The sequence below is a fragment of the Bacillus rossius genome, chromosome 1 (assembly GCF_032445375.1).
Source record: "Bacillus rossius redtenbacheri isolate Brsri chromosome 1, Brsri_v3, whole genome shotgun sequence".
NCBI lineage: Eukaryota > Metazoa > Arthropoda > Insecta > Phasmatodea > Bacillidae > Bacillus > Bacillus rossius.
The window spans coordinates 331,846,181-332,134,538 of record NC_086330.1 but is presented as its reverse complement, the minus strand read 5'-3'; the positions used below and the strand labels follow the sequence as shown (position 1 = coordinate 332,134,538).

Genomic DNA, 288,358 nt, shown 5'->3' with positions numbered 1-288,358 from the left:
TGGAAACCGGAACTGTAACTTGAGTCCAGTGCTCCACCACACAAAATCCCGGAAGAGCCGTGCTGATGTGTAACACCTTAGCTCTCTCCATACGGTATTTGGCAGGAGGAATTTCGTGAAGGGAACGGAAGTCGCATGGAACAGAAATGTGTAGGCACGGCGCTGCCATCTGTTGGGGATAGCAGGAGCCAAAGTTCACAAAGACAAAGGGAAAGTTTAAATTATTAAATGCTAAATGGATTTTAACAAAATGTTCAGGATTATAATGAAATTTCTCTGTCGAAAATCAGGTCCAAAAACGGGGTATTACTATTTTCTGAAGTCTTTTTTCGCTTTTATCGGAGCCGTTTTATTAAATAATTTAAAATCTCGCTCAGCAAATTAAATAATTTGATAGTCAGAGTAAATGATCCAGTAACGAAATCTAGTGGCGTGTGATTTGTTTCAAGTAATGTAGTTGAAAACACGTTTTCGTATATATTTATCACTTTCGACATTATTTCGAAGGATTCTGCGTTAAATTTCATGTCCGGGTTTCGTATTATATGTTGTATTTCAAACATTAGATCACATGAAATTGCTCGTTACCGAGGTAAGTTTTTGCACATATCTTGCTAGTACTGAAAGACTCTCTCATATTTTCTTTTTTTCGCCATGATTTCCCGAAACCAAGTCGGGGCAAATACCCTATTCGTCTGTGAATTCCCGCAATATATTTTTTTCTGCGTTGGTCAGTAATGTAATCTCATATTACCTTGCTTTCGGCGAAAATTAAAATAAATTAAAAAAAAAACGACGTGTACGAGCTTTCGTTACAACAGCTACTCTGGTTTAATTAACAATATTTTCTAACAACCTACATGTTGTTTTTTCATCCCGTGATGATGTACAATGTAAAGTCAGCCCTGCAGGTTGGTTTACAAGGGCCACGCCGTATCAATAACATCGTTATGAAAGAGATATTCCCAGCATGATGCCTGCTGGGAGGGGAATTGACTGCGTATCGCGCGTTCGTTTCGTAGCCGGGAGCGCATGAGAGTGCCAGCTGATGTGAAACAAATCACATTCGAACACAATCCGCCCCTCGGGTGTATTTCCTCCACCTCGTCAGCTTCACCAGACGAAGGGAGTTTTTTTGGGTCATGGCTCCAGGATGAAAAAAAATTACACTTTTTTTTTGTTTACCTTTCGCTGCCGAAAGCTGCGATAGCAAAAGCTCGCCGTAAGCGATGAGAGGAAAAATATTACATTATTGTGAACATCGAATGTGCGGTTTTAAGGTTCCTTCGGGGAAATCACTAAGCACAATAACACAAAAAAAAATTCGAAGTTATATTATGTATAAAAAACCTTTCTAAACGTACGAATAATGTTAATTATTTATTAATATTTGTGTGCCTGCCAACAACCATGGCCGACAATAGGCAGGAACTTAACAAATAATACATAAAGTACAGAGAAAATAAAAATAATGAACATAGAACAACAAAAAACATAAACTATGATAAGGACAAAGACATCAAAAAATACACTAAAATAACAAAAAGAAAGGAAACATAAATTAATTACCATAGATATATTAAAATTACTTTTATGTAATTAAATATTTACGTAACATAGTATAATAATGATAAATGATATGTAATAAATATATATAATATACCAGCTGACGTACCTGTGCTTCGCTACGGTAGTCTGCAGGTAGAACACTCTTGCACTGCTCATTTTACATGCCTATCCTCGTGTGTACGCCACTGCTGAACTTCGATAGAAAAAAAACGCTGCAATGCCCGTTGGCATAGATTCGCAGAAGGCATTTGAAATGCAACAGCCATTGCCATGGATCTAAATAAAGCGTGTGTGTATATATATGTATGTGTGTGTGTGAGTAAATGTTCGTTCATTGGAAAATCTTAAATCTCAGAACGTGCTTCACCGACTGTTTTGAAATTTTGATATATATAGGTATATACTTATAATGAACGTGTGTTCGTCTTCTGTTTTGTAAAGGTTAAGGTATAGATAGGAAGAAATAGACATAGAGAGAGGTACAGAGAAATATAAAGAGGGAGATATAGTAAGATAGAGCGAGGTATATAGATAGCTAAAGAGAGATATAGGTAGAGGATTAGATTGATATATAGATACAAATATAGATACATTTATAGAGATAAAGTGTGATGTTGAGAGGTATGGATATATGTATATGGATATATGTATATGTATATATATTGTTACGATTTACCGCGGGGGTTCGTAAAGGATAGCCCAATTAAAGATTTTTATCACTACACACAGTTTTATTTATTACTACTACTTGCCACTTACAAATAATATTCTAAATTGGCAGATAATTAATTACACGTAAAGAAATGTCAATTCCCCAGTCACTCGTTTCACACACCTCGCTGGGCCGCACTTCCGGCGCAACTCTCGCCGCAGCACCCCACGTGGGTCTCCGCCGCGGGACTCCGTCGCCGCACTCCGCCGCCGCCGTCCCACCCTTCGCCGAGATCCCACTCGACGACTCGCTCGCCACTTCACTCGGGACTCCGCCGCGCCCGCGACTCTATCGCCCGGAAACTCCCGACTCCACTGAACTCACTCACTCCCTGCCCTGGAACCTTCGTCCAAGGACTTCGCCACTCTGCCGCACCTGCGGCACTATCGCCCGGAAACTCCGCCGCGGGAGAACTCCCCACTCAGACTCTCTCTCTGACTGACTCGAAGGTCGGCCCAACCTCCTTAAATAGCCCTTGGGTTCCCATCCAGAACAATCGGGCATGTCTCCGAGATATCGCGCGACCTTCGCCGTCGAAATGCCCAGAAACGCATCGTGAGTCCTCGAAGGACGCGGTGGCTGCTCTAAGAACGCCGATAAAGGCGTCTGAGTCATTTTATTCCGCAGTGCGGCCTCTTTTAAGTAACCCGATCTGAGGCAGGTGCGCGCTGCGACGGTCAGGATGTAGCGAGATAGTATGACACGAGATACCAGGGAGAGGATGCGGGTGGAAGGGGCGCAGACAGGCCGAACGAGTGCGGCGATGCCATGCACTGCAGCCAAGCGCGATCGTAACATTGCCCCCTCCTTAAACCTGTTCGTCCCGAACAGGTAATGCATCTCCTCCTGGAGGTCCCTATGCTACTCGAAGTTTAGGCCTCCTGCCTTTCCTCCATCGCGGGCTGTACAGTCTCACCAGATAACCCTCTCTCTCATTAGATGTAACTTCTCTTGTCACCCGGCGACACTTCTGGGTCGCAGATTCCCCATGTCGTTCAGCCAGCTGCCCGAGACGGACCGACCATTGCCTTGGACGGACTCGATACTCTTGAGAGCATTGCTCGTTGCCTCCCAATGGTTCGCTTGTTTCTTCCCTTTTTCTCTCTGTTTGTTCTCTCGTAGCTACTCGTTCACAAAGCATTTCTTCCCAGCTCTTCTTCGTCTCTTTATGGTTCCTCATTCCCTCTTTGTTCTTATGAATATCGTCTGGACTGTACTCAGTTACTCCTTGTACCATCTTCTTCACTCTTTGTGTTCTCATTTTCTCTTCTCGGTCTTTCTTCCCCTGTTCTTGGTCCTTCTTCACCTCTTCTTGGTCTTCCTGTGTCTCTTCTTGGTCTTCCTTCGTTTCTTCTTTGCACTTCTCTATCTCTTCTTGACTCATGTACATCTCTTCTCGGCTTTTCTTCAGCTCTTCTGTGCATTTAGCCCTCTCTCTTTGGTTTATCTTCATTTCTCCTTGTTCAATATTCCTTACTTTGTAACTCATATTCACTACTTCTATGCTTTTCTTCAGCTCTTCTTTCATCTTCATGTCCTGGCTGTTCTCCTCTCCTTGGCTAATGTCCTCTTCGCAGTGTTCTTCGCTGTTCTCTTCGCTGTTCTCCTCTCGGCAGGTCTCCTCTTCACTGGTCTTCTCTTCACTGGTCTTCTCTTCGCTAGTCTTCTCTTTGTTGTTCTTCTCTTTGTTGTTATTCTCTCGGCTGGTCTCTTCTTGGCTGGTCTCTTCTTGGCTGGTCTCTTCTTGGCTGGTCTCCTCTTGGCTGGTCTTCATTTCTCTGATCTTCTCTTCACTGTTCTTCTCCTGACTGGTCTTCTGTTTGCAGTTCTTCTCTTCGCTGTTTTTCTCTTGGCTGTTCTTCTCTTCTATGCTTATCTTCCCTTCTGTCTTCATTTCATTCCTCATTTCTTCTTGGCCATGCTTCAGTTCATCCTGACCCTTCTTCATTTCCTCTAGGCTATTATTTGACCCGCTCTTCTTTTCTTCATGGTGGTTCTTACTCTCCTTCCTTCCACTCTTCATTTCTTCCGTAAAGTTCTTCATACTCGCTAACATTTCTTTGTTATATTTCTTCACACTGGCCACCATTTCTTCCATTTTATTATTGATCTTTTCTAGGGCAACCATTATCTCCTTGTATTGCTCGTCAGTAAGCCCTTCAGTAGCCATCTCTCTTTAAATCATTTACTAATAATTAAACAACCTAAATAATAATAATTTTTTGAATACTGTTCTTAATTTTAAATGACTTAGACGAACCTTCTAATTAAAATAACAATAACTCTATTACATTCAAAACTATCACTGACTAAAGTAAACTCAAACTAGCTCTAGAAAATTACAAATTCACTAAATTTCTAAATGCTAACTTTACTCTCGAAAAACTAAATCCTATTTCTTAACTGAATCCTAAATCTATTAATTAGGGCTATCCCACTTCTGACACCAAAATGTTACGATTTACCGCGGGGGTTCGTAAAGGATAGCCCAATTAAAGATTTTTATCACTACACACAGTTTTATTTATTACTACTACTTGCCACTTACAAATAATCTTCTAAATTGGCAGATAATTAATTACACGTAAAGAAATGTCAATTCCCCAGTCACTCGTTTCACACACCTCGCTGGGCCGCACTTCCGGCGCAACTCTCGCCGCAGCACCCCACGTGGGTCTCCGCCGCGGGACTCCGTCGCCGCACTCCGCCGCCGCCGTCCCACCCTTCGCCGAGATCCCACTCGACGACTCGCTCGCCACTTCACTCGGGACTCCGCCGCGCCCACGACTCTATCGCCCGGAAACTCCCGACTCCACTGAACTCACTCACTACCTGCCCTGGAACCTTCGTCCAAGGACTTCGCCACTCTGCCGCACCTGCGGCACTATCGCCCGGAAACTCCGCCGCGGGAGAACTCCCCACTCAGACTCTCTCTCTGACTGACTCGAAGGTCGGCCCAACCTCCTTAAATAGCCCTTGGGTTCCCATCCAGAACAATCGGGCATGTCTCCGAGATATCGCGCGACCTTCGTCGTCGAAATGCCCAGAAACGCATCGTGAGTCCTCGAAGGACGCGGTGGCTGCTCTAAGAACGCCGATAAAGGCGTCTGAGTCATTTTATTCCGCAGTGCGGCCTCTTTTAAGTAACCCGATCTGAGGCAGGTGCGCGCTGCGACGGTCAGGATGTAGCGAGATAGTATGACACGAGATACCAGGGAGAGGATGCGGGTGGAAGGGGCGCAGACAGGCCGAACGAGTGCGGCGATGCCATGCACTGCAGTCAAGCGCGATCGTAACAATATATTTATATATATTTATATATACACACACAAATATAATGAGATTTATAGAGGGACATATATAGAAGAAAGATATGCTTTTGTATGTGTATCTATTTCGAAAAATTACTAAAACATTAGGAAGAGACATAGATAGCAACGCATGCCGGGTTTTAGCTAGTATACACACACAAACACACACATATATTTTCCGATACGACTCGCGCTTCACTTATTGTACGTTGATATTACTACACGAAAGTGCCATATTATAAATTATTCATTACATAAATATATAATAAAATAATAACGTCACCAACATACCAGCCCAACATAATTCTAAAACAAAATTCTGACGTATTTCAGTATCGTCACCCACGATGGAAACAGAAACTTTTTTCAAAATCGGAATTTCGTCGCAATTACGTCACAAATGCGTCGAATGTAATCGGCTAGGGAATTGTTTCATTTGTAACACGTCCATTGTGATCCCAGTTCAATATCACACACGGCTCTTAGCAATAGGTTTATGAAAGGTGAAATGTTGGACCAAGGTAGTTAAATTTATCAAAACCCAAGCATCTAACTTGGTACACAAACTCGGGTGTATACCATTTGTCCAAGTGTCCACTTCTCCAAGCGACCACTTCTCCAAGCTCCGTTTGTTCGAAGGACCATTTGTCCAAGTGACCACTTGTCCAACCGACCATCTCTCCAAGTTTTGAGGGGTGGATGTGTCTCCCACTTGCCTTCCCATGCACCGCCTTTTCCCCTCTCTTGGAGCCAATGAACACACGGAAGTCTAACAGCGAATCAGCGCTAGCAATTTTTTTATTTTTATGGCGAGATAATCGAAAACAATACCGTGTCACCTCCGGACATAAAGTAGCTAAGTGCTGGTATGTAAAAAAGTTTACCGCACTTAAAATACGAGAGCTGTGTTCAGGGTCTAGATGAGCGCCAGTAATCGCGCTATCACAGACGTATCGTTTTTCCGGGCGCAGTTTATGTCTGGTGTAGAGAAAGAAGGACACCTATGATACGCGGCGTTGCATTGCGTTATCCACATGTGACGCTCGCAGCTAGGATTACAGATCCATTACTCCACGTGGAGCTCCGATCTCGTGGGCCGGGTCGTGTCTGGCGTCCTGGGCTACCAAAGGCCGCGAGTTCCGCGGCTGCTTTCAGAGTTATCAGAGGGCAGACAAGTAGTGCTCTGCAACCGAGCGCATCCTCCTGGGTTTTCCGTGAATATATTGAATAGAATCTGTGTTGACCATTGGCCGGCTGGTGTTTCTGGCAATATGTTGGAGAGGGCATTCTGATACGATTGAGAGGAAGAAATAATATCGTATATACCAAATTAAATTCAAGTTAACAGAGTAGAACCGACAAAAATATATGCAAATATACTGAATTTTGAGTAATGTTTTAGAAATTTTTGTGGAATTTTGAGGGTCAAGGTCACATTTCAAGGTCAAGGTTATCCAAAATGGCCGCCGTGACGTCAGGTTGGTCGGGGTCAATGACCGCCGCACCAGTCGCCAGGCAACTTGAACCGGAACCAGTAGCAGTATTGGCTATCATATACTAATACTGTATTTAATTCTGTGATGTACCGTGTACTCATAAAAACCAACATTTTCTGTATTTTGGCTGGAACATTGCAATTGATTGTACCTACTAGTGCTGGGGTTAGGTATAAATACGAAGCTATTTCGTAAGACCAGATTGCATAGACAGAAATTGAATAGCAACTGTGCGAACATTTTTTTGTGGTTATCCAAAAAAATCGCTAATCTCGATTAGAAAAATCCACAATGTAATGACGGAACACATAGGGCCAACTTGTATTTGCTGTATTAAATTATATGCTTCGATTCCAGTGCGACAACTATACCCGCCTATTCAATAATTTAAAATACATTTTTAGGAAATGTGTGTTACAAAACCACTAAATTTTTTTAGAGAAAGCGGATTCGTTGTTGATCATCCTTCATCCACACAGTTACGTACTACTATACAAGTTAAAAAGTCACATTAACACTCTTTTCGTTATTTCGGTCAAATGCGAATGGAGAAAGACGTGGGACTAGGTACAAGGTGGCTTGAGAACAAACCAAAGCCTGGACGAAATCCTTCTAGGCCTTCGAATCTTGAAATCTGTCAAAGAGTTTTGTTCGCATTTTACCGTAAGTAAAGGGCATATAAACAAATTTTTACACCTCAAAATATGTCGTGCCTATTTTAAATAAAACACGAAAAGGTGTAATTTTAATAGTTTTCAATGTTACCGACTGTCTTAATGACTTAGTTATAAAAATCTAAGGCGAGTACTCAAGCAGTAAACGAAAACAACGAATAAATGAATTCCTTAATGAACAAAAATGAAGTATACTTTCAAGAATATTATATAGGTAGGCCTACAAGTAAAGTGTATTAAGAGGCCGTGTCAGTAAATGTTTATTTCCAATATTCTGCTTTAGAAGTTCTCTCTTTTAACAGTGAGATTTAGTGACTTATTCAACCGAAGTATCTATAGCCGCAGCGCGTGATAAAGCTACTATACCCTTATCACAGGATTAGTGGGAAGGTTGACAGCTCCAGTTTACTCGACGAAAAAATGTATCTGGTTCCTCGACAATCTGAGAGGATGACAATCTGACCGGCGGTTCACTAGGAAATTGCGGTGCAGGGATTCAGAATCAAGAAACCTCACATTTACAACTGTACTATGAGTCGTATCTAAAAAAAATTTAATACTTAAAACGTTTCGGAATACAATTAATCTTCAAACATGTGGTAATTATTCTTTATCTGGATGTAATATTCCGTGAAAAATAAAGTTATTTGACATTAAAAAGTATACGAAATTCATCACGTAACGTTTTAAAAGGATAATAACAAATTCATATGCTTAGATATTGCATATGCATTACACACAATCTAAATACAATCTCACTAAGTCAGACTACCTAATTTTTTACAATGCACCATCATACAGTTTAACAGAAGTAGGAGAACCTCTTATCGACGTTGTTTCAAAGAATTTAAATTTACAAATATTACTATTTATCTTATTACGATATGTATCTTTATGAATACGAATTTTCAAAAAAAATATTGAATTGATTACATTGCACTTTAACATTACACAAGACTAAAACACTAACAAAACTTAATTTTATATATTGCTGTAGCATATTAGAAGACGAAATAACTCACAAAACTAACATTAAGAGGGCTGCGTTACAAATTTACTTTACAGAGGAGAAAATATCCTTTAAAGATATTTCATTACCTCATTGATTACATAATACTGCCGTTGATGTGATCGTAGATATAAAGTATTGAAAAAAATATATTCCATTATGTTTATGTAAATATTTAGAAAACGTTATTGCTTATAGATGCTCATTATTTAAATAATAAATAATCTTTTACTTTTATGTACTGAACAAACAAAATACTTATAAGTTAATAAGAATAAGCTTAGTTGAGTAACATCTTCAATTTGTATTGAATTCAATGTACATATCAAAAATCATGTACAATGAATGCAACTGATTGAATTCAATAAATATTTGATCTTGTAAAACGGCCATAATGGTGATGTAGATAATTATAAATGCTCACATGCATTTTGAGAGTCCGTATAAAGCCTTTTACAATTCTATAAGTATACATTAAAATGCTTTTAAAATAGACATGTGTAACATAATTAAAACTTGTTTAAGTAAGATCATCACAAAAAAATGAAAATCCTTCAACAGTAAGTTATGTTTTATAAGATTTTAACAAAACACACATACCATAAGAGAATATTAATCATGCCACATAATTCAACACAAAATACTCATTCCAGTTATCGCTAAGTAAAAATAACTTCTATTTTTATGCCGTGATCTTTGCATTGTTTTATATATATCATTATTTCTAACTTATAATATTCTCTACACATTAACTGAAATTAATTATTTACAGAGTCTTAGCAAATATTGGTCTGTACCACATACAGTTCGTACGATAGCTCTAAGTGAAACACATACAGTTCATTATTAGTAATTTAAATTATATTTCCATGAACATAATTAAATTAGTATAGGGCGTAGGTTGTTCACTGTTAATTGAGTACTTCTGAAGTATTTTCAATGTGAGTTAACATACATACCAAATACCATCCTTCCAGTAAAGTTACAAAGAAGACAACAAGATAATATAAGTATGTATGTAGTATCATATTTTAAACCCCTATTAAATGAATAGTAACTCAATCTCTTTTCTGGACTATTAAGTAATAATTTTTATTACTGTTATTTGTAACTGAAATTAAATGACAACTAACAAATTAGTAAAATATATAATTACGTGCGATATAGTGTAACATTTATACTTGGACGGCAAACGAATATAATAAAATGTCTATGACAATGTTAACTTTACTCAGTATTATGGAAAGAAGCAAAATGGGCAGATAAGCATATTCTACGCTGACATTTAAAAATGCTCAATTCAAAATGAACATTAAATGTTTTTCCCGAAATTTTCTTCCCGATGACAAACAAAAAAGTTATATGGTCGCGAATAATACATTCGTATGGCGTTACATCAGCGGAATATTCCCTTGGCATAAATGTGTGAAGTCTGTGGCACTTGTGGAGACGTAAACCTTCGCTCGAACACAAAAACTAATGAACAGATTTTTTTTTATGGGATATGCAATCGGAGACCCCTGGGGTGGTTGAAGAGTGTCAGGTCGGGCGCCAGACCAGATAGTAAAAGCTCAGGGGCTGAGGATAGAAAAGGCCTATCTCCAAATTATTAAGTATAAATGTTGTCATGTAATAGTTAAAGACTTGATTACACCCAGGTTTTTAAACTCATCTTGATCATGAAGACACTGATCGGAAGGTAATATGCAATACATTTCAATGGCCTTTTCAGTTTTTGCTAATTAATTACAAATATAAGCGAAATTTCACTGTATCTGGACAAATAAAAATATTGATAATATTATTTTTATCACAGAAATAATATGTGATATGATAACTAATTTTTAAAAAAGCGGTTATGTTAAATGTATTGTATACTTTCAGTAGGCAAAATTTCCTGCCCTTACCTCTTATAGACTTTGAGAAAAACTGTCTTTTAAAATAATATTGATATAGATAGGAGCGCAAATTTGTGACACAGCCTCTTAAGGTTACCTAATGAAACATGTTACATTAATTTTCAATTATGAAATATCCCTATCTGTTCAATTAAATTAACTCAAGAAGAGATTAATGTGTATCATCTTAGCTCTCGGTGTACGTCATTTTGTTGGAGTGATTTTGGGAATGCGACTGAAATAAATGAACGGAAAATGTGTAGCACAGGGTGCTGCTATGTATGGTGGATAGCGTGAACACATTTCACAAAGCCAAAGGGAATCTTTATACTATTAACTGATAGGTTAATAATTTTGAAGAAAAATTCCTGGTTGAAAATCAGTTCCCAAGCTGGAGGTCAATATTTTTACAATTTTCTTTTCCCCTTTAGTCAGAGTTTTATTTTTTTAAAAAGTCTTAAATTTCTGTCTGCAAATGGAATGTGCCGGTAGCGAATTCTAGTGGTGGGTGCGGAAACAAACTGTGATTCGCGTACGTTAAATTTAGAATGATGTTTACGTTGGTACTGCAATTGTGCATGTATGTATTTACGTTAGGATCCATTATTTGGGGGGGGGGGGGGGTTGAGGTCGCAGCCCCAAACGAGCGATAGCGAGTTACTCCTATAACTCGAACATTCATAAACATTATCTTTTTGCTCACGTAAACTGCTTTGAAAGCTGATTTTAGGAAGAAAACAAAATTATTCGGTAAATGTGTAGACCATCACTGCCGCGTTTAAAGTATGCAGACATATAATTTAAAAGATGGTTTAGAGCTATCATTTGACCTAGAACTCACAATTTTGTATCACTCTTCTTTAATTAGTTTTTTAAAACCACAACTATTTATAATTTAATTTCACAATAATTTTTAACTTGCAAGCTAAAAAAACATTGTAGGCTTATGTAGTCGCGTAAAATCGTTAATGTTCTCCAAGTAGAAATACTTAAATGCTTTAAGATAACAAGAAAACTTCATGTAATATTGACACATCGCTCAAAAACGACTATATAACGTGAGCATTAATAATTAAATTTATGTTTATTGAAACAAGTAAATAATTTTACCATCAAATTTTAGATTTGTTTTAAATTTAATTCAACTAGGTACTCATATTTTTTTGTTTTTATTTTTTTCGTGACGACGGATTAAAACACTAATATTAAAATGAATGAAAAAAACTACATTGATCGTTCAATGAAATCAAAATTTAAAATGAAATTTAATTCCAATGTCAACACAAACAAACATCCAAAAATTGCAAAAACTGGGATAATTCACACTGTAATCAACCGAACTGAAATAATTTGTTCTGATAAGAAATCAATCACTGATAAACAAAATCACTTAACGTATAAACTTCTAGCAAATGTCTACCCACTTGATATCATAAAACAGCATGTGACATCAAATAAATCACAAATCACCCAACAAAAACTACAGATAAATCAAGCAACACATCCATTTTTCCCTATGTTCGTGGTCTCTCGGAAAGAATCAGACGTTTGAGAAGCAAACACGATCTAAGAACAGTTTTTAAATCTAATTCTAGTATCAAAGCACGATTACCAAAGTAAAAACAGCCATCGATAAAAATCATTATCAAAACTGTGTGCATCAGATCTCCTGCGAATGTGGCTGCATGTACACAGGAGAAACTGGTAGGACCCTTTCAACGTGCATAAAGGAGCACAAAAATAACATAAAGAAAGGCAAAACTAAAAAATCTAGACTTGTCAAACATGCTTGGGACAATAGCCACAGAATACTCTGGGACAAGGCTGCACCACTCATATATGAAGAAAACACAGTTAAAAGGAAATTTAAGGAATCAGCATTTAATGTCAGCAATAGCAATATTACCAGTAATAAAAAAATTTTATTAAAAAAATACGGATACCCAATTAAAAATTAAAACAATTTACTACAGAACGTAGTTAAAAACCAGCAAACCTCACAGAAATGCATCAGCCAATAATATTACACCTTTTGTGTGCGGCCAATCAGGATAGCCCTCGCCTCCCATAACCTACTTTTCCAGTGTCCAATATCAGTCTGTGCCTGATGACGGGAACAAATGTAAGTTGCCTAAACGTCGTGACTGCTGTCATTGGAAACGTCTGTGTTCGTCAGTGCTGTCGTCATTGTGTTGTCCAAAATATTCGTTGATTTTTCATCGCTGTGTTTATATGTTTGCTGTATTGTCCAGGTTTGTTGTCTGCTTGCATCCAATCTGTCTTGTAGTTTTGTCTCGTCGTTGTTAGGCCACTGTGTTCGTCTATGTCGTTACATTATTATTCTTGACTAAGTTCCTTCTATGGAATATTTGTGCCATCTGGTTTTTTAGACGTTCAATATTTTTGTCCGTGCTGTCGTCTCATCGTTGTGTTGCCCATAATACTTTTTTAATTTTCCACATTGGTTCAATTTTTTTTTTACTAAAACTGTTCTAGTCATGTTTGCTGTGGAAAATATTTTTCTGTTTTATACTTTTATTTTATTTGTTTTCGTAATTATTTACATGGCAAACACTGCAAAACTTCTATGGCGTATGTCCAAAAGACTTCACTAAATCAAAATTCCTCATTGCATTTTACATTCAAAGAAATACTTTCATACGTCATGCATACATTCCACATTTAAATATAGTTAGTTAGATTCGTAACCTATAAATATCTGAGTGTTTATGGTTTCCTTACCAACAAAACTCTATATGTCAAGCCGGTGCCCCATTAGAGAAAGCAGCATTGCGTGGAAGGACTCCACGTGGTTGTTCGTCCGTCTTGGAAGTCGAAAGACAGAAAGTCTTTCGGCCCTCACTCTTCTCAGCCAGTATCGTTCAACGTGATTCAGGACTGCCATTACGTTAGCGTTAAAGTTTTGAGATCTGGCGTAAGTTCTCAATGCTTCCAGTCCGTCAACTATATTTAACGAGGGTGTTACTATGTCATGTGGCGCTCCTCGCAAAGCAGGCAAATGAGGAAGGGCCATTACCATCCTTATGAACCGCATTTATTGTGGGTTCGTTCTTATTTCATAGCTCCAGCCACGGCGGCAAACTAAACGCCATATGGCCTGCAGGCAGTAAAAATGTCATATAGGAAATGTCTGGAACATAACTGGACACTCATGTTTGTAGTTTACATGGTTCTTGAATACTCTAGATCCATGATGATAATATGCTGCATGATTTAGAAAGTTTATTATAATATAAAATATATCATTTTTAAAATATGTTTTTATACACCGAATAATTATTAACACCATAAACATGAACAGTGTACATGTAAAGTAATGTATAGTGAACTTATTTTTGCTCTATTATCTAGGACATCCTACTTTGATAGGTGAACGTAAGTAGGATGTAAACCCGCATTTAATACAAAAGATAAATGCCGAAATTTCTAATAGTAAAATGAAATGTATAAACATAATTTTGGAGTGCATAGGCGGGTAAAATCATTCATTAAAGAAAAATTATAGCTTACAATAAAACCACCTAAACCCTAGAAAGTGAAATCATCTGACAATACGATTTTATCGGTTTGCCAGGCCACTGGAGTCTTACAGAAAGTCTAAACATTATAAAGAAGGTAAAATGTGGCTGTGAAATGTGAGTTACTTTAGAAATTATGTTCACTACCTATACAAATGTTACAATTCATTTAAAAATAAAATTAGTTTTCCTTTATGTTATATCGTTACACAATAGGGATAAAAAAAATTGCTGTAGAAATTTAAAAATTATCTTTTCTGATATTCACGATAAATCATTACTTGACCGAATTCTAAAAGTTTGACATAATAGCTATTTAAAGTAAATAGTATAGAAAAGGAGTTCTGGGCACCGGTGCGTTGTGCGTGGTGCCGGTCAATAGCCACGTCCAGACGATGCGATTTTTCGTGCAACTTGCGCTGTGCGCTGCGCGCATGCAATAGCGCATGGCAAGCGCAAGCATCCTGTGCGTCGAGCGCATGCGCGTTTACCTGGAAATCAGTAGCGCGTCTGGTAGCGCACGTGTTCCCGTTGTCAGTGGGTATCATCGGCCATTTCCGTGCGCTACGCCGTGTTTGTCTACACAATAGTGCATGTTTTTGTGGTTGACGAGAGTTGTCAGAGTTCAGTTAATTGATACTGTGATTGTGCATAGTGAATAACTAATGTCTGATAGTCAGGAAAGCACATTTCAGTTCATAGAAGACTACCGTAAACATGAACTCCTGTGGAACACTAGCTTAAAAGAATACAAAGCAGACAACTTCGAAGGGATGCCATCATTGAACTAGGACAAAAGTATGGACTAAATGAAAAAGCTGTGAAAAATAAGATCAAAAGCTTACGTTGGTTTTTTAGCAAGGAGCATGATAAAGTCCGTAGTGCAAAAAGTGGCATGTCAGCGAATGCAAAGGAAGTGCCGTCATGGTTTGCATACAAAGTACTGTTGTTTTTGAAAGACACGGCCGTACCATTTCAGACTGTGGACAGCATTGATGACAGCATCAACAATGATGACAACAATGAGATGAATGTAAGTATAATGTAATGTATTTGTGTTGTGATACATGATATTATATTTGTGATTGCTGAAAAATATGTATCTGCACAAATATACATTGTTACATTGCATCTACCGCATGATGTGAGAATGTTTGTAAGTTAAGGACTCTGTCTACTGAGCTTGCAGCCACAGAGTGTAATAGGGGACTCAAAGTTGCAATTAATTATTTCTAAATGTATCATATTTAAAGATAACTATCAAACAAAAAGTATCCCACTTGTACGGTCCTGTCTGTAAACACATTGCCGTACAATAGATATTTAAATTCTCAATAATCATACTTCATTTGAAAATGTAACTTACCGATTGGTATTTCACAAAACTAAACGAGCAACATAGTGAATCATTGTTATAGGAAATGTTACAAATAATTCGCTTCGGGGATGATAAAAGTTATCGTCAGTAACTGTACATCCAGAATTTATCTACTGTAGCTAAGTATGATTACTAATTTAAATACAGAAAGCGGTTATCAGAGCCCTTAATATTAAATTCTGATATATCATAACCTTCTAGTTTCATTTCTGTTCTTTGTTGAAAGAAAGTTTATACGTATATCACTATGGATGAAAACATGAATCCAAGACAATCTGCTGAAACATTACACATCATGACTGGAAACGACACAATTACTTTGCAACGATTACAAATACTGGTGTTGCCAAGGAACAGACCCCAATCTTGACATAAAGTATTCGCGAAATTTGTTCCTGATGTCGTGAGCCCTCGCAGAAGGCTTGTGTGCCCTAGCCTGCAGGGGCAAAATACCGGCATCAGACGCCACTGTTTGCCTCCACAAACCATCAACAACATTGCCGGTACTAGCATCCTCACTATCCAGGGATCCGAATGGCACATACAACGTCCGGGAAGACTTCTGTTTTCGCAGCAAATTATGCAGATACACACAGCAAAGTACAAAGTCTGCAACATTTTAAATAATTTTCATTTCTATTTGTTTCCTAAAAATTCTGAAAACTGATGGTAGCAAACCGAAAGCATTCTCAACAGTCGGTACGACGTGCCCTAGACAGTCGGTAATTAATTTTCGAATTCCGAATGCTTGAACACGCCATCGTCTGAAATTTTCCCTTGGCATCCTACATTACAATATATAAAGTTGTAGTCTGCATCCACAACTCCTAAAAGTACTATACTATAAAATCCTTTGTAGTTGTAGTAGTTGGTTGCACTAACTTCTGGACACTGTATCACAACGTGCTTTCCGTCAACAGCACCACAGCAGTTAGGATGGTTCCATTTTGCTTCAAAGGTACTCGCAATTTCATTCCACTTTTCTTCACTTGATGGCATCTGAAATAAATTTATACTATTTATGCTATAAACGTACACATAGTGCATATCTGTTAGTAATACTAGTTAAAACTATACGCAGTAGAAAATTTCCGCATTAATGTGTTCTACGGGTTCTCCATCGTATGTATAAAGCTGCGTGTGCTAAATCATGATGAAGCAGTTTATGGTTTCGGCAACAGCAGTGGTAGCAATGTGTTTGTGCCTGAGTAATATGTTCATAAATGTATTGAATGCATCCCAGTATTCTTATATTTTGTATCTTTACTTCCTTTTCATATATAGTGTATTGTATTTAACATCGTTACATCAAACATCGTTACGTCAAAATCCTGTCGCGACATTCGCGTAAAGTTACTAAACAGCACTTCTCCGTCCCATTGAAGCTCTCGCAACATGTTATTTTGTCTGCTTTTAAAGAACTCTTTTTGCCATAGTCTTATTCTTCTTAAACGAGACACAAACTGCAGCAACCACCGCACTATCGATGGACATTATTTCAACTGCGCACCTTGCATCCAGCGCAGCGTGTAGACAGGAGCGAGCATTGCGTCTTTACGCATGTGCGTCTTGCATTTTCATCGTGCAATATTGCATGCGCTAGAGGCAATAGCGCACAGCGCAAGTTGAATGAAAAATCGTATTGTCTGGATGTGGCTAATGACCTCTCGCCCTAACGTCACAACGGCCATTTTGGCGACCTTAACCTCCAAAAGTTCCAAAATAATTCCTCAAAAATGACTCGAAATTCCTCGAAATTTCTACGAATTGTCCTATTTCAAGGGAAAAATTCCCGTTTCGAGGGAAAATTTTCCAATTTAGTTCACAAAAATGCCATGAAGCAAGTCTTCTTAAGCCTCTGATACCACATATGGAAATTATATTCATCCATCATCTTCAAAAATTCCAAATTTTGTTACGTCCACCATCTTGAATATTTAATTTATCATCAGATTTAAATAAAAAATAAAATAGATAAAATTATTGAATTAAAAATTCACAAATTTTTAATTATAAAAAGCATTTACGTCCGGTTCGAATCCCATCGAGACAAAAAATAAAGATGGCGACAAATTCTTCCTACACGGAACCCACCGTTAAACTAATCTCCCACCACCAACATTGAATTATATATTACGTAAGTTGGTATAAAGTCATGGCGGTCATCTTGTATGTTTTTCTGCTGGCGCCGTCATATTGTTTTCAGAAATCGATATCGCTAGTATGCACAATTTCAGAGAGTGCGCGCCACAGTCATGTTAGTTAATTTATTCCCACTAGAGTGCAGTATTAATTAATTTCCTGGGTGTCCGCCATCTTGAATAATGGTCGCAATCTTGTCAATCTGTAATTTTAAAGCTAGAGAGTCGGGAAAAAAATTGAAACTAAAGAAATAATTTAATAAATACGATATTAATAAGAAATCACGCGACCACCTTGAAATCGGATTGATATAGTGGATATTCGTTTTTTTAAACCTATAAAGTCGGCTAAAATCCCAAAATTCACCAAAAAATTACATTTTTAAAGTAAAGTTTCAAGCATAAGCCTATTCGGCTGTTTCTGTTGCCTATGATCTGTCATATTCGGTAATATTCGTCTTTTCATCCGCAATCCTACCCGTTGGTTTGCTAGTATTGATTGCGAAATTTATTACTGTCGCCGGACACCATATTTCATCATTTTCTCGATATTTGCTACATATAATGTAAAAATAGCATAATTTTAGTCCTTATGACACTTCCTCAAAATATTTAAAACTCCACTCCTCACCACTCTACTTCACACTACCAGGGGGCCGAAGTCGTTCCTTATATAGTTCTTAATAGAATACTGTAAAGCAAAAAATATCCTGTAAAACATATTTGTTCTATGTTGTCATGTCTCGTTCAAGCAGTAACTATAATCATCCAGACTGCAGCCAGTCATGTCCAGTAGGCGGTCAGGTATATCTACTTGGTTATGTCGGAGATGTTAGACAGACTTACTCATCCAACGGTTGGTCATGCTATCTCGTCCAGGCAACAGCGATCCATGTCTAGTAGGGGATAAAGCACACACATCCAGTTAGTTGGGCATGTTAAAACACATAGTTTAGGTAAGTGACGCATAGTCGTTCAGCCAGGCACACACAGACTATCGGTTCGTTAGGCTAACACGCTCCAACGGGATACAGGGCTGCTTGGTTCAAAAGGCAACTTGGTTATGGGGATACGTTTCTACTAAGCTACAAGACTACGAGGCATCGAGAATTCGACGTTATTGGCATAAAGAGGATACTTCTGAAAATCAAAGAAAAAAATTAAATTACATTAATACCACAAAAATATATAAAGACCTGCTAGCTTCTAACATATAAAAATGAATAAAATTTTAAAATCACATAAATTCAACAAAAACTAATAAACAAAAAAAAATTACAAAAATTCTTGCTTGTGGTAGAACTCTATTCTTGCTGAACTAAGGAGAAGTTCGCAAGCTGGTAGAAATTGTGTAATTTTTATTTTCTGTTTATTAGTTTATGTGGAATTTATGTGATGTTTAAAAAATTTTCTTGATTTTTATATATCTACTTATTAGAAGCTATCAGAACTTTTTTATTTTTGTGTAAAATTTATGTAAATTGTTTTCTTTTTACCTTGATTTTCAGAAGTATCCACTTGATGCCAATAACTTCAAAGTCTCGATGATTCGTAGTCTTGTAGCTTTGTAGCCAAGTATCCATGTAACCAAGTTGCCGTTTAAACCAAGTAGCCCTGTATCCCGTTGGAGCGTGTTAACCTAACGAACAGACAGGCTGTGTGTACCTGGCTGACCGACTATGCGTTACTTACCATCAACTATGTTTGATATCCTGACCAACTAACTGGACGTGTGTGCTTTATCACCTACTGGACATGGCTGGCTGTTGCCTGGACGAGATAGCATGACCAACCGTTGGATAAGCAAGGCTGTCCAACAACTCTGACATAACCAAGTAGATATGCCTGACCGCCTACTGGACATGACTGGCTGCATTCTGAACGATCCTAGTCACTGCTTGGACGAGATGTGTGTCCTTTTTTGTTCTATGCATGGCTACCGACTGAATGTGTTAGCTTGACGAACCAACAAGCTGTGTGTGCCTGGCGTTAATTACCATCAACTATGTGTGTTAGCCTGGCCAACTGACTGGACGTGTGTGCTTGACCACCTACTGGATATGACAGGCCGCTGTCTGGAGTATCGTAGTTTCGTAATCCTTAGTCTCGTAGTTACGTATTTTCGTTAACCTTAGTCTCGTAGTGGCGTAGCTTGGTAGCCAAGTATTCATGTAGCCAAGTAGCTTCGTAGCAGAGTATGCAAGTAATCAAGTAGCTGTGACATATTGTTTTTGACTGAAAGGTATTCATCTGCTATAGCATCCTACATAACCTCAATGTGTGGCATTGGAAGTTACCCAAGGACACTATAACACATGAAAGTTTCAGATATGTCGGATCGTTTACATTTGCTGTACTATGTTATTATGTATTAACCAAAGGATTAGTATAAATTACTATAGAGACATGAGAATATGTTGCCCTTTATAACCAAACATAATATGTTAAAAGGAATTAAAACTTATTGGAATAAACCACTGGGAACAAATAACACAAATATCAGATTGGTGCTGGTTGTAATTATAGGCCTTTGTAAAAACAACAATGAAAAACAAACATCAATAAAACAATTAACATATTAAAAACATATTACTGAGTATTATATATTAAGTAACGAGCTCGTGAACAACTAGGTACGTACCAAGTATTTATATTTGATTTAAGTAAAAACAGGTTAAGTTTATCAACAAATATTATTAAAAAAAATAATTCATCAAACAAATATTAAATTATTGAAGTCTTCTTATAATTATTTCTTCATAATGAAAATTAATTGCCGGAAATGTTCCAAAGTGTAGAAATCAATATTATTTCGTTGATTCAAGTTCAATAGTAGAAACTTGCATGATGATCACGTAGAAGTTTAAAACAGTTACATAACCTTAATATAATAAAAATGATAATAATGAAATTTCTGGCCTTTGTTTTGAAGAGGTTAATTCCCAAAAATGAATTTAGGTTCCTGGAACACCAAAGCCAGGATGAGGCCCATGACTCGAACCGCTATGGAATGAAACCACAAAAATATTAACCTCCAAACATAAAAAATAATTATCATGGGATACACTTTTCCCACAGACGAAACATTTACTCACCCAAAACGGCGGTAACAGATAAGTTATTACATTTGGTGGTGGTTTTTACATCCGCACCAAAAAATTACATGCCAAATGGCCGAAAAGAAATTGAAAAAGGGCAAGGTAAGTCTTTTTCGTTAGACACGACAGAAATCATAGAGTTTACAATAAGTAGAATTATACAAACAAAACAAAATATTCATAGAACCAGTATTGTAGTAGTGTTTCCCTTACACATTTGATTATAATAGAAACAAACACATTTAAGACATTATTAATTAAATAGCTACACAAAACCTTAACATTAAGATAATGAAATATGTGAAGATAAATAAATATCAAATACAATCTTTGCATAAATATATTAAAATTTATTTAACATGAAAATTAAAAAAAAAAAGGAATGTGAATAAATTAATTACCTACTCATAAAATCACGAGTGCCATACCTAGAAACGGCACATAGCATTGTGTCTTTGTTGCCAAGTATTCAGTTGGAGCCTTGTAGAATCGAAGTATTGCAACTTCGAAGTCCTATAGTCTCTTTGGTTCTTGATCATGAAATCTCGTAGTCGTGTAGTTTCCCGATTTAATTTTTTCGTAATCACGTAGTTTAGCGATCCTGATGTCTTGTCGTGTAGTTTCGCGACTATACGCCTCAAAATCACATAGTTATATGAACCTATGTCTCTTAGTGTCGCGAAGTTATGTTATCCTATGTTTTGTAGCCGCAAAGCTTCGTGAACCTAAGTCTTGTAGTCGCGTAAGATCGTGAACCTAAGTCTCGTAGTCGCTTAGCTTCGTTATCCTAAGTCTCATAATCACGTAGCTAGGTAGCCAAGTAACCATGTTGCCAAGAAATTTCGTAGCCATGTATACACCTAATCATGTAGTCTTGTGTCCCTGTAGACATGGCTCCAGTCGGAGCCTTGCAGACTCATAGTCTTGCAGCGTCGAAGTTTCGTGGCCATATAGTTTCTAAATTTCGTAGCCATGTAGCAGCGAGATCCTATACATCTCATAGTCGCGTAGCTTCGTGATCGTAGATCTCGTTGTCACGGCGTTACGAGGAAATAAGCCTCGAAGTCGCGTATCTTCGTGGCTCTGTCTCGAAGTTGCATAATTTGGTAGTCAAATTATGTCGTAGCAGTTAGAGCACTTGGGCAGTTGGAGTACTTGGGCAGTTAGACCTATTCAAGCTATTGGAGATTTTGAAGCTGCGTGTCCTTTGTGTGTCCTTTATGTGTACTTTGTGTGTACCTGTGCGTCCTTTGAGTGTACTTTGAGTGTTCCTGAGCATCCGTTGAGGGCACTTTGGGTGTTCCTGAGCATACTTTGAGTGTTCTCTGAATGTCCGTAAAGTGTGCTTGCAGTATACCTGAGCGTCCGTTGAGTGTGCTTGGAGTGTATCTGAGCATCTTTTAAGCATACTTTGAGCGTTCCTGAGCACTCATTGAGTGTGCTTGGAGTGAACGTAAACGTCCTTTCAGCGTACTTTGAGTGTTCCTGAGCGCCCATTGAAGGTGCTTGGAGTGTACCTGTGCATCCCTTACGCGTACTTTGAGTAGGTACTCCTGAACATCCATTGAGTGTCCTCTGACCGTACCTTGAGTGTACCTGAGCGTCCTTTGAGTGTACCTGAGCGTCCTTTGAGTGTGCTCTGAGTGCACTTTGAACATCCATTGAGAGTGCTAGGAGTGTATCTGAACGTCCATTGATCATCCTTGGGGACCTTGAGGTGTTCCTGAGCGTTCATTGAGTGTGCTCTGAGCATACTTTAAGTGAACTGAGCGTCCTTTAGTGTGCTTGGAGTAAAAATTCAGCGTCCATTGAGTGTGCTAGTAGTGTACATGAGCGTCCTTTTAGCGTGATTTGAGTGCACCTGAGCGTCCTTTGAGTGTTCCTGAGCGTCGGTTTAGTGTACTTTGAGTGTACAAGAGCATTATATGTACGTAATTTAAGTGTTCCTGAGCATACTTTGAGTATTCCTGAAGGGCCATTAGAGTGTACCTGAACATCCTTTCAGTGTACTTTGAGTGTTCTTGAGCGTCCGTTGAGTGTGCTTGGAATGTACCTGAGCGTCCTTTGAGCGTAATTGAGTGTTCCTGAGCAACCGTTGAGCGCACTTTGAGTGTACTTGAGCGTCCTTTGAGTGTACTTTGAGTGTTCCTGAACGTCAGTTGAGTTTGCTCTGAGTGTACTTTGAGTGTACCTGAGCGTCCTTTGAGTGTACTTTGAGTGTTCCTGAGCATCCGTTGAGTTTGCCTGGAGTGTACCTGAGCGTTCTTTGTGCTGCCTGTGCTGCAGTTTATTCTACCTGTGCTGCCTTTTGTGCTGCCTGTGCTATCTTTTATACTGTCTGTTCTGCATGTGCTGGCTTTTATACTACCTGTGCTACCTTTTGCATGTACTGTGTGTACTGTGTGCAATTTGAGTGTACTGTGTGTCATTTGTATGTACTGTTTGTTCTATGTTAACAGTTTGTCCTGTGTGTTCTGTGTGTTTGTGTGGACTATTTGTAGTGAGCTGTCTGTGTGTAATGTGTGTTGTTGTGTGTACTGTGTGTCTGTTTTGTAATTGTGGTGTTTTATTTTTTCGAACCTGTCTTTTTTTTTTTATTAAAATATAAGAATTATTTGATTAATTTTGGGCCTTTTCCCGAATTTCTAGCTTAATATTTACAAATTTTCCAATATGATGTACGAAAATCAGATGCCGGATTGATTTTATGCTAGTATTTTATTTATTTAAATATTTTTGTAATTTTAAAATTTTTGCCGGCTCTCTAGCACTAAAATTAAGGATTTTCAAGTATTTGACCAAGTAACAAGGTGGCGGCCAAGTTACAAAATGGTGGACGTCCAGGCAATTAATTAATACTGTACTCTAGCGGGGAAAAAAATAAAATAACCTGAATTCATCCAAGAAGGCGTCCTCTAGCCGAAAAATTGCAAGATGGCTACCATGATATCATACCGGCTAACGTAATATATACGTTAGCATTAGTGGTGGGAGGTCAGTATGCTGGAAGCCTCCGTGGAGGAAGTTCCTGTCGCCATCTTTACTTTACCTCACCGGGTTCGAACCGAGGACTTTTTGTCGTAGGTCCGTTATTTATTTAAGTATATTTTTAATAAAATTTTCTTAATAAATATTCTTAAATTAAATAATTTTTAATAAATTTTCTTACATTAAATAATAAGTATTAATTTTTTGATAAAAAAAACCAAGTTGGTGGAGGGCGTTACGAAAAGTGCAACGGACGTGACGTCATACCTCAAGATAGCGGCTACATTTTAATTAAATATCAGTTTCAATAATTTTAATTTTTTTCATAAAAATCGGATGGTAAATAAAAGTATCCATGATGGCGGGCGTAATGAAAAGTGCAACATTTCTAAATGGCGGGTGAAGTCAAATTCATATTTGGTAACAGAGTATTGGGAGGCTAGCTTCATGGATAAGCCTCTTCCTGGATTTTGGTGGCTTCTGATATTTTCGTGGACTAAAACGGGAAATTTTCTCTCGAAACGGAATTTTTCCCTCGATAATGGACAATTTTAGAAATTTTGCTGAATTTTTGAGGAATTATGAGGTAATTTGACACCAAAAATGACCGCATTGACGTCAAAATCCAAGATGGCGGACATTGGCTCCGGCTCTACACTCAGACTCCAGTTCCCGGACCGGCCAAGCTATCCTACTTATATCTCCTAGCAACCAGTTCTTTTTTGTAAAAAATATATATTTACTCCCGCTGACGAAATATAAACAAACATAAATAAAAAAATATTGAAGTAATTGTTGTAATTCAAAACTGTAAATTTTCATCTGGTATTCGTTTCAGAAACTAACATGGATTCTGGTTCGAAGCCTGCAGCTGCATCGAAAGGACACCGCTGTAGATCCTGCAGCAAGAAGTTTACCATGAGAAAAAATGCTGAAAATTATGAGAATAGCGAGTGTATTTTTGGTCCTTACAAAAAAAACCGTTTAGTTGCAGTCAGTGTCAGAAATCCTTCGTCAGAGTTATTTCTTGGATAAACCTCGTAAGATTTGTATTACTCAGCCGACTAGCGATTTAGTGGATACAACACCGAGGAAGATGAATGATTGCGAGTAATGTGAAAATACCCATGTTAGCACTAAAATCTCACATCTCTCATATGATTTAAAATTGAAAACTTAGATGAAAGTAACATTCTCATGGGAAATGAAAAGATGATTACCTACTCCAAATTCAAGTTCGTCTTCACGAAATAATGAAGAACAGAGAACGAGATGAAGTTGGCCAGATCGAAGACTGTAATGAAGCATCTGAGGCTGACGTGATAGAGTACTGTGACATCACTGAGGCTGACATGATCGAAAATAAAATAATTATTTAACTTAATCTAATTTTTTTTCACTTCCCGAATCTGCTTCCTTGTGTTTACGTGCTTCCACGTGCTTCCATGTGCTTCCTGTGCTTCCTTGTGCTGCCTAATGTGCTTTATTGTGCTGCCAAATGTGCTGCTAGTGCTGCCTGATGTGCTGTCGGTGCTGCATGATGTGCTGCCGGTGCTGTCAGTGCTGCAAAATGTGCTGTCAGTGCTGCCTGATGTGCTGTCAGTGCTGCCAAAATGTGCTGTCGGTGCTGTCAAAATGTGCTGTCAGTACTGCCTGATGTGCTGCCTGTGCTGCCTGATGTGCCGTCAGTGCTGCCAAACTGTGTTGTCGGTGCTGCATGATGTGCTGCTAGTGCTGCATGATGTGCTGCCAGTGCTGCCAAAATGTGCTGTCAGTGCTGCCTGATGTGCTGTCAGTGCTGCCAAAATGTGCTGTCGGTGCTGTCAAAATGTGCTGTCAGTAGGTACTGCCTGATGTGCTGCCTGTGCTGCCTGATGTGCCGTCAGTGCTGCCAAACTGTGTTGTCGGTGCTGCATGATGTGCTGCTAGTGCTGCATGATGTGCTGCTAGTGCTGCATGATGTGCTGCCAGTGCTGCCAAAATGTGCTGTCAGTGCTGCCTGATGTGCTCTCGGTGCTGCATGATGTGCTGCCAGTGCTGCCTGATGTGCCGTCAGTGCTGCCAAACTGTGTTGTCGGTGCTGCATGATGTGCTGCTAGTGCTGCATGATGTGCTGCCAGTGCTGCCAAAATGTGCTGTCAGTGCTGCCTGATGTGCTGTCGGTGCTGCATGATGTGCTGCCAGTGCTGCCAAAATGTGCTGTCAGTGCTGCCTGATGTGCTGTCGGTGCTGCCAAAATGTGCTGTCAGTGCTGCCTGATGTGCTGTCAGTGCTGCCTGATGTGCTGCCAGTGCTGCCAAATGTGCTGTCGGTGCTGCAAAATGTGCTGTCAGTGCTGCCTGATGTGCTGTCGGTGCTGTCAAATGTGCTGTCAGTGCTGCATGATGTACTGCCGGTGTTGCCGGTGCTGCAAAATGTGCTGTCAGTGCTGCCTGATGTGCTGTCAGTGCTGCCTGATGTGCTGCCAGTGCTGCCAAATGTGCTGTCGGTGCTGTCAAATGTGCTGCTAGTGCTGCCTGATGTGCTGCCAAATGTGCTGCCTGATGTGCTGCTAAATGTACTGCCGGTGCTGCCTTATGCTGCCTAGTGTGCTTCCTGTGCTTCTGGATCTTTTATTATGTGGTCGGTTGACTGTTAGTTATTATCAGTTGGTTTATGGCTTGGCGTGTACATTAGTTCTTTACGCCTACATGAATCGATTTTTTTTTATAAATAAGAATTGCCTACATCGTGGTTGTATCGGCTTATTGTCGGTTGGTAGACGATGTACTTTGGCTGGTTTCAAGATTTTTAACATGGTTTATTAAAAAAAAGTATTTTTGCGTGGTCAAGGAATCATCGGAGACGTTCTTGTCGGTCAGTAAATAAAAGAGCGAATTTTTTGACGAATTTTGGAATTTTTCCCGAATTTATAGCTTAAAAATTACGGTTTTACCGGATAGCAACAGTTTAACAAGATGGCGGACGGTAACGAGATGGTGGATGGTATGTGACTAATTAAATAAACTGCATTCTAGTGGTAAGATATTAAACTAACAAGGTGACGGTCTCCAGGAGGCGAAAACAAATGACTGCTGTAAAAAATATGGCCTCCTCCAGAGAAACATTTAAAAAAACCAAGATAGCAGCGATGACGTCATGTCGGATGACGTAATATATGCCTTGATCCAAGTGGTGGGAGGTCAGTCAGCCGGTGGCTTCCGTGGAGGAAGGATCTATCGCTTTTTTTTATTTTGGTCTCGTCGGGTTCGAACCCAAGACTACAAGACGCCAGTATGATTTTTTATTAAAATTTAATTATAAATTTTTATAAATTGTTAAATTTTATTACTTAATGTTTTTATAATTTTTAAAATTTATTTCATTAAAATCGTATAATAAAAACATACAATATGGTGGTCGTAACGAAATGTGCAGCGCTATGGAGTGGGCCGTTCGATGTCAAGATGGCGGCCCTATTTGATTAAATTTATTCAATTATTTTTTAATTTTAAATTTTTTCCGCGATTTTTCTAAGTTAAAAATTACGTAATTCCAAGATGGCGGCCGAAATTCAATATGTCGGAACGATTTTTTATTAAAAAATTATTAATTGATTTTTTTATAATTTTTAAGACTTTTTCCGTAGAAATCCAATAAAAATTACAGATTTTCGAATTTTTGGGCGTAACGAAAAGTGCAACGGTAAATATCGAGGTCAAGGTCTAATTCCTGAAAGTGGCTTACGAGTGGCATGTCTTCAGGACTCTTAAGCCGCTTTTAGGAAGAGTCGAAATTGTGAATTTTTTAAAATTAAATCGGGAAATTTTCTCTTGAAAACGGGAAATTTTCTAAAAAAAAAAAAAAAAAAAAAAAAAAAACGCGAATTTTTTCCTCTAAACGGGACATTTTGAGGAATTTTGAGGCTTTTTGAGGCTCTTTTGCGGAAATTTGACACCAAAATGATGTCAGAGCGGTCGGTCGGTGACCCCATCCTCAATCCTCGCCTCCACTTCTGCGCTCGGAGCCCCATTTATATACTACTCATTTATTTTATTAAATTTGGTTTGTTTTAATATGTTACCTTGTTCTCCCCCCTCCCCCAATCGAAATGGTCATATGTTATCAAAATATTTTGTTGTCTGTGATTCTTTACGTGTACACAAAATTTCAATACATTCTGACGGCAAAAATTAGATAACATTTGAATGGAAAGATTTTATTACGTTGTCCACACATACATAAATATTCCTATATAATTCATATGAAACTAATAAACTACCATCTAAATAAAAATATATACACTTTTCTTAAATTTTTGAATTTTAAGGGCATTACGCCATAACATGGATTCAGTTTTAGGTATTTTATAATAGCAATTTAATTTATATATCTTGAATTATAATTGGGAAAAAAGATGAACCCCAGCCACATGTTCAACCATAACAGCACGACCTCAGAAACACTCTAAATCGGAAAGAATATATTTTTAAAATGTTCACAATATAGAGGCGTTACACTCCCTTCATTACCTGAGCAGATTTTTCACCTAAACCTTACCATTTGGATCAAAACATACAAAATATAAAAGTCACTATGTTTTAAAATGTTCAGAACTTTGTGTCTTTAACCCCACATCACAGTCGACCCTGGGGAAAATTCTCACCATGCTCCGGTCCTCTAGAATAGAAAAAAAAACTGGTAGATATGGTTGTCTGTAAAGTTGTTTTACGGACGATAATTTTAATTCATAACGTCGTAAGAAAACATTGATGAAGAAGAACAAATATATGAGATTACTAGATAATGCCTGGCATGCGTTGCAATGCCTCAATCAATTTTTTAAATGTATACTAAGCATCTCTCTTTATCTCTCTAATTCTCTATCTCTCTATGTATATCTCTATAACTCTATCTTTCTATTTATATCTCTATCTCTATATATCTTTCTACATATATATCTCTATATATCTTTCTAGCGGACCCGACAGACATTGTCCTGCCCAAATGTACATATGGCGGTAAATATTTCTACGCTGGACATTTTGTATCTTCTTATTATACATACCCCTCCTCTTGGGCACGCCACTGCCGCTACCAAAAACCTTTCCCATGTTTACGCAGAAGGCAACAACAATGCAAAAGCCCGTTGCCATGGAGGCTAATTATCAACAATGCTTAGTTTTTTTGCTTTTAAAGCGTGTTTTTTTAGTTTTTTCTTAACTCAGAATCGAGATAAAATATACAATTGTGAATCTAAACCATCCTCGAATCCCCGTGAACTCACACAAAAAATTTCATCAAAATCGGTCCAGCCGTCTAGGAGGAGTTCAGTGACATACACACGCACCCAAGAAATATATATATATAAAGATATCGCTAATCAAATGCTTAAAATGCAAGAGTTAATTACTTTTTTTCCGCAATTGTTGTTGTAATAAACAATGGTCACTACATAAACTTTTCACTTCACTTTATAAACAGTTGACAAAACAGTTGGCATGTAAGTTGTACGCTGCCACTGTCTCTCTTCTACTCGGAAGCATCTGCCGATGGAGTGGAAGAGAGATTGATGCGTCACAAGCCGCGCTCTCACTTGCACTCTCAGCTCAGGTGGAATGCGACACTTTTTCGTGCGTGAAGCCGGCTTTCATAGATTTATAAGATGTTATCACGTCACAAACGGTTTATTACCTGTAACTTCAAAATTGTGTTTTTTTTCTTTCCCATAAACTCAACCCCTACTTCTTATTTCTAAGGTCTTAAGTCATTTAAATATTGAATTGTCAACGGTAGCTACTTAAAACTTGTGACAATTTTAATTTCTGTCAGAGACATACAGTTAGCGAAATTCGTGGTGGATTATTCCATTACATTGATACATACAGGTAAAGCCAATAAAAGTGTGTTAATAAGAATACATTTACAAAAATTTTTATATTTAGAGGTATTTAAACACCCCCCCCCTTCCCCCCTCTAGATGAAGAAAACTAATCACCGTGCACATTTTCCACCATAACCTCAACTCGGAAATAGCCTAGGGGGTGGTAAGAAGGGTGGTCAGCAGTTCAAACTACAATCCACCGATTTTCACCATGATAATCATTGCAGTGTGAGATGGTGCGTTGTCTCAGTGAAAAAAAAAAATAAAAAAAAAATTGCAGCAAATATTGTTTTTTTCTGTAATTTCCGCCTTCAGCTTAACAAGTTATTTTGTGCAGTATGCTCCTGTCACGGTTTATATTTTTCCAATATAATCTATTAAATAGCTTTATGAGTAACCTAGAAAGTATTCACAGTCACTTTCCCACCCAAAAGAACAGCATTTGCCTTTTTTGGAGCTGATTCCCATTTGCAATCAACTATTTGGTGTTAATCTAGTTTGACCCCTCTACCGTAAAAAAATAAATCCGAAACTTTTTTATTTAGTGCTACAAACATTCCTCTATTTATAGTAAAAGGCGTACATAAGAAATTCCAACCAGTTTAGAAAAATTACCGTTTATATGAAAGTTTACAGTAGCTACATTTTAGCCAATGAAATTTCGCAATGTAATCCGAAATCTGTTGGCAGTGTTGGTAAATAACTATACTAGCTTCAAAATGATTATCCGACGACATATGACCAGCAATTTGCGAACACAGTTTTTAAAAAATCTAAATTAATTTGAGTTATGTAAATTTTTAGTTTAACATTCTACCGACGAAATATTTTTTTTTAAATTTGTATATACATAAAATGCTAGTGACTTTTTATAACTAATAGCAGTGATATATTTTTTTAAACGCAGGATATACATACAACTGATCATTGTGATGTCTCGACAATTTCTTGTTACAATATAATTGATAAATACGCAGTTCTTTAGTCCTGCCAAAATTTCATCCTACTCTGCTCTCATTGGCAGTTGCGCCATATTTTCATTTCCCTCCTACGCACCCGACTTGTTTCCTATGCACACGACAGCCCAATGCGCTATTGTGAATCTGCAGGTTGTCAAACATGGCGATCGTGCACACAACCACTGTGACGGTTACTGATATATTTTTTTTCAATTGTGCATCCAGCTTTACTGTAACATTTTAAGGAAAAAAACTACGAAACAATCAATTTTACGAATCTTGTGTTCTCATATACTTTTGATATCTTTTATTTTAGCATTTCATTTCTATAAACTGTTGGTGTAAGGACGTCAATAAGAAACCAACAGTTTCTTTGAAATTTATCATATTTAACTGCAGTTTATGTTGTCACATCTGTTACAGTAATCAGAATTAACAATTTAGTTTGTCTACGAGAAATTATGGATGACGGTTAATGATAAAATCTGAGTTACTTTCGGAATAAATTTCTTTATTATAATTTTACTTAGCTATCAAAATCCTACTTATGCGATTTATTTTCGTGAGTATAGGATGGGGTAAGCTGTAATATTTGTTTTTTCGCACGAAAAATGTAAGTACGAGTGCGTTTTATTTTTATAGCCTTTTCCACCAGTTCGACCATATTTTAACAATGGAATGAAGTGAACACGTGACGCAGTCAAGGAAAAATATTCGAGGCTCATCTATAAACACAATTTATAAATCAATAATAGCAAAATGCAACTGTTCGTAAGACACACATTTCAAAGAAAACATGTTCAGGTTTACACACTGTAAAGTTGCCAACAAATAGATAACATTATTACTGAATGTGCCACTTTGAAAATGACTGGCAAATTAAATATGTTTATTTTCGTTTATGGATCAGATTAAAATTTGATGTAAAGATAACATTATTAATATTTGTGAAAATCTGAGAGTTTCCTCATGTCTAAACATAAATAAAAGTCACTGGGCCCATTGAATGTAGAGTTTGCCATTTGGCGGAAGTATGTTAAAGTTATAGTTTAAGCAGAGCTTCAAAAATATGCTCAGCTGTTATGCAGAGAGATAAATTCGTAATATCTTTACTGAGGGATTAAATGAGCCAAAGTCACGGTTAGACAACCGTAAAGACGTGTATAAATATTGCTTTTTCAATGATACCGTTTGTCAATCAACCTCTATATGCGCGCCACATGGCAAGCAGGAACTCATGATAAACTTCTTCCAAATGAGGGATTTTTCCCCCTGACTCAACTAAACTTTGGACTTAGACTCTTATAACGGTAGTTGAATTCCCATAAATTTTTTTGAGCTACGATGTAAGGATTCTATATAAAACAAGTCTAAATGTTAAGGTATTGTATGCAATTGAACACATTCGGCAAATTTATAACGTCGCAGCATTTCCGTAACAAAACTAAAAAATATATATATTTTTTAACAGACATCATATATCTACCTTGAAAAGAGTACCTCGAAATGCGTACCGTTTATTTGTTACGTGTTAGTCTGTGCGATGACGCGGCCGTCCCTACTTTGTGCTTTATTTGTTGATAGCGTAGCCGAAACTGTTTTCCACGAGAGATTGGCCCGATCATCTGTGCTTTTAACAATTACGACAATTTATTTAGTGTTTTTGTAGCGTAACCGAAGCTGTTTTAACGTGATTATGTACTTCAGCCTGTTGTTTCCACCCTAATGGTTACTTGATACTAGCTGCCACTTGATATTGTGGTTCTCCAGAGTGCTTAGGAATACAGGGTAGCCGAGTCTCTTTTCTAAACGACAGGGATGTTTAATGTCAGAACTTTACCGCCGGGGCCAAGACTATATTTCAACCTAACTGTTTTTTTTTTTTTACCTAAATTAGGCAAAATTAACGGTAATTTCTCAAAAACTAGAATGAATTTTAAAACGCTCTTTCCATGATAAATAAAGGGACGCATGAAGTGTTCAAAGGACAAAATTAAGAATTTTATTACATTTGTTTAAAGTAGTGAGGTTAGATTTTTTGCCAAAAATCGCAAAATATTTGCCTTTTGGTGATTTGGCTCTACGGAACAGATAAATCATCAGGTAAGTATAAACAAATTATACATATTTCAAACAAAAAATTCTCACGCTGCAGAAAAAAAACTTTATAGTTCAAATTTAGCAAACTTTTAAATTTATAATAGACCTATGAGGAAAATTACATAAAAAAATGTAAGTTTTACGTCAGCGGTCGATGTGAAGTTCAGACAACACTATACAATTATTTATATGATCATATAGTACTATATCAAAATAAATGACACTTATGCGTTAAAATTATTTTTACAGTAACATTTTTGGTCACAAATAAGTACTTATTATTCATTTAAAATTATATTTTTTGTTAAATTTTTTGTTTTATATAGAAAACTGTTTTAAAATGTTGCGAATAGTTTTGTAGTAATTACGTGGTGACCAAAATCATCGTTGTTAATTGGAAAATATTCAAGTTTTTCGCTTGCGAAATTATTCAACAGATTCCAAGAAGTATTTAAGAATATGTGACAAACTTTTCTGTGACATGAATTATTTACATATTTGGTTTTCAAAACACTCAACAGTTGAACCTGAAAAAAAAAAAAACTGTTGTGGATAGAAAAGTTCTGACTTGAAACCTATTTCCTGATTGCCTGTGTCACTTTCGTGCATGAATAATTAAAAATCATCTTATAGTTTGTTAAACTTGAGCTTGAAAGAGTCTGGAACTGAAAGCAGAAGAAAATTTTCTACAACCCTTGAATTTTTGTGTTCTTCGAAAATGAAAGTTGAGTCTGGCGTTGTTGTAATTATAGCACTTTTGGGATAAAAATACATGACAGCTATTAAAGGGACTTGGCTTTTGCGGAATGCTGAAAAAAAAAAAAAAACAAATAATAAATAAAACAAACATTTTTACGTTATAATTCCGTATTGATAATTTTTTATTTACAGTATCCAAATTTTTGAATTCTGGATACCAGCGTTGAACAAAAACGTATAATTTAATGTGTTATTTCGTATATAAATTATTAAAAGTTGAGATTTTAATGTAAAATATATACGGATATTAATATAAATATAATTCATTATATATTTATTATTAAGTTTTATAAATTAGTAAGCCTGTCTGACTATACGCATTTAGAAATATTTTTGTTGTTGTTGTGAATTTATGCTTAAAGTTTATTGTCAATAATTAAAGTCAAAATGAGAATGACCCTCACTCCATTTTTCCTTTCTAGGTAGCGAAACATTATTTAGTTTATATTTAAGATAATCGCTCATTCCTTGCGGATGTGTTGTTAACATCTTTGTTATAGCCTACACGAAGGAACTTGACGATTCTTCCAAACGAGAATTTGTACAGCTACGATTTGCTTTGCTAATAAATTACTCAGAAGAGTGACTTCAACCAGGCACCCACCCCATGGACGTAAGCCGGGTTCACACTAATAAAGACGTAAGCGAGTGCATAGCAGGCCAAGCAACATGACTGTGCACACCACCTGTGCGAAATCGGCTTACAATTTAAATATTACTGTTAATTTCAGCCAATGAATTTCGCGATGTAGCCGACATCTGTTGATACCGTTAGTAAATAACTATGATAACTATCAAATGATTATCCCACGATATCCGACCATTTATTAGAGAACCCATTTTTTTTAAACACATGTATTAATTCTTGTTCTGTAAAATTTTCAGTTTACTACTATACCGACGAAACATTTTTAACTTTTATTTACATTATTTGTAAGCGAATTTTATAACTATTAATAGCAATTTTTCATTTATTATAATAATAAACTACATCTGAGTATTGTAATGTCTCGATTTTACGCTACAATATTTCTGATAATTATAAACAGTTCTCTAATCCCGCCAAAATTTCAATTGCATTCTATTGTACTTTCATTGGCTGTTGCACCATGAGTCCGTAACAGAAATAAAATACAGGATGTCCATCAATATTATCCCAGTTTCAATGGTATATTATAAAAGTTTAGTTTAGAATTTTTACAACAAAACATACATCAAATTGAAAGTAATCTAATCTAGTGTTTCTTACACATGTTCAATATGTGCATCTTTAGCTATACGGCACACGTTCTTCTCAGCACACTTTAGTTAACAAGTCCGAAGCAAAAGCCTCTTCATTTCGGTGTCTCAACTCTGACCAATCTTTAGGTAGTGGTGGAACGTAGACACGATCTTTTATAAAGCTCCGAAGGGAAAAACATCACATGGCGTTATGTCAGGTGAACGTGGAGGCCAGCGAAAAAAGAGCACCGTCGTCTCGACCATTAACGACCAATCCAACGGCCAGGGACTTCGACTTTCAACCCCTCTCGCATGAAGAGATTCCAATTGGGGAGGGCATCCATCCTGTTGCCAAATTAAGTTTACAGGCCCAACCTCTACTAACGGGGGAAAGAGAATACTTTCGCGCTGCAAGCGAGAAAAGACCAAATAAGTATTCGCGCATGCACTTGTATAAAGCTGTTTTTGAGTTACTCTTTAATAGTGACCTTGAACCAACACCCTAGAAAGCTTACGGTTTGATTCTATTAAATTTTGTAACTGGGACATTCTTTTATGGACACGCTATATATATATATATATATATATATATATATATATATATATTTCCTTTCTATGCTCACGACCATCTTGTGTGTGTTGGTAGGTTGGAATAACGTGGCGGCCAATATTGTGCCCACGAACTACTGTTTTATATATATATATAATATTTATATTGTATCAATTCATTTTCTTTGATACATTAGGTTCCAATTCATTTTGTTTCATTTGGTTATATTTCATTTCCATTTGTTTCGTTTCAAATTATTTCGATTGTTTCAATTTGATAATATGTAAAGTTAGGTAACATTTAATTAAATTTCCATTCTTCCTTTTGATTTAAATACATTAAAATTGTAACGATTTGATTAATTGAAATTAGTTTCAATTCAAATCGATTTATTTCGTTACAATTGGTTTCTTTTGTTCCTGTTTAATGTCGTTTAACTTCATTTTATTTTCATTACATTTGGGTACATTTAATTTAATTTATATTGTTTTATATATATTCCCCGGTATCTGTGGTCGCTGATGCGCGGGGGAAAGAACTGCGTGCCGGCCGTCAACGGAATCCCCGGCGGCGGAAAAGGAAACAGCCCGCGCAGCAACAACAAACAACGGCGCTCGTTTCGGACGCCCGCTCACATTCATCTTATCACAGCGTTCGATGTTCGCACGCCTTCAATTAATCGACACGCTCTTTTGCTTGTTCTTCTTTTTTTTAATTTTTTTTCGCACTCAGGTTGGCAAGCGTGTGTGTACAAGCAAAGCGAAGGGAAATCTACCATCGGGTACTGCTACACGTCTGCCCCAGAGGATTGGGAAAGGATACAGATGGCGCATTAGCCTTCAGGCGTGAAGCCTTATTTTTTTAATTTTTTTTTCACATACAAATATAAACAAACGTCCGCCATAAAGATATCAGCTGTTCTAGCATGATTTTATTACCGACTGTATTTGAACTGTTCGGAAGAAAATTTAGATCAAAATATTACTGATATTCGAAAAGGAATTTTATTAAAATACTGAAAATCTTGTAAATATTCACTAAATAATTAATACTATAAAGTTTCCGCACAAGTTAGAAGCTATATTTTTATGGTATAACTAAAATTTCAACCTGAAAAATTTTGAAACACACATTATAAAACTAAGTATATGTTCATCGATCTTTTTTTTTTTTTTTTTTTTGCTTAAACGACTGAAATTAGTCTTTAAATACTTCCTAAGAACTAACCTTAACTTTATCGAGCTGATTCAACATTATTTTTATATTAAGAAAGTAAAAAAAAAAAAATCAAAAACGAGATTTGAACAACGCCACTTGAGGTCACCAAGCGCGCGCTCTACCTCTGTGCTACAAAACAATTGGCTTAAAATCACTGTAAAACATTTTTCTTGTGATTACTTTGCACTATGACAATTTTAGTTCACCAAATATATTCCAGAGTTATTTTACTATCATAAAGTTTATTTTGGCACAACAATAAGTTTGGTATGCCTCCTAATGATTATGGAAATCAATATATAGGTACGGGTTTTTTGTTCTTACGTGTGGGTCCATCATTTTGTAATACATTTTCGTTCATCGACTTCCGTTCCATTTTCACGAAATTTCTCTTACCACATGCCGTATACAAACAGCTGAGATATTTACACATTAAAAATGCGCAGCAAAAATACAACTGTTTTGTAACATTTTTTTTAATATCAGTAGCAAAACTTCAATACACTCTGTTTCAGAAAGTGGTAGCAAGAAAATTTAACACATTGACAGCTAAATATTGTGATTTAATAAACAATGCAAACATAGTGTCATGTAACACCAAGTAGCAGTAATTATTTTCTTAATTCTATTAGAATATCCAGCTGTCAAAGTTGGAACGTTCCTTGCAACTCCTATCAAAACGTCTCACCTTATATTGAACAGAGTGTACCAGCAGCACAATATTTTTTTTTGTAAACCGTGGTTTATAGCTAGAGCTAGAGGTAAGATGATATCTTTGATTAAATACCTAGCAACGTAGACTTAAAGCATATATCGGACTTTCTTTTAAGATTGGTCTATTCTTCATTTAGCATGCCCTGGAAGATCACAGTACAGTATTAAAGAAGAATAATAAATGTTGACTCAATCAATCGCAACCCAGTTCAAAGGACCGAAAGTTCCTGACCTTTGTATGGGCTAATTAGCTCAAAACGTTTGCTTGATTGTGTATAGAATAGTTTACACTAGTCAGGGGCCAAAATAATCCGTAAAATAATCGTGGTTTTTATTTGAATAGTTAAACATATTTCATGCAGCTATTTGGCGACTTTTTTTCTCCTTGACAGGCAGAGAATTAACCTATCATATTGCCAGAAATTAAAAGGCATTAAATTATTTATGTTAAAAAAAATAGTTTCTCAATGTAAAAGTAACTAAATAAACAGGTTTATTCCGAATAAATTCGAAATATAAAATCGGTTTTCGATTCTTTCCAATGTTCGTTTTCGGAACATTTAATACATTATCTGTGGTTTCCCAGTATCTTTATTTCTGCTCCGTGAGCTGCACCTCGTATCTGCGCAATCCGAATCACGCACTCCCGTCACTCGGAAAGACGCGCCGTGGATCCCTGGCTCCGATCAGTGCACCCGAGAAAGTATTTGAAAACATCCCGTTGAGCCGCGAAGGGAAGTCACGTGGTGCCTTCTTCCAGCTGACGTCAGCCCAGCCAGTCGGCAAAGCCCTTTCCTACCGCGTGCCGTATAGGGCATATTGGAGAGACCGAGCTACGAGACGGGGAACTGTCGTTCAGGCGACGTAAAAGGATTTGCAGTCGATTTGTTTTATTTTTTTCTTTCTTTTCGTCTCTGTTGAATTGCATTCCTTTTTTTTTTTTTTTCCGTTTCTTGACGAAGAAACTCTCTCAGCCGAAATTCGGAAAGAAATGAAATCGTTTAACTAGACAAGGTAAGGTGATACTTAAATATGTCGACATAAAAACGTGCGTTTCATATAATATAGGTAATGAGACCGCAACTTCGTATAGAACAAATAGGTTGTATAGATATAGCCTATATATAAATCAATAACTTAAAAATCCACAAATACTCAACTTTAAAATAAAATATAAAATTGTAACATTAATAAATATTTTTTCACAGTCAAAATAGAAGTTGCTTGATAAGAGATGAATATTTAACATTAAAAAAAAAGCGCACGGCCATTCTTTATGTTCGCCAATCAAAATAGTGAAGCTTTGAATAGTTGTCGTTAATGCTGCATGACTATAGTAACATATCTTTAATTTTAAAGTCTGCTTGCGATATATTAAATATGTAACAATATTTTTAAGTAAAATCGTTTATTAACACACACAAAGTATATAAATAGTGAATTAATAACTAAACGCTGTACTGCTTTATGGAAATCAATTTATAGTGTACAATTATCATAAGTAATGTGGAAACATTTGAGGTATTACAATTAAATTATTACTTAGAAATACTGAGGCTCCTATCTAAAACTAGTGTGAATTTTGAAACCAATAGCCTGTGAAGTATGAGTTAAAGCAACTAGTACAGACAGATAAAATATTTTGATAACATCAATACTAATATTATAAATGCGAAAGTAACTCTGTCTGTCTGTCTGTCTGTCTGTATGTCTGTTTGTTTGTTTGTTACCTTTTACCGGCTGAACGGCTGAACGGATCGTAATGAAATTTAGCAAGGAGATAGATTATATCCTGGAGATGGACATAGGCTATATTTTGTCAAAAAAATAATCTTTAAACGGGTTAAAAAATATGTATCTTAATTTTATGTAATGTGTGTCATAGATATACAAACTGTTAGGGTCATTCCTCTATGCCTGCCGAGCAATAGCTTTCAAGCCATTACGTTAGGCCTACGTTTTTCTATTGTAAGGAACTAAGTAGAGAGTAAGAAAAAAATAAAGATCTTGACAGTTTGTAGTGTCGCACTATTTGTTTCAATTTTCAATACCATTTTTGTGTATTACAATTTAAATTGCAGAAAAAATAATGTTTCATAAACACATAAATAGTTAGTGTGTGTCATTTCTCTATGTCCACGAGGTCTCGCCGCGTCAATTTTCTCCTTGGGGCGAACCCATCCGCTTAATTAAATAAACAGCTTTTATCGTTGAATGATTTCATGATTTTTTTTATGAAAATATGCTCTCATAAAAAAGAAAGTTTTATAGACATTTAATAGGTGTCTCTCTCTCTGAAGATCAATCTATGAATTGTTACAAATTTATTTCCTTTATTTTTTTAGTTTGATTTGATACAATATGATTTCACTAAAAATCAATTTATACCCCTTCCTATTTTCATTTCCACATTACGAAGTTTCACTTCTTCCACGCGGAGGGACTCCACGCAATATTTTTGCATGCAATTAAAAACTATTTTTTAATGATGCCAAAGAAGTATAACTTCTGATGCGCGTACCTAAGTACACGCACCCATTTTTTAAATTTAATTTCTTCTATATATATTTTTTCTCCCTACCTAGGGCACTCATAATTCTTTTAAATTTCACGTGTATTTTTTCAATGTCATTTCAGTTGTACATTTTTTTTGTCAAATTTGTCATTATTTATACTTTGTTTCATTTTGGAAACATACGTATTTTTAGGTATTATGACAAATAAAAAAAATTAGTCACACTAACATTCTTAGATTTTTATTGTGTGGATAGTTTGAAGTTTAATATTATGTAGGTATATAAATTCTTAAACTTATAAATTTCTTCGAAATTTATTCATAGGTTGGTAGGGCCTACTAATATTTTCTATTTGTCAATATTGTAATTTTTTTACAGTACCTACTTATTTGCAAGGAGTTTGGTTTAGTGTTTATAATTTATCTGCTGAGCGTCAAGAGTCTTAGAGCTACTAAGACCGAAGACCAGAAATATTTATCAATTATGTAATATAGTGTTGAAAAATTTGAATTTTACTATTTCAGGAAAGTTGATTTTTTTTTATTAATTAGAATAGTTACGTGTAATTGCCATCTTCCTTTATTTCATATTAAACATTATGTTTGGTTGAGTGTGAGATAATTTTATTTATGTATGTTTTAATTTCATTTATTTTCTTTTATATATATATATATATATGTGTGTGTGTGTGTGTGTGTATATTCTTACCTACCTACTTCTATTAAATTTCAGATGGATGTTAACATTGTCATTCCAGTTGAATAAATTTTTTTGACAAATTAGTTGTTATTTATACTTTGTGTTTCATTTTTGACTATGTTTTTTTTTTTTTTTTACTTCAAAGATTTGTGGTGTGTACAGGGAGTGATATTTCTATTAATTTCTATACTCCTTTGGATAAGCGGAATATGGCCACCACAGTTTTACAAATAAACAAATCCTACAAATATTTTAAACATTATGACAAATAAAAAATAGTTTCACAAACATCCTTAGTTTTTTTTTGGTGTGTATAGTTTGAAGTTTAATATTATGTATGTACGTAAATTCTTAAACATAGAGTAATTTATTAATTTATTTAGAAAATTATTCATAGGTAGGTAATAAGTTTTCCTTTATATCTCTTTCGATTCGGGGTCCTCAAACTACCCTCCCCCCACAAGGAGTCAAAGACCCAATAATAAAAAATTCTCCCAAACTTTCGAAAACCTATTCTCTTTCGGTTTGGAGTGTTTATGAGCCATTCGGGGTCCTCAACATCATCCCCCCCCCCCTTTTCTCAGGGGTCAAAGCCCCAAAATTTAGAACATTTAAAAAATCATTCTCTTTCGATTTTTATTGTTTCCCAGCCATTCAGGGTCCTCAAAATCACCCCTCCCCCCCTGGGGACAAAGCCCCAAAATCTCGAAAATTTCAGGAATTTCAAATATCATTTCTTTCGAGATGGAGTGTTCCGAACCATTCGAGGTCCTGAACCCCCCCCCCCTCCCCCTCCCTCCCTTTTCACAAAAGTGAAAGCCACAAAATTTCGAAAAATTGGAGGAAATTGTATTAAAATTAAGTCATTACTAACTAAAGTGTCCGGGGAATGGCGGAATGTTTACCCAAAGACGTGTTCTCCAACAAATTTTTGGTAAGGGGATTGGGGGAATGCAAAACCCCAAAATTTCGAAAAATTTCTTAAATTTAAGAATACTTTTTTACTATTTGGAGTGTTTCCGAGCCATTCGCGGTCCTTGAACTACCTTTCCCCCATTAGGAGTCAAAGACCCAATAATAAAAATTTTTCCCAAACTTTCGAAAACCTATTCTCTTTCCGTTTGGAGTGTTTACGAGCCATTCGGGGTCCTCAACATCACACCCCCTCCCCCCCCCCAACCCTCAGGGGTCAAAACCCCAAAATTTAAAAAATTGAAATAGAATTCTTTTGATTTTTATTGTTTCCCAGCCATTCAGGGTCCTCAAAATCACCCCTCCGCCTCTGGGGACAAGCCTCAAATTTTCGAAAATTTCAGGAATTTCAAATATCATTTCTTTCGAGATCGAGTGTTCCAAACCATTCGAGGTCCTGAACATCCACTTTCATCCGCAAAAGTGAAAGCCCCAAAATTTTGATATATAAGAATATATATAATTGGATTTTGGTATGTATGACGTCGATAAACTCTTACACCGTTTGACCGATCGCCATGAAAGTTGGCACATCGAAGTGTTTTTATCATGAAGAATGTTTTTATGCTATAAATTTATTTGTAACTCGCCGCTAAATGGCGCTGTAGCGCATCAACTTCTAAACCTTTCAACTGATCGCCATGGGTAAACAGAAAATCATAGGTCACAGATACACAAACAGTAATTATGTGTCATTTCTTAATGTCCAACACACTGGACATATCGCTATCCATTTTGCTGTTACTCGCGGACAATATATCACCCGGTGTTCAGCCCGGGCAAAGCCGGGTACTGCAGCTAGTTAAATATATTTGCTTAAGGTACCTTATATTCTTAAAAATATAATTCGGAATAACCCGTAATTCACAGACAAAATTGTAGTGACACTTCTGTACAGTAGTAGGGAAATAGAGTGATGACTTCATAACGGGGCAAATAAAATAGTTAAAGATATTGTTAGATGAGGGAAAGTTAATGATTTGATGATGTGGTGTAACTGCAGTGTTTTCTGGCGCCATGTTTGATCCACTTACAATTCTATGGTGACAAGGGGCAATTAAATGTGACGAGGCCTATACGTCAGTTGTGTTGCGTTGCGGCAGTGTAGGTAAATCATATTAAGTACATAAATACTACCATTGACATTACACACTGCTGTAACAGTGGATCTTTTAGTTTCACAAGGACATGTGGAATGAACAGAAACAAGGTGTGATTCCGTCTGAATATAATTACTCTATATTTATTTAAATTTTGAAACTTATAACAGTTGAATGAGAGACAAATACATAAGAGGTATAAAATGCGTTAAAATATAATTCCAATTACATAATTAAAAGAGCTCTCGGATATGTTAAAAATACCGGGCTGGCCCTAATTAGATTATTAAAGGTTTCATTTAATATAAATACACAAAACTAATTTTTAAAATACAAAGAGGCACAAACAATCCCAATGTAAGCTCTTAAAGTCCAGAACGAAAGTTTTATATAGTTTTTATCTCTTCAAACGTAGTAATTTAAATGCATTCCAAAGGTTCATAAATATTGTAGGACCGGAGGTCTGATGCTCGCTGGCCGGAGTCCAGCAGTCAACATGGCGTCAGGGCACCTGTTTGTTGGAGAGGGAGTGTGCGAATATGCGGCTAGGTCCGCATCCGGCTCTTGGACTCTCGGATTCGTGGACCCTGCCTGCAAGAGAGATCCATTCTTGCGTATAAGACCTGTTTGCAGACAGTCCCGAAAAACATTGGCCCAAAAGGACTGAAAAGGTTGTGTGTGTGTGTGTGGGGGGGGGGGGGGGGAGGGAATATAGTGAAGAGAAAATAAACACTCACCAATGCAGGGTGGCTGATGCAGTCACTCAGGGTGGAGGAGCGCATTGGAGTCCCGACACACGCGACGCGATTTTTAACAAGAATTCCATCATTTATTATATTATTTAAATAAAACCAGAAAAAGAAAACTGCTCTAACACTTTGACTATGAAACTCTACCGGCTGGCCAAACAATTCTATCTAAATTAGGGAGTTCATCCCTCGTAGTCTGCTGACTACATGTCACAAGTGACGGCGTTCTTCTTGGTGGAGACAAACGTCGACGATGACGGTAGTACCAGCCGGAAAGTACCCGCGCGCCGAAGTGTCGGTGCGCGCGGAAAGTCTAATTAACAACGGTGTTCCGCCCTAGAACAAAGGTTGGGGGTTGGGGGTGTACCGAAGATAGCCGAAGATGCCCGAAGGGGCGGGGCGAGAACAAACACACTTGAGTGGTTAACTCGAACTTCGCGCGATTACAGAGCTGTCTAGAGGGCAACTCCGAAATCAACCGCCTATCGACTCTGGCCAGGTCGAGGTGGTGATGCCTGTGTTCTTATGCTGTAGCCAGTACTGCGCTCTGGCGGCCTAACTGAGAAGGGGAATGGAAGTACTCATCTCAAGCGCACAGGGAGCGCTGGTGGCCTTTTTCTATCAGTCACGAGGTGGTTAGTTCTAACGGAGCTCGTTAGATGGTGTGGGTGTCTCCAAATCACACCGCAGTTCTGGCGGCTGAACGGCCTATACTCAGGCCACTCGCCCTGCTGATTTCATGAACTGTCAATGACACTCGCTAGGGGGCGGTGTAAGATGGGGGACTAAACGACACCACTCGGCATGGGAAAACACGTTCTGACGTGACTTTCTAGGAGTGAACCTAAGACGTATGCGTGACGGGAAGAGCTGGTCTAAGCTGGTCTCTGAGAAGTGGCAACAACTCGTCCAGAGCTGTTGTGTGCAAATTTAGTCATGCAGGGAAATAATGTTACAGGCCCCGGGCGTGACTGCAAGCGGGAGAAATGTCATCCCGGCTGCTAACGTCATCTTAGACTTGCAAAAGATCAGATTGGCCCCTGATAAAATGTGCCACCGGTCACTGCAGCAAAGTTTGATTATGTAGAGTACACCAGCCTAACAAAGTGTAAATCACCCTTTTGTAACCAATTTATAAGGAAAATAAAATTTCCAAAAACAATTTTAAATTATAATAAAATTTAAAAAAACGTGTCTAAATACCTAATTTCTGGCACAGTTGCTTATTACCTACACACATTCAAGTGAAACCTCTTAACACTAATAGAAACTGAATTTTTATGTTTAAGTAAATTTGAATCACTTAACAATACCAAGTATACTAGCATTAGCTTTAAAATCACCTCAAATCGCAAATTTATGTATATTTATCAATTGGCAGCAGAACTGCTTTCTGTGTTCATTTTTCTCAGTATTTGAGATTTAAATTCATTTCAAGGGCTTTCACATGTTAATGTATTTCCTGATATATTTGCTTTAATTATATTTATTTAAACATGGAAATATCAAATGAAAAGTTCAGAATTTTAATATTTGTTTAGTAAAATATTTACACAGAGCTGTAAAAGAAGAATATTGTTGTGTCCGGGATTCCGGGAGGATAGACATATCGATAAGATTATTTCTTTGTATTGTATTTAGTTCATTTAAGCATACGTTTTAAGACATTTATATAGATAGTACGTAGTTCTTATAATTCAGTGGAAAGGGTACATGTGCACTTAGCCGGCTGATGAGTAGCAAATGTTTGTAATCTGTAAACGTCAGCGGGCATGTACACAGAACTGTTTGTGGAACTCTGTCTGCTGTACAAACCAAGGATGATTGTGTGTGTGCGTCGCTGCTGATTCCTGGAAGCCGGAGTGCCTCGTGACCGGACGCCTGAAAAACTGAACTTTTATTAGGACGTTGCTGGCGGTGGACATGTGAGAGACGCTGGGGAACAGCAGCAGAGGAGGCTAGGCTCTCGAGGGAGCGGATGTCTAGAATGTAATTATGGTTGTAGCTGACTTGTACGTAAATGAAGTGTAGAGTTGGGACCAGGAGTAAAAAATATCTTCTACAGATTCATGGAGTTCCTTCTTGGGGTACCTATCCCTTAATTTTGGCTATCAGCGAGTGTACCGCTCGGTACTCGAACCCACCTAGGCCCGACTGCACAGCAATAGGCAGACGGGCGCAACAATATAATAAATTTATTTTAAAATATATTAATGGTAGTAATATTAGGTAAGCCCTACTAAAATTATTGAAAAAATCTCGAAGTCACAATGCAAGCGAAGGCAAAAATGCATAATTCAACATGGACCTTGGCCAAAATATCTTGTCATTTAAAATTCCGTGATAGTGTTAATCAATGCTGTACCAAAACAGGTGCAGAATTATATCTGTCCAGAACTTTGCGTCTTTAAGGACTACAGTGGATAGCTTTCAGATCACTTACTTCCCACCAAGATAACCCATGTTGGTTCGTAGGAGGCGTAACACAAATGTTTTTTACAAGTGATAAACGTGGCTGTTACTTTGGGCAGGTAGGTTTCTCGTGGTACTCACGTTTATTCGCATACATTCATCCATTCTCATTTCATCTTCACCCATCATTCTTAATGACCTTGATGACTATGAAACATTAGGCCATAATACATTCTGTTTGGTAAATCTGTATAGTAGCTGCTTATGGGAAATAAGGCCAAATATAACTCAAGCGGAAGGTTGTTAGGTACGTTACACTAAAGTTTTGTATTTTGTAAATAAAAAATACATATTATTAATAAAACTAAACTGATTTAATTGACTTTTCACTTAAGGTATGTGACTATTTTACAGAAACTTCTTCTTTGCAGAATTACCCTATATTCATAAATAATGTTTCTGGTTGAACAATTTAACGTCGTTAAATAATCCATAATATTGTGTTGAAAAAATATTCATAAATGTAATTTTATCTTGTAGGTGTTACAATGCAAATTTTATCCATCTCTTCAAACATTTTATTTGTGAATTTTGTACCATTCAAGAAACATGTGAATAATCCTAATCTCTCCATTGGGACGGAAAAAATTAATCTCACTTGATATGTAGGTGGTCAGCATATAAAAAACACATTAATTTACGAAAGTGAACAATTCACATTTGAATACTTATTTGTGTCACATTGTCAAAGTTTATTCAGGAAAAGTGCATAACAGAGTGATATACACTGGCTTCAAACACAGCTTGTTTCAAAAGTGGTTTCCCACACTAGCATTCTAATAAAGGCAAAAGTGCTTCGATTTAAAAAAAAAAAATATTCTTTTTTAATCAGAAGGTGATTTAAGGGGTTAAAGGAAGTTGTATCTGATATTCCTTTTGGCCACAGCTTCGTATAAAATTGCGTTTTTCAAAAAAAAATAATTTCCGAACGTAAGCCCCATCCCTTCCATTTCCAACCCCTAATAAATATATTTTATTCCCTCTGGACGCACAACTGTTTGCAATAGTAACTATTAGCATTACGCTGTAGTAATGATAAAACATTTCCTGGAAACCTGGAACTATATATGAAACGAGAACTAATTGCTGTGTCGTCAGGTATCGTAATTGAATTTACAGTATGAACTTGAGTAAATATCACACACAGAAGCACTTAATTAGAATATTTCAACACAAACAGCGCGCGTGATATGGCATATGCATAAACACTTAATTTAACTAACCATATGGCATTGAAATAATAAATTTTGTGAACATTTTTGATTGATTTTGCAGAATTCTGTGTTTGTTGTTCATATTTTTAAAGAAACCACAACGTGACATTACTCGTCTTTTATTGGCCAATGTTGTGCCGTCTTGTGTCTACTTCGTTGAATTCGGTTCATCTTACGTTAAACTCGACTGTTTTCTTATCTAGTAGCCATCCACGCTAGATTACATTACTCTCAGCCGGGCTGACACTAGAATATTATTTTAAACATGCGAAATCTAGTGGTAGTCGAAACCTCCATTAGAGGAAGTGCTAGTGACCCCTACATTTCTAGTGGAGTCTGTGCATTCGGCCCTTTGAGTGGGATGCTAGCTGTTTACGGGTATCTGGGAGGCATTGAGGAGTGGAATTAGAAGATAGTGCTGCAGATGACTCGTCCGCTACACAAAAAGAAATTTCTGTACTTTTACAAAAGATTCCTTCGGAAACCAGTTGCCAAGAAATAGTTTGTAATATGTACTAACAGAAAGATATTGTAACTCTGTACAACACATGACTATAGTTATTTTTACATACATAATATATGTTTTTTTCTTCAGATAATTCTGACCACCTACTTCTCGGGAAAATTAGCAAACAATTATATATTTTATTTGATGTTGCTTTCAAGCATAATTTTTATTTTCAACCATGAAATAGCTAATCGCATATTCAATAGTTTGAAGATTGTGTTGTGCCATGTATATTATGTGCGCAGTTAATACTGAAAAGCTATTCCTGGAAAGATTTGAAAGTGACTAACTATTGGAGGTACTGGGACAACACAAAAAGCATAAACTTCCAAGTATAACTTCTAACACTGTTTTGTAGTGTGATACAGTTGTTTTCATGTAAATGTACAAATCGACAAACATCTGTTATTTTACATGAGTATTTCTGTTCTATTTACAAAAAAAATAATTGTACGGTGTACATGAGTTGAATGCGATATGAAATACTGTCTACTGTGAAACATCACGAACATTACGAAATGAGCCAACCGCAACAAGCGTCGGGGCACGCCGACTCCTGGCATCGTGTTGGGTCGCGATACTGCCCTACCGCACGGCGTGTCTGGACGTCAGCGTGTTGCTGGACAGCGGAGCTGAGGTGAGCTGTGTAAGCCAAGATCTTGTGCTGAATTGTTTTGGGGTTCAATTCATCATTTGTGGTTGTTTTTTTTTTCGTTTTCTTAGTGCATTTTCCTTTGTTTTTTCTTTTTTATTGGCCATATTCCTGTTATGGAATATTATATGGTGTATATATTCTGTTGACAACAGCAATTTTTGCTTAATTTGTGTTTTTTTTTGTATTTTGGTTTTTTGTAGTCTTCTTCTACAGACATGCATGTGCTTAGAAATGGCGTATGTCCAAAAGCTTACATCAAGTCAAGATTTGTCCGTCAGCTGGATAAGTCATGTCAGAAGCTGCGCAACCTGCCAGTTCCCTGTGTCAAGATCAAAGGAGTTACGTCCAGATCCAGCCCAGTAGTAAACCGACAGGTGCTCTTGCATTTAATGCAGTTTTTTTGGACATACGCCATTGCAGTTTTGAACTGAAAATTTTCTAAATGTTCCGAAGTCTTCTTTTCTGTGAATTTTTTATCTTCGTATATTAATTTATTTTTGATTTTCGGAATTTTTCCACGACAAATAGTGCCTAACTGCAATTTCGTATGTCCAAAACACTGCATTAAATAAAAATTGGGAAGCCTAAGATGTACATCAAGTTCTGTCCCTGCCCGAACACGCCCGAATATTCACATTCGACCAACCTCGGGTTTATTTATATATATTTATATTTCTCTGTTTTTTTTAATGTAGCTATACTAACCTAACTAACCGTCCAAAGTGTTTTAAAGTGTTTTAATGTAGCTAACCTAACCGACCACTTTTAATATTTGAATTCATTTTTCCTGCGCAAAAATAAAACAAATCCCTAGGTTGTCCGAAGGTGAATATTCGGGCGTGTTCGGGCAGTGACAGAACTGGATGTACATCTTAGGCTTATCGTAAAAATTCCCCATTGCATGAATAATTTAAAGAACGTAGGTGCTCTTACACATCAGATGTCTGGGGAAAAAGTCATTTACTGCCTTAGTGGTAAAAGGGCTAGCATAAACCCTTATACTAGGAACAGATTTCCCGACACAGTATGGAGTACTGCTGATAAGTGAACTGTGTCGTCAGCGGAGTTTGAACTGCGTGAAAACATTTCTACCTGACAGTGGAAAGTGCAAGGACAATCTATAGGCGTGGTACGTCAACAGCACATGTTTCCACGTGCTTCCAGCATACAGGCAAATGACATTTTGGCTGCGTCGTATGAAGCGCTGCGACAAATTGTTGACTGTAAACAAAGACCAGTCACAGCAGCTACACACCTTGTTATGTCAACACGAGGATGTATTTAGTGATAAACCTGGCTGCAGTGTGTTCTATCAAGCTAATAGATTACAGTGAAACAAGGGGAGCCCTTTCACAGTAAAACATACTGGATACCAGCAAAGAAATTGAATTTCTGTGTCATCAGAGGGCCTCTTGCAACCAAGACCTGTCACCGAGTGACAGGCTCCGTCAGGCTCATGGAATAATGGCTCGTACTGCACCACGCAGCTTCCACGACGACAAGCATCCCGCGATGACGTTCCACAGTGGATCCATTTCGAGGCGGCAGATATTTTCTAACGAAGTATTTCATAACATTTGAAACTTTATGACAATTGCTTCAGTGTGTATGGCGAAAATGTTAAATAGTAAATTTATAATTTTCAAATATACATTGCAACAATTTTTTATAAACTATAAGTGTTTGTCATTGATGACGAAATGGAGTTTTTTTCCCCCCGAATTACCTTGGTATAATCCTTTCAGCTGTTTGTTCGCTAATCGATATTTAGCCTTGCCGTATTTATCTCTGAACAGTTTCGAAAGCTCAAATATTAATGCATTTTTTTTTTTTTTTAACTATTGGTCTCCAGCCACGAGTATTGATATTTAATTACGGATGTACTCTTGACGTTAGATATAAAGGGAAATTAGTATAAAATATTGACATTTTATTCTGTTGGTGATTAATAATACTAATGTGTAAAGCAAACGGTTTAATCAAATATGTGACAGAAAAAAAAGAACCCTAATCTTTTATCGGAATTGTGGGTAAACATTTGTTAAGTCCATGATATGAAGCTTTGGAAATAAGATTGAGCAGCTTCTAAAACGTTGTGTCTAAAATAATCATCCGATGGTAAAGAACAGTACGGGAGGGGAAGAGGGGAGGGAAGGTAAAAATAACCATAATCGTAATGTTACTCATCACGTACTTGTAGCGCCAATTTTTCGCCGCTAGAGAGCTGTTTTAGGACCTCCCCTGAGCCAGTCTGCCACGTGGTGTTACCAGAAAAATGACGAATGTGGTTTCTTTGGCTGATTCCCACAGATAACGTGCGGTTGTGAAGTTTCCACTGCGTTCTTGAGAATCAGAATTGTTTTTTTGTGTGTCACGATTGCACTAAATACACACACACAGAACTGCCTGAGAAACCACACTCGTCGTTTTCAGGTGACGTCACTTGGCAGACTGACCCAGGAGAGGTCATACAACAGCTGCCTAGCTGCGGAAACTAGCGTGATATAAGTACATGATGGGCAACATTACGATTCCTCGCTCGTAAGGTCATACCATAGTTTCATTGGTGCTGTTTGTGGTCATCATAAACTAAAACGACTTCTTTGTACTCATAAAGACATTCTTCAACCTTCTTGGCTACCTACAATTCACTTAAACTAAGGCCAACACACACTGCCTTTTGAACAACTTTATTTGAATTTATTTAATTCGGCAACTGGCTACATGCATACCAAACAAGTTCCGATCAAGGTTCTTTCTTCGTTAAAACTGAAAATGTTTTGCAAGTACTTCATAACGACATATAACGCCACCAAGCTAACAATGTATCCCGTGAGGGGAAGTGTCGTGACACCTCCTCCAGTCCCCTCCCTGAGTAACACACTACAGGCGGGAGCGGTACACACAGTGAAAACTGTTGTGGACCTACGTCAATAACACAGCCACTATATTAGCTGATTTCACGTTTCTTTCCACCTATTTCCTACATATTCAAGTGAAATACGTTTGTTATAGCATACACATCCGCAGAATTAGAATATAGGTACCTTAAGGTTACATGCAAACAGCAACTGGTCCACAAACATAACAAGTAGACAATTGCTGTTTGTTGAACATATAAATACAAATGGAATGGCATCTGGCCTACCATTTACATCTAACGCACTCATAGCACAACAAAGATGTTTGATTAATACACTTGTACTTACAACTGCCTAGTTCAGACACTCGAAGCCTGAAAGTGCACCATCCGAGGATCTTCCACCACTGTCATCACTGGAACTGTCAGTATCTACACAAACATCGCTTTCACTTTCACAGTCACCGTTTAGACGTATTATAATTTTTTCCATTTCCTCTTCAACGCAGTGGTCGTTTTTCCAGTACTCCTCTTCTTCTCGTTTAACATGTGACACAGCTGCCGTCCAGTCGTTTTCACAAATGCTGTTAATGGCTTCTTCTGTCAACATTTGTATATGGTCGGCTTTTTGTGAAACGTTTTTGTCCGACACACGAGATTTCACAATGTTCCAGATATATTCAATTGCATTTAAATTACAATGATACGGTGGCAACCTGACTACTTCGTGACCATGTCTTTCAAGGATGTCGTCCACACGCTATTTCGGAGACGGGCGTTGGCACTTGACGATGTTAAGTAATTCTGACTTTTTCATGTCTTCTTCATAAGAAATGTTGTTGCTATTCAGCCACTCTTGAATTTGCGCCTTGCGCGATGCCACAGTCGGGGCTTTATTAATCTGCACTGAATGGTAGGATTAATTATCCATTACAACAATGCAATGTGTGGGAAGATTAGGTATAAGCCGTTCAAGTACCCACTTGGAAAAGTTATCATAATTCATCTCATCGTGATAATCTCCGCTTTAACATTTGGATTTGAAGATTCAGAATGCGCCAGGAACAAAACCCGAGACCGAACCAGCGTGCACAATCATCCATCTGTGTGCTGCTCTGTCGTTCTTAAGTACACCCTGCGTATCTGGATCTTGCTAGCATTTGCTCACAGTGTATGCTGCATGTATCCATGTTTCATCAACATATACAACTGGTAGGGACTGGAAAAATTCGCGGGTTCAATGACCTCCAGGCTAGACTCCACGATCCTGTGCACACTCGGGCAAACGTCGCCTGTTCATTGGCTGTTGACTTGTGAGGCGTCTCAATTGGGAGACTCGTGATTCGATACTGCTTTGACTGAGGGTCTATAATTGGCCCACAGTCCTCCAGGTTAACAGCGAACGAATGGCAGATGTTGCATAAAAATACAATTATTTGCATTCTAGCATATCGCAAAATGAATCCGCGAATTTTTCCTGTCTCTAACAACTGGTAATTTATTCTCACCTAAACTGTCATTTTCCCTCATTCGTCGCAAATACCTTCCCCTCCAAGCGACAATATCTGTCCTTTCCATCTATACTAGTCTCTTGTCTTTGCATTTCTTAAATCGGAAGCCAGTCTGTTTTAATATTTTCCGCAACGTTTCTCTACTTCCAGCAAAATCGATTTCTTTCCGCAATACATACAGTAATTTCTTCAATGTTGGCACTTCCTTTCGATAGGCATAAAAGTTTTGAACTGTACGTCGAAAAACACACAAATCAACAACATCCAGAACAATTTTTTTACGGCTTATTTTCCGTTGTTTTCCCGGTGTACATACTCGTGTATCTGTTAGTTTTGCTATGCTCATTTCCTTACGTATTTTGCATATTGTTCCCACAGATTTTCCAGTCGCAGCTGCAGTTCGTTTTGTAGCATTTTCGATGGGATGTGCGTGTTTTCCAGCAAGATTCTCTGCATAAAAATATGAAATAACATTTCCTAAAATTTCACGTGCTTGACTGTGAATAGTCGGACGCGTTATCCTAGATGATGCCATTATTGTATAATGTTATTAATGCATATATTCCACTCGATAGTTGATAACGCAAGCAGCAACCTTACATTCCAATTCGCGAACTCACACGTTAACCACGCCGGATGAACTGACGTGTTCACTTGTCACGCATCGCTGACTGTACTTGGCGATAGCCGGCTCGCCCCCTTCTGCTCGTCACCGATAGGCCAGGTCAGCTACTTACTCTGTCTCTCTCGCGCGCGACCGCATTCTTTCGAGATACATTGTTATCTTGGCCGAGTTATATCTATTATTATTTCTTGTAACTGTCCGTTTTAACGTCAAAAATCCTCAGCTCTAAAAAAAATGGCCAAAGTAAGTTGTGGAGCTACAAAAAAATCAACAGGTAAATGAAAACCTTAATTGGTTTCTGTTGTGAAAGAGTGTGTCAGCAGAGAATTATATTGTGTGATATGATAGCTTCAAGCAAGCAATTCAAGACCCATTCTAATGAACACCGAAACATAAACACTACGTTTGATTCAAGCTGTTAAAATGTCAATTCACCTTGAAACCAACCAAGCACACTTTTCTCAATCAAGTAAATCGAAACAGTTATTTATTCGCAATAGCCCGAAAGAGATCTTTATTCGCAATCCACCGAAACAGTTCTTAATTCCCGATAGCCCGAAATAGTTCTTTATTCGCGATCGACGGAGTTATCTGCTCGCGGTCGACAGTTTAACCAATTCTTGATTATCTAACACTATTAGGAAGTGGCAGGTAGGTTAAAATAAAGCATATAGGTACACAACAAATTTTAGCGAAATATGAGCTAAACTATGTCGAAGGTTTCAATCATTGTCACTCTGACAATGCTTCATAATCATGCAAATAATCAATGTGCTTGAATCAAATTGTGTATAATTTCATATACAATCGTAACCAAAATTATATTAAAAAAATAAAATTACCATAATTTGATGTATTAGTGTGGGATGGAAGACAGATTATTACGTTTAGTAACTGGTAACGATAACCATTTAAATAATCGGTTATTGAGATGGAACCGTAACTGCCATTACCGGTATTGGAAAGTAACGATTTCACTCATCTCTATTGGCTACTGACTTGTAAGACCTGTAAACTGGGATGCTTTCCATTCGATACTTTTTTGGTTGAAGGTTTTTCGTTGGCTTAGAGTCATTCATATAAACTGTGAGCCAATTACTGAAGAAATATGAAAGTACATGTGTTTGGATTCTAGCTGATCGCGAAATTAATCCACGAATTTTTCCGGTCGTTATTGATGTATTAGTAGGAACTGCAAAAATTCGCTGTTTCACGGACCTCCACAATCCTCTACGTAATCGGGAAAGTGCCACCTGCTCATTGGACACAGATTTGTGAGACCTGGTGTCTATTGCTTGTGATTCGATACGTCTCACGTTGAGGGTTTCTCATTGACTCGGAATCCTTCTAGCCAACTGTGGTCCAATAACAGACAAAGGGAAAAAAGATAAACGGGTTTGGCTTCTATCCGGTCCGAAATGACTCTTCGAATTTTTTCGGTCTCTGCGTTTTAGCAGACCCACGACTATTTAGCAGACTCTTTACTCTCCAGGCTAGGCTTAACTGCCCTATAGATACTCAAGACAATAACGCAAGTTGCCTAGCCGCTACCGTAGTCTGAGGATTTCCATTCTTTGAACTGGTTTTGAACATGGATCGGTCACACTGTTTGTCTCTGTTTATTATAGTTTCAGGATCAGCAGGGGAGTGTCAAAATATATGTAGTGCCTATAAACCAATAATCAAAGTAAGACATATGTATAGTTTTTTGTGCCTCAAGGATCCTCTTTTATCAAATTAAAAAGCGAAATTCCCGATACCTTACTCCATTTGTTGGGTGCGAAGTGTAATTTGAAGTGCATTATGCTATAAACCTCACCATGTTCCCGCAAAGTGGCGAAAGCTTGAGCGAATGTCAAACAAGCACGCATTAATGTGAGACCAAATGAAATTTCATAATACGGTACGTTTTCGTATACAATTGAATATTTTTTCCTTATATTAATTCATTTCACATTTTAGTAACAATCCAGGTCATAAATGTACAATCAGATAGATAGAATGCTATGCTGTAGGAAGTTAACTATTTGTTACGATGTATTTATATAGGGTTCTCTAAAATAAACTACTTTTAGATATATTGCTATACATAAAAAAAATTGGTTCCGTCCACAAAAAAATATTCTTGCAAAGAGACTAAACAAATTAACTGCAACAAACTTGTCAAGATAAATATTCAGAAATTTTAAATGTTCACATAAAAAAAAACTGCTTGCGACATATCTGGAGATTATAATTATTACAGCAGAAAGTTCAGCTTTACCCAAAAAAAATAACCTCAACTCAAATGTTGTACTTACATATTAATAATTTCTTTTCACACTGCATCATAAACACATATTAAATTTTTAATAAAAAATACCTGTATTATTCATTAGAAACACCATTATAGTGAATGAACTAACTAGCTAACAAACTTACTAATCTGCCCATTATTTTACACCAAATAATCAAAGAAGTACGTAAACCTGAGAAAATGTATTCCTTTCAAATTGTCAAACATTTCCCAAACTTATATTTAATGTTCTTATTTTTTCAATCATCCATAAATATATTTCTCCTATTCATTCTATCACCTAATAAAGACACACACACACACACAAACATATATATATGCACTAGCGTTTAGTCGCACAAAAATGGATACAAATGAAGAAAAAAGTCACGCGAATTCACTTGCCATGCACATCTCCAAGCACGTGAACCAATAATTGGTACGTGTTATCTCGTTTCGACGAAATAAAAATAAAATACTAGCTAGTAATAGAAATTCGGACAGGAAAGTGCTAAAAGGATTAAAAGCGTTCGGAATGACTTCGTCAGCAAAATTGTGCGCTTTTCACTAAAGGCTGACAAATGGAGGGAAGATTAATTTTGTCAATATAAATCATATGTCAGAAACTTTATTTTTGCTTTGCCGCAATTTCATCGGTAGAGACTACAAAGATGAGTCAGGATCTGTTGCAGTTTTATCATAAAATAAAAGTTGGGAACATGACATGACTTACGGAGAAAATTGAGTCACAAGACATTTGAAGTTGCAGCTGGAGAAAAACATCCTATTGCAAATAAGAAAGAAAGTATTTAACATGAAACTTAGTTTCTCATACATTTTTTTCGGACGTGTTGCTACACCCAATTATTTGAACTAAATAATTTTGTCAGCGACAAGTTTTGCGATTGTTGTAGAACTTTTCTTATCTATACATTATCCAGACTAGCAGTGTTGCATCTTAAAAAAATTATCTTTTATTTGCAATCAATAATTGTTTAGCTTCAGCTTCAAAGGCGAATACCAGCTACTTCATACCATAATTCATAAACATACAGAATGATTCTGAATTTTGACTAACAAAATTCGGCTGCAGTTTCATTACAATAAAATAGGTTTAAAAAATATACGACTTATGTTCTAAAGTGCACTTGGAAGTTGGGGTTGAACAACATTTGTGTTTTAAACAATGGTGAAAACATTTCAGATATACTTAACACTGAGCGCCTGGATTATGTTTAATTTAATGAGGTTCCACAATCATCACGTATTTTTTTTTGTTGTAGCAAAATTATTTCATTGAAATAATTCGGGGTAGTAAATCGCCAAAAAAAAAATTTGTACAAAATAAAGGTGTTATACCTAATTATTTCAATGAAATAATTTTGATACACGAAAAAAATTCATGGTGCTTATATCAACATGAATTCGTTCGATTAAATATAACTCAGTGTTGAATTCTAAATACTTTCTCTATTATTTACAATACAATTGTGATTCAGCTCCAGCTTCAAAGATGTGTGTTTTCTTCATTTTTATTTCTTATTTTGCATTCTTGATTTTTTTCCATGACAAATAGTGCAAAACTGGAATGGCGTATGTCATAAAAATTCTATTGAATATATATATATATATATATATATATTTAAATTTAAGTGGCGAAGTTAACCACTTAGATGTTGTAAAATTCAATGTAAACTTATAACAAAACATGCATATCTAAGCTAACCTAAATAAGAGACAACAAACAATAATATTATAAACAACTTGCAACATACAATAACAACTAAATTTAAAACCAATTACTAGCACGTAATAAAACATTATTCAAGGATATTTAACTACATGTTACTGATATCACAATTGATACAATTTGTAAGTAGTAAACACAGGACAGTATCTAATATACCTACACAACAAAAAAAAAAGGAGAACAAAACTCATGCCAATTTCATTGGAGATTAAAATTTTATTTATTGTTAAACTTAATATTAAAAATGTTAGCCAAGAACAAAGTATTTAAATAACCACACAAAAAATTGTAAAAAGATAATAAAAATAAGGATCACACCCACTACTTATTCCTCTTTGCAAAATTGTATGGTTTGTTGAGCTATTTTATAACAGACTTCCTTAAAGATGAACACTATGCGCTAGTAAAATCGTACTTATTTTCTACAAGACAAAACAGTGACCCCTAAGGTTATTAAGAGGTACGTACCGAAGCGAACAAGCCACGTTCTTTGTCATGCCTGGGTGCAGTGCGCAGCGCATACGCGAACACTGGAGCATAGCAACGAAAACCAGTTTCGCGAAAAGGGCGTGCGTTTGTCTTGTGTTATCGCACTTTCCATAAAATATTAATGCGGTGTTCTTCCCTGTTTGTTTGGACACTGTTTCTTTCTTCTGTTTATACTTATCCTCTCTGATACAGCTAACTGCGCGGTACATGTTATTTAAATTTTTTTCTTCCTTTGGTTTTGAATTTTGCTCACCTTTTCCCAAACAAGACGTGCAGTCGTTTTGAGTGAGACTCTTATCATTTTACAGTCCAATATCTTACATAGATAATATTATTATAAGGGATGGGAAAATCAAGATCTCATCTCTTCATATATCACCAGTAAATTTATTTATTGTTCGAAATATTTGACATTTTTCTCTACAGAAGCTTCCAAAGAAATGCTTTTATCTTCCATCAGGTACGATACTCTGGGAAGGATAGTTAATCGTTTTAAGACAAGCTTTTTACCAAAAAATAACTTGTTTGCACATTAAGGATTTAAATAACGTATTTATTAATATCAAAAATAAAAATGTAATGTGTGGAGGGATTTTTGAAAACCTCAATTCCTGTGTTGGATCTCATATGGTACATTATTCCTGAATATAGTAATCAAAATTATAATTCGTGGCTCTGTTCTAAGAGAATAAATCGCTAAATTTAATTTTTATATTTTTACAATATATTCTTGCTTTTTTTTTTTTAATAAAACACCAGGTGCTGAGTAGTACAAATTCACAGAGAAAAAAAACGCACACAGTTGAAGGAACCAAATCTCTGCACCAAACAGCGCTTTCAGATTGGTGATATAAGAACAACAGCAATCCGGGTCGAATGTACCGTATAACTATCTCAATATAACATTGAAATGTTATAAATCATGAATTACACTTTTATTTACATGGATCATGCTGTTTCTGTTCTGAAGTTTGTATACTATTGCCTATGGGTAGAGAGAGACCTGCCAAAATTTGCAGATTCATTCGGTGATAGGCTAGAATTCAAACACATATACCTCTTAGATAATATTGCTATTGGCTCACTGTTCACCTGGACGAATCTCAACCAGTTATAAAGCCTCAACCAAAGAAGGATCGAATCACAGACAAACCAGCTGAGACGACTTACAAGTCGGCAGCCAATGGACTTGCGTTATTTGCCCGAGTGTACAGGGGTATGTGCAGTCTATCCTGAAGGCCATCGAAACCGCGAATTTTGCAGGTCTCTACCTATGGGGCATGTACTTTTCGCTAAGTAATCTGCTCGCTCATTAGACTGCAATGAGGTTTTCCTGCGCTAGCGTTTGTTCCCTTGTGATTGGCAAGAGAAGCCATTGCCCTGTTTGGCCGGGCCATTCAGGACGCGTTTGCTTCCGCCGTGGATGACTACGATTGGTGTGCTCAATGGTAAAACCCAAAATAGAAATATTCTCATGTACTTTTCTCCACTCATTTTTCTCAGTTAAGTACACCGTCGGGTCGGGGTGTATGTGATGATAAGCTCGACGCTCTCTGGTATTTCTAGAGCGATATAACCTCTAAGCGCAAGGTTCTGAACTGTCGCGCCGTCTTCTCGTCTTCACAGGATAACTGTGAAATTGGAGCGGTGACCGTATCATTATATGGCGGAGAAATGAAGATAAAGGTGTAATGCAATGCTCATAAGTGCTTTCAAAAATCTGTGCCGGTTGTTTTACGCCTAAAAATTACTCTGAAAACACGCATTTGAGCCATTTTCACTCTTATAAAAACACATTTTAAAAACTTAATCCGAAATCAAAAGTACTTTTCGGCCCTCGGCAAATTCTGAAAAAAAATTTCGTAATCGGACCCCACTCTGATATCTTGATTAGTTTTGAAATCACGTTGTTTTGTTTTCCTGAAGCTCTGCGCACCGTGTGTGTGTCCGGGCAGACGGTGCCCTTAAATGGTAAGATCATGTCCATTTCCCAATTAAATATAACTAGAGACCTGAAAAATTCGCGGGTTCATTTCGTGGTATGCTAAAATTCAAATAATTATTGTACCTAAGTGCTGCTTCTGCCATTGGTTCACTGTTAATCTGGAGGACTGAGGGCCAATTAGAGTCCCTCACTCATAGTAGTGTCGAATCACAGGCCACCCAGTCGAGACGACTCACAAGTCAACAGCCAATGAGCAGTTGGCATTTGCCAGAGTGTGTAGAGGATATTGGAGTCCATCCTGGAGGTCATTGAACCCGCGAATTTTTCCGGTCTCTAAATATAACTCAAAACGAGACGTGTCCCAACGTCCTCTCCTCCCGCAACTAGTCTTCGGAAACTGCCCAGTGAGGAAAGAATCTGGAGGAAGCGAAATGGCGTGGTGGATACTTTGACGCAGAGCGTAGGTCGGTTGTTCGTTCGTAGCGAGGGAGATCGCAGCAAGTGGATTAGCCACGCCACACACTACGTGGAGTTTTCGCATTGTTCCGGGTCTGTTGACCGGCGAGTCCGTTCCCTGGAACTCTGATTGGAGAGTCGAGTAAAAAAATTTAGTTTTATTTTTTATTTTTACAAGGATAGTCTTTGGAAACTCACTTGCCAACGATATCTGCAAGACATAGCTTTAACCATTTGCAATATTACAAAAGCTCTGCCTTGTAGTTTTACAAAAGATACTTGTTGACAACAGTTTCCAAGGATTTTCCTTGTAAAAAGCCCAACCATTTTTTTAAAAGTGTATCTTTCCGAGCCGATCTTACATTTTGGCATACGAGTTCACAATAGATAAGGCAGATTCGTTTTATGGGTTTTCCATGCATTAAGTGTGTTTCATCCTTGGTTAGGACTGTGCTTTTTAATGGACATTTACTCTCTCTTTCCAAAGCACGATTTATGCCATAAGCGTGGGCATAATTTCGGTGTGCTCTGTTGCCAGATACAAACCATAGAGCACAACAGTTTTTGACACATATTTATAATCTAATGAAAATGTGTTAAAATTTGTGTGAAATTTGAAATGAGAAAATTTTAAATACATTTTGTTGTTGTATTTCATTAAGAGTATTATCTGATAACCTTCAATTTTACTTCTAAGGAGACACATTTGTTCAAAATGTTTGTCGAAAATTTTTTTTTCTATCATTTAACATTAAATATTTTGGATCAGTTTGAGCATAGATCACGATTTAACGGAAAGCCTCATTATTAATAGTGACCGATTGAAACAAATAATTTCTCCTGGGCAATAATGATTAGTGTTTAGCATTGAATTATTATTTTTTATATTGACACCTTTAATAATACTGTCAAAATCCACCTTTTTTATGGTCTTAAAAATTAACAAGTAGCAAATTTAAAACACAGTAAAACTTATTATAATTCAAACTGGTATATAAAATAACATTTTTAATGTATACAATCTGGGCAGTATCAGTCTGGTAACAGTGGGTACCATTTAATCTGTACTGCAAAATAACCGTGAGACATACTATATAAAACTCTATTTAGCGACAGGGATTTCACACATAACTAAGAAAGTGACATCTTATAACAGTCATGTGTATTTTTTTTTCGAAAAAGAAAAAGAAATTGTATGGGTTTGAATTTTCATAAATTATAAAGTTTATAACTTGTCAAATTTTACGTTATGATGGTTAAAACGTGTTTATAACTTTAGAAATATGAAACGTTATTAATTCTAAAATATAAAACTTCCAAACCACATGACTTAGATATGTCACAGTTTAGAAACGGTCCAGATCACATACTTCCCTCAAGAGATCCGGGTTCGATTTCCAGCATGGTGAAAATAGGATATTTTTTTTTGTTTGCAAAGGGGAAACCTGGCGGACGTTACCGTGGGCGAGTCAGGTTTCCTCGGGGTTCTACCATTTTTTTCCACCAATTGATTCCGTCAATGTTTCAATTCTCGTCTTATTACCTCTCATAGTACCGTGAAGTTACTCTTTCAAACTAAAAAAAAAAAAAAAAAAAAAAAAAAAAGTGGCATAGAAATATCATTGGATACAACCGTTAGAACAACACAAACCTTCAAATTAATATGAAATAGGATTTTCTATCTCGTGCGTCTAAAAGAACAGTATGTTTCACAAAGTTGCGTGTTTGTTTCGTGTGTTATGACGGTGGCCCATAGCGGCTAGGGGTGCCCATTCCCCCCCCCCCCCCACTCTAAATGATGATGGCGCATCCCCACCTAAACTTATAGTTTTAGTCCTTCCCCCTCCCCAGCTCCGAAAACAAAAAAAACTTCAATCATACCTGGGACTTTGAAGTTGGTAGTCAGGGGGTCTTAAGCCAGGAAATTTTAAAAAATTAGTTTACCAAAATCTTGTTTTAGTAAAAATATGACACTAAGGAAAAAACCAACAAAATTAATTAATTTTTGGAGAAATTAATGTCAACTAATAAATTTTTTTGGGGGGGTATTTTGTGTTTATGTATTTACTTCTTATTTATTGAACACCCTGTCCAAGTGTTTGAAATTCCCCGCCAAAATGTTTCTCAATGACGAATCTCCCGTGCTGGCGCCGGAGGGGTGCTCCGAGCTGTCACCATTGTGCGGGGGGGGAGGCGGGGGGTCGCCAGACACCGCCCTGCCTGCCTGCCCGAGCTCTGCTTCCCGTGACGCGTTGAGGAAGGGAGGGACAGCTGAAACAAACGGACATCGGCGAGTGAGCGGCGACACGCGGTGTCTCTTCCCCGCTTACAAAAAAAAAACACTTCATCTTTGAACTCGCACTTAATCCGTCACCAATACCCTGGCTGTGTTAGCGTTGCTTCACATGGCGCACAAACAAAGAGTCCTGCGCATCTGTCAACTGAATCAATCATTCGGTCACAGTCAAATTTCGCTGAAATGAACTTAACTCTACTGTCCGCGTCTTTTTCCTTTTGCGTATCTGGAATTCATTATAGAATATATATAAACATATATATATATATATATATATATATATACTAGATAATGCCAGGCATGCGTTGCAATGCCTCAATCAATTTTTTTTTGTAATTTTTTAAACGTATACTAAGCATCTCTCTTTATCTCTCTAATTCTCTATCTCTCTATGCATATCTCTATAACTCTCTCTATCTTTCTATTTATATCTCTATCTCTCTCTATATCTTTCTAGCGGACCCGACAGACATTGTCCTGCCCAAATGTACTTTTTGTGAGATATGGATATGGCGGTAAGTATTTCTACACTGGACATTTTGTATCTTCTCATTATACATACCCCTCCTTTTGGGCACGCCACTGCCCTTACCATAAACCTTTCCCATGGTTACGCAGAAGGCAACAACAATGCAAAAGCCCGTTGCCATGGAAGCTAATTATCAACAATGCTTAGTTTTTTTGCTTTTAAAGCGTGTTTTTTTAGTTTATCTTAACTCAGAATCGAGATAAAATATCCAATTGTGAATCTAAACCATCCTCGAATACCCGCGAACTCACACACAAAATTTCATCAAAATCGCGTACAAACAGACAGACAGAAAAAGTACTGTTTTATTATAGTAAGATAGATAGATTATTCTTACATGTTCGCATCCATGCAGTATATGAAAAATCAGCATGCATAGCCCCACACCTATAACTATACTTATCTGCTGCCCACGACATTTTCCGCATGGAATTTTGTATTATCTTGCACCATTTAGAAATTTAAACATTATAACATAACAGTTGATACAGTTGTAGTAGTTTTCTTATGTTCACAAATGATAATTTTTCTCACCTCTATTTCAGTCTTTGCAATAAAAATATGTTACTACCTAAATTTTGAGTAAATATGTTTCTACTTTCAAATGTAATGACGGGAAGACACTTCATAAAATGTCTTTGTAAACCACATTTACTGTTTTTTCCGTCTTGAGCTAGAATGTAAAGATTATCTGTATTACTGACCCGCGAGCAAGCCACATACATTTCAGAGAGAGAGAGAATGAGAGAAAGACACCTATTGAATGTCTATCCAACTAATTTTTTTATGATAGCATATTTTCATTAAATAAATCATGAAATCATTCAACGATAAAAGCTGTTTATTTAATTAAGCGGACGGGTTCGCTCCAAGGAGAAAATTGACGCGGCGAGACCTCGTGGACATAGAGAAATGACACACACTCACTATTTGTGTGGCTATGAAACATGATTTTTTTCTGCAATTTAAATTGTAATATACAAAAAGGGTATTGAAAATTGAAACAAATATGGCAACACCATAAACTGTCAGGATCTTTATTTTTTTCTTTCTCTCTACTTAGTTCCTTACAATAGCAAAACTTAATGGCTTCTAATAATGCGTTGCAATTTTTGCTTTTAAAGCGTGTTTTTTTAGTTTTTCTTAACTCAGAATCGAGATAAAATATCCAATTGTGAAACTAAACCATCCTCGAATCCCCGTGAACTTACACACAAAATTTCATCAAAATCGGTCCAGCCGTCTAGGAGGAGTTCAGTGACATACACACGCACACAAGAAATATATATATATACTAGCTGACCCGGCCACGCGTTGCTGTGGCTAAAGTTTTTGTTATATTACATTATAGTAAACAATCTAAGAGGAACAATAAGAGAATGTGTAATATGGTGATCTCCTTATTTGACTTTCTACTACGATAACCCTTTAGTACAATGAAATTATTTACGAACAAAGACGAAAATGTTGATGTTGGTATACAAATTCACTGGATTGAGATTTGAAGGGGAAGTACGTTGAACACAATTAATTAAAATGTTCTTACACTTGATATTAAGCAGAAATCAATAGGTACAAAATAAAAATTTATCAGATTTAATATTTCCATTTAATTTTATAACAAATATAAGTATATTACCGTATAATACAGTAAATAACATGTGACGCTTAAACTCATGAATGAGGTAGGCAAGGCAGACAGTCTTAAACTTTTAAACATTAATATCTATTTTTTTGAATTATAAATACTTTCAATTTCAATTTAATTTAACACCAATCGGTGCACAATGTTTTTGGTTAACCTGTCTTTAGCTAACACAAATAGATTCGACGGTTTCCCAACACGTGAACACGCAACATATAGTTGCCCATGAGAAAAACATGGATTTTCCAAATCTAAACCACAAATGGACATTGTTTGACCTTGAGATTTATTTATAGACATGGCGAAAGCTAAACGAATTGGAAACTGTAGCCTTTTGAAGGGTATGGTAGAATCTGATGGTATCATCGGAATACGTGGCAGCAGGACCACTTTTCCTTTAAACTTCCCAGCCAAAATGGTTGCTTCAAGAATGTTTCCGGTGATCTTTTTGATGACCAAACGCGTACCGTTACATAATTGAGGTGGATTCAAATTACGGAGGAGAATAATAGGGGAACCAATCTTTAATCGAAGATTATGTGGTGGCATTCCAGGGATATCTAATGAATTTAAAAATTCAATCGGAAAATTTACACTTTCATTTTCATCAACAACAGTATCGATTGATTTAAAAGACATCAGATCGCCTGGTAACAACTGTTGTATCTGGAAGTTAATTTCGTCAACATCAACGTTTTTGGCTGCCAAAATCGCCCGTTGACTAAGCCATTCATGATTCAAATAATTATTCTGTATATCCGGGAAAATACTCTGAATCAATTCATTTTTATCCTGAACAACAGTGCAAAAATTGTCTGGTAGTTTAATGCATTGCGTATTTGGTTGCAGTTCTATTTTACCGTTCCCAATATCTAGTAGTTGTTTGGAAAATATTTGTGCTGATGGATCATTTTGCAATTGTACTCGCATATTTATGGTCAATCGAAGTGTTTCAACACTTCGCCATAAGAATGATTGTTTCAAACATGCATTAATCTCATCCGCGAAAGTAGAGCGAGGTATAACCGGTAAGGTCTGCCGGAAGTCACCAGACAAAAGTAAGATAGCACCACCGAAAAGTTTATTATTGCTGTTTAAATCTTGCATAGTTCTGTTTAATGCTTCAAGTGAATATTTGTGTGCCATTGTGCACTCATCCCAAATTATTATAGAACTCTTCCGCAACACTGCAGCTATTCCACTATTCTTTTTGATGTTACACATTGCATCTGGTTTATTATGAACGTCCAATGGCAGCTTGAATGTTGAATGTGCTGTTCGCCCACCATCCAGTAAAGTAGCCGCAATGCCTGACGATGCTACTACTAATGCGATTTTTTGTTGCGACCGTATTTTGGCAAGAATCAACGATATTAAAAATGTCTTACCGGTTCCACCGGGTGCATCCAAGAAAAAAAAAACCGCCTTGTTCAGCAGCAACAGCCAGCATTATCCGATCATAAATAATTTTTTGTTCTGCTGTCAGTAATGGTTCACTGTTCATGATAATTGTTGCTAAACTTCCATGGTCATATTGATTTTCTCGTTGTAAATCGGTATTGACTAAGTCGGTGGCTGGACGATTAGGTGATGGCATACCATAATGATTAAGTGGTAAATTTGAAATAAGAACACATAAATCCTCGATCAAGACCAATGCTTCATTGTACATCTCTGGTGTATAATCTATGTTTTGGCATTGATTTGTTTGTCTAATTCGGTGCAAGATGTCTTCTGTCATATAATTTTTATATTTTTCCCACAAAGTTTGTGCTTGCGAGGGATAACATGTCGTCAAAATAATTGCAAACAACTGACGAATGTTATTCGGTGTTGATGTCAACGCAGCATCAGCAAGCGTTAAGTCCCAATGGTTATCGTCTTCTAACAATTGCAGTTCACGACATGCATCCTGGTATGTATTGAATACTCGACCATTAACTGTTCGTAAAAATTCAAAAGACGTTGGTCCGGGAACATTCACCAATAACAAACGTAAATAGAATCACTCACGTTGCTTTGGATGTACCGTGTAAAGTCTCCCCAATGTGTTAGCTTTGAATATGCCTGTAATGAAAGGATGTGGTTTTCCTTGTTTCCGTGGCTCCCATTTTTTACTGGATTTGTTCCATGTGAAATAACGTGGAACATCACCATACACCAATGTCTTCGCGAATTGGCCAAAAACATCAGGTTTTTGACACAATGTAAAAAATTCAGTTAGAGTCGTTTTCGGAGCTTCGAACGCTCTTTGGAGAACATTTTCTTCAGTGAAGTATACACGTTGACCGTTTTCAAGATGTATTGCCAGATGTTGGACAGCAGGATCTCTTTCGTGGATGGGAAAGCTGAGAATATGCCAAATAGCTTCATTGCTGCTAATGTATCTGCCCATTTGGTATCGTGCTATTTCGTCATTTTTATTTATGTTTTGTACTTCAACTATGGCCAAATCACTGCCTTTGTTTACATATTTACAAATATACTTAATTGATTTAACAGAACTGCAAAGCTCAACATTGATATGAGCTTTGTAAGTTTTTGAAAGTAGTGGTGAGTATGGTACCACCCACTGATTATCAAACTCAACTTGATTTGGAAAGTTCGGCAGTCGCATTGTAAATGTGTGGCCACCATTCTCAGTACTTCTGCGGCGATACATTGGATAACCATCAATATCCGTGATCGTGTCATTCGTATGCGGCTTTGGGAAGTTTTTTTTACATTTTCCATTTTCCATGCACGGTGACGTCATGTTGAAAGCACCGCATGGCCCATGGATCATGTGTTTGGTGACAATATCAAATAATTCTTGATCAATTAATGGGTCTGGAATTTCGGCTGAAATTATTTGATCGATTTCTTCAGGACGGATTCTATCTTTAAGCCAAACCAAAATGTGGGCATGAGGCAAACCTCGCTTTTGCCACTCTATCGTATACAGCCAACAACGTGTGATACCAAAAATTGAATATTTAACAATAAAATCAATTAAGGATTTCAATTTTTGTTTAAACACACGTGCAGTTAAATCATGACGACGAATGGCTTGTTGTCCTGGCAATAGTAAAGTTTGTATCTCTTCCCAATTCGGATTACATGTGAATGTAATAAATAAATCCGGTCAGCCGTAATGACGTACGTAAGTTATCGCATCTTGTATGTATTCCTGCATGTTCCGTGGACTGCCGATGTAGCTTGAAGGTAAAATGAAAGCATTACCGATGTCATTGGGATTTAAATTTCCATCGATGTTTCCAGCAACAGCATCTCGTAAGTGAATATATTCTTCCGATCGTAGTTTTGCCTGGTTGAATCGAAGGAATCGCAAGCGTTCGCTTTCGACCTTAGCATACATGTCAACAATGTATTGATGGAACAGCTGACGATATCGAAGGATATAATTGTCTTGATGTTGTCTAACCATTATTCGGTGTGCGTAGTAGTTCATTGAGCTAACTTTATTATTTCTGTAATCACCTAAAAAAATAAAAAATAAAATGCAATACGAAATTAAAATCTATACATACAGTAAGAAAGTAAATAGATAATTGTCAAACTTACCGGTATTTGGATCATACTGTTTGATATTAAGGTGATATTCATCTTGTCCTTGCCAAAATATAAATGGATATTGTAGTGCGTCATATGAACGGTGTAGATCCGAAATCGTACTGACAGTGTTGTCTCGCCAAATAATTTTTATAGATCTTTTGTCAACTGGATCACCAACCATGATAACAGCAACCTCATCAACAGTTGGAGCGTTGAATCTACCAGCATGTTCACCTAATGGTACTTTGTCGGCTTTTATGACGATTTGATAATTGTCATTTTGCAGTCGTGGCGAAACTCTTTTGATCAATTGAATTAGTTGATTGTGATCTTCTAAAAAATTTTCCAATAATATCACAATTGCTCTTTCCTCTGCTTGTTCAATAAAATTATACAGGCACCGAGTCGTCACGCGCTCTTCACAATCGCCCATAAAATAAATTTGAAGAAATTTCGGATTGTTATCAGGCATTGGCATCAGTGATCCGATTTTATGGTACACCTGGCCTTGAATTTTGAATGTAGTTTCAAAATTACGTCCATCGGATGCACGATCGCAAATTTTAGTTGCCCCAAATGACATCATTTGAAAGCAAGAATTAAATTTGCGTATCTTACACAAAAATAATTTGGAATCATCTGAATTGCCAGTAAGAAGGGATAATAAAGGCTCCGGCGGAGCGGGTAGAGGTGACAGCACAACTTTTCCTGATGCGCAGCACATGCCGGCTGCTTCATTCCGAAATTTCAATGCCTGACAATATTGACATACTTTATCCATTCCACCGATAGCAATTTTTGAATGCGCTGAGTAGTTAATATCTGGTGCATATTCAAAGGCAAGCCGAACGAATGATGCACGTGTTAATGAGCGGCTGATCCGTTGCCTTTGTCGATCTAGTACTCGTACTGTAGCTATGTTTCGTTTTCGTGCCGCTCTTGTTCTCGTAATATTCTGTTGCAGACGTTCGTCACGCTGTTCTTGAGATTCTTGTGCACGACTTTCTGCAGTCCTGATTCTTTGAGCTGCATTTCTTGTTTCGATTTGTTCTGGTAATTGCTGAGCTCTTTCAACACGTTTGCGTCGTGACCCTTTGTTGCTCGCATTGTTGAGGTTAGATTTTTTCGGTGGCATTTGACTGAAAATATTAATTTAAACGTTTAAATATTAGAAAGAGGAACTGAAAAACATGTTATCATAGCACATTGAAATAATAAGTGCAAAATAATTTTCAATGGAGGTTAAATAAAAATAATATAAAAATTTTTGTACAATTATTGAAAAAGTGTGGGGAGCTTTGTGCCATTTTCTCATTGATATATTAATTAACTTTTATAAAACTATGTGATATTACTTACATGTATAAATTGAAATTATTGTTCCTGTGCTCCTACTGTGGCTATGTCTCGTTCTCTTGCTGCTCTTGTTCTTATGATATTCTCTTGAAGACGTTCGTTACACTGTTCTTGAGATTCTTGTGCATGACCTTCTGCTGTCCTGATTCTTTGAGCTGGATTTCTTGATTCAATTTGTTCTGCCAACTGATGGGCTCTTTTAATACGTTTGCGTCGTGCCTCTCTGGTGCTCGCGTTGTTGAGGTTAGATTTTTTCCATGGCATTTGACTGAAAATAATAAATTAATCGTTTAAATATTTGAAAAAAAAATTGAAAATCATTCTAATTAACTTTTATAATTATGTGATAATACTGACATGTACATATTTAAATTATAGAGTTTAAATAATAATTTCAATAAGAATTGAAATACTAATTTAATCGTTTAAATATAAGAAAAAAAAAATCTGAAAATCTTGTTATCATAGCACATTGAAATAATAAGTGCTAAATATTTTTTAATAGAGGTTAAATAAAAACAATAAAAAAAATATTTGTACAACTATTGAAAAAGTGTAGGAAATTGTGTATCAATTTTGCATTGACATTTTAATTAAATTTTATAATTATGTGATAATACTTACATACATATAACTGATGGGCTCTTTTAATACGTTTGCGTCGTGCCTCTCTGGTGCTCGCGTTGTTGAGGTTAGATTTTTTCCATGGCATTTGACTGAAAATAATAAATTAATCGTTTAAATATTTGAAAAAAAAAATTGAAAATCATTCTTATTAACTTTTATAATTATGTGATAATACTGACATGTACATATTTAAATTATAGAGTTTAAATAATAATTTCAATAAGAATTGAAATACTAATTTAATCGTTTAAATATAAGAAAAAAAATCTGAAAATCTTGTTATCATAGCACATTGAAATAATAAGTGCTAAATATTTTTTAATAGAGGTTAAATAAAAACAATAAAAAAAAAAGTACAACTATTGAAAAAGTGTAGGAAATTGTGTATCATTTTTGCATTGACATTTTAATTAAATTTTATAATTATGTGATAATACTTACATACATATAACTGATGGGCTCTTTTAATACGTTTGCGTCGTGCCTCTATGGTGCTCGCGTTGTTGAGGTTAGATTTTTTCCAGGGCACGTTTGCGTCGTGCCTCTCTGGTGCTCGCGTTGTTGAGGTTAGATTTTTTCCATGGCATTTGACTGAAAATAATAAATTAATCGTTTAAATATTTGAAAAAAAATATTGAAAATCATTCTAATTAACTTTTATAATTATGTAATAATACTGACATGTACATATTTAAATTATAGAGTTTAAATAATAATTTCAATAAGAATTGAAATACTAATTTAACCTTTAAAATATAAGAAAAAAAAATCTGAAAAACTTGTTATCATAGCACATTGAAATAATAAGTGCTAAATATTTTTTAATAGAGGTTAAATAAAAACAATAAAAAAATATTTGTACAACTATTGAAAAAGTGTAGGAAATTGTGTATCATTTTAGCATTGACATTTTAATTAAATTTTATAATTATGTGATAATACTTACATACATATAACTGATGGGCTCTTTTAATACGTTTGCGTCGTGCCTCTCTGGTGCTCGCGTTGTTGAGGTTAGATTTTTTCCATGGCATTTGACTGAAAATAATAAATTAATCGTTTAAATATTTGAAAAAAAAAATTGAAAATCATTCTAATTAACTTTTATAATTATGTGATAATACTGACATGTACATATTTAAATTATAGAGTTTAAATAATAATTTCAATAAGAATTGAAATACTAATTTAACCTTTAAAATATAAGAAAAAAAAATCTGAAAAACTTGTTATCATAGCACATTGAAATAATAAGTGCTAAATATTTTTTAATAGAGGTTAAATAAAAACAATAAAAAAAATGTACAACTATTGAAAAAGTGTAGGAAATTGTGTATAATTTTTGCATTGACATTTTAATTAAATTTTATAATTATGTGATAATACTTACATACATATAACTGATGGGCTCTTTTAATACGTTTGCGTCGTGCCTCTCTGGTGCTCGCGTTGTTGAGGTTAGATTTTTTCCATGACACGTTTGCGTCGTGCCTCTCTGGTGCTCGCGTTGTTGAGGTTAGGTTTTTTTTCATGGCATTTGACTGAAAATAATAAATTAATCGTTTAAATATTTGAAAAAAAAAATTGAAAATCATTCTAACGAACTTTTATAATTGTGTGATAATACTGACATGTACATATTTAAAATATAGAGTTTAAATAATAATTTCAATAAGAATTGAAATACTTATTTAATCGTTTAAATATAAGAAAAAAATCTGAAAAACTTGTTATCATAGCACATTGAAATAATAAGTGCTAAATATTTTTTAATAGAGGTTAAATAAAAACAATAAAAAAAATATTTGTACAACTATTGAAAAAGTGTAGGAAATTGTGTATCATTTTTGCATTGACATTTTAATTAAATTTTATAATTATGTGATAATACTTACATACATATATTCAAATTAAATTATAAAGTTTTGATCAATGAAGCACAAATAAGTAAAAACAGGATTAATTTAACTGTATTATCTTCATTATAATATGAATTCAATTTACACTTCAGTCTAAGTAACATGCTAACACCAAAAATTTAAAAAGTGGAAATAATTGAATTATACGGTATTTCGTTCACTACAAAATAAATTTAATTAATTTTATAGCGTCAACAACACGTGGTAATTATGCTGTTAAAATGTAGCTTATATGACACGTTCGTAGATTTACCATAGCAGCGCCATCTATTGATTACTTACTCAACCCAGTCGAAAGGTATCGACATCTGTTAGAATCATTTGGAGTTAACAGATAATTGTGACTGTCAAATAATAACAGACAAATAAATAGCAATGAATTAAAATTGCGACTATAATTTGAGATTTAAACTATCCTATCTCTCAAGTTGGATCGAACTGCACATGGTGTGCGAATTTTATTATAATCGGTTAAGTGGTTTAGGAGTCCATTGAGGACAAACATTGTGACACGAGATTTATATATATTAAGATATATGTGTGTGTGTGTGTGTGTGTGCTACTTTTCAAGAATCCTTATAATGTCGCAACATTTTTTCTTTGATTAAAAAAAAAAGTATGTTTGTGCCTGATAACGGGAATAGGTGTCAGTTCCCGAAAACGTACCATTTGTTTTATCTTAGAAAGCTTAATGTGTTCGTCCATGCTGTCGTCGTTGTGTTGCCAAAATATCTGTTTAATTTCATCACTGGTTTTGCCTGTGCGTGTGTTGCCCAGATTATGCGTCTAGGTTTTATCGTTGGATTTATTGTTTGTCGCTGTTTTGTCCAAGGTCGTGTTCTTTTTTTTTTGTCTGTATTTACTGCTCTTGATGCAAAGGTCTCGTCGTTGTATATCCCACTCTGTTCGTCTGTGCTGAGGTATTGTTCTGATAAATTGCTTCAACAAAATTATCTATTATGTATTTGCTCACTAACATTAAACATCAGCTAATTTTGGCTATTTTTTCTATGTGTTAGTGTATTCATCTTTCTTAGCTCTTTCTTCATTTTGTTTTTAATGAATGTGTTAGCGTATGTCCAAGGTTATGTTTTAAATTAATCTTCTCCATTTTAATATTTATTCAAACAACGTTTTTTTTTCACTCCGGTTATTTTTATTTGAAAAATACATTTACTTTCGGGAATTAATTATCGCTTTATATATTTAAGAAATTGGGTGTCATTAGAGGAGACAAGGTACGACGCCACGATGATAAAGCGTAGGCGAAATGAACGGACGGGGAGAACAGGAGTACCACGAGAAAACTTAACTGGTTCTTGGCAACGTCCGCAATGTTTCTCTACTTTCGAAAATAAAATCCGGGGCTAGACACGCGACGGGAATCGAACCTGAATCTCCCGGGCTGAAGGTTCCTTAATTGAGAACTGTAAATAAAATTTCCAAGCGGCATATTTTAAAACCAAAATATTGCTTTTGGTGTTTGATTACACATGAAAGTGCTATTTAAACCCTTTAGAAAATGGTTTTATTTTCTGTTGGAGTAATTGCTTCTGGGCATTTTTTTTTTCTCAATAAAAATCAGAAGCGATTTTCTGGAGAGTCCACACCATGTATAAATGCGTGAGTACGTGTGTTTTTGACAAACACTTTACTTTCTTTTGCGTTGTTTCATACATGCAAGCAGTTACGCAAGTGTTTACAAATATCACTACTCACAAAACCTTTTATAGCTCGAAAATAACGTAAAAAAAATAAAAAAATTGGAAAGAAAATTGCTGACCCAAGAACAAATGCAGGAGCAATGGCAATAAAACGAAATAATTGAAAAGTTTGTACACTGTAAATTTTATTAAAATGAAAGAGAAGTAATCTATTCATGTATAATTAGAGATATTTGTAAATTTGTGCATTTACATAAAACAACTCTATTACAACACAGTCGTGTTCGCAGTAATACTGTGTTCTGATTCCTACCCGGGCATTTATTGCTTTGTGTTGTTTTAGTACCTACGTCCAATAATTAAAGTTATTTGTAAACCGTTCCTTGAGTATATTTCCAATACTAACTGCGCACTTAACAAGCATGATACAACAAAATTAAGTAAAATGGTTGAATATTCTATTATCTTTTCTATGGTTTTAAAAAAATTACGATTGTGTAAAACATCAATTGAAATATAAAATTATGCGCCAATTTTCGTAAGAAATACTCGATTTTATCTGGAAAAACGTATTTCACGTATTTAAAATTAACCATAGTTACAAGACTAGAATTCACCTGGGTGACAGAGCCTAGCAGCCAAGTCTACCCGGGCCCACATACGGTGTGCAAAGTTTCAGTAAAAAAGAGAAAAAAACCAAGTGATTTGAAAACTGCTCATGGTATCCTAGAATGGCCTGATAAAGAAGAAAAATTTTAGATTACGTTGAAGTTGGATGAGAAGATGTTTCCGGATTTATTTTTATACTGTATTTTGTAATACTGAAAATTGTGTTTTATGTGTAAATTTGGGCATGAAACACCAGGTAGAGATACTTGAAAACACTCAAGAGACTCGCATTACATATTTGTCTTCGTTTCTCCGCCATATAACGTTATGGCTACCGCGCAAATGCCATACATAGCTAACCCATGCGCAAAGAGAAGATCGACCGCTAGAAGCACCAGCGAGCCTCGCTATTATCGTCCCGCCTCACAGACACATATGCACCCCTGGCTAAGCGAGCACCTTTAAGGGGGTATGTCCTGTTCCAGGTTATTATTTTATTTTTACGTTTAACGTGGTTACACTTGACTTTTTAGAGGCCGAACTTCAACAAAATGACAAAAAATATGTAGTGCATGTCTTTTTTCATAATTAGCTGGCAAATTTGAATTTTTAACATTTTTGTGCAGTACGGACAAGGAGAACGAAATTTAATATAAAACTGAAACCTTTTAGGTTTAAATTAAATGCTTGTGGCTACTGCGTTTTATGTTTCAAATTTTGTTTGGGAAAAATTATTTAATTTTAATTAAACTTTTAAAATCATAAATGTTCTAAAATATTAAAAAAAGAAGTTAGCTAAAATTATAATTTTTTTCCTGAAATAAATTATAGACAGTAAAATTTTCTTTTAACCAAAAAGTTACAATTTTATATTCAATTTTCATACTGTACAAAATCGTTAAAATTGCATCTTCGTCAGTTAATTATGCCAAAAGTATTGTATATACAGTGGAATCCTTTTATAATGACATCGAAGCGAATTGACAAACACGTCATAATAAGCGGACGTCATAAAAAGCGTTTTGTGAAGAAAAAAAACCCTTTTTAGGTGAATACTTATGTATTTTAATAGAGAAAATTAACATATAAACACGTGTACAAACATGATACATATGCACATATTTTTCATTTTTAAATTAAGAAATCTGTATTTTTTGTCTGCTTTTTTTTCATTTTGTTATAATAACAGTCTCTAATACTATTGTGTATAGAAGACATCGCCATGGTCAAATTACTATCATTTTCAATATTGCTATGAACAAATCGTGATAATAATTCTGCAGCCTTTAATGCCTATTCTGCGGTAGGTAATGGTGCTTCCTCGAATTCCTCTTCCCTTTACCCATCACTTTCGAGGTGTTCCCTAGCATTAATGTTCTGTACGATATTTTCATTGGTGGGTTCTTCGAATGTGACAAGAACACTATCGATGTCAACATAATCTTCCCACATTTCCGGTGCTGCTAAAGAATCTGAATTTAGGTTTCGTGACCACAAAGATAAAGGGACGTCATCTTCTTCATCAAATTCATGTTTTGCTGTTTGAACAGATAAACCGTTGTGGTTTCCAATGAATCCAGCATGTTTGAAACGGTTGTGAATGGTACTTTGTGACATTTTATTCCAGGTATCATTAACCATCAGAATTGCATCTAGCACCGTTATTTTCGTAGAAGAGTTGTTTTCATTAGCATCAAGACAATTAATCATTTTGAGCACAAGGATTTTTATAAAATTAATTTTGAGTGATCGTATTATTCCCTGATCAATTGGCTGTAGTAATGATGTTGTATTCGGCGGAAGGAAGACAAGTGTTATAGACTTTAAATCAGCAATTTTTGGATGCGCTAGGCTATTATCAACCAGCAATAAAATCTTTTTCTCCTTCTTCACCAAATAACGATCCCAATTTCGAAGCCATATTTCAAAAAGCTCTGACGTCAACCAAGCTCTACGATTGTTAGCATAATCGACAGGTAACGATTTTACACTGCTAAAACATATTGGTTTTTGTGACTTTCCAATAACGAGCAATTTATTTTTCTCTGTGCCACTCATATTTTCTGCTACCATGACAGTTATTCTGTCTTTCGACAAATTGCCTCCACTAAAATTCTCGCCTTTAAATGTCAAAGTTTTTTTCGGCATTATTTGTAAAACAGTCCAGTTTCATCACCATTAAAAATCGCATCATCTGAAAATTGTTTTCTTAGATTCGGCCACACATACGTCAACCAATTTGTTGTTGAATTTTGATCAACAGACGAAGATTCACCGACAATTTTTCTCGCCACAATGTTATGTCGAACTTTAAAACGACTGATCCAGCTTGCAGAACAATTAAAGTCGAGAATACCAAAACGCGTGGCAAAAATATTTGCCTTCCGGTAGCATAGGGCCGCTGATAGGTATTCCCTTGTTTCTCGTGATTTTAAACCACTGAATTAATGCTTGATCAACATTTTCTTGTCACGATTTTCGAAGCCTCTTCGGTTTCAAAACATTTGAATTGAACGATTGCTTAATCCGGTTCTTGTTGTTTGAAAATCATTGAGATTGTCGAATGACCCACGCCAAATTCCTTTGCGAGAGAAGAGTTTAATTCTCCATTTTATAATCTGCATATAATTGCACCTTTCTCCTCAATCGTAAATTATTTACGGCGTTGAGATGATATTTTTTTTTCCACAGGATATCACAAACAACAATGCGTGACCTTCAAGTGTCAATTACTCACTGAGGTTCAAAACAAAAAAAAACGAGCCACGTGCCACGTAATCGGGATTTAACGAACATTGCCGAAGGTGTAAAGAATCATTTCGGTCATTATAACCGGACATAATTTATTGAAAATGGGTCGCAATAAGCGACATGTCACTGTAAGCAAAGTCATTATATCCGACTTATTTCCAAAGAATTTTATTTGAAAACCAAATTTCGTTGTGTTATTACGTCATAATAGGCGGTTCGTCAATATAGTCAGAGTCATAATAAACGAATTCTACTGTGTGTGTGTATATATATATATATATATATATATATATATATATATATATATATATATCATTTTGTGAAATTTCAGCCTTTTAAAAAATCGGCATGTTTAACCGCGTGAAACGTGAATCTAAAATAACGGCCTGGAGCTGGACATGCCCGCATAAGAAGAGTCTGGAGGGGAAGAAGATGGCCGCGCGGGGGTTTGGGAACCTGGACCAAGCGGTCCGCGTCGTGGTCACGAGGTCGAGGAGGAGACAGCCTGCCTTCGGACGGGTCCTCCCTCCTCCGAGTCGCGGTGAAGACCCGGCGGTCTCCGAGAACTTGGGGCGCAGACGGCGATAGTTCCCGGCGCTCTCGCGGTCGCGCTGCGGGCGGAGTTCGGAGCGCCCTTCGGTCCGGGCGAAGAACAACGGCGCCGGCGCGACCTCGGCCCTCCGGCACAGCCGCAGACAGGTCCTCGCCGACCACAGGGAAGAACTTCTCCGAGACCGCGGTCCCGCTCCAGGTGTTTCCTACTACTTGTTGCTAGGATTAGTTTCCCCCCTGATTCCGCTGTTGATTCGAAATAAATGGTACAATAATTATGCCTGCAGAAGAATTTATATCCACTGTTCAGTTGTTGAAACACGCCAAATTAACTTGAAGTCTGCGTCTTTGGTTTAATTAGTCGGACAAAAAAAAAAACAACGAATATTTTCCTGGCGCAGATAACGGGTAATAATATATCTGGAACAAAAAAAATTCAAACTATTATTTGAACATTTATTATCAATTTTCACATGGTGAAACATTTATTTAAATTGCTCTGAAAGAAATAAAAAGCATTACTTTTTTTTTAAATTATTTTGCTCTTTTTGATATTTTAGGTGATGAAACAACATTTTTGGCACAATATGATGTGAATCATGTCTTAGCAAGCTTCTTTAACTCGTTAAAGTTTCATTTGCATACGCAGCCTTCAGTCTGCAAGAGCCACGCTGCAAGGAAATAACTGACTAAGATTGGTTTACGCCATGCCATTAATTTATTCAGGTGGCGAGTAATTAGGTAAGTGAACTCGCCGTGCGCGAATAGACATTTTCAGTCGAGTGGTTGGGTAAAACGGCGGGCGAGCTTGATCCAGTAGAGAGATCAGCGAAAGATCGAGTGGTATTCCCTTCACCCCACCTCACTCTCCACTCGCCCTTTACCGGGAAGGTATAAACGCCGACGTATTATTAGCAGACTTCATTGGCGGATTACATATTCACAGCTCAACACTCGAACTTCTTGCCTTGTGCGAACCCTCACTCACCTGTTCGCCTTCACCTCGTCCATTCTCCGCTCGGCTGAATCACTGGCCAGGCGTGAACCGGCCTCAAGTCGCGCAGGCGGCTACACAGGTGTCGCGTTCACAGTTCTCCGAGCGCTGATTCCAGCAACCGCCCGAAGCTAGATTCTGTGCCACGTCAAGCCGTGAAGTTTAACATGGCCTCCTGCTGGAGCTGACGATTATGCTCGGTAATTTTATTCCTATTACAACTATTTAAAGGCTGTGTTGAAAATTCTTCACTATTTATTTTGTGTTTATTTCCTAATTTTATAACCAAAAATAAACAAATTTTTGTATAATCTAGATAAATAAAAATGGCATTGTTAGTTCGTTCAAAAACTTAAATCTCATAAAGTTCTTCACCAATTGCTTTGAAATGATGAGACAACGTTGCATTCGAATACGCGCGTGTTTTAGATACACGTGTCACACATGTATATATAAAAATATAAATAGGTAAAAAAATATTTTTAATATATTTATTGCTTCAATTCAAATACAATTCGTTCAATGTCGTGTACTGGTTCATCAGTTTCGTTTTATTTTCCTTTTTATTTATTATTTCGGAAAAAATTGTTTGATCTAGATCAGGATTGCTTCTCACGTGCATAGTTATGCGTTGCGTGTTCTAGAATCGGGAAACCAGACCATCTCTAAATGCATAGACAATGGAAAAACAACAAAATATTATATACTTACAAGTATTGTGAAATTAAACATATAAATATGTGCTTTCTCTTTTCTTTCTTTTCCATTGAACCAAAGGAAGTCGTAGCCACGTGTGGCCACGTACAGCTAGTGTCGGTAACAACAATCATGCAAGTGTTCATATTTATTATTACAATTAGCGTGGCACTTTATAGCTTGCAAATAAAGTTTAGTGGATATTTGATGATGGAATTTGTGATCAAACAAACTAAAAAATGTAAGAAAAATTTGTGATGGATTTGCAAAAATTTCAATAAAATAATTTATTAAAAATCCATACTTGGCGTGTGGAACCTAGATTTAAACTTTAATCCTTGGAACCATCCATGCGCTCAGGTGTTTTTACATAACTACATAGTATAAAACAAAGTCGCTTCCCGCTGTCTGTCTGTCCCTATGTATGCTTAGATCTTTAAAACCACGCAACGGATTTTTATGCGGTTGTTTTTAATAGATAGAGTAATTCAAGAGGAATGTTTATATGTATAATACATGAATAATTTAGTAGAGAAACACTGATAATTTAAGAGTTTTCTAATGTGATGTCGTAAATAATTACATTTCTTTTTTGCGCTTACATTGCAAAAGCTGGCTGAATCCTACGAGATAGATCAAAATAATGTACTACAGTATTGTACACCTTAAATAGGTCTACAAAAAAGTCCCCGATGGTGTATGTCTATCTCTTAGGGATAACCCACAATAACTATTTTTTATCCTTTACTTTTTACGAGAAATATTGGCTTATATACTAAGCGATTTTAAGCAATCCAGCATTAACCTTTATCCAATTAAGTACCTTAAATACATAGTGCATTTAATATAGATCAATATGGCCCTGTACATCATGTAATTAAAATGAATATTTTCGAAGATATTACAGATTTAAATGCACGGACATAGCGGTTGCGGCGGTACCGGCCCTTTTCACATTAACGCTTTCGAAATTAATTACGCCTTGTGTTCGAAGTACCTAGCGTGGTTTTGCTTGGAAGCGTTGTTATGAACAATGATTGCCTCTATAGCTTCAACCATAAACGACTAAGCTAAACATTTCCGAGCGGACTAAGACTATTTCCAAATAATCCGTATTTTCTTTCAGCCAAACTTCAACACAATTTTTGTCAGCACCTTCGTGTTATCTAAACGTGTTGAATGTGTAAAACTATATTGTATCTTTTGTAATGTTATCCAAAGAAAATGCTTTCTGTTTCACGTGAAAATATTATTTCCTAGTAAATGTTTGTGTGAAGAAAAGTTTTTTTTTAAAGATTAGAATTGTGCGCGTCTACTTAACATTTTTTGCAGAGGAACGCGTTCTCAAGAAATGTCTAAAGATCGATCTTTCAACGTAAGTTCTTTTTAACAAGACATTTATAAATACATATATTTAAATTTCATATAAGTAAGCTAATGATCTAAATTATTAGTTTCCTCCACTTTCTGCCGTTTGGAAATAGTTCAAACAATAAAATACCACGTACTTTACATGTCGTTATACTGTATTTAATAAAAAAATAAAAAAATAAATATCAATAATATTAATAATTTTTGGTAATTAAGTCATTTTACAAATTTTTGTTAAAACTTCGTTTTATAATTATTTTAAAATAGGTTTAAATCTGTTTTTCTGGTCTACGAGTGTTGAAAAAGAAATGTACGTATCCATGCAAAGATTATGATTCCAAAAAAGAAAAATGAAGAAATGTGTTCAAAAAAAATATTTTTTTTTTCCGTGATATATTTTATTCGCTCAGCATATATTTGCTTTTCCACATTTCTGCGACTTTTCGTTTAGATTACTACAAGATCGTTGACCACCGGGCTTTTACCGAAAGTGTTTCACTAATGGCGAAGTTAGAAAGGCGTTTAAAATGGTGCTTTTGGATGTGCGTGTTTTTGTGGGACTAGAATCTTGAGAAAGTGTTAAAAGTTTTCTCTTTTTCTCTTCTTTAGAAAGATGTCTACAAATACTCCTCAAGCACATGATTTATTTATCGAAGGCGCGCTATCCCGGCTAGCACAGAAGTAATGTCTGCAGACTAACCATCGGGGGAAAACCAACATTTGTCCCGCATACCTGAGCGCACACAGCTAAAATAATACTGCCACAATCAAATAACAAATTTAGGAGATGATTTTTCGGAAATTAAATTTTTAATTTCTAAGTACATTTTAAATGGTAAAAAACTGAGACTTTTTGGAAGTATGTATTATTGTTCCGCTTTTAAGTTCACATGATAGTATCTATTATTTGTATATAAAGAGATATGATTTCATTGTTGTGGAGTTGAATATATAAGTATAAAAATACAAAATGTCCATAGCATGAAATGTGGAATGCAATAAAATCTTAACAATTTAACACTGCCACATTGCAAAAGTGCCACAACTGTTGATATGTTTTGGTGTGAAACATTTTTAATATGTAAAACCGCCAAATTACTGTATGTGGCATTGTTGGATTGAAAAGCAAACGTACATTTTCCAACAGACTGTGTAAAATAGAACTGTAAAACATCATATGGTATTGTTGTTCTTCAACACCTTCAAAAAATGCGAAAGCAATATACGTAAAATAAAAACGAATTTTATACAAAATACAGCTAAATAAATTCTTCAAATGGTAACACCACTTTGTGAAAACAAAAATAGGCGTCACTTAAAACTGACACGTTTTTTTATTTGGGGCGGTATTGTTTAGGTTTGTTAGCAACTGGACAATTTTGTTGAGTTCTACAGCAGTTCCAATGTATATACATCTTTGGCATCTACAAATGATATTAGCCAACTAAACCAGTTATATACATTTTTTCACTGAATAACTTAAATAACAACAAATCAATTTAATCCAACAGTAGTATACTTTTAAAAACAATTGAAAACACATAAATTTATGGCAATATTTTTAGTTTTAAGTTGATGTTGGTACATCTATGCTTTTTGTTTTCGTAATATGTGTAATCCTTGAGTAATATTAAAATTAAATTATATTTCCTATCTTTTAATTACCAAAATGTTTCAAAAATTTAACAAAAAAATTTGCTTTTAAAAAGGTTGTCTCTTCAATGGGAAGTACGAGAAGTACTCATTTATTTAATTTCATAGTTGCATATTTCACTTCCTATTTAGACAAACTTTACGATGTCACTTCCGAGAAAAGTACATACAAGTTTAAAGTTTAGGTTAATTGGGACAAGGGATCTAGATGTGGATACAAGACTTTTTTCGTAGGTGGAAGACTTTAGAATAAAAAATTTGAAAATTGTAACACGTGTATTCAAAAACTTACATTACTATTGACACGTACATACTGACATAAGGGCCTGCAGTAATAGCCGTAGGCATGGGCGTAGATCCCGGGGGGGCCAGGGGGGCCCGGGCCCCCCCTGGAATTAATGGGCCCCCCATTGGGGGAGCCCACTTCGTGATCTTAAAGTTAATGGTGTACACATCATATATATATATCAGATTATTATTTAAAACGACGACAGACACTTTGACATGCTTTACATTCATACCTTCGAGTTCCGTAGTTATTTTCCCTTACCCCTTCTGCGAAAGCCATGGTATGGAGTTTTCCAGTGAGAACTTTGAAACCCTTAATTCCTATAAACCGTTCATTCCAAAGGACGAAGCTAGGGTAAGGTTCCGTTGGCATTTCCTCCCCATTGTTACCCACACTACCTTGTCCTCTGAAACGACAGTATTATAGGTTTCAGGTAGTCTGTTTTTAAAGTGGTTTTGCTCTCGTGTGTGCCAGTCTTCCGCTTTCTTGGCAAACATCAACATGGATAAGTTCGTGACGCGGAAGAAACGGAAAACAGAATCTGATTCTCACCTGGTAAGATTGATTGTTTTATAAGTAGTGACTATTATTTAGGTGATATATTTTATTTAAGTGATAATGTAACGTTATTTTTTCCAGTAAATAAACAACTTAATACTTTAACAGTTATTATAGCAGAATTTAGTTTATTTACGAACTGAAACTTATATACCATTTTCTGGAATTTTTTAGCTCATCTTCATTCTGTAAGGCTAGCTGCTCTGTATGTTACATGTGAATATACAGGGAATAATTTTTTTCCTCGTCAATATGGAATTTAAAATCACTCCCCTTTTATTATCAAACGATAATTTTCACAATTCATGGCTGATAATCACTTTATAACATTTGTTATTTGATAACTGCAACACTGCACGAGTAAACAGAAGTAAGAGTGAGAAAGAAGTATTTAAACGTTACACATCCGTATTTAAGTTAATAAGGAAGCATACGCGTCTCTTTAATAACTAATCAAGCGGCATATTTTAACTAAATAATTCACTGCCAAAACACTGATTATACTAAAAATAAGCCGAGAAATGTATGTAGTTCAATTATCTGAAGGATAAATTTCATAGTTCTATCTCCGAGATTTTTCATTTGTGTCATTAAGTTTTTTTCTTTTTTACCTGGTTGATGCCTTTACTAAATAAAATAGTCTTTAAGGGTTTTAATATGATTCGATAGTTCATTTGATGTTGATCCGTTTATTAGCTTTGGCACCTTGGGTTTTTAGGGCGCATCAAAAACTGTGAACAAAGAATTTCACGAACAGCATTTGAATCGCAGTAATTATGTGATGTGGCATAAAAAAACCCGACAAAGTGCGAGTCTAACTCGCGCACGAAGGGTTCCGTACCATTATCTATTAAAACTGCAAAAAAAAATCATGTCTGTTGTATGGGAGCCCCACTTAAATATTTATTTTATTCTGTTTTAGTATTTCTTGTTATAGCGGCAACAGAAATACACCATTTGTGAAATTTTATTCTGTTTTCACGTTTTTTGTATGGGAGCCCCCCTTAAATATTTGTTTTATTTTAATTTAATCATTTATTTTTAAATTGAAATTAGAATAAACACTTTTGGAAAATGGTAATGTATGGGTGGGATGTTATATATTTAATAATTACTAAAACATATGTTGCTCTGCTTTATTGTTAATATCACTTACGTAAAAATAAAGTGTATAACATACGAGCTTATCATCCGGAGAAGACTTGTTTCGGTTGACCACTAGCGTAAAATTCTTAAACCACATAATTCACGGGCCCCCCCTGGAAATACTACAGATTTGCGCCCATGGCCGTAGGTGACACGACTTCTCACACAGTTGAAATTGCAAACTTTGTCATAACTTTGGGATGGGAGGAGGGGATTTATCCCCTATATTTCCCCCCACCACAGCATCAGCCACTGACGACGTCATCTTTCCGTCATTGGTTCGCCATTGACTCGAAGCACATCGTAGACGTATGAAAGAACCTCTGGTCCAACCCAGAGACTTAAGGTGAATAAGGCCCCGCCATATTGGATTTTTAATCCTTTTACTATAATTCAAATTTTGCACTATTTATCCCCATTTTTTGGCATGTAAAGGCATAAATCATATCTCCCAGTCCTTATACGCCGGGTTGCAACTACATATTTACGAACAGGCTCTAGTCTGTAAGTTCCGCGAGGAAATAACATATTATTTCACGCGGACGACTACAAATGTCGTGATAATCACACCAGTTCACGAGTGTTGACTTCAACAAGTAGTCAAAGCTAAGTCCTACGCCATGACAAAAAAAAATTAGCACGGGAACTTTATTGGAAGCGATATCAAATTATTTGAAAGTGAAAAATGGCGGGGACTCGTCCCCGTTAAATACGAACGTAGGCTGACGCGTAAGCTACTCAGTAGAAACGTATTGAACTCTTCTTTGAAACGGCTTGGTTTTCAGTAGAATGGTCAAAACATTTCTGATGGAGAACGTCAGAAGGTAAATCTTTGATGTCACGTAATATCTTGTCATTGTACCGCCGGGTTTCATTCAATACAGAAAGGGACCTGATATGTCATTATAAGCACATTTCAATTCGACCTTTGTCAAAATACTTAATTTGAAATGGTTTAGACAAAACATATTACTTTTAGTGTACAGCTGGTAAAATAAAAACAATTTAAAACACCTGAATGTGGCATTTATGTTGACAAATATTCAGCCAATGATAGCATCGTGTACTAAAAAAAAGAATCGGTCTGTGCCTTATGTAAAAGCCGTGCCCGAATTAACCTGAAATGTATACGCCTGTGCAGGGGGCGGCCATGTCTGCATTATTACATGGTAATTGTGTGAAGCATTTTTTTTCTTTTCAGCTAATTGTTTTGCTTTATTGGTAGGACGCACAAACATTGGCGTAAGTGTAATATTTTACATTGTAAAAATAATTTTATGTTTTTTTTTTTTTAAATTAAAAGTGACTGTTTTAAACGACGGAGAGTAATTTATACTTACTAACCAGCATCAGTCGTTATCATGTACTTTTTACGCAATGTTTAAGGTGGAACAATATGGTGATGGCGAGGTTAAAAATTGTCCAATTAGACTGAGAAGTGTGCTAATATGCGAGTAAAATAATCTGTGTAATTATCGCGCTACCAAGTAAAGAGAAAGCACAGTTATTAAAGGATTTTTTTATATCGCTTAAAAATTTTCATGTTTTAAAGAATGGCAAAATAATTATAATTTTATATTTCACCGTGATTACATACATTACGAAAAAAAAGTGAGCAAGTGTTTCAGTACTCGTCAAAGATGTGTAACATCTAACTTCGGTAACGAGCAAATTCATATGTTCTCATGTTCCAAATACTCTTATAATACGAAAACCCTGACACAAAATTTAACATAGGATGCTTTAAAATAATGACGAGCGTGATAAATATATGAAAATTGTGTTTTCAACTACATTTCTAGACGCGAATCACACGTAGTTTCCGCACCCGCCACTAGCTTTCGCTGCCGGAGGAGTTACGTCGACTATTTAATCATTTGTTTAGTAGACCAAAAAGCGATAAACACTTGACAAAATAGAAAACCCCGGCTTTGAATCTGATATCAACAAGGAATTTTATTAAATTTATTCACTAAACAGTCGATAGGTACTATAAATTTTCCCTTTAACATAGTGAACAATGGTTCGCGCTATACGGCACAGATAGCAACACCTTGGTTCTTACACTTTTTTGTTCGTTGACTTCCATCGCATTTACGAAATTATTTCATCAAATGCCGAATCCTGAGAGTTAAGGCGTTACACATAAAAAAATACACGTTTGTTGCAAAGTTCCAACAAAAAAAGCACTTATACCTACTGTAACCTACGAAACTTGAGAAGGTTACCATAAGTTCATGTGTTTGTTATTGTGTGTAAAATTGTACTACTGTCATACATATATGTTTTTCTGGAGTTAAATTTAATTATTGAAAATATAAATTTTAGTAATTGTTTGAACTGGCTAATGTAATTTGTAGAGGCCAAAAATATTTATCCATCCGAACTGTTTTATATCAATACAAGAGCAAGTAAAGAACGCAAGATGACAACTTCATAGCTGTGTACTTGTATTCGGACACGCCGCAATCTTCGCTGGCATTTATTTCACTTCATCCTAACACCATATAATCTCAAGACATTTTCCTGCGTTCACGCATACGTCACCTGCAATGACGGGGAAATTGTAAAATTCTTAAGAGCCACCCTCACCCCCTTCTAAACCTCCAGCAACCCTTCCCTTTTAGTTCCGTTGCTTAATTAAAGAGCTTTATAGACACAGATTGGGTGCTCCCTGGAACGGTGCAGACCAGTTTCCAATTAATTTTTTTAATTGCTAAGTCTTTATGTCTGCAAATTAAGGGAACGATATTATCTAGTTTGCAATCAATACGATTTACATTAGCAGGAGATGTTCCATTCAATTATTTTTCTTCTTCACAAATGACACGCTGTAGAATAAAATTTTAAATTGATTACTCTCTTTTGGTTTGTGAAACTACAAATAAAACTGCTGTTATCAAACCACTGTAACATCATAAGCAGAGAATATATTTTTCCTACAAAATGCCATAAAACAGAGTATTTCTACGTATGTTCGTAACAAAAGAAGCTGTGGAAATTGGCTTCGCAAGTGTGAATAAGGATTTTGGCTAAACATATATATTAATAATAAAGTAATGACATTATAGATTGTTTCTGGTCTTCATCTTAACATTTATTTAAACAACACCGCGTCGAAACGATAGCAAAAATAGTTATAGTGAGACTTAATTAAGATCTATAAATTATGTTCACTTGCGAGATACATAAGGATATATACCTGCTAATATAGCGTATTTTGAACGCTGAAGGGCTGGTGCGAAATGATTACTTTGTTATATCTGTAAAGGTTCAATCAGTGTGAGGCAAAAAAGGCCAATTTGATAACTAACCCGGTTTTAATTTAAAATAATGCTATCTATAATAAAAAATACAATTTTTGAAGTAATACTTAGCTTATCACGAAGTGAAATAATATTGCTTTTTACAGTGAAATTTTTATAAATAGGTCAAGTATCCTTCAAGTTTACTTCTTATTAACAAACTTCGTGTAATAAATGTGAAGACTGCAGTGCGTACTTTCTTGGTTACATATAAACACTACAAAATTACTTACAGTTATTCCTGTAACAGTGACCTTAGATAAACGGGAAAAAAATATTAACATTACCATTACCCTTTTAGTAATAACATGAGGGTGGTCACACTATTTTCGCATGTAATAAAATAAAACCAAACCGTAAATTATATTTCGTGTAACACCTTTAAACAGTACATCTAGCTCCATTTAAATAGTCACTCGTGTAGGAATACTCTGTGGAGAGAAGTTTTCAATAAATGCATACGTATTAGTCACATATTAAATTATATTTGCCTGTTAAATAGGCCACATGCACTACATATGTACTACGTTCTAGGTGGCAGCACACCAAAGAACCATAAGTGAAAGTCTATAAAAAATAAACCTAACATGTTAACCTCCGACTAAAAAAGTGGGGTTTTATAATTTTTTCTGACTGGGTGTTTGTCTGTGGCATCGTAGCTCTCAAATGAATGGATAATTTTAATCAGTTCTTTTTTTGTATTGGAAGGTGGTGTAATCGGAATCGTTCTTAGCTATGTTTTATGAAAATCTGTTTATTCATTAAAAGATCATCAACTTTTAAAACAATTTTTCGTGTTTTTTTTTTTAATGGAGGTATAAATACTGTGCCGGAAATTAGGAATTTCGACACGTTTTTTTCCCTAATTTTATATAATTTAAATTATTTTTGGAAATTTTATTTGCTCTATAATTTGGTTACTAAAGGGCGATTTACACTTTGTTAGTCTGGTGTACTCCCCTAAGTTGAACTTTGTGCCAGTAGTCTGAAGCACCTTTCCCAGAGACGTATCTGATATTTTGCAGATCTAATACTTTGTTGGCAGCTCGCTTAAAATTTCCCTCGCTTCCAGGCACGTCCCAGGTCTGTAACGTTACTTCACTTCATGAATAAAACCGCCTACAACAGCTCTGGACGAGCTGTTACCATTTCTCAGAGACGAGCTGACCATAGCCTTTACTGTCACGAATACGTATTAGGTTCACTCCCCTGGAAGCACGTCATGGATGCTTGTTCCCAGCGTCGTTGCGTTTTCTCCCCCCCCCCCCTTATGCCACCCCTCTTCCCACTCAGTTCTAAGAATTCGCCTAAGGCCAATGACAGGTCAGAAACCTCAGCAGACAGCGACCGTCTCCAAGGACGCCTTGCATAAAAAATGTGTGTGCCAAGATGGACCACCCCGCGACACCTAGCGGCAAACTCGCTAACCGCCCAGCCAACTTACCCTGTAGGCCGCCAGAGCGCTGCACCAGACTGCGCCCTTTATCCCTTGGTAAAGCAGACGCCTTGGGCGAGTCGATTCTTTTTATCTCAGACACCCCTCAACAGGTAGCCCTAAAGTCGGCCAGTGCTACCAACTTCGAGACATCAGTCAGAGTTTTTTATGGCCCTCACTCGGGGAACTTCGGGACCTTTCGGTCCGGACTCCCAGTCACCCCCTCCACTTTTGATAGAAGACTTACTTTTGATTACGAGACGCGGTTCTCCGCGAGACACTTCGCGTCGCGACTGCAGACGGACCGTTTGCGAAAATCGGCGGATCGACGAGACACTGCAAGACTTCCATCCGGCCGCAACCGACTATGTAGTCGCTTAAATAAGGGATGCTATCCCTGAAATTTTTTTAAGTAGTTTAGTTCGTCTGCGTAGTACAAGTGTAATAGTTATTTTTCTTTTAAATTATTTCTTTTGAAATGATGAAAACGACCGCGCCCAGCCGCGTATTCGCGGGATCGAGTTCCTGGCTGGCGACGCATCGGTAAACAGAAGTCAACTTCCCTGTCTGGTGAGTGACGATCCGTGACTTTCCCCAACCTCCCCTATACTGTCTGTGTACAAGTTCTGATCAGTTTTGATTCGGACTGTTCCAGACAGGGTCCGAGAGCCGGACGCCGAATTGGCATGTTCATCTCCCTTCCACAACAGGACACAAGCGCCCTGGCATCATGTACCCGCGTGATCTCCGGGAAACGAAGCCCCGACCTCCGGTGCTTCTGTATCTTTTGACCCTTTTCTGAACTTTCTTTAAATTACGTCGTCAGATGCAGTTAATTAGATAAACATAATTTCTGGACTTTAAGTATATATCCTGGGATCGTTTAAACATATTGGTATTTTTTAATTGGTTTATGTATTTCTAGTAAATGAAACTTTTGATAATTCCATGTACGGCCGGCCAATATTTTTTTTTTAATATACCTGAGAGCTGTTTAAGAATGTAATTAATATTGTACGTTAATATTTTCTTGTATCTGTTATAAGTTTCCCCAGTATGGAGTAATTATATTTCAGACGGAATCACACCTTGTTTTTTGTTCATTTCTAATAAACTGGGGAAACCTAAAAATCCACCCAGCAAGGCAAAGATGGTAATCAGACTGTGGTTTGCTGCTACAAAAATAATAGCAGTTAGCATGGTAATATAACTGTGTTTCTAAACACACACTTGCATATTAAAAATATACCACCTAGTTTTAACTCTGCGTTTTTATGCTCCATGGAAATAAATACACTGGAATACAACCATAATCTTTTCTCTGTAGACGTTGATATACACAACTAAATAAAAACTTAATATTTCTGCGCTTAATATCTATATGTGAGATTCAAGTCATTAGTATCAGCAGTTTTTTTATGTGTAATAACTATATTAACTTTCGGTTAACTGCATTTGGTTGGAGTAATTTCGTGATTGTTACTGAAGTCAAGGAACGGAAATGTGTAACAACCATGGTGCTGCCATCTGTGATGGATGGCACGAACCTTAGTTTACAAATACAAAGAGAAACGTCATAGTATTAACGGTTAATGAGTTTTAACTTGATGGGCTGTATTTTAATACAAAATTCCTTGTCAAAAATAAAGTACAATGTCAGGGTTTAGTACTTTTTAAATTCTTTTTTTTTTCGCTTTTATCGGAGCCGTTTTTTTATATAGTTTAAAATTTCTGTCTGCAAATGGAATGAATCGATAGTTGTTGACGTAGCTGCTCCGGCAGCGAATTCTAGCGGCGGGTGAAAAACTACGTGTGATTCGCGTCCAGAATTGAAGTTCAAAACACAATTTGCTCGGCATTATTGTAAAGAATGTTTTACGTTACATTTAGTGTTGGAGTTTCTTATTATTATAACACATGAATTTGGTTGTTACCGAGATTAGATGTTACACATCCCTGGAAAGTACTGAAAGACTCGGAAACATTTTTTAAAGAGTTTATTTTGTTCTGTCGAGAGGTTTTTTTTTAATTATTATTTTAGTTTTACTACCAGAATTGTTGGAAGGTTCAACCTCGAGCGTGAATACAGGCGGTAGCGTCAGCGTGACACTGACGGCGTCGCTCGTGTTCTGTGTGCAGCAGTGTATGCGCGCTGGACGAGATCATCCTGGGAGTCCACCGGCAGCGCAGTCTCTCGTGACTGGTCACATCTGTGACCGACAGGACGTCCGCTGCCAATCAGGAGAGCGCCGAGCGTGTCTGCCGGGCAATCGCGCTCATTGGTGCTCCGTCGAGCTGCTGTCTCGTTCTTGTGTTAAACCCGGAGGGGACACGTCTTCTACACTGTAATTATTTTTGTCATTAGAACTGAAATAATCACGACGAATTATATATATATATTTATATATATATATTTGTAAATAAGTGCATTAACGTGAAAAAAAAAGTTCGCAGTAATTGATACTGAGTTCGTATTCTCGCCTGGGAATTTATGCTGTGTGTTGTCCCAGTAACTACATTCCGTGAATATCTTTCTTTCTAGTATTTACTGAGCACAAAATAAAGTCAAATAGTTGACTATTCAATTATCTTTTCAGCTGACATAAAACTCAACATTTTTTAAACCTGCGTCAATTTTCGTAAGCGTGATAACCAATATTCAAAACTGTTTCCAAAATCATATTTAATATATTCAAAATTAACCATTGAAATGTGTTGAAAAAATTTCCAGTAATTTTTTTTGTAGTTCGACAAACTATTTCTTGGCATCTGGTTCCCAAAGGAATCTTTTGTAAAAGTAAAAATTAAAAAAATCTTGTTTATTAATAATTTTGCCCAATCTCGTTGAAAAATGGCTTGGTTGATGTGTCGCCAGTATTTATGACAAAATTCGGTCCAAAAGAGCAACCGTTAACTTCACTACATCACAAACGTATGTTAAATTATACTTTTGACCGAAAATGTAGGGCAAGATTTGGGTTTTTATCTCTATATATCTCTATATCTCTATATTTATATCTTTTATCTTGTTGCAAATATTGAAAAAAAATACAGAAATACATAAAAGTGCTTCATTGGCGTTCTCTGAAACTGTTCTGCTTCTTCTGGGTAATCCTTAGTGTATAACAAATTTTCTGTAATGAATCAAGCAATAAAAATTTGGCGTCTTGCACTTTGACTTAGTGTGAATTTGATAAAAAATAAGCTTACCTCAATTGTCCAGAAAATATATTCGAAAAATTCATAGTAGTATTGGAAGACTTCCATCGCAATATATTGTTTAACTTGGTGATATTCATTAGCTGAGATTAAAATATTCTGAGTGAAACGTTTTAAAATAAAAATGTATTTAAAACTTTTAAAAAAGTTACTTTATAAACACCACAGTTATAATACGAATGTCAACAAAGTTGTATGTCAATTCATTTATGTTTTGGAGCGATTTCAGTTTTTTTTTTGTTGTGCTCGATAGCTAAAGCTACATATCCTCTATAAAGTAGTATAGATAGTATAAAAGAAAGAAACGAATGAAATTTATTTCATCCACCTTTATATTCGCATGGTTTGTCCGTCGCTTTTCTTTTCCTTTCTCTGATCTATGAGGATGGACATTCATGGTGCTTCATTTCAACACTTCTACAAGACGTGAAAACATATTTCTCGAGAGTGCTAGAAGATCCCTTTCACATAAAAAAAAACCAATACGTGAAATTTAGGGGCTCCTCCTCATCTTCAAGAATTGGAAAAAAAAAAAAATATTTCCCTAAATCATTTTGTAAAAAAATAAAGTTGGGTTTATTTTCACAAACGTAAAGTGATAGAAGACGAACAGTTTTTCTGACGCAAAGCCTGCGGCGTCAACAAATTGAGATGGACAAACTATTCGCGGTTTGTTTCAAGCAAATATCTGAGAAATATGGAATGAATGAACGAATACGCTAAAAGAAGTACAAAAAATTTATTTAATATTATAAAATTTATAAATTTAGGTTTTTTATTAAAAATTTATTTTTAATAGTTTTGAGAAACATAAAGAATAATTTATATTTGAAGCCTTGAATTAATGAAGATAATATGTAGTTTAAAATTTTTGAGCTTCCAGTTCATCATCAAATTAGTTTTTAACACGTTATTAATTAACATATCTATGTAAATTTGTTTTTCCAAAAACCGAGAAAAATCAGATTTCTAATATTTTTGAAAACGAAAATTTTTATGTTTTATTTTTTATTAACAACATATTGACGACAAAATGCTGATTCAAAACTTAAATCACATAATTTACTGCCTTTAAATAATGATAGGAATGAAATGTATATTAGTTTTAAAGTTTCTCAAAACCATTTAACTAACACTTATCCAACTGAAAGAAAATATATGTTGTAAAGAAAAAATGGTAGTTATAATGTAACTTATTTAAACTATGAAAAACTAAATGAAATAGAGAAGCAAAATAATTTCGGATTACAACACACGATGGTTTGATCCCGACAGGAGTCGAATCCGAACCACCGTCAAGAGAGGCTAGGTAACTAACCACTCAACTATCCTAGTCCCTTGCCGAGAAATACGCAGAGCAAAATAACATATAAGACAAAGCAATGCTTTGTCGACTATATATAGTGTTTTTAATTGTTTCTCACTCTTTCACGCAACAATGGAGCAACTTATCGACATGATTTTTTACATATAGATAGTTTATGGGCCGGAGAGTGACATAGACTACATGTAATTATGAAATTCTATCCCTAACGGAGTGAAAAATGGGTAAATTCAGTTTTGTAATAGAAAATCATAGAAGGTAGGTCATATACACATAAACAGTGAGTTTGTGTAATTTCTATATGTCCACCATTCGGTCATACAGTATGCTCTGGCAACTTCCTATCCTTCTCCTTAACGGAAACCCACCCGCTTACCGAAGTTCGCGGCTGCTAGAGAATTAAAGGCGCTAATAAGAGTTTGGTTTAGAACTTCTTCAATGGATGGCGCTGCCTTGAATTTTTAACGCGCTATCGTTTGGTGCGTCCGTCATGTCCTGCCTTAGGGGTTACCTGCCTTTACCATAAAATGAAGCTGAAGGTTGTTGTCCCGGTTTTGCTGAGGCGTAGCCTTGATGCACCAAGTTTGGGCTATCAACGGGACTTTAAAATCAAAATTTCCCGATTTTCAAATGTACGTCCTGCAGACTTGAAACTCGGTAGTATTGTTCCTTATATTAAGATGTGTTTAGCCCGGACAACGCCGGGTACTTCAGCTAGAAATATTATAAAATTTGTAACAGAAGTGTGTCGGTATGTTTGACTGTTCGTTTGTTTGATAATCACGCAAAAACTACTAAACCGATTTTCAACCTTTTGTGTTTAAATTTCATGGTTAGACTTAAAAACTGGTTTATATTTTATCTTGCTACATTGACGGGAAGCCACTTAAAAAAAGATGAATAATTACGAGGAAAAAATGTGTTAGAACAAACACGGTGTCAAAAATATTTAATACTTTGTTGGTTCACTAAATCATTAAGAACGCGGTGCTATATTTTTGAGTATTTTTTCCAAACTAAAACATTACATTGTGTCTATTTATTTATTCAAAATGTTTGGAATTATTCAGATACTTGTCTTACAATGTTGAAAAATATCAGCAATGCCTTAAAAAGGCGCTAGCGAAGTTAGGGGTAATTAGATTTTAATGTATATAATTTACAGGCTATATATAAATTCATACCTTAAAAATATCATTATAAAATTATAAATATACTATTATAAGACCTATTGGAGAACTTTCGTGGTGTGTGTTATTCTCATTACTTAATGCAAAGAAATTCAGTTTTCCTTATAACGATGTAATGCTTTCCCGGACTTTGTCCGAGGTTTGATTGGTCTGTGGGTTTCAAAAGCGTCGAAAAGCGAAGAGGTCCCGAACGTGTCAGTCGACATTACAGTCGCCATCGTCCAGGTTAACGGTCTCCAGTGAACTCTCCACTTTCGAACCCACGGACAAAGAAAACCTTTCTTCTGTTTTTTTACTCCAGTTTTTTGGCAATCTACTCAATAATTAGACTGTCGCTCAGCCGCTCGGGCTTGGCCTTTATTAAAGAAGAAATCCTGTTCAATATTTAGCTGGTAAAAATAAAAATTTAGCGAGTCTTTCTGTACTCGCCAGAGATGTGCAACATTTACCTCGGTAACGAACATAAACATGTGTTCTCACTTTGCAAATACACTTATAATACGAATCTCAGATACCAAATTTAACGCAGAATTCTTTACAATAATGCCGAGCGTGATAAATACACGTAATTAGTGTTTTAACTAAATTTATTGGCGCGAATCACGCGTAGTTTCCACACCCACTGCTAGAATCTACTTCCGGAGCAGCTACGTTGACTATCGAATCATTCCATCTGCAGACAAAAATTTTAAAATATACAATCAAACAGCTCCGATAAAAGCAAAAAAAAAAAAAAACATGCATTACCCCTGCTCCTAAAAGTCACAACTTACCCCTTAACCAATAGCCGGCGTGCATTCAATTGCATTCCAAAGGTTGACTAATAAGGAACTGTAGTCAAATATAATTAATTTTTCATCCTGAAAGGGCGCTACAAGACAGTGGAGTAATTTTTTTTTTTTAAGAAAATTGTTTTTCAAAAGATTGCTTAGTTAACTGTGGTGGCTAAGATACTTTCTGAAAAAAAATTTAACGGAATTTAATTATTTATTTACACTATCATATAACCACATTAATGAAATATATTTCAAGGTTTTAATTAAAATATCCATTAATACTAGATATTGAGTAAAAAAAAATAAGTTTCTACCCCTGGTGGGACTCGAACCCACAATCGCCGGTTTAGGAGACCGACGCCTTATCCTTTAGGCCACAGAGGCTGACATATTTTCGTACCCGTCTTTATTTATAAATAGGTTTCATGTTCTTTTATAAAATTATTTTCAATTATACAGAAAATTATGCCACGATATTTTTATTTATTTTGTTGTTATTGTGCAGATTTGTGGTGTCTGGAAAATAAGTCGAATTCAAGTACAAAGTTAGTTAGATTAATTAATTTAAGACACGTAAAATAAATTTTTAATCTTAAATTCTAGAAAATTTGTGAGAGTAAATATGTAGTTTAGCGGTATTTGCAAAAAAAAAATGTTAAAAATCCGAAAATACTTTTATTATATGCTCTTTCATTTCTTCTTTTCATTAAACCCGGCGGAGATAAGAAATTCCCAATACTTTAGGAGATATCGCCGTTCTTATTTTGCAATACAAGACCTGTGCTATCATTCGACCGAAGACATTTTTTTTTATTTTGTTGTGTGTTCGTGAGTGCCTAATTAATTAAAGTGGTCGATTAGGTCAGGTCAGTTATATTATAAATACTTTCAAACTAAGCGGACATTAAAAATAATGTGAATTAATTTTAATGGTTGTTTAGTTTTAAAGTTTTTATAATGTAACTGACCTGACCAAACAAACCGGGACAAAGGATGAACAGTAGGAACTCACGTAGTTTTTTTTACTTATTACTTGCGCAACAATATCCAAATAACAAATAAAACATTAAAACTTGAAACGTTAAAAACTCACCTAAGTTAGAGGCGGGTACAATTCCTTTGCCATTAGTAGAAAATGATGTAGTCGTTCACCTACGTCGCGAAAAAAAAATCCATACTTGTAAACAAGAAACAAATTTCAACGCCGCAAGAATGCACAGGTATTGTGATGAAAATTAAAAAATTCGATATCTCCTAAAGTATTTGGACTTTCTCATCTCCGCCGGGTTTAATGAAAAGAGAAAGTGAAAGAGCATATAATAAAAGTATTTTTTAATTTTTAACATTTTTTTTCTCGCAAATACCGGTAAACTACTTATTTTCCCATCTAAATATTTAAAAATAATTGGTTGTCTGTAAAGTTGGTTTACGGACGATAGTTTAACGTGACACCGTCATAACAAAACATTGATAAAATGATTGCATACTTTTATGAATAAAATGTAATCATTTTTAATTTAATAATAAAAGAATAAATTCTTGAAATTATATTAGTAATTAGATTTTTAAAATGAAAAAATAATTTACCTTTATTGCCGAAATTGTTGATGTAGTAAGCAATGAAAACCACATTAACTTTTCACTTTACTTTATAAACAGTCGGCGAAACAGTTCACGTGTAGATGACTTGTAATTAATTTTAAAAACTGGTTTTTAGCTATAAAGTTTTAATATAATTATGAATTAGTTTTTATATAAATAAACCGTAATAAAATATATATAATCAATTATATGAATCACCATAATTTTTTAGTCAATTTTAACATAACCTATTATTACTGCACTCGCCGACAGATGCTACTTTTTTTAATAATAAAATAATAAATACTTGAAATTATACTAGTAATCAGATTTTTTAAATGCAAGAATAATTAACCTTTATTGTAATAAGCAATGAAAACCACATTAACTTTTCACTTCACTTTATAAACAGTCGACGAAACAGTTCACGTGTAGATGTAAGTTGTGTCCTGCCGCCGTCTTTCTTCTCCTCGGACGCATAAGCCAATCGAGTGGAAGAGAGATAGATGAGGCGCAAGCGTACAATGAGCGTAACGGGACACAGCGTAATGGAACAATGTGCGTAACGGGACACGTCAATACTAAACACTGGCTTTGGACCTGATTTTTGAAAGGGCTACCCAACTTGTTAAACAGTTTCAAACTATAACTTTCCCTTTGGCTTTGTGAACTTTGTTTCACACCATTCCCACAGATGGTAGCACTTTTGGTACACATTTCTGTCCCATGAGACTTCCGTTCTATTCTCGAAATTACCCCTTCCAAATGCCGTATACCGAGAGCTGTTACACATAAATACATAATAAAGTTTCACTTATGGCTTGAAGTTATGAAAAGTGAAGTTTCACCCTCTACAGCGCTTCTATATTGGTTGAGGTATGGTCACGTGACGCGGTCAAACAACGCGCAAAGGCTGCCGATGATTGCGATACACTCGCGTGTTTGCCAGGCGTCGACCTGCGGACAATGTTAATTAATAGGTGCGGCTCCAAACTGACAGCGTCAAATTACAGACTGGCGTAATCTAATCTGTGGACAGCTTGTCACGCCAGCGGCTAGCCCGACGTGACTAGAGGAAGCTACAACTTCTTATCAGCTTGCAAATCCGGAGAGGTGATTACACCTAGCTTAGTGGAAACAAGTGTTTGTAAAAAAACGTAAAGAAAGGAGTTATTATTCACCTTTTTCTATACAAAACCTGAGAGCTACAAAAACTAGAACAGCTACTATCGCACAAGTAAACAATAACAATAAGAAAATCTAGCTTCAGTTGTAGTCAGCTATCAGATGTGAAGCTAAAATTTTGGAAGGCTAGGGGCTACAAGCTCGTTCTTAACAAATAATTAATGAGCATTTTTTGGTTATTTCGTGATTTAACTCCTTTTTTTTAGGTTTAGAAATCCTAGCTTACTTAAATACATTAGTTCATTCATTTGCCCGTTTCAAGGTTAGCTAGCATACGTGATAATGCGGGTAAATTTACAAGTGGCATCTAAAATGTATTAATTGTCTTTTTTCGTTTTAGCCCAACGCTGTAGTAAATGTAAGGGTATCTTAAATCAACAAGTGTAATTAAATAATATATCGTAAATCCTACATTCATACACAGCTCTTTCGCATAACCTTAATATCTGAAAAGTTATGTAAGTTACGAAAAAATTAACTTTTTTTTGGCCAAAAATATTTTCTGTGCTGTTTACTCATATTATGATCAGCAATTGAAATAATGCAGAGTATGTGTTGAAAAATGGTTAAGTATTTATTACGATTTATTAGGATTTTTGACCAAGATATTGTGTTGTATTATTAGCCTTGGAAACGTAAAAATTGTCTTGAAGGTGAAAATATAGGAGGGACACAATTTAAGCTGGATATGATTTGAGAGAAAATGAAGAGGGGAGGGAAATTAATTTTTTTCACAATGCTGTAGGCGTTGCTTTGACTTCTATATTCACGCATACTCATTTTAGATTTATTTATAAAGCAGAGGTTGTAATTGGTTTTTGCCTCATTTGTAAAATTATTGTTTTAAATTATTTTGGTTTATGCTGCATTTATAAGTTTGCATTGATACAGGAAAAAAACGGACTATGTGTAACGAAAAAAGAAAGTATCGTTCCACGAGGCTGTGAGTCGGAACACATTGTTACGGAATTTTAGTACGATCCTTAAATGATGCGTACAACATTTAGTATATTCGCAGGAATAGATAACTATAATAATATGGTTGCTTGGCTTGTGGGCTTGTAGGTGACTGATGACGGAAATTGAAATGTCGACCGAAACGTCGGTGAATTCTTCGTCTTCGAGCGGCTGTAACCAACAAGCAAGGCAACCTCAGGCAACTGCCGCTTGGCCTGGGATCCTTTTTTTTAGGTATGATTTAATACATTTTTGTTCACAAAATATTCATTCGTTGCTTGCCTCGAAGAATGAATGCATTTAGATCCAACCTGCCGACGTCGTGTGGGGTGGATGAAGGGTGTCGCGGTAAGGAGAAGTGACATGACATACGCTTTAACGTTAATCCACTGGCTTATGGCAAAGTCCCCCTCACGAGAAAAGAAATATTACTACCGGGTGCTACCCCCGCCGCGAACAGAACGCGGTTGTAGCCCGGGTTGTGAGGGCTTCGAGAGAGATACAGAGCAGAGAGACAGATATGGAGAGAGGGATACAGAGATGGAAAGAAACGACAGAAAGAGAGAAAAAAGAGAAAGATAGAGGAATACAGAGAGATAGAGAGGGTGATGGAGATGAAAAAAGAATGACAAAATAAGAGAGAATGAAAGAGAGGGCGAGAGAGAAAGAGAGTGGCAGACAGATATAGATATCGAGCGGGTAATAGAGGGAGAGAGTTTGAAAAAAAGTAAAAGAAATAGATAGAGAAATATAAAGGGAGACAGAGAGGGAGATAGAGAGGGAGTAGATACAAAAACGACAGAAAAGAGGAAGAAAGAGATGGTGAGAGAAGGAGAAAGGTTGACAGAGAGAGAGAATTAGAAAGGGAGACAGAGGGAAGGAGAAAGTGAGAGAGAAAGAGAGTTGTGGTTGCGAAGCACTGGGTGCTCCTTCATGACAAAGTTTCACGAGCAAGGGCTTCCCGTCAGTAATTAAGGAATTCCGGGGAATTATTGATTAATTATTAAACGATGTTTTAAATTGTGCAAAAAATATCTATCACTGTTACAGCGCCACAGAGAAGTAGCTTTATTTCTGTGTTTACTATGCGAATTGATAGATAGTAGTATATATTGGGGGCTCCTGCGGCAGGCTTTAAGGCTGTGGTGTTGTGTGTCCGATCCGCCATCTTGGATTGTGACGTCACGGCGGCCATCTTGGTAGACCTTGACCTTGACCTTTGACCTTGACCTTGACCCCGGCGGCCATATTGTATCCGCCATTTTGGATGACGTCATTTTGTTTTCTCGAACTTTCCAGCATTTTGTTTTCCACCATTTTGAATTATGACGTCACCGTTGCATTTCCGCCATCTTTAACTTTTTTATTTATTATCCGATTTTAATGAAATTTTTTTAAAAATCTATAATAAAATAAAATAAATAAAATTTTAATATATTTATTTTAAAAAACGTACTTTCTAGACACGGAGTTCGGAGTCCTCTGTTCGAACCCTACGAGGTCAAAAAAAAAATAAAAATGACGACCGATCCTTCCCCCGCGGTGGCTGCTGGCATACTGACTCCCACCACTTTTTTTTTCAAAGCATATATATCGTCACCTAGTATGACATCATGTTCGCCATCTTGTCTTCGATGCTGGAAGCCATCATCATTGTATCGTAGGCTAGAGTGCGCTGACGCCATGTTAGTTTAATTCTTACCCGCTAGAGTGCAGTAATCATTTATTATTGTGACACCCGCCATCTTGAAATTTGGCCGCCATCTTGAAATCATGTAATAATGTAGCTAGGAATTCGGGAAAAAAATCCAAAATTCATTAAATAAATTAGTAATCCATATAATGATTGATTGGATCGACTAAGGTCCTTGGTTCGATCCCTGGTCGATACAAAACAACTTTAATTTAAAAAAAAATACTAAAAAAGTGTTAGGTTTGAGAAAATAAAAACACAAGTTCTTTTAAAAAAATTTTATTACATAATTCAACACTACTACAAGTACAAAAAAAATACACAGACAAAGAACTAAAGTCTTGTGGATTTCTCGATGTCTGCATCTGCCACCCACGAATTAAAGCGAGGTGGAAAGCCCCACCACTTGACGTAGGACAGTCCGTTTCTTCGTTTTATAATCTTCTCCACCAAGTACATATCAGGATACAACGTAGGCTGAATCTCTTCGGCATAGAAGCCGCCACGGATAGGTTTGTGGTCCAAATCTTCGAGGTAGTAGGTCCTAGGCTCTGATTCACGAACATGTGTCACACGGAAAAGTTCGGGACTCCAGTTCGCAGTGAAACCTTTCTCGAAGATACCTTTCTGCTTGGAGATTCGCACAGTGTCACCGAATTAGCTTTACGCTTTCGTGGATCTTTCTTCTTCGTGTTGGAAAACACTGTTCGAAGCAGGCGATTGTCCCTTACGTCCTTTGGCTTCATTTTCGTGGTAAAATGCATCGTGGAATTATACTCGTTTATTAGTTTCGGCAAGATGTCAAGCCACTTGTAATTTCCGTTAGCCGTGAACTGCCGCCACATCTTGGATCGCAAAGTTCTGTTAAACCTTTCGACAACGGAGGCTTTGACGTTACTAAATGTAGAGTAGTGTTTGATGCCATACTTCTTCATCAAAGCCTTGAAGGTAGCATTGTAGAATTCTTTCCCGAGGTCCGTTTGCAGGTGCGACGGTACACGTCCATCACGCAAAATATTGTTCATGGCCTTGGCTACTTCAGTTGCAGTCTTTGATTTGACAGGTCTAGCCCAAGCGAACTTGCTATAAACATCGATGACTGTCAACATGTACTTGAAACCTTTATTCAATCGGGAATACGGTATCATCTCAACAAGGTCCGCCTGAAATAAATCATCAATTCCACGAACTATGACTTTGCGACGAAGGTATTTTCGTTTAGCAGGAGCATGAAGTTCGTGAGCGATTCCGGTTCGACTCATCGTATGTAGCCGGCTTCCCTCAGTTCTTCAAGTATGGAGACTATTTCGTTGATGTGCGAATAGTTTCCTACACTAAGCGAAGCATGTAGAATTCTAAGACGATCAACTAATTCATTGGGGTCGTCCCAATATACATAGTCAAATACCTGATCACTTTCTAGCTTTTTTAAACCTTAGCCATGTATTGTTAGTTCACTGAAGAGATTAGCGAGAATGTCGATTTTTTCATGATCTACGTCTTTATATACACCACTATCCGGATCGTTATCGCGAAAATGTGCATTGGTTAGCTCTAGCAGTTTTTTGTACTCTTGTAAGTCTTTGTGAGAATATACTTTAGGCTCCCTGCGAAACAGCAATTCGTACAGACCCGGAGTCCCGCGTGTTTTGAACGCTTCTACGCGCACGATATTTCCTGGTAGAAAGTCTATTTCTTTAGCACCGAGGAACCATTTATTATGTTTTCTGTACACTCCGTAGGTCGTGTCATTATTCGGGCTCGTAAACGATATCAGGTATGGTCGGACCATTGCATTAACTTGATGTCCTTTTTTCGGTATTTTTTTCTTGTGCATGGACTCTGTACTTGTTAAGTCCTCTTCTTCTCGATCTGGTTCATACTTTCTCTTCTTTACAGTCGGCATTTCATCTTCAACTTCCGCCTTCACAATGATGGCTGGTTCTTCCTTATTTTTAAGTTCGTCGAGGCGACTAGTGATTGGTTTAAATATCTCCTCATTTTCCATCTCACGTGCAAGTCTGGTTCGTCTAGCGAGTAAATATTTTTCGCGAACAGACTGTATAGCTCGATGAAGGTCACTGGCCAGGTACGACATTGTACTGGCTGAAAACTTATTGCAAGACCTCCTTTTATACTTTTTTATTCATTCGCAGAAACTTCTTTCTTGTGTGTGGCAAAATCTGAATTAGTTGTCAAGTGCGATAGTGATGCTTTCATACTACTTTGTAAAGTCCTCAATTCGTCACGTCTTTGTACATTTGATACTTCGATCATGTCGCGAATGCGAGAATCCGAGGCTTCCACACGCTGGTCGATGGCAACGAGATACTCTAATATTTCGTTTTTCACACTTTCTACTTTTTGAGCCAGTAGTATAATGTATTTGCGGATATCAGAGTTGGGGCATACAGTATGTCTGCTGCTACGACCGAATTTCGAAATGCTATGACTCATGTTTGACGATAAACTGATCGAAACCTCGTCTGTACCTGCCCTTATATAGAGGCCAGTCCTTTACGATGACTATGAATCCGTGTTCGTCTTTCCAACACAAAGAGCACATGTCTTTAAATTCCTGAAACGACATGTCAGTGTTTACGTGGTCGTCGTAGGCGTGACGTAAATTAAGTTCGTCCATGCGAAAAAGCACTATAACATTCGCATTATCTCTTAGGAGATGTTTGGGTATTCTACTGTACGTCTGACACAGGTATACGCAGTCTACCTTGGCGTGCCTGCCCATGGAAAAGTACTCTTGTATAATGCCCTGCTTCTCGCACATTACATCGTCGAACACAAACACGGAATTAGGCTTTGCTTCGTCGGTAGACACCACATCGGTATTATCGCTAAACGGAAAATACTCCAGTCCTTCCACCGAGCGTAGAACAGTTGCTAGGCGCTGGTACTTTGGCTGTTGCAACGACTTGGAATACAAGTAAACGTTCTCGAACCGAAGACCGTTTGGCTCCTCCAGTAAACTCAGTAAAACACACGTCTTGCCACAGTTTGACGGTCCCGCCATTATGCATCGTACGGCAGAAGGCAACAGTAAGCCATGTCGTGGTTCACGACCGCTAATTTCATCGTCTTGCGTAATGCGCACGGGCAAACAAACATCTTGCTTGACGACCTGCATTGTACTAAATAAATTGTATAAAATCAAACACATTTATACTTTCTGGTCAGTTGCGCGTAATGACTCGAACAGGTAAGAACAAAAAACACAGCGGTGCAGGACTCGTGAACTCGCTGATAAACAATCTGCCATTCGAGCTACATATTCCCGGATACAGATTTTGCGGCCCCGGCACCAAACTAGCGAAAAGGTTAGCTCGCGGTGACGTGGGCATTAATTCTCTCGACGATCAGTGCAAGCAGCACGATATTGCCTACTCGCTCAGCAAGGATCTGGAATCCAGGCACCGTGCCGACGAGACATTGGCACAGGAAGCTGAAGAAATAAGTAAATCGTCGCACGCGGGTCTAGGAGAAAAAATCACGGCCTGGGGAGTATCTAAAATCATGAAGGCAAAGACCAAATTAGGACTGGATGCTCGTCGATCCAGCTCCATCAAGTCAAAGAATAACTCACGCAAGACCAAACGCAAGACTGGAGCAGGCATACAAAAAGCCAAGCAAAAATTACAGACTCTCGACAAGAAGATTATAGGAGGATTTCTTCCTTTGCTTTTGCCTGCATTGGGTGCTCTCGGCGGTCTCATCTGTGCAACGAGCGGTATAGTGCGGGCAGTCAACACTTCGAAGAATGAGCGAAAGCAGTTAAAAGAAGCACAGCGACATAATGCAAGCATGGAAGCCATTGCCATGGGTAAAAAAAACGGCGCAGGACTGTACTTACGTCCTCTCAAATCAGGCCGAGGCATGAAAAAGAAACAAAAATCCTAAGTTCTCTGCCGAAACGACCGCTCACCAACGTAGATATAATAAAGTACGCTCGCAAATTGAAAATACCAAATTTCTGCGGCGTGTTTATGCGAGACACTTTACCCAGCAAACCAAAAACCAACGAATGCGCCATAATTAATTTAGACACGACGGCAGGTCGAGGCACGCACTGGGTAGCGTATATAAAGTCTGGAAAAAAAGCTACTTACTACGACAGTTTCGGTAATTTGAGACCTCCGCCTGAACTTAGGCGGTACCTGGGCCGGACCACTACACTGTTCTACAATTACGAAACGGAACAGAGGCCTAATCAAACAAACTGCGGACACTTGTGTCTTCGCTTTTTAACTAAAAAAAAAATTTAGCTGACAAATAAAAATTGCTACTTAAAGGTTGTGCAGTGATGATAATTTATTAGTCATGTCGATAACACTTACCTTGACAGGTCACGCATCTGAGCTGCGGGCGGTTCATTTCCCGCCTCTGGATTTAGACGGAGAATGGTGTATCGGACTCGTAGATTTTCAAACGTATAATGCCATACCGAATATCGACGAAGAAAACTGCAAGATCTGCTTCCTGAAAAGCGATGGGACCGCTCATGAAATACAGTTACCTGTTGGATCCTACGAAATTGACGACATTGCAAATTACATCAGGGATATGTTACCACAGGATGTAGACTTTCAACTGCGTAGAAATCCAAACACTCAGAAAAGCATTCTAACATGCAGTGAAATTGTCGACTTTACGAAGCCTGGGACGATAGGTTCGATGTTAGGATTCGAATCAAAGGTGTATGATGCAGGAAGAACGTACGAATCTACGCGCGCAGTAAACATTTTGCTTGTGAATGTCATAAGAATAAACTGTAATTTAACAAGTGGAACGTATCTCAACGGAAGACTAAGCAACATGCTGCACGAATTTTCGCCGATGGTCCCGCCAGGATATAAACTGGTCGAAGTACTGCAAAGTATCATTTACGTTCCAGTCGTCGTGAAGTGCGCACACGAAGTCGTCGTCAGAATCGTTGACCAGCGAGGACGATTGGTGAATTTCCAAGACGAAGAAATAACATTACGTCTACACTTGAAGCGATGGGCATAAAGTTCGTAACACCGAACAGTTATAAAAGAAGTCGTATTGCTGTGAATAAGGACAGTTCTCTACCAGACATCGGTGCATTAACACCTGACAACATAAAGTATCTTCTTAGTATTGGACAAGTGCCGAATAAATATGGAAGACGAAATCCTCAACGTGGAAGATCCCGTAATTTTTGATGACAGCATTACGAAAATGGAATTGCACGTGTACCAGCCTTTCCTGCTCGGACCGTACGCACTTCCATCGGAAGTACGCATTGCTGTACAGCACCAAGATATTTGTACTTTACCTTCACAGTCATTTCTACGTATAAGAGGCACGCTGACAAAAGCGGATGGTACGCATCCGACAACGACGTCAATATCCTGCAATGGTATTCTTCACCTCATCGAGCGCATTACATATGTACTCAATGGCGTCGAAGTAGACCAGACGAGAGATGTAGGCATAACATCTGCTATGAAAAATTACCTTTCGCTCACGCCAAATGAACTGACTGCTGCAAAGATGGCCGGTTGGGCTCTCGAGGATGAATATAAGCTTCCGGTTTATGTCGAAGGAAAGTTCGAAGTTTGTGTTCCTCTGTCCATGCTTCTTGGATTCGCTGAGGACTACAAGCATATAATCATTAATTCAAAACAAGAGCTCGTACTGCTTCTAGCCAACACGCACATTAATGCAATTGTCGTCGCTGCAGAAAACCCTCAAGATGTCTCGCTAACACTACAGTCTATCGAGTGGATGCTGCCCCACATCCAAGTGAGCACCGTTGAACGAGTCAAGATGTTGAAGAACATAGAAAATGGCAAGAACGTCGATGTGCCATTCCGATCCTGGAGCCTGGAAACTTATCCTGGCTTGCCTCATAGTCAGCGTATCAATTGGATAGTAAAGTCCAGCTTCGCTACGGAAAAATCAAGATACATCATCGTCGGGCTTCAGACCGGAAGACAGCTCAATGCAGGAGTAAGTCGCTCCTTATTCGATAACTGTCAATTACGTAATGTAAAAATATTTTCAAACAGCGAAAGTTATCCGTATGTTGATATGAACATGGACTTTGAAAGTGGAAGATTTCTTCTCGCATATCAAATGTATGCCAAGTTTCAGCAAGCTTACTATGGCCGGAGACAGTCACCGATACTGAGACCCGACAGTTTCAAGAACAAGGCTCCGTTAATGGTGTTTGACGTTTCCAAAAAGGATGATCGATTAAATTCAAACATCATCGACTGTAGGATCGAGATAACGACTAGCGGAAATATTCCACCAAACACCTATGCTTTTTGTCTGATACTTCACGATCGGCTTGCATCGTACAATTGTCGAGACAAACTTGTGAAAATTCTGATTTAAATACTGTTTCGTTTGCGATAATAATTCAGTTACGATCGAACATTGTTAGCGACAAGATGTACTGCAACCTGCAAGGTTTTCAGAGCCAAAACGGCTTTGTTCTCAAAGAAATTGCCGTCACCTCCGGAGACAAGACTCGAACCCGCAGCTTCCGACCCCTGTATCCGTGGAAACTACTAGACGAAAAAAGTGAACGCTCGAACGAATGGCTATGCAAATATTATCACGGACTAGAGTGGGACGAAGGAAAAATCCCATACCACCAAGTGAAAATTACACTTCAAGATTTACTAGTTCAAAACGAAACAATATACGTTGCCGGACCGGAACAGAGGAAATGGCTACGAGGTCTATGTGACGATGGAACAGTTGAAATTGAAGACCTACAGACCGACTATGGCTGTCCTTCCCTGCGCAAACTTAGTGTATTAAACGACGTGCAGCCAAGTGACAAGTTTGAACGTGTCTGTGCCTGTACAAACTCGCAGTTAATGCAGAAATGGCACACACAGTGTTAGTAGGAGCCCGCATATATAAATGACGTACCTATGTACATGCCTTCAGTTGACGTTCGACCTGCAAGAAGATGTTTACGTTTTATCCTGCTAACGTGTACGTGAGCGCAAGACCTAGCTTCAGCAGTGTCGAGTACAGCTACTGGGATTCCGGGTATCTACGTACATATACAGAAACCTGTGATGGAGATGCTCAGCATTGGCGGTTTGCTCACTTTCCTGTGTCCTACGAACCGACTCAGCAGCTATTAGATTGTTGCGAACCTGGAAACTGTGCCGTCTATCACATGAGACCACACACAATCCTTCCTGCTAGCATCGCTGAGGTAGTTGCCTCGTCTGCTCGTGTAACACCAAACATGGACGTGTTGCAACCTGTTGCGACCTGTGATGCTTCTTCGCAGACTTCCAAACGGCGTGCGTCACGTCGTCGCAGTTCAGGCAGTGAATCTGTCCCAACTAGCACTGCAGTAGAGCCAAGGCGCAGACGTGGACACAGACGTCATCGACCAAGTCTCGCTCGAGATGACATCGCAGAAGATGACCAGCTGGAAACCTGTGTTCCTGATCCCGTGACCTGCGAACCAGTTGGAACCGGAGTCGAAGAGGCAGTTCGTGCAGCATTAAAGACTTTGCTTGCGAAAATGCTTAATTCCTTAACCTAATATATATTTGTGTAATTTTTTTATAAATAAATGTGTAAAACCTGAACTTGTGTTTGTTTTTTATTTCTACAATTTTTAGGTACCTAATAAAATTAATTTTAATTACAGACAATATTTTGACTAATGTAGTATTCCAGTAGACCGCGGGTATATAAGAGAAGTTCAGACGAGTGGACCCTCAGTATACCTCTGGCCGCGGTGCAGTACGGACCTGCTCTCTTCAGTAAATTTCGTGAGATTTAGTTACTGCTCCAATGTCGACCGGGATAGACTGTTTACCGTCAGCAGCGGGGACCTCGATGACAGCAACGATGATGGAGTCGGAGATTCCGATACCGGATGCAGAGGAGACCACGACAGCGGAGAGCTCAGTGGCTGCGGTGTCGACAGTCGCGGAGATCCCGATACCGACTGCAGAGGAGACTTCAATTAATGAAGAGCGTACTTCGCATCAGTGCAAATACTGTGGAGTATCATTTACTAGCACTTCAAGCGCTCGCAGACATGAAAGAAGCAGTTGTCCGAATAATTTACTGAAACGAATACAATTTCAGTGCAATAAGTGTAATAAACTAATTTTACGCCTCGACAGCTTACATCGTCATTATATAAAATGCTCCGAGACAGTTAAGTGCAAGTATAATGAAGATGGTTATTGTTTTGACTCATGTGTTGTACCAGCTGATGAGAATATATAAGTGAGACCCTGGTGATATGAACTTTAGTCCGTCTCTGGCTGCGGTGATGAACGCATCGGGTAGTCAGACTTGAATAATAGACCAGTATCTAGCTGTTCTTGAGACCTCGATGACATCTTTACCAGTATCAACACCGACCTGGATCGAAGGTCTACCATCATCAGTGCAGACCACGATGACTACGTCGTCTACAGCTACACCTGCTCTCTCAGCTCAACAGGGGATTTCGACGCGTGCAACATCTTCCGCAGAGCAGACCTCAAAGGCTTCCAGAGTTAACATGACAGCAGTGTTACAATGGTTGTCAACAGTTCCAGTGTCATTGATAAAGGAAGGAGCATCCAACGGTGTTCCATCGCCCAACTGTACGTACTGTGAGAAGATCAAAAACTTGAAATTACGTGATTATGTAATACACAATTGTAATAATAACTCTGAACGCATTAAATATCAGTGCAACAGGTGTTTAAGCAAGTTTAAACGTTATGGAAGATTAAAACGTCACCTCAGGACTTGTGATAGACTGTCTGTACATTCATCAGAATCAAGCTGTATATTTTGTAACAAATCATTAGCAACTATTCAAATTGCAAAACGACATGAAATATATCACTGTCCTTTTAATGAAGTCGATAATTCGGTTTTGTGTGAAAATTGTGGTGTACCATTATGTCGACCTGATAGACTGAATAGACATTTACGAACATGTAAAGGACTTAGTCCATACAATAAGAAGACTGTTTGAATCGAGGAATCCAAAAGGCTTTGGTAATTTGTCTGTGTATTTTTTTTTGTACTTGTAGTAGTGTATTGAATTTATGTAATAAAATTTTTTTAAAAGAACTTGTGGTGTTTTTATTTTCTCAAACCTAACACTTTTTCAGTATTTTTTTTAAAATTAAAGTTGTTTTGTATCGACCAGGGATCGAACCAAGGACCTTAGTCGATCCAATCAATCATTATATGGATTACTAATTTATTTAATGAATTTTGGATTTTTTTCCCGAATTCCTAGCTACATTATTACATGATTTCAAGATGGCGGCCAATTTTCAAGATGGCGGGTGTCACAGTAATAAATGATTACTGCACTCTAGCGGGTAAGAATTAAACTAACATGGTGTCACCGCACTCTAGCCTACGATACAATGATGATGGCTTCCAGCATCGAAGACAAGATGGCGAACATGATGTCATACTAGGTGACGATATATATGCTTTGAAAAAAAAAAGTGGTGGGAGTCAGTATGCCAGCAGCCACCGCGGGGGAAGGATCGGTCGTCATTTTTAATTTTTTTTGACCTCGTAGGGTTCGAACCGAGGACCTCGAACTCCGTGTCTAGAAAGTACGTTTTTTAAAATAAATATATTAAAATTTTATTTATTTTATTTTATTATAAATTTTAAAAAAAATTTCATTAAAATCGGATAATAAATAAAAAAGTTAAAGATGGCGGGCGTAACGGAAAATGCAACGGTGACGTCATAATTCAAAATGGTGGAAAACAAAATGCTGGAATGTTCGAGAAAACAAAATGACGTCATCCAAAATGGCGGATCCAATATGGCCGCCGGGGTCAAGGTCAAAGGTCAAGGTCAAGGTCTACCAAGATGGCCGCCGTGACGTCACAATCCAAGATGGCGGATCGGACACACAACACCACAGCCTTAAAGCCTGCCGCAGGAGCCCCCAATATATACTACTATAGATTTAAGGCAAGAGTTTGATAAACTTTTTTTTTTGGGAAAAAAAGGCTCACATCACTACAGGCCCACATTCCACAGGCATCCTTGAATTAAAGGAGTGGGAAGCAATTCGCGGGGGAAGGGAAATTAATTCCGAGCCCGGGACATCACTTGCCGTGAGTGACCGGGTCGTGAACTGTGACCTCGTCGATGACAGTCGTGACCTGCAAGGATGATGCAGGTTGAGGAAACCTGCGGAAGACGCCCCGACTTCCGGTGGGAGGGGTCCTGGGTTCGAGCGTGTGACGTTTAAATTTTTAACATTAGGTTAAGTTTAATTTTTGCACGAGTTCATAATGTACGATAGTTTTAATTTTTAGTGTAAGATATAAGCGGATTTTTTTTTATCTCTCCGCTCTGCTTTCTAATAGCGCCAAGTAACAAAATGGCCGCCTGCCAATGTGGGAAGCGATGCGGTTTCAGGTGGAAAAAAAAAAAACTTTTTCTCCTCGACCAATCAAAATGTTTACAAGTGAATCGTTCATAAAAATTTTAGTGTTAAATACTGTACGGATGACCATTTTGTTTTGGCAGGTCACCCTCCGATAAGCATGACGCTTCGGAGAATAACCAAAGATTTAAAATTCCAGTTTGGAAATTTTTATGCTGTGTCTTCTTTTCTGTGGTGACACCCCCCCCCCCCCCCCCCCTCCTTTTACCGATTTCACTATTTTAGTTTAAGTGAGTGATAATGTAGAAACAAGTAAATAGACAGCTACAGCAAATGACAAGTATAAAGTAATAACTTAATGTTAATTCACCAGTTTATTAGCTACCGTGACTATAATGTTTTGGTGCGAAAACAAAAATAACCCTAACATTGACATTTAAATTAACATGAAACAAGCATGCTATAATATTGGGAGGAAATATTTTTGCACGACTTATGTGGCAAAAATTTTTAATACATTAATTTTTACTATTCACAATGTAAAAATTACTTAGTTAACTTATCAAATTATTTGCCTTATTTAGCCATTTTTTTAAAAATAATTTACAGTATGGCTAGACAAATTTACCCGATTAAAATTTGTTTGCAGAATAAGCCTTCTTAGGTGATATAGTAACACTTTTGAAGAAAAAAAGGCCTACAACTTTAGCGCTACGACAGTTTCTTTAATTTTGGTTTTGTGATTAAGAAACTTAATTTACTGGCTTATCAACTGTTCTCAGCTTGACTTTGATTTATGGAACATTCTGTATATTATCTCAAAAACCTATAAGGAACGTAAAGGTTAGAAATTAAATAGGACTATCCACAACAATTATTTCACCGGTTTCTCGCTCAGGCTCGGATTCTGGGGGAGGGGGGACAATGTGTGCTAAGCATACCCCGCCCCGCCCCCTTTTTCACAGAGCTTCGACACAAATTTTCCGAACTTCAACCCGTAAAAAACATTTCGAAGTCTCACCATTCAAATTATTTTTTTAAGTTCCGAAGAAAAATTTTTGATTAGAAAAATGTTGACTGAAATATTATATATAATCATGTACGCTATAATAACTGGAATTATCAATTTAATACTAGCATACTTATAGACGTCTGCATTAACTTAAAAATAAATAAAATGTTACTCTGTTGCTAGTTTGCAGTCTTTTGTTTAAAAAAAAAAAAAAAACACTCCGGCTGAAAGACGCACTAACATGCTTTTCACGGTTTAATAATTAATGTCCTGGCGACATTCACAACGCAGATGTGTATTTTGCTTTTGAAACAGACAAAGCAATAGTACCTTTGGACGGTGTTGGCAGCGCTAGCAGTGATGGTGGTGCACTCTCGTCGACATAGGAAATCGAGATCTTCGCTGAACTCGCCGAACACAAGAAAAAAATATATAATTCAGCAAAGTAATTTTTTCCTCATCATTCTGTCCGAAACAGACACACTGTCAGTCTTCGAGTAAGAACCTTCTCCCTGGGACAGACTGCAGACATAAACCAACAACAGGTAATTTGGTTGCATTTCTCCCGTTCCCTCGTGACGTTTCTCAGGTTTGGTGATAGTCGGAGCCTAAGAGTAGCAGTCACTAGACCGAAAGTCATTTGACCAAAATTTCGGTCAAATGACTTTCGGTCTAATGACTTTCGGTCAACTGCATGTTGCCAGAGTTAACACATTTTCCCAGTGAGATAAATTTTCAATTTTTCTGTCTAGTGACTTACGGTATAGTGCCTTTCGGTCAAAGGACTTTTGGTCTAGTGTCTTTCGGTCAAATGACTTTCGGTCTAGTAATTTTCGGCCTACTGCCGCGTTTGACGTATTTTTTAATTCTATTCGTTTGATGGTCCCGGAAATCGCGACCCATGTGTAATAGGCATCAAACGATTCTGCAAAACTTCATCTTAGGCTCATTTGTATGAGCCGTCGTGTAACACCTACGTGCTGCGAAAGAAGCAATGTTACAGAATCCTGCACTGGTTTGGTAGTGAAAATTGGTTGCAATTAACTAAAAATCGTTAAGGATTCTCAGATTTAGCAGACATATATGTTTAAAATCCAATTATGCCGCAAATATTTGTGTGTGTCGTGGTCCAATTATCTTTTTTGAAGCATTATATTTTTTTAGATGCATTTCTCTAGAAGACTGTGCATTGGCTTTGGGCAGGGAGTTACATTTTAACTATTTTTTTATTAGAATTGTTGCAATTTTTACAATGAAACTTTTCTTGGTTCAAGATAAGATTTCATACATGCATGGTTAGAATCTTAGACATGTCTTTCCTGGGTCCTTTATTAAAATACATCTATTATCCTTATTAAAAAAAATCTCAATTAAATTTTTTATAAAATTCCAAATTTCATACTTGCAACATAAATGACTAAATAAAACTCTCTACAAAATTTTATTAACAATTCTCTGCTCTTTTAGAGTAAATCGACTGTTAGAATTAGAATTAAGATATTTTAGTCAAGAGTGCAATCATCGAGAAAGCAGGACAAATTTTAATATTTTGGAAATTGCTTTAACAATGTTCATAAATATTTTGTAAAATATAATTGAGGATATCATAAAATGTATTTGTGAAATTATTTATGTATGCGGTTACATCGGAGTTGAGTTAGAGGTGGTTACAATTTAGTTACATTTAGTTGACAAATAATTTTATAATATATTATACTGGAATCATAATAGCGCCAAATAGCCAGCCAATTTTATTCAACACATATAAGATGTCAGCTTCACAAAATTCGTTACTAAAGCGCGAGTCAGAATTTTGTTTTAAAATGTAATAATATTTTAAGTAATACATACGTTAAAGAATTCGTTTACAAAATTAATCTCTTAAATATTAAAAATCTGTTCAAGCACATTAAATTTTTATCGAATAATCGATAAATTTGGATTAAACTTATTTTTATTTTACGTGTTAATAAAAAAATTTCTAATCATCGATGAATGTCGTATGTGTGGCGCACCTGTACCAGCCAGATACATTTTATTTATAGTTGTTTATAGTTTTGGTCCTTCTCTCTGGTAAAAAATAACGCATGTTTACGTTAACGCGATAAATTGCTGTCGCACCGCTTTGTTCGCGTTGGGTCCGTCACACTATTGTGACACCAGCGTTATCCCATTCGGTCTAATGGAAAACTCTAATGGACAGTTTATATGTCAATGATACACGGAGCTGATCAATCCTTGACTGTGTGTCATGGTGTGTATTCTAGTAGACATACTTTATGACTATGAAAAAAATTTTATTATAATCCTACATATCTATATATATATAGGTACATTGATATTAAAATAACTTAATATTGTTACTTCATAAAATGAAGAAAAAAAATACTTTAGTTAAAATAAATAAAAATACACTTTAGGAATTGACAAAAATGTGATTGAACGTGGTAATCTGTTGAATTTTTTTGTATACCATAACTCGGAAAACAATCTCGTGCCATACCGGAGAATGTTTTTTTCCGTCTACATTTTTCTGAAACTTGTTAAACCATAATCTGTGCATCTTCTCAGAAAGAGCTTGATGTTCTGGAGACCGGGTAGGGTAAGAGGGGGGAGAGATGGAGACATAAATTATACGAATTTGAGAACGAGTATAGAAGAGAGAGGGGATTGGGTGCTTGGTAGACGCATTCATAAAGCGGAACGGATCTTCTTCCGGGGCCACGAAGTATTCTGGTGGTTGCCACCGGTTAGCTCGAGCTGTGCTCCGCGAGTTTCTGGAGCAGAAGTCGGGAAGCGAAGAAAGCCGGCGGAGCGAAGTCTTGAGCGACGATGGGGAATATTTTTCCGCAGCGCAGCGCCGATTAGTTAAAAGTCCATCCGCGCAAAAGCTCTCACCAAATATCTTAAAGATACTCGTGCGCACAAATTAAATTGATGCGTATAACCTTATCAGAGGCATCGATAGGTGTAAACCGCAATCCGTTCAAACTTCAACTATAGATTCGTGTTGTGACGCTCCTCCATGTGCCATGCTTGGATCTTCGTTGTCCCCCGTTCTTCACCCAGCTGTTTGCGCCGGTGCAGCGACCTCTGCGCTGCGCAGGGCGAAGAAGAGGTAAAACGCAGTGGAAGGGGACCAGTGGTGTGTACTGACGTCGGCTTCACTCTCGGATAACGGCTTTCCGGAGATGCAGGGCTTCATGTTTACTGTTTATTAAGTTCTGTTTGTTATTTTTCTCATTTGTAGCCGCCTAGCACCTGGCGTGCCGAAGGGATCGTTTTTAACTGTAATTTTCCGTGACTACTCAAGCTGCACACTTAAAACGCTACATTTTTCATGCTTGTAACAGATGTGAGTGAGTTAACTAATGTATTTCAGTGGTTCAAATACACATTTTGTTCAATGCCTGGAATCTTGCCTTCCGCTGACCTGCGGGTCACGTTGCTCTTACTTCATTCACATGCGCTAACTGTTGGCGCAGACTTGGCAATTTTCCTTGAGTTTACATAAATGTACTGAGAATTTCTGATCCGTAATGTAAAAAACAAATAGGTCTGATCTCCACACTTTTTTCTAATACGGAAATTTCCGTATTTGTTGTAGCTTCGGGGCGGTTTCTGAATACCTCCGTAAAAGCCCCTTTGGCCTGAATGGTTCTTGAGAAGTGCATCTTAAAGTATGTCAGCCATTTTTTGTAAAAACTCGAAAAACCATCCTTGTGGAATCGTCGATGGGGCTTTTCATAAAGGACTATTCGTTCGTTTCCTTTCATAGATTTTTGAAGTGTTTGCGCTGCTAAATTTTCAGAAAAAATAAAACTGCAGTATGTTTCTTAACTATCCGACTGGTATTACTGTCGTATAGTTATTTTTTACGTGTAAATATTTACAATTGCTGGAAAAATAGGAGAACGCAAATGACTCCCGCAAAATATAGTTTTCTGTTGATACGCCAAGTTGTTGTTTTAGCGTCAAAAGAATTCCGATGTTCTTAACGCCTAGTTTCTCAATGAATGCAGCCTTGAAATTAAAGTGTTTTTTTTTTTAGTAAAGACTAACTCAATAAAGAAAGGATCCCTACCATTCGGAAGCAGCAGGAAGTTGAAGACGATCATTGAAGAATGTACACGAAGCGAGACGCCAAAGAAACACGAAGGTACTCGTTTCAATTGAGGTCGAAACAGTCACACCACTCGAAAGTTGAACAAACAATGTTGGAAGTAGTATATAAAAGGGGCTACTGGCACAGGCGACAGGCGGTGGTTTGTAGCGGTTTCTGCTGCCTTGGAACCTACATCTCCGATGATGTCACGGCGGCCATATTGGAAGGATGTGACCTTGACGTTTGACCTTGACTTTTGACCTTCAAAATTAGCCTAAATTTAGCAAAAATTAACAAAAAATCGCCAAAAATAGCTAAAATTTCCATTTTTTTTTGGAAAAAATCTAAAAAAAAAAATTCCATAATTCAAAAATTATGATTTCGAAAAACCTCAAAATACTTAAAGCCTTAGAAAGAACCCAAAATACTAAAAGCGACTTAAAAGCCCTAAGAGATAGCCACTTTAAGCCGTCGAGGTTATGACCTTGAAAATTAGGATGCCATGGCAGCTATTTTGAATTATGACGTGTCCGTTGCATTTTCCGTTACTCACATCATCTTGAAAATCTTTATTATCCTATTTTATTGAAATAAAATTTCAAAATTTAAAAAACATCAAGTAATAAAATTATAAAAAAAATATTTTAAAAACATACATTTATGATCTGGAGCTCGGAGTCATCGGTTCGAACCAGGTCAGGGCAAAAAAGAAATAAAAATGGCGACCGATCCTTCCTCCATGGAAGCCGCTGGCAGACTGACCCCCCATAACTTATGTCAAAGTATATCTATTGTCACCTAGTATGATGTCATGTCCGCCATTTTGAAAATCCGTAATTATAATGCTAGAAAATCGGGAAAATTGTTAAAAATTAATAAAAAATAATTAATTAAAATTTTAATAAAAATATTTAAAACATTCGTTGTACTTTTCGTTACGACCGCCATCTTGAAATTAATTAAATTTTACTAAATTTCTTTAAAAACTTCGTTGCGCTTTTCGTTACAACCGCTATATTGAAAAACAGAAATTTTTATGCTAGAAAAAGGAAAAGTTTTCAAAAATAATAAAAAAAAATTTAATAATCACATTTTAATAAAATACTATTAAAAATGCACTAAGGCCATAAGTCCTAAGTTCGATCCCTGGATGATTCAAAAAATTTCATTTAATTAAAAAATAATAAATTAATAAATCATATTGAAAATTCTCAAACAGGCTTAAAATCATCTATTACCAGCCTCCAGTATGCTATTATGACTGTCATCTTGGAAAATTATATTAATGACCCATAAATTTATAAAAAAATATAAAATTTAAAAAAATCGCACATTAATTAACATATTGAATCGGTACTTGGTTCTCTCCATGGACAAAGCTAAAAGTAAATTTAATCAAAATACCAGAATAGGGTCAGGTACGACAAATAAAGCACCGCAAGTTATTTAACAAACATAATATTTATTACATAAATTCTATTTTACTACAGGAATACTTGCAAAAGCCAGAAATCTTATAAACATTTAGCCTTGCATAGGCGTGAAATGACTAATTCTTAGCTCCTATCGGTTTACACTAGACAGAGACCAACCAGTACCTTTACAGACATAGTCCACCTCTTCTTGACAGAATTTCTGGATACCATGTTTAACAGTTGGCTTCACATCGTCAGAACTGTAAATTACTACAGCCGATGTTTTGAATGCACACTTCTTCACTTTGTCATCGAACGGATATGGCTTTCCATGTATACAGTCCAACCACAAGTTATATTTTAAAGGTCCGTTTGTTGCTACGTCATCAGTAAGGTATGTTATGTTTGATATCGTTAAGAAAAAAAATGTATTTGGCTCCAAATGCTCGATAGGCTCTCAATTCTGAATCAGCCCCAAATTTTGAATCAGCTCCAAATTCTCCATCAGCACCAAAGCTCCAAAGCTCCAAATGCTCAAACAGCACCAAATGCTCCAACAGCACCTAAGCTCCAACAGGTCCAAATGCTTCAACAGCGCCAAACCTCCAACAGTCCAAACGCTCCTAAACTTCAACAGTTCCATAGCTCCAACATTTAAACAGCTCCAAATGCTCCAAAACTCGAAATCTCCAACAGCTTCAACAGCTCCAAAACTCCAAATCCTCCAAAGCTTCAAAGCTCCAAAACTCCAAAGCTCCAAAAGATCCAAAGCTCCAAAAGATCCAAAGCTCCAACTACTCCACATATCCTACAGCTCCAAATGCTCCAAAGCTCCAACAGCTCCAAAGATGCAATAGCTCCAAGGCTGCAACAGCTCCAAAGCTGCAACAGCTCCAAACCTGCAACAGCTCTAAAGCTCCAAATCTCCAAAGTTTAATAGTCATTGGCTCTATCAGTCTATGACTCCAACAGTCTTTTGGCTCCAAAGCTACAATTACTCAAAGAGCTCCAAAGTTCCAATTGTTCCAAGTGCTCCAATTTCTCGAAGTGCTCCATCTGCACCATCTTCATTTGTCTCCAACTAATTTCAATTACTTTTTTATCGAACTTGACATGATTAATTGCATGACTTTTATAGTATAAATTTTGGCTGTCAGTGGTGACAATTTTTACACATTTAAGTTATAAGTTTTATTTAGAAATCAGATTTCGAGAAATGATAGAATCCATTTTTAAAAATATTAATTTTTCTTAAAGTTTATACACACATTTAATTAAAACCATTTTTGTATGTAGTCAGCTTCCCTCAGTTCTTTGAGTATGAAAGATATTTCTTTGATGCTCGATTAGTTTCCTGCACATCCTGTTAGGATCTTCCGATGAGGTATAATCAATCTCTTCTGCTACGTTCATCTTCCTTGCATGTTTATAATAAATATTATGATCTATGATGTCTTCCGTTTTAACACCAACCACAAGATCATTTTCGTCATCGAGGCAGAGTGATTATCAATAGCTTTGATCAGGATAATTTATTTTATTACGACGTTTCCATCGTTTTGGTCTCAGGCCACTATCACAGACTTCGTTCTTGCCTGTTTTAGGTGCTTCAGCACAGTACTCAATCATGTCAGCCTTAGATCTGTCAGCACTGTCATCGATCATGTCAGCCTCAGATGTGTCACCTCAGTCTTCAATAATGTCAGCTTCAGATGATTCATCGCAGTTTTCAGCCTTGTCAGCATCAGGTGTTTCTCCATCTTTCACATTTTCATGGAGACGACTAAATATTGGTGTAAATATATTTTCATTTCTAATGAGGTTGCTACTTTCTTCGTTTGTTTTAAATTTTAAATTATTATCGTGATCTAGAACAGTATTTTTAGCTTTATCTTTTTTTACATTCTTCGTAATCATTATTGTCGTCTAATATTTACCCTTCTTTCCTCTTCCGCGTTGATGAAGCCCAGTCTTCGTTATCTTTATTCACCTTAGTTGTACTAGTATTGCATTGTCTATTCAAGTAATATCTTCTACCAAAGGATTTCTGGCATTGACTGCAATTAAATGGTTTTTTGAAAAGGACCCATTATACACTCGCTTCTCTCATGTCGTTTAGCATTCTTTCTCAAGGTAAACACCTTGCTGCAGTATCTACAGTGATGTCGTTTTGATACAGCTACAGACAACAGACCAGGGTACATGTTAGCTTCTGCGACGAATGCCAGATGCAAACTAAGAGTTTTGAATTGAAAGCATTACTTAAATAGAATTTTTTAAATATTTCGTCAGCGAGAGTAATTTATCTAATGCAAAAGGATTTTTTACAAGTAGTCCCGATTATAACCATGAGATTTCGTCAAGTGTTGTGTTGAGTCATAATTTATTTATTTATTTTATGTGGAATGCGCGATGCTCTCTATCGATCGCAAAAGAAGGATGGCGTCGCTAGACCCCAAGGACAAGGAAGTTCGTCCTTCATGATAGTGTTTCTCATCCGTCTTATCACATATTATCAAATTGAGTAATGATTTTTTTAAATTCCACCTGATAGAAAATATTACAAGTGCTGATTTAGTCGCAGAAATTCACAATTTAATTGCAACTCTGGATAAAATGACATGTCTCATTAAGAGTGTAACTCCTTCATGGAAAGATCGGTTTCTCGGAAAAAACCAGAAGCACCCTTGAGAAACCACAGAAATAATCACAAGGACATGGAAAAAACCATCAAAATATTGACACGAATAATCAGGAGCACAGGGAGAAATCAATCATAATATTGAGAAGAATAATCGGGAGCACACAGAGAAAACCACCACACGTTTTCTTTGAAATCATATAATTACAGAGAAAAATTTTAATAGTAAAAATAAATTTAACAAAATTTAAAATAAAAAGAAATACGAAAAATACAAAAACAGATTCTGATAGCCTGTGAACTTCTCATTGTTGAGCAAAGATAGAGTTCTAGTCCAAGGCAGAATTTTTTATATTTTTTGTAATTTTTTTAATTTTTTTTCTCCACCTGATAATATGTGATAAGACGGATGAGAAACACTATCATGAAGGACGAACTTCCTTGTCCTTGGTGTCTAGCGAAGCCATCCTTCTTTTGCGATCGATAGTGAGCTTCCCGCATCCCACATAAAATAAATAAATAAATTATGACTCAACACAACACGTGACGAAATCTCATGCTAATAATCGGGACTACTTGTATTAAATTCTTTTGCATGAGATAAATTAACTCTCGCTGACGAAATATTTAAAAAATTCTATTTAAATAATGCTTTCAATTTAAAACTTTTAGTTTGCATCTGGCATTCGTTGCAGAAGCTATGTGCCCTGGTCCGTTGTCTGTAGCTGTATCAAAACGACATCACTGTAGATACTGCAGCAAGGTGTTTACCTTGAGAAAGAATGAAAAAACGACATGAGAGAAGCGAGTGTACATTGGGTCCTTTCAAAAATCATTTAATTGCAGTCAATGCCAGAAATCCTTTAGTAGAATATATTAGTTGAATAGTCATTGCAAGACCAGTACAAATAAGGTGAATAAAGATAACGAAGACTGGGCTTCATCATCGCGGAAGAGGAAAGAAGGGTAAATATTAGACGACAATAATGATTACGAAGAATGTAAAAAAGCTAATGCTAAAAATACTGTTCTAGATCACGATAATAATTTAAAATTTAAAACAAACGAAGAAAGTAGCAACCTCATTAGAAATGAAAATATATTTACACCAATATTTAGTCGTCTCCATGAAAATGTGAAAGATGCAGAAACACCTGATGCTGACAAGGCTGAAAACTGTGATGTATCATCTGAAGCTGACATGATTGAAGACTGAGGTGACACATCTGAGGCTGACATGATCGATGACTGTGCTGACAAATCTAAGGCTGACATGATTGAGTACTGTGCTGAAGCACCTAAAACAGGCAAGAACGAAGTCTGTGATGGCGGCCTGAGTCCAAAACTATGGAAATGTAGTAATAAAATAAATTATCCTGATCAAAGCTATTGATAATCACTCTGCCTCGATGACGAAAATGATCTTGTGGTTGGTGTTAAAACGGAAGACATCATAGATCATAATATTTATTATAAACATGCAAGGAAGATGAACGTAGCAGAAGAGATTGATTATACCTCATGGGAAGATCCTAAAATATTGGTTGACAGGCTAAGACTTCTACATGGTTCGCTTTGTGCAGGAAACTATTCGAGCATCACAGAAATATGCTTCATACTCAAAGAACTGAGGGAAGCTGGCTACATACAAAAATGGCTTTAATTAAATGTGTGTATAAACTTTAAGAAAAATTAATATTTTTTACAAAATAGATTCTATCATTTCTCGAAATCTGATTCCTAAATAAAACTTATAACTCAAATGTGTAAAAATTGTCACCACTGACAGCCAATATGTATACTAAAAAAGTCATGCAATTAATCATGTCAAGTTCGATAAAAAAAAGTAATTGAAATCAGTTGGAGCCAAATGAAGATGGTATAGATGGAGAACTTCGAGAAATTGGAGCACTTGGAACAATTGGAACTTTGGAGCTCTTTGAGTAATTGTAGTTTTGGAGCCAAAAGACTGCTGGAGTCATAGACTGAGAGAGCCAATGACTATTAAACTTAGGAGATTTGGATATTTTTAACTGTTGCAGCTTTGTAGCATTTGGAGATGTTGGAGTTTGGAAGCTGTTGGAGATTTGGATCTGTTGGAGATTTGGAGCTGTTGGAGATTTGGAGCAGTTGGATATTTAGAGTAGTTAGAGCTTTGGAGCTGTTGGAGCATTTTGAACTTTGGAGCATTTGGAGATTTGGAGCTTTGGTGCTTTTGGAGAAATTGGAGTTTATTCAGCCTTTTGGGCTGATCAGCATTTGGAGCCAAAGACATTTTTCTTTTTCTTGACGTTATCAAACAGAACATACCTTACTGATGACATAGCAACAAACGGACCTTTGAAATATAACTTGTGGTTGGACTGTATATATGGAAAGCCATATCCGTTCGATGACAAAGTGAAGAAGTGTGCATTCAAGACATCGGCTGTAGTAATTTACACTTCTGACGATGTGAACCAACTGTTAAACACGGTATCCAGAAACTCTGTCAAGACGAGGAGGACTATGTATGTAAAGGTACTGGTTGCTCTCTGTCTAATGTAAACCGATATTGGAGCTAAGAATTAGTCATTTCACGCCTATGGCTAAATGTTTATAAGATTTCTGGCTTTTGCAAGTTTTTCTGTAGTAAAATAGAATTTATGTAATAAATATTATGTTTGTTAAATAACTTGCGGTGCTTTATTTGTCATACCTGACCCTATTCTGGTATTTTGATTAAATATAATTTTAGCTTTGTCCATAGATAGAACCAAGTACCGATTCAATATGTTAATTAATGTGTGATTTTTTATGAATTTTATATTTTTTTATAAATTTATTTGTTAAATACAAATTTCCAGGAGGGTAGTCATAATGGCTTACTGTAGGCTGGTAGTAGAGGATTTTAAGACTGTTTGAGAATTTTCAATATGATTTATTAATTTATTATTTTTTTGATTAATTTAATTTTTTTTGCATCGTCCAGGGATCCAACCGAGGACTTATGGCCTAAGTGCATTTTTGAATAGTATTTTATTAAAATATGATTATTAATATTTTTTTATAATTTTTGAAATCTTTTCCGAATTTGTAGCTTAAAAATTACGGTTTTTCAAGATTGCAGTTGTAACGAAAAGCGAAACGAAATTTAATGATTTTTATTAAAATTTAATAAATAATTTTTTTATTAATTTTTAAATTCTTCCCGATTTTCTATTATTAAAATTACGGATTTTTAAGATGGTGGTCGTAACGAAAAGTGCAACGAAGGTTTTAAATATTTTTATTACCTTTTAATTAATTATTTTTTATTAATTTTTAACAAATTTCCCGATTTTCCAGCATTAAAATTACGTATTTTTAAGATGGCCGACATGACATCATACTAGGTGACAATAGATATACTTTGACATAAGTTTTGGGGGGGTCAGTCTGCTAGCGGCTTCCGTGGAGGAAGGATCGGTAGCCATTTTTATTTCTTTTTTGCCCTCACTTGTTTCGAACCGAGGACTCCGAGCTCCATGTTTTAAATGTATTTTTGTAAAATATTTTTATTAAAATTTTATTAATGGATTTTTTATAAATATTGAAATTTTATTTCAATAAAATAGGATAATAAATAAAGATTTTAAAGATGGCGTCCGTAACGGAAATTGCAACGGAGACGTCATAATTCAAAATAGCTGCCATGGCATCCTAATTTTCAAGGCCGTGACCTCGACAGTCTAAGCGGCTAGCTCTTAGGGCTTTTAAGCCGCTTTTAGGATTTGAGTTCTTTCTAAGACAATAAGTATTTTGAGGTTTTTCGAAATCCTAATTTTTGATTTGTGGAATTTTTTTAGATTTTTTTCAAGAATTTTGAATATTTGGCTAATTTTGGCGATTTTTTTTGGTTAATTTTGGCTAAATTTAGGCTAATTTTGAAGGTTAAAAGTCAAGGTCAAACGCAAGGTCACAGCCTTCCAAGATGGCCGCCGTGACGTCATCGGAGATGTTGGTTCCAAGGCAGCAGAAACTGCCACAAACCACCGCCTGGCACCTGTGCCAGTAGCCCCTTTTGTATACTACTGTTGGATGTGTGTAGAAATTTGGCACAAATAACCAAAAAATATGTGAACACACTTTAAATTTCTCAAAATAACAGCAAAAGAACACCATTCAGGTCAACAGTTCCTTAAAAAACCTTACTTATACTTTAACGTAAGCATAATTTCTGTAGAGTAAGGGTTGTTACCATAAATTAGTAATTTTTATGTTTGATTTAAAATTAGAATTATAATTTTTTCACTTAATTTGTTTCTTCATCACAAAATTAAAACTAATTTTTCTAAGTTCGTAAATGTTTTTAACATTTGGAATTTTACTATGGTTTCTGGATAGTTAATTTAACAGCATTTTCCATAATTTAACAGAAATTTTTTTACTAACAGTCTAATTAATAGATGTATAAAAATGTATTTAACTATCACTAGTACAGGAAAATGATGTAAGAGGTCAAGCATGACTCGTAAATTTGGAGGGACATATATACATTGTCAATGCAATGGAGTCAGCCCAACATTAATCTTTTAAAAGTTCCCATTTCAGGAATCCAGCGATGATCAGGGCAAACATTTTTTTCAGACTTTCAAAGCAAGATTCTGTGCTGGTAAAATTTAAATGATAAATTGTAATTGAAAATACACACATTTATTCATTTTGAAGTGCATGGTTCTTCCATTTTATTTATAGCATGCATTGTTAACATTTCTTTTTTTGAAAAAACGTGATGAAAATATTGTAATGGTTCCCTTTTCGGTGGCTCCGTTCAGGAAATTAAACTCGGTCTAAGTGCCTATCGTGAAGGGCAAAATGGGAGTAACAAATATTTCATTATAAACCTCAATAAACAGAGAGGTGATTTCAAAAACTCGCTAAGTCTTAAAATATTTTAAATATTGTGTCCAAATATTCTGCAAGAATTTGAAAAAAATTGTTTCAACAAACATACTACACAAAATACGCTGCACTTCAAAGGATAAAATACTTTTTTTTTATTGAAAAATAAAATTAATAGAAGGAAGCCTCTTTAGGAAATCGAACGGGTTGAATCTCCCTAGTAATTTTCTCGTTTTCGAATAGATCAGGGGTTGTATTATTCACAAGCGTAAAAAAATTTGTTTCAAAATAACTTCTGGATAAATTTGTGTTAAGTTCTTTAATTAAATATTTTTGTATGCTGTCTTCTATTGATGCGGAAATTATTCACGCGTGAAGCATGAAATTCTATAATAACACAAAGCAAATGTGTACGGACTCAGCTACAAATCGCGCGCCTCCGTAGCGGGGGAGCTGAATTGTTGCCCCTTGGATGGGCAGCCCTTCAGTGGTTAGTTTAGGTTAGGTTAGGTTAGGTTAGGTCACTTTACAAACTAACCACTGTCAGAAAAATCCTGAAGGGCTGCCCATCCAAGGGGCAACAATTCAGACAAGCTTTAAAAAACACCACTGTCAGAAAAATCCTGATGGGCTGCCCTTCCAAGGGGCAAAAATTCAGACAACCTTTTAAAAACACTACTGTTAGAAACATCCTGATGGGCTGCCCATCCAAGGGGCAAGTTTTCAGGATTATTTAAACTCTTAAAGGATCGTGTCTTCAGAAATTGGATGGGCTGCCCTTCCAGTCTCTGTACAAATAAACCACGGTCAGAAAAATCCTGAAGGGCTGCCCTTCCAATGGGCAACAATTCAGTCGCGCCTCCGTAGCGCGTTCAGACCCTCGTCCACTTTCGTTGCGAGGAGTTCCAGGTTCGACTGCCGCGCAGGGCGTGTGATTGTGGGTGTACAACCATGTAAATAATTCACAAGTCTTTGTCAAAGTCTCTAATTTTGTCAAAAAAATTGGTTGTCTGTAAAGTCGGTTTACGGATGATAGTTTAACGTGACAACGTCATTACAAAACATTGATACAATGATTGATCCAGAAGAAAAGAATATATCATATTCAGCCTGTTTTTGCAACCAAACCATTTAGGCATTAAAAATATTATATTCTTTGAGGAAGAATGTTTTTTAACTATTCAATCTTTTGCATGATAAAATCTACCTCTGCATACTTTTATGAATAAAATTGAATCATTTTTATTGAATTATCACTATTTTGCATGGATACAAAGGAGTAAAATGAAATGTGCAATTTAATTATTAAATTTACTTTTATTTGCATTCATTAATTCAAATATATTTATTACTTTTGAAATGTTGCGTGCGCCATATTTATTTTTACAAGTATAAAAAAAATTTCGCATCTGTCGGGTTTCGATCCGACAACCATCACATTTAGAACTAGGTACGCTAACCACACGCCCACGAAGCCATACTAAGATAAAGTAGTTTCAAATGTTATATATACATGTATTTATAAAAAACTTTGTTCACGGTAGGGGTATAATATTAACACGATTTTATAACAAATACGCATCCCAAATACACCAAACTTATTTATAATGTGTTACAATAGTTTTTAAAACATTGTGCAAAAGATCCCGTGTGTAATTTGAATTATTATGTGTAACTGTAAAGCACCATTGTTCGTTCAAAACGTATTTGAATTTACAACATTACTTTTAAATAACCGTACCGATTGTGCTGAAAATCGGTGGACGATCGTTAAATTACATAATATTAATAATTAAAACGACGAAAATATGATTGAAAAGTCAAATCGATTGTTGTTCCAATCGAGTAGAAGAGAGATGCCGCGCATGCGTACAATGAGCATGAAGAGAGAGCCACGCATGCGTACAATGAGCAAACAGAACACATCCGTAGTGGGACATCCGTAGTGGGACACTTTTTCGTGCGTGCAGCCGGCGTTCATCGATTTATTAGACGTTGTCACGTCAAAAAAAAAAATTTCAACAGTTCAATTAATGCCCCGCCTACCCGGGCACGCACATGCTGTGTACAGCTTCCAAGGACATCTCGCGATTTTGAAACTGCTCAAAACATTCGAGCGATGTCTGTTCACAAAAAGCCTTTCAGAATACGCTGAGGGCGGATAAATAGTTCTGTTTTCGTATTTCGTTTTCGAAATGGTCGAAATGGCTTTTCACGATCATTTTTAGGCATGAAAACTCGTAACAGAGTAACAGATTATAAAAAAGCATTCAAGGGACTTACATTACAACTTTATATTAATTTTCTTTCTCCGCAGTTGACCGAAGCACGCCGAGAAGACTGCTTCATAGCTCACAGTCTCGCGCTATGAGGCAACACAGCGTCGCTATTATCATCCCGCCTCACTTACACAGGCGGGCTCACAAGTATTTAAAAAAAAATACCTTTTACCCAATCATTTAGATAAGAAAAGTTAACATAAGGAACGGGTTATTTTTACGGCTGTGTAAAGTAACGGATGTTGTCGTGAGCCTATGTGTTTTCTCGGGGTGATTCCATTACATTCTTTAATTCACTTCGTCGCCTTTGTTTACCTCATTTCGACGATACACTAAGCCATTACAATCATTCAACTGGTTTAATGAACCTTGAATGATTAAAAAAGATAATAAGTGATGGGTCAAACTCCAATTCCCCCGAATCCGAATCTCGAATTCTAACCCCAGAGAGTACGTTGAATACTCCCCTTGAATACGAATGTAAATAAATTAAAAATATTAACTATGTTGTTAATACATTCTACCCTTTTAATTGTTGTTTCACAGCCTAAGTTTCCTGAATCAATACATATTTTAATAAAATTACATATTAAAAGTAACATATCTTGGGGCATGGTAACAGGAAAGATATGAAGAAAAATAGTTGCCTAGTAAACTTCGGAGGTTATCAATGTCGTATTTTTAAATCTAATTTATTTCCTCTAAAATCTTTGTTCGAATCGTTTTCTTCGGATATCGAATCCTTATAACACTAAGGATTAGATGGTATTAGATGATTTGAGGAATTGACTGGCCCATTCATAAATATGATATTTATTCAGCATGAAACACTTATCCAAAAGAAATATCTCTACACGAACAATGTTAATAAATATACTAAACAATGCTTTGAAGCAAACACTCGAATAACAATAGCGTCTCAGTTCACTTGTCTCGCCGTCACCCGAGCGTAAACGTTCTGACGTTCATTTCGAAAAGGTCACGTGCGCAACGCGGTTGAAACAGAGAAATGTTTTCTAATTAGAATTTTTTTCTCTCCGCAGCTTTTGTTTCTTTTCTTCGTTCGACGTCACATATGAGTAAAAAAAAATGTTTGTTGAAGTAGCATGGCTTCTGTGTTGTAGACGTGACCGAAACGTCGGTGATATATTCGCCTTGGACGCGACTACAACCCAGAAGCCAAGCTACTTCAGACAATGGCCGCGCAAGCCTCAGATATTTATTAAAAGTTTTTTGATAAAAAAAACTTTTTTTGTTTCGTTCGTGCTGCAGCATCCTTCATAACGCGCTGGTTGGCATTATTCAGGCACAACAAAAGTACGAGACGTTAGTAAGCCTTCTAAAAAAAATTAATATTTTCGTTCATCATACCTTAAAAAGGTCGCTTTGGCTTTGTGATGAATGTGCCTCGTTGGTTGACACAAGAAACTCTACATTTTGAGATAATTTCATTTTTTCTATTACTTCGTTCTACAAGCTAACATAAAATTATTTTTGTCAAACAAAAAGCAGCATTATTTTCCAAATTCCAATAAGTACAGTACACAAACTATTTGAAACATTTTTTTTCTTTTTAATTTGAAGGAATAGACAACAGAAGAAATACGGTTAAAAACTGGATGGCTAGAATGGTAGAATAATACATCTTATTTATCAAATAATTATGTTTAGTACAGATATTTTTAAACAGTCTTAGGTCAGCAATGTCTTTGAAATTGCAACTTTCAAATAAACTGCGTAAAAATACTCTAAATGAGTACTTATTTCCTCCATAAAAAAATTAATTTAAAATTGAACAAGGCCTGCATCAGAATCTTTCACCTGTGTTGAAAAATTTACTAAATTGTATTAACCTTACTACTACACAATATTTCTCAACCGACACGACAATGAAATATATATATTTTTTCTTTCAAATTTAGTTAGAGATGGCCAAATTATAAAACAAGTTTTATTATTACGTCAGTAGCAACGTGATATTAAGTTAAAAAGTATAAGAACTAATAAAAATAAATCTCGATGTAAAAAAATATGTGAGTTCATTTATAAAAACCTCCAAAACAAAAGAGGTTTTACGAATTTTCTTAATATTAAAGTTAATAGCTTACTTGCATTAATTGTAACGCGCAATGCTATAAATTCCAGCCTTGGTAAAATTAACAACGATAGTGATTTTAAGATAACTAACTCTATAAGATGTGAATGTCATAAGCCGGTGTGTTGTTAACAGGGCCGGATTTAGAGGTCTGGAGGCCTCGGGGCAACAGATGAGCGGAGGCCCCCTGGCCCCAAATTATTTTCCAAATAAAATGAACAATTTTTTTCAGTCGAGTTTTCCAATAAATAATTTATTGTGAAATCAAGTAGATTCTCTTAGTATTTAAAAAAAAACATACATACATATAATCGGAGACAAGAATTATATGAAATTAAATTTTAGTGTTAATGAATAATTCTGTTAATATTTAACAATAATATAATCATGTATGTACAAAGTACTGTAAGTAAAGGTAAAACCGCGAAAAAAGAATATCAAAGGATTTGTGGGGGTCCTCCGTTTGTGGAGGCCCCGGGGCTTTCGCCCCGGTCGCCCTCCCCTAAATCCGGCCCTGGTTGTTAACATCAAGGACTAATGAATTTAAAATGTTCAACTCTAACCCAGCTTGTTAATTCTAATTATATATGTTTCAATACTAAACAAACTAAGCAAATATATTTAAAATTTACTGCCAAACATCCACAATTCTGATAATATAGTCATTTAACAAATTTACTTAGTAGTAGTTAGTACGCTCCTTCATTAACTTCTCTCTCAGGACAGACATATCATTTTCCATATTCTTGTAACTATTTCCTTTAGGCATATTTCTAGTCATCAGCACATTCCGCACCATTTATCTGTATCGAAAATAAGGTATTTTTGTTGTGCCACTGTAATTTACCGAGGGTTAAATACACAAATTTTGTGTCATTGCATATTTTTGTATGCTATAAACTTTCATGCGTATATAGTAATTTTTATACAGACATCTTCCCTTTTAGTATCAAAATTTCTTCTTGTGCAGCCACCATGAATTATAGTAAAATTGCATTAAATATGGGATTCAAATACCACATCAAAAACCTATTTACGTATAGTTAAAAAATTTAACACGCGCACACAAAGGTTTGAATTCATCCATACACTGTAATTGTTTTTGTAAATGTAACAGAAATATGCATGTAAAATTACAGATATTTGTAAATTTGTACATTTACATGAAAACAACTGTATCACTTCAAAATAATGTTCGCAGTAATACTGAGTTCAGATTCTTACCCGGGAATTTATGATTTGTATTGTTTCAGTATCTCCAATAGTTAAAGGTATTGGTAAACCGTTCCCTGAAAACCTTTCCAGCATTAACTGCACACATTAGTAAGCATAATAAAGGAAAAATATAGTCAAATTAATGAATATAGGATTATTTTTTCTATGACTTAAAAAAAATTGCTTCAATAAAATAAAAATTAAGATTTAAATTTATGCACTAATTTTCGTGAGAATTACTCAATATTACCTCTGAAAACGTATTTTACATGTGCAAAAATTGCCATAGGTATGTGTTGTACAGAATTAAAATATCTTGCTTGTAATATTACAAACTATTTCATGGCAACCTGTTTTCTTAAAATAATCTTTTGTGTGAATATGGAATTTTTTTTCTGTGTATAGATAATATTTCAAGTTCAGCTTAAACTGCTACAGAAATTGAAGGTATTTCTCACCGTTTGAACGATCAACTCAAGCTTGACACACTGCGGGCGACACATGACAGACACTGACTTGCCACGTCACTGGGTTTCATTTGAAGAAGGAAATAAGGCCCGGAATTTTTTTCTAAAGATAAATAATAATAGGAAAGAAAATAATTGGGAAGGGGTGTGCCTGTGATTCAAGCCACAACATACAGCGAAAATCATTCACTACAAAAGCATGTATTAAACATATGAATGACGTAATTATACTCCCAAAATAAGAAATTGATGCTTCATCCTTTTCCCTGTTGCGTTAACAAGTAGGTATTCCAAGTAAGTGTCATAGCACAAAGTTTGCATATTTCTAAGTAACTTGCTACCACACAAAACATGAACAAATTTGTGGAGTATGCTTACCTTTCAGTCAAAACAATAAAATGATGATTTCTGGGTTTCGATACCGTACTGTGAATACGGAGTGATTCGGGGCAGTGGTCAGACATTCCACTCGCATTCCAAATTCTCATAGTTGTCTTCTACGTATTTCCGAGTGACTAACGAATTCTCCTTCCCTTCAGTTTTTTCATTGCGGTGGACACATTGGAGGTATTTATCTATGAAAGTGGTTGTCTGTTCCAAAATTGAAGTCAACTGTACAGCAGTTGTACAGCATAACACATCGTAGCTATATAGAAGCTTACAGGCTAGAAATTTTGTTTCATGGCTCGAAGGTTACTCACTAGTGAGAATAGTAAAAAACGTAATCATGTTGGGGGTGAAGTTTTACGAAAATTATGATAGCAACACAACTGGGTACATAATTAGTTGAAAACTTAATTATTACCAATAAAATGTTTTACTATCCAGATAGGTATTTTGACTTGAAGTATAAACTTGGCAAAGATCGCGCACTCGCTCGCTTACTTCTTACCTTCGCGTGGCAAAGTTTCGCCTCGCGCAGTGACTTTCACCGGTCACGCAGAAGTTCGCGAATAACTTCCGTGGACCCGAGGATCTTCTGGGATCTTTCCCCGTGTGACGTCACCGCGCGGTTCGGTTCCCCCCCCCCCCCCCTCTCTTAGGGTGGTCTTTACCTGGGGGACTCGTTCACGACCCGCCGTGGGGGGGGGGGGGGGGGGGGTAAGTTTTTTGAGCCTGAAGGAAACTTCAGTAGTAGTTGTGTGACGTATAGCAGAGGTTCGCTTCTACCACCTGCACCCCACATTTCGCGAACGTAGAAGTTTGTGAAAATATCCATTCACAAGTGTTTCACAAAAGCACTCTTGTGAATTTCTAATGACAAGTGAATTCTCACAAGTTCACAAGTAGGCTACTAATCAAACCTGGGTAATTGACCGTTTTTGTAACTTTCAAAACTTGTAGCCGACTCTTGTTGTCCACTACTAATTTTCTACCTAGCTCGAGAGGTAGGTAGATTACTTTTACAATTTTATTAATAAGTCCCCTGTTAAGATAAAATAAAAAAGGAAAATTAATTATAAACAAATATATGGTCCGACTTAATAATAACTGTTACCGGTACATTGAGGTTATGTTAACTACATAGAAAAGAGAGGGAGGGTTAAATAACTAATCTTGGTAGTCACAGGAGTGTTTATGTTACCATGTATTGTTGGTTACATGTGTACCAACTACACTTGTAGCACAAAACGGAAATGTACTCGTGACAACTTAAATAAAATCTATGTGAAACGCCTGTTAAAACAGGATGCACGTTGAAATAATTTAATTTGTATGCAGAAAGTAAGTTTTTATTTTAAGCTTTTCAAAAAATTTGTGTTTATGATGATAATGTAATTTAACTCATATTATGAAAATGATTAGTTGTATATAAATATTAATTTAACTAGTGTTTTTCTAATCATGTCAATTACTTTAAATGTAATTTATTTTTGAACACAAATTTTATTAGATGGCATGTAATCGTGTGGCATACTGTTTTAAGTTAATTATTTTGTATGTAGGTTTTGTCGAAATGAGCTTTAGTTTAAGGGCATCGTCAGTAATATAAAAAATATCTCGATTTAAAGAAAAAACAATAAAACAGCACGTTTCTCAAATAATGAGAGCATATTTTTTAATAGATTGGACAATGTAGAAACACCAAAGAGTTTAAAGTCAAAGGCTTCACACAAACAATTTATTGATTTAGAATGGTATGCGAATTCCCTTAATGCTTTAAGTTCATTCTTACATGGACATATAAAAATCTATTTCTATGGTTCTTAACCATAAAAGATAAATTACAAAGTAAATTAATAAAATAATTTTTAAACTTTTAAAACTAGTTGCATCATTAAATAAACAAATCATAAACACACAAAAACACACAAAATTGAAGAACCAAAAGGATTAAAGATACTGCCTTCTTATAGGACATGTAAATCTTTCGTTATTATTATGGCATGCATCTGATGACATGGAGTGATTGTAGTGAAATTCTCACTAGGAGTAATCGATAAAAAATGTTAGGTACCTAGTATAGGCTCTACAAATAGCTTCTGTCATTTAAAAGAAAAATTTGTTTCTAACATATAGCGGAGGACTAACCTTTGAATTTGACGATACGCGCAAATCAATTTACAAATCAAAATATGAAAGAATTAAGGAAAACATGAATAAGACTGAAGATGCTGGATCTCACTTACTTTGATATAAGACTTCGGAAGGTTAACAATTTATTTTATAACGAAATTTAAAATTACCGCATGTAACGATCATAACAAAAATGGCCTTTTTAATGTACCAGTTGGCAGGATTTTATTTCTTTGTTAATATGTTCAGACTTATTTTACTTAGTTCTTATTATTAACATTTACTTGGTTATTAAAAATATTAATTTTCAAAATAAATTGTTGCAGATTTACTCAGTTGCATTTTCATTTAGTAGCTAAAACAAATGAAAATTTGTTTCTTGGACTAGAAATAAAATCATTTATTTATATGTTACAACGATTTTAATATTGTAAATAGTATTATATTTAGTATTACACTATTTAAACACGTGATAAATTTCGGACTTCAAGTATTAATTATAATGGAAGCAAAACATTGCGAAGTTAATACTCCTCTGGTAACAAAAATGCAGAAGAGATATAAAAGAAGGATGAATGAGTTAATGAGAAAAAGTCAGCTAGAGTACAAAAGGAATATAATTCCTTAAAACATTTTTAAGGGTTTTCCTCTTGCATTTCTTTATATTTCTAGGGAAAAAAGTTAATATTTCAAGCTAGAGCAATTTGAATTATGTTTTTAGTGATCTTAGTTAAATGAGGCTCTTATAAGTCTTTATATGAAAGTTATATCGTAAGACTAATTTTCCAGGTAATTAATTAAAGTATTTGAGACTTTTATACGAGATTCTTAGAACAAATGAATATATCACTAACTGTTTTAAATATATTTTTGTATGATTTTTGTTGATTTTTATGCATATAGCCTTTATTGTTGATATTAATCTCAAAATAGGTTGTTTTTTCTGGTTTTTGTAACCCAAGTTTTTTTTTTGTTTTTAAATTAGTGGTTGGACTTGTTTCTTCAGCGCATCGAGAGTTAGGAAAATACATTGTGTTTACCTGTGAAACTTCTTTCGTCAGTGACTGTATATTGAAAGCAATGACCATGCGTGGGCATCGGCCAATACCTAGTACATTTGTCGCAGATTTCAACAGCGTTTCTGTGTGACTGTATGGGCGGTAATCGTCAAAAATGTTTTCATTGGCCCCTACCTATCTCCCGTCTTACCAGCATTTTTCACCATGTCTTCCTGAAGGAAGTTGCGCCCGGGTTATTTCAAGAAGTTCTGAGGAGGGGTAAGCGAGTTGTAACAACATTCGCCTACCACTAAGGTGATCGGAGTTTTTTTCGCGAGTGAGAAACGTTGCGGATGTTGCCGTGGTCTTTGGGTTTTTTTTCTCGTGATATTCCCGTTTCTCCCTTCAACTTATACCGTTCTCTGCTCCTCACTTCATCTCATCTCACCTCATCCACTCTCCGGGCTGGCAGGAACGACAGGTCTGTCCCTCTGTCAGGGCAGCAGGCTCCTGTGAGCGTCAGCCCCGTTCCATCCATGCAGACCCTGCCTCAGGCGGGAAACTTCGAGTCGATTTTAAGAAGTTCCACTGGAGACCAGGCAGCGGATGTGCCCCGGCCCATCTGTACCAGGTCCATGGACCAGGGGTGCCCCCACCCCTAATGATTATGACACATCCCCCCTCCCTCGAACCAACAATCGCCCCCCCCCCCCCATAAAAAGATACTTACTTACCTAGGACTTTGAATTTGATAAAATCTATCCAGTGGTCAGGGATTTCTAACCTAGGAAATGTTTGAAAATTGGTTTATCAATATCGTGTTTTAATTAATTGGGGATAAAATTCCAATTTTCACGGATCCGAATTAGACTCTCAGAAAATACCTTGATTATACCCTTCACTGAAAGAAATTTTTGTATATTTTACAAGGAATATCCTTGGAAACCCTGTTGCCAAGGATATAACTTGTAAAACTACAAGACAGAGCTTTGTACCATGTGCGATTTTGCAAGGCTCTGCCTTGAAGTTTTGCAAGAAATATTCTTGGCAACAGGGTTTCCAAGAATTTCCCTTGTAAAAGTACAAAAATTTTTTTAGAGTGTTTGAATCAAAATCCAGGTGTGAAGGGACAAAAATATAATAATTTACAATAAATTAAAAATATTAACTATTGTTGAATCATTTCACCCATTAAATGGTTGTTTTACAAACCAAGTTTCAAGAATAAATACATATTGTAATTTTAGTGATATAATTAAGTGTTTAAAGTCTTGAGGATTGGAAACAGGATAGGTATGAAGAAAAAAAATGACCTAGTAAACTTCAAAGGTTGTTAGTGTTGATTTTTTTTAACTTACTTAATTTCCTCTATAATTTTTCTTTGAACCATTTTCCTCGATTAACGAATCATTACAATACTAAGGATTTGTTACGATTTGGGGACTTGAGGATTTGATTTATCTATCCCTTTTTTAATGCAAACATAAAACCTAAAATATTAAGTAAAATATTGCAACTAATGTCAACTGATAAAAATCTTTTTTATTAGTGTTTATTTATCACAAAACCCCCCCCCCCCCCCCAATGATTGAAATTCCAACCCCCTTTTCAAAAAAAATATTCAGTGCGCAATTCTCGCCATACATCCCCTCTGCGGGTGGCCTTTCCCTGGAAAATGGTTACGCAATGTGAGTCCCATTGCCTGGCCGCCTTGGTTATGTGATTTCAATCCACTCTACCTCTCCAGTGAGGGTGAATGCGTAGCCCGGTGTTAGTTGCAAACACTTGTGCGATGACAATATTATCTCTTCGCACGTATACATCATTCAAACTGATGGACGTATTAGATATTTGCGCGGTGGATTTAAAAGTGTTCGGGAAATCATTACTGCGACCGTTGTGATCTACGTATTGCACGTGAGGCCCGTACTGTGGAATAATTTTTGTAAAAAATAAGTTTATTGCTACGCAGCGTCCAAATAGACGTTACTGCTGATGAAAACTTATCTTGCGTCACTCACAAACAACATATGCACGTGTCTCAGACACGTTTCTCGAACACGCAGTGACCGCATGGCATGATGCGGCATTTAAAATAGGCTTTACTTTTCCTATGCAGTTATATTGCAAACCGTAGAGATCACAAACATTTAACATAGGTACTTTTTGTTTGTTAGTTGTATGGAAATTAATTTCATACAAATATTGATTTTTTTTTTTTTAGAAAAGAATATCTATCGAGTTAAAATGGTGACTGACGTCGTTTTAGTTTTAATATTACGACCCCCACCTACCTGAGAAAAAAAAAAACAGTATGCAGAGCTTCAGAAAACTGAGATATCAGAGAGGGGCTGTTTACGAAAAGCATTTCGGACTATGCTAAGGGCGGATGAGAATTTATGTTAATGTTTTACGTTTTTAAAATGTATCTTTAGGATATTAAAATGGCTGAAAATGATGTTTGCAGAATAATTATAATGTTAAAGCATGAATCATCCGGTACAGATTCAACAAAGTATTCAAGGGTCTTATTATAAAAATGAGATGTCTCATTAATTGCGCAGTCTATAAATTAATTTTCAAGTGTAGTCGGTCACGTAACGAACTGTAACAAGGAATTTTATTAATTCCTAACATGCTGAATCAGTTTCACTGCGGAATTCAAAAATGTTTTGACCATTTATTTACGCATTGCGTGCTTTTTGTGAGTTAATGTTAAAAATATAACCTGTGATCTTAAATTTATTAATACATCCGTAAAATTGCAAATTTCAAACCAAGATTCTTCGTAAATTAAAGGTGGACATTTTTGAAAGAGTTCACCATTCGTATATTTTTGCAGCCACGACTTTTTTCCTTCTCTTCGCCGACTGCACTTTGGGGTGCAGGAGTTTAAAATCGCACAGCCCTCGCGAGCAATGATTGGGGAGAAGTGCATGCGCAAAATAACTGTAAGGAGGCTCTCGACACTATTATAAATGACAGTAAATTTACGCACTTTTGAAAGAAGAACTCCAGCAGATAAACAAAGGTTTCTTCGTTGAAAAATATAACGAATTCAGACTTCCCAGGTCTGTGCTGTGTTGAGAAAAAAAAAGCACTTGGCAGGAATAATAACGTTTTGTTATAGATTTAAATTATTCTTATATTTGGTTTGTATTCCAACATGAATCTTGCGGGAACGTATTCAAAATAAGTAAATTCAACTTTCGTAAATTTACGAAGTAATCCTTAAATTAACAATGATCCCTATATATATATAAACATAAACAGGCGACGGTCCCGCTGTACACCGTGCAATATTTTATCGTGTGATTGAACTGATATTAAATAAAAGTAAATATGTGGGTTCGTTGATAATAATTATGTCTCAAAAGAAATTCATCTAATTAAATAATCAATGTAATGGTATTTATTATATTTATTCTCAATTAATCTTAGAGTAAATTTATGACAACTTTTAATTCATTATCCATTAAGTAGACATATTATAGCAAATAAACAGAAAAAGGAAATAATCATTTTAATTCAAATTACATACAAATTTACCTATCTCGATGACCCATTGATACTGATGAATTATTCATCATTTAATTGTAAGTACGTGAGACTCTAAAATGATTAATATTTTTAATTTTTGAAGAAATATGCTCCGGCTTAGTTCAGGGGAGGGACAAAGGAGACATCGTTCTCCCAAGACTTCTGGTCTCGTCCTCGACCTCTTCAGGATACTCATACCGTCTTGCTGCAGAACAAAAAAAAAACTAACTACGACCCAGGAGGAATACTACTGAAGACCACTCTTCTGGACATCTTTCAGGTTGGGCTGAAAAGTCTGTATATTGGTTGTATCTCACCAGCGTCGACAGGAATCGCTGCATGCAGAAGATCGGTCGTCTTGAAGCACACAAATGCAGATTACGATTCCCTATAGCCCGTTTGGAGTAAAGTCAGGCTGTCTTTACTGAATACTGACAGAAAAGCTAGCTAAATATGCGATCGCAGCGTCTCTTCTGGTTCTCTGCGCACAATTCCCGCATCCAGGAACTGCAGAACGCACGGGGGAATTCCGCTCGCTTAGCCGATCCAAATTTCCAGTCTCTCCTTTTTTTATCACTCTCAAACAAAAAAAAAAAAAACAAAAAAATGTCCGCCCCAGCGAAACATTCCAACTAGGAGGAATAAATCAACAAACTCTTTCTTTACCTGACGAGAATGCAAAACTTAAAGACTCTAACTAATAGCGCCCATTTATGCTGAATCGGTCATAGACAGAACAATATATATGAATTAATTTTGATAAAGAAGCATAACATAACAAATATCGCTGACACCTAGTTACTTGTGGCGTATCTCTGGGTCATCGCACTCAGTATTACCATGCATTAAAGACAAAATTTATACATATTCTTAGTTATAACAAAATATACATGAAGCTAAAACATGATGATAATAATAATAATAATAATAATAACAAACATGTAAACATGCTTCAATGGTTACAACCGCGTGCAGGAGAATCTTAAAAAAGTTATATACTCTGCCTGCTAAGCCATATATGACACACACCATAACCAAGCATAATGCATAGTCCATACCAACTGCGAAAATTATTCTAAGTCTAACTTTCCCCTTGGGAGGGGTAGGGGGGTTGCTTCTTGCCTTTAACTGTATGGGACCTTCCACAGAGCTTAAATACAATATAGCCTAAGGACACTTTTGAATTACGACCGGAACTTTCGTTCTTGAATAATGCGTATAAAGCCAGTGTTCTTAATACAATTAATGTGAAAATACAGGCATCGGCTGTATCGCGTCGCTTGAAACGACATCGCGGCTTTAAGCTCTCCCCAAACACTAAACTCCTTTCCCCTGGCCCTTTTGTTTCCTTGAATAAGAGAGGTCATTGATCCCGGCACCGCAGCCGGGCGAGTGCATGCACTCGGCGGTCGATGCACTTTGCGCACACGGGACCGTGGGTTATCTTCTATCTTCACGTGGATTGTATGCGCCCTCTGCACGGGCTGAGTCGGCACGCGACCGACTGACTTCGGCTGCACGTTCATGACAAAAACAAAATACGTAATTTGACAACTTATAATATAGTGATTCTCAAGGTTGATATCTGTCTTTGATGTTGAAGATTAACAACTTGTTTATTGCGTCTAGTTAACGTTTAAATGAATAAATTTATTCAGCCGTTGCAAAAATTGTTATTGTCAAAAGGTCATTCATTGAAAGAATTTAGGGCTAAACCTCTGTACTAAAGATAATGTGTTATAAGGGGTTTATAAGATATATATATATATATATATATATATATATATATATATATATATATATAAACATTTGCGAATGATTAAATTTCAGGATGGAGCTTAAATCATAACAATGTAATTAAATAATATTATAAATTACAAATATATTTAAGTAAATCAATAAAGACTATAAAATGGTGGGGTTTTATACGGTTTCATTCACTAAATGACTTCATAAGTTACATAGTTCATTATTTTTCTCGTTTGTTCTGTGTAGTTTTACAATGTACTCTAACTGAAATCCTTCTCCGTGGTTCGTCAACGTGATCGACACGCTCGTATACTATGCACAAGCTGGATGCAGGCGATGCTGAAGTAAAACTCCTCAGCAGAAGGCCAGCTCTCGCGATAGTGTCTGCACCGAAGAAATGATGAAACAGCTGTCGCGAGGCTTGAACTGGATTACTGGAAGCTTGGTTACGAGAGCGCGGCCTTTTTTCAGCGCGACTTGAAGCACGGATCACGGGCTGCCGTGGGAATGCGTTCAAGTTTGCAGAAAAGACCAGCATGATCCCAGATGCTCGTCGGTCCTTGAAAAAAACACAAGATGTCCATAAACATATGTCTCAGTTTCAATGGTATATTATAACAGTTTATTTTAGGCTATATACAACAAAACATTCATGAAATAGAAGGTAAAATAGCCTATTTTTTTCATCATATAATTGTTAATAATGTGCCCATTTAGTTATACGGCACACATCCAACCTAAAGTCCAATTCTTCCCACACTTTGGTCTCAACTTTGGTAAATTATTAGGTAGCGGCGGAATGTAGACACATTCTTTCATATAGCCCCAAAAGGAAAAAAATATCGCATGGCGTTATGTTAGGTGAACGTGGAGGCCAGCGTAAAAGAGCTCTGACGTCGCGATCATTGGCGGATATTTTTGCCACACGGGGGATCACGATTAAACTTTAAACTAAACGTACGTAAAGTAAGAAACAATATTAAATAAAATTATAAACTTAAGAGATGTAAGGACATTTAAAAATAAAAACAAAGCTTTCAAAAGGGTATAAGTACAAAATTCGGAAAATTTTAAAAAGATTCCCAGTGACGCAAATTTAGCCAATATGACCAAAAACGGAAAATTTTTCATCATTTTTCATTTAAAACTAATCTTTCTGAGATATAAGCCTTAAAAGTAATTATAAACATAGTTCTTCTTAAGGCGCTACTTTAATTTAATAATTAAGGCGTGCCCCATTGACGTATCTGTATTTCAAATTTTACTCTAATGTTACACTTCCACTTACAGTTGGTCGTGTGAAGATATATAAAACAATAAAATATGTATTTCATAATTCATTGCATATAAAGGTGATACCAACAAAAAAAGGAAAACCATTCAAGAACATAACGACATAAGGGAAGATAATTAGCACACATATGGAAAGATAATGGACATGTATATGGGAAGATAATTGTCAAACACATAATCATTCACACACAGAATTATACAAATCAACTAACACACAGTATCGTACATTTATGATACTTAATTCACCGATGATGTGCAGGAAAATGGCTTACCCAACACCAAGATGTAGTCAAAATATTTTCTTTGCACCACGAACTCGACAGCAATGCTGGGAGGAACAGGTTAGCAAAGAGCAATAAAAATTATATAGCCTACTGAGTTAGGCCTGTTTCACTTAATACGCGGTTCCAATCGGTTCCGTTTTCGGTTGCAACCGAAGACGAATGAAAACCCTCCACACATAACACGATTCTCATACGGATCATATTAGGTTTTGTGTGCTCTTTCGTACATTCAGTAGTGATCAAGGACAGAAGTCAAGCTGTTGTCATGTTGTTTCTCCATAGAAAAATTAAAAAATCGGAGGAGGAATACTATAATTCATTGGGAGTACCTTCTCTTCACTTTACGTGAGGAATTTGAAGCTTGCACACCATTTTCCCGAAGCTAAGAGAGCATGAAGACAATTTTTTTAATTACTTAAAGATATATCAGAAAACTGCAGCACTTCCAAGAATTAGAGGTCCCCTCGCTATCAGTTTAAAACATAAACTAAACCGCGCGTGTGTACACGCGTTGATTGCTTTCTGATCCCTGGACGCGTGTTCGTACCTTACAGAAACCTGATGAAACCTGTTCGCGTCGAGGGAGTATTCGGTGCTCTACTGTTTCCATTAAGTACCGAATAGAAACCGAAGCACCGGTTTCACACTTGTCGGCCGTGACCGAAAAAGAACCAAAAACGAACAGAACCGAAAAGGAACATACCGAATGGAACCTAATATGTGTGAAACAGGCCTTACACGATCATTTATTCAGTGAATAGTGTAAATATAGGTATAGAGGATACTAATTTTCATTGTGATCGGATGAACGGTGTAGTAGTTAAAGCGCTGCAGGGCCTTTTAGTGGTGAGTTATAGCATAACTTGCTAACTTTCATGGTGATCGGTCAAACGGTGTCAGTTTATCAACGTCGTATATACCAAGATCCATTATTTTTTTATATTAATTCCCGTAACTCCTCGTTAATCTTAATGTTGTTTGCTATGCAAGTGTTGGCCAGTTTTGTTTGGGTGGTGGTAAATGATTGATCGTCATTGGGTTTTGATCAACACTTGAATCAATTCAATCAATTATAAATTAAATTTTTGTACGCTACAACCTGTAAGTGGTTCCATTCAAACAACATGTAAACTAACTATGTTAGAAAAAAAATTTCGGTTGTGCTGTGATGCCATAAAAATATATTTCTTAATAATTTTAATATTGTCAGCGAAATGGGAAAAGAAAACACAAACAAAAATGAATTATTTTCTCTTCCTAAATATAAGATTAACAGTGAACTACAATTATTGGAATTACTAATTTATTTCTCTCCCAAAATGCAATTAAGTGTAGGTATATTGCGCTTCAGTTGTTGGAATGCATGTCTTGTACTCAAGCTAAGACATATGTCACGATCCAAACATTGTGCAAACATCCTCCTCCTGCACAGATGATGAATTATGTACGTGCTCTTCATTAATAAATAATAAAAAGAGAAAATAAGAGGGAAAATGTTACTAGGAGAATAAAACATCATACTTTCACTTTTCGCCGAGTTAAGAAAAAACATCATTACTGTCACGAGAGTGCCCATGATTACATGCGCATGTATTATTTATGAAATCCCAGTAGTAAAAAACACACAGTAAAATTTCATCTACAGGTTTGCAGTTACGTGTAAATAGATTATTTTGCGCGTCTGAGCAGATTGGAGAGAAGATTTCGTACGTCAAAAGACAACGGAAAGGGAAATACAAACCTAAAAGAAAAGGGGAGGACGGATGTGACAGAGTCTTTCAGTGCTCGCTAGAGACGTGTACCATCTAGCCTCGGTAACGAGCAAATTCATGTGTTCTCATGTAGAAAAATACATTTTTGATAGGAAACTCGGACTTCGGAAAAGAAAATTTAACTTAAAATGTTTTTAAAATGATGCCGAGCGTGATAAATATACTGAAACTGGGTTTTCAACTACATTTCTTGACGCGAATCACACGTAGTTTCCGCACCCGCCACTAGAAATCGCTGTCGGAGAAACTACGTCGACTATTGAACCATTCCATTTGCGAGCGAAATTTTAATCTACATAATATAACAGTTCCGATAAAAGTGAAGATGTTTTGATACATACGAAACCCCAGCATTGGACCTGATTTTCGACAAGAAATATTTATTAAAATACTGCTCGTCTTGTTAAAACTCACTTGTCAGTTGATTCTTCAAAGTTTCCCTTTGACTTTATGAACTTTAGTTCGCACCATCCGCCACATATTGTACCACAGTGGTGGTTAAACACGTTCCTTGATTTCCGCCGCATTCACGAAATATACTCCCACCAAAGGCCGTTTATTGTTACATTCCATATGAAACTCCGCTGCTGTATATGTAACAGGTAAATCCTATTGACGAAATGAAGCGCAAGTCTCCAATTTGTCCTTATTATTGAATTTTCCATTGAAGTTAAGTAAGGCGCTTTAGTTCTTATGTTATTTACGCTATGCGCAGAATGCTTAGCTTACCGTCGCGGACATCCGTGTGATGATCAATACAAACAGTAGTAACACAAATTCTTACGTTTTTTTTACAAAAGTAATATAAAAATGCAAAAGATTTGTAATAGGAACATTATTTCCAAAAAATTATTCACGGGCAGAATTTTCAACCGAAACGAAGAGTAACTGTCATACTTAAAAAAAAAAAAAACATGTTTTCAGTGCGAGTTATCTGTATGACTGATAATTAAAACTGCAGATATATAAATTAACAAATTTTTATTATATAAGTATACCGGTGCTTTAACATCTGAATAACAAAGTATTGAATTATTTATAGTCACAATTTTCTGTTTTAATAAGATTTCCCATTATAAAACTAATCTTAATTAAAAACCAACAATAAAAATTTATTGCAACCATTTTGAAAAATTTTTTTTGTGCATATGTTAGAAATTTGATATCACGCTTAATAAACACAAAATACATATAAAATTTAAAAATGTGTGGGCCTGTTTCTCCACGAGGAATAAATACAATTACCAGTTATTTTTTAATAATTTGGACTTTTTTTTGTGTCGGGGTTCTACAACGTCCTTTAAAATCACTGAACTATTTAGAGAGTAACAAAAATTGTCTTTTAGTCATATTTTCTACACACACTTAACTTTTATTAAAATTCAAGGATTCCCAAATACGTGCCAAATAAAAATATTTTAGTTTATTTATCATAAAGCATCAATGAGAAAATCATGTTATAAATCTGAGAAATTTTTAAATTACATTATTTTACTTAAAGTTAAGCGCAGATGTTATCAGAACCATTCGAAATCATGTCTGTTGTATAGTCCAGTTAAAATGTGCACTTTTGAGTGTATTATTTCAATAAAAATGGCGGCAAAAATCAAACTACTGAATTTTCATTATTAAGCTGTTAAGAGGTATGATTGTTTCCAGTCGATTAAAACACCCTTTATATTTAAAGTCATTGAGTTTAGTTACTGTAAATAATTAACGGCGTAGGTTTACTTTAATTTTCATTACGAAATAGATGCTGAAAAATTACGCGCTTCGCAATTTGGTGCACGAAAAAGCTTTAAAACGAAGAAAAAAATTTCTCGGAATCACTCTAAAAAGTTAGTTAATTGAATGAAAATGTTAGTTGTATCCACATACCGCTATAACACGAATTCTACCATTGTACAGAGATTTTTAGGGCTTTCCATTTGTTTTCCTCTCAGCTAGGTTAAGCCAGCATTTTTTGCGCCACAAAAAACAAACTTAAAAAATGTCCTGGCTCATGATGAATAAAGTTTGGTTATGGGAGTGTTTTCCCAGGGAGCATGAAAATTGTGCCCGGGAAAATTGCACCTTGTCACAAAAAGAGGGAAAGTTGCGCCCTCCCCAAAATGGGTGGAAAAATTGCGTGCCTTAATGGTGTTTGTCTTTCCCCCTTCTCCCATGTGACTTATTCTTCACGACCTGCAAACTAATACTTTTGTTATACTCAATACCAGTGATGTTGATTAGGTGGATAGACGAATATTTTGTGAGGGATCAATTGACTATAACCCAGATGGAGAAAGGGAAGCATTGTGCTTTGTTCAAAGGATATCAATACAGAAAAATATTTGTTTGTCTATAAAGTCGGTTTACGTACGATAGTTTAACGTGACAACGTCATAACAAAACATTGATGAAATGATTGCATACTTATATGAATAAAATTGAATCATTTTTATTAAATTATCATTATTTTGTAAGGCTACAAAAAAGGAGTGAAATGAAATCTACAATTAAATTGATAAATTAACTTTTATTTGAACTCATTAATTCAAATATGATTATTACTTTAACGAAGAGATTATTTTAACTATAACTTTTATACATGTTTGCTATTTAACTTCAAGATCGTCGAGAATGTTTTACGCTTTTTCGCAATTACACATTTAACGACGAAGTTTGCTCGTCGTGAAATTAAACGTAGAATTTAATAAAAATGCCCTTGCTGTTAATAAAATAAGTATTAGTAAATTTGAGAATAAATTTCGGCTTTAATCTCCAACCCAGACGCTCGTGGTGCTCTGGGGCCGAGATTAAAATTCGTCGAGAATATTTTACGTGTTTATGTCTTCCAGTGCTCAAAATGATATGCAATTGTGGCCCCGGGCACGAAATGTTATTTATTATTCATTAATAATAACGCCCCTCGCGATAAACAAAGGAAAATATGTATTAACGAGTGCCTGGTTGCCGCGGACGTGGATTTATAGCGCAATTCGTTTGGTTCGCGTCCGTCACCATATGTAGATAGCAGCACCGTAGGGGAATAATATTATTTCGTTTTTATAAAACGATTTTATAACAAATACGCATCCCAAATACACTAAACTTATTTATAATGTGTTACAATAATTTTTAAAACATTGTGCAAAAATCCCGGGTGTAATTTGAATTATGTGTAACTGTAGAACACCATTGTTCGTACAATAACGTATGTATTTGAAAATTCAACATTACTTTTAAATAACCCTACCGATTGTGTTGAAAATCGGTGGACGATCGTTAAATTACATAATATAATTAATTCAAATGACGAAAACATGATTGAAAAGTCAAATCGATGGTTGTTCCAATCGAGTGGAAGAGAGATGCGGCGCAAGCGTACAATGAGCGTAACGGAACACATTGTAGTGGGACAATATGCGTTACGGGACACTTTTTCGTGCGTGCAGCCGGCGATCATCAATTTATTATACGTTGTCACGTCAAAAAATTATAATACAAATGAGAAAACGACTTGGCTTTGCATTCAAAAGAAGAGAAAGTAGAGTAGAGGAAAAAGTGACAAAAAGGCACGAAATTATGAGTGCAACCAATCACAACTGCAAACCAGACGTCGCCAAAACAGAAGTCCAAATCCAACGTGTGGCAGCTGAGAAGAGAGAAAGAAAAGGCAAAGGGCCTATCTCTGATCTCTACCAGGAAGAAATTTGTTCTCCGTTTAATCAAGGATTCGGCCTCTTAACGGAAGTTCCTGCGTACTCTAATCTTTAATCGCAGCATAGACCATGCGAGATGCAAGCACAAGGAGATCAACGTGACCCGGTATCTACGAAGAACATTCTTGTTCTGAAGATAACAGGAAATGTTTCCTTTTAGTAGATGAAGGAGTTGAATAGAGAATAGGCCTAACAGTTTTTTTTTTCTCTAACTGTAAAGGTAGAGAAATACAGGAGAGTCACGAGCAGTATTAGATGTACTGACTTTCAAATCGTGTAGCAAGAAGTTCTCCCAGATCTTTACAGTTCACGCAGACTTCGGCAGTACAGAGGACCAGACGAACATCGTTTAGAAGCCGTTCGATTTACGCCCCCCCCCCCCCCCCCCCACGATGGAATTCGGAAAGAATTATGATCGTCATCAAAGATGTCTGCGTTTCTTCGCTTTTTTCTAGCTTCCCGTCTAGCACTGCAAAATGCTGCAATCCCCACTTACAACCAGTGTTTATGGCGCAAGATTCAAGACTTGGGATTGGTGACGGAGAAGTAAGCCTTCACGCTGGCATGTGCAGCGCTCTGGCAATGATACCCAGAGAGGACGTCGAAGCTGGATGGCTGTAAATCGACAATACGACGGCAGAAGGAGAGAAACTAACCAAGTTCTTTGACTATTTTGTGCACCATTGGCTGCAAAATTTTAACATTCCTGCTAATGTCTGTCACTGTGATGATACAAAGCATAAATTAAGCAATGCCTGGTTAAGATCAATGTTCATATTAACCCTCTGAACCCAAATTTCTACACCCTTTTGAATGCACTGAAGCAGAAGGAAAATTATACGGGTTACAAACATGATAGAGCTACTATGCCCGGCAGTTATCTTGGCGTCTGAGCTCCAGTCCTGTCTGTAGGGGAGGGAAGGGCGAAGAGAAAGCGATACCCTATTGTCAAGGTCAGCGGCCAGGTTTGTACTAGCAGAACAGAAAACATTCGGCGCGTGACTTCCTACACTACGTAAGTCTGTATCCACGTCCGTGGGGGCCCCAGGGCGGTAAAGCCTTTTGGCTAAGAGCGCTGGGTTACCAAACCAAAAGTGAGAAATCCTATGAATTGTACTTGTATTACATAAGTGTAACATTGTGTAAATTGCAGTGGTTGTGCTCGAATATTTGTACTCATCTGTCAGGAAAAGTAACGAACTATTATCTAAACCTGTAAAGTTTTACTTTGTCCCATTAAATATACTTACGGTGTCTGCTAATCATTATGCTAACCAAAATTAATTGAAATGTTAACTCAGTAACTAGCGAAAACCAGACACGATTTATTTTGGAAAACTAGGTCACTTAGTATTTAAAATAAATTTAATACTATGCTTCTCAATTCATTGTGTTCTCAAAGTTAATTAAAACAAAATTCTTACAAGAAAAAGCAAACGACCAAAACATTACGCAATTGTAGCTCTCCGCGCGAAAGCTATCTCATAGTTGATGACGCAGGAGCCAGTCTAGCCCTTATCGTTCTCCGGTTTCCGTACCTTAAACGTTCCATTTAGCGCTGGATGTACATTTAAGTAAACATGGAGCTTGTTATGTTATATTTGCTGCTTTAACTTCATGTCACTCGTTTAGGAAACACCTTATACTAACGTTAATGGCATTTAAAAAATGCTTGTGTATGTGTGGCTTTATATTTTAATGCACCTATAATCGATTATTTATTATAAATGTAAATACAATTTGCATTGTACTTCCACTTTAGAATGCATATTATAACCTTCAAAACCTCATATATATTATATGATTTGATTAATGTACGTGTGAAGTTCTCTTTCCATGATAATTGATTGTATTAGGTGACGAAAAACAAAATTAAGTTAAAATTAATTACTAATATTACTATTCTTATTACATTCTCTAGGTAGGTACTCCCGTTTTCCCCGTTCTGTCATTTCGTCAACGCTTCATACTCATCATTTCTCCACAATAGGCTATCAAGACCTTACTTGTTAATAGCCGCCCAACTCACACACACCCTAACTGCCCAAATATTTTACTCCACTATACACTACGTAACAGTAACGTAGTAAAGATATATTTCCATTGTTTATTAAATACTTAAAATACCTATTTTTTTCTGGCGTAGTCTGTGGGTCATGTGGTCGTTCTTTGCTGACTTTACGAATCCTGACTATGGACCGTTCACTCACACCCGTGTACTTCGCTGCTCTTGCCGTCTGTCTCTGTAAAGGCTCGAGCAGACATTTATTTTTCGCTTCTTCATCAATAAACTGCATCATGGTTTTTATTATTTCCCGTTCTCCGCTATGTATCACTTTACCGCGCCTCTGCGAGCTGCCACCTTCGCCTTCCATTTTCGGGTATACACTGAAGGGCGATATTTTCCTAACAGCCACTACACGGCTCTCGGCTACGTATCGCCTGCTTTCTCCGGTCCCGCTGTCCCCGCACCCCCGCGCTGAGACACGCCAAGATAACTGCCGGCCACAGTACTCTTGGTTTGGATGGATCAAAGAGAAAGCGGGTGTACATGAAATTGGTTAAACAGAATGCCAAAGTTTTTTCCACATACAGAACAAGTGGCCCAAGGACCTCGTTAAGTATTTGAAGGGTCTGGCTTTCATTAAAAAATTGGAATGACAAATAAATGGCAGTTATTAAATATGTAAGTACAAGTATAACAAAAATAATTTTTCAAACAATAACAACATAAAAATTTAAAGTCGAAAGCCATTTGCTGCTTCAAAACAGAGAATAATAACTAACGTTTTAGATTTCACATACATTGAAATTATCAAAAGGCAGTCATAAGTAGGTTCACGCAAAATTTTTTTATCTATAACGACAAAGGACATTTCAAAAATTTCGCTTTATATTCGAAGGCGCAATTTTCCCGGGTGCACTTTTCCCGATACCTTTTCCGAGAACAGAACTTGTAGTAAGAACTCACCGCCCATAGGAGAACCATACACTCTTCCCCCTTAATTCCCAGGATTAAGTAGTGACTCGCTTCACTAAAAGTGAAAATTGTACGCTTATGTAGGATAATTTTTAGTACATTACTAATCAATGGTTATCCAGGCATTTCGGTGTGCCTTGTCGTAGCCATCTTCAAGGGTGGTTAACAACCGTCCTTTTAGATGACTGCAAAAAGGATACACTGAAAAGTTGGACTAGCCGTATATCATGCAGTCCGGGCCTCAACCCAGCTGCAAAGAAATTGTTTAATTCAAAAATTTCCTTTTTTAATTATGTAAGACATAAAATATTAATTTTTATGCATACTTCAATCGGTGTATATTTGTTTTTAATACAGTATCTCAAATTTTTATAATTAATTTTAATGAAATATTACATAAATTTTGCTCTGTTATAGACATATAAATACTTTGTACCAACGTATAATTATTTCGAATATTCCGCACTTTGACAGTACATTGATACACAAAACGGCTTACGGCCAGAGCAGAACTGTCGAAACAATGTGTCATGGCGGCCAGCGGCTGGCGAGTTATCGAGGTGAACGTCGGAGATTCAATGCATTGTTTTACATTCCATTACCGTTACATGCACACAGTTTCGCATTGAATTACTATCCAAATTTCAATGTATTTTATTTTTAAACAAAAGATCGTGTTTGTTGAAGTAACACTTGTAAACACAAGCACAAAAATATTGTTACGATTTACCTGCAGGGTTCGTAAAGGATAGCCCAATTAATAGATTTTATTTCACACACACAGTTTTATTTATTACCACTACTTGTCACTTACAAATAATCTTCTAAATTGGCAGATAATTAATTGCACGTAAAAAAGGTCAATTCCCCAGTCACTCGTTTCATACACCTCGCTGGACCGCACTTCCGGCGCAACTCTCGCCGCAGCACCCCTCGTGGGTCTCCGCCGCGGGACTCCGTCGCCACACTCCGCCGCCGCCGTCACACCCTTCGCCGAGATCCCACACGACGACTCACTCGCAAATTCGCCCGGGACTCCGCCGCGCCCGCGACTCTATCGCCCGGAACCTCCCGACTCCACTGAACTCACTCACTCCCTGCCCTGGAACCTTCGTCCAGGGACTTCGCCACTCTGCCGCACCCGCGGCACTATCGCCCGGAAACTCCGCCGCGGGAGAACTCCCCACTGAACTCCTCACTGACTCGAAGGTCGGCCCAACCTCCTTAAATAGCCCTTGGGTTCCCGTCCAGAACAATCGGGCATGTCTCCGAGATATCGCGCGACCTTCGTCGTCGAAATGCCCAGAAACGCGTCGTGAGTCCTCGAAGGACGCGGCGGCTGCTCAAAGAACGCCGATAAACTCAACAAGCATCGGGTTCCCACAAAACACACCGATAAACATGTCTGAGTCCCTCCATTCCGCAGTGCGGCCTCCCTTAAGTAACTCGATCTGAGGCAGGTGCGCGCCGCGACAGTCAGGATGTCGCGAGATAGTATGGCACGAGATACCAGGGAGATGATGCGGGTGGAAGGGGGCGCAGACAGGCCGAACGAGCGCGGCGACGCCAAGAACTGCAGCCAAGCGCGATCGTAACATTATGTTTACGTTTCACCGAGCCCCCGATCAGTCCCGGAAACATACGAGTATTCTCTGCTTCGCGGTCGGAATATATTGTTACGAACGTGACATTGGCCGGGACATGTGCAGGTGCAGAGCTGGCTGGCGACTGCCGCAATATGATATGTGCCACGCGCGCCTGGAAGATAACAAGGATTGTCGCTTTCCCCCCTCCTTCCCCCCACTCCCTGCGCGGCGCCCTGCCTTTGACACGTAACTGACACCGGACAGCTGGGAGTTGCGCGAGCCGCCGACACGTGTTTTGAGAGATTTATGCCGTCTGGACGGCTCGCAGTGACGCGACAGGCCCCGGCCGCTCTCGTGAGTTCCAGAAATTGCGGCTGATAGATAAAACGAGGACGGCGGCCTCGAGAGAGTAGAGTCTGAGTGGGGAGTTCTCCCGCGGTGGAGTTTCCGGGCGATAGAGTCGCGGGCGCGGCGGAGTCCCGAACGAAGTGGCGAGCGAGGAGTCGAGCGAAACCTCGGCGAAGGGGAAGTGCGTCGCCGGCGGCGGAGTGTGGCGGCGGAGTCCCGCGGCGGAGACCCACGAGGGGTGCTGCGGCGAGAGTTGCGCCAGAGGTGTGGCCCAGCGAGGTGTGTGGAACGAGTGACTGGGGGAATAGACATTTCTTTAAGTGTAGTTAATTATTTGCCATCTTAGAAGATTAATTGTAAGTGTTATAAGTAGTGGAAATAAATAAAACTGTGTGTGTGATAAAAATCTTTAATTGGGCTATCCTTTACGAACCCGCGGTAAATCCTAACAATATATTATATTTATATATATATATACCGTTGGTTCAAATTTAATACATGCTCAGGATTTTAGTCAATTTAATATGATCCATACCTAATTTCATTTTTGGTACGATGGGCAGGGTTAAGGGGGGAGGGGAGAGTTTTTCGCAAAAATTTTTAATACGTTAACAAAGTTTTACGTGTTATTTATGCAACTGATTAAACCTAACCAACGACAGGAAAGAAAAAAAAACGAAACCAGGATTATTCGGACGCATGGCTCGGGGTCTATGAATAGGTTTTCCCGCTCTATATCATATAAATAGACGATGGCGAAGACAGACCCAGACAGAAGCCTCGTAAGCGCATTACTGGAGAAACAGACGACCCTACAGCCGTTGAGGGGTGAAGAAGGGAGAGGGGGGGGGGGAGAATTGTGAAGGAGACGCGAGGAACAACTCGACGGCGGTGATTGCATTAAGTCCGCATCAACGCGGCGTAGTAACTTCATCCACCACTTCCAGAGATTCTTTGCCAGCTTCTCTTGGCAACTGGGCGGCATGCAGCTAATTTGGAAAAGAATAATAATGCGTGCGAGTCTTCCAGGGCTCGCCAGTAATGTGTTAACATCTAGCCCAGGTAATGAACAAATCCCCGTGTTCTCATGTTGCAAATACACTTATAATACGAAATTCGGACACGAAATTTACTTAAGATTTTCTTTAAGAAATACTGCCAAACGTTATAAATATACGCAAATTATATTTTCAACTACATTTCTAGAGACGCGAATCACACGTACGTAGTTTTCCCACCCGCCGCTAGAATTCGCTGCTGGAGCAGCTACGTTGACTATCGAATCATTCGATTTGCAGATCGAAAAGGAGAAAGTTTGTAATAAATAATGTAAGCGAAGAAGACTTTTTAAAATATCAAACCCTGGCATTGGACCTGATTTTCGAAACTAAATTTTATTAATATACTGCCCATCTTGTTAAAATTAACAGTTAATAGAATAAAGTTTCTCTTTGGCTGCGTAAACTTTGATTCGCGCCGTGGATACACATTTCCGTTCCATGCGACTTCCGTTCCATTCACGAAATTTATTCCCACCAAAATACCGAGAGCTAAGAAACGTTTTTTTTTTTTTAAACTGTTACAGAGTGTTTTTTTTAGCAGAGGAAGATCTCGACAACAATGTAATTGGCAGCGATAGTGCCGTGACGTAATCCAGGGATTCATCGGGACAGGAAGCGGCCTTGTCCAGCGGTGAGGAAGCATTCCAACATTGACCCGGGGTGATTCATGGGAACAACGTAACACAAGGAAATGTATGACCGGCACTGTGTTCGAACGCGCATCCTCCAGGATCGCGATTCCATCAGTGAAGCATGTGTTTGACGTAAACTCTTTTTAATTAAATATTTTATTCACTTTTATGTATTGTAAACTTTTTATATCCGAGATAGTGACGATAATATAATAAAATATGATAAAAAACATCACGTTCTAGAATTCAATATGGTGGTATATAAAATGTTCTAGAATCAATGACGGCAAAATTGAGAATGTTCTAGAATTCAAGATGGCGGAATGTTCTAGAATCAAATATGGTAGAATGTTATGGAATCTAATATCTATAGCGGAATATTATATAATCCAGTATGGCGTCATGTTCTAGAATCCGATATAGCGGAATGTTCTGGTATCCAAGATGACGGACTAAATCATTTTTTAGCATCAAGGTTGTGGAATGTTTTAGGATTCAAGATGGTGAAATGTGTTAGAAGTCAAAATGGCGGAATTTAAAATGTCGGGTTGTTTTTAAAATACGAGATGGTGGCCGGAGTCGAGGTCATCCATGATGGCGGTAAAATTCGAGATCAAGGTCATCCAAGAGGGTGGTGACATCATCCAAGATGGCTGTCGGTACCTCGGTACCTAAGCGTGAATCCTGTTTCCGGACGTACAAAATAATACCACCAAATATGTGGTTGCAGCCTCGTTCTCGAAGTGCATAGACTCTGGAGGTCCTCGGACCCGCGACAGGCCGTGCTGTGGTCGACATCAATACGAGCCGTTACGGAGCGCGCCCGTTAGGAGTGGGAGGGATTTCTATGGTGAGTGTGCCGTGGGAGGATGAGAGGGGTCTATGCAGGGGGGTGGCTACGTCTGCATGATTAAATTATAACTGGGTTAAGCCGTTATTTTTATTCAGCTAATTGTTCCGCCAAATTGGTTAGACGCCCAAAAGAACGGCTGATGTGTAGTGGTTGCCGTGTGGAAACAGTTTTTAATGTAATTTTTATGAAAGTGACTGCGTTTAACGAAGGAGATTCTAGTTCATACTTACTAACCATCATCAGACGTGAAGCACCATTTACGCAAAATTGTTGAGGAAATAATATGGCGATGGCGAGGTTAAAAAGTGACTTCATCTACGTCACAGCATGGTCTCTCTTGACAATTACTAACTCCGTGATTCTACGCCCAAAACTATGATCGAATGGAACGTAATTTCCTTCAAGACGTGAGATTAAACCCTCGTTGGAATATGAACACGAAGACAAAAGAAATAACAATCTCCCAGGTGAACAGTTAGGGGAAGATCTACTGTGATACAACATCTGGATGCATTAAAACACTAGTGGTCAAGTGAGCGAAATATTGTCACAATACGTTACCGGGATGTTACAGGTGTAAGATGAGCTTTGTTTTAATGTAGAATCGTGCGCAATATTTAGCAGGCATGACTGTCAGAATGCAATTCCAAAATTTTTGCGTTAGGTGTAATGAACTATGCTCTTGAATTACAAGAGGACCGAATATCGCCCGTCTTATAACAGAGGAATAATATTTATTTATTTATAGTATGATCTTTAATTAAAATAATGCCTGCAATTTAAGCATTTTCCTGAAATAACCAACGGGTATAATTTTTAAATGAAAGAAGTAAAAATTATATATTTTTTCTAAACAAATCTGCTTTATCTGTAACGAATGATATTTAATAACTTGATTACTTCTGCTGCTATTTAGACAAAACCTTTGATGTTATCTTGAAAGCCTCATGAAACATGTATGTTAGCTACAGTAGACGTCAATTAACCTAGGTCATCTGAAAGATTAAAAATATGTATAATTTACCAATTGATTAATACAGAGCTTTGAACTTGGCTAAAAGATTTTGTAATTTTTTGACGTGACAACGTCTAATAAATCGATGAACGCCGGCTGCACGCACGAAAAAGTGTCCCACTACGGATGTCCCACTACGGATGTGTCCTGTTTTCTCATTTTACGCATGTGTGGCATCTCTCTTCATGCTCATTGTACGCATGCGTGACATCTCTCTTCCACTCGATTGGAACAACCATCGATTTGACTTTTCAATCATATTTTCGTCGTTTGAATTATTAATATTATGTAATTTAACGATCGTCCACCGATTTTCAGCACAATCTGTACGGTTATTTAAAAGTAATGTTGAATATTCAAATACGTTTTGAACCAACAATGGTGTTTTACAGTTACACATAATAATTCAAATTACACACAGGATCTTTTGCACAATGTTTTAAAAAATATTGTAACACATTATAAATAAGTTTGGTGTATTTGAAATGCGTATTTGTTATAAAATCGTGTTATAAAAACGAAATAATGTTATTCCCCTACCGTGAACAAAATTTTTATAAATATGTATCGGTTTATAACAACTGAAACTCAATTTTCAATTATGGCCTCATGGCCGTGTGGTCAGCAACGCTAACCTCCAATCCAAAGATTGTCGTTTCGATTCCCGGCAGCTGCGAGTTTTTTTTTGTACTTGTAAAAATAAATACGGCGCACGCAACAATTCAAAAGTAATAAATATATTTGAATTAATTAATGCAAATAAAAGTAAATTTATTCATTAAATTGTACATTTCATTTCACTCCTTTGTATCCATACAAAATAGTTATAATTCAATAAAAAAATGATTCAATTTTATTCATAAAAGTATGCAGAGGTAGATTTTATCATACAAAAGATAGAATAATTAAAAAAATTCTTCCTCAAAGAATATAACATTTTTAATACCTTAATGGTTTGGTTGCAAAAACCTATTACGAATATGATATTTCCGTTTCTTCTGGATCAATCATTTCATCAATGTTTTGTTATGACGTTGTCACGTTAAACTATCGTATGTAAACCGACTTTACAGAAAACCAATTTTTTTTTGTATTTTATTAAATGATGTTATTAAATCTGCAGTTTATTGAATTTTTTTAAAGACGCCAAAAAATATTTAATATTAACTTCTAAAGGGCTATTATTTTCCAGTTTTCCGACTCGTCATTTAAATTTCAGATGTTCTACACCACCCTGTGGTTCATCCCCTGTCTCCTTCATATTGGAAACTGGATTCGCCGCTGCTTGTTAATGCATAAATTATGTATCAACGTTCCACGATTTGGTGCAAAAGAAAACAAAAATTGGAATTATAGTCTAAAAATTAAAACAAATTATAATACTGGGCTTGATCCCGCTACTATGGAACACGAGTTAAAACTAATTTGTTAGCTGTTTTTTCTCCCCGTCTTCTTTGGAACAGAAATGATCTAACGCAAAAAAAAAAAAAAAACAGCATTGGAAACCTGTCAAGCTTCCACTCTTTCGACGGGGTATTGGGGGTTTGGAGCATACCTAACCTTTTTCTTGTACGCAGCATCCGTCCGAGGTGCGAGTGTCCGGTGAAGACGGATGGTGACCGGCAACACGAGAGCGATGAGCTGCCGCGAGAAAACCTCCGACATCCGTACAGACGGGCGGGCGGGTATCGGAGTCCCAGGGCGAGCGCCGAAGGTCAGCACCACGTGAACCCTGCTAAACATTTTCACATTAAAATTACGAATAACGTCAGTTACGCTGTTAGAAATACAGCAAACTTACGTACATTTCAACGCTAGAATTCGCCTGAAATAAACGAATAGTTCCTTCGTAAATATCAAATAACTGAATCTTCGTAAAAACTACGTTTTATTCTGACTTCCGAGTTGTATGTTCCGTTATAAAAAAATGTGGACCAAATAAGAGTGTTATTGTGAAGACTTTGCCAGTTTTAGATGATTTTTTTTAAAGTGAAACTTGTTTTGCTGAGGGGGCTACAACTTTTCAGCGTTACGAAAATTCCGATCGCATGAGGGGAATAATTAGGTACGAGGTGGGGGAACCGGGAGAGGAGGGAAATAATTTGTTCGTGGTGGGGGGAAACGGGAGAGTAGAGGAATAGTTTTGTACGTGGTGGTGGAAGCGGTAGAGGAGGGGAATAGTTAGGTTAGTGGTGGGTGAACCGGTAGAGATTGAGACGGCAGGGTAGAGGTAGAATTGCAGCAGCACACTTGTACATACACGTGTATGAGCACTAACATAATTGATCACTCGCATACTTGCATATGTTTTTTTTAATGCAACATCAGACAAAGACAATTATGTTTGCTATACCTAATCTACACAAATATAGTAAAGCTGAAGATTTTGTTTGTTTGAACTCGCTAATCAGAATCTACGATCTTTCGCAAACCGTGCTCGAGAATCAAGCGTTGAACCTTTACAGCGTTTAACGCAAAAAGTTAGGTCAAAAAATTTTAGAACACGTAGTCAAACCAAATGACTAAATTTGGTATTTTTTATTTCTTTTGTAGATTACTCCGATATAAACGACGTTGACATTGGCAGAATGAATCATATTTGCAACAAGTGCCAAGCATATAAATTGAAAAATGAAGCGCCCAGTTTTAGTTGCAGCAACGGTAAAGTAAATATCCATAAAATTCCTGAAACAACACAAGTTTTGAATGAATTATTATTATTAGGTATACATTCAAGGTTGAAAACATTTTTTAAGTCATACAAGACAATATTACACTCTTATTTCAAATGACTTCATTTAGTGCCAAATAAATTCGCACGGGGAAATGTATGCCTACATTCAAGTCACACGGACAAGTTTCCAACTTAATAGCAAAATTTACTTCCTGCTCAAAATACGCAAACATAATTTTTGCAAATAGATTTTGTTTTCCAGGCTGATCAGCTATATTTGCGTTCAAATTTAAATCCGGGTCTACGAATTGACTTTATTGACCATTCGCAAAACGATATTCACGATCATAATTGTTAGTACCTGTATGACCGAGCTTGGCTCGGTATTTTTTTTTTTTTGTTAAATTGTGTTTTTTAGAAATTATATTTAAATACGAATTACATAGTGATGAAATGATGAAATATGAATAATATTTTTTTCAGCAGCCACACGTTGTGCCGCACGCTCTCGTGAAACGTCTAAATCATTAGACCTTTCTGCTCGTATAATGTTAGTCAAGTTTTGCAAGCATCTTACTTTAGCAGCACGTGTGGGACAAGCGGAAACCTGATTATTTTCATGAAGGTTTTCTTGAAATGAGTCTTCCTTGTGTGAAGTTTGAGAAACCTGACCAGTTTATGACGATGTTCTTCAAGGTGTTCTTGAGACGAGTTACGGCTTCGTGAAGTTATATTATTACTCGCCAATAGATGTCAGGAAGAGTCATTTATGTTTAAGGTGATTATCGATAAAGTTGATTATTGTAAACACGGTAAAAAGCCTTTTTTTTTAATGAATCCTAGCTAGGTCGATTTATCGCCCCCGAAACCCCCTGCATACTAAATTTCATGAAAATTGTTGGAGCCGTTTCCGAGATTCAGATTAAAATTATATATATATACTAGCTGCCCTACCCAGCTTCGCACGGCTATACTAATGGAAAAAAAAATTAAGCCACGTCACCCATTTACAGTAATGGCAAATAAAAAAAAACAGTGAAAATGTATTACAATGCTGTATAATGTACCCGAGAGAAAATGAATAGCATCGATGGTTTCCCGACTCGTGCACGCAACGTACAACTGATGTACCCGTACTTTGCTACGGCAGTCTATAGGCAGATCACTCTTGCGCCGCTCATTATACATGCCCCTCCTTGTGGGTACGCCACTGCCGCGCGATGCCCGTTGCCATGTAGACGCAGAAGGCATGAACAATGCAAAATCCTGTTCTCATGCAGACAAAGTACCCACTGTTGTCTGGTTTTAACCACCCATGGGATCTAATTTTCGGAAAATGTCATCCTGCGTAACATAAGGAACATTACTGTGAAGTTTCAAGTCTGTAAAATATATATACTTGAAAAAAGGGCAATTTTTGATATTTAAAGTACCCGCAAAAATTCAACGGTGATGAGGACTGCACTAACAATGAAATAGTCGTTGCCATAGAGACGAATGAAGCATCAACAAAGCAACAGCCGTTGCCATGGTGATTTCCTACCAAAAACTGGAAATTTTGATATATTACGCCCCCGAAACTCCCCTTGGTATCGGATTTCCGCAGAATCCGTTCTTAGTGAGCGTCTACATCACAAAATGAGTAACTATGCTAAATTTCAAGTCAATCGGGTGTATAGTTTTAGAGATCTCGTGATGAGTGAGTCAGTGAGTGGTATTTTATCCCCTTGGGGGTAGAATTAATCAAAATTCTTTCTTAGCGGATGCCTACGTCATAACATCTACCTGTATGCCAAATTTCATCCCGATCCGTCCAGTGGTTTAGGCTGTGCGTTGATAGATCACTATGTCAGTCAGTCAGTCACCTTTGAGTTATATATTTTTAGATAAATATATATACATACAATAATTGCTTGTTTAAAGATATAGGCTTAGTTTTTCTTAACAACGCCATCTACTGGAGTAGCTTTAGTGTTGTTGTGTCGTTAAAGCAGTTAGTTGATCCCAATAAAAAAAATTGTATTATTACTCGCCAATAGATGTCAGGAAGAGTCATTTATGTTTAAATTGATTATCGATAAAGTTTATTATTTAAAACACGGATACGACATTTTCTAAAAAATGAATCCTAGCTAGATCGATTTATCGCCCCCGAAACCCCCTAAATTTCATGAAAATCGTTGGAGCCGTTTCCGAGATTCAGATTATATATATATATATATATATATATATATAATTTCTTGTTTAAAGATATAAGATATTCAAAATTTCAAATATAATCTCGAAAACAAACCAGTGCACGTTGTTCTAAAACTACTACCACTGTGGTAGGTGTAATGTGCCAACTGTAGACGAAGTAGCTATTATTTTGGTGGATGAAGATAAAGGTCAGAGAGATGTTGTGTTAAATACTAGAGATGGTCGTCTTCAAAGAGTTTCTTAGTTACATAGATCGTATGACCCACTACAGTATCCCCTGCTCTTCCCACGATAAGATGATGAGTACTGCCTCAACATTCAACAATAAAACGTTGCTGCACGACCTGAGACAGTATCATGCATACAATTTCATACCTTGAGGCTTATAGTAAGGACAAATGATATGAACAGTTTATATTATTTCATAGAATTGTTTAGTCAATATTGTGTCGATATGGCAGAAACAATTGTATCTGAATGGCTTGAATTTAAAAGGAATTAAAAAAAATCTAGAGCTGATGAATATATACATGTACAAGACGCTGTTGTAAATTATCAAAATGTTAATGCTTATAATATAGGTCCATATGTTATACTGCCTTCTTCATTTACAGGACCTCCACGAAATGAATGAATAGAGCCACGACACCATGACATATGTTAGAAAATGTGGGAGACCAGAACTCGTTTATCTTCACCTGTAATCCAGAATGGCCAGAAATTACAATTGAGTTATTTCTATATCAAAAATTGCATTATAGACATTATTTTATTTCAAGAGTTTTACATTTAAAACTGAAAAAAAAGACCTCATAACAAAATATTATATTTTTGGACCATCTAAGACCTATGTTTATAGCGTTGAATGCCAGAAAAGAGGCTTACCGCATGCTCACATTTTACTATGGCTTACAAAGTAATTGCAACCAGATTCCATAGATGACATAATATGGACTGAAATAACCGATAAACAACAAGCTCCTGGACTTTAGGAGATTTATATCTTAGACACAAACTGGTGATGATAGTTACCCAACCTATAGACGCAGAGATCCAGATAGCGGGGGAAATGTAGGTATATTGCTTGTGAGGGAAACTGGCTTGAACTAGAACTCTACCCTTGCTAAACAAAGTATAAATTGAAGGGTGGTTCATGTTTTGGGACATGTGTGTTTTATGATAAATTACCGTAGTTTTCTTACGTTGATTTTGCGCACCTGCATTTCTTATGAAGTTTACAATCCTGGCCTTATTGCTTCGCTTATAATTTCCAAACAAAAAAAGGGTACAAAAAATTACCGTGAACTACTACTTGTATTTCTTTGTTGCGGACTCATTGAAGTAATTATAAATTGCTGAATTGTATCCAACCCTTATTTACACTCTGCCCTGGCGCTTCGCTTTAAACCCATTCGGATTTCTTCGAAATGATGTGTTTTTTTATGCCCTCATAATCTGGCAGTATTATCTGGTTGTGCATTCCTCCAAGCTGGAATTTAATAACCGAATATAATTTAACGAAAAATATTTTATCTATTTCTCCACTAGTAATTGGCAGATACCACTTATGTTGTGTTTTTTTAGAGAAAAATTTTAATTTAGTTGAAAGCAGAGAAACAACTGATCTAATTATCACTCATAATCCTGGGCTGTGGCTCAGCAACATGGTGTGAAGTCCGCAATCAGCCTCCAGCTGCCTCAGGCACTGCGGCGCTGTATAACATCATGACGTTGCTATCAATACCAAGTCCTCCGCGACACATTTGGCTAATGAGACGCCCGTGGGGTGTCTTATCGTTACTCCAGCCAACGCCCTCACATTGCGCGTGTGTTTATGATCTGCGGACTGCCAAGGTGTCAGGCAATCAGATACGGAGCTTAAAAAGGGAAACCACTGACCGGGTTCGGGCGTTTGCGACTTCTTCCTATCGGGGTTACCTCAAGGAAAATGTTTTCAAACATATTCCTCACACCTTGGAAGAACTTAAGATGCAAATTATGGAGGAAATCACTGTACCCCTTAAAATTGCTGAAAAGAAGTATTGCGTTCCAAAATCGCCTTAATAAATGCATCGTTGCTGATGGGCACCATCTTCCTGGTGTGATCTTCAGAACTTGAAGAGGAAAAAATGGTGATGTATACTGATTCCAATAAAATAAACGTCATTTCGGTAATTTTCTCAGTTTTTTTAGTAGCCCTTCGAAACTGATAGCTTCACACCTTTTTGCCCCACTCTGTATAATTGAATATCGTCGGCGTAAAGTGGTACTGAGTGTGTTGAAGCGCGTTATGTAGGTCAATGTAGAGAGAGAATCTAACAGGTCCAAGAACCTAACTTTGTGGTACTCCAACTCTGACCTCGACCGAAAAATCTGCTGAAATCAAGATGGCGTTCTTCGGTTCCTGTCTCTCCACCTTAAACGACATTTGTGATTGCTCAGTTGGAGCAATAAACTCGTAGACGACGAACAAGCACTCATATCACCATGCCGCCTATTGTCGTCGAGGTGAATTTCGTTTACCAACCTTACGGACGAGAAAATAAAAAAAGACGTGGAGAATATGAATGCTCGCCGAAATGATGGGCGATGCAGACTACAAGAGAATGTTATTGATATGAAGGTTATAATCCTGCGAAAAACAAGAATTCAATATCTCGAAAATCACAAGGTTTTCCGCTTCGATGTGTTTACTATCTGCGTACTGTTCACACAGAAAATACATACGACCAAACGATAAAAAAAAAAAAATTATTCCGTTTCAGAAAATTTTTATTGACTTTGGAATCCTCTAGACGTTCACTTAGTCAGCATAATATGCTAACCCAAAATCTTATATTTTGATTTTAAGACATCGAATTTAAAGATTTCTTAAGATAAAATTTTGTCATTTACTGCGCATGCAACCTTCGTTTCAAAAAGGTTTTTGTTTTAATTTGAATTGTTTTTAGTAATTGCGAAGTAAGTGCCACATAATTTTATTTGTTTTTATTTCCTATTATGATTATACAAAATAATAAACTACAGAAAAAAACCAAATAGCATAGGATTAGGGTAACAATAATTATAGTGTAATGTAAAACCATAAGGATTAGTGTTTTTTTGATCCTTTATGGCATTTTACGATGATTTTTTCAACTGGTTGTTATATAAATTCATGGGCTTTTTTGTCCTGTTTGTTTTAGTAATTTTTGCTGCGCTGTCAATCGTTATTTTTAATTTTTATGTACGGTTGTTAAAAAATGTAAAACTTTTATTTAAAGTCATATGATACTACATTAAAAATGTTATTAGTACGTAAACGATTTTATAATTTTTGCTGCTCCTACATTACAACAACCTCCAAGTCGGTGTTTATTTGTAGGATAAAGTACAGTATAAAAATAGGCAATGTTCCACTAAATATATGTAGCAGAAGTCTCCAAATATGTTAGTGTAATTTTTTTACCTACATTTGTTGTATTTTTTTTAGTTAACAAGTAAAAATACTATCAAAACTGTCAAACCACAATTTCTGTTATTTCGTAAATATGCATTGGTACGTAAATTTACGTGTGCAGGCATGTCTAAATTTATCATAACTGTTTAATAATTTTACTGTATAATTTTATTAATTCACACAAATAATTAACATGTAAGTTTGTACTACTACCAAAATTATTTTGTCGAATGTGGTAGTTTTCAATGAACAGAGATTTTTGATATTAATTTAGTTTAATTGTTTTATTTTAGTTAAATTTTAAAATAATTTAAACTTTTTTAAGTGATTAAGTAAACACTTATAAGAATGTGAGTGAAATAGCGTAGTCCGATTTGAACCCGCGACCTATTGATTTGAAGACATACGTCATAGCGACGTGTTGAACTATCGCCATAAATAAATAATAGTTTAAAAAAACTAAAAAAACACGCTTTATATAGAAAACCAAACTAAAAAATAGAAAATAAATTTTAATAAATTTGAATTAAGAATAGTGTAGAAAATTTGAATAAATATAAATTAATAATAGTGTATATAAAAATGTATTTTATTTTAAAAAAGCGTGGGGTGCTTCATAAGATATTATCGAAATGATAATCCTAATCATATATGTCAATAAATTATTTATTACTATTGACACCATGCACCCCACGCTTTTTTTTTTAAATAAAATACATTTTTTTCTTATGTACACAATTATTAATTTATATTTATTAAAAAATTTTACACTATTCTTAATTCAAATTTATTAAAATTTATTTTGTATTTTTTAGTTTGGTTTTCTATATAAAGCGTGTATTTTAGTATTTTTATACTATAATTTATTTTCTTTTTTTTGTTTGGTTAATTTATAATTTAAAGTGATACTTCTTTATCGACGTATGAAAAAAAAATTATAACAATGTAAAAAAACTTGTTAGTTATTACATCAATTTATTTTTAAAGTAGATTTTGAATAGATATTGGCTGCAGTGAAAATAAAATCGATAAATATATTTTTATCTCAGAAGTGTCTCTAGATGAGGTTCAATTTTTTATTTATTACATGACTTTACTATTAAAGTAAATTTGAGTAGATATTGGCTGCTTCTAAAATATATATCCAATATAGCGTGTTGAAGAACTACAGTACTTAATAATTTCTATATCCTGCTATGAAAATCAATATATTCGGGAAGACATTGATGTTTATTCTAAGTCAGCAAATCTGATGGGTGACCATCCTTTGTTTGCAAATGTCTCACAAAAATTTTTCTCCCATTTGTTCCAGTCCGATTCCACTGTAAGTTTCATTTGCATGCAGTTGTACCAATCTACACTGGAGTATTCTAAGAAATGTTTTAAAATTTCTATTTTCTTTTTGTCTTCTTTGATTAGGAAACGTTCACATTCTTTGTAGAAACCTTTAATCCACTGGTAAGCATTTGAGTTTCTGCCCGAGAATTTCTCAATCATGAAATATTTTGCAATTTTCCCTAAATTTTGAGTTTCAGATATAGTTTTTTTTTTCTTCAAGAAATTTTTCTAACAGTTTTTCCAATTTTTTATTTGATCCACTAGGTATGATTCAGCACTTTTTGTTTTTTCCTCAATTTCTTCCAGGTAAAAATCCTTAAACTGTGAGTTTTTCTCTCTATCCAAATATGTTTTTGATATATCATCTGTCAAACGTATCCATATTTTCCGTGTTTGATGTCTTTTATTTAATGATTTACTGACCTTGGCATAGTTTGGAGTATTTGTAACTGCTTTGTGTAGATTTTCAGGTTGGTGTTCGAGTGGAATTTAAAAAATCTGCCCATCAGGTTTAGCTATTGAGGTTATGAATATGGTGTTATCTTCAAAAGATTTGTGCAATGGGAGTGCATGACTTGATGTAAGTTTTTGGACATGCGCCATTGCTAATTTCTTAGCAATGGCGTATGTCCAAAAACTTACATCAAGTTATGAATATGGTGTTTGATTTCCCATCTGCTGTTGGTTTCACAGCAAAATCAAACCTCAATTTTTCCATGTTTCGTGAAATATTTGCATAAAATGTTGTTTTATAATAATGTTTCACTCTTGGTTAATTGGTAAAATGAAACAAAGACGTAATTGTGTTTCTCTATTTAACGAAAGAAACAACATTTAAAGCCCTTATTTCAGGTTTTTTTTTTCATAATTTTACAAATATAGATAATATTCTCTTCAAGTTAGTATATTGTTCACAATAATCATAACCCACTCTCACTTTTCATTTAATTAAATGTCACAATATTTAGTAGGCTTTTTTTATATCGCGCCAAAGACAAACTGAATGAAAAGAGTTCGCACATAAGCGAAATGGTTTTCTTTACAATGTGCGAACTCTTTTCTTTCAGTTTGTGTTTGCTAAATATTGTGAAATTATATAAATTGACAAAAATCTTACTTTGCAAATTGAATAATGGAATAATCTTATCAAGTTAGTGTATTGTCATCGGTCCTCGATAAATCTACAAAGTTTGAATGAAATCTGGCCGTTTAAAGTGGGTCAAAATCGCACCCAAAGGAGTCGGTTACAAACATACAACCAAACAAACATACAGGTGAAGCTAATATAAAGCGTGTACAAAACTTAAGTATAATTATTACTTTTTTTTAATATATTTATAATATTATAATTTTTACATTATTAATAATTAAAATAGGATTTGTCAATCATTCAAAAGGGTTTTTGTATTTAATTGAGCTTTACTCTGACGTATATTAAGTATTTTCAAAACGTCGTATGTTTATTTAAAAAGCTACTGTGTATTGATAGGATATTAAGTAATTGATTGAATTAACTCATTTAGAACTGTGCAATTGCATATAGGCATCCAAGCGTGTAATTAAAAACGTTAGTTATTGATATCACGGGCGTATTAAAACCAAAGTATATAACACAAATTGGTTTCATAGAAACATTTGTGTACAATTACGGGAATTGAAAATGCTTTCAGAAACCGCACGATAAATTGCATTATTCAATTGTTATTTCAAAGAAGGTAAGTTTTATTTTTAGTTTACGCCAATTTGATTTTGTTAAAACTTGCAATGACAAGAGCATGCGAGTCTCAAAGAACTCACGAGAGCTTGCGGCATTCCGAAGTTACACTGGATTTAGAAATATTGGGCCGACCTCTCATCAGAGAAGAGCTCCTGAGAGATGGTATCCAGACACGCTTCTAGTTTATTTGAGTCGGTTTGTTTGCATGGAAATCTTCCGAGGTGGCACGTTAATTATTTACGTTCGGGAAAAGCCGCACCGATTCGGAGGCTGCCAAATAGAGATTATGCCAAATGATACGTGCCGCATGCTGTTTGGATAAATAACGAAAATCTGTTTATTTTATAGCGTGAGGTCGACAGGGAGAAAATTACAAATTTGAAACGTAGACCAAGCTTTTTAAAGTTATCACGACGTTGCTGATGTATCTAACTTTTCACTCACTCTCTCTCTCTCTTTCTCTCTCTCTACACACACATACCAACCCTCCCTTTTTTAATATAAAAATAGTCCCGGGCGTTAATGATAATTATCACAGAATTTTGTTTCTTTTTGTAGGATTTACGTTTCTCATTAAAACACCATTAATTGTCCAGCAAAAGATTTTCTTTAATCGTTTCCGTCCGAGTTAAAGCTAAACAGATCATGATGCGTCAAGTGACTGCCAAATTAAGATAATTTCCATGATATCGTAGGCCTGCTGATACTTGAGACTTTGACATTGGAATTTGGCGTGTCTCATCTTGAATAGTTGAAAAATTGAACACCGGTGTTATAAAATACCTCTCGCAAGTCCACAAGCTTTAAAAGTTCGTGATCGGGTCTCAGCAAAACTGGCTGCGCAGAAAGACACCACTGTCAGGTGTTGAGCCTTCTGAACATAGCATAGCAAGGATTGTTTATAGACACATAAGCTGCCATGTCGTCAAAATATGTCAGCCGTAGGGTTAGATTTTCCTGCCACCTTCAGAAAATTTTCTACCTTGTTTTTCGTTTCAAAACGATTGTTAAATATAAAATTTATTTGTGTTTCATATCAAATTCTTATGGATATTAAATCTTCTGTAAATTTTCACAGACTTAAGCACAGACTGATGAATTATAAAATATAAAGGATATAAAATCTCATTTGAATTCACTAATGGGAAAAATCGTACTAAAGCTATATAAATCAAAAAAATTATTTTAATAAACTGAAAAATTACTCTAAAACCATTAACATGTATATAAATGCATCCTTTGGAATGTAAAATATCTCACAAAGAGTACCTTAGACAAATCAATTTTGTAGGGTTTTATTTTACAACAAACATTGGTTCAAGAGGTGAAGAACAAAAAAAAAAGTTGAATGGTAAAATAATATATAAAAAAACATAATTTCCTTAGTATAAACAGTATGGAATATGCGAAAATGTTTGATCGATATTCTTTAAATATTTTAAAACATGTAGGGTGGTTTTTACACAAACATTCTTGAAATTTTCAGAAATTAAAAAATCGTGCAAAACAATATATTAACTCCAAAATATACTTTCGCGTGTAAGACGAACGTTATATATATATATATATATATATATATATATATATATATAAAGTGATCCGAGCTATGGGCAAGGCTCAGATGTATACGGCGTTTTTTAAATAGTAAACTTATATTAAGAGTTAATTTTTTTATTTTCTCTTCCCCTTACCCCTTTTACCAACAAATAGTTGGTACGTTAGTGACGCTGGGTACTTAACAAACCCAATTAAAATATACGTATGAATAAAAGTATTCATGCCGGACGGCTCGCAAAGCTATCTGTTCACGTAGTCGCAACTGGGACACAGGGTGCCTCGTAAATATAAAGCCAGTGGCGGAGGAAGTAGTGTAAAGGAGGGAGGAGGCGGAACCCGGCGCCAACCGTGAATTATTAAACAGTTTGGCAGTCGACCAACCCGCAGGGAGAACCGACTTCGTCAACAGGAAGTGACTGTGGTGGTGGGCGGAAGTACAACTTAGGCTCCTCCCTGAGGAGGGGAGGGGGTGGTTTCAATGGAAAATGTACCTTCGGGAGCTGTCAAATGATTCCAGACTCTGTACCTCACGCTATCATTTTCAAACCATATATTATTAGAACCAATGCTTTTTATTCAAACAACTTTTAGTGTTGGGCATACGATGTTCTATAGCAAAAGAGCGTAATTTTAATTTTCCGGGCAAAATCATCAAGGCATATTTACGTTCCTATAAGACAAAAGATTTTGTGATTCAGAATTATAAAATACTGTTAACTTAAATTTGCCAGAACTCAAAAAGACTAAACGAAAGAAATATCTACATCGATTACCAATGTTACTAATAAAATTGTTGTTTACAATTGGATTCTAGAAACCAATTTTATAAGTTTTTTATGTTAACATGTAACTTTAGATTTATTTCAGCCACTTAGAAAAATACAGTATTACTTGCTTAAGGCCTTGGGTAGCTATCAAGAATTAGTTATACTTATTCTACGACGAGATATCTCGAAGAAAATATATGGCTTGAGTTTGAAAGAAAGCACATTTCTGTTTTCATTGTCTGTCTGCATTGCAAGCTGTTATGCCTTCATATGATAGTCTGCTTATAAAGGATTTAATAATATTTATTAAAATTTTATTCATAGCGTAGGTTTTTTAATAGTAAAATGAATGGAAGATTGCCAGTTGAGAACAGCTTTAACTTAGTCAAACATCCTAATTTATTCTCTATAACTTACCGCAAAAGAAAATTGACTAGGATACTATAGTTACTAATTTGCTTTTATTCATTTCATTAAAATTAAAGTCTGCTTAATTTTTTAAAGCTATATTTGGTTCTTTTAAATATTTGTGAGCTATACGTATTCCATAACCTTTTTTTTAGTTGCACTATTTTTTTAATATTTAATAACTAAGCTGGCTTGATACATAGAAATTGCTGTAGTTACACTGATTTTAGAGGCATAGCATTGCATCCATGATACATTAGTGCCTTATTTTACCAGAAAAAAATATTCGGTGCTTAAAAAAGTCATAGTTATTGAACTCTTTTTAGTGCTAGTAAATCAAATTTTGTGAATGTAAGAGAATTTTTTCAAGACACAATTCAAAAGATAGATATATTTTTTATATGTTCTATTAGTTTTTCTCAATTGCAGGAAAGTGTACCTACTTATTAGCAGTGAAAAAGGGTGATTTATAAGGTAAGTTAATTATAAGGAAACTGTAAGTATTGCTTGAAAAGTATGAAAACAACAGGTTACTTAATATAGGCTCTGGAAATAAAAAAATTCATATTTTATAAAATTTACTTTGAAAACATTTTGCCAAAGAATGCGATTAAAATGCGCTCTTATTGGTAGAATTTTGGTAAAAAAGATATTATTATTACAAAAGATTTGATATTAAAAATCTTTGAGTTATATATTTTCAGTAAACCAGCAATAATTATTTCACATTGACTTTTTAATCTTATTAAGATATTTTGTTAACTTAAATTCCTAATTTTAATTTACGGCACTTTTAAAAGAAAGAAGTAAAATTGAAAATTAAAAATCAAAATTCCCTTATGTATGGAAATGATTTTGTAATAATTGGTTCGTAAATATTTTGTGCCAAGAGTATTTACACTGATTAATGTGGGAGGCAGTTTAAAAGTTTGGCTACTTCTTTTTTTCCAATAAGGAAGGGGCTAATATGAAGCAGCTTGCTCAAAAACGTCGACCACATGATGAGGTTAAAGTTGATAGCAATGCCAAGTCATAAAGTGTGGAAATGTAGGATGACTGGATAAAGAACTTCAGAATTAAACTGATGAAGAAGACTACAATTAATCGAAACATTGGAGGATTATAAGCCTGTGAAGTGGATAGAACTCGCAATCAAAGCTGATTCACCACACGATTTTAGCAGAGAGTAATTTACAACACATTAAACTGCAACTGTCAACTGTCTGAATTGCTAAAAAAAAAAGAAAGAAAAGAAATAATGCTGCTATCACTTATAATCGACCTAGAGAAAAAACAACTGTGTTTCATTTTAGATTTAGAAGTAGACAAACCTAATACGTTTTTGTGCCACGTTGAAAGTTATAAGCAAGCAGAAAAACAATTATAGTTTTTTTTTTTTTTAGATAGTGTTGATAATTACTTATTTTATTTAAAAGTTCATCAAAAAACTTCTTACGTTATATTTTAATACCAACAGCACATAGATAATAATTATATTTTTGTACTACATGTATGAAATGTGTTCACTTCACCGTGCTTAATGCGGAAATCTCTCCTCTAACATTTTGCCAAATTATCCCGAAATGTTTCTTCGGGATATTTTTTCATACTTTTGTGATTTATTTAGTTTGTGATAGTATTTGTGACTTAAAGTGATATATATTAAGTAAGATATTAAGAATTTTGATCACTTATACAGCATATTTTTTTTTAACTTAACAATGACTAGCAGTCCATTATTTGTACCTATTACCTTTTTGTGGCTTGTCAGAGCAAGGGTGAATCTTGATAAATTATTTTAGTCAAATTAATTACGAGTAAATATTAATATTTTATAGCTATAAAAAGTACAATTTTTTTATAATTTCTTAAAGAATATTTTTTTTAAAAAAAAACCATTAAAATCACATTTCAGAATTATTTTTGTCTCATTTCAAACTATAAAACACAAGTTCAAAATATAAATTACGGGTGTACTTTAAACTTTTACGTACTAAGTATTAGTGATTTTAATACTTCTATTCTACTTGATGCTTTGTCGTAAATACGTGCAATTACGCTAATAATATAGCACAATTCATGAATTGTTTGTGTTTCACAGCACATATTCAAATTTGATTGAAATATATTTGCACATAAATTCATTGTTCACAGGTATGTATTCTTCAGTGTAACATAAAGTATTCCGTTTTTGAAACAAGGAAAATAAAACTTTTACCGCGTTCAGCGAAGCAACCACAAAAAATCTTAACACACTTAAAATTGTCATTAAAATATTTTTATTTTGTATGTCCACTAATTTAATCTATAAAAAAATTTGATGGAAGTTGCTAAAAAATGGTTTTGTATATTGCACAATAGGCCTACAATTGATAAATGTTGAACAAATATTATTTTCTGAAAATAAAATGCTAATCTTAGTCATTCAATCTCTAAGATAAAAAATAAAAGGAGGCTACAAAAATTACTGTTTTGAGAAAATAAATGTACCACTAAAACTTGGCTGCAAATCTATAATTAACAAATTATTACAATACCAATTCTCTGTGGGAATATGGAATTATAGCTGCCGAAATGCAGGTTCAGCATGGTGAACCCACAGAAAGTAAATAGTATTTCGTTCACGCTTTTATTTTGAGTCAGAAAACTAAATTACGGGGCCAATGACCAAAGGAGTGGTACGGAATTTAAATATGGCCGCACAAATGTTCATGATGAGAAACAAAAACGGGACGACCTTCTGTCATTTCTGAAGATTTCGTGCAGAAATTTGATGAAAAAGTGAAAGATAACACACTTTTTACGATTTCGTCCTCATATGAATGTTTTCTCTATACACGTCACTGATCTGACTATGAATTTCAGCCACTGTCACGTCTTTAGCACTAAGAAAACGAATCACAGCGCGTATTTCACATTCGGTGGGATTATAAATCGACGGAGGCATTTTAAATACTCACTGAAAAAAAGTTAACACGGTAGGGTATTTTCGTGATGGCGTCTGTGGCTTGCCAATATATGTAGTAACATAGCCCGCATGCACATGATCCCGACTGCAGCGCTGCAGCGGCATAACTTTAAGTCGGTACTTAACTTTAAAGAAAACGCACCTCGTAATTAAATGAAACAAAAAATGGAGAAAACAGGGACCACCCTACATGTAAGCTAGGTGGATTAAAATATTTTCTCTTCAACATTCTTTCAATGGTAAAATGTGTTTAATGACACTATAAGTAGCTCTCGTTGGCTCGGAGAAGTGCCAGATCCTTCGCCAGCCAGTCGCGAAGAAAGGGATGATTTCTCTCCCGCCAATAGGCGCAGGAAGGGCGGTGCGGTGGTGCGGCCCACCCTGGGTGACGTCACTGACGGGTGTGACAAAGTGATGAAAATAATTTAAAAAATTGAGCTCACATTTTTTTTCGAATGATATTTAAAAATCATTCAATAAATAAAATTTGAGAATTAACTATATAATGGTAGTCATTAAGATTTTTCTAGTTTTTTTATTTTGTGGAATATAAACCTTCTAATTCTGTACCAAATCTGGTTTTAGCCCTAAATTCAAGTTATGTGTTTCAGCATCGTCATTTGAGAGAAGTTTCTTCAAACTAAGATTAAACAAGAGTTACGTTAGGTCACACTCGGCTCTCCGACCTAACAGCCTTGTAAATTGAAAACAAAAGCATCGATCGAAAGGAAAAGATTCTGACGATGGGATTTTTCGTTACGCAGATATCAAATTTAGAAGAAAAAAAAGATCCCGGGTGTCATTTGAATTATTACGTGTAACTGTAAAACACCATTTCTTCGTTAAAAACGTATTTGAATATTCAACATTACTTTTAAATAACCGTACCGATTGTGCTGAAAATCGGTGGACGATCGTTAAATTACATAATATTAATAATTCAAACGACGAAAATATGATTGAAAAGTCAAATCGATGGTTGTTCCAATCGAGTGGAAGAGAGATGCCACGCATGCGTACAATGAGCATAACAGAACACATCCGTAGTGGGACAATGTGCGTTACGGGACACTTTTTCGTGCGTGCAGCCGGCGTTCATAGATTTATTAGACGTTGTCACGTCAACACGTGTCTTATTTTTTATATATTTAAATCAAAACTTCTTTGGCGGAATAGTAAATTTCTTCCGGCGGCTTGAATTATCTTTCTGTTCATGCAATAAGATGATGAAAACCTCATTCCCGAGGGCCGCATGCGTTCTTATTGCATGCCCTTGCTTAATTTAACCATCGCACCCGCGGAGAGAACTAAGCCCATGATAGTGTGTTGTGGGGAAGGGGACTGGAAGGGGCCTGTGTTATTAAAATTTCTCAACCATTTCCTTCTCGTGAAGTCTCTCTCAGCGGGCCAGCGTCTCTACACAGACGACTCTACTTTCGAACACGCTTGTTTTTCGACACTGGAGTATGAATCAATACAAATAAATTAACTCAAAGGGTCTGTATGTTTAGAATTATTTCACATTCGAAGGGTCTGTATGTTTAGAATTATTTCACATTCGAATGGTCTGTATGTTTAGAATTATTTAACATTAATTTTTATTCCTGATTGCCAATAAGTAGAGACATGCAAAATTCGCGGATTATTTCGCGATAGGCTAGCATCAAAACAACTATACCTTCGTACCACTTGTGCGATTGGCCCACATTTTATCCGGGGAACTGTGAGCCAATGGGAAACACTAAACCAAGAAAGTGCCGAATTACGGACAGCCTAGTTGAGACGTATCACGCGTCAGTAGCCAATGAACAGGTGTCATTTCCGCGAGTATTTAAAGGACTGTGGAGTCTATCCTAGAGGTCAATGAATCTGCGAATTTCAGTACTCGCCAGTGGTGTGTAAACATCTAACCTCGGTAACGAACACACTCATGTGTTCTCATGTTGCAAATACATTTACAAAACGAATATACGCAAATTGCGTTTTCAACTACATTTCTTGACGCGAATCGCACGGAGTTTCCGCACCCGCCGCTAGAATTAGCTGCCGTAGAAGCTACGTCGACTATCGAATCATTCGATTTGCAGAGCGAAATGTTAAACCATTAAGATAAACTTCTCTACTAAATACTAAATACTCATGACGTTACTCTTTACGTATGTGATTCGTGATAAAACTTAACTTCCCTTTAGTACCTATATTCTGTGATATGGAACTTTTTTTATGTAACTAAACATACCCCATTTTCACCCTTATGATAGGATTTTTGTAATGATATACATGCTATGATTTAATACACTATATGAGAAAAAATTGGTGTAATTTTTATACTGTTCGGTTCAGTAGTAAAGACGTGATTGAGCAACAAACATTCAAACTTTCACATATGAATTAGTAGGGTATGACATGATGGCCAATTTTTTTTATAAAATGTTTAATTTAAGTGTTTATGAAAAGTTACTTTCCAAAAACGTTTTTGCAATTATTTGAATTTGTCAATTCCTGTATGTTCACAAAACGTGTTATGCTGGATATGGATAGAGTTCCTGATGCCTCCAACTTAGCGCCAAATTATCCCGAGGAGTGCCTCTGTATGGCAAACCATGGGTGATGGATGAGATGGCAAGATGGATGGCTTTCATCGCACATTGTTGGTCTTGCGGCACTAAATTTCGGACACACACATCCTGCACGTTTGTAAACGTGTAAATCTATTTTGTTACTCCTGTTCGGAAAACATTTTCATTACCATAAATTAAATGGCGAATCTTAGGGTCCAAACTGCTACCGAGTAAGATGAAGCAATAGTAAAATTTTCAGTGGGACTTGTAGTTGAACCCATGACTTTACAGGATCAAATTCCTTTCTAGCCATTCTTATTTTTAGGTTTTACATAGTTTCCTGAAATTAGCCGAGGCTATTGACTATGTCTTATTTATTTCCCAAATAACCTGACTCTTTTGTGATAAATGAATTACCTTTTTGTTGAGAGACACAAACAATATATATATATATATATATATATATATATATATACACAGTTTACAGACAATGTTCCATGAGTAGCATCGATTTAAAAAGTTGCAAAGGTGGTATGTGCAATTTAAAACAGGGTTTCTATCATATTATTTGTACCATCTTTGATGGGTTGAATTGGGATTTCAAACAACGTATAATATTGTATTTTATTTTGATAATAAATAACTTAAATATTATTAATAACTGGTTGATAAATATTATTAATAACTGAAATATATTGCATGTTATTTTGATAATAAATAACTGAAAATCAAATATTATGTTCTTTATTTAATGATTGTCAAGTTTGAATGATACAATAGTCACCAATTTAAGAGGTTGTGATAGAAGATATCTACACTGAGACTAATTTTAGGATGCATTACTGACAAAGTGCATTGGCGACATACGTAACTTTAGTAGAGAGGTGTACGTAGTGACTCGGGATATAGAGTTTGCCGAAGAGCATTAGTACACTCTTGATTTAACCAAATGCAGTACATTTGAAAGTTTTTGCTTTTCGGTGCGATCCATTATATTTTCACAACACACCATTCAAAATTGCCCCCGTGGTCCTTAAATAGTTATCGAGTTGCAATTAAGAGGTGTTAAACCCCATATTTTAATTTCATCAAATATATTGTTTTAACTTTATGTACATGTATAGTCACTTTGCTTCATTTGAATTTCATATCACATTTAATTTACTGTCTTCCTCCACCCCTTTAAGAGCTTCTTACAGTTCTTTCTATTTGAGAAGGAGTCCAGGTGGGTTTTCTCAGTCGCCCACTCAATACTGAATACTGGAGAATGATTTTCCACATCTGTGTGAAACATGTTATATGTACCTTAACGAAAAAGAAAATTAATAGAAGGTGAGGGAGTTAGCAAGGGAAGCGAGAACCTATAAGTCTCTGTCATTCCTTGCAGATGTAAGTGAATCAGCTGCATATCATCGTAACAGTAAAAACAAAAAATTTAAAGTTTTGCTCAGTCTCAATCTAAAGAGATACACTTGATCGTGACCTATATAATTTTAAAAATCAATTTCTTTCACTTTAAATCTCAGCAGCTAGGGTTGGTTTTTATTTTAAGTTTAATTCAGATTTCATTCGCCGTCAAAACGAGCCATTAGTGACAAACGCATGCAACTTTCACTCTGCAGAGACAGGAAGAATATTCGCCCAAGACCATATATTTGAGTACATCCGACTATCTTCCGGGAGTAGGAGTTCAAAACCGGGCGGCCCCAATTTGGAGCACAACACTTTACGAAGCTTTGGAGATAGGGCCATAGCCTGATTGTGAGAGAAGTGGAAAAAAAAAAAGGGGGGGGGGAATGAATGTGAGCGAGTCTATCAGTTCTCGCCAGAGATGTGTAACATCCAACCTCGGTAACGAGAAAATCCGTGTTTTCTCATTTTGCAAATACACATATGTATTATACGAAACTCGGACTTGAAATTCAATCCATAATAATTTTAAATATTGCCGAGCGTGATAAATATACACAACTAAATGTGTTTTCAACTACATTTCTGGACGCGAATCATACGTAGTTTCCGCACCCACCGCTATAATTTGTGGCCGGAGCAACTACGTCGACTATTGAATCATTTGATCAGCAGACCGAAATTTTAAACTATATAATGAAAACAGTTCCGATAAGAGCGAAAATATACTTGGAAAAAAAAAACTAAACTTTTGAACTGATTTTTGACAAAGAATTTTATAGTTTCAAAGTTTCCCTTTGCCTTTGTGAACTTTGATTCTTGCCATCCGGCACAGATTGCAGCACCATAGTTACACATTTCCGTTCCATGCAACTTAATCACGAAATCACTTCCATTATATACCGTACACCGAGAGCTTAAGACGTTTTACATTAAAAAAAAATATATATGGGTGAACAAGAGAGGGTGGTTGTGTGTGTGCTTTCGGAGCAAGTGGGGGGGGGGGGGGGTATGGCCGATTCTAGGCGGCCACCTTTGGAAAGAGGAGCGAGGTAAATTGGAGGGGGAGAACGTGGCGTGGGTTTAAAAACTCAGCAGAATGCGGGGAGCGCCAGATGCCAAAGGCGCAAGGAACCAGACTGCGGAAGGAAGAGTTGGGAAGGATCGGCCTCGTTGACCGAGCCGGGTCGAGTATTCTCAGGGGAGGGAGGTGCATGGAGCAACCTGGCGGGTTCCAGAAGCAGCGCCGTCCTCAAACACCACCCTCTCGATAGAGCAGAGAGAGAGTGAGGAGCGGAGAAGGACTCTTTTGCAGTCGACATAAAAAAACACGGTGTCCCTTTCCTGGCTGCCCTTGAATTATGGACGAGTCGTGGTCCGGACAACACGTACACACACACACACACACACACACACAGTGACTCCCGTAACTTTCTGCTTACTAAACGGCGTCACGGACGAAGGTACAAAAGAGCAAAGTTTGGCAGAGTCGATTCTGAAGTCCGTACCACACGATGGAAGTTTCCATGGTGGATTTCTATGGAGGAAAGCTAACAGGCTCACACACACACACACACACACACACACACACACACACACACTCAGTTAATCGCCGAATTTTACAATTTCAGAAAATGTTTCTTTTCTTTTATAATATCCAGTACATCATTACTAAAGTGAAGGTTTTGTTGTGTTCGGTCACGCACGTTTATACCGTTATATTTGTATCATTCCTCCCCATAATTTTTATCCGGAAGTTGCTCAAACGCGAAATTTTTGAAGGTGTGGCTAACTTGCATGGCCACTCGGAAGATTGAGCAAATTGCGGACTTTATTAAATACTTTTTACTCCATTTACAACGTCATATAAATCAGTTCAATTGGTCTCTCGATGGCTTTTCTTGGAAAAAGGGGGGAGGGAGTTTTCTAGAACGTAAGCCCAATTTCTTATCGTGCCACCTCACTCTACATTTTATTAAACGATTTGTAACTTTTAGCGCACAATTTCTCTCGAAGCCCTATTAAAATTGTAGATATTTATGCCAACCAATTGGTAACAGTGCCCTTAGAGACAAAAAATTTGTTGAATTTATCGGTGTATATTTGAATGCAGTAGCTATTGATTGTTACTGATATCTGAGATTCTTCTTCGGAATCTTCTGAACCTGCTTTCAAGAATGCTGGCGAACCAACTATTGTTGGGAAGCCCGTACGAGACCATTCACCGTCTTATACGGGCTAAAAGGCAAGAAGGGTTTACCGGCTGTAGCTTGAGGTCGAATTCCAATGCGTGGTTCTTAATTTATGACATAACATTTGATGAGTAAGATATCTCGGGCTTAAAGTTATTACTAGTGCACTGAGTGGAGTGGAACCAAAGTCTTCGTTGAAACAAACGTCTCTAAATAAATTTGATCTTCATAAAGGTATGGGCGATGTAAATCATTTGGATGAGGTAGCAATCTTGACAATTATAAGTAAAATCTTAAGGCTCACTTACGCATGGCATTTTTGTTATTCCATTTATTTGTGATTTATTTTGTTTGAGGTATAATCCTGCATATTTATTAAAACACATCTCTTCTAAATAATTATTCTGCGTCAAATTTGGTTACCAGACGTTTACTAAACTGCATTTGCAAGCTGTTTAATGTTAAGCCAGTGAAAAAAAATTGTGAGCGATTCTTTTAGTATACACACGAGATGTGCATCATTTAACCTTCGTAACGAGAAAATTGATGTGTTCTCATATTGAAATTAAGTTATAATACGAAAACTCGGACAAGACTCTTAAAGTGGAATTCTTTTAAACAATGACGAGCGTGATAAATATAATAAAATTAGTTTTTCAACAACATTTCTTGACGCGAATCATACTAAATTTGCGCACCTGCCGCTATAATACTCTGCTGTATCATCTACGTTGACCATCGAATAATTTGATGTTCCGAGCAAAACGTTACTATATAATGAAACGGCTCCGATAAAAGCAAAAGATTTTTTTTTTTTTAATATTTGACACCGGCTTTGGACCTGATTTTCGACAAGGAGTTTTATTAAAATACTGCCCAGCTTATTAAAATTCATTAAACATTCAATACTGTAACGGCGTGGTTCACCGTCACAATCTACCCCAGCCATGGTAGCTTTCCGGCCGTGGTTCAAAAACCCCCAGGCAGGTACGACGAGTCGAGCCTGTGTCTGAGTCTATGACTGACATCAACCTAGGCGGTAAAGGAACAATCTAGTTGAATCGACCAGGTATGGAACAGTCTGCCAGCAGAGTATAAGAGTATGTATACATATATAGCGGGCCCGGCGGCGGGATACTCAACGAACAACCAGTGAGTCGACGGAATGCTGCTCGTGGGGCGCGACCCACCTAACACCACCCGGCTCCGAACTTCAGTCTGCATCGCATACATTTGGACGTAACAAGTGTGCGTGAACTTCCGTATGAACACAGCGGCGAGCAGCCGACGAAGCTCAGGCGAGTCCACGGACGGGGGAGCGAGTAGAGAGTGACTCGCTGGGAAGCGCTGTCTTCCGGCCGGCCTGGCGGTCGCCGACAAAGCGCCTGGGAGGACTTAGGGGACTAGGAGAGGAGTCGGCGAGGACCGGCACTCGTCGGCGCACAGACTGGAAGGAATCCACCAGCTCCCTGGAGCCTGGACGAAGGACGACATGGCGACTCGGGACCGGGGGACAAGTGGACCAGCGGCCATTGGAGTTCGCCGTCGTCCCCAGAGACGAGTCTACCAAGGATCCATCACGGCACGAACGGTGCTTCCAACCCTTTTAGGCGGGACTCTGAGAGGACCGACCGGCGGGGCAGTCACTGGTCATGATGATTGATGATGATTTATGATGATGGGCGATGATGAATGATGATGGGCGATGATGAATGATGATGGGCGATGATAGATGATGATGTTTGATGACGATTGATGATTATGGATGATTATTGATGATGGTGGGTGGTTATTGATGATGAAAGATGATTATTGATGTCGATTGATGATGATTGATGATGGTTGATAGTAATTTATGATGATGTATAATGATGAGAGATGATTGGCGATGATGGATAATGATGGACGATGTTCTACGATGATGTATGATGATTGATGATGATGTATCATGACTGATTATGATGTATGATGATTATGGATGATTATGAATGATTATTGATGGCGATTGATGATGACTGATGATGACTTATGACGACAGGTGAGTAAACACCACAGACATACGCCAACGCCTCGGGCGGAATTGATTTCCAGTGAACTCAACTCTTAATGACTGGCCCCATCGGGTGCAGTATGGCCCATCATGAGTAGATGTAATTTGGTGAAGATTAACGTAATAAACAGTTCACTGGCCTAACTGCTTAAATGTAAACTTCTTTCCCGTCAATGGTCATAATAATTTAATATTGCCAGTGCCAAAGCTAGTAGCGCTAATTCCTCGTAACTATTCTAATGTTGCTTGGTTTTAAGAAAATATACAGTGCATTAGATTGTTTCATTATTAACAAATTATTAATAACAATAATCTACTCACCAGTAAATAGTAATGATAGAAAGTAAAGCCAGAGTGGGGCGAGAAATGAGTATTTAGAGCACCTCTTACAAGGTTATATAAGTGCTGTGTGGGTCAAGATGTTTTATTGTGGTTGTCTGTTGTGTGTGAAGTTATGATTGTGATAGATATACAGTTACTATCGTTTATTTGTTTATTAGGCATATGATGCAACACAGCGCGATCGTGATTCAGTACAAGATCTTCAGTATTATAAAAAAAACATAGTTTCTTTTGTTCATATGTTCTGAAACTATCCACTATGAAAATAATAGTCTAATTTTTTTGGAAAGTGTTGTTCTTTTTCACACCCCCTACAGTCCCCAAACCCGTGGGTGAGCTGTTTACAGTTTATACCACCAGCAATACTATGAAGTTTCCATTTTTTTTCTTTTCACGCCATCCGCGAACAAATGGCAGCACAGTGGTTACACATTTTCCGTTCCATGTGAATTCCGTTACATTCACGAAATTACCCCTACCAAATGCTGTATACCGAGAGTTAAGATGTTTACACATAAATAACTACGATTTCTTGCGTGAATTTTGCTACAGCTATACAATAATTTTAAATGAATATTAAGTGGCATAAATTAGTTATTAAGCATTATCTTGCTACAATATCGAGTTTAACGGAAATATCCATTACTAATATAAATATTTTTATAATTAATAACTGGTATGGCGTGTGAGACTGAGCCTAATACGACATATACATTGGGATTTATAACGAGAAAATACTCTAACAGCACTTTTCCAGCAGAGTAAAGTTTATTCTAAGATGATTTAATTTTTTATAACACTATTTATGTCCTTATATTATTTAATGGTGTATTTTAATATTTATTTATTGTAACTTTTTAATAGTATACTTGGTTTATTTTACGTTAAATACTCTTACTCTGTAGTGGGACGTACGAGAAGTAACGAGAACGATCTAGCGGAGTGAGGGGTGGTAGCAGAGGAGGGGGGTGACGTCAGCTGACTGACGAGTGGGAGGCGGCTGCCAGCTGTTTGCGAGGAGTGTGTTTTTGACCGCCGGCCGCGGAACTGCTCGTGAATGTAGGAATCGCATCCCAGCCATGGGGAAGTTGTGTTACGTTACGTGAACAAGAATTAACGGCAATATGACGGTAATGCCATGGCACGTTTGGCGAAGCGAAAAAACGTGGTGGTACACGAGCGCGCGATGGTGTGTGGCTAGTGCACGGGCCACAGAAGCATTGCGCTGCTAGAGGCGCAAATAGTGAGTGGGGTTTACGTCCGACCCCGGGAGTCTCCAGCTTCAGAGGTATGCTTCAGTACCAAGAAAGTGTGAGAACTGGATTTTAGTACTTTATTTTCCCGGCTGGTACGATTTACAGAAGATGTGTATTGAAAACAGAGTGCGGCGACGGGATTTAGTGGTTGGATTATCTAGGCTGAAGAACGTCATAATTTCGGTTCCTCCCCCCTCCTCCGTAATAGACTTTTTTGGGACTTTGGATTAGAATTAATTATACTGCAAGAGTGTCTGTAAACCAATGTCGTTACACTGTGAATGTAATTATACAAATTTAAATGATACCTATATTTTACCTTTTAAGTCCCTTTGCCTTTTTACGGTATTTAAGTTTGAGCATCTTTGGATTGGTAATTCATTATTATACCCATCACGATAGAGTTTCCAAGACTGTCGGTAAATTTAGTATGCTAATATATTTTTTGCGCACTTGCCAAATGTTAGACCAGTCGATGCGCGTCTGTTAAACTTAATTTCTTTACACTCTCAGCATCAGTATGTCAGTGGTGACGCGTACACGGGACTGGCGTGGTGGGTGCGGACGTGTGCAACTACCCCGGCATAAGGGGAGTTGGCCACACAGCGTAGCGTTAAATTCTTGTTTAAATTATTCTTACGATAATTTAATCGAAGATGGTAAGTAAATCTACTTAATCATTAAACTATTTTAATCATATTAAGAAGTACTACTTCAAATATAAACTTCAAGGAAAGATTTTCGTTTACTAAAATCAACACAGTTTTAAATTGTATGTATTACAAGTTATTTATATTTTATTATATCCATAAACTTTTCTTTATCCTGTAAAAAATACTTAAATTTTCTTTATCGTACTGCCTAGATTTTGTGTGGTGTAGGTTTTCTAAATTAAGTTTAAATTTTATTTTAAATATATTCTTTATAAAAAATTCTTTACAGCAAGCAAATATGTTTTTGAAGAACTAATTTTAGTTCACTTTATTTATAATTCAAATTAGAGGATATTAATATTATTTAATTTTTTCCAGAAAATAATTTTTTTTCATCAAAGAACAATTTTCCTTAATAATAATGAATTCCTGAATCGATAAGATTTTTTGTAACTTTTTTTTTTAATTTACAGAGATGGATAAATCAAGAGCAAAGTACATGTGATAGGCAGCGTAAGCGAGAAGAAAAATTCAAACTGGAGGATTAACAAACAAAAAAATGGTTTCTCGTAACCCTTCTTCAACGTAACAGGGATTTTGCTCGTTACCGAGTTCAGGTGCTGCACATCACTGGACTCGCTCACATTTTTTCATCACCGAAGTTCCAACCATCCTAAATTTTTTACTTGTTATTTTGGCATGCATTTTTTTAGTTGGCAGTTTAGTACTACACATTTCTGTGACCAATTTAAACTGTACAAATTCTTGTCTTACCCGAGACACAAACTCAGAGAACCTTTCCCACCCTCTCCCAACACCAACAGAAAGCTGGCGAGCAACTAAACTGTGCCGCAGAAGTTGGCACCACTGAGCCAAAAGTTTGCATAGTCTACAGATCACAGGGATGAAAGCCACAACCCGAACAGTTCAGAAGTTTACCGAAGTAAACGGTTAGGTTAAGTTAGGAGCGGAAGTGTAATAAATCAAAGTTCTTTATTTTTTCTGGCAGGGTAGGTTAGGTTAAGCGTTAGCGTTATTTAAGATATTCTAATCTATAACCGTAAAATATATTTTTACGGACGCGGCAGACAAGGCCGCGATCAGCGCCAGTTAAGCTGGACTCCCAATCATCCGTTTCATCCGTCCGTCACCCGTCCGTCCGTCAATCACGTGACCTGCAGCCAATCAGATGCCCGAAAAATTCAATCCGTCCGTCCGTCCGTCAAAACCTTGCCAAGCTTTAGCTTTTGAAGGACCAACGGATGGTCCACCGCCTTGTTTAGTCGATCGTCTTCAATACGACTTTCCGAAAACAGTGTTCGATTTTTTAAATTTGCAATATATAGAAGGCTGTGTCGTATTGACCGATTATTATTGTCATAATAACGGTAAAGATTGTTTATGAGAATGAGCTTTTCGGAAGAAATGATGATGAATTACGTCTGGGAAAGGGAGCATTTGTATAATATATATAGCAAAGACTATCAGGATAAGCAACTGAGGGGAAAAGCCTGGATAGAAATAGCTTCTCTCTGTTTCCTTTGACGCAGTAATAAAAGAAGCATAATCTTATTTATTGCTGGCATGACTAATGTTATTTTTAAGACGGCACCCGTTTAATCCACTTGTCAAAGCACGGTTCCCGCCTGTCAACTTATTATCACATTCTTAAAAACAAAAGTTAATTATCCCAAATAAATTATTTTCACCAAAAGTTTACCTACAATTGAGAAAGTATGTGGCGGAAAGTTGTAGCACTGATATTTTAGAATAGTGACGGACGGACGGATGGCGGATGGTTGAGAGAGAAATAACGGGCCGAAATTGACGGACGGACGGGTGACGGACGGATGAAACGGATGATTGGGAGTCCAGCTATACCTGTGCAGCCTGGCGGCCCCGCACGGCCACTGACGTCTCACGCATTCCTTTGAGGTTTATAGCGGCCCGGCCTTGTCACCCCCTTTGGCGCCACGCCTTCCTTCCTCGGCGCTCTTATCAATCCCTTAGCGACCTGGGTATTCCGCGGGCCACTGCGTGGAGTGGCGTGAATGGCGCGACGTTGTTCTGGATGCTTCGAGCGTCGGGTCGGCCCGGGATGAAGCGACGCGTCACAACCACTCCAGTCGGTTCCAGAAACACGGCCAACTGATATAAAAGTGGCGACGCCGGCCTCTGCGGGAGTTCCAACAGGAGTGTTGAGTGAAGTGCGAGTTCGGCGCGCGGCGCAGGCGCGGAGCGACGGGACCGTGCGTGTGTGAAAGAGTGACGCGAGATTGTGTGTGTGTGTGTGGACAGGTGCGTTGTAGGGGGTGAACCACTGTTAAGCCTAGCTCCAGTGAGGAGTGTGAACTGTGGACTGGTAAGATACTTAGTGATATATGAAAAAAAAAATTAAGTGCGAGTGATTTGTGAACAGACATTAAGTACGGTGTGCCGAAACAAGGACGCAAGTAGTATATAAATGGGCGTCCTGCGCCTGGGTGTGGATTGAAGATTGTTTACATTGTGACGTCACGGCGGCCATCTTGGATGACCTTGACCTTGACCTTTGAACTTTACCTTGACCCCGGCGGCCATATTGGATCCGCCATCTTGGATCCGTCATATTGGATCCGCCATCTTTAAATCGAGAGCCCTACTCACTCTTGTTGAAATTTTCGTCATGCCCGCCATATTGATTTTTTTTCTGTTCCGCTGGAGGCCGCCATCTTGGATACCATCGAATTAGTTTATGTTGTTTGTTCCTAGATAGTGCCAGCATCGCTCTTGTTTTTTTTCGTTCCACTAGAGGCCGCCATCTTGGATACCGTCGACTTTGTTTCTGCTGTTTGTTCCTAGAGAGCGCCCGCGTCTTTCTGTCTCATCACATAAGGTCGATGTTCCATTACCGACCAAGCTATTATGGTCCTTATAGACATATTAAATTTAATTTTTTATGCAAAATACATTAGAAGCGCTGTGATTCGAACCATCGCAGCTCTGATATCTAGGTTGGAAAACACACGCCTTCAACCGCACGGCCATCGAGACATTTACCAGACTGAGAATTAAATACGGTAGCCTATATATAAAAATAACATGCATATTCGGACTTGTAATATTTTTCTTAATTTGAAGTAATAATATCATCACCTGTTCGAGACAGAACCACCATCTTGTATTAAGACGTAACTGTTGCAATTATCGTTACGGTCGCCATCTTGAAAATCTGTAATTTTTATGCTAGAAATTCCGAAAAATATCCAAAAAAAATATTTTAAAAATTGCCTACTTCAAATGTTTAGTTATTTAAACGATTTTGGTCCTCGGTTCGATTTCCGGCGAGAGTAAACCATTAATTTATTAATATATTAAAAAAATTCTCAATAAAAAGTAATTAAAACATCTTACACCACACCCGACATTTTGAATTGTCACTACTGTATCAATTATCGTTACAGACACCATCTTGAAAATCTTTATTTATTATCTGATTTTTATTTAAAAAAGTTCAAAATTCATTAAATAAATTTGTAATCAATATACTGATTGATTAGATCGATTCCTGTCCTTGATTCGAAACCAGTAAGAACAAAAAAAAAAAAAACAGATCCTTCCTCCACAGAAGCCACCTACATACTGAACTACCACCACCAATAACAAGGTATATATCTTCAACCAGTATGACGTCATGTCCGCCATCTTGTCTTCGTCTGCTGGAGACCACCATCTTGTCTTCGTCTGCTGGAGGACACCATCTTGTGTGTGTATTCGTCTTATAGAGTGCATTACCATCATGCTAGTTTTATTCTAACCCGCTAGAGTGCAGTAATAATTTATTATTACTGAGGTGCCCGACATCTTGAACTTTGGGCGCAATATTGGAATCGTGTAATTATTTAGCTATAAATGCGGAAAAAAATTCCAGAATTCACCAAACCCCTCTAAGACACAATGAAACAGTATAATAATTTTTTTGTTTATTGTTATGAACATGAACTATCCAAAATTATTGTTTTTGAATATAGTGAAGTGACAAAAAATGTTTACGTTTTAGTATTGTTGCATTACGTGCCATGTCGTCTATGCCCACTGGCCAATAAGGGCTCGCCATTTTAAAACTAACGGTTTTTAGTTCTTTTTTAGCTAACGAGTTAGCTATCTAGACGAATATGGGCAAAATGCAAACGTGTTGTGTTTAGGAGTGATTCCAATCGAAGAAACACACTAAGTCATTGCTGATCTATAGCTTAAATTTTGCATTTGCACAACTGACGCCGAATAGATAAATTGAACTTAATACACTTAAAACGCCATTTCTTACATGCATGTAGCAAATGTAAACAGTTTACATACGTTATAAAACATTATGTTGACCATTAATTCGTGATTCACAGTCTAGAGCTCAGTGGTCCTAAGTGCAAGATTTTCATACTCTCTACTGATCTATCTGGTCGGCCCAAAGTAATTTACTATCACAAAACACATAGTATTGAGAAATTCAAGCTGAACTTTGAATATCGCGTAGTTGTACAGACATTTGAATTCGGAGTTGTCCAACATACATGCAGCCGATTAACAAGATCTGAACTGACACCGAGAACTTAACGATTTTCACTAAACAGTTAATATTTATGTGTAAAGATTTAATTATCTGAGGTATCCAAACATTATATTACTCATTGCAAACAGTGATTTGCAATTCATCCTTTCCTCAATTTTTTTTGTGATATATATATTTTTTTGATACAGTATATGTATGGTATTATTTATTGCGTAGTGTAAAATTTATCCTCATAGCTGGTATTATAGTGTGTTCGTTTGTCCTACCTGTACTTGCTGCGTAACACAACACTACTGTAGAATTAAGGTGTTATTATTAATCGCCACAGAATACAGGCATTATAGCAAGTATCAGTCCTACGGATTTTCTGTGTGCTAATCCCAACAATTGTGATAACCAACGCTAGGTTGTACATAAATAGGCACCTAAATCAATTAATTATTCGGGTGTGGCTCTCATTATTGTGAACTGTAGGCTTCCCCAACGAATTCGGATCGTGAAAAGTTATCCAAGCGAAAATTCACATCCATGGCGTAATTCTAATAGTGAGAAAATAAAAGACGCCATCTAGGATGTTTACATTCTTTTTTCCATAATAATTACTTTCAGTTTAGTATATAATATTTGGCCTCATAATTTCATATTATACAATTTTTTTTGGAATGCCTAAGTTGACTACCAATTGTTTCTTGAGTGAAATCATTTAAGGTTTAGTGTTTAAGTAATTTCGAAGAACGAATACAACTAACTGTAAGTATATTATCAACAGTCATGCTTTTGCACTCTCATAAAATCTATTAATGTGTACTCTTTTCCTTCATGGAGAATAAATCCCAATAATGAAATAGAAATATTTGTTAGGCCTTTGAAACTTGTAATTCCAAGATGCCGTCTAAAGCATATGTCTATCTTCTTTAAGCAGCTGTGTTCTAGTGGCACCATTGTTTCGCCTTTATAATTCTTTCTGCCGGTTTTATACTTCATTAAATCGCTTGAACCTTGATGTTATCCAGTTTCGCAGTTAATTAGCACGTCTACGCGCTCCAACAAAATGAGTGGCCTACGATATTCCTCCTCGTAATATTTTCCAACTTTAAAAAATAAACATCAATTGCTTGCCAATTTTTTTATTTTCCTTTCTTTGTTTTTGTACTAAAAGTTATAAGTATACACATTTTACATGTACAAATTATAAATACATAATGTTTTAAGTACCTCAGAAAAAATTTAATGGTGAATTATTTTCTGAGGAAATAATTTATCATATTTATGCTGAAGAAATTTTAACGCAAGTATCGCCATTTGTTTTACCAAACCACCTTTGTAAAACCAAAAGAAACTCTTGGGACGTGCACACGGCCTGAGTACCTATATTGTGAACTGCAACTTGTCACTCAAAATATTGACAGTCCTTTTTCCACCTACCACAATGTTGGATAAATTAAAATTTCATATGTATTTTTATTTATTAAATGTATAAAATTGATGTATTTATGTTTAATATTGATTTATGTAAAATATAAAAAGTACTATTAGATACATGCTATCATCTAACCACTGGGAGAAAATAGCTAGTTATTTTTACGGTCGTGACTGCATGCCTTATGTCACACTCGGCCACAGCTATTCAAAGTCCAAACCGTAGTCATTCGCCTTAATTATTTTATAACTTTTTGCTAATTTTAAACTTTTGAGAAATAATTATTTGAAAATGGGAAGTTTTATTTAATTGCATTTTTTTCTTGATAAAAATCTAGCGAGTTATCTTAACGTATTCAGTTAAGAGAAAATGTTCATTATTGAATAGCATGACATTTTTAACTAGCGGCTAATTTATAACTCATTTCCGGTGACAAAAATATGTAATAAAACCTACCTGGAAAAGATTATGCAGTAAAAAAAATTGTAGGAATTACGCTTAAACGAATATTGTATCAAGAAAATGCAAATCCAACAGTTACGAAAGAGGCCAAAATTGTAATAATACTTATATTAATATATAGCCTAATAATTATATTTAAACATATGGTGAAGTTAAAGTGCTTACAGACTTACCTTACACTCAACACAGCAAAGTAAATATATTTTAATTCAACAAACAAAAGAAAAACACTTGATATAAAATAAGTCAATGACCAAAAGATGTAAATTAGTATAAATAATAAAAAATATATAACGAGGATGTTATCATGACCTCAAAAGACATGGATTCAGAGATTTTCTGCTGAGGAGAAAAGTTAACCTCCAAGGGTAACTGGTGTCCTAAATAGTTTTCATTAAATCCGCCACTGGCAGCATGGGAGGAAAAGGGTTCTTTCCGAATGTCAAGGCCATGTCGTCTCGAGGGAAGCGAAAGAAGAAACGCAGTTTAATCAAGACCAGTTGAAGAGAGGGGAAAGACGAAAAAGCGAGATGGTCGCCGGATGTCTTTCCGCGCGCTAGATAGCAGCGGGTTAGCAGCATGGCTGTTCATTCTGCTCGTGAGATGGAATTTAAATTTTCACCAGCTCGTAAACCACACCAGAGGTAGAGCTCAGATACTCGTTTAATCTAACGCGTGTGAGAATATACGAAGGGGTTGGCAATATGACTCGCATGCACACAAGATCAGAGAGATAAAACAGTAGGGAAAATGTACGTAAAATTGTTGTAAATAAATTCTATAGCTAAATAAGTATGACTTACACACCAGTAAAACTAATAATATAATCGTGTGCAAAATAACATTTTTTAATCTTTTCACAGCCTTGTAACACTTAAAGAAAAGTAGAAATTCCAAATATCACTAGAAAATTCCCTTGGTGACCGCAGAAACAACATTTGTTTTAATGTTAAATATTTATAATGATTCTAATACCAACCGAAAAACTTAAAGTTGCAGGTTCGTTAAAAATAAAGTTGAAAGCAGATATACGACACATTGTCTAAAGTGTTTCCCAAGGCTGATTTTAAGCTGCTATCATCTGGTTTTATTGCACACAATAAATAAAGTATTTAACACTGAACACTAAACGCTTGAATACATTTTTCATTAAACAGATATCTAAAAACTCTGCCAAATGTCCCTGTGATTAAATTTTTTTGACGTACATAATTTGGATTCACATAAAATATTAATAGGAAATCGACCTAAATTATTTTAATGAAATCATAATATAGTGACAAGTTCTGCGGTGGAGGTAGAAGGTAGTTAAAAACCATCTAGACACAGAAGTGTTAATTATTAAACACTCCTCTCTATCATCTGTAATAAAAGACTGTTTCGTTCTAACTTTAAAGATTAAAACCATTTTGTGACACACCTTAGATCATAAGTCATAAATATATTTTCACCTCTCTTCTTTTTTATAAACAGTCAAATGGTTGTCACTCGAATTAAAACTCATACTGGCACAGGTGAACTTTATGTGCTGCATTATTATTATCAATAAAGCCTTTGAAAAAAAATTCCGAAAGCAAATTTTTTTGAATATGGCTTTTAATCAATAATTTAATATTCTCTCATTTAATAATAGTTTGGGATTCTAATTATAAATTAATAACTTTTAAAGTAACGGATAAATAAATCATCCAGCCGTATTGGTCTCCTCGTGGCAATCCCGAAGACTGGCCGAGTGCATCTCTGATCTGATCGCGTGATCAGCGCCATCAGTTCGGCCCACGCCGGCAGGCGGGCAGCTCGACTACCAGAGTATCCGTGCCGCACTAACTCCAGGCCGTCGCTTTGATGCAGGACCAATACACGATGATGCACAGACCAATACACGCGCTGCCAACACGACACAAATTAACATCTGGGACTGGCACAACTCCGCGTCACTGAATCACACACTCCCGTGCCACACACTGGGGAAAAAAAAAAAAATGTTGACCATAAAATACAAACATTTTGTGTGTAGGAGTTAAAGGAGAAATATCTTTATGAAGTTATTGCACTAATAACAGTATTTACAAGATTTCTGTAAATAATTTATTTTTAATATCATAAACAGTTCGATTCAAAATAATAGACCAGTTCTTGACATATTTAAAGTTCTAAATTTATATAGTATAAACACTTTAAATTTTAATTCATACATAAATATAGGCTATAAAACAAAATAAAAATAACCTTACCGGCTAAATTATTTCCTCAGTTATTAAATGAGATATAAAACTTTGGCGGTGAATTGTTGCTTCCGTGAACTAAAAAAAAAAAAACAAGATATCTATGACTTTTTCTGTATATCTTTTTGTTTTGCTTTCTGTGCATTGTACTCTGACATTTAATTTTTTATAGAATTAGAGGAAATTAAAATAATGGATTTATAAACATTTTTTTTTAATTGTTCATGTATTTATTAACCTTCGTTCTGAGAAACTTCAGTGCAGGTAAAGAGCGCGATATATAAGTAGCTACAAATGTGTGTTGCATTCGCATTAAAAAATGTCTCGTTTCGTAACTTTTAAGAGAGAAATATTTTCATAATGTCATACGTAACTCAACAACGGAAATTATCAAAGCCGGATTCAGTATTATGTTTTTTAACAATTAAACTGCTTCATTGTAAAATTATAATGTACATGAGATTTTTCTCATTTGAATAGAATTTATTACATTTCTAAAACTACCAAACAGGTCCATGAACAAATAAACCTACTTTAAAATAACATGTCTTTTCTTGCATTTATTTACGGTGTAGGTAGTACGTATTGGAAATTTTCTAAGAAAGACCACCAATTGCAATCGTTACCATGATGCACAATCTGGAAAATTTTCTTCCTTATTTATGTTTTGTGTTTCTAAATCCTGAAACCATAGTCAACTCAAACGTTATACATATTTATATATAGGCCTACATTTCGTATTTTATATGGTCCCATATTTATCTCAAATTACTTACAGATTGACCAATGTAGATTGAAAAGTCTCTCGTTAGAGTCTAAAACTGACTAAGGGGGTAGAAAGCAGCCCCAAAAACTTTTGATAGAAAGATATTTTGATAACACCGCCTATTAGATCAAGGGGAAAGGAAATTGTAATTTGAGAACAAAATTGCAACTCCCTTAGTAAGCACAGTATTAAATACTTTAAACTTTATTGCAATAATGCTGAATATTACTTTAAACCTTTGAACTAAACAAGTTTTTATAAGACCGGCATTTACTGCAAGGGATGTCCAAAATGTAATTATAAAACAAATAACTATTTTTTCCCCTTGGACACTATACAAAGTCCGTTAAAATTGTTGTAAATTTTCTAAAAGTTACCAAATTGGACTTTCACCAAATCGTTTCCAACTACATTGAAATTAACTTAAGAATATCTGTGCCTGTAAGCAGATGTGAATGGGAATTTTTTCCTTGATTATACAATCTCCTAATTTAAAAAATTATTATGTATAAAACAAGTTTTTCTGCTACCTACTTTGTTATTTTGATTTTTTAACGAAATTTAACCTTTCAGTCACCTCAAAAATTATATATTCAACCATATTATATGGAGGACTTCTAGTTAACTCAAGCGTCAAGTCTGTCATTGGTATTTAAAGTTATGAATTTTCATAACCCAAATATCTTCGACATTTGTGTTTTACTGACTCGTGTGTTACTGCTAAACAGCGCAGAAAGCCATAGTTATTAATCTACAAAGCAATAGTAAATTGTTTCGGGATTTTTTCTGACATGCATCACGCGTTCCGTAAACGCCGCCACTGACCTCACTCGCCATAGAACCAAGTCCAGCATAGACCGTAAATTTTGTCCTAGAGCCCCTTATGTAAAGAGCTAACCAGTCTAATACGTATAAAACGCCCTGACCCATAATTTATTGATGTGTATCATCTTAGCTCTCGGTATACGTTAAGTGAATGGAACGGAAGTCGCATGGAAAGGAAATGTGTAACCACGGTGCTGCCATCTTTGGCGGATGACGCCAACCAAAGTTCACAAATAAATAAAAACTTTGTTGTATTTACGGTTTTACTAACTTTAACAAGAGAGGCAGTAACTTAATCAGATCCAAAGCCGGGGTTTTGTATTTTTTCAAGTCTTTTTTTACTTTTATCGGATCCGTTTGATTGTATAGTTTAAAATTTCGCTCTGAAAATCAAATGATACTATAGTCGATGAAGCTGCTTCGGCAGTGGTGGGAGCGGAACCTTCGTATGTGATTCGCATCCAGAAATGTAGTAGAAAACACAATTTAGGTACGTATATTTATTCCGCTTGGCTTTATTTTAAATAATAGTAAGTTAAACCTCTAGTCCGAGTTTCGTATAAGTGTATTTGTAACGTGAGAACACATGAATTTGCTCGCTACTGAGGGTAGATGTTACTTATGAGATGAGTACTTAAATACTTGCTCACGTATTTTTATACTTTAATAAATACATTAAGTCCAACTAAATAAACCTCGTATTAACCAAACACTTTTGAAACTAATAAAGAACGCAGTCTTTAGCGGCTATTGTCTGAAGTTCTTAGCTTGTGGGACTTCACCGCTTTGAGGTTAAAGGTTTCACTGACATTTCGGTCTACTTTGCAGAAGCCATCACCACTGATGATGATGGTGACTGCAGTGTTGACTCAAACGTCGCCCTCGTCGTGTCTGAATCCCACAAGCCAAGAAACTTCACGTCCGTAATTATTTATTTAGTTTGTAAAATGCCTACCAACAGTATGAGAATGAGAAGGCACAACAAATACACAAAGACACAACTTGTGCAAAAGGACAAAACAAACAGATAGAAGCTTTAATTAGTTAAAACATTTACAAAGAAGATTTAAACCGAAAAGTATCTACAGGATAAAATAAAACAGCGTAATGAATAACAGTAAAGCAGAATTAATATGCAGGTTTTATTTTTTAAAGTTTGTGACTAATCTATAAATTAGGTAAACTTTTTTATAGAGGATACACAAGGAAGATTGAAATTGACTATTAAATTGAGGGACACGTAAACCAGTATTGTCAAGTATATTAACAAATTTTATTTTAAGATTATAACATTTCCTAATAAAGAGAGCATCTAATTGAGTTCTACTATCGCAAAGGAGTGTCAAAGATGGATTTGGAAGATTCTTAGATTTAAATATTTTAATTAATACATTCTGTATTCATTCAATTTTATTTACTATCAGAAATAATAATGTTATTCCAGATGACCGAGAAATAATCCAGTTTAGTTCTTATTAATGCAAAATAAATTGAAAAGACTGAATCAGAATTATGGGCATCAAAATTGATAAATTTAATTAGGACAAGGATTCTACGAGAAGATAATAAAAAATCGTAATGTTTATGAAAATAGAATTTAGAATCTAAATGATTCCAAGACCTTTGATACTGGATGTTTTACAAATTAAAAATATCATCTAATTCATAAACATAATTGACAGGATTACGTTTATTGGTAAACAATAGAAACATTGGTTGTTTTAGTATTGAGGTAAACCATATTCCTTGTACACCAGTATGTTTTTAGAAGCAATGAACACACAGCACAGACCGGGAATATTGGGTCAGGAACACGGCAAGGAACCTCCTCAGAGTTTGCCTGGAATGATACAGGATAATATCGGGGCTGGGGATCGAACCAGAGTCCTCTAGAAAGCAAGTTAAAAACACCACTACTGCGTTCAGGTATTTTTTTTCGAGTTTTCATGGCCCATGCAGTTCTTTTGTCTGAAGCATGTGCAGAAACGTAAATGTAACCGTTGTACACACATTTCATATTGGATTTTAATCTCGACCGAAATATTTACTTTACTTTAGCATACACATCTGGAATGCAGCTATGTAAGGGCTTATCAATTTTCACAGTTTCCAAAAATTTCTGCTTTGATGTTAGAAAAAAAATTTATGTATACCTTATACAATATTTCAGGAAATTACAGAACAAATAAATGGTGACAATTTTTTGATAAATAACCAATCCAATTCTTATCAAAATTTAGAGAAAATTTAACGTTAGTAGGCTAATACTATTAAAGCAAAAATTTTTTATTTATAAAATAGTTAAATTGAGACAGTGTTCCAATCAATTGCTTTGTAAAAAAAAATGTGAGCGAGTCTTTAAGTCCTCGCCAGTGACGCGTAAACGGTATAAATTTTTACAGTTTTAAAATCTTACTATAATTCTGTTTAACAAGATTGTAATAACCTAACCAAACCCAGGTGTATTAGGATGATTTTCATTTATTTCCTACAATTAATCTCAAAATTGGTGCATTTGATGGCCTTCGGGTAGTTTCGGAACAGTTGTGATGCATTTCGTGCGATGTTGTAGGCATGGTGGCTTTTAAAAGAACAAAAAGTAAAGTTAGTAATTCCGTTCCATTTATTCGAAATTACTACTATCAAATGCCTTATACCGATGTTTACACATAAAAAAATTCCTTGAATTATAAGACATTTTATTTATTTGGTTATGTGATACTTAAAACTGTTAATTTGAATCTGTTACCACCTGCATAAATTTTAACCCAGTTTTAAATATAATTTCCTTTAAATTCTTTCTTCAATGACAGCAGTGTTTGAAATGTAGGCGAACAATGCGGTAATATGTTCGCTAACAAGGCAAGCTGTTCGACGAAAAAAACATGCACGACGAAGGTGAACAAATTTCGTTAGTGAATTCACGCAAAACGTAAGCGCAGTATTGTTGTCGTTGCTGTTTAGTTGTTGTTGTTCCTTAAACAACAAAACCGGCAGGCAAGTCGTTTCTTTGTCTGGAGTCTCACGAGACGAGGGAAGAAACAGGCCCGAAGCAATGCCAACATTTACGGAACTCAGTTTATTTATAATGTTCGCAGGCTTTCACGGCCATTGTCTGAAGTAGCTTGGCTTCAGGGTTGTAACCGTGTCCTTGGCGAATAATTCACCAGCGTTTCGGTCAACACTGCACTCGCCATCATCAAGGTGCAGTTACCTACAGTAGGTAACTGCTCCCTGATGATGGCGACTGCAATGTTGACCGAAACGTCGGTGAATTATTCGCCAAGGACACGGCTACAATCCGGAAGCCAAGCTACTTCAGTTTATTTATTTTTTATTAATTATTGACTTAACTGCGAAGATTAGGCTTTTAGAATTCTCTTACACTTAAATACACAAAAATCATACTTCATTAACATAGTATATTATGAAACTAAACGTACCTAATAGTTTAGTAACTAAAATCCGGTCATTTCGCACAACTAAGAACATAAACTTTAGTTAATAAGATTAGAATTTAAAAGAACTTAAACAGGAATACAGCAGGTATACAAGTGGTTACGAACATCACACACACACACGCGAGCGTCTGTGGTTGTGGAATCACTGGCGGCATTGACCTATGTATTTCGCAACCATACGTTTGAACTCGGAGAGTGTTCCAGAGTCGTGGAGCCTGTTCCAAGCGCGCGCTGCAGAAACTAGTTTCGCCGAGGATAGAACAGCCGTGACGCATGCTCCGTGGTTGTAAGGCCAATGTCACACGACAGCTATAAACAAGCCGAGCGGATGGGGTTTATAGAGCACCTGTCACACGAGCGAGAAAGACAACGCGCGCGGTGGTAGTGTTATAATCAGAGATTAGGAAAATATACAGATCGATTCTAGACGAAGGGGGTGAAGCCAAAAGGGGAGGGGGATATCAGTGTTGTTCGCGTACCAACATGGCGGGTCGTTTGTTTACAAATGTATCAGCTTACCTGTATTTTGAGGTTAAACTGGAGAAAAATTTCAACTCATATTCTTCAATTTGTATTATGAAGCTTCGTTTTGGACTTTAATATATATATATATATATATATATATATATATATATATATATATATAGTTATGCTGTTCGGAAGAAAAATAAATCAAAATATTTCTGGTTAATATATATATGTATAAACATATTAACCAGTACAAATAGAAAAAACGTCCGCCATATTCGTATGTGAAAATCAGAAGAAAATGGGGGGAAAACGGCTTCACGTCTGATGGTTAATGGTCCATGAGTAGTATATATTGGGGGCTCCGAAAACAGGCTTCAGGCTGTGGTGACTGTGGTGACACCCGCCATATTGGATTGTGAAGTCACGGCGGCCATCTTGGATGCAGCGTAACGGGACATAGCGTAACGGGACATAACGTAACGGGACAAGTAGATCACGGTGGCCATTTTGGATCCGCCAACTTGATCCGCCATTTTGGATGACGTCATTTTGTTTTCTCGAACTTTCCACCGTTTTATTTTTCGCCATTTTGAATTATGACGTCACCGTTGCAATTTCCGTTACGTCCGCCATCTTTAACTTTTTTATTTATTATCCGATTTTAATGAATTTTTTTTTAAAATTTATAAAAAAATTCAATTAATAAAATTTTAATATATTTTTTTTAAAAAACGTACTTTTTAGACACGGAGTTCGGAGTCCTCAGTTCGAACCCGACGAGGTGAAAAAAATTTAAAAATGGCGACAGGCTCCTTCCCCCGCGGTGGCTGTAGGCAGACTGACTTACCCCCACCACTTTTTTTCATAGCACATATATCGACAGTGAGCATGACGTCATGTCCGCCATCTTGTCTTCGATGTTGGAAACCATCATCATTGTATCGGCGGCGAGAGTGCGCTGACGCCATGTTAGTTTGATTCTTACCCGCTAGAGTGCAGTAATCATTTATTACTGTGACACCCGCCATCTTGAAATTTGGCCGCCATCCTGAAAATCCGTAATTTTAATGCTAGAGATTCGGGAAAAAGTTCAAAATTAATTAAATAAATTTGTAATCTATATACTGATTGATTAGATCGACAAAGGTCATTGGTTCGATCCCTGGTCGATACAAAACAACTTTAATTTAAAAAATACCACAAAAGTGTTAGGTTTGAGAAAATAAAAACACCACAAGTTCTTTTAAAAAAAAATTTATTACATAAATTCAATACACTACTACAAGTACAAAAAAAATACACAGACATAGAACTAAAGTCTTGTGGATTTCTCGATGTCTGCATCTGCCACCCACGAATTACAGCGAGGTGGAAAGCCCCACCACTTGACGTAGGACAGTCCGTTTCTTCGTTTTATAATCTTCTCCACCAAGTACATATCAGGATACAACGTAGTCTGAATCTCTTCGGCATAGAAGCCGCCACGGATAGGTTTGTGGTCCAAATCTTCGAGGTAGTAGGTCCTAGGCTCTGATTCACGAACATGTGTCACACGGAAAAGTTCGGGACTCCAGTTCGCAGTGAAACCTTTCTCGAAGATACCTTTCTGCTTGGAGATTCGCACAATGTCACCGACGTTAGCTTTACGCTTTCGTGGATCTTTCTTCTTCGTGTTGGAAAACACTGTTTGAAGCAGGCGATTGTCCCTTACGTCCTTTGGTTTCATTTTCGTGGTAGAATGCACCGAGGAATTATACTCGTTTATTAGTGTCGGCAAGATGTCAGGCCACTTGTAATTTCCGTTAGCCGTGAACCGCCGCCACATCTTGGAACGCAAAGTTCTGTTAAACCTTTCGATAACGGAGGCTTTGACGTTACTAAATGTAGAGTAGTGTTTGATGCCATACTTCTTCATCAAAGCCTTGAAGGTTGCATTGTAGAATTCTTATCCGAGGTCCGTTTGCAGGTGCGACGGTACACGTCCATCACGCAAAATATTGTTCATGGCCTTGGCTACTTCAGTTGCAGTCTTTGAGTTGACAGGTCTAGCCCAAGCGAACTTGCTATAAACATCGATGACTGTCAGCATGTACTTGAAACCTTTATTCAATCGGGAATACGGTATCATCTCAACAAGGTCCGCCTGGAATAAATCATCAATTCCACGAACTATGACTTTGCGACGAAGGTATTTTCGTCTAGCAGGAGCATGAAGTTCGTGAGCGATTCCGGTTCGACTCATTGTATGTATCCGGCTTCCCTCAGTTCTTCAAGTATGGAGACTATTTCGTTGATGTGCGAATAGTTTCCTACGCTAAGCGAAGCATGTAGAATTCTAAGGCGATCAACTAATTCATTAGGGTCGTCCCAATATACATAGTCAAATATCTGACCACTTTCTAGCTTTTTTAATCCTTCGCCATGTATTGTTAGTTCACTGAAGAGATTAGCGGGAATGTCGATTTTTTCATGATCTACGTCTTTATATACACCACTATCTGGATCATTATCGCGAAAATGTGCATTGGTTAGCTCTAGCAGTTTTTTGTACTCTTATAAGTCTTTGTGAGAATATCCTTTAGGCTCCCTGCGAAACAGCAATTCGTACAGACCCGGAGTCCCGCGCGTTTTGAACTCTTCTACACGAACGATATTTCCTGGTAGAAAGTCTATTTCTTTAGCACCGAGGAACCACTTATTATGTTTTCTGTACACTCCGTATGTCGTGTCATTATTCCGACTCGTAAACGATATTTGGTATGGTCGGACCATTGCATTCACTTGATGTCCCTTTTTCGGTATTTTTTTCTTGTGCATGGTCTCAGTACTTGTTAAGTCTTCTTCTTCTCGATCTGGTTCATACTTTCTCTTCTTTACAGTTGGCATTTCATCTTCAACTTCTGTCTTCACAATGATAGCTGGTTCTTCCATGTTTTTAAGTTCGTCGAGGCGACTAGTGATTGGTTTAAATATCTACTCATTTTCCATCTCTCGTGCAAGTCTGGTTCGTCTAGCAAGTAAATATTTTTCACGAACAGACTGTATAGCTCGATGAAGGTCACTGGCCAGGTTTGACATTGTACTGGCTGAAAACTTATTGCAAGACCTCCTTATATACTTTTTTATTCGTTCGCAGAAACTTCTTTCTTGTGTGTGGCAAAATCTGAATTAGTTGTCAAGTGCGATAGTGATGCTTTCAGACTACTTTGAAAAGTCCTCAAATCGTCACGTCTTTGTACATTCGATACTTCGATCATGCCGCGAATGCGAGAATCCGAGGCTTCCACACGCTGGTCGATGGCAACGAGATACTCTATTATTTCGTTTTTCACACTTTCTACTTTTTGAGCCAGTAGTTTAATGTATTTGCGGATATCAGAGTCGGGGCATACAGTATGTCTGCTGCTACGACCGAATTTCGAAATGCTATGACTCATGTTTGACGATAAACTGATCGAAACCTCGTCTGTACCTGCCCTTATATAGAGGCCAGTCCTTTACGATGACTATGAATCCGTGCTCGTCTTTCCAACACAAGGAACACATGTCTTTAAATTCCTGAAACGACATGTCAGTGTTTACGTGGTCGTCGTAGGCGTGACGTAAATTAAGTTCATCCATGCGAAAAAGCATAATAACATTCGCATTATCTCGTAGGAGATGTTTGGGTATTCTACTGTACGTCTGACACAGGTATACGCAGTCTACCTTGGCGTGCCTGCCCATGGAAAAGTACTCTTGTATAATGCCCTGCTTCTCGCACATTACATCGTCGAACACAAACACGGAATTAGGCTTTGCTTCGTCGGTAGACACCACATCGGTATTATCGCTAAACGGAAAATACTCCAGTCCTTCCACCGAGCGTAGAACAGTTGCTAGGCGCTGGTACTTTGACTGTTGCAACGACTTGGAATACAAGTAAACGTTCTCGAACCGAAGACCGTTTGGCTCCTCCAGTAAACTCAGTAGAACGCACGTCTTGCCACAGTTTGACGGTCCTGCTATGATGCATCGTACAGCAGAAGGCAACAGTAAGCCATGTCGCGATTCGCGACCGCTAGTTTCATCGTTTTGCGTAATGCGCACGGGAAAACATACATCTTGCTTGACGACCTGCATTGTACTAAATAAATTGTATAAAATCAAACACATTTATACTTTCTGGTCAGTTGCGCGTAATGACTCGAAGAGGTAAGAACAAAAAACACAGTGGTGCAGGACTCGTGAACTCGCTGATAAACAATCTGCCATTCGAGCTACACATTCCCGGCTACAGATTTTGCGGCCCCGGCACTAAACTAGCGAAAAGGTTAGCTCGCGGTGACGTGGGCATTAATTCTCTCAACGATCAGAGCAAGCAGCACGATATTGCCTACTCGCTCAGCAAGGATCTGGAATCCAGGCACCGGGCCGACGAGATATTGGCACAGGAAGCTGAAAAAATAAGTAAATCGACGCACGCGGGTCTAGGAGAAAAAATCGCAGCGTGGGGAGTATCTAAAATCATGAAGGCAAAGACCAAATTCGGACTGGGTGCTCGTCGATCCAGCTCCATCAAGTCAAAGACTAACTCACGCAAGACCAAACGCAAGACTGGAGCAGGCATACAAAAAGCCAAGCAAAAATTACAGACTCTCGACAAGAAGATTATAGGAGGATTTCTTCCTTTGCTTTTGCCTGCATTGGGTGCTCTCGGCGGTCTCATCGGTGCAACGAGCGGTATAGTGCGGGCAGTCAACACTTCGAAGAATGAACGAAAGCAGTTGGAGGAAGCACGTAGACATAATGCAAGCATGGAAGCCATTGCCATTGGTAAAAAAAACGGCGCAGGACTGTACTTACGTCCTCACAAATCAGGCCGAGGCATGAAAAAGAAACTAAAATCCTAAGTTCTCTGCCGAAACGACCGCTCACCAACGTATATTTAATAAAGTACGCTCGCAAATTGAAAATACCAAATTTCTGCGGCGTGTTTATGCGAGACACTTTAACCAGAAAACCAAAAACCAACGAACGCGCCATAATTAATTTAGACACGATGGCAGGTCGCGGCACGCACTGGGTAGCGTATATAAAGTCTGGAAAAAAAGCTACTTACTACGACAGTTTCGGTAATTTGAGACCTCCGCCTGAACTTAGGCGGTACCTGGGCCGGACCACTACACTGTTCTACAATTACGAAACGGAACAGATGCCTAATCAAACAAACTGCGGACACTTGTGTCTTCGCTTTTTAACTAAAAAAATTAACTGACAATTAAAAATTGCTACTTAAAGGATGTGCAGTGATGATAATTTATTAGTCATGTCGATAACACTTACATTGACAGGTCACGCATCTGAGCTGCGGGCAGTCCATTTCCCGCCTCAGGATTTAGACGGAGAATGGTGTATCGGACTCGTAGATTTTCAAACGTATAATGCCATACCGAATATCGACGAAGAAAACTGCAAGATCTGCTTCCTGAAAAGCGATGGGACCGCTCATGAAATACAGTTACCTGTTGGATCTTACGAAATTGACGACATTGCAAATTACATCAGGGATATGTTACCACAGGATGTAGACTTTCAACTGCGTGGAAATCCAAACACTCAAAAAAGCATTCTAACATGCAGTGAAATTGTCGACTTTACGAAACCTGGGACCATAGGTTCGATGCTCGGATTCGAATCAAAGGTGTATGATGCAGGAAGAACGTACGAATCTACGCGCGCAGTAAACATTTTGCCTGTGAATGTCATAAGAATAAACTGTAATTTGGCAAGTGGAACGTATCTCAACGGAAGACTAAGCAACATGCTGCACGAATTTTCACCGATGGTCCCGCCAGGATATAAACTGGTCGAAGTACCGCAAAGTATCATTTACGTTCCAGTCGTCGTGAAGTGCGCACACGAAGTCGTCGTCAGAATCGTTGACCAGCGAGGACGATTGGTGAATTTTCAAGACGAAGAAATTACATTACGGCTGCACTTGAAGCGATGGGCATAAAGTTCGTAACACCGATCAGTTATAAAAGAAGTCGTATTGACGTGAATAAGAACAGTTCTCTACCAGACATCGGTGCATTAACACCTGACAACATAAAGTATCTTCTTAGTATTGGACAAGTGCCGAATAAATATGGAAGACGAAATCCTCAACGTGGAAGATCCGGTCATTTTTGATGACAGCATTACGAAAATGGAATTGCACGAATACCAGCCTTTCCTGCTCGGACCGTACGCACTTCCATCGGAAGTACGCATTGCTGTACAGCACCAAGATATTTGTACTTTACCTTCACAGTCATTTCTACGTATAAGAGGCATGCTTACAAAAGCGGATGGTACGCATCCGACAACGACGACAATATCCTGCAATGGTATTCTTCACCTCATCGAGCCCATTACTTATGTACTCAATGGCGTCGAGGTAGACCAGACAAGAGATGTAGGCATAACATCTGCTATGAAAAATTACCTTTCGCTCACGCCAAATGAACTGACTGCGGCAAAGATGGCCGGTTGGGCTCTCGAGGATGAATATAAGCTTCCGGTTTATGCCGAAGGAAAGTTCGAAGTTTGTGTTCCTCTGTCCATGCTTCTTGGATTCGCTGAGGACTACAGGCATATAATCATTAAATCGAAACAAGAGCTCGTACTGCTTCTAGCCAACACGCACATTAATGCAATTGTCGCCGCTGCAGAAAACCCTCAAGATGTCTCGCTAACACTACAGTCTATCGAGTGGATGCTGCCCCACATCCAAGTGAGCACCGTTGAACGAGTCAAGATGTTGAAGAACATAGAAAATGGCAAGAACTTCGATGTACCATTCCGATCCTGGAGCCTGGAAACTTATCCTGGCTTGCCTCATAGTCAGCGTATCAATTGGATAGTAAAGTCCAGCTTCGCTACGGAAAAACCAAGATACATCATCGTCGGGCTTCAGACCGGAAGACAGCTCAATGCAGGAGTAAGTCGTTCCTTATTCGATAACTGTCAATTACGTAATGTAAAAATATTTTTAAACAGCCAAAGTTATCCGTACGTTGATATGAACATGGACTTTGAAAGTGGAAGATTTCTTCTCGCATATCAAATGTATGCCAAGTTTCAGCAAGCTTACTATGGTCGGAGACAGTCACCGATACTGAGTACCGACAGTTTCAAGAACAAGGCTCCGTTAATGGTGTTTGACGTTTCCAAACAGGATGATCGATTAAATTCAAACATCATCGATTGTAGGATCGAGATAACGACTAGCGGAAATATACCACCAAACACCTATGCTTTTTGTCTGATACTTCACGATCGGCTTGCATCATACAATTGTCGAGACAAACTTGTGAAAATTCCGACTTAAATACTGTTTCGTTTGCGATAATAATTCAGTTACGATCGAGCATTGCTAGCGACAAGATGTACTGCAACCTTCAAGGTTTCCAGAGCCAAAACGGCTTTGTTCTCAAAGAAATTGCTGTTACCTCCGGAGAAAAGACTCGAACCCGCAGCTTCCGACCTCCGTTTCCGTGGAAACTACTAGACGAAAAAAGTAAACGCTCGAACGAATGGCTATGCAAATATTATCACGGACTAGAGTGGGACGAAGGAAAAATCCCATACCACCAAGTGAAAAACACACTGCAAGATTTACTAGTTCAAAATGAAACAATATACGTTGCCGGACCTGAACAGAGGAAATGGCTACGAGATCTGTGTAATGTCGGAGCAGTTGAAATTGAAGACCTACAGACCGACTATGGCTGTCCTTCCCTGCGCAAGCTTAGTGCAATATACGATGTGCAGCCAAGTGACAAGTTTGAACGTGTCTGTGCCTGTACAAACTCGCAGTTAATGCAGAAATGGCACGCACAGTGTTAGTAGGAGCCTGCATATATAAATGACGTACCTACGTACGTGCCTTCAGTTGTCGTTCGACCTGCAAGAAGATGTTTACGTTTCATCCTGCTAACGTGTACGTGAGCGCAAGACCTAGCTTCAGCAGTGTCGAGTACAGCTACTGGGATTCCGGGTATCTATGTACATATACAGAAACCTGTGATGGAGATGCTCAGCATTGGCGGTTTGCGCACTTTCCTGTGTCCTACGAACCGACTCAGCAGCTATTAGATTGTTGCGAACCTGGAAACTGTGCCGTCTATCACATGAGACCGCACACAATCCTTCCTGCTAGCATCGGTGAGGTAGTTGCCTCGTCTGCACGTGTAACACCAAACATGAGCGTGTTGCAACCTGTTGCTACCTGTGATGCTTCTATGCAGACGTCCAAACGACGCTCGTCTCGTCGTCGAAGTTCAGGCAGTGAATCTGTCCTAACTAGCACTGCAGTAGAGCCAAGGCGCAGACGTGGTCACAGACGTCATCGACCATGTCTTGTCGGAGTTGACGACGTCGCAGAAGATGACCAGCCGACTACGTCGTCTACAGCTACACCTCCTCTCTCAGCACAACAGGGGATTTCGACGCGTGCAACATCTTCTGCAGAGCAGACCTCAACGGCTTCAGAAGTTAACATGTCAGCAGTGTTTTAATGGTTCCCAACAGTTCCAGTGTCATTGATAAAGGAAGGAGCATCCAACGGTGTTCCATCGCCCAACTGTACGTACTGTGTCAAGATCAAAAACTTGAAATTACGTGATTATGTAATACACAATTGTAATAATAACTCTGAACGTATTAAATATCAGTGCAACAGGTGTTTAACCAAGTTTATACACTATGGAAGATTAAAAAGATACCTCAGGAATTGTAATAGACTGGCTGTACATTCATCAGAATCAAGCTGTATATTTTGTAACAAAACATTTACAACTATTCGAAGTGCTAAACAACATGAAATATATCACTGTCCTTTTAATGAAGTCGATAATTCGGTTTTGTGTGAAAATTGTAGTGTACCAATATGTCGACCTGATAGACTGAATAGACATTTCAAGTCATATAAAGGGCTTAGTCCATACAATAAGAAGACTGTTTGAATCGAGAAATCCACAAGACTTTAGTTCTATGTCTGTGTTTTATTTTTTGTACTTGTAGTAGATTTAAATGTATGTAATAAAATTTTTTTTAAAAGAAATTGTGGTGTTTTTATTTTCTCAAACCTAACACTTTTGTGGTATTTTTGAAATTAAAGTTGTTTTGTATCGACCAGGGATCGAACCAAGGACCTTAGTCGATCTAATCAATCAGTATATAGATTACAAATTTATTTAATTAATTTTGAACTTTTTCCCGAATCTCTAGCATTAAAATTACGGATTTTCAAGATGGCGGCCAAATTTCAAGATGGCGGGTGTCACAGTAATAAATGATTACTGCACTCTAGCGGGTAAGAATCAAACTAACATGGCGTCAGCGCACTCTCGCCGCCGATACAATGATGATGGTTTCCAACATCGAAGACAAGATGGCGGACATAACGTCATGCTCACTGTCGATATATATGCTTTGAAAAAAGTGGTGGGGGCCAGTCTGTCAGCAGCCACCACAGGGGGAAGGATCGGTCGCCATTTTTAATTTTTTGACCTCGTCGGGTTCGAACTGAGAACTCCGAGCTCCGTGTCGTAAATGTTCGTTTTTTAAAAAAAATTTATTAAAATTTTATTAATTGAATTTTTTTTATAAATTTAAAAAAAAAATTCATTAAAATCGGATAATAAATAAAAAAGTTAAAGATGGCGGACGTAATGGAAATGCAACGGTGACGTCATAATTCAAAATGGCGGAAAACAAAATGGTGGAAAGTTCGAGAAAACAAAATGACGTCATCCAAAATGGCGGATCCAAGATGGCGGATCCAAAATGGCCGCCGTGATCTACTTGTCCCGTTACGTTATGTCCCGTTACGCTTTGTCCCGTTACGCTGCATCCAAGATGGCCGCCGTGACTTCACAATCCAATATGGCGGGTGTCACCACAGTCACCACAGCCTGAAGCCTGTTTTCGGAGCCCCCAATATATACTACTTCCATGTGTTATCATTTCCTAAACTCTGGTTATAATGTATGAGTCCGATTAATTATTTTTACTGAATTGCAATAACTGTTTAAATCAGGGTTTTGATCTTTATACATTAAGTGTGTATACATATGTAATTATTCATTACTAATTTAAAAAAAAATATTGGTTTTAAAAGTATATTATTCATGGAATTATTTACACCTAGCACATAGCATTGCAATTAAAAAGAAAACTTTTTACATTGACAAATTGCCAGACAATTTAGTCACTTCACGCGTGTTTGGTGCGAAATGAGGTCCATTTTGACACCAGCCTTGATACATACACATACATGGAGAAAAATAGATAAAAAATAAAAATTTATTTTAATTAACATTTTGCAAAAGAATAATTTATAACACTTTTGGAGGACGTAGTAAATCTACTGAATGTTTCACGTCGCGTGACAAGAAGTTGGAATTTCGCGCTCTGGGCGTTCATCAGACCGTATCCACCCGCGGACTCGTCGACTGCGAGTGACGATTACAATTTGTTCTTCTTTTCCTTTTGTGTCGAACGTAATTGAAAACGCTCCTGCAAAACTCGTCTCCAACCCTCTAGCTTCTTGTGTTCGTGCGTGATCCCACAGCTTTGTTTGTACTGGCATTTCTATAATTAAAAACCCTCTACTTACAGTTCCACAGTGCCCGGCTTTGGACCTGACTTTCGACAAGGAATTTTATCAAAATACTGCCAATCTTGTTTAAAAATTCACAAAACAGTTATTTATATAAGTTTCCGCACACGTTAGAAGTTAAACGTCTACGTCATTATTAAAATATTAACATGAACTATTTTAAAACTCATATTATAACACTAAGTATGTGTTTGTATATTTGTTTTTGTTTAAACGTATGAAACTAGTCTGTAAATACTTCCTACAAACAAAAAATATTATTATTGAGCTGATTCAACGTTATAATATATATATTGTTAAAAATTATTTTATATCATTTAAAAAAGTAAAAAAAATATTCTAGTGACCATCTTTTCAACCGTACGCTCTGTCGCCATGCTACCAAGAATATAATAGCTTAGAAAGTAGAGCGTGTATTATCAACATTGTAAGGCTAAAATTATTACGTATTTTAAAACTTGTGATTACTTCACGCTCGTCTGAACACTGGCGTACGTTTGTGCAGTTCTCAGCACGCGCGTCTGCCATCGCGTCATCAGGGGAGCGCGCCACGGGTTCAAGACGCGCCTGTGTGATACTGGCCTTAAGCCGAGGCCACACAGAAAGCTACGCCATGTTAGCGATATTCGCTTTGTTCGCGATGTTCGCTTTGTTCACTGTGTTCGCTGCGCCAGGCGGCCAGACAGGATAGTCTTAAGGGCGCCACACACGATCAGTCCAAACTGACAGTTTAGACTTTACAGTCGGAACTGAACAGCCAGAACTGCCGTGTGTATGCAAGGACGTTGGACTGAACAGTTTGAACTGATGGACTGACGGACTGATAACTTTCCATCAAATCGGACTGTGGGATCGAAAGCCCACAGTCAGAACTGTCGTGTGGGGGTATAGACATTCCGTCAGTCCAAACTGTCAGTCCAAGCAATCAGTCCATTTAATCAACAGCTGAGCTTCGTAGCAGACGTCTTTGTTTAAATAATCTTTGTTTGCTTTGGTTCTAGGTTTGTGTCATAGAAAAGGGAGATGTATAGTTTGTGTTTATTGTGAAATAGATTTATTCCTCTGAAATGGCTTCCTGGTCGAAAGATTTTCTTGCTAATTTTATAGAGTTGTGGCATGAACTTGAATGTTTGTGGAACATCAAAAGTAAAGATAACCACAACAACATTAAAAAGAATACCTTACCACAAGACTGATCGTGTGTGGGGAAAGCTTCAGTTTAGTCCAAACTGTCAGTTCGGACTGTTCAGTTCGAACTGAGCGCATGGACTGATCGTGTGTGCTGAGAGCCTCAGTTCATTCCAAACTGTAAGTTCCGACGGAACAGTCCGAACTGATGGTTTGGACTGACGTGTGTGGGGGCCTTTAGTTCGCGATGTCGGGGAGACGCATGCCGTGGGATTCGAGTGATGATTCAGACGCTGAAAATATTCTGGTCGCTCTCGCAGTATGTAAACGAAAAAAATTAGTATGTTCATGAAGTTAATATAAAAACAAAATAATTCTATAATTTTGTGAAGAAGTTTCTTGTGAGGACTGAACCAAATTTATGGGTTATTTCACAATAAATTCAAACTCAGTTTGATAGCACTCCCTTGAAATCAAATCCCAAGGGTTGATTGTCCTGCATATCCTACCTTCTAAAGTTTTCGATAGATTTATTCTATAAACATTAATATTTTCTTAATCTTTCAAAAACCTTTTCGTTGACATGACTATTTAAAGCGCGATGCTGAGGGGGAAAAATCTTCATAAAAAGCAAAACGCAGAAGTTCAGCACAATTCCGCGCGAAAACAGATGTTGGATATATTATCTGCGCATGCGCGAAGTCAGCGACGTTTAGTAAAATAGCGGAGGAGCGAACACCCGGCGACGTGGCCAGGATCGCCAGCATGGCGACACCCGAGATGCAGCCGGCCGTGTTCTGTGCTACTGGAGTGGCGTGGCGAGTACAGCGCCCCGCGTGGCCGCAGCTTGAAGACTGACATGGACGTTTCTGTTTTAGGGCCTTGAAACTATTGTACTCGTTTTAAAAAGGCAATTTAAAACAAAACCACACTTTTTTTTCTTAGAAAAATATATGGGATGTATATAAATGTGTGTGTTTGGGTTTACATGTCATAGGCCTATAAACAACGATGTCACTAAAGAAGGTAACGTTAAAAATGTCGACCCAGGAATATTGGAGAAGGAATGAGCCTGGGTCTTATTGACTATAAAGTGATTTCGAAAAAAAATTATAGAAAACCGAAATCAAGATTACCGGACCAGGATTCAAACTCGGTTCCACAGAATGCGAGTCTAGTATTTTACCATTGTGCCCCTTTTTATTTTATAGATAAGTATTTTACTCGTTAGTAATATTCATCCAATAAAACATCTTCCTTTATGTATTTTTTACCTGCATCTCTAAACGGTATAAAACAAAGACGCTATCAGCGTCTGAATGTTCGCTCACTTCTTCTGGAATACAAAATGGATTTAGAGAATCACTTCCGTAAGTTTTGTGTGTTCTAGTACATTCATATTAAATTTAAAGATAGTAGAGAAATCTCAGTGTTTCTTAATAAAACGTAAAATGATGCTTTTAGGGCGCTTACATGGCTTACGCTGACTTATACATGACTGATATTTCGAATTAATATAATGTAAAAAAATTATAAATTTTTGCATTCATTTTAAGAGTTTTTCATAATGTTACGAACATGACATTGGCCGGGACATGTGCAGGTGCAGAGCTGGCTGGCGACTGCCGCAATATGATATGCGTCGCGCGCGCCTGGAAGATAACAAGGATTGTCGCTTTCCCCCCTCCTTCCCCCCACTCCCTGCGCGGCGCCCTGCCTTTGACACGTAACTGACACCGGACAGCTGGGAGTTACGCGAGTCGCCGACACGTGTTTCGAGAGATTTCTACCATCGTGTCGGCGCGGATTGACGCGACTGGCATCGGCTGCTCTCGTGAGTTCTAGAATTGCGCCGGGGCCTATAAATATGCCCGAGGACGCCGGTCAGGATTCAGTGAAGTTCAGAGCGAAGTCGGGAGTTTTCCCGCGGCGGAGTTTCCGGGCGATAGATTGGTGAAGTTCCGAGCGAGGCGTCGAGTGGGATCTCGGCGAAGGGGAAGTGTGACGGCGGCGGCGGAGTGCGGCGACGGAGTCCTGTGACGGAGGACCACGAGGGGTGCTGCGGTGAGAGTTTCGCCAGAGATGCGGCCCAGCGAGGCGTGTGGATTGTAAGAAACGAGTGACTGGAGGAAGCAACATTTTTTTTAGTACTATTTATTAATTTGAAATATTTAGATTATTAGCTAGTAATGTAAATAGTGGCAATAAATAAAACTGTGTGTGATAAAAATCTTTGATTGGGATATCCTTTACGAACCCGCAGTAAATCGTAACAATATTTTGACACGTCATTTCGATAAAAGTGTTAAAATTTGAAAAAAAAAAATATTAAACTTCGGCTTTCTATCTAATATCCTACAAGAAATTTATTTATAATATATCATCCATTACTTCTGTTTGAAACAACAGAGGCTGTGGCTAAGGAGCGATATAATTTTTGTTGAACGGGAATATCTCTGTACGCTTCTGTACGCTTAGGTATTCTGTGCCTTCGCCTGAGTTCTCTCGGACCCATTTAATTAAATAGTTTCACCTTTCGCTCTGCAAATCGATTGATTCAATAGTCACGTAGCTGATACAGCAGCGAATTCTAGCAGCGGGCGCGAAAACTACGTGTGATTCGCGTCCAGAAATTCCGTTTGAAACCATATTTTTGTATATTCATCACGCTCGGCATTATTTTAAAGAATTCTGCGTTAGATTCCGAGTCCGAAATTGGTATGGCAAGTGTGTTTGCAACACGGGAAACACGTGAATTTGTTCGTTAACGAGGTGAAATGTTACACATCTCATGGCCAGTACTGACAGACTCGCTTGTAATTTGATAACTTGCGGTGTCTTGGATAGAGAAGACTTGACATTATTACCGGAGGGACGTACCTACAAATGCTCCTCGGAGAATGTAGTTCAAGGACATCACTCCTGTTTCGAAGGCCTCGCCGAAAACCTCCAACAAGAGAGAGAGAGAGAGAGAGAGAGAGAGAAAGAGAGCATCGCGGGTGATGCTATGGTGGATGAAGGGCGTGAGGCGGGGAGGAGGGAGAAAATTCAAATGAAGGGAACCCTAGAGTGATTGATGAGCGTGACGACGTATGTTTCGGCCTCGCCGTCATCGATAATAACGTCGAGATATCTCGAGGGTCGATGGAACCGGCAGCCGTTTCTGATTTGCTAATGTAATGACGACGCAAATTTTCAGTTCACTGAAAGTTTACCACCTAATGATTTTATTCGACTAATTTTTCATCTCAATGTTCTGGATGCTATCAAAGTAGGATCGACTAAAAAAAACATATATTTTTTTATCTGTAACATCTTACCTTTCGGTATACGACATTTGGTAGGAGTGAATTCGTGAATGGAACGGAAGTCGCATGGAACGGAAATGTGTAACCACGGTGCTGTCAACTGTGGCGGAAGGCACAAACTAAAGTTCACAAAGTTAAACGGACACTTTAGAGTATTAACTATTTAGTAAATTTGAACAAAATGGACAGTATCTTTTTTTTTATAAAATTCTTTGTTTAAAATCAGGTATTTTTACCAAATCTTTTCTGTTCTATCGGACCCGTTTCATTATATAGTTTCGCCTTTCGCCCTGCAAATGGAATGATTCTATAGTCGACGTAGCTGCTCCGGCAGCGAATACTAGCGGCGGGTGCGGAAACTACGAGTGATTCGCATCAAAAATGTGTAGTTGGACAAGCAGTTTGCGTACATTCATCACGTTTGGCATTATTTTAAATAATTAAACATTAAATCCAGTTTCCAAGTTTTGCATTATAAGTGTATTTGCAACTTAAGATTGTCGTTACCGAGGTTAGATGTTACACATCTCTATCGAGTATTGAAAGACCCTGTGACACCTTTTTAGAAACTTATCTGTACATAATTGCAACAATATGTGTTGATTTATTAAAAATATTATGTAAAGCAGGGTAGTAAAATCTGTACACTTTAATATAATAATTAAATTACAGTAGAAATCGTGCAGAGAATATTAATATAAAGCTATTGTGGGTTTCTGCGTACCATGCCATGATAAACGTAAAAACCATTCCCCCCCCCCCTTATTTTAGCAATGTTTAAATCTAATCCAAAAAATGGAAAATTAACTATTTTTCATAACTGTGGTATTTTTTTCATGTTGTGTGTTTTTATATAGCTTAACTGTTGATTATTTGATAATATAAGTTTTAATAATGAGTCCTAAAGCAGTTTCAATGCTCAAATTATGTTTGCAGAAATGAAACCAATAATCATTACATTTTTGGTATGTATCCTTGAAGCTGATTAGTGAAGCGAGTCTGTTGCGTAAGTTGGCCGAGAATCCTCCACTGCGCCGATCAGCGCTCGCTCAACCTCTATATTCTACAATAAATTTGTTGAACATTTTTGTTAACTACAACTATGAACAATAAAACTCGTATGCATACATAACATTCTGACAAGACCAATTCTTATTCTTAGTTTTTTCTGAAATAATCGTAAACCCATCATGTTGCAAGAAAAAAATTTGGATAACAGAAAAAAAAAACGCAGTTTGCAGATAACTGCATAATAACTTCAGTTACAGAACTAAAATTGTGTATGTCAACTACTGGTACATGAGCTACTCTTTGGTAAAATATGGAAACAATAAGTTTCTTTGCATATTTTAACCCGCACATTACAATACTGCATAATCAAAACAAGTTTCATTTATTACCAGGCAGACTGAAATCTTTGGGCTGTGAGATTATATAACTTTAATAAATATATTATGAGATAATCTTATTAAATTTTCTTAAAATCGTGGAAAAAAAAGTTTTGTTGACGTTTAACTCCACAAGTGTCGAAGTTATAAATACTTATTTCACATGTGCTGACAGCTTTCATATTAGCCATTCTGGCAATCTACTCTAACGGAAATAACAGCAAAACGAAACGGATTGAAGCCTGATAACGGATCAAAGCTATTCATTTTTTTGTGACGAATTTATTTGCTCAGTGACGTGGCCAATATGGAATTAAAAAAAAAAAAATATACGAGCCACGAAAATGCTTTTTTCCCCTCTCCTTTGCCTCGCTGAGATGAAAGAACAATTTCGAGGGGAGAAAATACCCCAAATGCCACAATTTTCAACTGCGTGCCGGATCAAACGCATTTTGTCAAGTTAATTGAGTAATGATATCGGATTTGTGGGCTTTTAATAAACTTGTATATCTCTGAAGCACTTCAATAGTTAAATAATTGTTTTATTGGTAGCTGCAAAGTCATTGTTGTTGGCACGAGTTTATGTATTAGCATTATCTCCACGCCAGAATGATTTAATTATGTAAATGAAATTTAATCTCTATTCAATAATCGACGTTGCTTTAAATTCACACTCCGGTGTGATTAATTTTGCAAAGGTCCTGTTATATGCACGTACAGAGAGTTCCACACGATCTGACTTGCTCTAATTTAATTGTTTTTAACATACACTAATGCTGATTGTGTATTATGTCATAATAAACCCCAATAACAGGCAAAAAAAGGAAATATGCAACTACACAGAAAACAAGCAAAAATCAGGCAAAGTAAAAAAAAATTCAAACATAGATAGCAGAGACAGTTCCGTGGAAAGATTTGTTCAAAACAATAAGTGTAGCATAGACGGACACAGTGGAATAACGACGACGAGACAGCAGCAACAATAACAGTAAACAAAGAAAAATAGACCTTTGACAACCTAATGATCGTACTAAACAGAAAATTGACAACACAAAGGTAACACAGAGACGCACAGGCGAACCAAGTGATTTGACAAAACAGATATTCTAGACACAGCAGCGGCGACCGCTCAGTCGAACACAGCATGCTTCCTAAGGAAACAGTTTCGACGTTTCGGGAACTGAGATGTGTTCCCGTACCCAGGCACAAACCAACTGACATCGCCTGATTTGGGAAGCTTTTCTGCGTGTTTTGCACACTTATCTGTTTTGTCTGTTACAGAGGTTCCTTATGACATTTCGTGAAATCAGCAGAGGCGTATGTCCAAACAACATCGTAAATCAATATCTCCCATTGAAAGAACCATTCAAAGAAATTACTTGCTCTGTATTTTTCTTTGAATCAGTAAGGTGTTAAATTATAGACTTTCTAGGTTAAATACAGGCAAGAATCGTTATTTTAACTTATTTTAATTATACGCATCGTCGATAGCAAGCTCTAAAGAAACGATAAACACTAGTCATTCCAGGGAAATTGGTTCAAAGGAATTGGTCATGGTCAGTAGCAAAGAACCATCCCAGAATTTGCCTTGGGTAATGATTTCAGGGTAACCATTGGGAAATGGAAATCAGGATTCAAGCCCAGGATCTTCCAGTTCGCGCGCTCCAATCATGCCCAACCGCTGTCACTTCGCTCCGGTCTGTTCACATTAGAAAACGTTTTTATGCGTTGCTGTTGAGAAACTGACTGAGAATTGTTCGTTCAACCTGGGCGTTATGTATAGCCTTGCAGTATACAGTGTGGGTTTAACTTTTGAAGCTACAAAACTAAATTATTCAATGTTGTTAAACGCTAAACATACAAAGAAAAATATTGTTTACAAAAGATTCAGGTACTCAAACTCCAAGGTCACTTGTATATTTTCAGTCCATACAGCGCAGGTTTGAGCCTATGTAACTACCCCCCCCCCCCCTGCCCCCCTTCACAAACACTCCGTTACATCATTAGCTGCAAATTACAGTCATTGCAAAAAGTGTCATTTAATATCTTTACTGCTAAGCATGTTATAAACATAGGTAGCACAGATCAGTGGAGTTTAGTTGCGGTACGTTTACATGGTTGGATTTTGGTGATTAGCGCATTGTCGATTGTTAGTACTGGGCTGCGATTACCGATTTGATGATCTTAAATAGCACTGCAGACTTAACATTCACAGAGATGGCGCGCTAATAGGAAGACCTTCATACGTTGTTAACCAGCGACCGCCTGAAAGGGTGATGCAACCAGAATGTGTGTGGCTGTGACGCTAAATGTCTGCGCCATACTCGCTGTCTGCTTCCCTGGCTTCCGAAGGCGCTTGAACGTCACTGCACTGCGACTGTTCTGTCAGTGGAGCAGCGTCTGGATGCGCGCGAAAAAAAAATTCGCACTACGTTCGCACCTCTAACTTTACAGGGTTGGGTTTTCGGAAATTATTTTTATGGGATTTTCTGCCACCCATTAAATCAATGCTCTGCAATTTTTTCTAACCAACGTGTATATCTCGCATGTGAAAATATTATTTTTAAATTAATCCAATTTTATTCATCTTTGCCATAATATCGACAAAGAATTGGTTGAATTTATTTGAATTCGAATGTTAGCTACGAAAAATTGAGATTGGAATTTTATGGTTGTACGTATTTTAGTTTTTTTAAAAGTAATTGTTAAAAAAAATCTTGCTCTACTTTAAATCTTTATCCACCCGGAAAAACCGGGTGCTATGGCTAGAAGCTTCATAAAACAAAGTACCTCTCTTTTATTTTCCCCTGGAATTATAAGTAGATGTAGATTGTTGGTGCTATGAAGTAGGGGATCTTCCATTTATGTAGATACTGCGCGGACAATAAACGACCGCTCATAAACCTACATGAAAGCATTTTCCACCCTGTTCCACTACGGCGAGTTTGTCATCACCGTGTGACCAGAGACGAGCACATGCACGTCGTATGTGTTCGAAAAGCGCTCATCGATCTGATGACAGGGATGCTAAACCGTCTTCACAGTTATAGCACAGAACATTCGAAATCGTGGTACGTTCGAGAAAAAAAAACCAGTTTTCTACTTTCATGACAGAGCTTAATATACCATTTCATTGAAAGTAGTATGTTTTGGTATGTCCTGCGCCAGGCTTCAGGCTGTGGTGCCGGTGCTGTGGAGCCGGCCGATTTCTCTGACGTCACGGCGGCCATCTTGGACTCAAAAATTCCTCAAAAATCATCAAAAATATGTCAAAATGACACAAAAATTCCCGTTCTGAGAAAACATTTCTCTTTTTCTTCCTCAAAAATTCAAAAATTAGGATTTCGAAAAACCTCAAAAGTCTTTTGCCTTAGAAAGAACACAAAATCCTAAAAGATGCTTAAGCATCCATGTCTACAGCCTCCGATAAGTCTCTGACGTCATCTAAGATTATGACGTCAATGTTGCAATTTCCGTTACGGTCGCCATCTTGAAAATCTTTATTTATTATCCAATCTTAATAAAAAAATATAAAAATGTTTTCAATAATATAATTTTAATAAAAAATATTTAAAAAACATACTTTTTCTACATGGAGCTTGGAGTCCACGGTTCGAACCCGGTGAGGGCAAAAAACAGTAAAAATTGCGACCAATTCTCCCCTCATGGTGGCGGCAGGCAGACTGACCCCCACCACTTTTTTCCAAGTATATATTTTGTCACCTAGTATGACGTCATGTCCGTCATCTTGAAATCCGTAATTTTTATGTTAGAAAAACGGGAAAATTTTTAAAAATCATTAAAAAAATCTATCAAAGAATTAAATAATAAAAACTAAAAAAAAATATTACTTAAAAACCACTGTTTCACGTATCGATGGTCACCATCTTGGATTTTATAAATGTTGCATGTTTCGTTACGCCCGCGATCTTGGTTGAGTACGATGTCATCGTTACACTTTACGTTATGACTGCCATATTGGATCCTATTAATGTTGCATGTTTCGTTACGGCAGAAATCTTGAAAATCCGTAATTTAAATGCTAGAAATTCCAAAATATTCCAAAAAATATTTTAAAAATTGCCTACTTCAAATATTTTGTTATTTAATTGTTTTCGGTCCTCGGTTAGATTTCCGGCGAGAGTAAACCAGTAATTTATTAATATATTAAAAAAATTATCAATAAAAAGAAATAAAAAATCTTACACCACACCCAACATTTTAAATTATGTCACCACTGTATCAATTATCATTAAAGGTGCCATTTTAATGAAAAAATGTTCAAAACTCACCAAAAAATTAACTTATTAAAATATTGATTGATTAGATCGATTCCCTATCCTTGGTTCGAAACTGGTAAGAGCAAAAAATAAAAAAAACGACAGATCCTTCCTCCACAGAAGCCACCTACAGACTGACCCCCCTCCACCAGTACCAAGGTATCTATCGTCAACTGGTATTGCGTCATGCCCGCCATATTGTTTTCGTCTGCTGGAGGCCACTATCTTATTTTCAGCTACTAATAGTGTGCCACCATCATGTTAGTATAATTTTCTGTTCACCATACCTTTTACCTTGACCTTGAAATTTTACCTTGACCTTGAACTTCGACTATGAACTTTGACCTCGAGTATTAAAATTTGAACTTGAACTTGAACTTTGTCCTTGACCTTGAAATTTGACCATGACCTTGAAATCCATCTTAGATACGCCATTTTATGTTCAGCACTCGCTACCAGGAGCTACCACCTGCTAGAGGACATTGCCACCATCATGTTTTCATCTGCTGGAGGACGCCATCTTGTGTGTGTACTCGTCTTATAGAGTGCATTACCATCATGCTAGTTTTATTCTAACTCGCTAGAGTGCAGTAATAATTTATTATTACTGAGGTTCCCGCCATCTTATCATTTGGGTGCCATCTTGTTAATTTATAATTATTTAGCTAGAAATTCAGGAAAAATTACAAAACTCATTAAATGAATTTATAATCAATATACTGAATGTTCGATCGATTCCTGTCCTTGGTTCGATCCCTGATCGATGCAAAACATTTAATTTAATATAAAAAATAATAACTTCAATAAATCATGTTCAAAATCCTAAAAGAGGCTTAAAATCAACTACTATCATCATCCTATAAGCCACTACGACTGCCATATTGGATATTTGTATTTATTGACTTATAAATTCGGGAAAAATTCCAAACTTCACCGAAAAAATGACTCATTCATTTAAATATTGAATCGATGGATTCCTGTCGTCGGTTAACTTTTTGACCAGTGACAAGTGTAACTAAGTATTAAATAAATTTTATATTTTGGTTTCCATTACCTTTCATGGAGTTTATCAATCATTCACTCTAAGAAAAAAAAACTCAAGACAATATACGACAATGTTCGACGAATTAAACACTTTGCCGATAAGCCTAACATGAAAGTATAGTTTTTCGATACTTAGAATAACCTCTAAACCGTTCATGCACAAAGCCATACATACATATAGACCAAACGTCTGCGGACCGCGAGAACGGGTCATAAACAATGTCAGACGTATATACCAGTCATTTCCGAACCTCACGACCTTCTTCATCGACAGCTAATTATATTTAATTAAACCAACGTAACATGTCTTTACGCTTACAAGAGGACCAAGAATACCATAAAAAAGGCAGCACATTTTGGAGGCACCATCAACAAAAAGGAAGCACATTTGGAAGCACAATCAAAAAGGCAGCACATTTTGGAAGATTGATGTCAAGGTCATGGTAAAATTTCAAGGTCAAGGACAAAAATCAAGGTCGATTTCAAATATCAAAGGTCGAGGTCAAAGTTCGTGGTCGAAATTCAAGGTCAAGGTAAAATATCAAGGACAAATTCAAAGTTCAAGGTCAAATTTCAAGGTCAAGTTCAAAGTTCACGGTCAAAGTCAAAATTCAAGGTCAAGGTCAAAGGTATGGTGAACAGAAAATTATACTAACATGATGGTGGCACACTCTTAGTAGCTGAAAACAAGATGGTGGGCTCCAGCAGACGAAAACAATATGGCAGACATGACGCCATACCAGTTGACGATATATACCTTGGTACTGGTGGTGTGAGGTCAGTCTGTAGGTGGCTTCTGTGGAGGAAGGATCTGTCGTTTTATTTTTTATTTTTTGCTCTTACCAGTTTCGACCCAAGGGTAGGGAATCGATCTAATCAATCAGTATTCTAATAAGTTAATTTTATGGTGAATTTTGAACATTTTTCATTAAAAATGGTGCATCTGACGTTAATTGATACAGTGTTAAATTAATTCAAAATGTTGGGTGTGGTGTATGATGTTTTTATTACTTTTTATTGAATTTTTTTAAAATATATTAATAAATTACTGGTTTACTCTCGCCGGAAATCGAACCGAGGACCGAAAACAATTAAATATCTAAACATTTGAAGTAGGCAATTTTCAAAATATTTTTTGGAATTTTTTTGGAATTTCTAGCATTTAAATTACGGATTTTCAATATGGCTGCCGTAACGAAACATACAACATTAATATGATCCAATATGGCGGTCGTAACGTTAAGTGTAACGATGACATCGTACTCAACCAAGATCGCGGGCGTAACGAAACATGCAACATTTAAAAATCCAAGATGGCGACCATAACAATAAATGAAACAGTGGTTTTTAAGTAATATTTTTTTTTAGTTTTTATTATTTAATTCTATTGATTAATTTTTTAATGATTTTTAAAGTTTTCCCGATTTTTTAACATAATAAATAGGTATTTTCAAGATGACGGACATGACGTTATACTAGGTGACAAAATATATACTTTGAAATAAGTGGTGGGGGTCAGTCTGCCTGCAGCCACCATGAGGGAAGGATTGGTCGCCATTTTTTACTTTTTTTTGCCCTCACCGGGTTCTAACCGAGGACTCCAAGCTCCATGTCAAATAAGTATGTTTTGAAAATATTTTTTATAAAAATATTATTATTTTAAACTTTTTTATAAATTTTAATTTTTTTATTAAAATTGAATAATAAATAAAGATTTTAAAGATGACGACCGTAAAGTAATTTGCAACAGTGACGTCATAATCCTAGATGACGTCAGAGGCTTATCGGAGGCTGTAGACATGGATGCTTAAGCCTCTTTTAGAATTTTGTGTTCTTTCTACGGCAAAAGTCTAATGATGTTTTTCGAAATCCTAATTTTTAATTTTTTGAGGAAGAAAACGAGTAATGTTTCCTCAAAACGGGAATTTTTGAGTCACTTTGAAACATTTTTGAGGAATTTTGAGGAATTTTTGAGTCCAAGATGGCCGCCGTGACGTCAGAGCAATCGGCCGGCTCCACGGCACGGGCACCCAGCCTGAAGCCTGGCGCAGGACATACCAAAACATACTACTATTTAAATTATAAAGAATGTTGATATATTTATATAGTTAAGGGCTCACGGGCAGTTATTATATATTTCATGCATATGGAATTGTATTGCATTTAATAAGTTTATTTGTTTCGCTTTATGCTAACATTGCGGCAAAATTATGATACATTTGCGTACGATAATACGTTGTATACGCCGAGTCGTGATAATCGTTCGTATGTAGTGCTAATGGTAAGCACAGCCACATTGTCTCTGATGGTGTCACGTCCATTAGTGCCATAGGTTGCAGAGTCGCAGCTGGTACCCCCCCTTCTCCACCCCTCAACCCGGGGGCAAAAGCGACAAAGAAAAAAAAAGGTTTGCGAACGTGTAATTTTGCTTGGTCGCTTCCGCCCTTACCCCGAGAGAAACGTGATCCGCTACCGACTGGCTGTGTTCGTGTGTCGAATGCGAAGAGCCCGCGCAGACGTGCGCGAACTGCCTGCAGCTGGGCTCTGGGGAAAATTTTGAGCGGGAAAAAATATTATTCATATAGTTTTGTAATTTCCATCATTCCCTCTATTATCCTTTTTTTTTAAATATATATTTTCGCTGATAGTCTGAAATGTGTCTCAATGGCCAGTTGCGCCATAAGAGTTCAGAATTTACTAAACAGTTCGAGTGATTGTTTTATTTCTGTATTGCTGCAATTTAAATCTCCACAAGCTTGAGTGAAGCTCCACTGATTTGCAGTAGTTTTTAATTGTAAGTTTCCAATATAGAGCAAAAATAGTCCCGGATGAACGGCTTGCAAACTTGCAAATACTAATCGAGGAGGTATCGCCATCTTCGTTCCTCAATGATCTCTTTCACACTGATGCTACCCTTAACACCTCTCCCCTCCCTCCCTCCCCCACACACACACACGCACACACACAAATTGTTCCCGGAATTAATTAGCCGCGTTGAATGCGCGGACAACTTGCCAATTTGCCCTCCCACTCACCTCGGTAAAAGTGACCAACAACCCTTTCCTCTTCCCCTTTCAACTTCCTCCCCCTTTCACATTCACCGACCAATTCCGTAATTAGTTCCGCTCTGAAGTTACTCTCTCTTATCCCGTGCGAGCGCATTTCTGCGAACACATTTCTGTACCTCGGAGGCATAAGACACTATCTCACATTAACCATAATTTTTCATGAAAGCAGTTTAAAGAATTCTAAATAGTACCTAACTTATTTACTCGACTATTTTCTACCCAAATTATGTCACTTGTTGACATATCGTAAATATAAGTGTTGTATGTCAACAGAAAGAACGTCAAACGGTTGTCAAGTTTATGGTTAAACGTGCATTTTGCCCAAAGAAGAACACAGTGTTTTATGCTTCTGAAGTACAGATTTTTGCTTGCCCTCCTTACTACACCCACTTTAAACGGAGGTTAAACACATGACTGTCGATAGAGGAAGTGCGAGTTGTCCCGGATATCACTCTCCCTTAATTTTCCAACAAAGACACAATTTTTATTTTATTCCTCTACCATATCTCCGCCTCTAATACCTTACTTCATCAAGAAACAAATAAAACACGTCTAGTAATTTTTACATAAAATATTTAAAAAAAATTAGAATAATTTCTGTCGCTAAGAGCTATATATTCTCATAAAAAATGCGCGGACTCTTCGTTACTGTATACATCAAGTAAAGAAATACAATTAATGAGTGTGTATGAAAGATAATTATGTTGAGGTTTATATATAAGTATATATAAATGAGTTTTTAAAAAAATAATCCCTAATACATGGTTTCAGAAAAAAATTATTGCCTTATTCTGTCAAACTGGAGATTTCTCTAAAATATGGGCAGTTAACAAAAGAGAAATTAAATGAAAGCCATGGCTAAAAAAATAAAATAAAAATCTATTACCCAACAGCATGTAAGTTTGAAAAATAATAATATTTTAATTATAGTGACATAATAGTCTAGAAGCTATAAAATAATTTTCAACACCCCGACAACATTGATGGAGATTATATCTTGTTAAAAAATGAACATCCCTTAAGGAAAAAAAAATGAACTCTATGAGAAAGCAAATGTAGCTAAGCTACACAGTATTTAACTATGGTTAGCATATATATATATATATATATATATATATATATATATATATATATATATATATATATATCTTATGAGACGAGGCCATATGTGATTGTCCGATACAGAATTCAATAATTACAGGAAAGATCTCCTGTAACTATGTGTCAGTAGAGCCAATGGGAGTAAGCCTCTCAGGATTGGCTACCTGAAGAAGACTTCTGGTGAGTATACATCTGTACCTCGATGGTATAGGTCACCGTACCACAAGATGTTAACGCACTAGAAGAGCAAGTTGTAGATTTGTTTCAACATTATTTATTTTCATGTTTCTTCGCTAGTGGAAGAATAGCTTTATGAAAATTGAATACATTATTATTAAACTTCCTCATGAGAAAAAAAATAATTTTTTCAAGATAATAATTTTTTTGACATTAAACTAATTTGGAAAAACTTATTAGTACTTTTTACCAATACATAGAGCGAAAACTGTACATTATGAACATGGTTCCAACCACATTACATAAAAAAATCTTCATGGTGTTTCTTACCTTCTAGGTATGTACAAATATATATAAATATACAGCTTATAGCTCTTAACTGATCCTAAAACCTGAAGATGCCTGCTGAAATGCAGAGAGAAACGTCGCATCAGTACTAACTACTACTTATACTTCGCGGCTCACACTCTAAAGCATAAGTACCTAATCCAAAGTAAAGCCAGTAATTTTCTGATGTAATTAATTATAACCGATGTTTATAAATTGGCAAAAATGTAAAATAATTATAAATAAAGAAAATTCGCGCTGCGAAGAAAACAAAGAATGATAGTTAAAACAAAAATGCTTACAAATTCCAGGAAACTAAGTAAGATATTATTAAGAAATTATTTCGTTAATACGTACTTGAGGTTAGAAAAAAGTACAAAACAAATACAAATCAACAAGGAGAACAAATTATAGAGTAATTAAATGAAAATACACAACAAGGGATACGTCTGGCCATAATTTATCATCGAATTATATTCAAACGTTGGAAAAAAATTTCAAAGATCACAAAGAGGTGATGAATTTAACCTAAAGTTTTGTTTGCTACCTTGAACTACAAGTCTTTAGCATGTAGCAAAGATATCACAGCATCAACGTTTAAAATCCTGCCATCGCAATATAATTCGACTTGACTCGTCCGGATTCACATTATTGTAGGGCTCGACTGGAAATGAAAGTGACACGACTGGAAATGAAAGTGACACGCCTGGAAATGAAAGTGACAAAATTGGATGTTCCATATGGCCAAGCGTTTAGGATATACAATTTTTGTCATGAATTGGTCAATACATAAATTTTTTATGTTCTGATAAATCGCGAGTTCGTATTCGCAATGCAAGGGTCGTAGGTTCATGTCCCCGTGCGGTTACTTTTTTTTCAATTTATATGATACCTAACGCTACAAATTAACCGAAATAATGCATTATTTTAAAAACCGTAAAGTCGTGGAAAATTTGGGATTACGAATAACTTCCCAAGAAGGAATGTTAGTTAATAAAATCATTACTGTGCCTTTTATGAAAATATAAATAAATGGAATATATAATGTATTATTTAGATTCATTTGTGGCGTAAGTATCGTAACAATTTTAAAGCAAGCCAAAGGGAAAAAAAAGAAGTTTCCACAAAGGAACTAACTCTTGCCGCTGCTCTAACCACTGCTTGGAAATTACGTTAACATAAAATACTTACGTATTATTCAATACCTGACAAAAAATTGAATTTCTTAAGGCTTGGCCATCTGGAGCCCTCACCTGCGTTACTTTTACTTCTATTCGAGCTTTAAAATACTGTGAATCCGGACGAAATCGGTAATGCTGAGTAGCTGACTTCCCCTTGTCAGTGTCACATTAGTTACTATATGCGTTGCCTGTGCTTCGCTTTGAAGCCGGGTTCTCTCTCATTGCTCATTATACGTAAAGGGTGCGAAAAATCTTTTTTTACACGCTTTATATTAGCTTCACCATATGTTTGTATGTTTGTATGTTTGTTTGTATGTTTATTTGTATGTTTGTAACCGACTCCTTTGGGTGCGATTTTGACCCACTTTAAAAGGCCAGATTTCATTCAAACTTTGTAGATTTATCGAGGACCGATGACAATACAAGTAGTATAGTTTGGCCGGAACTGGCACTGGGTTCTGGGTGTGGAGCTGTGTGTCCGATCCGCCATATTGGATTGTGACGTCACGGCGGCCATCTTGGATGGTTGTGACCTTGACCTTTGACCTTGACCCCGACGGCCATTTTGGATCCGCCATTTTGGATGACGTAATTGTGTGTTCTCGAAAATTCCGGTGATGTGATTTCCGCCATTTTGAAATATGATGTCACCGTTGCAATTTTCGTTACGGCCGCCATCTTTAATATCAATATTTAATATCAGATTTTAATTATAAAAAAATTAAAATTTATAAAAAAAAATTAAATAATAAAATTGTAATAAATTATTTATAAAAATCATACATTAACGACACGGAGTTCGGAGTCCTCGGTTCGAACCTGGCGAGTGCAAAAAAAAATAATTAAAAATGGCGACAGGCTCCTTCCTCAATTGTGGATGCAGGCAGACTGACTCCCACCACTTTTTTTCAAAGCATATATATCGTCATCTAGTATGACGTCATGTCCGCCATCTTGTCTTTGATGCTGGAAGCCATCATCAATGTATCGTCGGCGAGAGTGCGCTGACGCCATGTTAGTTTAGTTCTTATCCGCTAGAGTGCAGTAATCATTTATTACTGTGACACCCGCCATCTTGAAATTTGGCCGCCATCTTGAAAATCCGTAATTATTTAGCTAGAAATTCGGGAAAAGTTCCAAAATTCATTAAATAAATCACTCATTAATTTACATATTGATTCGATCGATTCCCGTCCTCGGTTCGATACCCGATCGATGCAATAATGTTTAATTTTATGAAAAAATAATAATTTCAATAAACCATGTTAAACTTTCGTAAAGAGACTTTAAATCCTCTACTGCCATCATCCTATCAGACGTCAAGACTACCATATTGGAAATTCGTAATTTTAATGGTAGAGATTCGGGAAAAAGTTCAAAATTCATTAAATAAATTTGTAATCTATATACTGATTGATTGGATCGACTAAGGTCCTTGGTTCGATCCCTGGCCGATACAAAACAACATTAATATTTTAAAAAAGTATCACTAAAGTGTAAGGTTTGAGAAAATAAAAAACACCGCAAGTTCTATTAAAAAAACTTTTATTACATACATACTACACTACTACAAGTACAAAAAAAATACACAGACAAATTACTAAAGTTTTGTGGATTTATTTCCGCATTTAATCTTGTGCTGTTCAAGACACTGTATAGCTGTGAGTCCTGATTTTCGAGGTCGATTAGCAAAATACTTAAAGCACATCTTACACATATTAATCTTCTGTTGATGTTTTGTAACCTGGGGTCTCACAAGTCGGGAGAAGTTTTTGATGTAGCAGTAGTGTGCAGAACCGCTTTCATTTGTCACAAGCAACAAATCGAAATGATTTTTTCTTTCTTGTTTGGTTACCCGAATCGGACACACCTTATTATCCTCATTTAGCGCATACACATTAACTGAGACTTCAGGGTTATTTTTCTCAAAAACTTTTATCTGATGTAATGGTGGCGGATAGCACAGTCCATCGAAGTTGTACTTATTCTCCAAAGCATAATACCTCTTATCAACACGGCTTTGATGACTTCCCTCGACAAATCTTGCCAAAATACTCCATTTAAAACTAAACTGGTCCTTCAAGTTTTGGCAATTGACTACTGCTCTTTTGTTGACTATCGCCTCAGGTAAGGCAATAAATGATGATGTCTGATGGTATGGAAGCATACTATCGCTTGATTCTTTTCCTATGCACATAATCTTGTGACTGTCCAGACTGTTACAATGCGAAGAAACCTTATCGCATTTGTCGCACTTATATGTCTCTCCAAAGATTGTCAGAGACCTACTGCAGGTTATTGATGCACCACAATATTTGCATTGACGCGATGTACACTCTTCATTAATTGATGTCTGGAATGCAGATGATGACATGTCAGCTGATGGTGAAACAGCACGTATCTTTGTCTCCTCTGCAGCAGGTATCGGGATCTCCACAGCTGTCGACACCCCAGCCATTGAGCTCTCCGCTGCCGTGGTCTCCTCTGCAAATGGTATCGGGATCTCCATCTCCATCATCGTTGCTGCCATCGAGGTCCCCGCTGCTGTCGGTAAACATTCTATTCCGGTCGACATAACTAAATCTCACGACAATTAATGGAGAGAGCACGTTCGTACTGCACCGCGGCCAGAGGTGAACTGCGGGTCCAGTCGTCTGAACCTCGCTTATATACCCGCGGTCTACTGGTATACTACATGAGTCAAAATATTGTCTGTATTAAAAATTTTTTTATTAGGTACCTAAAAATTGTAGAAATAAAAAACACACGAGTACAATTTTTACACATTTATTTATAAAGAGTACACAAATACATATTAGGTTAAGGAATCAAGCATTTTCACAAGCAAAGTCTTTAATGTCGCACGAACTGACTCGTCGACTCCGGTTCCAACTGGTTCGTTGACTCCGGTTCCAACTGGTTTGCCGGTCATGGTATCAGGAACACAGGTTTCCAGCTGGTCATCTTCTGCAACGTCGACAACTCCGACAAGACATGGTCGGTGACGTCTGTGACCACGTCTACGCCTGGGCTTTGGCTCAGTGCTAATTGGGACAGATTCACTGCCTGAACTGCGACGACGAGACACACACCGTTTGGACGTCTGCGTAGAAGCATCACAGGTCGCAACAGGTTGCAACACGACCATGTTGGGTGTTGCACGTGAAGACGAGGCGACTACCTCAGCGATGCTAGCAGGAAGGATTGTGTGTGGTCTCATGTGATAGACGGCACAGTTTCCAGGTTCGCAACAATCTACTAGCTGCTGAGTCGGTTCGTAGGACACGGAAAAGTGCGCAAACCGCCAATGCTGAGCGCCTCCATCACAGGTTTCTGTATATGTACGTAGATACCCGGAATCCCAGTAGCTGTACTCGATACTGCTGAAGCTAGGTCTCGCGCTCACGTACACGTTAGCAGGATGAAACGTAAACATCTTCTTGCGGGTAGAACGCCAACTGAAGGCACGTACGTATGTACGCCATTTATATACGCAGGCTCCTACTAACATTGTGTGTGCCATTTCTGCATTAACTGCGAGTTTGTACAGGTACAGACACGTTCAAACTTGTCACCTGGCTGCACGTCGTATATTGCACTAAGCTTGCGCAGGGAAGGACAGCCGTAGTCAGTCTGTAGGTCTACAATTACAGCTGCTCCGTCGTCACACAGTTCTCGTAGCCATTTCTTCTGTTCAGGTCCGGCAACGTAGATTATTTCGTTTTGAACTAGTAAATCTCCAATAGTGTTTTTCACTTGGTGGTACGGAATTTTTCCTTCGTCCCACTCCAGGCCATGGTAGTATTTACATAGCCATTCATTAGACCATTTACTTTTTTCGTCTAGTAGTTTCCAAGGATACGGAGGTCGGAAGCTGCGAGTTCGAGTCTTGTCTCTGGAGGTGACGCTAATTTCCTTGAGCACGAATCCATTTTGACTCTGGAAACCTTGCAGGTTGCAGTACATCTTGTCGCTAGCAATTCTCGGTCTTAACTTAATTATTATCGAAAACGAAACGGTATTTATGTCAGAATTTTCACAAGTTTGTCTCGACGATTGTACGAAGCAAGCCGATCGTGAAGTATCAGACAAAAATCATAGGTGTTTGGCGGAATATTTCCGCTAGTCGTTATCTCGATCCTACAGTCGATGATGTTTGAATTTATACGATCATCCTGTTTGGAAACGTCAAACACCATTAACGGTGCCTTGTTCTTGAAACTGTCGGGACTCAGTATCGGCGACTGTATCCGCCCGTAGTAAGCTTGCTGAAACTTGGCATACATTTGATATGCTAGAAGAAATCTTCCAATTTCAAAATCCATGTTCATGTCAACGTACGGATAACTTTCGCTGTTTAAAAATATTTTTACATTGCGTATTTGACAGTTATCGAATACGGAGCGACTTACTCCTGCATTGAGCTGTCTTCCAGTCTGAAGCCCGACGATGATGTATCTTGGTTTTTCCGTAGCGAAGCTGGACTTTACTATCCAATTGATACGCTGACTATGAGGCAAGCCAGGATAAGTTTCCAGGCTCCAGGATCGGAATGGCACATCGAAGTTCTTGCCATTTTCTATGTTCTTCAACATCTTGACTCGTTCAACGGTGCTCACTTGGATGTGGGGCAGCATCCACTCGATAGACTGTAGTGTTAGCGAGACATCTTGAGGGTTTTCTGCAGCGGCGACAATTGCATTAATGTGCGTGTTGACTAGAAGCAGTACGAGCTCTTGTTTCGAATTATTGATTATATGCTTGTAGTCCTCAGCGAATCCGAGAAGAATGGACAGAGGAACACAAACTTCGAACTTCCCTTCGGCATAAACCGGAAGCTTATATTCATCCTCGAGAGCCCAATTCTTTTCTTCCAATAAGGAAGGGGCTAATATGAAGCAGCTTGCTCAAAAACGTCGACCACATGACGAGGTTAAAGTTGATAGCAGTGCCAAGTCATAAAAAGTGGAAATGTAGGATGACTGGATAAAGAACTTGAGAATTAAACTGATGACGAAGACTACAATTAATCGAAACATTGGAGGATTATAAGTCTGTGAAGTGAATATAACTCACAATAAAAGCTGATTCACCACACGATTTTAGCAGAGAGTAATTAACAACACATGAAACTGCAATCGTCTGAATTGCTTAAAAAATAATAATAATAATAAATAAAATAAAAGCTGCTGTCACTTATAATCGACCTAGAGAAAAAAAAACTGTGTTTCATTTTATATTCATAAGTAGAACAAACCTAATACATTTTGGTGCCACGTTGAAAGTTATAAGCAAGCAGAAAAACAATTAGGTATAGATTTTTTTTTTAAAAAAAAAGATAGTGTTGATAATTACTTATTTCATTTAAAAGTTTATCAAAAAACCTCTTACGTTATATTTTAATATCAACAGCACATATATAATAATTATATTAATGTACTACATGTATGAAATGTGTTCACTTCAACGTGCTTAATGCGGAAATCTGTGCTCTAATATTTTGCCAAATTATTCCGAAATGTTTTTTCCGGATATTTTTTTATACTTTTGTGATTTGTTTAGTTTGTGATAGTATTTTTGACTTAAAGTGATATATATATATACATACATATATATATATAAAGTAAGATATTAAGAGTTTTGATCGCTTATATCTACAGCATATTTTTTAAACGTAACTATGACTAGCAGTCCATTATTTGTATTACTTTTTTGTGGCTCGTCAGAGCAAGGGTGAAGCTTGATAAATTATTTCTAGTCAAATTAATAAAGAGTAAATATTAATCCTTTTATAGCTATTAAAAGTACGATTTTTTATAATTTGTTTAAGAATATTATTTATTAAAACCATTGAAATCACATTTCAGAGATATTTTTGTCTCATTTCAAACTATAAAACACAAGTTCAAAATATAAATTACAGGTGTACTTTAAACTTTTACGTACTTGGTATTAGTGATTTTAATACTTCTATTCTACTTGATGCTTTGTCGTAAATATGTGCAATTACGCTAATAATATAGCACAATTCATAAGTTGTTTGTGTTTCGCAGCACATAGTCAAATTAGACTGAAATCTATTTTCACATAAATTCATTGTGCACAGGCATTTATTCTTCAGTGTAACATAAAATATTCCGTTTTTGAAACAAGGAAACTAAAACTTTTACCGCGTTCAGCGAAGCAACCACAAAAAATCTTAACATTCTTAAAATTGTCATTAAAACATTTTTTATTTTGTATGTCCACTAATTTAACTTATAAAAAAATTTGATGGAAGTTGCTTAAAAAAAGGGTTTTGTATATTGCGCAATAGGCCTACAATTAATAAATGTTGAACAAATATTATTTTCTTAAAATAAAATGCTAATCTTAGTCATTCAATCTCTAAGTTAAAAAAAATGGGGGCTACAAAAATGATTGTTTTGAGAAAACAAATATACTACTAAAACTTGACTGGAAATCTATAATTAACAAATTATTGAAATACCAATTCTCTGTGGGAATATGGAATTATAGCTGCCGAAATGCAGGTTCAGCATGGTGAACCCACAGAAAGTAAATAGTACTTCGTTCACGCTTTTATTTTGAGTCAGAAAACTAAATCACGGGGCCAATGACCACAGGAGTGGTACGGAATTGGGTTAGAGCTTCTAAAGATGGCCGCACAAATGTTCATGATGAGAAACAAAAACGGGACGACCTTCTGCCATTTCTGAAGATTTCGTGCAGAAAGTTGACGAAAAAGTGAAAGATAACACACTTTTTACGATTTAGTCGTTATCTGAATGTTTTCTCCATACACGTCACTTATCTGACTATGAATTTCAGCCACTGTCACGTCACGAGCACCAATAAAACGAACCACAGCGCGTATTTCACATTCGGTGGGATTATCAATCGACGGAGGCATTTTAACTAAACAACGTTAACACGCTAGAGTATTTTCGTGATGGCGTCTGCGGCTTGCCAACAGATGTAGTAACATAGCCCGCATGCGCAATATGCTGACTGCAGCGCTGCAGCGGCCTAATTTTAAGTCGGTGCTTAACTTTAAAGAAAACACGCCTGGTAATTAAATGAAAAAAAAAATGGAGAAAACAGGGACCACCCTACGTATAATCTAGGTGGATTAAAATATTTTCTCTTCAACATTCTTTCAATGGTAAAATGTGTTTAATGACACTATAAGTAGCTCTCGTTGGCTCGGAGAAGTGCCAGATCCTTCGCCAGGCAGCCGCTAAGAAGGGATGATTTCTGCCCCGCCAAGAGGCGCAGGAAGGGCGGTGCGGTGGTGCGGCCCACCCTGGGTGACGTCACTGACGGGTGTGACAAAGTATTGAAAATAATTTTAAAAAATTGTGCTCACATACCATGTCTCTTAAATTCTGAGGTAGGGCTATTCTGTAAGTTTTGCATTGTGCTGTTCGTCGATACAGGAGACCTTTGAAATCTTGCAATATTTTGGCGGTGTACCTGATTTTATTTGCTGAATAATATCTGAAATGTAAGGATCTGAATTTTGGTGACACTGTAAGTCTGAAAACGCTAAAGGAAAATCAGTGAGAAGAGCATTACATGAAACTGGGGGTTCCTGCTGAAGATTAGATTTGGAGGGATTCTCGAAAATTCGAGAAAGAGCATCTGCTACGATATTCTGCGTACCTCTGATATGTTGAATAGTGAATTGTGCTCACAATTTTTTTCGAATGATATTTAAAATATAAATAAATAAAATTTCAGATTAACTTTATAATGGTAGTCATTAAGATTTTTATATTTTTTTGTGAAATATAAACCTTTTAATTTTGTACCAAATCTGGTTTTAGCCCCAAATTCAAGTTATGTGTTTCAGTATATTCATTTGAGATAAGTTTCTTCAAACTAAGATTAAACGAGAGTTACGTTAGGTCACACTCGGCTCTCCGACCTAACAGCCTTGTAAATTGAAAACAAAAGCATCGATCGAAAGGAAAAGATTCTGACGATGGGATTTCTCGTTACGCAGATATCAAATTTAGAAGAAAAAAAAGATCCCGGGTGTCATTCGAATTATTATGTGTAACTGTAAAACACCATTTCTTCGTTAAAAACGTATTTGAATATTCAACATTACTTTTAAATAACCGTACCGATTGTGCTGAAAATCGGTGGACGATCGTTAAAATACATATAATTAATAATTGAAACGACGAAAATATGATTGAAAAGTCAAATCGATGGTTGTTCCAATCGAGTGGAAGAGAGATGCCACGCATGCGTACAATGAGCATAACAGAACACATCCGTAGTGGGACAATGTGCGTTACGGGACACTTTTTCGTGCGTGCAGCCGGCGTTCATAGATTTATTAGACGTTGTCACGTCAACACGTGTCTTATTTTTTATATATTTAAATCAATACTTCTTTGGCGGAATAGTAAATTTCTTCCGGCGGCTTGAATTATCTTTCTGTTCATGCAATAAGATGATGAAAACCTCATTCCCGAGGGCCGCATGCGTTCTTATTGCATGCCCTTGCTTAATTTAACCATCGCACCCGCGGAGAGAACTAAGCCCATGATAGTGTGTTGTGGGGAAGGGGACTGGAAGGGGCCTGTGTTATTAAAATTTCTCAACCATTTCCTTCTCGTGAAGTCTCTCTCAGCGGGCCAGCGTCTCTACACAGACGACTCTACTTTCGAACACGCTTGTTTTTCGACACTGGAGTATGAATCAATACAAATAAATTAACTCAAAGGGTCTGTATGTTTAGAATTATTTCACATTCGAAGGGTCTGTATGTTTAGAATTATTTCACATTCGAAGGGTCTGTATGTTTAGAATTATTTCACATTAATTTTTATTCCTGTTTGCCAATAAGTAGAGACATGCAAAATTCGCGGATTAATTTCGCGATAGGCTAGCATCAAAACAACTATACCTTCGTACCACTTGTGCGATTGGCCCACATTTTATCCGGGGAACTGTGAGCCAATGGGAAACACTAAACCAAGAAAGTGCCGAATTACGGACAGCCTAGTTGAGACGTATCACGCGTCAGTAGCCAATGAACAGGTGTCATTTCCGCGAGTATTTAAAGGACTGTGGAGTCTATCCTAGAGGTCAATGAATCTGCGAATTTCAGTACTCGCCAGTGGTGTGTAAACATCTAACCTCGGTAACGAACACACTCATGTGTTCTCATGTTGCAAATAGACATTTACAAAACGAATATACGCAAATTGCGTTTTCAACTACATTTCTTGACGCGAATCGCACGGAGTTTCCGCACCCGCCGCTAGAATTAGCTGCCGTAGAAGCTACGTCGACTATCGAATCATTCGATTTGCAGAGCGAAATGTTAAACCATTAAGATAAACTTCTCTACTAAATACTAAATACTCATGACGTTACTCTTTACGTATGTGATTCGTGATAAAACTTAACTTCCCTTTAGTACCTATATTCTGTGATATGGAACTTTTTTTATGTAACTAAACATACCCCATTTTCACCCTTATGATAGGATTTTTGTAATGATATACATGCTATGATTTAATACACTATATGAGAAAAAATTGGTGTAATTTTTATACTGTTCGGTTCAGTAGTAAAGACGTGATTGAGCAACAAACATTCAAACTTTCACATATGAATTAGTAGGGTATGACATGATGGCCAATTTTTTAATAAAATGTTTAATTTAAGTGTTTATGAAAAGTTACTTTCCAAAAACGTTTTTGCAATTATTTGAATTTGTCAATTCCTGTATGTTCACAAAACGTGTTATGCTGGATATGGAGAGAGTTCCTGATGCCTCCAACTTAGCGCCAAATTATCCCGAGGAGTGCCTCTGTATGGCAAACCATGGGTGATGGATGAGATGGCAAGATGGATGGCTTTCATCGCACATTGTTGGTCTTGCGGCACTAAATTTCGGACACACACATCCTGCACGTTTGTAAACGTGTAAATCTATTTTGTTACTCCTGTTCGGAAAACATTTTCATTACCATAAATTAAATGGCGAATCTTAGGGTCCAAACTGCTACCGAGTAAGATGAAGCAATAGTAAAATTTTCAGTGGGACTTGTAGTTGAACCCATGACTTTACAGGATCAAATTCCTTTCTAGCCATTCTTATTTTTAGGTTTTACATAGTTTCCTGAAATTAGCCGAGGCTATTGACTATGTCTTATTTATTTCCCAAATAACCTGACTCTTTTGTGATAAATGAATTACCTTTTTGTTGAGGGACACAAACAATATATATATATATATATATATATATATATACACAGTTTACAGACAATGTTCCATGAGTAGCATCGATTTAAAAAGTTGCAAAGGTGGTATGTGCAATTTAAAACAGGGTTTCTATCATATTATTTGTACCATCTTTGATGGGTTGAATTGGGATTTCAAACAACGTATAATATTGTATTTTATTTTGATAATAAATAACTTAAATATTATTAATAACTGGTTGATAAATATTATTAATAACTGAAATATATTGCATGTTATTTTGATAATAAATAACTGAAAATCAAATATTATGTTCTTTATTTAATGATTGTCAAGTTTGAATGATACAATAGTCACCAATTTAAGAGGTTGTGATAGAAGATATCTACACTGAGACTAATTTTAGGATGCATTACTGACAAAGTGCATTGGCGACATACGTAAATTTAGTAGAGAGGTGTACGTAGTGACTCGGGATATAGAGTTTGCCGAAGAGCATTAGTACACTCTTGATTTAACCAAATGCAGTACATTTGAAAGTTTTTGCTTTTCGGTGCGATCCATTATATTTTCACAACACACCATTCAAAATTGCCCCCGTGGTCCTTAAATAGTTATCGAGTTGCAATTAAGAGGTGTTAAACCCCATATTTTAATTTCATCAAATATATTGTTTTAACTTTATGTACATGTATAGTCACTTTGCTTCATTTGAATTTCATATCACATTTAATTTACTGTCTTCCTCCACCCCTTTAAGAGCTTCTTACAGTTCTTTCTATTTGAGAAGGAGTCCAGGTGGGTTTTCTCAGTCGCCCACTCAATACTGAATACTGGAGAATGATTTTCCACATCTGTGTGAAACATGTTATATGTACCTTAACGAAAAAGAAAATTAATAGAAGGTGAGGGAGTTAGCAAGGGAAGCGAGAACCTATAAGTCTCTGTCATTCCTTGCAGATGTAAGTGAATCAGCTGCATATCATCGTAACAGTAAAAACAAAAAATTTAAAGTTTTGCTCAGTCTCAATCTAAAGAGATACACTTGATCGTGACCTATATAATTTTAAAAATCAATTTCTTTCACTTTAAATCTCAGCAGCTAGGGTTGGTTTTTATTTTAAGTTTAATTCAGATTTCATTCGCCGTCAAAACGAGCCATTAGTGACAAACGCATGCAACTTTCACTCTGCAGAGACAGGAAGAATATTCGCCCAAGACCATATATTTGAGTACATCCGACTATCTTCCGGGAGTAGGAGTTCAAAACCGGGCGGCCCCAATTTGGAGCACAACACTTTACGAAGCTTTGGAGATAGGGCCATAGCCTGATTGTGAGAGAAGTGGAAAAAAAAGGGGGGGGGGGGGGGGGGGGAATGAATGTGAGCGAGTCTATCAGTTCTCGCCAGAGATGTGTAACATCCAACCTCGGTAACGAGAAAATCCGTGTTTTCTCATTTTGCAAATACACATATGTATTATACGAAACTCGGACTTGAAATTCAATCCATAATAATTTTAAATATTGCCGAGCGTGATAAATATACACAACTAAATGTGTTTTCAACTACATTTCTGGATGCGAATCATACTTAGTTTCCGCACCCACCGCTATAATTTGTGGCCGGAGCAACTACGTCGACTATTGAATCATTTGATCAGCAGACCGAAATTTTAAACTATATAATGAAAACAGTTCCGATAAGAGCGAAAATATACTTGGAAAAAAAAAACTAAACTTTTGAACTGATTTTTGACAAAGAATTTTATAGTTTCAAAGTTTCCCTTTGCCTTTGTGAACTTTGATTCTTGCCATCCGGCACAGATTGCAGCACCATAGTTACACATTTCCGTTCCATGCAACTTAATCACGAAATCACTTCCATTATATACCGTACACCGAGAGCTTAAGACGTTTTACATTAAAAAAAAATATATATGGGTGAACAAGAGAGGGTGGTTGTGTGTGTGCTTTCGGAGCAAGTGGGGGGGGGGGGGGTATGGCCGATTCTAGGCGGCCACCTTTGAAAGAGGAGCGAGGTAAATTGGAGGGGGAGAACGTGGCGTGGGTTTAAAAACTCAGCAGAATGCGGGGAGCGCCAGATGCCAAAGGCGCAAGGAACCAGACTGCGGAAGGAAGAGTTGGGAAGGATCGGCCTCGTTGACCGAGCCGGGTCGAGTATTCTCAGGGGAGGGAGGTGCATGGAGCAACCTGGCGGGTTCCAGAAGCAGCGCCGTCCTCAAACACCACCCTCTCGATAGAGCAGAGAGAGAGTGAGGAGCGGAGAAGGACTCTTTTGCAGTCGACATAAAAAAACACGGTGTCCCTTTCCTGGCTGCCCTTGAATTATGGACGAGTCGTGGTCCGGACAACACGTACACACACACACACACACACACACACACAGTGACTCCCGTAACTTTCTGCTTACTAAACGGCGTCACGGACGAAGGTACAAAAGAGCAAAGTTTGGCAGAGTCGATTCTGAAGTCCGTACCACACGATGGAAGTTTCCATGGTGGATTTCTATGGAGGAAAGCTAACAGGCACACACACACACACACACACACACACTCAGTTAATCGCCGAATTTTACAATTTCAGAAAATGTTTCTTTTCTTTTATAATATCCAGTACATCATTACTAAAGTGAAGGTTTTGTTGTGTTCGGTCACGCACGCACTGAGTCTATGACTGACATCAACCTAGGCTGTAAAAGAACAATCTAGTTGCATTGACCAGGTATGGAACAGTCCGCCAGCAGAGTATAAGAGTATGTATATATATAGCGGGCCCGGCGGCGGGATACTCAACGAACAACCAGTGAGTCGACGGAATGCTACTCGTGGGGCGCGACCCACCTAACACCACCCGGCTCCGAACTTCAGTCTGCATCGCATACATTTGGACGTAACAAGTGTGCGTGAACGTCCGTATGAACACAGCGGCGAGCAGCCGACGAAGCTCAGGCGAGTCCACGAACGGGGGAGCGAGTAGAGAGTGACTCGCTGGGAAGCGCTGTGTTCCGGCCGGCCTGGCGGTCGCCGACAAAGCGCCCAGGAGGACTTAGGGGACTAGGAGAGGAGTCGGCGAGGACCGGCACTCGTCGGCGCACAGACTGGAAGGAATCCACCAGCTCCCTGGAGCCTGGACGATGGACGACACGGCGACTCGGGACCGGGGGACAAGTGGACCAGCGGCCATTGGAGTTCGCCGTCGTCCCCAGAGACGAGTCTACCAAGGATCCATCACGGCACGAACGGTGCTTCCAACCCTTTTAGGCGGGACTCTGAGAGGACCGACCGGCGGGGCAGTCACTGGTCATGATGATTGATGATGATTTATGATGATGGGCGATGATGAATGATGATGGGCGATGATGAATGATGATGGGCGATGATAGATGATGATGTTTGATGACGATTGATGATTATGGATGATTATTGATGATGGTGGGTGGTTATTGATGATGAAAGATGATTATTGATGTCGATTGATGATGATTGATGATGGTTGATAGTAATTTATGATGATGTATAATGATGAGAGATGATTGGCGATGATGGATAATGATGGACGATGTTCTACGATGATGTATGATGATTGATGATGATGTATCATGACTGATTATGATGTATGATGATTATGGATGATTATGAATGATTATTGATGGCGATTGATGATGACTGATGATGACTTATGACGACAGGTGAGTAAACACCACAGACATACGCCAACGCCTCGGGCGGAATTGATTTCCAGTGAACTCAACTCTTAATGACTGGCCCCATCGGGTGCAGTAGTGGCCCATCATGAGTAGATGTAATTTGGTGAAGATTAACGTAATAAACAGTTCACTGGCCTAACTGCTTAAATGTAAACTTCTTTCCCGTCAATGGTCATAATAATTTAATATTGCCAGTGCCAAAGCTAGTAGCGCTAATTCCTCGTAACTATTCTAATGTTGCTTGGTTTTAAGAAAATATACAGTGCATTAGATTGTTTCATTATTAACAAATTATTAATAACAATAATCTACTCACCAGTAAATAGTAATGATAGAAAGTAAAGCCAGAGTGGGGCGAGAAATGAGTATTTAGAGCACCTCTTACAAGGTTATATAAGTGCTGTGTGGGTCAAGATGTTTTATTGTGGTTGTCTGTTGTGTGTGAAGTTATGATTGTGATAGATATACAGTTACTATCGTTTATTTGTTTATTAGGCATATGATGCAACACAGCGCGATCGTGATTCAGTACAAGATCTTCAGTATTATAAAAAAAAACATAGTTTCTTTTGTTCATATGTTCTGAAACTATCCACTATGAAAATAATAGTCTAATTTTTTTGGAAAGTGTTGTTCTTTTTCACACCCCCTACAGTCCCCAAACCCGTGGGTGAGCTGTTTACAGTTTATACCACCAGCAATACTATGAAGTTTCCATTTTTTTTCTTTTCACGCCATCCGCGAACAAATGGCAGCACAGTGGTTGCACATTTTCCGTTCCATGTGAATTCCGTTACATTCACGAAATTACCCCTACCAAATGCTGTATACCGAGAGTTAAGATGTTTACACATAAATAACTACGATTTCTTGCGTGAATTTTGCTACAGCTATACAATAATTTTAAATGAATATTAAGTGGCATAAATTAGTTATTAAGCATTATCTTGCTACAATATCGAGTTTAACGGAAATATCCATTACTAATATAAATATTTTTATAATTAATAACTGGTATGGCGTGTGAGACTGAGCCTAATACGACATATACATTGGGATTTATAACGAGAAAATACTCTAACAGCACTTTTCCAGCAGAGTAAAGTTTATTCTAAGATGATTTAATTTTTTATAACACTATTTATGTCCTTATATTATTTAATGGTGTATTTTAATATTTATTTATTGTAACTTTTTAATAGTATACTTGGTTTATTTTACGTTAAGTACTCTTACTCTGTAGTGGGACGTACGAGAAGTAACGAGAACGATCTAGCGGAGTGAGGGGTGGTAGCAGAGGAGGGGGGTGACGTCAGCTGACTGACGAGTGGGAGGCGGCTGCCAGCTGTTTGCGAGGAGTGTGTTTTTGACCGCCGGCCGCGGAACTGCTCGTGAATGTAGGAATCGCATCCCAGCCATGGGGAAGTTGTGTTACGTTACGTGAACAAGAATTAACGGCAATATGACGGTAATGCCATGGCACGTTTGGCGAAGCGAAAAAACGTGGTGGTACACGAGCGCGCGATGGTGTGTGGCTAGTGCACGGGCCACAGAAGCATTGCGCTGCTAGAGGCGCAAATAGTGAGTGGGGTTTACGTCCGACCCCGGGAGTCTCCAGCTTCAGAGGTATGCTTCAGTACCAAGAAAGTGTGAGAACTGGATTTTAGTACTTTATTTTCCCGGCTGGTGCGATTTACAGAAGATGTGTATTGAAAACAGAGTGCGGTGAAGGGATTTAGTGGTTGGATTATCTAGGCTGAAGAACGTCATAATTTCGGTTCCTCCCCCCTCCTCCGTAATAGACTTTTTTGGGACTTTGGATTAGAATTAATTATACTGCAAGAGTGTCTGTAAACCAATGTCGTTACACTGTGAATGTAATTATACAAATTTAAATGATACCTATATTTTACCTTTTAAGTCCCTTTGCCTTTCTACGGTATTTAAGTTTGAGCATCTTTGGATTGGTAATTCATTATTATACCCATCACGATAGAGTTTCCAAGACTGTCGGTAAATTTAGTATGCTAATATATTTTTTGCGCACTTGCCAAATGTTAGACTAGTCGATGCGCGTCTGTTAAACTTAATTTCTTTACACTCTCAGCATCAGTATGTCAGTGGTGACGCGTACACGGGACTGGCGTGGTGGGTGCGGACGTGTGCAACTACCCCGGCATAAGGGGAGTTGGCCACACAGCGTAGCGTTAAATTCTTGTTTAAATTATTCTTACGATAATTTAATCGAAGATGGTAAGTAAATCTACTTAATCATTAAACTATTTTAATCATATTAAGAAGTACTACTTCAAATATAAACTTCAAGGAAAGATTTTCGTTTACTAAAATCAACACAGTTTTAAATTGTATGTATTACAAGTTATTTATATTTTATTATATCCATAAACTTTTCTTTATCCTGTAAAAAATACTTAAATTTTCTTTATCGTACTGCCTAGATTTTGTGTGGTGTAGGTTTTCTAAATTAAGTTTAAATTTTATTTTAAATATATTCTTTATAAAAAATTCTTTACAGCAAGCAAATATGTTTTTGAAGAACTAATTTTAGTTCACTTTATTTATAATTCAAATTAGAGGATATTAATATTATTTAATTTTTTCCAGAAAATAATTTTTTTTCATCAAAGAACAATTTTCCTTAATAATAATGAATTCCTGAATCGATAAGATTTTTTGTAACTTTTTTTTTTAATTTACAGAGATGGATAAATCAAGAGCAAAGTACATGTGATAGGCAGCGTAAGCGAGAAGAAAAATTCAAACTGGAGGATTAACAAACAAAAAAATGGTTTCTCGTAACCCTTCTTCAACGTAACAGGGATTTTGCTCGTTACCGAGTTCAGGTGCTGCACATCACTGGACTCGCTCACATTTTTTCATCACCGAAGTTCCAACCATCCTAAATTTTTTACTTGTTATTTTGGCATGCATTTTTTTAGTTGGCAGTTTAGTACTACACATTTCTGTGACCAATTTAAACTGTACAAATTCTTGTCTTACCCGAGACACAAACTCAGAGAACCTTTCCCACCCTCTCCCAACACCAACAGAAAGCTGGCGAGCAACTAAACTGTGCCGCAGAAGTTGACACCACTGAGCCAAAAGTTTGCATAGTCTACAGATCACAGGGATGAAAGCCACAACCCGAACAGTTCAGAAGTTTACCGAAGTAAACGGTTAGGTTAAGTTAGGAGCGGAAGTGTAATAAATCAAAGTTCTTTATTTTTTCTGGCAGGGTAGGTTAGGTTAAGCGTTAGCGTTATTTAAGATATTCTAATCTATAACCGTAAAATATATTTTTACGGACGCGGCAGACAAGGCCGCGATCAGCGCCAGTTAAGCTGGACTCCCAATCATCCGTTTCATCCGTCCGTCACCCGTCCGTCCGTCAATCACGTGACCTGCAGCCAATCAGATGCCCGAAAAATTCAATCCGTCCGTCCGTCCGTCAAAACCTTGCCAAGCTTTAGCTTTTGAAGGACCAACGGATGGTCCACCGCCTTGTTTAGTCGATCGTCTTCAATACGACTTTCCGAAAACAGTGTTCGATTTTTTAAATTTGCAATATATAGAAGGCTGTGTCGTATTGACCGATTATTATTGTCATAATAACGGTAAAGATTGTTTATGAGAATGAGCTTTTCGGAAGAAATGATGATGAATTACGTCTGGGAAAGGGAGCATTTGTATAATATATATAGCAAAGACTATCGGGATAAGCAACTGAGGGGAAAAGCCTGGATAGAAATAGCTTCTCTCTGTTTCCTTTGACGCAGTAATAAAAGAAGCATAATCTTATTTATTGCTGGCATGACTAATGTTATTTTTAAGACGGCACCCGTTTAATCCACTTGTCAAAGCACGGTTCCCGCCTGTCAACTTATTATCACATTCTTAAAAACAAAAGTTAATTATCCCAAATAAATTATTTTCACCAAAAGTTTACCTACAATTGAGAAAGTATGTGGCGGAAAGTTGTAGCACTTATATTTTAGAATAGTGACGGACGGACGGATGGCGGATGGTTGAGAGAGAAATAACGGACCGAAATTGACGGACGGACGGGTAACGGACGGATGAAACGGATGATTGGGAGTCCAGCTATACCTGTGCAGCCTGGCGGCCCCGCACGGCCACTGACGTCTCACGCATTCCTTTGAGGTTTATAGCGGCCCGGCCTTGTCACCCCCTTTGGCGCCACGCCTTCCTTCCTCGGCGCTCTTATCAATCCCTTAGCGACCTGGGTATTCCGCGGGCCACTGCGTGGAGTGGCGTGAATGGCGCGACGTTGTTCTGGATGCTTCGAGCGTCGGGTCGGCCCGGGATGAAGCGACGCGTCACAACCACTCCAGTCGGTTCCAGAAACACGGCCAACTGATATAAAAGTGGCGACGCCGGCCTCTGCGGGAGTTCCAACAGGAGTGTTGAGTGAAGTGCGAGTTCGGCGCGCGGCGCAGGCGCGGAGCGACGGGACCGTGCGTGTGTGAAAGAGTGACGCGAGATTGTGTGTGTGTGTGTGGACAGGTGCGTTGTAGGGGGTGAACCACTGTTAAGCCTAGCTCCAGTGAGGAGTGTGAACTGTGGACTGGTAAGATACTTAGTGATATATGAAAAAAAAATTTAAGTGCGAGTGATTTGTGAACAGACATTAAGTACGGTGTGCCGAAACAAGGACGCAAGTAGTATATAAATGGGCGTCCTGCGCCTGGGTGTGGATTGAAGATTGTTTACATTGTGACGTCACGGCGGCCATCTTGGATGACCTTGACCTTGACCTTTGAACTTTACCTTGACCCCGGCGGCCATATTGGATCCGCCATCTTGGATCCGTCATATTGGATCCGCCATCTTTAAATCGAGAGCCCTACTCACTCTTGTTGAAATTTTCGTCATGCCCGCCATATTGATTTTTTTTCTGTTCCGCTGGAGGCCGCCATCTTGGATACCATCGAATTAGTTTATGTTGTTTGTTCCTAGATAGTGCCAGCATCGCTCTTGTTTTTTTTCGTTCCACTAGAGGCCGCCATCTTGGATACCGTCGACTTTGTTTCTGCTGTTTGTTCCTAGAGAGCGCCCGCGTCTTTCTGTCTCATCACATAAGGTCGATGTTCCATTACCGACCAAGCTATTATGGTCCTTATAGACATATTAAATTTAATTTTTTATGCAAAATACATTAGAAGCGCTGTGATTCGAACCATCGCAGCTCTGATATCTAGGTTGGAAAACACACGCCTTCAACCGCACGGCCATCGAGACATTTACCAGACTGAGAATTAAATACGGTAGCCTATATATAAAAATAACATGCATATTCGGACTTGTAATATTTTTCTTAATTTGAAGTAATAATATCATCACCTGTTCGAGACAGAACCACCATCTTGTATTAAGACGTAACTGTTGCAATTATCGTTACGGTCGCCATCTTGAAAATCTGTTATTTTTATGCTAGAAATTCCGAAAAATATCCAAAAAAAATATTTTAAAAATTGCCTACTTCAAATGTTTAGTTATTTAAACGATTTTGGTCCTCGGTTCGATTTCCGGCGAGAGTAAACCATTAATTTATTAATATATTAAAAAAATTCTCAATAAAAAGTAATTAAAACATCTTACACCACACCCGACATTTTGATTGTCACTACTGTATCAATTATCGTTACAGACACCATCTTGAAAATCTTTATTTATTATCTGATTTTTATTTAAAAAAGTTCAAAATTCATTAAATAAATTTGTAATCAATATACTGATTGATTAGATCGATTCCTGTCCTTGATTCGAAACCAGTAAGAACAAAAAAAAAAAAAACAGATCCTTCCTCCACAGAAGCCACCTACATACTGAACTACCACCACCAATAACAAGGTATATATCTTCAACCAGTATGACGTCATGTCCGCCATCTTGTCTTCGTCTGCTGGAGACCACCATCTTGTCTTCGTCTGCTGGAGGACACCATCTTGTGTGTGTATTCGTCTTATAGAGTGCATTACCATCATGCTAGTTTTATTCTAACCCGCTAGAGTGCAGTAATAATTTATTATTACTGAGGTGCCCGACATCTTGAACTTTGGGCGCAATATTGGAATCGTGTAATTATTTAGCTATAAATGCGGAAAAAAATTCCAGAATTCACCAAACCCCTCTAAGACACAATGAAACAGTATAATAATTTTTTTGTTTATTGTTATGAACATGAACTATCCAAAATTATTGTTTTTGAATATAGTGAAGTGACAAAAAATGTTTACGTTTTAGTATTGTTGCATTACGTGCCATGTCGTCTATGCCCACTGGCCAATCAGGGCTCGCCATTTTAAAACTAACGGTTTTTAGTTCTTTTTTAGCTAACGAGTTAGCTATCTAGACGAATATGGGCAAAATGCAAACGTGTTGTGTTTAGGAGTGATTCCAATCGAAGAAACACACTAAGTCATTGCTGATCTATAGCTTAAATTTTGCATTTGCACAACTGACGCCGAATAGATAAATTGAATTTAATACACTTAAAACGCCATTTCTTACATGCATGTAGCAAATGTAAACAGTTTACATACGTTATAAAACATTATGTTGACCATTAATTCGTGATTCACAGTCTAGAACTCAGTGGTCCTAAGTGCAAGATTTTCATACTCTCTACTGATCTATCTGGTCGGCCCAAAGTAATTTACTATCACAAAACACATAGTATTGAGAAATTCAAGCTGAACTTTGAATATCGCGTAGTTGTACAGACATTTGAATTCGGAGTTGTCCAACATACATGCAGCCGATTAACAAGATCTGAACTGACACCGAGAACTTAACGATTTTCACTAAACAGTTAATATTTATGTGTAAAGATTTAATTATCTGAGGTATCCAAACATTATATTACTCATTGCAAACAGTGATTTGCAATTCATCCTTTCCTCAATTTTTTTTGTGATATATATATATTTTTTGATACAGTATATGTATGGTATTATTTATTGCGTAGTGTAAAATTTATCCTCATAGCTGGTATTATAGTGTGTTCGTTTGTCCTACCTGTACTTGCTACGTAACACAACACTACTGTAGAATCAAGGTGTTATTATTAATCGCCACAGAATACAGGCATTATAGCAAGTATCAGTCCTACGGATTTTCTGTGTGCTAATCCCAACAATTGTGATAACCAACGCTAGGTTGTACATAAATAGGCACCTAAATCAATTAATTATTCGGGTGTGGCTCTCATTATTGTGAACTGTAGGCTTCCCCAACGAATTCGGATCGTGAAAAGTTATCCAAGCGAAAATTCACATCCATGGCGTAATTCTAATAGTGAGAAAATAAAAGACGCCATCTAGGATGTTTACATTCTTTTTTCCATAATAATTACTTTCAGTTTAGTATATAATATTTGGCCTCATAATTTCATATTATACAATTTTTTTTGGAATGCCTAAGTTGACTACCAATTGTTTCTTGAGTGAAATCATTTAAGGTTTAGTGTTTAAGTAATTTCGAAGAACGAATACAACTAACTGTAAGTATATTATCAACAGTCATGCTTTTGCACTCTCATAAAATCTATTAATGTGTACTCTTTTCCTTCATGGAGAATAAATCCCAATAATGAAATAGAAATATTTGTTAGGCCTTTGAAACTTGTAATTCCAAGATGCCGTCTAAAGCATATGTCTATCTTCTTTAAGCAGCTGTGTTCTAGTGGCACCATTGTTTCGCCTTTATAATTCTTTCTGCCGGTTTTATACTTCATTAAATCGCTTGAACCTTGATGTTATCCAGTTTCGCAGTTAATTAGCACGTCTACGCGCTCCAACAAAATGAGTGGCCTACGATATTCCTCCTCGTAATATTTTCCAACTTTAAAAAATAAACATCAATTGCTTGCCAATTTTTTTATTTTCCTTTCTTTGTTTTTGTACTAAAAGTTATAAGTATACACATTTTACATGTACAAATTATAAATACATAATGTTTTAAGTACCTCAGAAAAAATTTAATGGTGAATTATTTTCTGAGGAAATAATTTATCATATTTATGCTGAAGAAATTTTAACGCAAGTATCGCCATTTGTTTTACCAAACCACCTTTGTAAAACCAAAATAAACTCTTGGGACGTGCACACGGCCTGAGTACCTATATTGTGAACTGCAACTTGTCACTCATTGACGTCAAGTTGGCGACCATCTTACTATATGCTATAACTTTTTACGTAATGCAGCACAAACTCTGATTTCTACGGCACAAATTAGCACAAATTGAGCACTAATTCGTGATATAAAATTCATTCCAAAAAATTGATATTTTCATTGGGTGGTCGCCAACTTGACGTCAATGTTGGATAAATTAAAATTTCATATGTATTTTTATTTATTAAATGTATAAAATTGATGTATTTATGTTTAATATTGATTTATGTAAAATATAAAAAGTACTATTAGATACATGCTATCATCTAACCACTGGGAGAAAATAGCTAGTTATTTTTACGGTCGTGACTGCATGCCTTATGTCACACTCGGCCACAGCTATTCAAAGTCCAAACCGTAGTCATTCGCCTTAATTATTTTATAACTTTTTGCTAATTTTAAACTTTTCAGAAATAATTATTTGAAAATGGGAAGTTTTATTTAATTGCATTTTTTTCTTGATAAAAATCTAGCGAGTTATCTTAACGTATTCAGTTAAGAGAAAATGTTCATTATTGAATAGCATGACATTTTTAACTAGCGGCTAATTTATAACTCATTTCCGGTGACAAAAATATGTAATAAAACCTACCTGGAAAAGATTATGCAGTAAAAAAAATTGTAGGAATTACGCTTAAACGAATATTGTATCAAGAAAATGCAAATCCAACAGTTACGAAAGAGGCCAAAATTGTAATAATACTTATATTAATATATAGCCTAATAATTATATTTAAACATATGGTGAAGTTAAAGTGCTTACAGACTTACCTTACACTCAACACAGCAAAGTAAATATATTTTAATTCAACAAACAAAAGAAAAACACTTGATATAAAATAAGTCAATGACCAAAAGATGTAAATTAGTATAAATAATAAAAAATATATAACGAGGATGTTATCATGACCTCAAAAGACATGGATTCAGAGATTTTCTGCTGAGGAGAAAAGTTAACCTCCAAGGGTAACTGGTGTCCTAAATAGTTTTCATTAAATCCGCCACTGGCAGCATGGGAGGAAAAGGGTTCTTTCCGAATGTCAAGGCCATGTCGTCTCGAGGGAAGCGAAAGAAGAAACGCAGTTTAATCAAGACCAGTTGAAGAGAGGGGAAAGACGAAAAAGCGAGATGGTCGCCGGATGTCTTTCCGCGCGCTAGATAGCAGCGGGTTAGCAGCATGGCTGTTCATTCTGCTCGTGAGATGGAATTTAAATTTTCACCAGCTCGTAAACCACACCAGAGGTAGAGCTCAGATACTCGTTAATCTAACGCGTGTGAGAATATACGAAGGGGTTGGCAATATGACTCGCATGCACACAAGATCAGAGAGATAAAACAGTAGGGAAAATGTACATAAAATTGTTGTAAATAAATTCTATAGCTAAATAAGTATGACTTACACACCAGTAAAACTAATAATATAATCGTGTGCAAAATAACATTTTTTAATCTTTTCACAGCCTTGTAACACTTAAAGAAAAGTAGAAATTCCAAATATCACTAGAAAATTCCCTTGGTGACCGCAGAAACAACATTTTTTTTAATGTTAAATATTTATAATGATTCTAATACCAACCGAAAAACTTAAAGTTGCAGGTTCGTTAAAAAAAAAGTTGAAAGCAGATATACGACACATTGTCTAAAGTGTTTCCCAAGGCTGATTTTAAGCTGCTATCATCTGGTTTTATTTAACACAATAAATAAAGTATTTAACACTGAACACTAAACGCTTGAATACATTTTTCATTAAACAGATATCTAAAAACTCTGCCAAATGTCCCTGTGATTAAATTTTTTTGACGTACATAATTTGGATTCACATAAAATATTAATAGGAAATCGACCTAAATTATTTTAATGAAATCATAATATAGTGACAAGTTCTGCGGTGGAGGTAGAAGGTAGTTAAAAACCATCTAGACACAGAAGTGTTAATTATTAAACACTCCTCTCTATCATCTGTAATAAAAGACTGTTTCGTTCTAACTTTAAAGATTAAAACCATTTTGTGACACGCCTTAGATCATAAGTCATAAATATATTTTCACCTCTCTTCTTTTTTATAAACAGTCAAATGGTTGTCACTCGAATTAAAACTCATACTGGCACAGGTGAACTTTATGTGCTGCATTATTATTATCTATAAAGCCTTTGAAAAAAAATTCCGAAAACAAATTTTTTTTGAATATGGCTTTTAATCAATAATTTAATATTCTCTCATTTAATAATAGTTTGGGATTCTAATTATAAATTAATAACTTTTAAAGTAACGGATAAATAAATCATCCAGCCGTATTGGTCTCCTCGTGGCAATCCCGAAGACTGGCCGAGTGCATCTCTGATCTGATCGCGTGATCAGCGCCATCAGTTCGGCCCACGCCAGCAGGCGGGCAGCTCGACAACCAGAGTATCCGTGCCGCACTAACTCCAGGCCGTCGCTTTGATGCAGGACCAATACACGATGATGCACAGACCAATACACGCGCTGCCAACACGACACAAATTAACATCTGGGACTGGCACAACTACGCGTCACTGAATCACACACTCCCGTGCCACACACTGGGGGGGAAAAAAATGTTGACCATAAAATACAAACATTTTGTGTGTAGGAGTTAAAGGAGAAATATCTTTATGAAGTTATTGCACTAATAACAGTGTTTACAAGATTTCTGTAAATAATTTATTTTTAATATCATAAACAGTTCGATTCAAAATAATAGACCAGTTCTTGACATATTTAAAGTTCTAAATTTATATAGTATAAACACCTTAAATTTTAATTCATACATAAATATAGGCTATAAAACAAAATAAAAATAACCTTACCGGCTAAATTATTTCCTCAGTTATTAAATGAGATATAAAACTTTGGCGGTGAATTGTTGCTTCCGTGAACTAAAAAAAAAAAAAACAAGATATCTATGACTTTTTCTGTATATCTTTTTGTTTTGCTTTCTGTGCATTGTACTCTGACATTTAATTTTTTATAGAATTAGAGGAAATTAAAATAATGGATTTATAAACATTTTTTTTTAATTGTTCATGTATTTATTAACCTTCGTTCTGAGAAACTTCAGTGCAGGTAAAGAGCGCGATATATAAGTAGCTACAAATGTGTGTTGCATTCGCATTAAAAAATGTCTCGTTTCGTAACTTTTAAGAGAGAAATATTTTCATAATGTCATACGTAACTCAACAACGGAAATTATCAAAGCCGGATTCAGTATTATGTTTTTTAACAATTAAACTGCTTCATTGTAAAATTATAATGTACATGAGATTTTTCTCATTTGAATAGAATTTATTACATTTCTAAAACTACCAAACAGGTCCATGAACAAATAAACCTACTTTAAAATAACATGTCTTTTCTTGCATTTATTTACGGTGTAGGTAGTACGTATTGGAAATTTTCTAAGAAATACCACCAATTGCAATCGTTACCATGATGCACAATCTGGAAAATTTTCTTCCTTATTTATGTTTTGTGTTTCTAAATCCTGAAACCATAGTCAACTCAAACGTTATACATATTTATATATAGGCCTACATTTCGTATTTTATATGGTCCCATATTTATCTCAAATTACTTACAGATTGACCAATGTAGATTGAAAAGTCTCTCGTTAGAGTCTAAAACTGACTAAGGGGGTAGAAAGCAGCCCCAAAAACTTTTGATAGAAAGATATTTTGATAACACCGCCTATTAGATCAAGGGGAAAGGAAATTGTAATTTGAGAACAAAATTGCAACTCCCTTAGTAAGCACAGTATTAAATACTTTAAACTTTATTGCAATAATGCTGAATATTACTTTAAACCTTTGAACTAAACAAGTTTTTATAAGACCGGCATTTACTGCAAGGGATGTCCAAAATGTAATTATAAAACAAATAACTATTTTTTCCCCTTGGACACTATACAAAGTCCGTTAAAATTGTTGTAAATTTTCTAAAAGTTACCAAATTGGACTTTCACCAAATCGTTTCCAACTACATTGAAATTAACTTAAGAATATCTGTGCCTGTAAGCAGATGTGAATGGGAATTTTTTCCTTGATTATACAATTTCCTAATTTAAAAAATTATTATGTATAAAACAAGTTTTTCTGCTACCTACTTTGTTATTTTGATTTTTTAACGAAATTTAACCTTTCAGTCACCTCAAAAATTATATATTCAACCATATTATATGGAGGACTTCTAGTTAACTCAAGCGTCAAGTCTGTCATTGGTATTTAAAGTTATGAATTTTCATAACCCAAATATCTTCGACATTTGTGTTTTACTGACCCGTGTGTTACTGCTAAACAGCGCAGAAAGCCATAGTTATTAATCTACAAAGCAATAGTAAATTGTTTCGGGATTTTTTCTGACATGCATCACGCGTTCCGTAAACGCCGCCACTGACCTCACTCGCCATAGAACCAAGTCCAGCATAGACCGTAAATTTTGTCCTAGAGCCCCTTATGTAAAGAGCTAACCAGTCTAATACGTATAAAACGCCCTGACCCATAATTTATTGATGTGTATCATCTTAGCTCTCGGTATACGTTAAGTGAATGGAACGGAAGTCGCATGGAAAGGAAATGTGTAACCACGGTGCTGCCATCTTTGGCGGATGACGCCAACCAAAGTTCACAAATAAATAAAAACTTTGTTGTATTTACGGTTTTACTAACTTTAACAAGAGAGGCAGTAACTTAATCAGATCCAAAGCCGGGGTTTTGTATTTTTTCAAGTCTTTTTTTACTTTTATCGGATCCGTTTGATTGTATAGTTTAAAATTTCTCTCTGAAAATCAAATGATACTATAGTCGATGAAGCTGCTTCGGCAGTGGTGGGAGCGGAACCTTCGTATGTGATTCGCATCCAGAAATGTAGTAGAAAACACAATTTAGGTACGTATATTTATTCCGCTTGGCTTTATTTTAAATAATAGTAAGTTAAACCTCTAGTCCGAGTTTCGTATAAGTGTATTTGTAACGTGAGAACACATGAATTTGCTCGCTACTGAGGGTAGATGTTACTTATGAGATGAGTACTTAAATACTTGCTCACGTATTTTTATACTTTAATAAATACATTAAGTCCAACTAAATAAACCTCGTATTAACCAAACACTTTTGAAACTAATAAAGAACGCAGTCTTTAGCGGCTATTGTCTGAAGTTCTTAGCTTGTGGGACTTCACCGCTTTGAGGTTAAAGGTTTCACTGACATTTCGGTCTACTTTGCAGAAGCCATCACCACTGATGATGATGGTGACTGCAGTGTTGACTCAAACGTCGCCCTCGTCGTGTCTGAATCCCACAAGCCAAGAAACTTCACGTCCGTAATTATTTATTTAGTTTGTAAAATGCCTACCAACAGTATGAGAATGAGAAGGCACAACAAATACACAAAGACACAACTTGTGCAAAAGGACAAAACAAACAGATAGAAGCTTTAATTAGTTAAAACATTTACAAAGAAGATTTAAACCGAAAAGTATCTACAGGATAAAATAAAACAGCGTAATGAATAACAGTAAAGCAGAATTAATATGCAGGTTTTATTTTTTAAAGTTTGTGACTAATCTATAAATTAGGTAAAATTTTTTATAGAGGATACACAAGGAAGATTGAAATTGACTATTAAATTGAGGGACACGTAAACCAGTATTGTCAAGTATATTAACAAATTTTATTTTAAGATTATAACATTTCCTAATAAAGAGAGCATCTAATTGAGTTCTACTATCGCAAAGGAGTGTCAAAGATGGATTTGGAAGATTCTTAGATTTAAATATTTTAATTAATACATTCTGTATTCATTCAATTTTATTTACTATCAGAAATAATAATGTTATTCCAGATGACCGAGAAATAATCCAGTTTAGTTCTTATTAATGCAAAATAAATTGAAAAGACTGAATCAGAATTATGGGCATCAAAATTGATAAATTTAATTAGGACAAGGATTCTACGAGAAGATAATAAAAAATCGTAATGTTTATGAAAATAGAATTTAGAATCTAAATGATTCCAAGACCTTTGATACTGGATGTTTTACAAATTAAAAATATCATCTAATTCATAAACATAATTGACAGGATTACGTTTATTGGTAAACAATAGAAACATTGGTTGTTTTAGTATTGAGGTAAACCATATTCCTTGTACACCAGTATGTTTTTAGAAGCAATGAACACACAGCACAGACCGGGAATATTGGGTCAGGAACACGGCAAGGAACCTCCTCAGAGTTTGCCTGGAATGATACAGGATAATATCGGGGCTGGGGATCGAACCAGAGTCCTCTAGAAAGCAAGTTAAAAACACCACTACTGCGTTCAGGTATTTTTTTTCGAGTTTTCATGGCCCATGCAGTTCTTTTGTCTGAAGCATGTGCAGAAACGTAAATGTAACCGTTGTACACACATTTCATATTGGATTTTAATCTCGACCGAAATATTTACTTTACTTTAGCATACACATCTGGAATGCAGCTATGTAAGGGCTTATCAATTTTCACAGTTTCCAAAAATTTCTGCTTTGATGTTAGAAAAACAATTTATGTATACCTTATACAATATTTCAGGAAATTACAGAACAAATAAATGGTGACAATTTTTTGATAAATAACCAATCCAATTCTTATCAAAATTTAGAGAAAATTTAACGTTAGTAGGCTAATACTATTAAAGCAAAATTTTTTTATTTATAAAATAGTTAAATTGAGACAGTGTTCCAATCAATTGCTTTGTAAAAAAAAATGTGAGCGAGTCTTTAAGTCCTCGCCAGTGACGCGTAAACGGTATAAATTTTTACAGTTTTAAAATCTTACTATAATTCTGTTTAACAAGATTGTAATAACCTAACCAAACCCAGGTGTATTAGGATGATATTCATTTATTTCCTACAATTAATCTCAAAATTGGTGCATTTGATGGCCTTCGGGTAGTTTCGGAACAGTTGTGATGCATTTCGTGCGCTGTTGTAGGCATGGTGGCTTTTAAAAGAACAAAAAGTAAAGTTAGTAATTCCGTTCCATTTATTCGAAATTACTACTATCAAATGCCTTATACCGATGTTTACACATAAAAAAATTCCTTGAATTATAAGACATTTTATTTATTTGGTTATGTGATACTTAAAACTGTTAATTTGAATCTGTTACCACCTGCATAAATTTTAACCCAGTTTTAAATATAATTTCCTTTAAATTCTTTCTTCAATGACAGCAGTGTTTGAAATGTAGGCGAACAATGCGGTAATATGTTCGCTAACAAGGCAAGCTGTTCGACGAAAAAAACATGCACGACGAAGGTGAACAAATTTCGTTAGTGAATTCACGCAAAACGTAAGCGCAGTATTGTTGTCGTTGCTGTTTAGTTGTTGTTGTTCCTTAAACAACAAAACCGGCAGGCAAGTCGTTTCTTTGTGTGGAGTCTCACGAGGCGAGGGAAGAAACAGGCCCGAAGCAATGCCAACATTTACGGAACTCAGTTTATTTATAATGTTCGCAGGCTTTCACGGCCATTGTCTGAAGTAGCTTGGCTTCAGGGTTGTAACCGTGTCCTTGGCGAATAATTCACCAGCGTTTCGGTCAACACTGCAGTCGCCATCATCAAGGAGCAGTTACCTACAGTAGGTACCTACCAGTAGATAACTGCTCCCTGATGATGGCGACTGCAATGTTGACCGAAACGTCGGTGAATTATTCGCCAAGGACACGGCTACAATCCAGAAGCCAAGCTACTTCAGTTTATTTATTTTTTATTAATTATTGACTTAATGACGAAGTTTAGGCTTTTAGCCTTCTCTTACACTTAAATTCACAAAAATCATATTTCATTAACATAAGATATTATGAAACTAAACGTACCTAATAGTTTAATACTAAAATCCGGTCATTTCGCACAACTAAGAACATAAACTTTAGTTAATAAGATTAGAATTTAAAAGAACTTAGAAACAGGAATACAGCAGGTATACAAGTGGTTACGAACATCACACACACACACGCGAGCGTCTGTGGTTGTGGAATCACTGGCGGCATTGACCTATGTATTTCGGAACCATACGTTTGAACTCGGAGAGTGTTCCAGAGTCGTGGAGCCTGTTCCAACCGCGCGCTGCAGAAACTAGTTTCGCCGAGGATAGAACAGCCGTGACGCATGCTCCGTGGTTGTAAGGCCAATGTCACACGACAGCTATAAACAAGCCGAGCGGATGGGGTTTATGGAGCACCTGTCACACGAGCGAGAAACACAACGCGCGCGGTGGTAGTGTTATAATCAGAGATTAGGAAAATATACAGATCGATTCTAGACGAAGGGGGTGAAGCCAAAAGGGGAGGGGGATATCAGTGTTGTTCACGTACCAACATGGCGGGTTGTTTGTTTACAAATGTATCAGCTTACCTGTATTTTGAAGTTAAACTGGAGAAAAATTTCAACTCATATCCTTCAATTAGTATTATGAAGCTTCGTTTTGGACTTTAATATATATATATATATATGTGTGTGTGTGTGTGTGTGTGTGTGTGTGTGTGTGTGTGTGTGTGTAGTTATGCTGTTCGGAAGAAAAATAAATCAAAATATTACTGGTTAATATGTATATATATATAAACATATTAACCAGTAATATTTTGATTTATTTTTCTTCCGAACAGCTTAACTACTGTCTGTAATAAAAGCAGGCTAAGCAGCTGATACAAATAGAAAAAACGTCCGCCATATTCGTATGTGAAAATCAGAAGAAAATGGGGGGGAAACGGCTTTACGTCTGATGGCTAATGGTCCATGTGTTATCATTTCCTAAACTCTGGTTATAATGTATGAGTCCGATTATTTTTTTTACTGAATTGCAATAACTGTTTAAATCAGGGTTTTGATCTTTATACATTGAGTATGTATACCTATGTAATTATTCATTACTAATTTAAAAAAATTATTGGTTTTAAAAGTCTATTATTCAATCAATTATTTACACCTAGCGCATAGCATTGCGATTAAAAAGAAAACTTTTTACATTGACAAACATTGCCAGACAATTTAATCTCTTCACCCGTGTTTGGTGTGAAATGAGGTTCATTTTGACACCAGAGCCTTGATACACACACATGCATGGAGAAAAATAGATAAAAAATAATTTATTTTAATTAACATTTTGCAAAAGAATTTAAAACACTTTTGGAGGACGTAGTAAATCTACTGAATGTATCACATCGCGTGACAAGAAGTTGGAATTTTGCGCTCTGGGAGTTCATCAGACCGTATCCACCCGCGGACTCGTCGACTGCGAGTGACGATTACAATTTGTTCTTCTTTTCCTTTTGTGTCGAACGTAATTGAAAACGCTCTTGCAATACTCGTCTCCAACCCTCTAGCTTCTTGTGTTCGTGTGTGATCGCACAGCTTTGTTTGTACTGGCATTTCTATAATTAAAAACCCTCTACTTACAGTTCCACAGTGCCCGGCTTTGGACCTGACTTTCAATAAGGAATTTTATCAAAATACTGCCAATCTTGTTTAAAAATTCACAAAACAGTTATTTTTATAAGTTTCCGCACACGTTAGAAGTTAAACGTCTACGTCATTATTAAAATATTAACATGAAATATTTTAAAACTCATATTATAACACTAAGTATGTGTTTGTAGCCTATATTTGTTTTTTGTTAAACGTCTGAAACCAGTCTGTAAATACTTCCTACAAACAAAAAATATTCTTATTGAGCTGATTCAACGTTATAATATATATACTGTCATAAATTATTTTATATCATTTAAATAAGTAAAAAAAAAATTCTAGTGACCATATTTTCAACCGTACGCTCTGTCGCCATGCTACCAAGAATACTATAGCTTAGAAAGTAGAGCGTGTATTATCAACATTGTAAGGCTAAAATTATTACGTATTTTAAAACTTGTGATTACTTCACGCTCGTCTGAACACTGACGTACGTTTGTGCAGTTCTCAGCACGCGCGTCTGCCATCGCATCATCAGGGGAGCGCGCCACGGGTTCAAGATGCGCCTGTGTGATACTGGCCTTAAGCCGAGGCCACACAGAAAGCTACGCCATGTTAGCGATATTCGCGTTGTTCGCCATGTTCGCTATGTTCAACTGTGTTCGCTGCGTCAGGTGGACAGACAGGATAGTCTTAGTTCGCGATGTCGGGGAGACGCATGCCGTGGGATTCAAGTGATGATTCAGACGCTGACAATGTTCTGGTGGCTCTCGCAGAATGTAAACGAAAAAAAAAAAAATAAGTAGGTTCATGAAGTTAATCTTAAAAACAAAATAATTCTATAATTTTGTGAAGAAGTTTCTTGTGAGGACTAAACCAAATTTATGGGTTATTTCACAATAAATTCAAACTCAATTTCATAGCACTCCCTTGAAATCAAATCCCAAGGATTCATTGTCCTGCATATCCTAACTTCTATAGTTTTCGATAGATTTATTCCATAAACATTAATATTTTCTTAATCTTTCGAAAACCTTTTTTGTTGACATGACTATTTAAAGTGCGATGCTGAGGGAAACAAAACTTCATAAAAAGCAAAAACGCAGAAGTTCAGCACAATTCCGCGCGAAAACAGATGTTGGATATATTATCTGCGCATGCGCGAAGTCAGCGACGTTTAGTAAACTAGCGGAGGAGCGAACACCCGGCGACGTGACCAGCATCGCCAGCACGGCGAACGGGAAGCCTTCTTTTCACAGACCAGAGAGCCAAACGCCCGATCGTGCATCTTCGGTTTTTTTTTTGTTCATTGTAAATAAGTATGGCGGTGATGATAAAAGGAAAGACCATAAACAAGGCAACGGTATTTATTTGTAATTGTTTTTAGAGCAAAATACCTAATTGAAGAAACGTACTTCGTGGATTTGTATATTTTTCATACCATATAAAATCTAGGAAGTCTTTTGTTTTCCACAAATATTATCGGGACGCCCCATATTCCGTGAATGTTTATTTTGGACAACTCATGACAACTAATGGTCAATTATGTTAGGTTAGCTACATTATAAATACTTTAAAACATTGTGGACGGTTGATTTGGTTAGGATAGCTACATTAAAGATACTGTGAAATCATGTAAACGGTTTACTAGTGCTGGGAAGTTACATATTAAAGAGTTATTTGCTAAGCAACCATTAAATGATTTTACAGTATTTTTAATGTAGCTATACTTACCTAATATAACCAACCATCTACAATGTTTTCAAGTATTTATAATTACTTCTTGCTAATTTTAAGAATGACATGTTATAAGTTAAACCCGCGCATTTGGAGAGTAAATGCCCGCGAATTTTTTTTTCCCCCCAAATAAATACACCTGTTGTGGTACGGAAAAAAAAATCGAGCATGAGCTTCGGGGAACTTCGGGTGTGGCTCTCTCGTCTGTGAAATGAAGGCTTCCCATGGCGAACACGGCTCGGTGCGGCCAGCGACACCAGAGATGCAGCTGGCCGTGCTCTGTGCTACTGTATTGGCATGGCGAGCACAGAACCCCGCGTGGCCGCAGCTTGAAGACTGACGTGGTCGTTGCCTGAGTTCTGGTAATGGACGGTCCTATTCCCAGGACCCGTCAGATGCCAACATCTTGATTCATCGAATGGCGGGAAAAAAAAAATATTCCCGTTAACCACCCCTTTTTTTCCTCCTGCTGGTTAATGAACTGATTAATTAACGGCTTTCGTCACGTGTTTGTAGCCACGGTACTGCGCGGCTTCACCCTCGTTCTTACTTCTGCATTAACTCTGCGGGATTTGAAACGCAGGAGAAGTGATTGGTGTCCACGTCTTTTCGTCATTACTTTTGTGCAATGGCTATTTAAAAAAAAAATTTTGTCTCTATACCGCCAATGCATTTGTTGTTCTGCCACAAATTTTTTCACCAGCTATTCACTTAGTGTAATATAAAGGGTGTAAAAAGTCGCTGAAGTCATTAAAGATACGGCCTTGGATTGAAATATATTATGGAAATTATTTCCTACACCAATCTCTAAGTCAGTGATTTAGTTAAATCACACTCGTTGTGGTGGTATGTACCAGCACTGACCAGAGTAAAATTAATTTATTACTAACTTCAAAATATTTATATCACTAATGAAATATTTATTAAAAACATTTTTTACGGAAATTTCAGTTTTAGGGCCTTGAAACTAATGTACTCGTTTTTAAAAGCCAATTTAAAACAAAATCATACTTTTTTTTCTTAGAAAAAAAAACTGAATGTATATAAATGTGTGTGTTTGAGTTTACATATAGACAACGATGTCACTAAAGAAGGTAACGTTAAAAGAGTCGACCCAGGAATATTGGAGAAGGAATGAGCCTGGGCCTTATTGACTATAGAGTGATTTCGAAAAAAAATATATAGAAAACTGAAATCAAGATTACCGGACCAGGATTCAAACTCGGTTCCACGGAATGCGAGTTTATTATTTTACCATTGCGTTAGTAATATTCATCTAATAAAACATCTTCCTTTTTGTATTTTTAACGTTCATCTCTAAACGGTATAAAACAAAGACGCTATCAGCGTCTGAATGTTCGCTCACTTCTTCTAGAATACAAAATGGATTTAGAGAATCACTTCCGTAAGTTTTATGTGTTCTAGTACCTACATTCATATTAAATTTAAAGATAGTAGAGAAATCTCAGCGTTTCGTAATAAAACGTAAAATGACGCTTTTAGGGCGCTTACATGGCTTATGCTGACTTATACGTGACTGATATGTCGAATTAATATAATGTAAAAAAGTTATAAATCTTTGCATTCATTTTAAGAGTTGTTCATATTTTGACACGTCATTTTGATAAAAGTGTTAAACAAATTTGAAAAAATATTAAAGTTCAGCTTTGTATCTAATATTCTACAAGAAATTTTATTAAAATATATCATCCATTACTTCTGTTCGAAACAACAGAGGCTGGGGCTAAGGAGCGATATAATTTTTGTTGAACGGGAATATCCCTGTACGCTTCTGTACGCTTAGGTATTCTGTGCCTTCGCCTGAGTTCTCTCGGACCCATTTAATTAAATAGTTTCACCTTTCGCTCTGCAAATCGATTGATTCAATAGTCACGTAGCTGATACAGCAGCGAATTCTAACAGCGAGTGCGAAAACTACGTGTGATTCGCGTCCAGAAATTACGTTTAAAACCCTATTTTTTGTATATTTATCACGCTCGGCATTATTTTAAAGAATTCTGCGTTATATTCTGAGTCCGAAATTGGCATGGCAAGTGTATTTGCAACACGGGAAACACGTGAATTTGTTCGTTAACGAGGTGAAATGTTACACATCTCATGGCCAGTACTGACAGACTCGCTTGTAATTTGATAACTTGCGGTGTCTTGGATAGAGAAGACTTGACATTATTACCGGAGGGACGTACCTACACATGCTCCTCGGAGAATGTAGTTCAAGGACATCGCTCCTGTTTCGAAGGCCTCGCCGAAAACCTCCAACGAGAGAGAGAGAGAGAGAGAGAGAGAGAGAGAGAGAGAGAGAGAGAGAGCATCGCGGGTGATGCTATGGTGGGTGAAGGGCGTGAGGCGGGGACGAGGGAGAAAATTCAAATGAAGGGAACCCTAGAGTGATTGATGAGCGTGACGACGTAAGTTTCGGCCCCGCCGTCATCGATAATAACGTCGAGATATCTCGAGGGTCGATGGAACCGGCAGCCGTTTCTGATTTGCTAATGTAATGACGACGCAAGTTTTTAGTGCACTGAAAGTTTACCACCTAATGATTTTATTCGACTAATTTTTCATCTCAATGTTCTGGATGCTATCAAAGTAGGATCGACTAAAGAAAACATATATTTTTTTATCTGTAACATCTTACCTTTCGGTATACGACATTTGGTAGGAGTGAATTCGTGAATGGAACGGAAGTCGCATAGAACGGAAATGTGTAACCACGGTGCTGTCAACTGTGGCGGAAGGCACAAACTAAAGTTCACAAAGTTAAACGGACACTTTAGAGTATTAACTATTTAGTAAATTTGAACAAAATGGACAGTATCTTTTTTTTATAAAATTCTTTGTTTAAAATCAGGTATTTTTACCAAATCTTTTATATTCTATCGAACCCGTTTCATTATATAGTTTCACCTTTCCCCTGCAAATGGAATGATTCTATAGTCGACGTAGCTGCTCCGGCAGCGAATACTAGCTCTGGGTGCGGAAACTACGAGTGATTCGCATCAAAAATGTGTAGTTGGACAAGCAGTTTGCGTACATTCATCACGTTTGGCATTATTTTAAATAATTAAACATTAAATCCAGTTTCCAAGTTTCGCATTATAAGTGTATTTGCAACGTAAGGACGTCGTTACAGAGGTTAGATGTTACACATCTCTGGCTAGTATTGAAAGACTCTGTGACACATTTTTTAGAAACTTATCTGTAATTGCAACAATTTGTGTCGATTTATCAAAAATACTATGTAAAAGCAGGGTAGCAATTTCTGTACCCTTTAATATAATAATTAAATTACAGTAGCAATCGTGCAGAGAATATTAATATAAAGCGAGTGTGGGTTTCTGCGAACCATGACATGATGAACGTAAAAACCCTTTTCCCTCCTTCTTTTAGCAATGTTTAAATCTAATCCAAAATATGGAAAATTAAATATTTTTGATAACTGTGGTATTTTTTCATGTTGTGTGTTTTTATACAATATCTTAACTGTTGATAAATTGATAATATAAATTTTAATAATGAGTCCTAAAGCAGTTTCAATGCTCAAGTTATGTTTGCAGAAATGAAACCAATAAGCATTACATTTTCGGTATGTATCCTTGAAGCTGATTAGTGAAGCGAGTCTGTCGCGTAAGTTGGCCGAGAATCCTTCACTGCGCAACTCAGCGCTCGCTCAACCTCTATATTCTACGATAAGTATGAACAATAAAACTCGTATGCATACATTAATATCCTGACAAGACTAATTCTTGTTCTTAGTTTTTTCTGAAATAATCGTAAACCCATCATGTTTCAAGAAAAAAATTTGGATAACAGAAAAAAAACGCAGTTTGCAGATAACTGCATAATAACTTCAGTTACAGAACTAAAATGGTGTGTGTCAACTACTGGTACATGATCTACTCTTTGGTAAAATATAGAAACAATAAGTTTCTTTACATATTTTAGCCCGCACATTACAATACTGCATAATCAAAACAAGTTTCATTTATTACCAGGCAGACTGAAATCTTTGGGCTGTGAGATTATATAACTTTAATAAATATATTATGAGATAAGCTTATTAAATTTACTTAAAATCGTGGAAAAAAAGTTATGTTGACGTTTAACTCCACAAGTGTCGAAGTTATAAATACTTATTTCACATGTGCTGGACAGCTTTCATATTAGCCATTCTGGCAATCTACTCTAACGGAAATAACAGCAAAACGAAACGGATTGAAGCCTGATAACGGATCAAAGCTATTCATTTTTTTTGTGACGAATTTATTTGCTCAGTGATGTGGCCAATATGGAATTTAAAAAAAGAATACGAGCAACGAAAATGCTTTTTTCCCCTCTCCTTTGCCTCGCTGAGATGAAAGAACAATTTTGAGGGGAGAAAATACCCCAAATGCCACAATTTTCAACTGCGTGCCGGATCAAACGCATTTTGTCAAGTTAATTGAGTAATGATATCGAATTTGTGGGCTTTTAATAAACTTGTATATCTCTGAAGCACTTCAATAGTTAAATAATTGTTTTATTGGTAGCTGCAAAGTCATTGTTGTTGGCACGAGTTTATGTATTAGCATTATCTCCACGCCAGAATGATTTAATTATGTAAATGAAATTTAATCTCTATTCAATAATCGACGTTGCTTTAAATTCACACTCCGGTGTGATTAATTTTGCAAAGGTCCTGTTATATGCACGTACAGAGAGTTCCACGCGATCTGACTTGCTCTAATTTAATTGTTTTTAACATACACTAATGCTGATTGTGTATTATGTCACAATAAACCCCAATAACAGGCAAAAAAAAAAGGAAATATGCAACTACACAGAAAACAAGCAAAAATCAGGCGAATTAAAAAAAAAATTCAAACATAGATAGCAGAGACAGTTCCGTGGAAAGATTTGTTCAAAACAATTATTGTAGCATAGACGGACACAGTGGAATAACGACGACGAGACAGCAGCAACAATAACAGTAAACAAAGAAAAATAGACCTTTGACAACCTAATGATCGTACTAAACAGAAAATTGACAACACAAAGGTAACACAGAGACGCACAGGCGAACCAAGTGATTTGACAAAAACCAGATATTCTAGACACAGCAGCGGCGACCGCACAGTCGAACACAGCATGCTTCCTAAGAAAACAGTTTCGACGTTTCGGGAACTGAGATGTGTTCCCGTACGCAGGCACAAACCAACTGGCATCGCCTGATTTGGGATGCTTTTCTGCGTGTTTGGCACATTTATCTGTTTTGTCCGTTACAGAGGTTTCTTATGACATTTAGTGAAATCAGCAGAGGCGTATGTCTAAACAACATCGTAAATCAATATCTCCCATTGCAAGAACCATTCAAAGAAATTACTTGCTCTGTATTTTTCTTTGAATCAGTAAGGTGTTGAATTATAGACTTTTTAGTTTAAATACAGGTAAGAATCGTTATTTTAACTTATTTTAATTATACGCATCGTCGATAGCAAGCTCTAAAGAAACGATAAAAACTAGTCATTCCAAGGAAATTGGTTCAAAGGAATTTGTCATGGTCCGTAGCAAAGAACCATCCCAGAATTTGCCTTAGGTAATGATTTCAGGGTAACCATTGGGAAATGGAAATCAGGATTCAAGCCCAGGACTTTCCAGTTCGCGAGCTCCAATCACGCCCAACCGCTGTGCCACTTCGCTCAGGTCTGTTCACATTAGAAAACGTTTTCACGCGGTGCTGTTGAGAAACTGATTGAGAATTGTTCGTTCAACTTGGGCGTAATGTATAGCCTTACAGTTTACAGTGTGGGTTAAACTTTTGAAGCTACAAAACAAAATGATTCAATGTTGTTAAACGCTAAACAAACAAAGAAAAATATTGTTTACAAAAAAAAAGGTACTCGAACTCCAAGGTCACGTGTATATTTTCAGTCCATACAGCGCATGTTTGAACCTATGTTACTACCCCCCCCCCCCCTTTCCCAAACCGTCCGTTACATCATTAGCAGCAAATTACAGTCATTGCAAACAGTGTCATTTTTATCATTAGATACTGCTAATTATTTTATAAACATAGGTAGCACAGATCAGTGGAGTTTAGTTGCGGTACGTTTACATGGTTGGATTTTGGTGATTAGCGCATTTTGGATTGTTAGTACTGTGCTGCGATTATACCGATTTGATGATCTTCAATAGCACTGCAGACTTAACGTTCACAGAGATGGCGCGCTAATAGGAAGACCTTCATACGTTGTTAACCAGCGACCGCCTGAAAGGGTGATGCAACCAGAATGTGTGTGGCTGTGACGCTAAATGTCTGCGCCATGCTCGCTGTCTGCTTCCGACGGCGCTTGAACGTCACTGCACTGCGACTGTTCTCAGTCAGTGGAGCAGCGTCTGGATGCGCGCGAAAAAAAAAAAAACCGCACTACGTTCGCACCTCTAACTTTACAGGGTTGGGTTTTCGGAAATTATTTTTATGGGATTTTCTGCCACCCATTAAATCAATGCTCTGCAATTTTTTCTAACCAACGTGTATATCTCGCATGTGAACATATTATTTTTATATTCATTCAATTTTATTCATCTTTGCCATAATATCGACAAAGAATTGGTTGAATTTATTTGAATTCGAATGTTAGCTACGAAAAATTGAGATTGGAATTTTATGGTTGTACGTATTTTAGTTTTTTTAAAAGTAATTATTAAAAAAAATCTTGCTCTACTTTAAATCTTTATCCACCCGGAAAAACCGGGTGCTATGGCTAGAAGCTTCATAAAACAAAGTACCTCGCTTTTATTTTCCCCCGGAATTATAAGTAGATGTAGATTGTTGGTGCTATGAAGTAGGGGATCTTCCATTTATGTAGATACTGCGCGGACAATAAACGACCGCTCATAAACCTACATGAAAGCATTTTCCGCCCTGTTACACTACGGCGAGTCTTGTCATCACCGTGTGACCAGAGACGAGCGCTGTGCACGTCGTATGTGTTCGAAAAGCGCTCGTCGATCTGATGTCAGGGATGCTAAACCGTCTTCACATTTATGGCACAGAACATTCGAAATTTTGGTACGTTCGAAAAAAAAAACAGTTTTCTACTTTCATGACAGAGCTTAATATACCATTTCATTTAAAGTAGTATGTTTTGGTATGTCCTGCGCCAGGCCTCAGGCTGTGGTGGCGGTGCCGTGGAGCCGGCCGATTGCTCTGACGTCACGGCGGCCATCTTGGACTCAAAAACTCCTCAAAAATCCTCAAAAATATGTCAAAATGACACAAAAATTCCCGTTTTGAGAAAACATTTCTCTTTTTCTTCCTCAAAAATTCAAAAATTAGGATTTCGAAAAACCTCAAAAGTCTTTTGCCTTAGAAAGAACACAAAATCCTAAAAGATGCTTAAGCATCCATGTCTACAGCCTCCGATAAGCCTCTGACGTCATCTAAGATTATGACGTCAATGTTGCAATTTACGTTACGGTCGCCATCTTGAAAATCTTTATTTATTATCCAATCTTAATAAAAAAAATTATAAAAATGTTTTCAATAATATAATTTTAATAAAAAAATATTTAAAAAACATATTTTTTCTACATGGAGCTTAGAGTCCTCGGTTCGAACCCGGTGAGGGCAAAAAACAGTAAAAATGGCGACCAATCCTTCCCTCATGGTGGCTGCAGCATAATGGTAATGCACTCTATAAGACGAGTACACACACAAGATGGCGTCCTCCAGCAGATGAAAACATGATGGTGGCAATGTCCTCTAGCAGGTGGTAGCTCCTGGTAGCGAGTGCTGAACACAAAATGGCGTATCTAAGATGGATTTCAAGGTCATGGTCAAATTTCAAGGTCAAGGACAAAGTTCAAGTTCAAGTTCAAATTTCAAAGCTCGAGGTCAAAGTTCATAGTCGAAGTTCAAGGTCATGGTCCAATTTAAAGCTCAAGTTCAAAGTACAAGGACAAGGTCGAATTTCAAGGTCAAGGTAAAATTTCAAGGTCAAGGTCAAAGGTATGGTGAACAGAAAATTATACTAACATGATGGTGGCACACAGTAGCTGAAAACAAGATGGTGGGCTCCAGCAGACGAAAACAATATGGCAGACATGACGCCATACCAGTTGACGATATATACCTTGGTACTGGTGGAGGGAGTTCAGTCTGTAGGTGGCTTCTGTGGAGGAAGGATCTGTCGTTTTTTTTTATTTTTTGCTCTTACCAGTTTCGACCCAAGGGTAGGGAATCGATCTAATCAATCAGTATTCTAATAAGTTAATTTTATGGTGAATTTTGAACATTTTTCATTAAAAATGGCGCCTTTAACGTTAATTGTTACAGTGGTAAATAAATTCAAAATGTTGGGTGTGGTGTATGATGTTTTTATTACTTTTTATTGAAATTTTTTTTTAATATATTAATTAAATATACTGGTTTACTCTCGCCGGAAATCGAACCGAGGACCGAAAACAATTAAATATCTAATTATTTGAAGTAGGCAATTTTTAAAATATTTTTTGGAATTTTTTCGGTATTTCTAGTATTTAAATTACGGATTTTCAAGATGGCTGCCGTAACAAAACATACAACATTAATAGGATCCAATATGGCGGTCGTAACGTTAAGTGTAACGATGACATCGTACTCAACCAAGATGGCGGACGTAACGAAACATGCAACATTTATAAAATCCAAGATGGCGACCTTAAAAATAAGTGAAACAGTGATTTTTTAGTAATATTTTTTTTTAGTTTTTATTATTTAATTCAATTGATTAATTTTTTAATGATTTTTAAAGTTTTCCCGATTCTTTAACATAATAATTAGGTATTTTCTAGATGACGGACATGACGTTATACTAGGTGACAAAATATATACTTTGAAAAAAGTGGTGGGGGTTAGGGATGCAACATCGCTCTTAAAAGCATCGATATCACGAACATCGATGTTCAAACGAAAAAGCATCGATGTCAAAAAACATCGTTCTGACAACCGATACATCGATGTTTTAACCGATGTTTTTAAATATCAGGAAAAGCATGCCAAAATGATTTAAATTGTAGTATGTAGCCAAAAACCATATCTACTATAGTTTCCTGACCACAATATCCACAACCTATTTACAGTCGTGTCTCGTGCAGAACAAAAACATGTGTTAAAAGCAAATTCTGCTACCAAAAACTTAAAAATCCGCATGAACTACTTGACCAGCTCTCAGTAAACTTCAAAGAGTTGTGGAAAAATTTAAATGACTACAACTTCACAACATTACCAGAAGTAAAGGTAAACGTTAAAAGGGCATGTCCGTAATTTAAATGTATGTAAAGCTGGCCGTCTGTTCGGGGTTTATGTGTGTCAGTGAGGCGGGATGATAAGCGCGACGCTAGCTGGTGCTTCTAGCGCAGTGTCTCCTCTGGACTGGCGCGCGGTCTTCTCGTCGTCACAGGATAACTGAGAGAACTGAGCGGTGACCGTGACATTATATGGCCGATAAATGAAGATAAAGGTGTACTGCACTGCCCTTAAGTGGTTTCAAGATTCTGTATCGGTTGTTTTATGCCTAAAAATTACTCCGAAAACACGCCTTTTAGCCATTTTTACTCTACTAAAAACACAGTTTATAAACTTAATCCGAATTCAAAAGTACCTTTCGACATTCAGCGAACACTTAAATGCTTTTTGTAAACAGACCCCACTTGAATATCTTGAGTAGTTTTCAAATCACGTTGGTTTTTCCTGAAGTTCTGCGCACCGTGTGTGTGCCCGGGCAGACTGCAGCCTTAAGACACAGGCTTACTTAAAATAAAATTACCCTTGATTTTTATGTGTTAAGTTATAATTTCATGAATATATTGTAAATAGTACAGATCATGAGAGATCTATTTATCCAAAAACCATTGCGATACGACATTTAGTTTTCAAGAACCTGTTTTTTTTTTAATTTTTGATACTTATAAAACTTACATTTTTAAGTATAATAAAAAGTAGGTAAATACTAAACCATTTTGGTTGGTATCCTTATCATTTTCCCTCGTATTTTAAGATGTCCAAAATCATTTTAAAAATAACTATTTTTTTACACAATTTATTTTTAATTGAAAAAAAAAATAGGAAAAAAGCATGAAGTGTATGTGCAGGTTTAAAATGTAACATTAATTTTTTCGATAGAGCTAGCGAGACCGTATCGGTACCAATCAATAGCTTGTATGTACAACAAGCTATGAAATTGTCCATAAAGTCTCGCTGCTTTTTCCTTATATTTTTCTAAGTTTAAAAGAAAATTCTTATGTAAACAAATTTTTTTGACGACAATTATTTTTTCCAAATGATTTTACACATCTTAAAGTACTGGAAAAAAATTGATACTGAAATCAATCAAATAGTTCAGCATTTACAACATTTTTGATACCTACTTAAAAATGTAGAATTTTATAGTAAGTATAGAAAGTTAAAAAAAATTGTATCTTAAAAACTAATTGTCGTATCGTAATGTTTTTTATATATAAATATTCATGAAATGATAACCAAAATATTATACAAAAACTAGGGAAATTTTAATTATGAACGATGTTGATGTTTTCGGACTTTTTCGGCGATGTATCGCTCTTCAAAACATCGATTTTAACATCGATGTTTCAAGAACGATACATCGATGTTTTCAAAACATCGATGTATCGTTTGCATCCCTAGTGGGGGTCAGTCTGCCTGCAGCCACCATGAGGGAAGGATTGGTCGCCATTTTTTACTTTTTTTTGCCCTCACCGGGTTCTAACCGAGGACTCCAAGCTCCATGTCGAAAAAGTATGTTTTTAAAATATTTTTTATTAAAATTTTATTATTTTAAATTTTTTTATAAATTTTAATTTTTTTATTAAAATTGAATAATAAATAAAGATTTTAAAGATGACGACCGTAAAGAAATTTGCAACAGTGAAGTCATAATCCTAGATGACGTCAGAGGCTTATCGGAGGCTGTAGACATGGATGCTTAAGCCTCTTTTAGGAATTTGTGTTCTTTCTAAGGAAAAAGTCTTTTGATGTTTTTCGAAATCCTAATTTTTAATTTTTTGAGGAAGAAAGCGAGTAATGTTTCCTCAAAACGGGAATTTTTGAGTCACTTTGAAACATTTTTTGAGGAATTTTGAGGAATTTTTGAGTCCAAGATGGCCGCCGTGACGTCAGAACAATCGGCCGGCTCCACGGCACCGGCACCACAGCCTGAATCCTGGCGCAGGACATACCAAAACATACTACTATTTAAATTATAAAGAATGTTGATATATTTATATAGTTAAGGGCTCACGGGCAGTTATTATATATTTCATGCATATGGAATTGTATTGCATTTAATAAATTTATTTGTTTCGCTTTATGCTATCATTGCGGCAAAATTATGATACATTTGCGTACGATAATACGTTGTATACGCCGAGTCGTGATAATCGTTCGTATGTAGTGCTAATGGTAAGCACAGCCACATTGTCTCTGATGGTGTCACGTCCATTAGTGCCATACGCGGCAGAGTCGCAGCTGGTACCCCCCCCCCCCCCCTCCCTTCTCACCAACCCCCTCTAACCCGGGGGCAAAAGCGACAAAGAAAAAAAAAGGTTTGCGAACGTGTAATTTTGCTTGGTCGCTTCCGCCCTTACCCCGAGAGAAACGTGATCCGCTACCGACTGGCTGTGTTCGTGTGTCGAATGCGAAGAGCCCGCGCAGACGTGCGCGAACTGCCTGCAGCTGGGCTCTGGGAAAAATTTTGAGCGGGAAAAAATATTATTCATATAGTTTTGTAATTTCCATCATTCCCTCTATTATCTTTTTTTTTTTTAAATATATATTTTCGCTGATAGTCTGAAATGTGTCTCAATGGCCAGTTGCGCCATAAGAGTTCAGAATTTACTAAACAGTTCGAGTGATTGTTTTATTTCTGTATTGCTGCAATTTAAATCTCCACAAGCTTGAGTGAAGCTCCACTGATTTGCAGTAGTTTTTAATTGTAAGTTTCCAATATAGAGCAAAAATAGTCCCGGATGAACGGCTTGCAAACTTGCAAATACTAATCGAGGAGGTATCGCCATCTTCGTTCCTCAATGATCTCTTTCACACTGATGCTACCCTTAACACCTCTCCCCTCCCTCCCTCCCCCACACACACACACACACACAAATTGTTCCCGGAATTAATTAGCCGCGTTGAATGCGCGGACAACTTGCCAATTTGCCCTCCCACTCACCTCGGTAAAAGTGACCAACAACCCTTTCCTCTTCCCCTTTCAACTTCCTCCCCCTTTCACATTCACCGACCAATTCCGTAATTAGTTCCGCTCTGAAGTTACTCTCTCTTATCCCGTGCGAGCGCATTTCTGCGAACACATTTCTGTACCTCGGAGGCATAAGACACTATCTCGCATTAACCATAATTTTTCATGAAAGCAGTTTAAAGAATTCTAAATAGTACCTAACTTATTTACTCGACTATTTTCTACCCAAATTATGTCACTTGTTGACATATCGTAAATATAAGTGTTGTATGTCAACAGAAAGAACGTCAAACGGTTGTCAAGTTTATGGTTAAACGTGCATTTTGCCCAAAGAAGAACACAGTGTTTTATGCTTCTGAAGTACAGATTTTTGCTTGCCCTCCTTACTACACCCTCTTTAAACGGAGGTTAAACACATGACTGTCGATAGAGGAAGTGCGAGTTGTCCCGGATATCACTCTCCCTTAATTTTCCAACAAAGACACAATTTTTATTTTATTCCTCTACCATATCTCCGCCTCTAATACCTTACTTCATCAAGAAACAAATAAAACACGTCTAGTAATTTTTACATAAAATATTTAAAAAAATTTAGAATAATTTCTGTCGCTAAGAGCTATATATTCTCATAAAAACTGCGCGGACTCTTCGTTACTGTATACATCAAGTAGAGAAATACAATTAATGAGTGTGTATGAAAAATAATTATGTTGAGGTTTATATATAAGTATATATAAATTAGTTTCTAAAAAAATAATCCCTAATACATGGTTTCAGAAAAAAATTATTGCCTTATTCTGTCAAACTGGAGATTTCTCTAAAATATGGGCAGTTAACAAAAGAGAAATTAAATTAAAGCCATGGCTAAAAAAATAAAATAAAAATCTATTACCCAACAGCATGTAAGTTTGAAAAATAATAATATTTTAATTATAGTGACAGGATAGTCTAGAAGCTATAAAATAATTTTCAACACCCCGACAACATTGATGGAGATTATATCTTGTTAAAAAATGAACATCCCTTAAGGAAAAAAAAATGAACTCTATGAGAAAGCAAATGTAGCTAAGCTACACAGTATTTAACTATGGTTAGCATATATATATATATATATATATATATATATATATATATATATATATATATATATATATATATATTATGAGACGAGGCCATATGTGATTGTCCGATACAGAATTCAATAATTACAGGAAAGATCTCCTGTAACTATGTGTCAGTAGAGCCAATGGGAGTAAGCCTCTCAGGATTGGCTACCTGAAGAAGACTTCTGGTGAGTATACATCTGTACCTCGATGGTATAGGTCACCGTACCACAAGATGTTAACGCGCTAGAAGAGCAAGTTGTAGATTTGTTTCAACATTATTTATTTTCATGTTTCTTCGCTAGTGGAAGAATAGCTTTATGAAAATTGAATACATTATTATTAAACTTCCTCATGAGGAAAAAATAATTTTTTCAAGATAATAATTTTTTTGACATTAAACTAATTTGGAAAAACTTATTAGTACTTTTTACCAATACATAGAGCGAAAACTGTAGGTACATTATGAACATGGTTCCAACCACATTACATAAAAAAATCTTCATGGTGTTTCTTACCTTCTAGGTATGTACAAATATATATAAATATACAGCTTATAGCTCTTAACTGATCCTAAAACCTGAAGATGCCTGCTGAAATGCAGAGAGAAACGTCGCATCAGTACTAACTACTACTTATACTTCGCGGCTCACACTCTAAAGCATAAGTACCTAATCCAAAGTAAAGCCAGTAATTTTCTGATGTAATTAATTATAACCGATGTTTATAAATTGGCAAAAATGTAAAATAATTATAAATAAAGAAAATTCGCGCTGCGAAGAAAACAAAGAATGATAGTTAAAACAAAAATGCTTACAAATTCCAGGAAACTAAGTAAGATATTATTAAGAAATTATTTCGTTAATACGTACTTGAGGTTAGAAAAAAGTACAAAACAAATACAAATCAACAAGGAGAACAAATTATAGAGTAATTAAATGAAAATACACAACAAGGGATACGTCTGGCCATAATTTATCATCGAATTATATTCAAACGTTGGAAAAAAATTTCAAAGATCACAAAGAGGTGATGAATTTAACCTAAAGTTTTGTTTGCTACCTTGAACTACAAGTCTTTAGCATGTAGTAAAGATATCACAGCATCAACGTTTAAAATCCTGCCATCGCAATATAATTCGACTTGACTCGTCCGGATTCACATTATTGTAGGGCTCAACTGGAAATGAAAGTGACACGACTGGAAATGAAAGTGACAAGCCTGGAAATGAAAGTGACACAAGTGGATGATCCATATGGCCAAGCGTTTAGGAAATACAATTTTTGTCGTGAATTGGTCAATACATAAATTTTTTATGTTATGATAAATCGCGAGTTCGTATTCGCAATGCAAGGGTCGTAGGTTTATGTCCCCGTGCGGTTACTTTTTTTTTTTAATTTTTATGATACTTAACGCTACAAATTAACCGAAATAAATCATTATTTTAAAAACCGTAAAGTCGTGGAAAATTTGGGATTCCGAATAACTTCCCAAGAAGGAATATTAGTTAATAAAATCATTACTGTGCCTTTTATGAAAATATAAATAAATGGAATATATAATGTATTATTTAGATTCATTTGTGGCGTAAGTATCGTAACATTTTTAAAGCAAGCCAAAGGAAAAAAAAGAAGTTTCCACAAAGGAACTAACTCTTGCCGCTGCTCTAACCACTGCTTGGAAATTACGTTAACATAAGATACTTACGTATTATTCAATACCTGACAAAAAATTGAATTTCTTAAGGCTTGGCCATCTGGAGCCCTCACCTGCGATACTTTCACTTCTATTCGAGCCTTACAATACTGTGAATCCGGACGAAATCGGTAATGCTGAGTAGCTGACTTCCCCTTGTCAGTGTCACATCAGTTACTATATGCGTTGCCTGTGCTTCGCTTTGAAGCCGGGTTCTCTCTCATTGTTCATTATACGTAAAGGATGCGAAAAATCTTTTTTTAGTGTTGCTTGCTCTATGCTAGCTAATAAAACAAATATCGATTATGATGTGAGTGTGTTTTTGGATTTCATTGTTGGCTTGTATAATAATTAGACCACCTAAATCCGAACAAACGATTGATCAAAAGCAAACTGAAAGTACTTACACTGCATTGACATCAATAGGTGTTTGATTCAAATATCAATAGTAATATTTTAATAAATATTTTGAACATACTTATTTTAGACGAAGGCCAAACGTACTTTATATTACGTGAGAGTTTCGAGGCTGTTAGGTTTTACGATTTCCGGATGCATTTTAATACAGATGAACATAGAAAAGGGGAATAGGTAATTAAAAGAATAATTAAAAAATTCAACAAAATTCGGCTAACATCGTAAGAAACATGTAATTGATATCATTATACTTTCACCATAGAGAAATATGCCCACAAAATGGCATAACTATCGTAATTTGTTAACGATTTTAAGCAAAAATGATTAATAAAATGAAGTTAAATTTGTTTAAAAATATATTTAGAAAACCTATATCGAAATTAGAAAGAAAAAATCTTCGAGAAGTACATAGATTATTGGTGAAACTACGTAATTAATTTTATTTCTCTAGACTTTTAAGTGTCTCCACTATGCGAACGACAAACTCTTTTTTTTTATTATTAATATAAACATATAGTTAAATGGGGGTTGCTAAATATATATTTTAGATCACGCAGAACATGCTAATCAGCATACACACATATGTAATTCAAAATTAATCGTAGACTTATGTGAATGAAATTCACAAATAACTTAATGAGATCACCAGTTAAGAAGGACCGAAATACGCCAAATTTGTTTCAACAATTATTTACTGTATTAATATAGTTGTAGACTTGCCTGCAAATTCATTTCATACTAACGCTAATGAAAAAATACAAAAGTACTTAACAACCAGTCACTATTAACTACAAGGTTTACCATAAAATTATACATTATATAATATTTTATATTATATACATTGTAATTTATTTTGTAAAAGGAACATAAATATTCGTGTACAATTACAAATTTTTGTAAATGTGTACATTTACATGAAAACAACTTTTTCACTACAAAATAGTGTTCGTAGTAATTTAAATTCTTACCCGGGAATGTATGCTTTGTGTTGTCCCAGAACCTTCAATAGTTAAAGTAATTTGTAAACTGTTCCCTGAATAGATTTCCAATATTAACTGCGCATATTAAAAAGCAAATTAAAATAAGTTAAACCATAATTATTGAATATTAGATTATCTTTTCCATGGTTTAAAAATATATGCTCGAATGAAGCCTTAATTAAAAATATAAAATTATGCGCCAATTTTTGTAATAAAATCACATTTTTATCCTCGAAAAACGTGTTTCATACATGCAAAAATAACCATAACCGTGTGTTGTTAATTTTTGCAATATCGTTTTTGTAGTATTACACCCTATTTCTTGGCAAATGGTTTTCGAGGAAGTCATTTTTTATAGTATAGAATTTTTTTTTCTGTGTGTAAGTCTGAAAAGACTTATTTCTCGTAGAGTTGTTTCCTTGCCCTCATTTTGCAGGGAAGCAAATATTTAAACATTCCAGAGTTCGCCCCGGGATGTTCCAGATATCTTCATCACCGCAGCGCAGCGAGAATGAAAAAGGTTTTTTAGGCTAGTAGAGGGGTGCGGGGGAGGAAGAGAGAAACCAGCTCCGGGGTACCTCGAGTTTTGTTATTAAAAATATATGTATATATAGATATATAAACTGAAAGATTAAACCTTACCATACGCTTTCAATTCTCACGCGTCCTTTGACTGCGCAGGAATATACTGCACTCTCTCTTCAATTGGCACCTGGACAATTCTTCATGACCAGTGCATATCATTTGTGAACATTCAGTTTGAATTTCCTGACAAATGCTAGGACGGCCATCCTGTAGTTTCTAAACATACTGGTTACGTCATTTTACGTTGCTGGAATGGCTATGTTGGAAGCAAAAGGTGCTATTTGCGTGCAAGCTTCCACGGAAAAAGAGTTCAAATGATTTTTTTTCTCTCAATTTAATATAAAAAAACCAACGGTACTTTGTACATATTAATATTAATACATTTTGATTAACGTGCAAAGTTATTTACAGTTGAATAAAAAATTAGCTCTTTTTTTTCTCGGAATTATGTTTTTGGCTTATTTACCTCTTTGATTGTGTGTCACTCATATCGTATTTGATTTAACCAAGGAACGAGATAGTTGGTTACCTAGATATGCAATACGTCACTTACAACGTAAAAGTTAATCTTAAATACAGCATTGCAGGGTTTTCACAAAAGCGACGTTTCAGTATCGGTTTAGCAAAATTATAAATTATTGTGCTTGAAATATTGTTCTGGGAATTATTCTTGTACTGAGGACTTTTGATATAATACAATTATTTGAACCTGCTGTGTTCGTCTTTGCTTTAATTATTTCATGGGTAAATTTCTTTCACGGATAATTCTGCGCTGCCTGATATTAAAATTTTAACATAAGCTAATTTAGGATGGTGTTTTTATTTTATTTTTAATTTCGCGTGTTTGGAGTTTCTCCGAAACGGATACTGGAAAATGGCAATGTCTTATGTCGAAATCATTTTATTATATTCAATAATATGCCGTTAATGATATTTTTGAATAGTTGTAAAACATTTATGAAAACAATAAATAATAAGATAAAATCATTTTAAGGAAGTTTATGAAGTTTATAAAACGAAAAAATCAAACCAATGTATTTTTATGACAAAAACATTGTTGAAAATGTTTTATATATATATTTTTTCATTAAAGGGTTTCAAACATTTTAACTTTTTATTTTTAGTAAGATTTTACAGGAACATACATATTCTTTGTTTCAAATGTTACCCGCTGGATTTGAGGAAAAATACCCCATAGCCTACCATTAATATGTCCAAAAAAATTCAGTACTGATTTCTTTACTTATCATAGGTACCAATATTTTAATGACCAAAGTAGTTTTTCAAATGTCTTCTACCGGGAAACATACTAATCACTGGCCCCAATTCACTCATCTGAATAATCTGCGATCGTGCTTCGTCCTTTTTTTTTCTCTTGTAAATATTAGTTTAGATGAGTTACATAAAAAAATAAAATCGATGTTAATGTATTAAAAATGTCGTGTAATTTTTTTTTTGGTAGTGTGGCTTTTCGCACGTCATAGACATGAAAACACTCTTAAATCGTGCAAATGTATGACATCTGGCAAAATATACGTTTTTCGTATTCCAAACGAAGTGTCAATTTTTTTTTATCTTAACTAAAACTAAGTTTATTTGGTTGGAGGGCTCCGGTTAGAGAGGGACCTATGTGCGTCTCAGGCTAAAGCCTTTACGCCTAATTATGCTGGAGATGAGCAATGCAGGGAGAAGGTCACGTGCATTCAGTTTGCCCCTTAATTAAATATAGATTAAAACTATGTTAAGCTGAGCCCATAAGCTTGCACGGACACAAGGAAAAACCTAGATAAAAACATGAGGGGTGAAATAGGCATGCATTAATATTGTAGGAGGATGCACGTGACAGAGGAACGTTCGTATGTAGTGTTGTTGGTAACGGCACGAAAGAGAAATTCCCATGCAGGGGTAGGCGGTACTTGGACGCCAGGTCCGCTTCCATATTTTGTATCCATTACAGGACTTTTGTAACCAGGAGTGCAAGCTTCACTCACCACTCACCCACCCACCAGTCAGCCCCTAAAAGCTAAGAAACATAGAAAAATAAACTTATAAGATAGGCACTTGATTACTACAATTTGCACTATGTTTGATTTTTTTAATTGTTATCAATAGTAAGGTTATTTTTCATTGGATAGCAAAACTTATTGGTCACAGCATCTAATTTGGTACAGAGAAGGGATTTGAAAACTTTTGAAAAAATACCTAAATCTATGATAATTTTTGAATTTTTTTTTTTTTTAAATTTCAGAACCGTGAATAATTCGCCTATAAACTGCTCTCAACTTGAAGTTGAGTAAGTTATGGGTCAGCCATATATCTTTTAAGGATGGTATAAAACTGTTCAAGACAAATAAGAACAGAAGCGCTGGCAGACAGTAGATAACAACTGCTATTAAATATGTCGCATTGCTACGTACAGCTCTGGCCTTGTTTCATTTACTTTTACGAAAAATAAAACACGTCAGATTTTTTATTAAGTGAATTCAATTAAACTCTTGGCAATCTTTGTTTTAGCCAGTCATAAAGTCACAAGAGAACAAAAACAAATATCATTGCTGTTGGAACACGTACGAGAAATAAATTAAAGACATTCGTGCCGTTTTATTAAATTCTGAAATCATAACACCTTGGTCAATCTTTATGCAGCAAGGTACTGCAAATGACGGAAATATTTCGTTTGAGGAAGAAAAAAAAAAGAAACGAAGAATTTGTACGACGAGAAAATTAAGTTTTATAGTTACGTGCAGAAAAGTTTTATTTAGAAGGCAATTTACTTCTATTGGAAATTTGTTTAGTAAATCGTGAGAAAAAGCAAGTAAATTAAAAGTACGGCAATTTGCTTCAACTATTATGTGAGCTTAGGTCGCACAATTTTCAGGGAACACCTAGAGAGAATATTCATTTCTTCGTTGGTAAATTTATTCACTATACACATAAAAAAAATTCTGTGCTGTTACAAAAGATTCCTTTAGAAAGCAATTTCCTAGAAATAGTTTGTCATTCTACAATAAAGATATTGTAACTTAGTACGAAACATGGCTACGGTTGTTTTTGCACATATGAAATACGTTTTTTCCAGATCTAAGTATTGCTTGCAAAAATTGATGCATAATTTTATATTTTAATTGATGTTTCATTCATGCATATTTTTTAAAAAACCACGAAAAGATAATCGAAAATTTAAGGATTTGACTTGATTTTGTTTTATCATGCTTATTATGTGCGCACTTAATACTGGAAAGTTATTCAGGGAACTTTAGCTATCAAAAGTACTGGGACAATACAAAGCACAAATGCTTGCGTAAGAATCTGAACCCAGCATTACTGCAAAAACTATTAAGTATGTAGTGGTACAGATTTTTCGTGTAAATATACAAATTACTATGATTTTACATGATTATTTCTGTTCCATTTACAAAAATTAAATTACTGTGTATCAAACTGTTTCACGCTTCTGAATTGCTGTGAGTCAGGCTAAGTTATGGTAAGTAATGGATTCTTATATTATGTTTAGGGTTAATAAAGTCCTCGTTTTTATGCCAGTAGGCTAATTTAGAGGTGCCTTGCAAGGTAAACTACGTCTTATCTTACAAGTAAGGACACTACATGCATCCATGCCTTGCCCGATATTCGAACACAAAACCACTAGCACCTAAGCACTTCTTTCTACCACTGCAACACCAAGATCAGTGCTAATTAATTAAGTCTGTAAGGCTTATCTCACACACCACGCTATAATTAAGGAATCAATGTGAGCCAAAAGGTGCTATCGTGATTAAAACAGTTATTTGACAACAATTTTCTTTCGTTTCAAATTTTGACTGTGATAAAGCATACACGGAATAAAAAAGGCTTTGAAAATGAAACTGGAATAATCATGTAAATTTGCAGATATTTGTACGTTTGTATCATGACATGAAAGCAGCTGTATAGCTGGAACAGAATGTCCGATGTAACAATTGTTTCTTGCCCGAAAAAAAAAAGTATACTTTTTAATGTCCCAGCACCTACATTAGTTAAAAGTTCTTTATACACCGTTCCCTGAATAGCTTTCCGGTATTAACTTCTCACATAATTAAGCATAAAATCAACAAAACAAAAAGTCCAGTTATTGAATATTTTATTATCTTTTCCATGGTCAAAAAATTTATGATTTATATAAAATAACAAATAAAATGTTAAATGTTTAGCCAATGTTCGTGAGCCGATAAGAAATAGCCAGTATTGTTTTCAAAAAAAATGTATTTCATGTATTGCTGCGAACACTATTTTAAAGTGATACAGTTAGTTGTTTTCTTGTGAATTTACAAATATATATAATTTTACATGAATATTTATGTTACATTTACAAAAAAAAATTAGACAGTGTAGCGCGGGAGTTTTACGTTTTCACGCAAGTCTCATGCCTGCACGGCCCCTACGCGAAAGCCGTAAAGCACCCGTCTATCCGGGCACACGTACGGCATGCAGAGATTCGGGAAGATTCACGCGAGTTTGAAAACTGCACAAGCTATCCAAGTGGTGTCTGTTCACGTGAAACATTTAATAATAGGCTGAAGAAGTTTTAGTAGTTCTGTTCCGGTATTTCGTTTGAAAAAAAAAAAGTGTGTTTAGAAGAGTTAAAATGACCACAACGTGTGTTTTCAGAATAATTTTTAGTCATGAAAAATCCGGTGAAGATTTTTGAAGGCACTCAAGGGACTTGCATTACACCTTTATCATCATTTCTCTACCATATAATATAATGATTAAGGCTAAAATCTCAAAGTAGCCTAATGCACGCCGACAAACTCGCTCTTATCATCACGCCTCACTATCATAAATACCTCCCTGACTAGGCGGACCCCTTAAACTCTAAGTATAGTCTTGACGTCGACCACGCCCTCCTATCGAACATCGAGTGGTGACCTCGAACTTTAACACGGGGATGATAAATATAAGCATTTCCTGCACTCACCTTTACCACATTTAAAATTATGTGCTAATGTTTTTGCACTCATAGCCCCGTTTAAATATATTTGACTTCAAAAAAAAAGTAATTCTTATTTACGCAAAGGGGTAATATGATCACGATACTTGCACAGGCGTGTGTGTAGTGTATTAAGTAAGCGCCTTTAAAATATCGTGAACAGGTATTTTGGTACACGGCATTTGGCAAGAGTTAACTTCGTGAATGGAACGGAAGTCGAATGAACGGAAATGTGTAACCACGGTGCATAATTCGTCAAGATGGCGGACCCACGTGTAGCAATAAAAATGGGTAGGTATGTAATCATTTTAGTTAACATTAAGGGACATACCAAACATATTAGTGTGCCAAATGAAACTTTAATATCGTGAAAATCCCATGGAATGTATTTGGTAAACTAAAATAATCATTAAAAATTATTACAAGTTTTAAAATGCATAATATATTCGGTATTACAATATGATATTCACATGCTCCTTCTAAAGTCCTAATAGGCTCGGTACCACAAAGGTAGAGCGCGTTTGTAAAGTGTAGGGGCGAATTATTGCCATTGTTCAAAATTTGTCACTGGAGAAAACTATTTAAAACTTTTTAATTATTTTTTTCATTTACTAAAATTTAATATAATGTAATAATCTAAAATCGAAATATAGTATAATAATATAATATTAAATCAGCTCAAAATATTAAAGGTATGTATGTAGGAAGTATATACAGACTGATTTCAGTAGTTAAACATAACAAATATACAAACATATACTTAACGTTGTAATATGTGTTTTTAAATGTTTCGGGAATTTTTTTAGTATTGTCAATGAAGAATAACTTCTACCGTGTGCGGAAACTTTACAGTATTAACTGTGTAGTGAATTTTAACAAGACTAGCAATATATATATTTTTTTTAATCCTTGTATAAAATCAGGTCTAAAGGCGAGGATTAGGATTTTTTCAAGTGTTTAGCTTTTATTGGAGCCGTTTCTAAAAGTTTTAAATAAATGTCCCGGTGTTTCGTGCTGCTATCTGCGCGTTATAGTGGCAAGCAACGTTTACATTTCAGGCAGCGAATTCTAGCGGCGGGTACAAAAAGAACGTGTATGATCCGCGCCCAGATGTTCGGGTGCTTTTAAAAGCGAATATTTTAAATATCAGTATATAATTATGACGCTCGGCATTATTTGAAAGAATTCTACGTTGAATTTCATGTCCGATTTTCGTATTGTAAGTATATTTCCAGCAAGCACATTATGAGAACACATGAATTTGTTCGTTACTGAGATTCGATGTTTACACATCACTGGCCAGTACTGAAAGTCTTGCTCACATTAATTTTTATTAAAAAAAAACTTCTTCAGCAAGCGCCGAGCGAAGTTACTAAACTTTAGGTACTGACTTTCATAGCGCAATAGGTGGCACGCCATGCCGGTTCTCGCTGCGAGTTTCTACGTTCGAGCCCCGGTTGAGACGAGGATTTGAATAAGTATTTGCCTTTAATAGTCACAAATGTGTCATGTAAATTGTGGATTTAGAAACTGGATAGCAACCTTTTAAATAACAGATCATTAAATGAGGATGATTTGCTTGTCGATAATGAAATTTTGCCATAAATCTAAACTTTTACTTTATGTAAACTATTTTTAAGCATTAAAATGCAAAGAAAAAAAAAGCTTTATGGATTAGAATTCTGAAACACCTAGGGCTCCAATAACGTCGCTTCCTTCCTTGTTTCTTCTTCCCACGGTGTTCCTGAAACCATTCAGGAAAGGTTAAGAAAAGTATAAGACTGCTAAGTTCTTTAACACGCTTTCATTAGCTTCACTTGCAATCAACTAACCAACGAACTATGCAAACAAATCTTGGAAGTAGATTTTAACTTACTTTTAAACGTCGTATCGATTTAAAACTTTGCAAGTACAAGTCATCCGGATGATAACACAATAATTTGGTACCTTCGATCTGATCTGATGATGGAGCCAGGAGGTGGATCGTGGAACTTTTCAACTTTTTAGTGTGTAAATAATAAAAGCATGGTTTATAGTTTTTTAAAACTATAATGTTATTTAAGGACAAAACACAATTTACATAAGATAACAAATAACCGGAATCTTGATGTTGTACATCATGTAACCCACTTGTAGCACCAGTTTTCACACAAGTTTTGATTTTAACTCGGCAAGAACGCAGCGAAAACTTCGCAACCTCACGTCGTTCGTGTGAATCAGCCATTTTTGTTTCGTGTCGTGAGTGTACTAAATACACACACAACAGAACAGCCAAGTTTTTGGGTGACGTCACGTGGCAGACTTACTCAGGAAAGGCCTTACAACAGTTCCTTAAGCTGGACTCACAATAATCCGTCTCGTCCGTCCGTCACCCGTCCGTCCGTAAATCACGTGACCTGCAGCCAATCAGATGGCCCGGAAAATTCCATCCGTCCGTCCGTCGAAACCTTACCAAGCTTTAACTTTCGACGGACGGGCGGATGAAATAACCTCCAAAATGTTAGTAAGGTACCTGTTGCCGGCGACTTTTACTGTCTTACAAGGTTTTTAAGAATATTTATTTGTTTAGCTACTTCCATTAAATGTTATTAACATACATTTGAGCATGTTTTTAACAACTGAAAATATTTTAATAAATATTAGAGCGAAATAAAAATTAATTTAAATATTTATGTAGTGCTTAACTTTCATGATCATCAATATAATATATCTACACAAGATAAATTTTCACCAGTATTTAAGATTTTTGGTCTTTTGGCGGCATTAAAATGAAAAAAAAAACTAAATTTTTATTATATGACTTCACTTAATAATTTGCCAGCTGAAACAACCAATATTAAATGAAGATACGGGGGTTAACTTGATGTCCATTGTAGCCAGGCCGTAGTGTTTATCGCTGTAAGTATCTGTTCGTGAGCAAATGTTTATTTCTATTGTGTTTTGTTACTTATCCGACCGTGGAATCAGGCACGATAGTATAGCATTTATTCTGTCTGTCATGACCTTGAATAGTATGTTTCGTTTTTTACATGTAGCAGGAACGTGGAACAAGTAAGGCTCGTTACAACGCTGTCACTTAGGTCAGAATCGTGTGCATTCCTTCCATAATTAACTTAATTACCAAATCAGTGCATCGGTGAAAAAAAAACACAGTTTTATTGTGTGTACCAAAAATATAAAAAAATTCTGCACTTTTTACACAGACATTATTTAAATAACTTTAGTGTACATTTGTTTAATATGATACATCATTAGTAATTAATTATCAGGAAAACAAAATAAATTAAATAATTAAGTTACATATTAAAGAACAAAACTGTTTACACTAAATGGTGTTAAGTCTTATGTGAGAAAAAAACTAACTGTAAACAATATTTATGTAATAAATAAAGGGCTAAGTACTGAACACAAATATACAAACAGTAATCACATTGTACCAAAGAAAGTTGTGGCATATTCAATGCCAACTATTTTTTTTTAATTTGAGCTGTAAATATGTATATAATCCTGTTTTTATTATTCGAGATCACACCACAATAAATTGTGCGAATTGATACCAAAATAATGTATGGGTAAATATATTTCCCCCATGGATCCTTAGCTTTTTTTCCTATATGAAATAAAGTAAAATTCATTCCAAAAAATGTATGGTTAATTAATGATATATTTTATGGATTCACATAAGTGGATAGCCATTTCGCATGTAGCCTTAAGCAATGAAATTGTTGCGTGTGCTCCGCCCACGCACATCCAGATATGCCGCGCGGCGCCTAACCGCGCGCCGATGCAACCAGCACAAGCAAAGTGTTCGCGCGAAGTTCGGAGCCGCTCGGGAGCCCTCGGGGAAGCTCGTTTTGGCGGGCTTGCCAACCGGACATCGCCGAAGGCGCCTGTTCCGGTTGCCCCGACCGAGAACGTTCTGCCATGTTTGATACGAGCAGTTCGCAGAGTATAAAAGGGGGCCCATATTGCGGTGAAGCAGGAGAAAAAAGAAGGCGGGAGAGGGCTGCGCTGCCGAGGAGAGAGGTCGTCTGACGGAGCTGCTCTGCCAGACCATCCAGATCTTCAAGGAGCCGCCCTGAAGTGAAGAGCGAAGTGATTCGACAAGTTGTGCTAGCACTTATTTAAGTGCTACACAGCCACCGAAAAAATTCCTGTGCGCCCAGTGCGCACAGGGGGAAAAGTTAAAGTTGCTGTTAACTGACTCGGACTAAACAGCGCCCAACACACTGGTTACACCCGGGGACTAGTCCCCCTTGGCCTAGCCGCTTGCGGTCAGTGGGTGAACAGTGTAGATAGGCTGTGACGGACTTAGACAAGAGAGCACCATGATGGACTCCATGACGATGACTCCCATGCCCTCCGGCGACACCACGAGCGACGGCCCATGGCAAACGGTCCAGGGCAAGCGGCCGAAACGAAATCACGATGACATGGTAGGCGTGGCCGGGGGCCCCTCACCCCCCGCGCCCTCCGCAGCGCCCTCAGCGCCCGGCGCGCCCGCAGCGCCCGCACAGCCGCAGCAGGCAGCGGCCAGCAAGAAACCAGCAATCAAGCCGCTCTTTGTCTTCCTGGACAAAGGGCACAACTACCCGACCATCTTCAGCTCCCTGAAGAACTCCCTTCAGGAGAAATGGTCGGTGTACAACCGAGGCCGCGATCAACTCCAGGTCCAAACGGCATCAGTCACCGAGTACCACACCGCGATCAGGGCCTTAAAGGCGATCGGCGCCCAGTACTCCGTCCTTCTCCAGAAGGACGAAATTCCAAAGAAATTCGTGTTCCGCGGCGTACATCGCGAAACCCCGGCCGAATTCCTGACCGAAGTCTTCACCGACATGCAGCTCCCAGTCCAGTCCTTCTGGTTCTTGGAGAATCGCCAAACACGCCAGAAGTGCGACAAACTGGTTGTCGAGGTCCCTCAGACCTGCGACACAGACACAATTCTCGCGATCAGAGAATTCGCGGGCATGATCATCCGCGTTGAGGACTACCGTCACCCCGCGGGTCCTTCACAGTGCAGCACCTGCCAGCGGTTCTCGCATGTTGGCAGAGGCTGCAGCGCCAAACCAGTGTGCCGCTGGTGCAGCGGCCCCCACCGCGCTCCCGACTGCCCCCACGGAGGACACCGCGACCACGTGAGGTGCGCGAACTGCGGCGGGCCACACGCGGCCAACTACCGCGGCTGCTCGGTGTATAAGGCCGAGACTCGCCGACACCTCCCCCTTCAGCAGAGGAAAGAACGCGAGCGCCAGTCCAAACTGGCCATGCGCGAGAATCGGCGAGCTGCGGCTGCCTCACAGGCGCAGCCCCAACACCCAGGCCCCTCTGGCCAGCATCCAGGCCCGTCAGGCCAACAAGGACCACCGAGGCCCAACCCATGGGGCCCGCCCAGGTACCCGGAGCCGCAGTACTTCGGCCAATACCTGGCTCCACCGCAAAACCGGTATGCTCCGATTGCGCAGGAGCCATCTTACAACGAAATCGACTACCCGGCCATCGCAAACGATTACCGACCGCGCCGCCAAAATCGGGGACAACCAAAGCCCCACTTCAAGAAGCACCACAGCGGCCACAAAAATGGCGGTGGTGCTTCCCCCGTGACGCGTGCAGAGAGAGACAGGCAACCGGTCACACCCGCGGCACCTGCCCCCTCACCCAAACCTACCCCGCGGGCCAAGCCACAAGCTGCCCCCGCCCCACCACCTGCCGAAACAATGGCAGTAGACGCGGCCCCAGGCCCATCGACCGAACCACAGGCCGTGCCTCACAGCGAGCCCGCACCAGCGCCAGACATGTCGCAGTTCCTCCAGGTCTTGGAACAGTCCGAGACCTTTAAGGCTGACCCAGTTCTGGCCGCGACCATCCTCCCTATGTGCCAACTCATGGCCATATGGTGCAATCCCGCAACGGAGCTTAAAGAAAAAATCAGAGCCACAATGGGCTTTGTCCAGGTCATCACTGCTCGCCATAATGGCAGCAAATAATCAGGGACCCGACATAACACAATCGACCAACCACACAAACTTACACAAAATCCTTTTCTGGAATGCAAATGGAATAAAAAATAAAATGAACGAATTTATTCATCACCTCGACAAATATAAAATAAATATTGCGGCAATAAATGAAACACACTTGCAACAATCCGATCGGTTCACAATTTTAAATTACGTCACATACAGATGCGATAGACCAAATAATAGAGGAGGGGGCGTGGCCTTAGCTGTGCATAAGAGTATAAAACACTCAGAATGCCAGCTCCCTCCCTTTCCAAATTTAGAAGCTGTAGGAATTAATCTTGTAATAAATAGGCAGCAAATTAAATTAATTTCTATTTACGCGCGACCAGGCAGATCACTAGAAGTAGCAGACCTAGATTTACTATTTGATGTAGGCCCTTCGTTTTTAGCAATCGGCGATATAAACGCGAAACATATAGAGTGGAACTGTAGGTACCAAACAGCGAATGGTAGACTACTCTACATGCACCAATTAAATAGAAACTATCATGTCTATGCTCCCTCAGAGCCCACGCATGATTTTGGTAGACAAAACACACAACCAGACATTTTAGATATTGCACTTAATAAAAGAGTAAATTCCGGATTTGAACTTGAAGTTGTGCATGAAATGTCTTCCGATCACTTTCCGGTACACATTGTATTTGATGATGCAAAAACAGAGTCAAACACGCCTCGTAAAATCAAAGATTATAAAAAAGCCGACTGGGGGGGTTTTCAAAATTATCTCCGAAATAATCTACCGGACGCGGCCGAAATAAACATAACAGACAGTGAAAATCTAGAGGCAGCAATCACTGAATTAACAACAAAAATTCAAACCGGAGTAACCAGGTGCATTCCAGAAAAGGAGATTAGGTTAATGCATGACGAGCTGCCAGCACACATAGGCCAATTAATCACACAAAAAAGTCGACTGCGCCGCGAATACACACGACGTAGAACGGCCCAAACCAAGCGCCGAATAAATGAATTACGAACAGTAATATCAGACGAAATTGCCCTTTGGCGAGCGAGCACATGGGACGCAAAAATTTCTAGGCTCAAAATCCAGGACAATAGTGCCTGGACTATGACCAGACGTCTCCTAAATAAAACAGATAAAATACCACCACTACAAACAGACACTGGTATTGCCTTCCAACCCCGTGATAAGGCAGAAGCCTTCGCGAATACACTTGAAGCTGCGTTCCGGCCTCACAATCAGCCGTGCGACAGGCAATTCACTGCCCAAATATACAGGGAATTGCGCCTGAAACTACAACAACCTGTAGTTGCAGAACCAGTCCCTACACTAGCGCAAGAAGTCAAACGTGTTATTAAACACATGCGACCTAGAAAAGCCCCGGGGAATGATAGTATACAGGCTATCGTCCTAAAACAACTACCAGATGAAACACTCGAATACTTAGCAGCATGCATAAATGCTATGCTAACACTACACTACTTTCCGACACAATGGAAAGAGGCTAATGTTATAGTATTTCATAAGCCAGGAAAAGACAAATCCTTGCCGCAAAACTATAGGCCAATTAGCCTACTAAATACACTCTCTAAAGTAGCAGAATGTATATTATTGAACAGACTTAAAACACACATACGAGAAAATAACATATTGCCTGACGAGCAATTCGGTTTTCGTAGTGCACACTCGACTGTACAACAGCTAGTCCGCCTAACGGAAGAAATAACTAGCGCATTTAATGTGCGGGATTATGTAGTAGCTACATTCCTGGACGTAGAAAAAGCCTTTGATCGAGTCTTTCACGCAGGTCTAATCTATAAAATGTATGAAACAGGCTTCCCTGACTGTTACATTAAATTAATAACATCTTACTTAGCCAATAGGACATTTAGAGTCACAACAGAAGGCTCTAAATCAGACATAAAACCTATAAATGCAGGCGTGCCACAAGGCAGC

General features: G+C 36.8%; 1 non-coding gene across 1 annotated transcript; it reads right to left on the bottom strand.

The window, feature by feature from the left end:
• Positions 1-95,763: 95,763 nt before the first annotated feature.
• Positions 95,764-95,836, bottom strand: Trnar-ccu (transfer RNA arginine (anticodon CCU)). The gene has a single exon. It is a non-coding gene; the product is annotated as a tRNA-Arg (tRNA).
• Positions 95,837-288,358: the final 192,522 nt, after the last annotated feature.